General features: G+C 41.0%; 1 protein-coding gene across 1 annotated transcript; it reads right to left on the reverse strand.

The window, feature by feature from the left end:
• Positions 1-7,471: 7,471 nt before the first annotated feature.
• Positions 7,472-228,961, reverse strand: NEGR1 (neuronal growth regulator 1; the record flags this gene model as incomplete). Its single annotated transcript, XM_080348848.1, has 7 exons — positions 228,662-228,961; positions 128,943-129,175; positions 91,810-91,935; positions 78,425-78,556; positions 55,691-55,811; positions 51,659-51,810; positions 7,472-7,596 (listed from the first exon to the last, which is right to left on the reverse strand). Exons 1-7 carry the CDS (start codon positions 228,829-228,831, stop codon positions 7,472-7,474), a joined length of 1,059 nt encoding a protein of 352 aa, XP_080204974.1. The 5' UTR covers positions 228,832-228,961.
• Between the last annotated feature and the right edge of the window lie 59,397 nt (positions 228,962-288,358).

Consider the following 288,358-nt stretch of genomic DNA (forward strand, 5'->3'; position numbering starts at 1 on the left):
GAAAAGTGAGAGAGGAAAACCAGAGCAAGCCCTGCTGTGCTGGGAACAGGCTTCAGCCTTTTGGCCTTGGAGCTGCTTGAGCCTCATACCTCATCAACGGCGCTGCTTTGCACACCAAGCTCAGGGCTTTCCACACAGAGCTTATGGCTTTGCACGCCTAGTTCAGGGCTTTGCACACCTAGTTCAGGGCTTTGCACGCCAAGCTCATGGGCTTTCCATGCCAAGTTAGTGGCTTTGCACGCCAAGCTCATTGCTTTGCACGCCAAGCATCAGCAAACTCTCCTTCTCACCCTCCCCTTTTCTGAGCAGGTTTTCCTGGTGGTCACAGTGCCCGGGCCGAGAGAACCGGGTCCATGTGCAGCAGCAGACCTGCTCAGAGATGTGCACGTGTCTAAATCCAATTCAGAAGTATTTCACTCAAAAATTCTCTACTCCCCTCTTCTGTTCATTAACCTTTACCAGAGTGTTAATTCTGTATTCAAATATAAGGTCAAAGCCCTTAGCTGATTTTTTTTTGAGAAGAACTAAGTGCTTTATCTAAAATCTTCAGGCAGAAACACTCATCAGTGCCTCTCAACGGGTGCTGCTGCCGTCTCGCTTCCCGAGGAGCTGGTGCTACATCTGACATGGGAGCGACTGTGCTGGGGAGACGACTTACTAAGGGTGATTAACTTTGGGAAATTAATTTTTTAAATGTACTCTCTCGTGTTTTGGCCTTTTGCAAAAAGGTGCTTAAGGCACTGAAACAAAGAGTGAGACACTTATTGAAACTCCCATGACAGAAATGAATATACCATAAAAACTCAGGTATCTTTTCAACTACGTGGCTCATCAGCAAGGGAGACAAAGCAACGTGCAGACACTCTTGTTCTGCTGCTCTATGCAAGGCTATGTCTGGACAGGACTGTCACTGAACCCCATGCTTGAGGGTGGCAGCACGTACAAGTCCAGCTTGGGGAGTAAAGTTTTGCTTAGTTGGAAAAAACATTATGGAGCTTTCAGGGTTGTTTGAGTTGAAATTGGAGCCCTGTTAGAGAAGATGGGAGCTTGGACCTGAGCACACCAGGCAGAACACCTCATCTTGTCAGCCTAGCTGTCTGCCTGATGGTTTTTTAAGGTCCATCTGATGGGTGAGGAGCTCAGGCTGAGAGCTGCAGCCTTCCCCCACAGCCCTGCCTTCTGCAGCCCCACTGGGGAGAGGGGACCAGGAAGTGGGGACAGGGACAGCCCCAGGGGAGGGGGGGTGGTGCTGTGTGTTCTGATGCTGGGGAGAGCAGCCTCTGAGCATCTCCTCCCTCCCAACAGCACCGCTTATGCCAGTGGAGACAACACGGTTTGCCAGCCTTGCAATTCAATTAATAGCAAAAAAATACCCTCATGAGGCTAGAAAGTGCATGAGCAGCAGAGCAGGATGCTCCTTGTTTGATTTTCCAGGGATACTTGGGGCAGGGTGGATGGAATTGCCATTTTCCTGCATTGGGCTTGTTGCTCACCAGTGGCTCAACTGCGTCTGCAGTGGCTTCAAGAGGTTGATGCAAATACCTCAGAACTAAACTTCCAAAGCCTGTGTCAAGCCTGTTGTTTAATTTAGCTCTGAACAGCCTCGCACCCCACACAGTGCCTTGCTGGCTTGTGTTCCAGCTGCCTGAGAGCAACTCGGGAGCCACTGCCTGACCCAGCTCAGCGGCTCTGGGGAGCAGCTCCTGGAAAGGTGTCCCAGCCATCGCTCCATCTGTCTTTCTGCACGTAGTTTTACATGCACCTAGCTTGCTAAAAGTAATTTAGAAATTATTTATAGGGACTTCTGATTCATAATTTTTGGCAAATAAACATTAAAGCCTCTTTTAGAAATGAGTGGCAAATGAGATCCTTTGCTATCTTATCCCAGACACTGAGGTTCTCTGTTTTTAAAGACTTGGGGGAAGTGAATTTGCAGTAGCTTCCTGCAAAGTTAACTGTTATGTGGGGTTTTTATTGTTTGTTTTTTTTTTTCTCCCTTATCATAATAAATGCAAAAAGGTCAAGGTTAATGAAGAAAACAGTGAATTCAAAGTTCCATGAAAGAACAACTCAGTGCTTTTAGCAATTCACTTAAATGAGAGAGGAAAATCAGTTCCTTGAATATTTTAAAGCTTTTGTAGCTTAATGAAGCCCATGACCTCCCGCAGCTTCAGCAGAACCAAAATTCCTGCAAGAACCCGTCTTGCTGGGGTGACGTGGGAGCAGCTGCGCTCCAGGTGCTGCACCTCAGCATCACTACCTGGAGTGATGCGTCAAAAACATTGAGCACATCTACATGGCTGCACCTCCCAGCCTAAATTAACAACCCTGGAGAGGAGAAAAACCTATTTTCATGTAAGAAAAAAAGAAAAGAAAGGCAAGGGGAGGGGAGGAATGGCCCTGACGTCTCCCTGTTAGACACCGAGCAAACAAGGCTGCTGCTGCTCAATCGCATCTTTAAGGTTTATTCTCACTTGTGATTCACATTTAAGTTGCTGTCGTTGAGGTTAATGGGAGTTATGTGCTTACGACTATAATGGTTTTGATAAGTGGAAAAGCTGATGTTATTGCACATAAATCGCATCGTGTAATGTGCGAATTGTGTTTTGGTTTTGGCTGAAAAATAATAAAGAGAAGGATGGATATGCATTAGGAAAGAACAGATTTCACCCTCTAGATACCAAATATAATATATATCATCATTACAGGCATTTTTTTATCTGGCAGCATTAAAAAAAAAAAAAAAAAAAGCTAGTGGAGGAATAATGAGTACTTTCATATTTGGCAGATAAGAGGGGAAACTCCTGTGGCTGGAGCAGCACTGTGCCCTGTCCTCCTCCCTCCGCTTTGAATCCGGAATCACTGCAGAAATGCGATTTATTCTGCTAATGGGTGCTAAGGTTTCGCTGCTTTCCTGCTGTCCCATGGGCTGTGGACTTTCAGCTGCATTATTTGTCCTTGCTGGCTGGGATCAAAGTTCATCGTGTGGGAGAACCGAGGCTGGAGTGCAAGAGAAGGAAAAGTCCTCTCTGGATTTCCCCCATTACTGCGATGGCTGGTGGCATAAATGACAGCAAACCCTTTTCTAATGTAAAGGAACCTTCGAGCTCTTTGTGAAATAGGCATGAAGTGATGGGGGCAGACAGGTCTGAGCTCAGCGCTGAGGGTGCCCTGGTGAGAATCTCCCTCCTTGCTGGTGCAGAAGTTTTGGAGCAGGATGCACAGAGTCCCTTCCAAACCATCCTGAGACCCTCGTGCTGTTCACCCAGCTGGTTTTGATTATGAACTTTTCTGGTCATGCAGTAAATTCCCTCCCTTGCCCTCAATGCCCAGCAAAGAATTGTAAAATGGGACCAAAAACTAGAGCCAGCCAAAACTAAGCATGTTTGCAGCATCCTGGTACGTGCAACAGCTGGGTCAGGGAAACTGAGAGTAAATTTCTCCCTTCGATGGCAATGCTGATTTATCCGCTCTCAATATTAAGGCTGAATGGAGAACTTTAAATTTATTTTCTTTCCTCACTGCTATTTTCTTGTTTTAAAGAGGTTTGTCTTGCAAGCTGTGGCATGGCCAGGGAGGAGAGGGCACCCAGGGCACAGACCCAGGGACATGGGACAGGATGGGGACGGAGGAGCCATTGGCCGCCCCCCCAGCAAACCCCATGAGCCAGGCGACACTTTGCCACTGCCAAGGCATCACACTAAAATTGATCCTTGCCCTATACTTCCTCACATCTGTCAGTTTACGCAAGAATTTTTACATTATTTAAGATTATTTTAAAAGAAACTGCTATTTTTTTCTTTTTATTTTTTTCCAAAGAAATAAAACCTTCCATGGCAGCCTATGAAATATGGATTATTTACCTCCAGACTGGGCACAAGTCTGATCCAATCTTAGAAGTAAATGCATATTTAGTCTTTAAGGCAATTTGTTTATCCATGAAAATACATATTTTGGTTTACACATTCTTTCGAACACAGTCATGTCACTAAGTGGAAATTTTGGTAGGCGTAACATTTACCATTGTTTGTCTAGGACACTAGCTCTGAAAATGTGCAAAAAGGCAGCTTTTACCGATGATGATTTTGACACTCCTGTAGCTTAAAACCAGCAGAGTTTCTAAAAAAAAATAAACGTATCTATTGAAAAGTTTAAGAAAAGCTGTCTGGCTATGATGGATACATTTCCTGCCAAGTTATAAACCCTTGAGAAACTGCAGTTGTTCAAGGAGTTGTGAGACATCCTTTAATTCAGTATTAACATAATAGAATGATCAGTGTCATTATAATTAGAGCATTGTTGCTTCTGTGCCCGCCACTGGTGCAATGGTCATTGCAGACCTGAGCTATTGCACAAGGAGGAACTTACGGTGTTACAGGCTTTGGGGTTTCCAATGTGGACAACAATCTGGATATAAATATTCAGTTATACTGCTCGGAGCTAAGCCATTTATTTTTCATGTTTGAAAGGTGGGAATAAATATAATAATATTTGCCCGACAGATATGAACGATATGGGTTAATCCTTTGAAGCAGCAGCGAACATACCTTTGAACAGTTGCCTAAAGCAAATATGACCCACAAATTAAAGGGTGGGTAGATCTGGTAAAACGTCGTGCTCACTGTCCCCTTTGGAAGAACATCCCGATAAGTCCCAATAAATCTGGACAATTACCAGTTCACCGTGTGGAACAGTTTCACCAAGAACCAAGTTTCTTTATTTGATCAACACCGCCTACGGCTCCGATCCTGGAAAAATTCAGGTGATTTGGCTCTAGGTACTATGTCTGTTGAATTAATCAGTGCCTAAAGCTCTGGGGGGACTAAGGAGGGTCTCCCCATCACCCTTTCCCACTCACCGGCACCGCACCCGGCACACACACACCCCTCCCGCTGCCAAACACACAGGCTGACCCACCCTTAAATACCTATTTTGCCTCAGAAAACACCATTGGCACCCAGAAATATCAGTGGGGTTTGTATTTTCTTTTCTTTTTTTGGCTTGACAATAATTATGTTCCCCCAAATTTAAGTGAAAATTCAGAGATGGGGCTGAATGTCTCATCCATGTTATCCAGCAGCACCGCCTGATGTGAATGTAAACAGTCAATACTTAAGTACATACATTTTTTTCATACTCAATAAAGCTGCTGTTCATTCTATTCTGCTGCTGGAAATATCAGGATCCAGATATCAGGAGTCACTGAAATTAAACTTATCATTGAAATATAGAATTTGATCCGGCCACAGAATAGGAACATCTCTCAGTTTTCTGTGAGACAAAGTATATGAGTTGGGCTATGCAAACCCTTTTTTCTTTCTTCATAAAACTGCACTGACGCGATACTTTCTGCAGCACCACTGTTTCTAGTGAATGGATTCTAAAATATAGCACTTTAAAGCTGCAATACAAGAGAGATCAGGATATCAGGACTGTGTATAGTGTAGTTTGAACTGGGTTTATACTATTTCCTTAAAGAATGAATTTTGTCATGTTATTCTAGGTTTTAAAGAATACCACATTTCTGAAAACAGCAACTACTTAGTACACAGCTGTAAATAACAAGATAGAAATAGTTCATTATCACTGAACATACACAGAGTGACCCAGGACATTTCATTGCCATGTTTTGGAGTCACCGTATTTCTGTTTATACACTTCGTCACTACGTACAACAGTTCACAGCGTGTTCTCTCTACACAGTAGCATGGGATGGTATCTACGGAGACTGGGAAACCTCAAACCTGCCTTTTCAGAACCTGGGGTCCCTGTACTCTGAATTTGGAACTGCCGAGTGTGCACAGAGCTCATCTGGTATCGCTGGCTGCAAAACCTGCTGCTTGGAGAAAAAAGCTGTACTGTAATAATTGTGCTGCCTATTGGAGTTCATACACAAAACAGGGGAATAATAATGCCAATAATGTTTTTATTCTTGTCATCAGTAGTTGCGTAAGTGCGTCGGCATCTCTGGGGATCACCGGGAGATGCTGAGGTCAAGGGCTTGGCCATGGCTGTGTCTCAGTGACACCCACCGATGGCCCTTGGAAATTCAGCTGGAAACCCTGAGCAACCTCTTGTGTTAATGCTGGCTGGGGCTGGGTAAAACCAAAGTTAGTACTGTTAGATGCTGGTTTGGAACTTAACCCTTTACTGAGTGAAAGAAGAGTGTTATCCTGATGGGCTGTGGTCCTAGGGAGTCACGAGTGAGGACCTAAGTGCTGTAGTAAGGTATTAGTACGTTGGTAATTGAGTCCTGTCTGTGAAGGTGATTCTATCATGGATGGCAACATGCACTGCAGTACAGTTATTGGAGCAACCTCATTTTAATATATTTATACATATATTTTTTATATATACGTATATATATAAAATTTTGCTTGATACTTCATGTATTTTCAGATATCTAATATTTAAAAGCAATCTTTCTCATTGCTAAATTAGCCAAACCAGTACAAAATTAAGTGCAAGAAAAATACCAATTCACATAATTTTTGCCAGTAATACAAAAGGGACTATTCAGCTTCTCACATTTACAGCCATTTAGGAATTTAGATTTAGTATAAGGGGAAGTTTCTTACATTCAAAAGATGTATCAAAATAACTTGTGTTCTGTTTTGTGATGGGAAAACTGGTTTTCACAGAGATTGCCTACTGGTTAGTGGTGGGAGATGGAAACATCAGAAGGCGTTGGTGTTACCCTGTCCCCTGGAGATGGGAGTTTTTCCTTTTAGCCAACAGCACTTTGCTCCTCGACTGGAGATTTCTAACGCTCTAAAGGATGCTTTAGCATTTCCCGAAACACATTCCGGATTTGCTGGGGAGGAGCAGGAAAGTCATGTTTTATGAAGGCACACCCATGCTGAGTTTGCAAGAAAAAGGAAACAGAAAGCAGTCCTGCACAATGCAGTTATAATACAAGGCTCATTCTTGAAACCTGAATATCATGCTAGAAGAAATTCTAGATATGTGTAATATTTTGAAGAAATATTTTGAAGGCAATATTATTTGATTTTTTTTATCAAAAAAGAAAAATGTTTCTGTGTAAATGCGGATAGAATGCTGTTTAAGAAGGGAACTGAATATTTGTATTGCAGCCTTAAAGAAGCACACTTTACTGCAATATTTTCTTTTTGTAAACTATGGTCTGCAACTCAGCAGACCATGACTGAATGCTTTTGAAAACTTGTAGATTACAAACATGAAATCACAATTAATATCCTCTAAAAGTAATTTCAGAGCTTTCACGTCTTAAAAAAGGACAATGTGTACTGCTTCACAAGGTAATGCAGCTAATCAAAAAAAAGGAGTAGAATTAAAGTATTTACATAATGAGCAACTCTACAGAAGGCGATCATCCTCACGTAAGCACTGCTGATTATATCCCACGCTGCTTTTAACAAACTCTACCAGATTGGATCCAGTCATCAGCACTTTCAGAGAATCCTTAAAAGCCTTTTATGGGTCTTTACATTTAGTGCAGAATGATGTTCTTCAGGTAGAATATGCTGGTGAGGGAGGACAGTGTCAGCACAAGGTACCAGCAGGAGAACAGGACTTCGGCGTCACCCGTGATCCCGTACTGGGCTGTACTGGGAGCTACAAAGAGAAGAGAAAGGGGTTAAGTGAAAATTTCCACTCTTAGTTCCCCAAATTCTTAGTTTTCATTAATTCTTCTAAGATAACAATTAGGGCAGAGAAATCATTCTGCTGGAAACTGTAGAAAATGCTGCAGAAGTAGCCAAGCCCTCAGTGAATATTACTGCTTGTTTTAAAGAGGATAAATTGTTATTAAGGCAAGCATTTAAAAATGGGAGCACTTAACGTCAGATGAGCTCTTCATGTTTAAACATCTGAATAATTTATCTGGTTTTAAGTTACTGAGCATTAAGATCTCTACTGAAATCAATGAGAGGTGAATATATTTGGCTTTGTTGGAAAACAACTCATTTTCTGCCTGACTTTAGAAGTCAAAGTTTGACAGTTTTGCTTAGCCAAAGAGATTGATGTTTATTTTCAGTCTCTTTGAAGAAATTGTGTTTACTCACTTTAATACAAGGCCTTTCTCAGATTCTTAAGTAAATATTACAGTCAGTGCATGCAAAAAAAGAGTTAAAATACAAGGAAACAGTATAGAGAAGCAAGTGACGAGACATCATTTGCAGCAGTGGCTTTTCTTTCCAGACTATATGAATATTACATAATTATTTTAAAACATAATACTTGTGCAAGTCTTGTATAGAATGCCATGCTACAGTTAGTCACAGCGTATGTGATAAAACCAGAAATTTTCCATTTCCCCCCCTCTATGCAGAAAGGTTCAAGTAACTAAAAAAAAAAAAGTCACAAGATGAAGCTGACTTGAAAGCTTAGTTTAGTGACTTAGAACCATGACAAACTGCAGGACAGGGCATGCTCTTCTCATTAAAAAGGAACTTTCTGTGATAAGTCAGTATGACAAATCAACATTTAATTTATTACAAAAACCTGGCTAGCAAGCTGAAGCATAGCATAGGTGGTATTTCATTTTATCATATTGAAAGTGTTTCCCCAACGTAAAGATAATTTGAACTATGGTGCCTATAAAAGCAAGTGGGAAATTATGTAAATCTGATTTTCTGCATGTGGACCAGTACTATCTTTCTAAAGCTTATTAAATCATACTTAGATTGTTTCAGCACAAAGGTACTAGGTGAATTAATGGGGGAAAAATACAGAGAACTGGGTAGATAATAAAGTTCTGGTTCCCAAAGTGAGCTAACCAGAAAGATTTGGTGTGAAAGAAACCTGGAGGAGAAACAAATCTGGACCAGCTGAAGAGCCCGGACTGTGCTGGGTTTGGTTAAACCACCCCCAGGGCTGAGCTCAGGTGGAACAGGGGTCCTGGGGCTGGTTTTGCTGATCTGTGGATGATGTTTTAGCCCTGTTCAACCCCACCCGCAGGTTGTTGATGCTGTGGCTGGGTCTGACAAAAGATTTCAGTTCAAAAAATCACTTAAGAAGCTCTCAGTGTTTCTTTAAACTTGTCTTGGGCATTACAATAGCAAATGAAATGCAGCTGTGGCTGCAGAGTCAGCGGGACTGATGCTCTGAAAGAGCTTGAGCCAAAATGTAAAATTCTTCTCCAGCCCCTCCAGTCCCTGTTCCTTTCAAGGGGGGCAAACTGGCGTGAACCGTTGGCTTTTGGGTCTGTGGTTGAGAACCTGGGGGTGTAGTGTCACCTACTGAGACCTGCAGTGACCTTTGCTATAGAAACTCCAAATCAGCCTGAGGCTGTTCACATTTGTGTCCACCTGGCCCCCAGAGTCCCACAAAACAAAGACATTGCTGTAGTTGGAAATGTCCCCAAAACCCATGTCATGCCAACAGGTGAACCCATCAGATGTTGGTTTTAAAAGGCTTTTTTGGGCCCATTTGCTGCAGATCTAAAAAGTTTTTCTATTGGTATTAAACTGGAACTGGTCTCTGGAAAACACTTGCCGTGTGCCCGCAGAGCACCAGCAGTTCAGCACGTGCATCGTGATGTGTTTCCCCAATACTTTAATTCATCCCATGGTGGAAAAAACCTGTCTGCTCTCCTGGCTCTCATAGTTTCCTTTGCTAGTTAGCAGCCCAAATCAGTGCATCCTTTGGGCAGGTGAGCTGGCAGGAAGGGGCAGGGCCTATGCTGGGAACACGTGGGGGCTTGGGTATGATGGATGGTGACTTATGGATTGGAAAGTCCTGACAGATTGTTATATCTTTTAACTTCAGTGTGACCTCTAGAAATCTCCAGGTGTTTCCAGTCTCCAAATGAGTTTATAAGCAGATGTCCCTCTCTCAGTACAGCAGCAGCTGGGTTGCATCAACTACCATGTTGTGGTGAGTCTGCTGGATGGCATAAAGTTTAAAATGTTGGCTCTTAAAAATCAAGAAGCTTCTGCAGTCCTTTTCTTTTTCACCTCAGTATTTTGATTAACATTTCCTGTGGCTACCTGATTGTTTTGCTGGCAAAAAGAAACTTTGTTTCCAAGCAGTAATAACATTCTGTAGCTATTTATGGTGGTTGACAAACTTTAAGAAAGTAAACAAACATATTGTTAAAATATAACACTTCCTAATAGAGTCTGCTTAGTCATTCATCTGAAATGAATAAATATATTTGCTCAGTACTATTTTCATTCTTATTGCTGTGTAATGCTAGGTAAGGTTATTTTGCACCTGGACTGGTTAATTTCATAGGGTTCTTCTGAATAGAAAATAGAAAGTCTCTATGTTAAACTGAAAATGAATGGAAGTAATGAAAATGTGTAAATGTTTATAAATAGCATAAATCTCACAGGTGCTTTCCCCCCACTAAGATTTCAGCACTGCATGTCATTGTTTTATGCACACACTTGCAGTCGTAATATTGTTAGAGCGAGATAATAGTAGAGGTATGTATGACACCTGCAGCTATTCTGGGCATTTCCATAATACCCATCCCCACCGCTGTAGTGGAGCGCTCTGTTTGTAACGGATTTTACAGCGTGTGAAACTTCTGGTACACGGAGGGGAAGGAGAACAGTAGTTGCCCTGCAGTGAGGTGTTTATCTGGCTGGAGATTCCTGTCCACAACAATGTGAAATAGAAACCAAGGTCAGATTGTTTGGCTCCCCTTATGCTGATCTGGCCGTGCAAATTCCGTCCAGAGCTATAGCAGCAGTACCTTGGAAGACAGTGAATTTCCATCTAGAAGTCTAAAATGAGTTTGATGAAAAGTCTGATGTTTGAAATGTAACTTGACCTAGGGAGATAAGAGGTGCAATAACTAAAATATGTCAGCTTCGGTCACTGAGGAGTAGTAATTTACTTTCTTGCTGATGCCGAAATGAAGCCCTGTGCCTGGGAACATGGTTCCTGAGTGCTGATGGTCCCACTGGTGATGTTGGGTATTCCCGTGTTTGACTCATGGTGTTGGTTTCCCATCAGTGTGTAAATAGAAGAAATGGTCAGAACTTTCTGGGGGAGATTCCTCCCCTGTGACGCCTGCTCGGGAGCAGCTGCAGAGCTGGGAGCGACCCGCAGGGGTCTGGCAGGTCCCTCGGCGTGTCCTCGCCCAGGAGATGGTCCTTCCCCACCCCGTGCTCCTTGGGATGTGCAGCATGGTGGGTTACCAGAGAGGTTTTGGGTGCACATATTGCACTGTGTCCGTATGAGCGTTATCAGCCTCACCTGATTACCCTTAATACATTAAAATTATCTGTCGGTCTGTGCGAGCGGTCGCTCCTGTGGCAGCAGGGACGGAGACATGCAGAGCAAGTTTCTGCTCTGGTTCTCCCCTTTGCTTTGTAACTCCTGGTATTATGAGTTATCAACAAAAAGCAGATCCATTCCTCATTTTTGACAAGACAGCATCTCGCGTCTTTCCTGGGAGTCGTTTACATGGTGGTGCAGTCCTGGCGAAGGACAAACCCCCACTGAGGTCGGCACTTGCCGTGTTCTCTGTCGCTGCCGGCCAGGGTCCCTGGGCGCACACCTCTGATCTCCGCATGCTCTTATCAAGCTCTCCTTTCTTTCTAATTTAGTGATTATTCTACATAATCCTAATGTTTTATAACAGCTAGCAGTTGTGAAAATATTTAAGCACACTCTTAGCACAGATAGGATTATATTCAGACATCTCTCCTGGTGGTGAATAGAAAGGAACAAAGTAATATTATATCACTATCTCTAATTAATACAAGAGATTAGGAAAAGTACTATGCTACAACATGCAAACCAACATTGCCTAACGCCAAGGACTGCATTAGCCAGAAATAATTATAAGCTTTAATGCTGATGCCTTGTAGACAAAAGCACGGACCTCTTTAGATTGTCTGAATAAGCAAGACTAATTCTGTTAAATGGATTATGCAGAGAGATGTTAAAAGCATTTCATTTTACTATATTTCGGTTAATGATTTATTATAGGAAAGGCTTAATAAATAGTATATTTTAAATGTTGCATAAAAACTGAGAAGGAAGGAATAAACTAACTCAAGGTCAAAGCAGTAAGAAAAAAATATGGAAAAGACTGGGTTGTCAAAAATGTGGGGTTTTTTTTAAAGAAAAGATTGTAAGATAATAGGACTCTGAAGGCTCAATGGAGTCCTACAGATAACATCTATAAATATTGTTACACTTGAAGTTAGCTGAGGATTTATGGCTTTGGAGGAGCAGGTCGACAGTCTATAAAAGATGGAATGAGAAAGCAATGGCTTGAGATAGGAGAGGTAATCTGCTCGAGAGCGCTCGGATGGGCTGTTTGCACCAAAGGAAAGTTTGTACAGAAGAGCAAACCCTCCTCTGTGCCTGGGAGGCCAGGCTTGACCTTGGGAGAACAAAACCTTAAAATCTTGTATAGAAATGAGTGAGCGAAGACACCGATTTGTTTAGTCTTATGCAAATGCAATCATCCCCAAGGCTGAGCGCCTGAGACAGGAGATTTACCATGATGGAAAATTCACTAGCAAAGTTAAATAGATAAATGTGACTGAGGAGGCCCTTTTGAAGTGTGTGCCAGATGGAGACTTTGATTAAACAGAGCTTTGACCATGATAATAACACTTGGAAAATGCTGATAATTTAAGTAATGTCAAAATGCATTTGGACCGCGTCTGTGGTAGCTGAGAGCTGGATGTGGTGACTCGAGTCCTCTCCAGCCCAGTGTGTTTCACTGATAGTGGTATGAATCACTGAAACTCCTTTGAATGAGAGGGAAACGTTCAGCACCGCACAGGCTGAAACCCCCAGAGTGATTTATGCGACTTCTTCAGTTTATTCTAAGACAGAGCTGTGGAGGATAAAGCCAAAACCTGTCTATACGAGAGTGGCTTTGTGACGCTCTGACACACGAGTGTTGGCAGAAAAGTTTGGAAGATGAGCCCCCCAACAGACCAGTGGAATTGATATGGTCAGGTCCTATTTGTCTGCATTCACACCAGTCTGCTGTGAGATGCAGAAACTGTAAAATAATGGCTTATGCTGATTTCATTATTTTTTTTTTTCTAATTTAGAAGAATAATGTAGCATTTTGGGGCATGAAAATAGGAATAAAAAGACTGAACAATTATTGATATAAGTGCAGAAGTAAAACCTAACTATTTGTTGCACTAAAATATTTAAACTTAGTATTTTAAATACTTGAGGCAGATATACCACCAGCAATGTTTTGAAGGGAAATATTATTCCTCTGTTTGCTCATTTCTCTGTGCATGCACAGATATAAGAAAGAGGCATTTCTTGTTTCAGTCATAAAGACCCCAGTTGTTATATGCTCTGTATCTAACTGAAAACTAGTTCTTTGCACTGATTCTCAGTTAAAATATAAAATATGATGTTTACAGGACTAAAAAGAAAATCAAGCAATCAGAACATGCTAAGTAGCTCAGCCACCCGGCATTGTGATTTCCTCATTGTGGGGATCTTTGCCCAGGAATTTGGGTTCCAGACGTGCGAGGAGGAAGCAGAAGTGGCTTCGCTCCCCTCCCTGCCCTCTGCAACAGTCCCATTCCACCCACCCACACTCCGACAAATAACTCATGCTAAAGATTATAAACAGCACAGTGCTAATTTAAAACCAGCTAAAAATACACACAGTAATGTAGATTTCAAGCAAGCTGATTTTTCCTTGCTTATTAACGCGCTGGGGCATGCCAGACACATCTTGCAGTTGTTCAAACCAGCCCTGCTTAGTGAGCACTTAACGGCTGCGTTTCATTGGGCTTGTACAGAAAGCAAAACCAGAACTCATGGAGGTTGTTCACTATGTGCAAAAGGTTTTTAAGTGTCTTAATTTCTGTTCTCAAATGACTCTCTGGAACGAAGTGTTTCCAAATAGTCAGCAGCTTCTCTAAAGTGCTTAGTGCAGACATCTCAGTGTAGATGGTGTGAATGGGGGGGCACCCAAACCCCTGAGGAGGACTCACCAGCGTTTTTGATTTTCTAAATTGTCCCTGTTTCTTCTCATAGAAATCCAACTTTAAAGATCTTTAAAACAGTTAAAAACATTTTTAAATCTAAATTTTAAGGATTGTTATTATTCACAGAAAACCATTTAATGTAAAAAAAAAAAAAAAAAAGGTGTGCTATTTTAGAGAAACAAGCATCTCTAATTTTTCAGACTTATTTTCCAGCTAATTTATACGTTAAAAAAAATTACAGTAATTTGATCATGCATAAAGTCACAGACAGATTGGCAAAATTTGGGTAACTTAATTGAGAGAGGGTAAGATAACCTTTTCATTCTGATTAAATAGATGCTATTGTCAAAGAGTATTTAATTATTTAAGATGTGAGGAAAAAAATCTTCTCCAAGAAGGAAGGCTCATGGGATGTTTTATACTTAGGCACATGATCCTGATAACTGAAACCCCTTGACTTTGGACATTTTTACTTCACGTGCCAAAGGAACCACTGTGGTCCTCAGTGTCAATGTGTGCTTTTGGAAGGAGCTCAGTATCTATTAGTGATATAATAGTTGAGATGTACAGGAACTGTTACTGTTTTCTGTGTGGTGTATGCACGTGGCTGGCTTGTTAAAAAACGTGATACAACCCCAGCTACTGCATTTGAACATATCTGGATATCAGCACTTTATTTTGCTACTGTTTTCACAACAAAAAGCTATTGTTAAAACTTTATTACCTCGGTGTGGTTTGTTTTCAAAGTCGCATTTTACATTTTAGCGTACTGCTGCCAATAGAAAAGTCCCCATTTGCAGGCAATTATCACATAGGTACCTAAAACCCCTGTAGTTATTGCTCACTCTAATTATATGATCTTGCTGTTCTTACTCTGGAGTGTTTCTAAGTCTGGGCTTTTTCGCCGGGACTGGGCACAAGCCGCTTTTATTACTTCATTTCTGTATTTACAAGGGATTCAGGTAACGGGGAAAAATGGGGGATGGTGATTTGGAGCAAGTCAGAACAATAGCAACCCTAACACCAAAGCCTAGTTTGCAGATCATCAGTGTAAATTCCCCATGTGCTGCTGTCTATCAACGTATTCCTTCAAACAAATGTCTTTGGGTATCAAACCATCAGCAAAGCAGTGGTGCTCAGCCCAAGCGGGCTCACTCCCATCTTTTTGATAGTACAGACATGCTTCTATTGCAGCTGCAAAAACAAAAACTACTTTAAACCCTTGTGCATTGTTGATGGTATACCTTTAATGGAATTTCATTCAGGCACAGATAAACTTGATCATATCCAATAAAAAACCCCTTCCATTAAATAATGCAAAGGAAAAGAATCCTGCTAGTACATTAACAGGATAAATGAAGCAGGCACTGAACACAGAGTGCCTTAGTGTTTAACAGGATAAAATAGTACAGCCCTGATATACCCGCTTCCTGCTGCAGGGAATATTTCATAATCCCAAGCGGTATTTATGAGGAAAATGAATGTGAAGGAATAGAATAAAATTTGGCTTTATATGTCATTCTTTATACTCAAGTTATCTCAAATTTTCTTGCACAGATGAGAAGTGCAGCAATATTGGAATAAATAAAGTACCTTTCAGGAACTTCAGAACTGAGGATGTGCAAGAGCCTCTGACATGACTTTTAGCAGATGGAGTGACTAAGAGATATATCTTTCGAGCAGAAAACAAAAAGAAAAAAAAAAAAAAAGAAAAAACCACCACCCCTCCCCCCCCCCAAACGATTCAATAAAGCAAAAAAAAACCAAACTGCTCTTTTATAAAAATAGCGAACTGCACATGTATTGGCAGAAGAACTGAGTCTGTAACAATTCCTCAGAAAAGCATTTGTGATTACGCTGGCTCACCTGTGCTGGGTCACCTGGGAGATGCACAGGTGGGCTGGACACAACCCGGAGAAGAACAATGAGAACCCCTCACCCAGGAGGATGGTTCAGAACAGCAGGATAGTCCCAAACCCTGATCTGACCTGCAGCAGGTCAGAGCCAGAGCAGCCATGAAAGCAAATGTAGCACTGGGATGCACAGAAAGGATGAGGAATCTGTGTCACTGCATAGTTTTAAGAGCAAATATCTGTCAAAAATGTCACTAGACACCACTTCTTTTGCCTGTTGGAAGAGAGCCTTCTATGCTGGGTGTTCTCTTCAGGCCTGTAAAAAAAAATAATCCAGCAATGCACCATAATTAGCAGTAACTGAAATATTCCATTTCTTTCTGGAACTGGAGATCTGAGTGTCCAGATGAGGAAAAGGAGGGTGGCTGGTGGCAGTGACAGATCGGCCACGTCAGCCTGGAGCCTTTGGCATGGAAACAGCTCCGAGTTCTTCCAGTGCCCTGAGGCCATGCCTGTTGTACGCAAACTGCGCAGAAAACTTTAAACAGATCTTTAATTCTCATAGAAAAACGAACACAGCTGTGGAGTCTATAATTAGCATATGCCTCTCGGCTTATCAAACCCAGCTCTGCTCGTGCACCATGTCTGTGGTTTCCCTCATAAATATCTTAAAGTCTACCTGAAAAGCAGTTACTTGTCTTCCACTGGGAGCAATTGGTGGAAGGTTTTCTACAGTTGTGCTTCTGAATGGGAAGGAATTTGCTTATTCCCAGGATAAATTTCTCTTTGGCTGAGCTGTGTCTCCTGGTTTCCACACGCACCACTCGTGTGCTGTTCCAGTTCCTCAGATTAAGCACCGTCTTCCCATCTCTTTCCTCTTTCTATACCTTCTCTTTGCACAATAGGACCAAGATTCAGATACTTTGTATAAACTTGCAGATTTAACCTGTTTCTTTGTGGGACCAGATCTCGAAGGGCTATAATTACCCCTAATGTTCCCGCATAGAACTATTAATAAGTTAAAGGGCTCTGTTGTTTGGATGGCTTGAAGTAAAACCTGTCTTCCATTTTCTTTGAGTTTGCCAAGCTTTCCTCTCCTTCTTTAGATGTGCTAAAAATAACTTAACTGAGGATTATTTTAAAAAAGTAAAGATTTTTTAGAATATTATTTAATGGCTTATTGCAGCAGTATCTCTTTGGTAAGGTTATCTTCAGTGGCTCAAATAATTTTGCCTTCCAGTAAATGTTATTACTTAGCCCAAAGGCCAAAGAGGATGCTGCCTGGAATCAGATCCATCCTGACTCTTTGGAGCATATATGAAAAACCTTGAATAAGTGCAAATCTAGCATAGCTTGATAGTCAGAGTTATATGATCTGCTACTATGTATTAATGAGCTAGAAAGACTCTCTAGGATTTCACTAGCAAAATAAGGCCTATTTAATAAAAATAGCCCATGAAATGGTGAAAATTCCAAATGAAAATTCAGGCAAAGTCAAGGGAGATTATCATATTGCTGTCTGCCCAGCCTGGTTATGCTGGCAGAGCTACAGCATTGGCTTTGGGGATGCAATCGGTTGTGAGCACGTTTGGGTAAAAAACCAAACCCCAAATCCACTCCTCTCCCCCTGTTGAAAACCCCGAACTCCAGCCTCATTGCAGATGTTTCCACTAATACTGTGCTTGACGGGCTGGAACACAATTGTATAGTACTGAAATAAAAATTATAAGGTCTGTGTAACCTGGATGATAGCTAACACAGCACTGCAATAAATAAGGCGAAGTTGCATCTTTTTGGTTAAATAGATGGGCTGTTCTGTGTAACCAGCCTCTTCTGCCCAGTGATGTGTGCTGGGGACCCAACCTCCTGGTCATTGCCAGGGAAAGAGAAGGAAACAATCTAGAGAAAATATTCAGAGTTTCACTATCAAGACATTTCCACAGACATCCGAAGCCTGCTGAATCTACTGGCAAAAGCATTAAGTCCTTGAACTGAGAATTGGACAAAAATGACTATTTTTTCCATTAGATTTCAGAATTACCAACACTTTATAAAAGAGAGGTGACAACTCTGTGTCGAGTTGTATAAACTGGATAGCTCTACATACAGCATCCTATTATCTGTCAGCAGAAAAATAATTTAGTAACAACGGTGCAGTCAGCAAAGCCAGGAACTGCAGTTTGTATTTGCCCCCGCTGACAGAACACTGTTCCTCACCCAGAATAGCATATTCCAGTTCTGATAGGAAAGGGTGTGGTAAAACATGATGATCTTGGATTTAAAATGTTTGAGGTATGACTCTGTAGAGAGGTGTCATGTCAATCTGCACTGGAGCCCGAGCAGCTGGTGCAAGAACTTTTGTGTTTGCATGGGATGGGGCATGGAAAGGGCAAACTCTGCACCTTCTGGCTGCATACTGAACTCTGGCTGCATACTGAAACTGGGGGTAGCTTTAATTAGTATGTATTTTAAGCTGCAATCCAAAAGGCAGATGTACAACTCCCAAACTCTCCTCCTTGCCCTGGATTTGGTGAGAAAACTCTTTACCTTCCATGTGTTTATGTATGGAAAACCTCAAAACTTGTAGAAAAGAGAAAAGAAGATCTTCTGTTGAGAATGAACTGTGAAATCACTTTCAGATCAATTTTCTAAATGACGTAGCTACTAAAGCCCTCCATTGCTTCTGTATAATTGATATCAGAACTGATTTCTATTGAATTTATTCATGTGAACTCAGCATATTAGGCAGCTGCAGGTCTTGCACTGTGGGTCCTGGAGCCGAACTCCGGTGAGGAGATGTGGCTGGCGCATCCATCTCCTGAGCTTTGATCCAGAAGGGTGACTTTTTGTGTATCTATAGTGGAATGTACACTGAAGCACATACATTTACTAATTTTTTTGTTGTTGTTGACAGGCTTTCTATTTTAAACTTATGTTTTTTAAGACTATTTTAGATTTTTAAAAATGTATTAAATTGCTGCAATTCAGAAGTGTGATGCTCTAACAAAACTCTGGAGTTATAAAATCAATTCTTGAGAAACACAGGTCGTTTTGAAAGTAATATGCGTGCCGTGTGCTGGCGGGCACTTCTGCACATAATTTTGGCAGCCTACAATAACTGCTTCTCCTACAATGTTGCCCTCATTTGTAAGTGTCACATTTGAGAAAAGGAAAAGCATTTTAATGCGACAGAAAAATTTGACTTGGGAGCTAATTACTTTAATTTGATAGAATTTTTGGCTCATCTGCATACTTGACAATTATTTACAACTTACATTGGTAATTAGAGGTTGGATCTTATGCTGAAATATTGTAAATAGCTTTGAAGACATTTGCTGATCCTTCCAGCTTTTAGAGGAAATGAATTTATTAGTAGTTAATATGTAAAATATTTGTACCTCTGACCTTTTCTAAAACATTTTTTCTGTATTTTTAACGATCGGTTGTCAGAATCACTTTCCTCGAAATGAAGTGTGACATTGTAAATAAGCTCTTGAATTAAGCATCACATTAAATCTACGTATTCACTGGGAAACTTTGATAGTGCTCATATATCATGGAGATTTTGTTGGTTCTGCTACATTGAGGCAATGTCATATAGCATTGCGAATGGTGATATTTTACACTGAACTTTACAGTTACTGGACAGTTTCAACATCATTCTTCTGATCTTGACAAAGGATATTGAGTTAAACAGGTCAGTACATGATTTCTTGCCTTTTTTTGGTGACTGTGTATGAGAAAGGAACTTTTTTTGCTGGAGGAGCTGACAACTTTTAGACAAAACTTCCAGTGGGGTAGTTGTCAGATCATTTCTAAAGGGGCATTTTTTTATTCTGCTGGTTTTTCTTAAGCATTTCTTTGGGGTTTCTCTTGGTCATGGTTCTGTTTAGGGTATAAACTGCTCTGGTTTTATAGGTATATTTAAAAAAGGAATCCATGGAAGGCTACTGCTGAACCACCCTAATAGCCAATCAATTAACCATCAACAGTGCTTTTATTATAATAAGGTGATGAATGAAATAAATAACAAAGTCAATGTGTTTACTAATTCTGATTCTGGGAGAGTTAAAGTGTAGTGCCACATTGAATTATAACTGACTAGATGGGTATTATCTCTCGAGTTTGTCTTGGATGTCAATACTGCTTAATCTTGTACTCTGTAATGGGCTCCGTCTTAAATAGAAGGACACGGGATAAGTCATATACATAAAAGAGATCTACAGCTTGCTGGCGTGTGAAATTCCCCTAATATATATTTTTATGAAACAACCAGCACATTATGTGCTCAGCAGCATAAATAAAAAAAGCGTGTTACCCTGGCAATTTTACATTTACTGCATTAGTTAGTAAATGCAATGGCCACCCTTACTTTCCTGTAATAAAAACTACTGAGCCTTTTCATGAAAAATGATTGCAATTTCCACTGGCCTGTGTCTGCAGCGGGAAAACATAACTCATCAAAACCTGAGCTATTTGCTCTTAAGATACAAGAGCGTTTTTCTTGAACCCTTGACGTGACATTAACTATTCATGAAACTTGAGAGTGTTCAAACACTGCCCGAGTAAAATTGTGACTACTTTTCAAGTTGATTGAGCTCTTTTCTCCAGCAGCAGGCAGTGCAGGGGCTCCCGCATGAGGAACGTGGAGACTGTCCAGGTTCTGTAGCTGTGAGCTATCGATTTGCTGAAAAGCCCAGATCCTCCTCCAAAATTGATTCATGAGAACTGACTCCATTTGGGTCAAACAGTATTTAACCACTTGTAAATTTTAATTAACAGATTTGTCACTTTAAACATACAGTTTGTCATCTCGCCACTGACTCTGGGAAAGGCGTCCGTTTCCCCTGTCACTTTGTCCCCATTAAGACACTTTGGCTGTTGGGTAGGACATGAGGCTGATGGAACAGACTTGAACCTCTGGTCACCTCCAGCCTGCAAATTATCAGCATACAATCGCTTCCTTTCAGTGTTAACATATGCTTAACTTTCTGGGTATAATGAATCCTTTTCGCAGCAGGACTTAGCAAACCATGTTTTTTCTTTCAACAACTTATTTCTTTCTTTTCCATGCAGAAATGCCACCTGTAGCTATTCTCATTCATCTACCCAAGTATCTTTTCTGTGCCTACGGTTATCATTCCTTGCAAGATGTTGATTCTAAGAGCAAGAAGAGAAGCTTGCAGACTGTGTAAATCTATTGATTGACTCTAGAAATGATGGCTTATTTTAATTATTTTTTGTGACTGTGGAGCTCTGACCCTCCCTCCTGTGTGCACAGCTATGAAGTCCTAGTTTCAGTTAATTTAAATAGGTGCATGTTATACAGCACTGCTGTAAGCCCATGGATTTCCCATACATCCACCCCCATCTGTGATAGGCTTTAACCCTTCAGGCAGAGGGATTCCTGTTTGTGCAAGGGCAGAAGCTGCTGCTTTAGAGCTGCTGGTTTAATTCAGGGACCCGTTTGTGAGCTCAGAGAACTTAACGAACATCACGTCAAGTCCATCCACAAAAAGTAGATTATACTCACAGAAAGTGTATGTAATCTAATCAAGTATTTGGTGCTTTTCATGAATGTGCAGATTTTCTTTTTCCCAAAGTATATTCAGATTTCCATCCTTTAGCCATGGGTGTTGTGTTAGAATATGCTGTTCAATTTCTCTGGTTTGCCATCCCTGTGATGAGTTCCTTGTGGCTCTGCTGATGAAGGTTTGCAGGGTTTTCCTGCACCAGCCTTCCCCACTCACTTTTCAGCTTTATCTGGGGGATTTTGGAGACATTAGGGCTCAGCTTTGCATATGTTAATATGCAGGAAAAAGAAAAAAATAGTTTTTTCAAAACTGCCTGAGAGCTTTAGGTGTGAAGCTCCTGCTTAGACTTGGGGCTTTGAAAATCTCTGTCAATTTATGTAATATTTTGATGGAGATAGTGAGGAAAAAAAGTGTCAGTGCTTCTGTGGGAGGTCTCTTCCCAATTAATGCTGAATAATGGAAGGGGATGAGTGTGTGGGGTGAGTTACCCTCAGGATGGCTCTCCTGCCACCTGCACCTTTTGAACCTTCTGCTTGGTGTCACCGTGTCCCCTCCAGCCCTGGCCTGAGGATGACCACTCATATGTTCCCCATTAAAATGTATTTTGAAACAGAAAACAAAGTTTGGCTTTTGGGAAGACATGGATGGACTTGGATGCCTTTAAAATCACCGCTGATGATCTTTGAGACATGTGGTAGAAAGATATGTTTTGCTCCATAAATAATTTTCTTTTTTCCTACTTTGCTCTGTGTATAACCCTTAACTACTAAAACTTTCTGAATAACTGACTGAGACCCTGATAGTGATAATCTGCATTGAACAGGGTGAGGATTTCCACCTCTTTGTACAACACAGCTCCGCCTTCCTTTAAAATAAAATAACGGGACTGTACATTGGAGACTGTAGGAGTGGAAACCTCAGAAACAACATCGCTGGCATTACTTATTCCTGAAATGTCTCTATAACCAGAGTGCTTCGCTTTGACAATTTACTGCAGACTATTCAAATTACTCGCTGTTTTCCTATTATAAAATCCATACCCCGTTCATTCGAGTGAACATGCTCTTGAGCTTTCAAAACTGAGTTTTTCTCTGAATTGCCTCAGTTTGGCAGAAAACTCATTCAGTGTAGTTTTATATACTGTGCTTGTTGAATAAGGAGGCTGAATGGCAGGCAATCATTTCTATTGCAATCAGAGATATTAAGAATAAGTTCTATCTTTTTTTTTTTTTTTCTTTTTTTCAAGTGAAAGAGATGCATTCCTGCCATTGTGGAGTACAACTGAGAGAGAACTGCGAGCTGAGTCATACACCTTGAAAATGAGAAGAAGGACGTACAAAAGATGTCAAGGTCAATAATTTCGTGTGGGTGTTTGGAATGACCGGCATCGCTGAGTGTCCCAGTGTCACCCAATGACACCGATCACAATGAGGTACCATATGGGGGGCTCAGGGTGCGGGTGCCACCCATCCATTGGGTTACTCTTCTGCTGCCTAATGCCTAAAGCTTTTTCTCATGAAAATGTGTGACTCGGCAGTTGAAAAATGGTAAAACATTTATCTTAATGGAAACCAACTTTAAAACCTTAACCAGATAGCTCCATGGGTTCTTGCAGCACCATAGAATGCAGGGGCTCAGTTAAAATCTGGACTTAAGGAAAATCACAGGAACAGGTGTCAAAGCACAGGAACAACTACAAACTGACTTTTCCTTATAAAGCTTGCGAGATTAACAGAATAGCATATGGTAAATTGGGCCTGAATTCTCGACAAGTTTCCTTCTACTGATGTGGTGTGTTCTAAGTAGGTGTGAGGTTCATACAAAGACTCGCTTCTCAGAGATACAAACTTCTGGCACTGCCATGCTCACATTGAGGATTGCCCTGTATTTATTTTTATTTTTAAATTTTGGTATTCAGGTCATAATTCCTCACTAGCAGCCAGGCCTGGAAGAAAGCAAAGGTCACAGTATAGCAGGACACTGTGCAAGTGTCTTGAGTCTCTAATATAAAATATGTAGGCTAGACGCTGAGCTCTGGTCCAGCTCTGAGCACACCACCTTTGTTTTATTCGTCACTCTATGCTCCACGAGTGAAGGATCTCTGCTCAAAGTCAAAGCCTGTTTAAGCCGCCCTGAATGTTCAGGGGCTGCTCCACTGCCCTCACTGCTGTATTTGTGCCTCAGAAGCAGTTCCTACTCTGAGGAAGGTCCATCTTCAATAATGGTGTAGTTCTGCACTAAAGAAGGCTGAAGCCAAGACGGCACCACTCCTGGGAGCAGTGACACTTCATGATAAAATAATATTTGTTCAGAGCTGCTGTGTAAAGCTTTTATCAACATGCTGTTTGAAGGATGTGGACTTGGCCCAACTATCATGTTTTTACTTATGAACTTTTGCTCTACTTTCTTTAATCCAGAAGAGACTATTGGAAGAAAAACACACTACAGAGTCTTTCTTGGATTGCCTGACAGCATCCTTAAGCTCTCATCTAGGAAGTTTAAAGAAGGACCAAAACCAGCTTGTTAGACTGAGCCTTGTGATTAGTATTTAGTACAGAAAGGTAAAGATGCAAAGGTGTGCTTTTAAACATTAGATTCAGAATAAGCAAATGGCTGATCCTGTGTTATCTCTGGGTATCGGTTTTCATCCCTAGCTGGAGATATTGCTGGCAACTGCATCAAAATGTCCATGTTGCATAGATACTCTAGATGCAGCTGGCAAGAAACTGCAATTTCCATTTGGTGAGAAATTCAGACAGTGAAAAGACAAGAAAAGAAGTGTTGCCTGGAATGAGACGGGTAGCCTGGAAGGAAGCCAGATTTTTTTTTTTCCACTCAAAACTCAACAGGCTTTTATTTGAATTTCTTTAAAACTGACATGTTCATGGAGATTTCAAATAGGCATTTTCTGACAAGCCCCCTATTCCCCCAAGCCTTCCCTCCCTTAACAACCCAAGTTTGTCAGATCCTTTCCAAGCAGCTGTAGGCTCTTGTATATTTTGCGCAGAGTTGGGACCCTCCCTCAAGTTATAGATACGGAGTTATATATACATTTTAAATTTCTGCACATGGCTACAAATCTCATCTAGATGGATATATGCATATTTATTCCTGTAAGAATGACTGCAGTCAGGCAATTCTGGCTGATAAAACCTTCACATAAAACATACCCTTCTGTGATAAATAAAAACAAAGACTGCTCCTTTTTTGCTAATGAATCACATTCTGGAATCTCCTACTTCTCTTTTCTCAACCAGAACATGTCCTTATATCCGAGCCTTTCAGAGCAGCTCTACCATGCCTTGCAGTGTTCAAAGCTGGAAGATGTGCACTGCGCTGAGTTCCCGGCATACTTTGGGAGCACAGGCCTGAATCACGTCCAGAGATGAAGAACCTAATTGAGCACAGACGTTGCCAGCCCAGACACCCTGTGCTGTCCCGGGGAGCCCATCCCTGCCAGGTCCTGTGCTCCATCGGATACCACCGCCTGACCGAGACGGGGAGATGTCACGAGTATGTGCACCAAGGTACTCACACATTTTTTCTATGTTGTCACTTATTAAACTGCATTTTTTAAGATGCCATTAGCTGTGGGAAGTTAGCACTGCACTGGAAAGAGGTTTCCCCGTACCCAGGAGGTGTACGGATTCCTACACAGTGTACGCTGATTGACAGCAAATCCTGATGCCATCTACAGTACCATAAATTAATTCATACAATGGTGAACCACAACAGCAAGGACAAAGATCCCTCAGAGCCAATACCTGTCCAGCGGTGACATCCACCAGAAGCCCAGCAAGTGACCCCAAGATGCAGCTCATCGCTCATCACCAGGAGAAAGGGCCAAACCCCAAACCAGCAGCAGCTGGTGTGCTGAGCATCCCTGTCTGCCTTCTGCATCCTCTACCCCTTGCATAGACTACAGAAATTAGTTTATTAGCTATAGGTATCCATGCACTGCTTCCCTGGCTTTTCCCAAGAACATTTCTTGGTTAAAATGTGAAACTTCAGCAAACCAATCAATGCACATTATGTATATTGAAATATTCTGGCATTCTCATTTCTACATGAAACCCTGGATTTTGTTGGTTAAACAAACCGGTGAGCGTCAGAGCAGCTTCTCCTCTTAAGTGGGCTTCTCACATTTGTGGAAACACTCATTAATACAGAAATCCACCTAGACAGTAGGCACATAGGCAATACACTATCAGAAAAAATGTTCTTGCATTTTACATAGTGGTTTGGAGAGTAGAAATCAATGGACTAAAATGACCTATTTTCTAATCCTATTTTTCAGCTGATAGAAAGTAGCTCTTTTGATATTAAATGATGCATTTATTCAGCAAGCAATGAATAACATACCTATGAATTTACTGTGTTTAAACAGTCTCCTGAAATGATATAGTCTTTAAATATTCAGAACGTCAATGAGCACACACTGTGAGTTATTTGAAACATGCATTTTACATAAACAGAAACATTTACCTAATTCCACATATTTACCTTGAAGATGCAGCTTTCACAGAATGGTTTAGAAATGGAAAGTTAACTTGTTTGGAACAGCAGATGAATATAATACTTTAAAGGCAGTTATTCCCCAAGTGTAGCCAGTATATAATTCTGAGCATTCCTGGTTTAAGAACCCGCCTTGCTCTACTGCGTGTTCCTACAGCAACACATCGCATGCTGGATAACACACAGATGCATAATGCTGGGCAAATACGTAAACTCTTTCTTTCTGGCAGAGAGAACTATGCTGAGATTTAGCTTCTGCCTGGAGTTCTGAAATGTGACAAAAATGTCCATAATACTTCATTAACATAAAGCTTTACAACAGTTAACAAATAAGATTGACATATTGATTTTTCTTTTCTTTAGAGACAAAATTAATGGAAAGAAATAATGCCATAAATTCTAAGATTCAGAGTCCTGCCCTGTGGATTTTCCTTATGCAAGTCATTCCTTGATTAAAATGGGAATTACAACTATGTAAGAACACAAAAAGGATGGGGAGGGGAGAGGACAACATGTTTCCTATGAAGCACATAGAGCCTGCTGGATATTAGCTATTATTTGGTATTCTGGCATATTATAATACAACATACTAGATGCATATTATAATAAAACATACTAGATACACATTGTAATAAAACATACTAGATAGACAGCAAAGCACATCACGGAGAAGTGAAGTTGAAGGCGTTGTCCAACCTGCCCATTCAAACATTCGCTTTTGTTCCTGAGAAAATTAAATCACAGTCCTTCTGTCTCCAACTCCCAATTTTTATAAAAGTGCCTCATATCATGTGGAATCATTAATTAAAGAAAATTCCTCAATTATTCTCTGTGACCTGTCACTGTTCCTTATTTAGTCAGTGTTAAGAATTCGGCAGCATCTTCAAAGGTATTTCAAGACGCCGCCTGTGAACTAATTACACTGAAGGATGAAAGATTTGTAAGTAACTACAGTTCCTGGCAGGGGCTGACAAAATAGACACTAACTGTAGCCACAATCTTTTAACTTTGCAGCTAATTCTACATGCTTTAAGCATTGCCACTTAAAATTGAGAAAGTAAACCCCTAGCTGTAAAAAAGGGCTCCAGCACAGGAATGCACAAGTTTATCACTGTGCTCTCAAGCACAGCATTGGTTTTGCATTGGTTATAAATCCGTAATGAAATTTTACATGTGCATCTTATAAATAATTTTTAACAACAGAAGGTCAAACCAGCTGATTAGAGTAATCATACTGAATATTGGAAGGAAAATTCATGAGATAAAAGGTCTTTCGTATACACCAATTTCAATGCTGACAGAGTTTACACACTATAAAAGGAAGAGAAAAAGTTGGAACCTCATAATCAGTGCCAAATTTCACGTGTTTAGACAGGGGTTATTAATATTTCTCTTTGGCTACCTACTGCTTAAGCACCACTGAGAAAATAGGTGCCTGATAAGCAAAGTGACCTGTTGGAGTCAGAGGCAGGTTTAAGAACCTTAAGATGCCAGTGAAACTTTCCTTTTACAGAACTCATTCCATATACCTATACTTGTAAACACTAATAACCATGAAAAAGAATTCTTGAAGATACTGTGCAGAGCTGGACTAAAATCTCCACTGAATGTGGTTTCAAGATCTCCGGGATTACTACAGATTCTTCACTTTCTACAAAACGAACTTCCTAGTTCGGGCTTTAAGAGAGATCCTGGAAAACTCTATCAGTGAAGATAACGTTGAACATCCTGTCAGTCATTTACCTTGATTTTTTTGGGAGATCCTTGGCCTGCAATTCTCCCTCATCTATCTGCAGTTAAATATTGACTCCGTTTTGGGTTTTTTCATCACCTTTGGCTCAACATTGGAACACTGGAGAAGGATCCATCTCCTAGCAGCAAAACCTTTTCCAGGAAAAACATCCATTGATGCCACAAAGATGTAAATGATTGTAGTAATTAACCAACTATCTGCAAAGCCCAGATTAAGTAAGAAAGAGGGTGACGCTCTGTGTTTTGACTGATGCAAGACACAAGGAAAAAGGAGTTTCTAGATGATTATCCATATTTTGTGTTCCTGCCCCTGCATGAGGGAACACAGAGCAAACAAATCTGATGGGCGCTGCTGCTAAAGCCTCCCAGGATGACTTTAAACACAGCTGCACATCTTATTTTACTGTCATAAGCAGCTACAGACAAATAAACTGGGATTTCTGCCACCATTTCCCACCCCAACCTACTGTCTTCTCTGCTGGTGCTGCAGCACATCAGGGACTCCCCATTTCTCACACTCTGGAAACTTTTTAATTGTCTCTGAGCTGCATTACTGGGTAGCAATAGTGACAATATCATCCGGCTATTTACCAGGCTAAAATTAGAAAAGTAGAGGGACTAGCACAGCGTTATTTAATTACATAAGGCAAATAGAACATTTCAATGGCAATGCCACTGCTGATACCAGTGCTGATTTCCAGGAGGAAGGACACAATTTTGAGAGCTTTTCTTTAAAAATAACCCTTCCTGTTGTCTTTCAGAGGAACAGATGTTGTTTTTCATTTGCACACTGACCTCGGAGTTCTTTCCTCAGTCATTTGAAGTTGGATTGGCTCATGTAGTTTCATATCTATTGCAACTTTTGCTGCTTCTAATTTTTTCCTCTGTTGTGTTCAAAGGCTTTCAGAGTCTCAACTTCCTACTGTATTTTGGAAAAAGACCTCCCTATTTAACACTGTGCTCTCAGAATTAAGACAGGGATCTTTATAAAAGGGTGCTATTAATTTCCATTCCCTCATCTCCATCCTGTTTGCAGTGGCTTAAAAAATACAACCAATTTTGCTCATTTGTTGGAAATTTCTGCAGCCACCAAGAATTGAAACACATCTCAAAGCCATATTACTTAAACATCAATTTTTTAGTGTGAGAAAAGACTGTGTTTCAGTGTTGTAGCACTTACCTATGGAGATTAAAACCCAAAACATTACTCGAGTCCATTCCAGCTGTAACCACACAGTACAAACCATCACTCCTCAAACAGAGGAACAGCATCACACCAAGGGGACTTTTCAGACAAGTACAAATCCCAAAGCTAAACCACACACAGACCAAGATTCTCCTATCACTACTTTGCACGATTGCCATATCATCCACAATTCTTTTCTTCTTCCTGGCTTCTGTTAGCTATAAAAATACTTTCTTAGCTTACTTTTCCTTCCCAGGACACATGGGAAGGCAGACAGGCAGGCTATGCACAGCAAGCATCTCCACAGAGGACACCAGAGATTGCCCTTCCTAAATCCTTTAATTAAAAGCACCAAAGATTTATACACTTGTCTTTCTGCTCCTGAATATTTCAAGGTAGGTGGATCAGTCTGCTGCCTAGTTGTTGGTTTTATTTGGTTTTTTTTAACTCTGTTTAATCTGCATCTTTAAGTGGGGAATAGATGATCTCAATTGCTATGGCTTTCTGGTGTAGTTTTTCTAGTCTTTTTAGCTTAATTAGGAAATAAAAGTACATGTCACATAGGTTTTGCCTGAGGAAAAATCATGACTTACCCCTTCCGAACCCCTTGGAGAGTGGCTGAGAACACTGACACAGGCTGACCCGGTGCCACCTTCTGACAAGCCCTGGGCAGTTCAATAGCCTGTGCTGACCAGCACCAATGGGAAACCCCAGAGAAAATGGGGAATCACCAGGAACAGTCAGGTCAAGCACAAGGTCAGGCTTGTCAGCTTTCCAGGAACAACTGCTGGCACCCTAAACCGAGACAGACCTCCCAATGGGGTCTTGGATCCAGACTACAGGTCCTTCGGCGATGAGACAGCTCTGTAAGCCTCAAACCAACGTTCATGGTTACAGCAACACCAGAGAAGAGTCAGGTTACCCCAAAACCACAGCAATTGCATCACCCTGCGCACACCCACTGCATCGCCCTGGGCAGAGAATGGGTGGGAGAAAAACGGAGATGCAGGGAGGGGTTTTCGCAAAAGGGGACATTTAAGAAGACGACAACAGATGGAGCCTGGAGGGAACACAAACCAACAAATGCACAAAGACAGGAAGGAGACAGTCCAGCACTACCACAACCACGCTGCCCATTCGCGATTCCGGTTATCGACATGGCGATGCATCGGTGATGGGTCTCTGAGCAAAAGTACCCAACCAGACTGGGTGAACGTGTGTGGTACTGACCTGGGCTCGAGACAGGACTAGAGGTAGTAGGCTCAATAATTTCTACAAAAAGGGAAAAGGAAAAAAAAAAAAGAGAACATTTGGGAGTTAATCACACATGGAAGACAAATACAGAATGAGACAGCAAACAGTCATGCAACAGACACGACAATTTTATTTAACAACTGGGCTGGTGGTCACAGGCCTGTGACAAACACGCCATCGCCCAGAGTTCTCTGCCTGGGACTACACACCAGTGTCCCCCTTTTCCCAGCAACCTCACTTGAGTGTCACCAACATACAACATCGGGACCATCACACGCGGAATACACCAATATTTTTGCCTGCCCCCTTGGCAAAGCCACCCGTGGGGCTCTCAAGCTCCAAACCATTTCTCCTGCTGAAACCTGCCTAGAGAAAGGGGGTTTTGCTCTTGTCATTGAAGATAGTTTCACATGAGGAATATGGGTCAAGGTAACAATTTTGAACAAAGAATGTTTTTAAGTAGTAGTTTTGTGCTTTAGTGAACTTTTTAAAATGCGTGTCTTTTTAATTATTGAAGGCTTTCCAGAAGACAACATTTATCAAAAACATCAAAGACATTTTGAAGATGTTTACTTCACCTGGGGCAACCAAAACAAACAACAGAAAAATTAAAAGAAGAGCACAATGCTCCTGCATTCAGTCTAAAGAAAAAAAATCATCACCTGTGGCTTTTTGTTATAATTTCACTTTAAAATTCACTATTGTGTGCCTTTTTATTAGCTTTGAATAGTGCTATGCAAAATGAAATACCAGTCCCAATCAATCTTGCACAGAAGCAAGCTACCATCTCAATGCAGCAATTCAATACTCTTAATAAAGAAGATTTAACAAAATTATCAAGCACAAAAGATCGTTGGCCATATCTTGACTATAACAAGAAACTAATGAAAAAAAAATGTGAGAGAGTTGACAAGAATGGATGTGCAGGTAGCAGCTGAACACGCTCCACTCACATCCAATTGTGCATTTTCCCCCCTACAATTACTTTTCAGGTTAATATGATACAAAAATGATTATAAGCAAAATAACAGACAAATATTTTCCCCAAAAAAAAAGTGATGAAGTTTTTTTACCAAATTAATGATGCTAAGAATTCTACTAATATAGATGAATGTTTCCTTTCTTAAAAATATTTATTGGACATCTTGACAAATACATCATTGTCACTGATAAATTCAAATTACATTTTTATACTAAAATGGAATTTCAGCTGTATTACTCCAGCTTTATGTTTTTCTTTGTAATTTAAAATCCATGAAAGCTGGTGAAATCCTGACCAGTCTTTAACATAAAAAAGGTTTATAGCTGAGTATGGAGGTTCCCTACCCCTGTGCAGGGGCAGTTGATAAATTACATCCCACTTCTAACATATAATTATCACCTTTGCTTCAAATACATTGTAAAATGATGACAAAAGTTATTTTCCTGGCTACCCTAAAATAACAGGATCCTTTTGTTGTGACTTTAGGAGTCAATCCTTCTTGTTGCTATGGTGTCTTATAAAGGAAAAGGTTCCTCTTGCTGCAGAACAACAACAGTCTTTGCAACAATCAAGTAAATTAACATACTGAATGAGTACACTCATTTAATAAGAGGCAAAATACCATGCCCAAACCAGGAGGGATTTTACTAGAACTGTGAGTCTTCTGGAAAGATTGGATCTAGACCTAATTGTAGGTGCTTAAGGTAGCATAAAGTCACAGCATCGTAGTATCACTGAGACTGAACACAAAGGCACTAGTATCATGTATTATTCTTGCAGAAGTCTGATTCTCTAAATACATTATTAGACCAAGGAATTGGAAAGATGGATAAATTTCTAGTTTTGAGTTCTAAAACTCTTTGCAAATGTTTATTAATTAAATTGTTCAGGTCTAAAGAGGGAAAACAAAACCAGCTCATTTCCCTAGAAGCACGCTAGGCTGGTTCATGAAAATTAAAATATATTAATGTCTTAGTAACACTGGGAGGCAGGGATGTGTAGGAAAGAGTGGCAGTATCTGTGCTTGATTTTTCTGGGATCCTAATCCTACAATATCAGGATCACTCAAATTTTCAAGGGCAGTTGTGGAAAAAAAAAAAAAGCATGAAAGTGTAATAGAAAAATAGATTGGTTTCATAAAGCAGAGGAAAAGCTGTGTGTTCACATCACCTCCTTGTCTGCCCTTTCCTGACTTGTGCCGCCTATATTGCTGCTGCAGGATCCTTCACCTTCCAAATCGTGGGTTCTGCCCAGGCAAGCCTGAGCCAACGGCATCTCAGTATTTTTAAGCAGAGCTTAATTTTTTCTAAAGTGCATGCAAATGTACATTTTGCTGCCTTTTAAGGTTCAGCTCTCTTTACAGATGCCACACTGACCATATGGTGAATGTTGGGGATGCTGCCAGAGATGTCACCATGGAAAGCAGAATGTCACAGCGACGGTTTGGGACAAGCAAGTCTGGAATTAGAAGCCCCTGTCCTGTCGTTTTAGAGGTGCTGCCACACACTGCTAATCATGGAAGTCAAGGAGTGACATTTGGAGAAGGGTTGGGACATCCAGGGACTGGTGATTGTCACCATCTGGGGCTGAGGCTGCATCCCTGACTGGGCTGGCTTTGAGAAGAAAAAGGGAGAAGGTTGGGAGAAGTTCAGGAGAACTTTGCAACTTTGTGTAGGAAGAAAAACAAAACAAAGTAAATGCACACAAAGGACAGCAAATAGAGTGCTGTGTCCTACCCTGGGATGGAGTACAGAGAATTAAGAGATAAAAGCATGGGTTAAACTAACCATCTGGGTTAATATTACCTTGAGAAAGATAAAGACTTGGGACAACACAAGGAAACCTTTTTATCTGCAAAGTCAGATTTTGATAGGGACACCTAGAGTTTTTAAACAGAGAAATGTACCTCCAGGTCCTGGTGTACCAGCCCAGTGCTTTGCAGGGGCGAGGAAAGGGAAATGCGGGGTAAGGTGTGCAGGTTTCTGTACCACATTGCCATGGGTAGAAATAAAAGGCAATGCTCTTTTAAATCAGTTTTGGTTGTTGGTGGTGAGCATATGCTAGATCTGGCTGCTGGAAATAATCTGGAGTTAGGGTCAGTAGTTGAGGGAGTTTAAATAAAATGGAAGAATAAACCCACGGACTTGCAACTAGAGCTCCAATCCTCAAATGAGAAACCTTTGGAGAATTTAAGCTATGAAAGACAGCTGGGACGAGGAGGTGCAGCTTAATGTCAAGGACATTTAGTGTTGCCTTTTACCAAAAGGAAAAAGATGGGATCTAGATATTCTTTACTGATCCCAGGCAGACAAAAGCTTGCAGAGAAAACCTCTTAAAATGGGAAACCACCTCATGAAAGGTGACACAGCACAAGGTGGACAATTAGAAGGAACAAAAAGAACTGGCCAGAAAGAAGCTACATTTGGGAAGCCCAACAGAGCAGGGCTAGAGTGGGAGCTGCCCTGATACCCTGGAAAGGAAACAACAGCAAACCTGCTGCAAAACTCTTCAGCCTCAAAGGTATCTTAAGGAAAATGGAAGCACCTCTGTTCACAAAGTTAGGGTAGAGAAATTGAGCATGGAGCTAAGAATAATTTTTTGCTTCAGTTTCAGTGAAATCTTAAAAGATGGCATTCTAAATAACAAAATAGAAATGGAAATTGCCAGACCAAAGTTAAAGCAAAATTCAATCAGCTCAGGATACTCAGGGCAGAGGGATTTAAATATGTTTGCACATAAAATTACCAAAACAACAGTAATTTCACGGGGATGGGAAGACAGCAGGTACAGCAGGACAGAGAATTACGGATATATTCAAGGAGAGTAAGCACACACAGCGACAACTTCATGGCATTCGGGCCTTAGAAAAATATAAGGTGGAAGGAACTAATAAAGTATACAGGCAAGTAAAAATAAGCAAGTAAATAAAGACTGGCTATTAGTTTGCCAGAGGCCAATTACATGTAATTATTTGCCTAGAAAATTTCCTAGTATATGATTAAAGAACCAAGTAATTCACCAGCTCCTGTTTGCATGAACAAACAGGTATAAACCAGGAGCAAATGCATTCTGAAACAGTTCCTTCCAGGAGCAAACTCCCGTAGTTTATGGAAGGGATTACAGGACAGAGCAGCCTGCGGTACCAGGGGCAGAGATCCACCAACCCTGGCGTCCTCCGAGTCCTGGTGCCCAGATAGCGTAAATCAACCTTTTTTTAACCAAGAAAATGCAAAAAACTGAGCAAAAGTAAACACCACATTGTTTCAGTCTGTTCCCTGCAGAAAACCAGCCTACGAGCCTCTGCTTCTCAGATAAATCCACACCAACTCCAAGGCAGGCACCCACCTCCTCCTCCCGTCTCCCCAACCACCAGAGTAAAAAGCTGACACGGAATTGCCCACGGATACGTGCCGGGAATTTTTCATCTCTTTCCATTTAAAAATGCACAGACGTTACAGTGACGGATGCCTCGTTACTAGTTATAATTATTCTTTGGTTCAAACACCCTTTTCCAGGAGTTGCGCCTGGTCCCTCACCCACCCCTGCTGACAAAGCCACTTCTCCGCTCACAGACTTGGAGTCCATCAGCCTGTGGACAGAGTATCACGACCCACACATAGCTCCGAGTAATTACACTGAAAAGTAACTGCTAGGGCTTCTCCAACAAAGAGTATTTTCCAAAATACATTTTCTCCTGTGGAATTTACTACTTCAGTAACACAAACAATTTCACTATTAAACTGCAGTCTGTGGAAAGGGTTCAGAAATGTAACAGATCTCAACCTGCTGCACAATGCTTACAGTTACAAACCATTGCAGTCTCAGAAGGATTTGCCAACAATGGAAAAAAAAACACAAACTACTAAAATCTCGGTCTGCACTTGCAAATACTGCAAGTTTTCACACATTGCAAGTTTAAGATAAATTTTAACTAACAAGAAATTTAGTAAAACCAAAAATCGCTCACGACGTGTAATAAAGATGCAGTAACTGAAACTTCTTTGGTGTTGCAAGTTAATTTATTTTATTTGCACAGCACTAGCACAGTCACAGTCTGTCCAAGAAGGGAGAGGCAATAATGAAGATACAAAAAATATGAAGTTTGAAGGAATCTGGAGCACCATGGGACCACACCAGATGCACGCCTTCCTTTTCCTCTCTCTCAGAGTCCTGGTATGAAAACAAAGGAGAGAAGAGTGGTCATTACTGAGAAAAGAGCGGTCATTATTGAGAGAAGAGTGGTTGTTATTTATTCTCATTCCCCTTCCTTCACCCGTGCTCCCACATCAACTTTTGACAACATTCCCATTTCTGGTACTTTGCCAACCCCCCCAGTCTTCATCTGCTGGTTTCTGTCTCTGCATTTTATATAAGAGAATTTAGTAACTTTTTTCATAATAAATTTGCAATGACAAGACACATGAAGCAACTGGACTCAGCACTTGGTGTTCTTAGCCTGTAGAGATTGTTTTGTCCTGAAACAGTGATCTCCTTCAAGGTAACTGAAAAGAAAGCTTCTCTGTGGATGATACCACTTCTGAAGCCCAGTTCTGCTCTAAATGTTCTAATTAATTTCGTATTAACAATATTAAAAATATAAAATATATATATTTTCCCAGCATATGAAGACTGTAAGGATATCTTTACAAATAATGGTCTTTAAAATCCACAAAGCACAGACTTTTGTTGACATTGAACCAATCCAATACTGCTCCATGTTGAGAGAAGGACCAGCCCAGAGCTCCCCAGTTCCATCCCCACTCACCAGCATCTCCGGCTGTGGCCACACATTCTGCCGATGCTGGAGCTGGTCGAAAATGTTGGGTTGTCACTCTCAGGGGATGTTAATGCCTCCAGAAAGACCATTTTGATCCATTAGGTAAGGATAGTTCTTCAGCAATGTGAAAATGATGATGCCCTTTGCAGTTCTGTGGAGCCTTTTCCCAGCACGAGCACCAGCCCATCACTGGGGCCAGTAAAGAGCAGTCGCGAGTTAAACTGTGAACCCAGCTTGTGGTCACAAAGATATCTTATTTTATCACTCTGCAGCTGGTCCAAAATGAAATTGTTTTGGTTGTGCAATTGATACTTTTAGGAGAATATTGGTATTAAAAAAATGAAAAATATTCTTTATTATGAGTAAAGCCATATGCCACACTCTAATCTTGTTTTTCAGAATAAAAAACAATGCTATACAAATCTGAGATATAATTTAATTCTTTGTATCTTTCACTATTATGGTGACAGAAAGTCTAACTTATTTTCCAATAACCATGATGAATAGAAACTATGAAATGTTTTAATTGTTTTCTGTAGCCCTCAACATTGTAACATTGCTTTCTGCCATTCTTCAGATATTTTGATCTCATATGTGAAATGATTACTGGTACAAACTCCAGTTGCCTTTAGCTAAAAAGTTATGTTTCTTGAAATCCCATTTTATGATATGACACACACAAGAGCACAGAAATCCATTCTGCTCAATATTATTTTCTTGGAAAGATTGAGAAGTGCGGTACAAAAATAAAGAAAAGACACACCCTTAATTTGACAAAACCACAGCATTGGCATATATTCTAGTTTTTTTCTTTCTAACATTAATCTATTTTCTTCTAGTATTTTGCAGTCTAGTTATTAATCATCAACATTCTAAACTATTTCCCAATTTAAATTCAGTTTAAAATCCCATGAGTTTTCTTAAGATAATTACAAATGATTTGAAAATGGATGATTAGATATCCATATTTACTGTCGAATGACATTTACACACACGATGTGACAGAAAGCACAACTTTATGAGATATTTTACTAGAGGATGGGGGTAGGTGCTTACTCAATATCAATAACATCTTATCTAATGAGAGCGCAATTTCCAGACCTGAGGAAGCCGAACACACCCACAGATCAGGAGAAGAGCGTTTTGTAGCAGGAAAATACAAAACACTTGTTTCACTTGAGTCTGCAGCAGAAAAATGGTTGGATTTTGCTGTAATAATATTTAGAATTCTCATGTATTGGAGGAATCAATAACTGGCCCAAAATACAACTGGCAATTAAATACTAACACATTGATTAATTAAAAAACCCCTTGCAACTATTTTCATTTATGACCTTTGATAATTAACCAGGCTTATTTAATCTTATCTCCCCTAGGCTTTATCAGCTTTGTTAAATATTAAAGATTCATTTTGAAATAGAGGTCTTTAAGCCCAGGTAAGCCAGAGACTGACTACAATGGTAAAGGGAAAAACATATTCAATAATAAATCTTTTGGATGGAAAGTGTAAGTGGATTGGATAGAGACATGACCTTAATTTATTCTGTGTCTTACCATTAATATTTCGCAATTACACTTTGAGCTCTTTTACAGGTTTGAGTTATTGCACCTTAATTGCCTGGTAATGGTTTATTTTATTACAGGATGCTAAGTATCAAATAACTCAATGTCTACAAGACAATAGAAAAAAAAATACGTAATTATTAACCTTGAATTGAAGACCTGAAATTGCTGAGCAGTTTACTCATTCCATCCTCCAGCAATCCTCACTGCTCCACACCTACAGTACTTGCTTTTCCTTGAGTTTTTCAATAAATACTCAAATATTTTGAAGCCTGTAGAAAACCACATTACTGACACAGTTAGTGCATTCCTGTTAAAGGAATCCAATTACATTTGGTATAAGAGCACTCCATGAAATCCATTTCTGTGGAACACATGCTCTTGGTTGGCAAGCAAAAAGTAATGGGATGAATTTAGTTTTACTTAAAATTCTAATGGAATTTGATTTTCTTGTTTAAAAAAAAATGAACAAAAAATACTAAAATAACACATTGTTTTTACTCTGGAATCTACTAAAGTTTTTTTATTTAATTAATTTTTAAAGAAGTTCCAGGAGGAATCATCATATTTTATGTAGGATTAACTATTTTGTGGAGTAAAAAATAAATATTTTAAATTTAATTGGGGAGAGGGAGGGGTAAATCACTAATAAGGAAAAATTATATTTCCCTTCTAAACATTAAAAATAATACTTAACACAAAGTCATGCATTTGATATTATTGCCAGTAAGAATACACAGTTTCCATTCCAACTACCAGAACAGTTTTGCATCTATAACACGTTGGTACATGCTCAAGGCTTTTCCTTTCACAGGAATGCCTTTAGGGAATGAATAAATCAGGGAAATCTATCCCAGGCAAAGGAATTTGGGCAAAAGTACCCATTCATATTGCAGTTTGCTTTTTGAGCATCACAAAAATATACCCACAGGTTTATGGTCCACATCACTGGTATGTCTTTGCATGAGTATTTACAAGCACTAAACTATTCAAAAAGTAAAAAATAAAGCGCAACAAATTTCAAACAACAAAATTAAATTTGAATAAATGAATAATTCAAATTTTCAGCTTTGAAAATTAAATTTAAACAATGAAACTGCCTTAACTCTTTGTACAGCTACACAAAGATATTTTTTTTCCAAAGAAACTGAGGCCTTTCCATGCAGTTTATGAAATATAACAATTTTTGAAACACAGAAAACCTCAGACAGCACTTTTGCACCCTAAGAAATCGCTCAATTGTGCTCGTTTGATCTCAAATGCAAAAGCATTTCTCTCCATGCTGTGCATCCAGTTACAAGACACGGTCGAGTATTATCAAAAATAAAACCCAATAAAGGCACAACTCATTGGCAGTCTCTGCGGACGACCTGCATTTGTGAAGTCTGCCATGTGCTTTGCAATTTTTTTCCTGTAACTTTTATCAGAAAGGCGCTACGGAGGATACGACTGATGAAATTCCCATCCCCTGCACACTCAAAGCATCTCAATTAACAGTTAATGGGTTGGACTTGATGATCTTCAAAGTCTTTTCCAACCAAAATGATTCTCTGACTCTATGATTTCTCAATGCACAGCTGCAGCCAAACCCATGGCAGCCCATGTGCCCAAAAGGAAAAGAAAAAGCCATTTTAACCAGTTAAGGGACATTTTTTGAAAGGTTCCTGCTGTATCCAACCCACCCCTGTGTCGTCCGAGTGCCTGGCTCAGCGTGGACTTCGGGGTTTGTCCATCAGCCCACTGTTCCCTCCTGGGGACACACACTCTGCCAAGTAGAGATTCGTGTCAAAGGAAAAACCTTAAAGTAAATTGCATGTTTCTAATTAAAACAAATGGAAGAAAATGAATGGCTCTGTTCATGGAAGAGAAAATAGAGCATTTTAGGAGTTTTCTGGAAATGACCTCTAAATGCTTAACCAACTTTTCTTGCTCTTCTAAACCCAGTTTACAGAACAGCACTGCAAAAAACCAAATTGCAGAATGGACAAAGAAACGGGACAGACAGAAAACTCAGTGCCAGGGACAGACAGTAAACTCAGTGCCCAGGGTGCTCCACTGAACTGAACTTTGCGGGTGTCAGGGGGCTAATGGGGCTGCTAATGAGCCTGCCCCAGGCAGCAGAACCTGGGCCAAGCAAACAGAGAAACTGATTGAATTTCTATTTCCTATCAACATTTTAATTGTGCCAAATCACAAAAGTTAAATGAAATACAATGTTTTAATTTAGTTTTTCAGGTTATAGAATTATAAAGAATAAACAATATTTGCTCATTAGTCCTTATTTCCTGTCTCAGATTTCTGCTGCTTTAATGATTTTCACAGTTGTTGAGACCATAACAAAATGAAGAAGTGACAAAGTAGTCTGCATCCTTTTAGCTTGGTCTTTCATTTATATGTATAAATAGGAAGCTCATGAATAATGTAGATCTGGAAATCTGTTAGCATTTCTGCTGTTCAGAAATATACGATTAGCTTTGCTCCAACTTCCAATAATTATATTCTTGTTCTCAGAGGTCATTCTTTACATCTGCACAACTGTCACTATATTTCTGAGAGTAAAGAAGGTAAAATACACATTAGAGATGCTGCACAACTTGTGCCACATCACGACCTCCTTTCTGGGCATACAGCAGCACACCCGCAACTGCTAATGCTGTTAAATGGCTTTTTCTCTGGAATATCTTGCCATGCTAAATTATACTTACATGATATAGCTTTTTCAAAAAATATTTTTTTATTATTATCTTTTTTTTTTTTAAATTAACCTCTGCAAATACAGAAATGCCAATGACACTGTTCTGGTGCAGCCAGAGGAACCAGAATTGCATTGTACATTTATGCTTTGGCTGACATGAATAGTTCATTCCACTGGAGCAGAGCACGATTTCCAAATAAATCTTATTAAAGAAGGGTCAGACAGGGAGTCCCCCTCTGAGGGTGCAAGTCCTGGTACATGAGAGCCACATTTCCAGCTCTGGGAACATGGACATAAACAAGACTTGACAGAATAAAACTCTCCTTCTCATTTATAGACATTCTGGCCTGATCTCTGCATTACCACTGTGTTTAATGTAAGCACCACCATCCCCGTGATCGTTGTATATACATAACACTTGCCTAGAACTAGCTGCTGCTCTGATATTTGCTTTCACCAGCATAGCAATTTGTGAATAAGTTATTTAATAATTACAGCCTAATTATAGTTCTACCGATCCCTGATGAACTGAAATCCACAGACAATGCCTATCAAATGAATCATTACAAATCTCTATAAATTACATGGTGAAACGTGCCAATGTCATGATGAAATTCATAAAACATCTAAAATCTCTGAAAAAGGAGACTTAATTAAGCTGGAGTTATGGCTGCACGTCTCTATCTGGAGTTTAGAAAGGAGCACATGATGAGATTTGACTTTGAACTTTCCAAGAGTAACAGAGTCACATAATGCCACAAGTCAAAGAAAAAAAGAGAGAAACACAACACTGAACCTTAATGTGGATTATTCCAGTTACAAATGAGTTAGAGAGAAACACAGCTGGTTTTCATTTGGTAGAGATGTGTGTCGGAAAATAGTTGTAACAGGCAACAAACAGTGCCCAGCTGAACTATAGAACAAGTCATCGTGCAAACACCCAAGGGAAGGAAACGCATTTATTGCCCGGGGAGCTATTAAATCTGAGATCAAAGAACAGAAGTCTGCTGCAAATAGTCGTCAAGAACACAGAAGCTCCAAGCACACACATCAGCGTGTTAAAATAAACAAAATAATGTGCTTCTCAGAGGACTGACTTATCTCCTGCAAGGGATTGAGATATATCAGCCTGCGATAGCTGTTGTCAGACTCGACAGCTTTTTCCTGGTCAAGGCAGTGAAATTTAAAGTATTATATTACCTCTTGCTTACATATTGGGGCCCTGCCTCAGAAGCTGGCACCCAAAGCAAGGATGAGCTGGCCAAGGGGTGGCAGCCAGGCTTTGCTGCTGCTCATCTAACGTAGAATTAACACAACTCGTTAAGGTCGGTGTCCTGATGCAGCTCACAACCTTGTTGCACACATTAACTCCTGTGACCATATTATACACATACCATTAGTATGCAAGAACTTAATGTGTTATTTCTGGAAGCAGAAATATCTTCTTCTCCATTCCGGATCCCAAAGGCACCTGAACCCATCTGAGCTAAGTTATTGAGGATGTTAGGAAGAAAACAGCCTGCAGCTGCACCTGCAGCCCCGGCTCAGCACAGTGCCCACAACGACCCTCTCGCCATCATCTCGCACTGCTTTAATATGCAAAACAAACTGGATACTTCTAATATACTGAAAATGAAATAAATCTTCATCTGCAAAAAGGCAAACGAGACTTTTCTTAAATGCAAACCACTGCAAATCACCTCAAAGCAATCCAGAAGTGCGAGCAGCTAGGCACAGGACACAAGGAAGGGTTAGACCCAGGCCAGTTCTCATTGATGCCAACTACACACCCCACTTGGTAAGCAAGATAATAAAAATCGAACCAGCACAAAATTCCTGGTTTTGTTGAGCTTTGCAGGAAAATGTTCATTGGAACAGCAGAAAGGGAGTTTTACATGTGAGCTGCATCTTTTTTGACTTTTTTTCCTGTGGAGCAGACCTGGGGATTTCAGCTCACTTCTTTAACCCTGAGGATAAATCCCTTTGATAAACTCACCAACTTTCCTTGCCAAAATAATTTGGGTGGCTTTCCCTCGCCCACATTGAAAACTGTTGCAGAACCCAGCAGTTCTCAGGGTCAGAAATCCTCCTCTCAGCCTGGATTTACACATGACAAATTCAAACCCGTTCATTTTGAGGCCAGCTTCATCCCTCAGCTGGAGCTGTGATTTTCCCAAGCAGCGCGTTATTGCATTGCTTTGCATGTAGAAATAACCCGCTCCCAGCCTTTGCTTTGCTTGATATTGTGCAAATATTTATTCAATTGGGCAATTTCCTTTCACTCCATCCTTGCCTGCAACACCATATCAGGTGCCAGTTGCAAAATCCTGGGCAAACTGAGCACAAATGAAGCATCGACAAATGAAGCATCGTTAGCAGCTCTGTGATGAGCTGATACACTAAGAGAAAATGTGTGAAAATATTCTTTTTGTTCAAGAAAAATCTACAAACGGGGGAGCAATGGCTTCAGTCCCTGGACTGGGGATTTTATTTAAAGTAATGCAGGCTTGTAGGGTATTTTTTAGAACAGGTATGATCACAGACATCGAGAGCTAAACCACCATTCTCCCTTGCTTCGGCACTGGCATGTTCTGGATGTGACGAGCTGCCCAAGTTGCTCCCAAGTTGTGCAATAATATTTACAGAGCCCAGGAGCAGCTCCAGTGGCTCCTGGTTGAGAGCAAATGCAGAAAGATCAAGCACAAGCCTTTGGTTTGCAAACAGCAATGGACTGGCTGCAAAATTTCTTTAGTAGGAGAACCATGTGTCTGAAATTCAGACGGGATGATGACAAGGAGTGCAGGGAAACTTTAACCCTTTTTTCAAGTTGCATCCTAGTCTAGGAATCTACATTCAGGGAAAACATTTTATTATTTTGAAAAAAGTGCTGCCTTGCTTTAAAATGTCAACCACTCGCTGACTAAAAGTACTATTTTAAACCAGACATACTTTATACAATATAGTGCTCTGATGATAGCAGGAATCTATTTTTTAAACTCAACTCTAGGTTAAGAAAAAAGGAAGAAGAAGATACAGAACTGCATAGAACTACCTTGAGCCGTGAAACTGAAGCTTTAAAAGCACTAAAGTCTCTATTGATTTAGAGAAGACATTTTTGTATCCTTGCTCCAAAGTTCATATCTCCAGCCTGACGGTTTCTCGCACACTCGCAGCTCCACGGAAAGCTCAGCAATAGCATCAGCAAAGGGGCTGGTACCAGGTGTACATTTTATTGACTAAATAAATAAAAGCTTTACAACACCCCTATGTTGTACTGTGTCTTAGTTTACAGTGTGGTTACTTCATTAGATTTGTTGTTTTCGTCCTAACATCCCCAATAAGCTAACATTAAATGTTTTGTTCTTATTAATAGAGTCTATCTTAGATACTGATTGAAACACCTCGGCATTTGTTATTTTTGTGATTCAATACAGAGGTTCATTAGTGTTTATAGTGTGAGCTCACAGAAAAAGCTCTCACTTTTATCTCTCTGAACCTATTTTTGGCTTTCTTGCAGGAAAAATAAAAAATGTTTTTTCTTTCTAAATTTCTTCAGCTCACAAAGTGTTCAGGTGCTTAGGAATATGTAGCAGCTCTCAGAAAAATGTAAATAGAGGCTGTGGAGATTATCGCTATCTCCGTGGGTTTTTAGCAATCTCTAAATTACAGGACACTTGACACAATAGAAGCACACATATTTTTCAGATCATAGAGTCATAAGTCATTTTAGTTGGAAAAGACCCTCAAGATCATCGAGTCCAATCATTCCTCCAGCCCTGGCACTACCCCATGTCCCTGAGAACCCCATCTCCGTCTGTTCAGCCCCTCCAGGGATGGTGACTCCACCACTGCCCTGGGCAGCCTGTTCCAATGCCCGACAGCCCAAGAGACCAACACCTTCCGTGCAATAATGTCCTTTCAGGCAGTTGTAGAAATCAATAATAATTATGTCAGTAATGGCATTTCCCAACCTGTCAAACTGTTTGCTTAAATACTGAAGCCTTGGGTTTAAAATATATTCCATGATTTTAATGAAAATTCTTGATATCCTTGATCAATACTTAATTCCTTTCTAAAGCCACATGAGCTTTGGTCTCAACAACTTGTTATGAAAATAAGTTCTGCACTTAATAATGTTTTAATGAAGAAGTGCTTCGCATTAAGTTTAAAATTTGCCACTGATGAGTGTAAGTGAAAGCTCTCTGGGGCTTGTTTCATGAGAAAACTTCCTAATGATGAGCCGATATTTCAATAAGTTGCTTTTCCTTTAGAAGACAGACAGTAATCATCTTTAACCTCTCAACAAATTGTACAATATATATGTATCATTACATTATAGCAATTCTAGTTTTTATCCCTTTTGTTGTACATGGTATTCTTTAGATTTTCATATTTTTCTAAAAAGTTAATTTACTTCAGGGTTTTCTACTCCTTGAAAAGAAACAAAAGCTCAAGAAGGGCTCTTACCATCGGTGCTTCTCGCCCTGCTCGGGGCACAGGCAGCTGCCACCTTCACCAGCCCTGTCAATACGTTCCATGTGTGACCTTGCATTCATTTTAATCATCATAATTAACTGATATGTAAGATGAACATTTAGGCATGCTTCTAGACATGCTTCAACCTCTCACATTTATCCAGTTAAGTAAGGATATGTGTCTAAATGTTGTTAGCTATGGTTATAATTGCACAATTTGAGAATATAAACAGAAATGTAACAAAACAGAATATAAAGGCAACTTCGGTAATGATCCATAGCAGAGATGACTTTTTTTTCCCCCCCTTTGAATACAGATACACTCTCAGCCCTTTAAAGTTTCTTCTAGATGTCAAGGAGAAACATGTTATTGGCCTTACTCAGACGAGTTATTTCTACCTCATCCCACCTCAGCCACTTATTGTCCTATAATTCAGAATAAAGCTCAAGCTGGAAAATGGATTTAGTGAAAATTTTTCCTTAACTCCCAGTAATTGCTACCTGCAGCAGCAGTTGGCATCCATATGGAAGGATCTCAAACTCAACATCTAACAGAATTATTATGACTTACATAAATGGAGGATTTGGCCATTTATCTTATTCTGTACGAATATATGAATTTAAGACTGAGAGTTTTTAACTCTGCTGGGTTCCTTCTTTCAGCAATACCTCATGAAATTAGTCCCACAGGAGTACCCTGGATATGAAGAAAACTCTGATTTACTCATGTGCTGTTCAGCGGCATTGTATGTCTGCATTTCACCCTGAGCAAGAACGGGAAAGAAGGAAGGTTTTTACCTCACCTAAGAATTCCACTGGGGATGGAAGTTTTCAGAGAGTTCTTTTCCACTAGGAACATGATAAATTAAAAGGCCCTGGATGAATGATGAACACACCCTGATGATCGAGAAGGGTGCCCAAGGAAATGACTCCTGGATTTATAACCCAGATTCTCTCATTCCCTGAATTGCAACATGCTGAGCAGGAGCTGGGTGTCCATCCTGGTGTCACAGGTCCTCTCCATGATGGGACACCCCTCCTGCAGCAGCTGCTCTCATCAGGCCAAGTTCCACATGGTGAGCAAAAACAAAGACCACAAACTCTATCAGTCAAGACAGAGGGGAAAAAACCCAACGAAACAACCAACAAAAACCCACAGCAGAACCATCTTCAATCTATAACAGGAGAGATACAGCACAGATGTTATGAACTTGGGACGATGCATCCTGCAAAGATTTGGCTGGGCTTGACAAAGGGTGCACCATGAAACCCCCAGGTGGGGACCTGGCTGTCCCTGGCAGTGGGTCAGAAGCCATGAGAAAGCACAAGGGCTCAGACGTGGGAACCAGCTCTTCATAAAGCATCTGGACATTCCGAGAGCAGATTTCAGACCCATTCCCTGTCCCTCACCCGCCCTGAGACATGGAGGAGGAGGCCTTCCCCGGGCAATGACTGCACCCCAGGGGCAGGACAGGGCGTCTCCAGAGGAAAATCATGTCCCTCGCACAAATTCCCTTCACAGTGATGACTACAGGAGCCTATGGCCTTGATCCAAACCTTATTAAATCAATAAATAAATATCTCTTGGCTGACTGCAGCAGTCTTTCAATAGCCTGCTAATGAGTACAGAAATTTCCTTTTAAATTTTCATATGTATATATCTATTATAACTTTTTTTTTTTTTTTTTTTTGGTGCGGACCAACCCGCCTGGCTGAGACACAGCACAGAACTATGAAAATTTTAGTTCGATTCACTTTTCAGGCCAGTATTCGAGAGATAAAATAGTAAAATCTTTCTGAGATAATTGGACAACAGCAGAAACTGTGGATACAAAGGGAATATCCCTGAAGAGTAAATTTCTTTCTAGAAATGTCAAAGTTGGTAGGCCAGGCAAAGCTATTGAGCTAAAACTTAGCAGAAACCTGTCGCATATCCAAATACACTAAAATATGATTTTTTTTCTCTTTTTTTTAAAGAAAACAAAAAAAGAAGGAAAGGAAACTAAAGTTTGCTAAAGTCAGAGGAATAAGTGCACACAGAAACCTTTAAGGCATAACAAGTGTCATGTCAGGAACGTGGCTGCTGCTCAGGTGTCAGACCACACCAAATCACCGCTGCAAACTGGTGATGGAAGGGGACCTGTCCCAGCAGCAAGCCCTGGCCACCCCGTCACCACTACTGATGGTGGTGGTGGAAACACATGTTTGTGGCTACATGAAGTCACTCATTTTGGATCATTCATTGCTCGTTTCAGGAAAAGCTTTTATGACCTTGGAGACAACCATTTTGCCATGGCACTGCCCTTCCCTCCCTCTGCCCTGATCTCATTTCTTCTCCCTTCTGAGAAACCCCTGTCTCCCTTCTTCCCAAAGTGACCATGGTGGGTGGAAACTGGTTTGAGTTGCAGTAAGAGAATGTTTTGTTTAAATCCAAAGGGAAGGTCACCAATGGCGGAAAGCAGAAGGTCACTATGGATCAAGGTGAGCAAGTCCAACACGTGCCAGGAATGATGACCAGCACCATGAGTGTGCACTTGCTCGGATGACGGAGGTGATCTCTGAAGCCCATTAAGTTCAGTTTTCCTTTGATTTTCATCACTGGGCACAGCAGGAGGTGCTGCTAAGAAATTACCATGTAAAATGGTTGCCTGTCCCCTTAGTTAGAAGATGTGACTTAGCAAGGCCATTGTACTGCTCTGCTGAGATCCTCTGGGTCTCTGATGTTCCAGTAGATATAGCCAATGCTACACCAGTTATACATAGTGCCACTGAGAAACATGCATATTATTATATGTTTTGTGCAATTTACAATGAGTTAATTTAAAATTTTTGACAAATATTTTTTTTTTTTTGCGTTACAGACATGAAACCTCATGTATTAAAAATATTAATACAGCAGTTTAATTAGGAATCTTTATGTAGGAACCAGGACACAATGCAATCAGCACATAAATTGAGGCCATGGTCTGACAATTCCTGGCATGTAGAAATGTTTGAAACAAGATTATAAGCATGTTGCCCTAACCATAAGTTCACAGTTGGATGCATATTCAATAAAGTAGTTCTGTTTAGCTGCAGCAATTAAATTAGCACAGAAAATACTACATCTCTCACACACCTTGCTATGCTCCTTCTCCTTCCAAATGTCACTGCTGACCTTTACTGCACAGTTATTTACATTTTAAAAAAATTACTGATAATATTATCTAAGACTTCTGTATAAATCTGAATGTCAGTAACATCTGTGGATCTTAAAACCAGCCACTTAAAAAACGTAATTTCTTTGGCAGCTGTTAGTAGTGGACATGGATGCTTCCTCAGTATTACAAATTTTCTTAAGACAGGTACCACTTACCAGATGAGGCATCTACAACATTCCTAAAAATATGAGTGAATGTATAGGAGGTGCTCTTTAGAAAATAAAGAGAATCCCTTTACTTAAGAATAAACACACACCTATCTGCTAGAGAAGTACTGATTATTTTTATCTCCTGCAAGCTGATGGCTTACGGGAATTCAGAATTTTGTGGATGGCGGCTCTTCGAGGGACACACAGATATCACACACATAACAATGAATGTAATGCCTCTATGAACAGTCTCTTAAGTAGTTTCATAGTTTCTATAGATGCAAAGATTAAACCTACATACAGACTGAAAATGTGAGATCTCAACAGCCACTCAGTTTCCTGAGCACCATCATCTCCCCCCAAAGGCTCCACCTTTATCTTCATCGATAAAACGCAGGAAAAACCTTCTGACACTGCTCAGTTTTGATGAGAGAAAGTAAGATAAAATCCACTACCGACTCTGTCTCCTGGACAGGAGAGTGCCAGGACAGGGGACATCTTGAAATGAGGTTGCTGGTCTAACAGCCATAGAGACCATCTTGGTTTTGGCTGCTTGAGAAGAAACATTGAATAGATCTACCTCAGTGCCAATGGTTAATGATAAATCCCTCCCCTCGCAATGGCCTTGCAAATTTGTTTGTAGGAAAATGCTTTTTGTCTTAAAATTGTGCTAATTTAAAGGCAAAATAAAAATAATAAAGGGCTATTCCATTCCCCACAGGCTCCTCGCCCTATAGATGGAACCTCTTAGCCTGGGTACCCACCACAACATCTCGTCTCCTGGGTGTAATGAATCAGAGAATTCATTCTTTATTTACAGGAAAGGGCTATGTTCTGCAGTACCAGAAATTCTGGGCAAAGGCAGTGCTAAACATCTGATGAATTAGGCCCATAGATGGCAGGATGGGACTGTCCAACAAACACTCCTCGTGCGGATGCGATAGGAGGATCACGTACTTCAGACACTTCCCCAAAAAACCCACGCTTTTGGAATATACAGAGGACTTAGCCATGAATAATTAGCAAATTGCCATTCATTATTAATTTATTGGAACCACTGCTTCTTTGCATTTTTCCCACAAGCCTCAGTCTTTTTATTTTACAGCTGCTGAATTTATTATTAATAGCGAGATCTTAGACATGGCCACCAAGTCTCCAGTTAGGGGGGGTGATAAACTGCGCTATGTTCACAAGATCTGGGATGTTTGTAACTCTCCAGACATGAGGTTCTCCTGCACACTGACCTGCCCACCTGTCTCTGGGAGCCGTTCTGCTGGCTCCCAGCAGCGGTGGGAATGTCCTCTGTCCCCTGCCCAGGCTGAGCAGCCCCAGCCAGGTACAGCCCCATCCATCTCCTTTGCTCATCCCCATCACAGCCACACAGCATCAGCTTTCACTTTGTCCTGACATCCCTTCACCCACTTCACGACTTTCTGTTGGCTAAAAGCTGCATTTATGGATCACTGAAAGCCAGAGCCCTCCTTGTAGCAGGAGAAATAATCCTTTCTCTGGTATCCCTGAGTTTTATATCAACACAGGATGCAGACACCAGTAACAAAGAATACGCTCAGCCCTGTCCCCTAGAGCAGCTCCAGCTGTGCAAAGCTATGATGCCATTTATATGTTACATAGGGATGTGCAAAGAAAGAAAATACAGATTTTCTAACTCCGCTATAAACATTTTTCTTTAAAAAAACCCACCCCAACAGCAGACAGGAACAGCCAATTAGCCATATTTAGTGCTGCGGGGCCAGCTGCTGGCCCTGACAGCGAGGTGTGCAGGCTGTGCTCGGGCTCTGAGCGCTCCCGTGTAGCTACGCGTTGCGACAGCATTTTGATAAAAAAACCTGTATTTTTGCACACCCGCGCTGACTTTGTGAGGGCAGCAGCAGGGCAAGCGGCAGCGCCCAAATTGGGTCATTAACGGGCCCTGCGCTAATGATGCCGTTCCAGCCGCTCCACGTCTCAGACTCCATTGCACCAGTGCAATTAATGGTTTAAAGTACACGCTGAAATAAGACATCAACATCTGACTTTTAACATTTGTCGAGGAACACGATGATCAAATTGTGCTTAACCCTGTATTTGACTATCAAATGTCGCAATCAGCCTCCAAGTGCTAATGCTTCCCTACACATACCTGACCAGTGCAAATATTCAGCTATCATTGCCAACAAAATAAAACATAAGTAGTGTTTCACAAGAGAAAATCCTCTCTGAAGGATTAAGGAGTCCATACTTAGTAAATGCCTACCCTGTGATTTTATTTTATTTTATTAAGTGATACTCTTTCTAGATAACATTAATGCAAACTATGAGCAAGTGAAAAAAATCCGCCAAATGATCTTCATTCTCAACTGAAATCTAGATCACCACCTTTTGGAAACCCCTCCCTGTATTGACTAGATTAATAAAATCATAGTATGAAATAAGACATTGCATCCTAGTCCTTTAGTCAAAGCCCTGAGCTAGCATCACCCTTGTATTTCATTCCGTGAGGTCAGGATCCAACCAAGATTTAAGTATTTTCTCTAGGCCTGTTCTGCTCCACACATCCTACTTTTTCATGATGGGGAACATCTATTTTTATGATTTGTAACAATATACTTGGTACGTATATGACATTTTCAACCTTTGAATCTCACAGTACTTCTTAAGGGTGGCTACACGGTACCTCAACAACTTAAAACTGATAAAATCCTGGCAGCAACTAAGATGCAAGTTTCACTCTGGTCTCTCAAAATGAAACCAAACCTTCATTTTATCTTCTCTGAATTGCAAATACACCAAATACGAACTGCTTCTGGCATAATATTACTTGTTTTTACTTGCATTTGCTGTTTAAAAGTGTAATGTTGCTTCCACTTCATCAATGATTTCTCAAATATTAAATAAAATGCCAGCAAAGGCTTCATGCTATTTTTGGCTTATTATGTCTCTTCTGCAGTAATTTAGAATATCCTGACAATATACATCATATAGGAAGTTTCATGGCTAGAAGGCTATGGCCCTAGGATTTCAGCAACAAAAAAATCTGCATTTCCCCTGAATAAGGAATATCTTTATGCAGAGAAAAGCATGTAGGATATATTCTAAGTTTTGTCTTTCAGTTTTATCACTATGAGAACAGATCAACAGTGAAGTTCAACTACGAACATTTTCAGATGCCACTAACAGATGGCTGGATATTCAACAAATGTGAAATATTACAAATTCACAGATAAAAATATCTTTCCAGCAGGACATGCGAGACCCATTTTAAATAACATTCATGCTAAAAATCTCAATGCTTTACTGATCACAACGCTGATTATCTTTTTCCTAAAGATTTAATGTCAAGTCCTCCACCACTGCTCTGTATCAGAGGCCAATGACCGACAGACCGACCTGTAAGCAGGTTTGTTCAGCTCAATCCAGTCCTTGAAACCAGGTGAAAAAGATTTTAACTTTATATACAGTGATGCCTTAGTGATTTGTTATTGCTATTCTGAGCAGCAATATTTTGTCATGCTAATTCTGCCTCCATACCATGACGACGGGTTGGCTTTAGGTCTTTGGTTTTTTTTGTAGTTTCATAACTCATTGATACCCTCAAAATGTGTCCTCACCTTCAGAACAGAAACCCTTCTGCAGCACAGAATACACAACCAGGTGTGTTATTTCCCAGCCCTGAGGAACACAGTGGTGTTTATATGCTTGTGAAGAAACCAGTAAAAAAAATAACAAACTACTTTTTTTGGCTTTTGACTCCATGTATGTGGAACAAACAACCATGAACATTCGCCACATGTCCACGTTACTTACGGTTGAGAGGCAGGCTGGCATTGGTCGTCCCTAGCTTGTTGGCAGCGACACATGTATAGTTGCCAAAATGCTCTTCTGTCACATTGGTAACAGTAAGAAGTGATCTTGTACTATAATTTTTAATAGTAATTCCTTGTTGACCATTGATCAGTCTAGAAAGCAAAGAGAAAATTTCTGTAACTCATATACCATAAGCAACATATTTTCTCTCTCTTTTTTTAAAAATTATTTTTATTTTTTCTTTTTCTTTTTTTTTTTTCCAGACCGATCTGGTAGCCCAGTGAGCTGTTTGCGAGCTGCTGATGGAGCCTGTCGAACTCCACTACCACAAAACCACAGTGGCAGATGAGAGAGGCCATGGGCAGCTCTGAAGCTGAGGAGTATCGAGGGGACAAAGTTCTGCCTGTTTGTTCTACAGCCCAAAGAAGACGAAGTCTGACACACACAGCCCTGCCTGCCCATAGGATAAACTTTCGGATGGGCAGATTAGTTTTTAAATACTCGCTACAGTTGATTACTCTTATTCCTTATATTTCACATAAAGAGCAGAGTTCTGGATTCAGTATACAATATTTGTTTGATATGTTGAAAGATACAATCATATTATCCTGGGAATGAACGCAATCTTTCAGTGTTCTGTCCTAAAACTTTTCAAGTCTGTCATTATTTGCACTTCTGCATATTATGGACTGAATACTTCTCATGACACCTCTGCTCCCATTTAATCCCCATGTGCTGCACACATGGGCGTTTTTGGTCCCTGGTCAGTTTGTGCTGCTGTGCAGGACCCTACGGGGACATCCCACAGACACATGTGGTTTTGCAAGAAACATAAAAACATGGGATTGAAATGCCTGGTTTGGGGTGAACAGCACAGTTAGGAGATTGATCTTATTGCCAGACTTGCAAAAGGCAGAAGTTTGTCCTTCCAACCCACGCACGCACTTCTGTTCTAAATCTGTCAGTGTCCATGTTCTTCCTGCCTCTTCCACAGAAGAACCCAAGATTCCCTTCCTTCCAAAGACACCCTGAGGATTTGTCCCTGTCCCAGCACAGCGGATCAGCATGGCATCAACTGACACCAAGCACATCACCTCCATCCACTCCTTGGACTATAACTGCGCTTTGATCTACAGCATCTCTATTTACAGCTGTAAGGTTGCTGCTTTTTTTCTGTTAAGAAAACAAAGGGTGTTGGAGTTTCTGCTGCCCCATTGTTGTGTTCCTGACAGTGCAGCAGCAAAGCAGCAGCAGAGATTGTGTCACTACCCCTCTATGTCACCTTTTCTCCACGTCCCTGCAGGGAACTGGCTGACACTGGGGGGCAGAACTGGAAATGGAGTAAATGGAATCCAATAGATATGCATATCAATAAGCCATGTAATTAACGAACCAAGGAGCCGGCATTAGTTAGCATAAACTCAGCAGTTTTGAGGATTTCCATTTGCAGTTGTAAGAACCAGATGCTTTTACTTTTAATTAATTACTCCCATGCACTGCTCTGTTTGGCTTATTGACTGAACATGGCGTTTATTACTTGTCTGGGTTTTACCAAGTTATTTCTCAGGCTGGAACGGCATTTTAAGTTGTGTGCAGCCACCCTAGACGTCTCTTTCCCTTCCCGCCTTGTACCGCTGGCTATAAAGAGCAGTGATCTCATTTTATTCCAGAGATTAAGCCTGCGCATCCAAAGATCATGCGTCAGTACCAGCCCCCAGAGGTACCTGCCTTTGGTTCACGTTTGAATACCTTCACCTTGTTAGAATACATTAAGACAATATAATGAGTTTTGTTATTTCAAATGTAAGTCTTGTTTGCTCTGTCAAGGATAAGGGAATTAATATTTTTAGATAGATGACTTCTGGGTTTCTTCCCTTGGCTGTTTAATGTCAGAGATGTAATTTCTGTGTAACCCTGTAATAGAACCTACTTGAACAGCTGAGAATTCGAGTCTGGAAGTCAGCACAGTGAAGCTATTCTCCTCTCCACAGGGAATCCTTGTACAGCTTTAGAAACCACACACTTTTATAATTTTAAGATGATTTTATGAACTTTACAAACTTTTCTCCCAAATTTCCAGTCCTTTCCTAGCTCACATTAATCTAAGCAACAACAGTTTACAGCCCTCAAAGGGTTGTTTCAGTCACTGAACATATACTTCGGGTTTCAGATGTAACTCCCACTTCTCTTTTATTCAAAGATCCATCTGGATCTACAAAAAAAAAAAAAAAAAAAAAGGTCCTAGTCCAGGACTAACTGATGAAAATGGGATTCTCTCTATTCCATTAGCAGAAAAAATAGCAGGGTGTGCACTCCAAATATATGAATTTAGCTTTGTAGTATATCTGCAAATTATCTGCCAAATAATGTCCATGCTACTCTGAACAACCTATGAAAGCTAATTCTTCTCAGTTTGCATTATAACAACATCTGAGATGTCTAAGGCTCATTCCATCAGCCAGAGGCAAAAAGGAAATATTGGAGGGAAAAACAACATGTGTTTTCCTCTTTCCTGCCATTGGTGGGGGTTTGGAGATCCCCACACCTTTGTAGTCAGGCCTGGCCAGCACATCCGTCAGCAGCAGTTTAATGGAAAAGGATGTCCTGCCAGATTTCACATCACATTTGAGCAGTAAGACACTGCAGGACAGTGCATTTCTGCTGATTATAGGAAGCCTCAGGTGATGCACCAACCCAAACAGAAAACAGAAGGCATGGCTTTGGTGTCCTGAAATGTTCTGCGTGTCTGTCCTGCTGCCGTGGCACTGAATGCACTCAGGAAGAGAGGCACTGGCCAGCATTATAAATATAAAGGTGATTATCATGCTAATTGAATCTAGAATGGTAAAACCTGCGCTACAATACTTTCTACATAAAATGTTTCTGCTCCAACTCCTCCGTCCACGTGTACAATCAGTTTTGCATCTTTGGAAATAGGATGCAGCTGAATTTTGCCAACAGAGGAAAAACATTTACTGTTGTGTATAGTAAAGCTCAATTAAATTGTTTTAGAGAATGCGTTTAGTTACAATAGTTATGACTGCTCTGAGAATTCCCAAAGGAACAGGAGCAGCGGATGCTCAGGAGGGAGCAGCTGGCCAGGGAGCAGGGAGCTGACAGATGGCTTTCCTTGAAAATTGGCCATTAATATTCTCATGTCAGCTCCCAGGTTTAATGGGACGTTCGAGCTGAGAAAGCCAGCTCTCAGAAGCCAGGAAATTCCAGGAGATAGAAGGTACATATGGACAGTTGCTTACGAGGGAAAATATCCACTTGCTTTTGCACAAATATGTAAACTTCACAAAAACAAGTTCTTAGATAAGACCAGAGCTGTAGAACAGAATTTCCTATTAAAAATGAAAAATATCTACCTGTTGAATGAGCTGATTTTTAAAATAATGACCCTACAGAGATGCCTGATATCATTACATGGCACTGACGGTCCAGAAGTGAAGCCAACTGTGACCAAAGCCAAAGCACATGGTCAGTTTTGGGGTTTGAGCAGAAGGTGCTCCACAGACCCCCCTAGCAGCTGTGACCCGCAGCAGCTCCAGGCAAGTCCGCGCTCTATTAACCCACGGCCTAGAACGCGAATGGCACAACTGGGAAAAAATTCATGTACAGTAAGGTTTGGCTGAAAGTCGTGGTCATGAACCAGCCTTCTCACCCTGACAGCCTTAGCAGGAACACCTATGAAGATGATTTTTTTTTTTTTTTAATTACCTTTTAGTACACTATTGCAGTGCCTTTCTTATTATTGTACTTAAAAGGTTGTAATTACTAAAGCATGCTTAAATGTTAGGCCCATTATTGCAATTACCACTATCTTAGCCCAGCCACAGACAGCCAGATTACGCCTCATTTTTGATCACACAAACCAAGACCACAAGAAAATGGAGAAATTCCCGCAAAGCCGTGCAGCACGACTGTCGGGAGCGGACACCTCCATGCACCCACCGGCTAAAGCTTGGCAGGAATGTTGGGACAGATTTGTCCCAGATTTGGGACAGCCCCATCCCGCCGGGTACTTACTTCCTCTCTCCTTTGTACCACTCAAAGACCGGGGCAGGAACTCCTGCACCTTCGCACCGAATCAGTCCGTTCCCTCCAAGCACCACACCGCTGGACTTAAGTTCCTGAATTGTGGGGGCAACTGAAAAAAAAGAATTGTAAAATGGATATTTGCATCTCGACAGGCAGATTGTTTAACGCCGTCTCTCTCCAGCGCACTCCGTGTCACTCTCAGCCTGGGGCATGTTTTCCAGCTTGATTCACATTCAACCATGCTTGCTTCCAGTAGTGTAAAAATCATCCCACACAGCAGATTCTGATAGATATTCTGTGTGTCTGGTGTAAAAAGAACATAACTGAGACATGAAGAAGTAATAATCCCATACTCAAAAGAGATATTTTTCCAACTCAGGTACTCAATGTAAAGTAACACCCCAGGCCAGGCTGGACGGGGCTCTGAGCAAACTGGTCTGGGTGAAGATGTCCCTGCTCATGGCAAGGGTGGCACTGGGTGAGCTGGGAAGGTCCTTCCAACCCAAACAATCCTGCGATTCCATGATTTGTGTTAGCATCATATGAGATGTATTTAAGACCTTAGAATTGGAAAAAAGCACATGGTGCCCCAACACTAGTGCCAGCTGAGCAGCTGCGGGTCCAAAGCCAAGGGAACATGTCCAGCACCACTCATCTTTTGCACCATGGATTCTGCAGACCCCACAGGCTCAGGTGGCCTTTGAGATCTTATTTTGCATATTAAAAGAACAAACTTACCTTTGTAATTATGAGCCAACTGTAAATACCATGCAACAGCATGACTTTTCCAGTATTATATTGCGTATAGGGTTGTTTCAGTAAATATGTTTTGTCTTTTTAAATAGTAAAAATTGTACACAGCAATAAACATGTTAAGCTTAGAACCGCACATAAAAACAAAGATATAAAGCATAGTCAGTTTTCCCAGTTGCCAGTGAAAACCAACTGTAAGCTGAAAAGAAAACACAACAAATTCCTCAGTAAACCCATTATCAAAGGAAAGGCTGAACAACAACTGCCTTCTCCCTGGAATTTCTTTTGCATTGTCTGTTTTTAAACAATAATTTATGTGCATCGTAAAAACTCTATAAAAACCAAAACAGAACTTATAAATAAAAATCTACTTATTTTTTCACAAGCAGTTTTCCAGATGTTTCTCTAAGGTGTTTATGTCCATGTGAAATGCTGACTGCCTCTCATCTGCTTCTGTCCCCATCTCACCCATTGTGCCCTGTGAACGACCAGCATTTTTACAGGAACCAGCCCCACCAAAGCATCATCAGAGCCACAAGAGAGCAGAGCTAAGGTTCCCCCACAGGTGTCACCTCCATCGCATCCCACCGCTCACTGTCCTTCACCAGCCCCAACAGCTACTTCTCCAGATGTGCAGGACATGGCGTGGGAATCCAACTGGCACATCAACCCCGCACACTCAGCACTTACACACCAGTCTCTGTGTTTAACAAAACCACACGAGGATGTTTCAGGTGGGATTAAACACACAACTGGTTCCCTCTTACCCATCACTCATACCCTACAATTTCCCACAGCTGGCAAACACACCCTCTGCCTTCAACTTTCACTTCACAACAATTACATCAAACCAATCCACAAATCCATTAATTTTCAACTAGTAACATTAAAATGGATAATATAACCAATTTGTATGACTACTACTCCATAATCTGCACAGGAAGAAAACAGATTTTTTTTGTTAATCCATAAAAACAACAGGTACATGTAAAGCTTGCTCCGTTTTGAGAAATGGCAAGGTGGCCATGGTTTTAAACTGTTACTTATTTTGTCCCCAGTGACATGAAGAGCAGGACTAAATTTCTCCTTGAAGAAAACATTTGCCCATTTCAAGGCTTGGGTGCTCATTATCTCAGTCCTCATTTATCTGAACAAACTCAGCCTAGAAGCGACTGTTCTATCTCTCATTTCAGACAACACATATCCCAAAATGTACTTGTTTTCATTTTACCTGGAAGTCCTCTAGTTCACCATATGTAATTCAACTATTTTGGGGGACAACAGACAGAAATTGTGGTAGAGGAATCAAGATGATGTGGTGGATCCAAGTTTTCATCACCTGACGGTTGAGTTTAAGCTATTGCCACCTCATTGTTTCCATCCCCAATGGAAAGATGCCGGGAAGATCTACCTTGGCCTGTGTCTTGTCCTGTGCAAGAACAGAACTGTGACCACCCATGGATTCCACAGGGTCTGCATGCCCCTAAAGAGCTGGAAATGGTTCTTTTCCCAGCCCTTTCTCCACATCACCATGCACAGGCTCCTTGGAAAGCTTTGTAGTAAGAGGCAAATATTTTACTGTATTATGCAAAGGGGGAGGATTTTTTTTCCCCTAATTCAGAGTGGGTAGGATTATTAGCAAAAACCCCCTGAGTTTGAAATTAATGCACCACCCTGTGTGCACACTACACAGACAATATTTAGTTTTCATGAGCTAAGCAGAAAGAGCGAGTAAGAGACGAACACAGGCCTGAGTTGTATAGAAAGATCTTTCCAAAAAGCATCACCTTCACACTTCTCAACGTGGTCTGCCCACCTTTTGCTTGGGGCTTTGGGGGAGTTTTTGTTTAATTTTGCTATTTTGGTTGCTTTTTAAATAAATACAGAACATCACTGGTAATAAACACAAAAAGTAAACGATCCATTAAAACATAGTTCTTGCTAATGCTTGCTCAGGTGGGAGCCCTGGTAAGGCGATGCTGCTGGATCCCAGCTACAAACCACGATTCCTGGCTTTGCTGTCTGGCAAGACACAGTTTTGTTTGTAAAATACTGAAAAACTTCTGAAAGTTTTCTTATATTTCCCTTTCAGAAGGATTTCAGCTTCTACTTGTTCAGAACAAAAATAAAAATCAATATTCTCTGCTCAAGGAAATCCCCAGTTAATGCTTTTAAAACACAAACAGAAGAAAGCTTAGAGTCACCATTCACTTAGATTTTTCATTGTCATGTTATTTTCTTCATTTTAGCATGAAGGGAAACTATGAGATGCAGGCTCATTTCTGGTGCAGTGATTTGCGATGTGCTGAGCCAAAAATGCATCAGAGCCCATTGCTGTCATCGATGTGGGACACCAAGCAGCTTCAGCTGAAGTTACCACCAAACACCTGCTGCAGGGTTTCTTTGGGAAAGAAAAGGGACAAACACAAGCACAGACATTCTCAGGCCTCCACTATTTCATGTATTTTTAAAATGTTTTTCCATGTAGTCATTTTTGAGCAGAGATCTGTGATTTGATGTGATTGCTGTCAGTCATGCCACAGTTGTCTGTGTTCTTATGATGCTGGGGCTGCACGTGTTTTCTGCTATGTAAAGATGTTGAGGTTATAACGATCACAAGGAATACTATCTTGATATAAATACATATAATTTAACAAGAGGAAAGGTCACATATTACACTAACTAGTGCTCACAAGGTTCAATTCAATTCTGCCATCACAGTAACCCAATGTACTTTAATTTTTTGGTGAAGAATCCCCCTGACAGCCAGGCTGCCCAGTACTGTGGGGATGTATGAGAACAGCCAACTGCCCAGGAGAAGAGAGGACAGAGGCTGAAACATCCCCCTGGAAGAGGGTATAATCAACATACAGAAAATAACATGATTTTTCACCAAACAGATGCAGCAATGGGTCCCCAACCCAGTTCCTCCCCTATGACAGCACTCTGCACATCACAGCACAAGTTCTCCCTCCCTATCACTCCCACCTCATTAGATCTTCCTGCAGCTCTTCATAACTTGTTTTATTTTCTGTTGTATTGCCAATAAACTTGCCAACACTTTCTGGACACCCTTCCATAGGGTGCTATGGACAGCACCAGCAAATCGCTGCTTAGGGAATCAATAGTAAAGATAAATATTAACCATCTAGAAAAATTCATTGATCAAACAGATGCTGGCAAAGACCCTAAGTGGGCAATAAATACAAATGGACACAAGTCTAAAGGGCTGATGAAAGTTTAAAAAGGTAAAAAGAAAATTCAGCTCAAATAAATTTTAATTAAAGTAATTACAGCTGGAAAAAATAGTGGGAAAATAAGAGAAATGTTGGTTAAAGATTCAGTGGAGAGGGAAACCCTTCACAGCCCCAGAGAGCTCCCATGGGGAGAATGGCACTGAAAAGTCAGTGTCTTACAGAAGATGTCACAGTAAAATGTAACAGTAATGTTAACAAGAACCTTGTGTAAGACTAATAACTTTAAATGTATTTGTCATTTTTATATCTCCTAAATAATGGTCATATAAAACAACAAAGAAAAAAAAATATGATTACATATATGTATCTCTATCTGTCAGCAATACTGGGCTTTTGCAGCTCTCCCTGCAGCAGATCCTTGTTCAGTTCTTTGCCATAGTTCAACCCTGCAGAGCATAATACTTAAAAGAGATGCTTAGTTTCTGACTTGAAAATAAATTACTGGAACTTACTTAATATCAATTTCTCAAACAAGTGTAAGTGCTTTGCTGGGAAAGGCTTTTTGTAGTGGATGCTCAAGACTCGGTTTAACCGGGGTTTTACTAATGCCCTTTTGCGTTTGTCTCTATGTGAAATAGCCCAGGAGGTGAGGCTGTTCTTGACCCAAAATATTTATTATCCCCCCAAACCCACATATTTATGTATTCCCACCAGAGGGACCTGACCCGAAAAGCATGAAGCTTCAAAAAATATCCCTATCAAAGTCTCACGTGATTGTGCTGAGTCCTCATCGTGCTCCATGGTTTTAATGAGAAAAACGCAAAAACTACCAGCTTCGCCTCCCACTCCTGTGCTACACGAGCTCTACAATTATTTTCTGCTCCGTTTCTGCTCATCTGATTTCACCAACATGTTCTCATGAGTCAGGCGTCTGTGCTGGGAAATCAAATTTTACAACTTATGTTCCACCCAGAAACGCACAAAGTGTTGCTGAATCTGGTTTCTGACCCAAATATTTTCATTTTGCTTTTAAATGTCTACAGGAACAGTTAAAACAATGCCTGCAATACACTGGCATTCAGGCGGACACAGAACGTATGCAAAACCCTCCAGACAGAACAGGTTTCATCTTTTAACATTTTAATGAGCTTCAGGTCTTTTATGCATATTAGTTATGTTGCCCTAATTACTCATTATAATTCTAATGTGCATTTTATATTTAATTACAATGCTTATAAAGATTTGGTGTGGACAATAAATTATTATAACTAGCATGTGCATAATGATTATGAACTGAATTTATTAACTTATACACTAGCTTTCAGGGCTGGCAACTTCCAATTTCACCTTTGTGATTAACCATAGTGTCTGATTAAACTAACGTTTTTGTGGCATTAATTGCAAATGTCAAAAAGTCTTTTATTTTTCCAGTTTTCATCCGATTTTAATTTGGCATCCTAACATAGTCTTTTGTTAGTGAAATTGCTCTCTAGTGTGTTAAGATATAAGCTTTCAGGTGAGAGAAAGAGTTTTCTGAGATTTGTTTTCTGCCTCAGAAAAACAGATACAACCAAAATTAAAATATATTCATAAATATATATATATACACACACACACGGTGTTTTACCAATACAGTAACAAATCTTTACAAGTGAAAAAGTATTACTTGTACTTTCTATACTTAATAAGGTCTTCCAACTGTCTAGTTTACTTAATTTTTCTAACTTATTCCGAGCGGCAACCCTACCTATTCCCAAATTCATGAAGTGGTGTAAGAAATGCCTCTTCGGATCAGAACCTCCTCTAGTGTGTAGCAACATTCGCGAGACGTGCCTTTAACAATCCCTGAGCTAAACAACTAATAGACTTTATTTTTCCCCCCATCTTTTCTTGATGACTTGTCACAAATCACTACATTCTGTGGGATCTTAGTGCTCCTGTATACATAAATTCTATACGCAAACATACAAGGTGTCAGTAAGAATTCAGTTCATCTCCTGCTTTGCAAGATGCAACCCAACATCTTTTGTGCTTTTCCCTTTCCTATCCAGGACTTAACCAATACACTTTAATTGTTGATTCATTAAACAATTCTGTAAATCCTTTACCCTGTCAGAGAGTAAGCAAATTCTCAAGCATTCCCCATATATGATTTGACATCTCACAGGGTGTGCCAGAATTTTGTGCGTCTCCCTCAGCTACGCCTAAGGATTGCATTATAACAGAACATCAAAACCCCTGGCTGCTTCGTAATTTATGGCTTTGAATATAAAACCTCCCAGAGTTGAGAGGAAAGCTTAAAATCCTCAAGTAATTGTTATGTAGGAGAAGAAAAAACAAAACAAAACAAAAAGAGTGACAAAAATAATACTTAGTAAATAAAAGGTCAGCAGACAAGAATTCTGAGCAATGTGTTTTAGAGCTATTTGAATGGCAAGAAAGAAGAGAGAGAAACTCAAGGAAACATCCCTAAACCAGCAAAGCAAACAACAACTCTAGGGAGCTGTGTAGCAAAATGCAAGTTTTCCTGGCCATCAGCTTCTACCTAACTGCTTCATCTATTTAATCCTCCTATTTTCCAACAAAGCATTTTTCTGATCACATTCCCCTCTAAGACAGCTCTGCAGGTGTATTTTCATCCCCTGTGACACGAGTTCTCTGGTGTGGTTTGTCCAACACCATTGCACTCGCCCTTTCCACGAGCGTGATTGAAATCGCTATGAGCAAACATGAAGCAAAGCCTGCGTTTGCATACTAGCCTCGTTCCTAATTTAGAAGGAACAGATGCACAAAACATAAAGAGCGATATGAATGCTCAGTGTTTGACACAGTTTGATACGGTGGAGTTGGTTTTAATCTTGCATTGGCCCATGCAGCTTGATTCACATTTAACTCAAGTAAAAGTCTTTATAATGACTTCAGCAGGCTTTGAAGGAGGCCCAGAAAGATCTGCAATAAAAGAGAATTTCACAGTTTTTAAAAGAAAAACAGTAAAAAAACCCCACAACTTGACAGAGCACTAGTATAACAAAGACAGCTCTTGTCAGGTAATCCCTCTTTTTATATGCTATCACTCTTACTGCTGTAATTTGAGGGAAAAGTTGCCATCGATACTTTCTCATCAGCAAAGAATTGCCAAGTATCTGTAATTACCTGAGTTGAGAGAACAAACTTTTGTGTCTCGTGGCATAAAATACGGTATCAACAGGACCCAGCAGAACTGCTGATGGTCTATTTTGAAACATCTGAAGGAGACCTATTGTAAAAGGGTTTCAAAACTTCAGTATTTGCTCATCTGGGAAGCTCTTTGTTGAAAGGCCAGGCAGCATCTCCTCAACTAACAACTGCGAGGCTTAAACATCTGGAAAGATAAAGATATTTTACTCCATGTAAGGTTACTGTTGAATATTGCGGTACTCCCTGTACAGGAGCAAATGTCCATTGTGGGGTAAAGCTGGAGGACCAGAGCTGGTTTGGGAAAGGGATGTTTCCATGTGGGACAGGGGCACCAAGATGACAGGGGTGGGAGGAGAAGGATGATGTGGGAGCTGAGCATCCTACCCAATCCAGGCTCACCCGCTACGCCCAGGCACCCGCATCAGGAAACCTTCCCTGGCAATTCCTGCTGGAAAAGCTTCTGCAAAACTGACGTGCCCTTGTGTTGGCTGGAGTTCATTTACCTCAGCGATTTATACAAAAAGTTGTGTGGAGGTGAAGGGGGAAAATGAGTATCAGCATCCTGGAGTGGTACTAAGGAGCGAGGAGGAGGAAGGGGGATGCTCTCAGGCACCTGCTGCCAATCCAGAAGGAAGGGCTGGCCGGGAGCCTGGGCACTGACAGAAAGCAGTGCTTTTCCTTTGCTTTTTCTCTCCCTCTAAGGAAGAAAAAAGCAATGGACTTCAACAAATTCCAGGAATTACTAAGTAGATATTTTGGCAGCCAAGCTAAGGAGAAAGTGAATTAAAGCAAGCTGGTAGTTTTCCAAGGAAAGAACAGTTGGAACGAAAATGCAGAGTATTTCAACATTGGCCAGAAATGCAATGAGAGACCTGCTGGAGTCCCACAGGAGCACATCCAGGAGGCAAAGCACAAAAGCAGATAAGTCCAGCATGAGACACCCAGGGAAATGACAAACCATGCCATGCATCATCAGTATGACAGTTACCCTGCTGCTCGGACCACTGAGACACTCGTGATGGTGTTTCTGTACTGCCACCCTCGTAGCTGGACCCTCCTGAAAGCACAACACGGTCACCAAACAAACACCTGAACACAGAACATACCCCAGGGACATGTGTCCCTTCGGCCTGGCAAGGAGCCTTTTGGTGATTATTTTCTAAATAATTTTGCATCCTCACCATGGACATTTTGTCTCATCCATATTTCTCACACTTGTGCCTGTTAAGTGCCATGTGTCAAAAGCTTATGAAACTCAACACATGACATCTGCCTTCCCCAGCAATAAATAAGAATTAGTGAGACAGTGTGATTTGTTGTCGATGAGTCCATGGTAGCTGTTACCCTCCTCAGGTTATCTCCCAGGTACAAACACATCTTGTTCCAGTTCCAGCCTGTGTTTGGGGACTGGAAACATGCCAGGGGACTGCCAGGTCCCCTGAGCAACAGGCAACTCAGACCTTACCCAGCCTTTCTCAGGTCTCAGAAGTAACAACTTCATCATTGTTTGTTTTTTTGATGAAGTTTGTTATCTTCTTCTGGTGAATTGAGACAGCGATTTGCTTCTGGAAGACTGTTCTCTATGTACTGTAGGTTCAGCTTTACTTGTCTGTTCTTGCTCTCCAGTCTTGGTGGCCCACAGGTGACCAACCTTCCCTTCTTCTGATGGTGGGGCAGAGAAGCAGGAGGAGACATCTGACGAGTTGCAGTGCTGGGAAGACAGGCCAGGACCTCCCAGAGGTGTTCTACGGATGCATTTTCTAGTGCAAACCACCTGCTTCATGGGACACTAGTGTGGTTTCAGTCCAAGTACCAAAAGTTCAGAAAGGCAGAAAGAATTTGGATTAGCGCAGCTGGATAAGACAATTTGATAGGGATACATTGCATCACTAAATATGCAAGACAGAAGAAAAAAGGAATCAGCTCTTCCCTATCTCCTTTATGGGCTAGGCAAGCAATAATTAACCATAATTGAAGCAAGAGAGATTTAGGTCTGGTTAGCTATTGCTGGAAAAGATTGCTTAAGGTGACTATCAAGGTACTCTTTTCTCTTAAAATCAAAAAAGAAAGGTTGACAATTTGAATACTGGCATCTGCATCGGACTGCACCATCAGCCTGACTCCTCAGCTCCTCCTCTGGGTTGAATTTCTGTGGTCTCTAGAATTATTAAGCATCAGAACAGTTCCTATAATGACAAATTCCTTTACTCTTTTCTGCAGATACCAGTGTTGTGTTTAAGGTTATATGCCATTTTTCAACACAATTGGAAAAAAAGAAATTATATTCTCCTCAGGTTGTAATAGTAATGAGATCTCCAGGTTCATGCTTAACTACAAAAATGAGGTAAGTACTAAAACTGGATTTGGAATTCAATATAATAATTCAAAAGACTGAGGTAGAACTTTTTTGCAGAAAACTTATCTTGTACACCTTGCATCTGATTTGATATATTCCAGATATATAACAAAATTTCTAGGTGTACTCACCAAAATGATATTTCTAAGGACAGAACTCATTACTACTGTATAATAAATGGAAGCATAAGTCAGAGTTAGCACTGAACAGATTGTTTGGGGTTGCAAAGACAGCAGCTGTCACAGCTTGACAGCTTTCTTGTTAGTGAATCAGCTTTACTGACAGGCTTTTTGATTGAAAACCACTGTTCACTGACAGTGTGTTATAGCTGATATACATATGCATCTCATGAAGAATGAGAAAGAGCTGTAAAAGGTCTAGAAGCTATTGCTCGATATTAAAAAGAAGTGAAGTTTACATAAAGGGGTTTTGGGTTTCTGCCCCCTCCCCAGTAATCTGCAGCAGATATAAGTGTATAAAACAAGACAAACCGCACTAAGATGTGACAAGTCACATGCAAGGTCAGGTTAAAGTGGTTTTTCTAATGAAAAGCAATAAACTCAGAGAAATACCAGTTGCTTTCGAACACTCTTAGGAGAAGTTTGTGTAATTGAAAACTAAGTTTAGCAATAAAATGAGAGAAATAAAACTCAGTGTGACTCTGACTGGGGCTTCCCAAACCTCCTACTAGCCCAAAGGAGGGATCTGCTGGAGCAGATACATCCATATTAATTGAAAAAAAAAAAACAAAAACAAAAACAAACCTGTTTACTTAGAGTCACATTTTTCTCTTATATGCTGCATTGGTGTCAATGGCTTCAACTGGCAGCTCCACGGGAGCATTGGCTGCTGCAAAATATCTGTGCAAACCCATCCCTGCACTGAAAACATGGTACCAAAATAATTAACTGGTTGTGATAAAGGAGGTGTTGTATTGAAATAAATGCATCTCAAGGCTCTCTCTCTCTTTTCCCCCATCTGTATTTATTTATAAGATTTTCCATATCAAGTAACTTCTTCCATCTCAGCTCTGTGGCATTTCAACAGATAAAAGCCAATGAACTGGGTGCAACAGATATCACGCTTCATTCTGAGATCATTGCTTAAAACCAAGCACACAAGATGCTGGGCTGAGGGAGACTAAAGCCAAAAACAATGAGAGCCATTTAGAAATACCAGAAACATCCAGGGTTTTGCAGTTTCTCCCTGATGATCATTTATATCCTTGTTACAACTGCTCATTTCCAAAGAATGTCACGCATTTCTCAAGAAGAGACAACAAATCACAAGTCAATGCTTAGATGCAGAGCTGACTTTACATGAGATATCCAAAACACTGGGAGTTCGCCACTTAAATATTTAATTTCTGCATTGAAAGATAATTCCTGATTTGCTCTTTTCCTTGAGATTCTCTTTTGCCATCAATAATACCAGGTGCAGAAGCAGTGAGCACCTGGATTTTGAGACATTTGATATTAAACAGGATTTTGCTCAAAATACACTGGAGATGGTGCATTTTCAAGTGAATTCTTCTGAATTCCTTCAGTCTAGAAATGTCTGTCTCAACCTTTGTGCCCACTGTGTGACAGGTACCAAAGCAGCTGAAGCATCATGGTTGCTCACGTTCCTCATTTTGGGAAGTGGCACTGGATACAGGGCAGAGGTTCATCACAAGAGCTTGTGTTTGCTCTACAGCTCCAAGGTCCAAAAAAGGTCACATCAGCCTCAAAGTCCTTTGTTTTTATTTGAGAAGAAACAGAAAATATGAAGAGAACCAGTTTTATGAATCATAATGCCTGAAGAATGATGTTGGCAATTTTTCCTTTCTTTTGTGTCAACAACACTGCTTTCCTTTAAACTATAAAAGCAGAAATATTCCTCCTCAAAGCTCCCCTAGCTCAGATCCAGCGCCTGCACCACACACTTCTAATACCAGCCAAATTGCAGAAGTTATTAAAAACTAATTTAGCAATCTCACCGGGGGACAAACAAGTTGTAACAATATCATTCCTGTTTTACCAGGGACTGGATGTCTCATTGAAATGCCAAATGTAGTTGGGGCAGAAGCCACCACAGCCGTGCCCACACACTCACACGTTGTGCTGAATAGATTTTATTTGCAGAACCATTTCAAAGAAGCAATGACTGCTACTGGAAGAAAAAAACAAAACAAAACAAAAACATCCCCCCCCCACACTAAGCAAAAAAACACTCTGAAAAAACAAAACAAAAGAAACCCAAACAAAAACAACAAACAAAAAAAACAAGAACAAAACAAAAAAACCCCAAAACTGACAACAACAAAATCCCACAAAATCCAAACCAAAACCAAACCCCAAGGGCTGGAGAGTTTTGCAAGACTGACACACTGCTCAGACTTGTCTGTTCATGACCCCAGTTGGTGTCACCAGCTGCACTCAAAACGCTTGAAACTGTCACCTGCAAGTGAGACTAAGTCTTAGACCAACAGCAACAAGGAAGACTACAATTACTGGGAGAAACATTGCTTTACAACACGTTGACTATTATGAGAAATATTTTAAGTAATTGTTTTTGCTGAAGAGCAATCTGGGCAAGTGAACGCTCCTGGAAGCTGAAGAGCTCTCCATTAATTTTGGCTCTCGTTTGGAGTCTGACACAGCCTGCTCTGTACTTCAAATTGCTGCTTGAAATGCATAAGCTCTTTGGAGATGAGTCATCTTCTATTAAGACTTCAATTTTCCCAAACTGTATTTTAGCTGGTATTTAAAGTGGGAGCACCTGGCTGAGGAGCTTGCAGTGGTTTGGAGACAGGAGAAGGCATCTGCCCCAGGCAGCAACCACTTGTAGAAGGGCTTTTCTGCATCCCTACAAACACCTCCTTGCTTTGCATCCCACCAGGTTTGAGGGGGTTAATGTCCCACCTGCAGATGTCAAATTTTAGCACATCTGAGGACAACAGCAAGCTGCATGCTGACCCTTGGGGAGCAGCCCATCCAGAGGAACACAGTCCTGCTGATGCTGGGACCAAGGCAGCTTCACTGGAGTGGATGCACAGAGGTGTCCAAAATCTTACTGCAACCTTGTTTTGACTTTAAAACAATAGCGCAAGTGGAAAAGTACACACAAGTTATAAAAAAACCCCTTCATTAATTTTATTGCATGCACTTTCACCAACAATGGTCTGAAGCCTTTCCATTGTGTCTGTGCAACAACCATCAACAACATATAGTTAAAAAATTTTCACTTATATTAGGAGAGCTTGTCATGGGTGCTCTACAGGGTGTTTCAAAAAGGTGGACCCAATTTGAAATCATTATATCTTTGAAACTGGGTCCATCTTTTGGAAACACCCTGTATTATTTCTCACAGCACAGTCTCCCAGAGATGCATAAACATAATGAACAGCATTTACTGCTATACCATAATTATACAATATGTGGACATGTAACTACTGGAAGAGTGTAAATATGTGCAAATTAGTACAGCTATTTTTATCCCAAGGACTTGTTTTCCTGGTGACAAGGAACAGAGATTACTTTCAAATGTGTAATCATGGCAGTCCTCAGAATTAACCACTGCAGAAATGACAAATAATCAGCATCTATAGGCTTCCGAAACAATAAAATCCAGATTTGAATAATAGAAATAATTTTTAATAGCTAGGTCAGACATGCTGCTTACAAAGAAAACAGTGCTTGAAAATGGATTTGTTTGCGTATTATTTAAATGTGCTAATTCCTCTGCCTGGTTCACAAACTGGTGTTGGAGATACTCTTCACACAGTGAAGGACAAATGTGATGTGGGTTTGGTGTCTTAAAGTCTTAATTTGCCTTTGCATCCAAAAGCTGGGCCATTACAGCAGCAATACAGGTGTTACACTGGAGCAGCATTTCCTCGTCCACCAAAGGAGCCAAACTGCATCCTTGTTCTGCAGCTCCATGGGCCTCTGCTCAACCTGAGACATTGACCAGGCTGCTGTCCTGACACATCTGCATTGCACCACAGGCGAATGCAGCCCATGTTCCTCCCAAAACAGCACAAATATCACTTGAGGGGGGAAAAAAAAACCATAATCACTTGGCAGAGTTAGGCAGAGATTTTCTTTAAGAAGATGAAAAATGTACTCCATATCTGTCAGGGGGATATTCTGAGTAATAATACTCTAACTTCTTCAAATACAAGCCCTCGTTTCATGTTGCCAAAGCCCTTGATTATGTGCTATGGCAGCAGAATGCCATCTACATGAAGGAGCATGATAATCAATTTTGTCACGCTTCAATATGAGCAGTGTTTTTCAGAAACATGCAGTAACTGCGCAGCGGTTTGCAGAAAGTAATGGTAAACTACAACACCACAGAAAGAAATCAATGTTAATTTAGGAGCCAAATTGCACTTGTGTCAGAATCTTGAACTATATTGTTTTAATCTGACTGCTGAAATGTTAAAATACCTGAAGGACATAAAATCACAAACATTACTTTCCTAAGAGGCTTCTTGCCCCACCAGTGAGCAGAAAGATATTTTCTTCAAATCAACTACATTCTTTCCCCACCCCACCAACTGAGGTGGTATTAAATATATGACCAGTTTTAATTGAATCGGTACAAGCTGTTTTTCATTAAGTGCTACTGTGAGATAGGACATCATCTAACTCATACAAGTTATCTCAGTGACGAGAATAGCTTTCAAAGTAAACAAATAAGAATTTAGTCCTTATTTTGTCCACAAATAACAAAAAAAAAAAAAAAGAGGTGAGAAAATCCCAGCTGATTAAATTGTACATGATCAAAAGCTCCATCTTACAGGACAGCAGAAAATTCTTCCAAGATCTTGATCTTATGCTAAAGACCCCGGTTCTTATTTGCTCTGGTTTCACCTGAAATATTTTGCTAGCAGCTCCTTGTCTGGATGGCAGGACCCAAACCCAAGCTCTGCTGTCACTGACTCACATCACGATCAGAGTTTTCATCTCAGCTGCACTGGCACCTGTTCTGCTTTCACTGGAGTGGGTGGATTTGTATCCTCATATACTGACCCACCGATATAGAAACTAATTACGCTGTTATTTCTCTGCCCCCAGCTGTGTATGAGATGCGCTGTAGAACAGACATCCTCTCCATTGCTCCTCTAAATGCCTCCCTGTGCCTTTCTAATTGAAAGAGTTGCTCAGATGTAGAAGTCATAACTACTGAAGTAGAACACTTGATTTTTAAAATTACATTGATACTTAATGACAACAGGAAAAATGAGTCAAGAAATGGTTTTGATGGATTAACACAAACCTGCACACTTGCCTGTGCTGCAGACTGCCAGTGCATAATTCAAGAGGCTGGTCCCTCTTCCCCATCATGCAGCACTGTTCTCACCATTCCAAATGTTAGCACAAACCTAAATTTGATCTTTTGCAACAGTTTTCAGATGGAAAAAGTGAAGGGAGAACACCATCCATTCCCCAGGGCTGTGGCCATCAGGACAAAACAAAAGGAGACCAAAGCTCACAGCCTTCTTCCCCCCAAGCCCAGAAAATTTGTTAAAAACGGGGTAGGCTGAGGTTGTGCTTTGGACACAGGTTGTGCCTGGCCAGGGTCATCTCTCATGCTTCCAGACCCTGACCCACCATGCAAGTCTGCGATGGGCACCAGCATCACCCTCACCCACACATCTGAGACCAAGAACAGTGGAACAGAGCAGAGTCATGGTCTGGAAAGCTGCAGAAAGCTCCACTGGTCCAGTAACAGAAGCAAACATGAACCAGTACTTGGGTTGCCAGGAATCCCCAGTATGACTCAGAAGTCAAAATCCCACTTTTGAATGGTAACTTGAGAATTTAAGACAATGTGTTTCACAGAAACCAGTGAAACCACACTCCAGAGTGCTCTTAGCTTTTTAGATTGTGATTTCAATACTTCAGGAGGGGATTGCAAAGTTTGGTCTGCCAAGGCTTCGTGTCGATGGGAATTGTGGCTGCTCAGCACCCACAAATTACTCTCTGTTGTTACAATATTGGGAAATACTTTGTGATTAAAGAGAGACCAACCTACATGATGCAGTTTTTAAATGCATGAATTTCAGCCAGATGAATAATATCAACCACTGCAACAGCCAGTTCCATGGTCAGATCTGAGAATATGATTTCATCTCATGTGGGTGCAATTCTGTTTGAAGAGTTGATGTGACCAAATTTACTTGATATAAACAATGCATTAAAGAAAAGTGGTAATTTCTTCTCTACAGTTTTAAAATTTTCTTTCAGAGAATGGGTTTTAGCTGGTTTAAAAGAAAAAACAACAAAAAAAACCCACAACAAAACAACTTTTTAATTGGATGGAGGTGTCCTCATCCAGAGGAACCAAATCTGATTAAGTTTCAGGTCCTCTAAAGCTGCAAAATGCAGCACCCTTCTCAGGCTGGCTAATCAATGAGCAATACTGCAAAAACAGAAACATACAAACATGCACAACTGTTCAATACATTGTCCATGTTGTTTTAAGAAAAAAAAAAAAAAAAGCTGCATTTATGGATCCAAATACATTTACATAGACTTACTGGTTTCTCCAACAAAATTACTCTTGTCTCCTATAAGGTAATGCTCACCATAACCCCCAAGTGCTAAGTTAAGTCAAGGATATATATATATGAAGCTGCACAAGTTTTAAAAAGTGAAAGAATGGGAGTTATTTATTTATTCTTCAGCAGAAGACACTCCTCCTTCCCCTCTCTCATATTAGAAGAAATTGGAAACTAAAACAGCTCTGAGTATTTTTTACTTGGTACCAAAGCAGAGGAGGACCAAGACCTTTGGAAATATTTGGGCCTTGCCTTTTTATTTAAAAACATGTGCACCTTGATTGTGGGAAATTTGTTGAATCCAAACCAAAACCCAAACGCTTGCCAAGCAAATGTTTTTCACAGGTCAGCAATCGTCCACAGCAAGACACTTCCTGGGAAAATAAAGTCACAGCAACCTGTCCAAGTATTAGGAGCCCCACGAAACACTGAAGTCCTCTAATGTTTATCTCCAGTAGGTTTAAGGTTACAGATATAATTAGGTTAGACTGGCTAGTACAGTATGTCTGATTTCAAAGTAAAATCAGAGTATTATGCATAATATTATGCAAAACACCATAGCAACAGTAAGGCAGACTTCTAAGAAATGCTAATGAGATAAGCTGTTCTGCAAAAACCTTAACCTGTCCAAGCAAAAACCAAACACACCACTTAAAATTCATACAAGAAACTCACACATTCCTTCTATAAAAAAACCCCACAGCATAAAGCACCTTATCAAACCATCACGGCAGGAAGCGGCCACAAGGTCTGCGCCCAAAAAACCCAACCAAAACCCACCACTAAACCACACAGGGATCATTTACTGAAAAACAGGAAACACATACACAAAAAGGAAAGGATAAGGAGGCAGAATCATACCCAACACAGATTTTGACCACTTTTAATGACCAGAACTAATTATTTTATATTTCAAGTTAAGACAACGAAAGAATAATGGAGCAAATACTTGAATAAACCAAACTGAATAGAAAACCAATTGGCCTAATAAACTTCAAAAATATATTCAAGAGCTGGATGAAGCAAATGTTATTTTTGAGGTGCAAGTGCCTAACACAGCCTTCACCATCCTTGGTCAGACAAGGAGAGAGCAACAGGAGCCATGGAATTACAAGCCAGTCCATTTATCATTTATTATTAATACATTAATGCCATTATCAGAGAACCCTGATACAACCCTGATATGTTGAAGAAGTGTTCTGAAAAGTGGGTGAAACCAAACAGGAATGGGTTCAACACCTGGGATTTGTCAGAACTAAACAGGAACGGGTTCAATGCTTGGGATTCATCAGCTGGATGAACATAGAGAGGAGGTGAGACAGATGTTCTGACCAGGGCTGGCGGGGTAAAACCCGCCAAAGTGTCCTGCTGTCACAGGGAAGACACATCCCCACCCAGATATACACATGGGCATCAGAAATATTCCTTCCACACCTCACCTGGCATGCTAGCTCAAGTTATAAACACCTTATCCAAGCCCTTCCCTAGCACCAGGTGATCTACAGGGAAGAAATGTTTAGTTAATCCCCTAGAAAACATGACCCAAGAATGAAGATGAGATGATTAAGGGCTGGTTAAATCAAGGAGGTGAGCTTGAGGAGCATAAGCCCACGGCTTTCGAAGGGCTGGAAAAGTGAGACGGAGCTGTGGCCTGTTCCCCAGGGACAGCTGAGGGATGGAGCTGTCACCTGCAGGGAATGTTCCCATCAGAAACGGTGAAAAACGGGGAGTTTAGGGCTCTGATTGAGCCAAACGTGTTGCCCATGGAGCTGCCATCTCTGGAGGTGCCTTACATTGGGGCTGGGAAAATGTCTACTGACAACACTGATTCAGCAGCACAATTTACAATGTAATACAGTTTTTTACAGGTTACCATATAGTCTGTTCACTTCCGTTTTCCTGTTTCAATATTTCCATGATCTAATGGAAAATACCTGTACAAAGAGGCGCTGCTGTAAGCAGACGTAGCTCAGTATCTAGACTATTTTGAGTTATCCTTAGATTGTTTGTATTTTCTGTCTCCAAAATCCAGCAGATGAGCTTTTTCTGCCGTGGAGCGCAGTCTGTTGGAGGCAGGAGAGCTGCTGCAGGTGGAGCCCAGGTGCCCTCTGCATCATTTCCTCAAAGAATCTCCTGCCAGAAAAACTCCTCGGGAGTCCTGGCTCCAAAATGAAGACTTGCCCTCCCCAGGACAGCCAAACCGACCAGACCACACTGGTGCTTCCCAGTGCCAGCTGGGCTGCCTTAGCACAGGAACTGTAATTTTCACCTCCCCAGTAAGTGCTGATGAATCTGGCCTTCAATTTGCAGCATGATGGGGTTCATAAACGCTGAAATAAAATTATTGTCTTTTAATTTCAACCGAATGGCTTTTTTTATTTTCAAAGCCACCGGATCTTAATTCAGTAAAATCTGTGAGAACCAGCTTTAACAGAGCTGTTCAAGATACAATTACAGAAAAGCAGACCCTTAGTGTATATTATCTGAAAAAAGGAATACCGCAACACAGCTCCACCGTAAAAGCCCACATTTACTGCTTGTTTACGCAGCTGACAGTTTTAGATAAATTAAAATAAATGCCAGTTCTGTGATGCACACATCTCGTCATCATCTCAGCAGGGCTTCAACACTCCTGGGGATTCTCACATTATCAACTGCCTTTAATATTTTTAAGTATGGCACTAATAACCCTTAAGAGACTCAGTGAAGCTGCAGTACCATATGTACAGTTTCAGATGAGATATTAAAGTCCTGCTAATCCAGACACTGGTTCATTCAAAGTGGGCTTCAATATAATAATCTATAAATCAGTATTTTCTTTATAAAATGGAATGGGAAATGCTAATAAGATTTACTTGTGAAATGAAATTGGATTATATTTCATCTATTCTAACTTGATTTGGTACTGTATTCTTTCTTCATAAACCAGCAGCCTTATTCCAACGTCCCCCCCCCAAAATGAGTCAGTCAACTGTACCACAAATTCTCAGGCCACTGTTTTTAGAAAGGAAATTAAGGGACAGACATAAATTAAGTAGAAAGTGTAGATTATGCAATATGCGGCAGTATAAGTAAAGTCATTAGAGTTGTAATGTACGTGCTGTAAGGCAGACAGCAGGCTGTTGTTTATGTATGGCTGGAAGTTGCCCAGCCAAGAAACTTGAATTTCAGAAAGTAATTTAAACCTGGTAATTTTCTTGTACATGCTTGGATGACTGAACAACCACTCCACGCGATGAATATCCGTATTCAAAATTATGCTTATATCCACTGTAACCGCTCAGGGCTCATTGATACATTCTATTAACTGGGCACAATAAAACCTTGATTTATTCTACGGCTATCACATCTGCAGTCAAGAACGATCCTTTTAATAACAGGGAAACAGTACTAAAAATTGTTGGCAGCAGTGGTTAAGCGATCACGCTAATGCAAATGCAGCGCTGTGCTGTCACCGTGCGGCGCTGGAGATGGCATGGCCAACTGTGGCTGTCGGGGACAGGGTGGGGACACAGAGGTGGCACAGGGATGGCTCGGACTGAGATGAGGTGACACTCCTGCAGCACACAGCCATCCCTCAGGGTGCAGGAGCTGAAGCAGGAGCCGCACACTTTCCTTGCCAGGAGGATTTTCTATCGTCAGCACAAGAGGTGGGAAAGGCGACAGATGTTTTGTGAAGTTATGGGATCCCTGTGAGGCTGAAGGAGGGAGTTTGATGTGATGGTCACTGCTCCAGCAACGCCTGCTGAGGAACCCAGTCAACAGTAAGTGGCATTAAACACAGGTGGAGGCACCTGTCAGTTGGACAAGTGTCCCTATCCCAGGGGTACACCCACTCAACAACACCAAGGTGGGCGAGGAGCTGCAGAGGCTGCAGGGCTGGTGCTGAGCCCCCACGGCAGGGTCAGCAAAACCAAGAAAATCAAGAAATGGGATTTTTTTGGGGGGGAGGGGAGGGGGAGCGGTGAGTAGGGATGAGGTGGGACTGGGTTGGACGGAGAAAATCTTACTCTTTATTAGTTTGTTAGGCAAATGAACAGATATTTTAAAAGAAGAAACAGGATTGAAGAACACTCGACTAGGGAAACTCTGCCTGACTCAGAGTAACCAAGGACCTGAAGGCTTCCTCTCTTCTACAGTATTTCTTCCATTATGACCTTTCCAGATTTAAACTTGAAAATACATTTGATGCAAACTCCCTGTGACTCGTAGACAAACCATAGCTCTCCTAAAGGAAATACTGAGCTTTTGCTGATGGAAAGCTACTGTGCCAGGCCAGTCCAACAGGCAGCAAACAGGCACCGTTCTGCTGGTTTGATGGTGTGTGTAATATCCCTTTTGACTGGGGCTGCCCACGCTGAGCTGCTGGGAACTCGCCCCAGCAGCACTGGCCACCCCTGCACGTCCCACCCACTGGCACACAAGGTGTCCCCAGGGCTGTTGATGGCAGGATGAGCTCTCCCAGCACTGGTCACCCCTGGCACGACTCTCTTCTGACCACCACGAGCCACGTTCTGCCTGCTCAGAAGGGATGAGCGTCAGCAGCAGGGAGCAGGTGCTGGAAGTGCTTCTGCATTGTGCTGAGCTGGCTGGGGAGAGCACGCTAATCCAAACAAACGCATCAGCAATTAGCTGAATGCAACAAATCATTCACGTATACAAAGTACTTCATGTTGTAGCTAGATCTCAGGTTTACATTGCTTCAATTTTATTTTTTCCTCCCTCCATTTTCTTCTTTAGTTGTAAGAAATATTAAAAAAAAGATACTTTGCACATCCCCATTGCAGATGTAGAAGTTTGTTTGAACCTGTCAGAACACCATGTGCATCCATCCAAGGACACTTCCAGCTTAGACCAGGTAGGTGGACCAGGACAAAGATCAGCTTGGACACTTGATTCAAGTATTTACGAGCTTGTTGGTTGGTTTAGCAGCCTGTAATGTGTTTGTCACTGCAGACAAAGGTACCTCACACTGCGTGCTGCAGCCAGACCTGACCCCCCTGGCTTGTGGTGTGCACCAAGGGGCAGCGTCACCTCCTGAGCCTGTACATCCACCCACACAGACACCGCTTCTCCCATTGCCCCCTTGGTTCAGTGTTCAGGGAGAGCAAATCCCATCCCACCTGTGTCCCAGCCCCTGCTGTGTCCTCTCGGGAGGTGTTGGTCCCTTCGGTCACTGTGCAGACCTGAGCTGTGGCTGGTGGAGGGACCAAGGGCTGGTGCAGAACAAACCACCGCTACTCAGCTTCACCTTCCCAGTGCTGCCAGAGCTCATCTTCCTACCCACAAAAACACAACTGGCTCAGAACTCACACTGATGAAACAGCAAACCGAGGTCAGAAATTGCTCCGGCTTTGTCATGAACTCAGATGCAGAACACAGGCCAACAAGAGCATCAGTGGCACGCAACATTGCAGCTTGGGTTTCGGATTGGGCCAGCTGAGGCGGTGCTTTTATCTGAACCATGACTCATATAAATCTAAATTCCAGCTCAGAAGGCAAGACAAATTACATGAGTTTACCACCTTCTCTGTGCCTTTTTTTTTTTTTAATAAAAAAAATAAATACACAAACCGACCACCAAACAGGCTTACCAACTTTTCCCTTCCTGTGAACACAGAGAGCTCTTCAGACAGCTGTTTTCACCCTTATTAAAATCCCCATCATATGAAATAATACAGATGCAATATTTATTCTGCTAAAACTAGATTGAGCTCATGGCTCCTCCTGGTCCCTACTGCAAGTTATTGATCTAACAACACAAAACTTTTGAGCACAGCTTGTGTGAAAGGTGTCACCCCAAAACACCATGTACACACCTAAGTGTCTGCACAACGATTTTTAAACCAGAAAGTGTTAGAGATTACCAGATAGCTGACTGCACTTAACCTAAGAAAATTCACAGTTAAAATGAATGAGAGTAATTATTATTATTATTATTAAATTTCCCCATGTACTCATGTTGGATGGGAAAAGAACATTGTTCTGAATGTTTCATGTCATACCAAGCACTAAACCAAATCCGGTTTCAAGTCAGAAACACCTCCCTCAGTGTGCAAACCTCAGATCAGACCCCACAGGCTGCAGAATGGGTTACAGGTGACCTTGGTGGCCCCTGGTGTCAACCACACAGCGAGGTCCCTGTGGCTGGAGAACTACACAAAGTCCTCCTGATCTTCACACCAGGGCAACCACAAGGAACAACCCATTGCCTCTACTGTAATTCAAATTTCCGCAGAGATCGATCACCATCTAATCACCCAAGCAGAATTTCAAAAAGTTTCTCATCTCCTTACATTACTGCACAACTGTGGCAAATTAAATCAGAAACGCTTCAGCCCAACAACCACAGCAGTTCTCAGAAGTTACTCAGATAATTACTCGAGACATTACTTCAAACACCGAGTCCCAGCACTGCAGCCCAGCCAGAGCAGCGGCTGTAAAGCCTGTGACAACGCGCCAGCAAACAAAAGAGAATTTGAACCTTAATCTCATTTTAACTTCCTTTGGCCAGACTAACTCAAACATCAAACAGCACAGGTCATTTTGATGCTGTAATACAAAACTCAAACATACTACAATTTCACCACAAGCAGCAGTTGTCTGCATTACAGCAGTTCTTTGCATTTTCTTCTCGCCACATCCCTCTTCTCCATTGGATTTAGTGATTAAAAAACAATACGACTTACAGTTTACTGTGACTTTTACTTTTTTCACGTCTGGGACTGAGACATCATTTTCTGCACTGCATTCATATTCCCCAGCCTGGTCTCTTGTAATTCCATAGATGTCCAGGTACTGTCCGCTCTCAAAGGGCTTTGCTGGAATGAAATAATCAGAGAGAGAAATTATTGGAAGCTAAGTACAAAGCACGTGAAGCTTCACAGACGTTCAAACAGCAGCCGGAGAGTTTTGCTGGGTAATACACATCCACAGGGAGGTTTTGCTGAGAAGCCCCAGCTCCAAGCTGGGCTGCAAACCCCCTTGAGCTCCTGGGCTTGGCCAAGGGGCCTCTTTATTAGCAAAAACGTGGTCTAGTCAAGATGATCTGGTCAGTAACACAGGTCTATACCTGATGGGCTTCACAGAACACAAGGTAGAGTCCTCAGTCACAACCTCACCTTAAGAGATCCAGTATCTGTTAGGACTCAGGGCTTGCACCTGGGCAGAGACCTGAGCCTTGCAGCTACCAGAGGCAAAGCCAGGGAGGATCAGGGTGAGCTTAAGGGGCAGAGAGACCAGCCTTAGGGCAGCTGATCCACCTCCCCTGCTGGTGGCCCCAGCATCAGTTTCCCATCACAGGTGAACTTGCTTTCTAACAACTGTTTGATCTTGTAGCCATACATCAACCAGGTGAGTATACAGACATAAGGATGATAAACCTCATCAGCTTGGGGGGTCATGGTCTCTGACACCACAGGATGGCTAAAGACACTGTGTCCTGGAAGGAACCGGTGGCCCATCACCTCTGTGGGTGCAAACTGGGTGGTGGGTCACCCCACATCCCACCTTCGGGGAAAAAGCCCTTTCAGGCTTGCTCACCACACCACTCAGTGCTTATGTGTTGTGTCCTAAGAAACATCTCATCATACTAATTAAAAACCAAATTACAGCTCTCCTCTCCCAAAGGACCCAAACCCAGTAAATAAGACCCTCAGTGCTTGCCTTGTTACACAGAAATAAGGACAAAGCAGTGCGAGCGCTCCTGAAAATAGATAGAGATCTATCTGACGGAAAACAATATGAAAACCAAACTGAAATATGTAACTCCTTGGTACATTATATCTGAAAACATCCATTACTTTAGAGAGTGAGAACAGTTACATGTTAAAAAAGCCAATTTATCTCTACTTGACATAGACTCACAACACACACAGACATTTCTGTAGTTTCTTGAACCCCAGCACCTCCCAGTGTTTCCCTGTTGCGGTTCCCACCCTGCAGAGCACACTGTGAAATCCTTCAGACAACAACTGCCACCTGGCTCCAAACTCATCTTTCGGTGGTTTTTGAGCAGTGCGCTCTAGGTGGGGATCAAATTAATTGTTTGAGATTCCTCACAAGGCATTCACCACATAATAAACCAAAAAATAACAAATACCATTTTTATCTTAAAACAATACATCATAACAGCCATTACTACAGAAGCTGGAAATTCTAGGCCTAAAGGTTAAAAAGATTTGCTGAAAGTGTTTTCCCAGACAGACAAGCTTTTAATTGGCTGTTAATAACTTTACAATTTACGGAGCAATGACAAAAACCCTAACTGGGTAGTGAGAACTAAGTAGAAGTGTTATTATTATTACGTTCATGTCCATCACGGCAGTGAATTTCATCTGCTTATCTCTTCAGGGATTAATGTTTTAAAGTGTGCAAGGTTCAAAACATCAATTATAGGAGTGTATCGTGTAGCAAGATGGCACTCATTAATAAGCACAATACACCACGCCTGTCACGGGAAAGAGCCCACGGAAGCACCGGTTGTGTGAAGTAGAAAGATAAGGCTGAAATTGGAAAATTATTGTGAACTGAAGTGAACATTCGTAAAACGCAATGAAGTAATTTATGGGGATATGAGGAATTGCATGAGAATGATTTTTTTTTTCCTCTTCCATGTTGTTCATAGGAATCAATTGGGAAAAAAAACCAAACAACCCTTCCAGAAACAAAGTAGCTGTGCCTGTTCACATCGTGACTGTTGTCCTGCTCCGCTTTGGCCAGGTTGAATCAATTTATAGGAAAATGTTATTTCCTATTGCTTTGAACAGCAGTGAGGGACGCACAGCCCCTGCCTGCACAGGAGCGTCTGACCAGACAGAGGAGACCTCCCAAGAACGCTTCTGCTTTCCCTCTAACACCAAGAAAATGATATAAGCCACAAAATTCTCCTGTGTGTCAGGTTAAAGATTACTATTAAATTATGAGATTGCAGTGCTCTCCAGTGTCAGTACTGCCCGAGATATATAGTATGCACCAAAATATTGTGCACTGGATCTTGGGAATAATTTATGATCTATCCTTTCCCAATTCCCAACACCCTTTTGGAAAAAAAAGAGAAAAGAAAAAAAATCTCTAAGTACCTGGAATTTCATAGAAAATAGTTATTTTCGTTTTGGAGTTAAGCCAAAACCAAACATTCTCTGCTCCTGCACTAATTTCTGGTAGATTTATTTGCAAAAATGCCCATCAGCGCTTTTCATAACCCTTGTATTTACAGGGATCTAATGCTGAGCTACTCACCTAATTTGTGCTGCAAACCACACATATGTTATGTGACTCACATACACATTCAAAAATATTAAAATTAAGTAGTTTTTAAACCCTCATGTCCCCAGAAATTTTGCAACCAGATCACATAAGAAAGCTTTTAGTAAATATTAGAGATAAATATTTTTCTTGGGGAATACATAGATACCATGTTTCATCTTTCTTATTCATCCACACAGTATTTAATCTTCTCCAGCTTGTTTTTAGTTCTCGAGATTTCCCATGGCTATGTGGGAGATCTTAAATCGTGTTATGTGAAAGATATATGCATATGTAAGCATATTTGCACTACATGGCATGTACCTCCAGCTCAAAAAAGGATACTCAGAAGCAGTAGGGAGAAAAAATTGTGTATGAATTCACTGGTGAACAAAGATGAGTGTCAGGAGACAACTCTGTTTTCTCACTGTTTTTTGGGATAGTGACACCTCCCTTTGACCTCCTGCAGCCCATGTGCACTTTATGGACCCTACAAGATGTAAGGACCATGTCTGGCTGCTTTCCTGGCCGTGGAGCAAGCAGACTTGTCAGATTTGGTACCTGAGAGGAAGAAATCTGGAAGGTACATCAGCACCTGTTCATCAGCCTGAAGTTGTGTCAGCCACAATCTTTGATCAAAGATGGGAAAAAACTCTTCAAGTAAAAGAAACAAAAACATGAGAGTGCCTCATGTCCAAAGCGATTCCTGGTGGGGTTTCGGAAGTTCTCTTGATGAGACTTGCTGATCTACATAACAATATGTCAGTCATCTGCTCTGGGTACCTCAAATGACAAGGTCAGGTTCTCTACCCAGGAAGGGAAACACCCATGAAACTCAGCTTCAGCACCTGCTTTCTGCCGCTGCCATGTGATATGATACCTGATAAATCATCGCACTTGTTATTCCTCAGGAGAATACACAATTAAAACCGTGTTTTCTTACCAGGCATATGGTAACTGGCAGCAGGTGTAGCACACATACACGTTGCCATATGGACCAGTTCTCCAAGGCTTGGACGGGTGAATTTTGCAAGGGTTGCATTTTCCTCCCCTGGTGTTCAACATGAGTCAGTACGAGGAAAAAATCTGGTGCACGTCCAGGGTAGTTCTGAAAAACTCTGTGAACCTCATCTGAGCCAAAGGGGAGTTGTTTTGGTTTTTGTTTGTTTGTTTGTTTTAAAATTTATGTTTATTTATTTACTAGGATATTAAATAACTACAATCCAGCCTCAGTTTATGAACTGTAAAACCTGGCTTTTGTGACCCAATCTTTAAGACACCTCAATCCTCCACCTGAGAGAGAAGATACTCACAGGACTGGGAAGGGGGAAGGTAGGGAGCATGAGGCTGAGCTGATGCTGGTCTTGGTCCATCACAGCCTCAGGACACTTTAGGGTGCTCAGGGGGAGGCTGCCCAGAGCCCAGGGAACCGTCTCCAAAAGAGGGGGGGTGTGAAGATCCCAGCATGGGCTCATCCTCCCACGTTCTGCCTTGAGGATGAGGACTGGACTCAGCAGGAGAGAACAGCAGCCATCATGATGCCATCTGATTATCACCAGATGCTTGAAACAGCTTGTAATCCATAAGGTCCTTCTTGATCTGAGGGGCTGGGAGGAGACACAGGATCAAGGGCACCAGGAGGCACCTGGACAAGAGTTGCTGTGGGATGTTTGGAACAATAAGAATTGGAATCACCCAGAAAAATGGTCTGAAGCCATTTCTACTACTTATTATGGATTCTGGGTTTAAAGTTACACTAAATGCTGTAATTGGAGAGTACATAGTCCTCTCCAAGGAGGGGCAGGTAACCTGAAGAGCTCTCTGTCTGGGAGGAGAATGGCCCTATCACATTAGGGATCATTTAAACATTGATCGCTTAAGGCCATTTAGCTTCAGAGAAGCTAGGCTCCATGTTTCAAAACTCTGTGTCTGTCCCAGCAGAACCACTGCCGCACTGCACCCTGTGTCTGAGATTCACGGGGTGATCACGGTTTGGAGCAAGTTTGAATTTTCTCTTTGCAGATTTCATGCCAGGGAACACGTGATCAGCTCACACTCCAGGACATGGGCTGACGTCTCTGCCTTAGCAGTATTACTACAAAGGAGATATAGCTCTGTTTTAGTACACATGGAGAAGATACAGTCAACAAGCTGTTACTTCGGAAAAAATAAACAAAAAGCAAACCACACTTGAGATAGTAGGTTTGTTAGATGTCTGCATGCTATGTTTTCTGGATGCTCACTTTCATGTATACCAGACTTTGCTCTGATTTTTGTGAATCTGTTCAAACCCCTGTGCTTCCTGCAGAAGGCAGAGATGTAAGTGCAGTCTGCTGCAAATGCCAGTTTTTGTCACTGGCATCACTGCCCTGAGTGTGACCACAGCCCATGGCAAGGAGAACATCTCCTGCACCCGGACGTGCACAGGAGAGCGGTTTGCACGAGATCATTTACCCAGAGGCTGCCGGGTCTCCTGTGGGAAATAGCTCAACAGGAACATCTTCAGGCTGAAAACAGCCTAAAAAACCTTCCTCTGCAAAACAAACAATTAAAACTGTGTAGGGAAGAAGAGGGCAATGACCTTTTTAAAAAGCAAGCTACATGATTAAATCTCACTTGAGCTTATTGATAATTCATAGCGCGTAATGCGAGGATTTGGCTCTTGGGAAGGGGCTAATTGTTCCCAAAGATGCCCCGCGTGGCGGTGACTTTGGGAAGAGACTCAGTCTGTCTGGGGTCAGCTGGGGCTGCAGGACCCAGGGTGGGGCCAGGAACCCCCATTGTGCCACCCAGGAGTTCACCCCGGGGCAAAGAACTAGTCACTGATTTTCTGATGCCTTTAGAACTTCCCTTCCCCCTGCTGCTGTACCAAAACCATGCACTGCAAATTATACCCTATTATTTACCTACTGACAACCTGTTTGGCTTGAATACATTTGTTCATCCCTTCCATTTCATGTGACTCTTCTATCTGCAGTTTGTTGAAATGGAGGCACTACTAGAGTTAAATGTATCATTTATGATAATTTTTTTCATATTTCTTCATATCCCTCAAAATCTGCATCATTTTTTTGGTAAAATGTGCATTTTAAAAAGAATCCTTACTACGTTTAAAACATGTTTTATTCATAAAAATGCCCAGAAGAAATGATTCTGGGAAATAAAACATGAGGTAGTACAGGTATGGTTGGGATGAATGTGGGATCTGGTGTTCGCTCACTGTCACCTCCTTGGAGCATCTGTGTTCACCAGCATCCCAACGCAGGGTTCTGCCTGTCCCCCTCCCCGAGGGGATGTCCCCACAGTAAAAATACAAAATAGGAGCATTTTTAGAGGTTATCTGTTACTTTTATCTAAAAATTTAGTTCAAGCCCCAAAGTTGTTGTACTCTGTTACATGTCAAAAGATAGCCATGAGAGACCCAGTACCAGGGGAAGGGTAAAGAGGGTGAAACCCACAGTGGATTTTCTTGGTTTTGAACATTAAAGATTTGATTGCACTGAAATATCTTCGATGATTCATACATTGCTCACTCAAATTGCGGTATTTCTCAATTTAATATCTGAGGGAATAAGCCAAGGATGAATTAAAATTCTAATTTTCATAGCATTTTATGAGTTATTAATGAGTTCATCTACTTTTACTGAAAAGTGATAAATACATAAAATCGTCAAAAAATTCATACTTATTTCTGTGCAATGCTTTTTACAGTCTTAGTTTGAACTCTGTATTTTACTAAGATTGCAATCTTAACCTTGTTTCCCACTTTCTTCAAAAAGACCCGATTATTTGAATATAGATTCAGATTCTTCTCCTGACAACTCTATTTTAACAAGATTTGTTTTCTCAGTCTGTTTAAAGGCTTTAAGAATACATGAGGATTTCCAGGAATACCATACCTTTAATTGTCCATGAGGGCATGCTCTAACTCCTGGAGCATTCCTGATAAAAAATGACATTTTTCTGAGCATTCTTCCCCAGAACCCCACTGACCATAGACACTGTAGCGTCACCTGATCCCAGTGCAATGGATTGTGGTACTGAATGTCATTTAATTGGATCCTAATACTAAATCTCCCAAGAATGGTACTTACAGGTATCGTTTAAAAAAAAAAAAGAGGCCCAAAGTCCTATAACCTGAAACCAAAAGACACTGTTTTTTATATGGGAGAGGTGTGATTTTGGAGGTTCTTCATTTTTTGTTTATCTGAGGCAAAGAAAAAAATCACAACAAGCAGTTTATATTGACGACTAGTGTTTTCACTGCTGACTTTAAACTGTTAATTAATCCCCTCATTTACACCCATTGAGCTCCATACCATTTCCCCTCGAGCTCTGGGGAAGCCTCCAGCCCTGTGTCTCATATCAGGGAACTGCTGATTTAACGACACATGATACCTTTACCGACTGAAAATCTTCCCTTCCGAATCACAAGCCAAACCATTAAATTAATATAAAATATTATTAGCAAAACTTTTAAGCCCCCAAGTGGCTGTAAATTGGATGGATCCATCCCTGGAGTCCCTGAGGGGTGCTGCAGGAGCTCATCCCATTCCAGATGAAGAGCGATAATTCCTGCAATTGCCACAGCTGCTCAGGACACTGAGCAGAGCCTAAGCCCCGGTGCTGTCCCCTCTGAGCTAAGGGACACGTGTTGGGCCACCAGACTCCATTCCCTCACTCCTGGAGGTGTGGGGCTTCTTTGGGAATAATTAGCCCTTTCCCAAGAGCCAAATGCCCACATTAAGCACTATGAATTATCAATAAGCTCAAGTGAGATTTAATTGCGTAGCTTGCTTTTTAAAATACCACCGTCTTGTTCTTCCCTACATAGTTTTAATTTTTTTTGTTTTGCAAAGAAAGGTTTTCCAGGCTGTTTTCAGCCTGAAGATGTTCATGTTTAGCTATTTCCTGCCAGAGATACTGCTTTGGAGAAGCAGGCAGCTCCTGCACAATAAATAGTGCAAAGCAATGGGCTTGTGCAAAGTACTGCAAGATGGAGCTGTGCACCTGGAGCTGAGCAGCTTCGTCAAACAGCATGGAATGAGTTCATGTCAAGGCAGAAGAAGAGTTGTTCTCCATAGACCCAGCCTAGGAGCAGGACACGAAAGCTTTGTAAAACCCCAAGGCACCTGAGCCTTAAAGTAACGTTACCTTTGTCAGCGTAACGTGCTGGCATTGCTGGTGCCGCTTCTGAAAACCAGCTGATGCCAATGTGTACTTCACACAGCCAGGAGGCAAGAAGCTGGTGTCTCTGGTGGCACATCCCCATCCTTCCATCCTCATGACACTGGACAGCCATCCCCAGCAGACACTGGGGGCTGAGGCGGTGGAAGAGGAGCAGACATTTCTGTGCAGAACCCTCTTGCACATCTCTCCTCCAGTACAAACGTGAAACCTCCCTGGTCATGGTTACTCATAGCCCATCACCACTGATCATCCCTGCCCTGCTCTATCTCTGAGGCTTCCTGGCTCCTCTCCAAACCCTTCCCGCTCGGCCGCAAGGAACAGATGTTTGGGCTCAGGCCGGTAATGCTTCACCTGAATGAGGAGCACAGTGCTCATAATGAAGCTGTTCCTGCAAGATGAGTAACGATGGCACTGGGGAGGAACATCAATGCCACTGCTGATCAGGTTAAATCACTGAATTATTTTACATTCTGCTGCTTGGACACCTAAAGGGAACTGGCTTCGCTTTTGGTCTAATGCAGCAATAAATCTGCCTCAATTTAGGAAAGGTGGTTGTGTGGCTTTGCTGCTGGGAGGCCACATCTCGGGGAGACAGGAGCCCCGTCCATCCCGCAGCCTGGGAGCACCTCACTGGGTCCAGGCTCATGGTCTGTTTCCTGCAGGACATCACCCTGGTGAAGTGACAGCTCCATGTGAGAAACCCCGTTGTCACCTGTCGGGATGTCACAAAGCCCCAGGGAAGGGAGACACAATCACTTGGAGAGCAAGAAAATGGATCTGCAACCCCAGGCATTGCAAACACAAACCAAGGACCAAATAATCACCAATTTTAAGCTCTCCAGGAAAAAGCAGCTCTGTTTGGAGAACAGCATTGCTGGGCTATTCAAAGTACCCGCTCATTACTGGACTTCGAATGAGGAAGTTGGGAAAATGTGGTTTGATGACAAGATCCTTCACACAACTCGATTAGTGCCAGGAGCAGCTTCCCAGTGCAAAGGCAGCAGCTGAGCTGAGCCTGGATAAGAGCAGCTCTTCAGAGCTCTAAAATTATCTCATGCACAATGGTAAATACATTAGAGGGAAACAGTTGTGTGAAATAACCCTCACCAGCAATGATATCTGTTAGATTTTAAAAATTTAGTACGATGAGAGAAAAAAATCTGAATCTTTTGTTCTAAAAATTCCAGTTTTTAAACTATTTTGAAGACAGAGAAGGAACACCTTAAAAGACAAGCTCATACTTTGTACACACACAAAGCCCTGGAAATCTGATAATAATTCATTTCAGTTAAGCATTTTCAGCCTGAAATCCGGGTTCAGAGTACTTGCACTTCAACAAAATACTTCTTATTTCTGTCATGTGTGGATAACATCTGAAAAATGATAGTTGTCCAGCAGAAGTGCAAATGGAACAAAATATTTGACACCAGTTTTCTCAAATCGAGATTTGTTTGTTTCTGAGGATTTAGCTAGAAGTTTCTGAGGATTTAGCCAGAAGTTTTAAAAAAGCCTCTTTCCTTCTCCCCCCAGTATCTGTTCTCTGCTCCGGGAAGGGTCCCGGAGGAATTGCTCTGCTCGGGGACTGGCCTTGCCCTTTGTCCTGCTGAATTGGGTGGGCTCTCGGCTCATTCTTCCAGACAGCCCATCACTGGATTGCGCCCAAGATGTATGACACTAATACATGGTCAGAACGACATCACGGTGATGATACATTAACACAACACATCTTCACAGCTTCAGGGTTGTCCAGAACAATAGGACGGGCATTAGATTTGGTTCAGGCATATCACACCCAGGCACACGCCGGCAGCTAATGAAATGTGTTAGCAAAGGTGAGGAGTCGTGGTGTATGTTCAAATCAAAATGCAGGCTACTTTCTGTGTAAGTGTAGCTTTCCTCAGTGTTAGTGAAGAATCTGTTATTTAGAATCATAAAATCATAGAATCATTTCAGCTGGAAGAGACCCTCAGGATCATCAAGTCCAATCATAACCCAACCAACTCTAGCACTAAATCATGTCCCCGAGAACCTAATCTAGATGCCTTTTAAACCCCTCCAGGAATGGTGACTCCACCACTGATCTGGGCAGCCTGTTCCAATGCCTGACAACCCTTTCTATGAAGAATTTTTTCCTAATATCCAATCTAAATCTTCCCTGGTGCAACTTTAGGCCATTTCCTCTTGTCCTATTACTTGGTACCTAGAAGAAGAGACCAACACCCTCCACACTCCAACCTCCTTTCAGGCAGTTGCAGGGAGTGAGGAGGTCTCCCCTCAGCCTCCTGTTCTCCAGGCTGAAGCCCCTAGGTCCCTCAGTCACTCCTCATAAGACTTTTCTTCTCATGTGCTAAACTGTTCTTATAGGATCATAGAATCATTTCAGTTGGAGGAGACCCTTATGATCATTGTGTCCAGCCGTAACCTAAATCTAGCACTAAACCAAGTCCCTAAGAGCCTCATCTATACATCTTTTCAACACCTCTGAGGATGGTTCTTACAGGGTTTTGGGGGATTTGGTTGAGTTATTCGTGTAGCATGTTACTAGAACCTTTCCAGACAAAAGCCACCATTTTCTGTTGAGATCAGGCATCATCCTTCCAATGGCTGTATATCAAGATTGTTAACATCTGGACTCTATAATCTTAAAGGTCTTTTCCAACCAAAATGATTCTATGATCCTGTGATTATGATTGTGAAGTCAAGCACTCTGAACAAAACCAAAAGTGATGCTACTACTGCAATTTTTTATGCTCCCCTCTCTTCCTACATTTGATATAGATCTGTCCTTGTTTCCCGCACCATCCACCTAGATATTAATATTTAGCCAGTTTGCCAAAACACAACTGAACACGTCTGACCAGCTGCCCCATCCTCAGCCAACCCGCTGAAAGGTGGACAGACACCACACATCTCTCCATGTGCCTAATTCAAATATAAACTAATGAAATACCTCTGTATCCTGGACATTAGACTATGGGAGGAATTTTCAAGAAGTGTCATTTTGTTTTAAAGGAGTCAGGTAGAAAAAGTTTTGCATGTTCCATAAGACTTTTCGAAACTGTGGAATTTAACCTGTTTTGCATTTAGACAAGCCCATGAAATGTCTGGTTTTCCCAGTAAGCCTGGCCTAAGCAGCAAAGCACTCGTGCACATCTGCTACTGGCCCCTGCTCGGCTTGGCAGCTGTCACCCAAGTCCTGTCATCGGTCCCGCAGACACCGGGAACACTCGCCTTTGAAAAATTTCTCAAAACCAATGCAGAAAAGAATTTCAACATACAACACCTGAATTTTGCAAAACAGTCACTTCTCATCAAAAGATTTCTGAATGGCTTTTGTTGTCCCTGCTCCTGGCAGCTCCTCATGTTTCAAACCCAGCAACGTAACGCATGCTGCGCACACGGTGTGAAACGCTGAGCTGTGTTTCCGCAGACCTTAATTCTTTAACATTCTGGTTTCATTCTTCAACTATCGATGCTGCACTTTGCTCTTAAATGTCAGAACAAAATAAGTAATACCTGCAATTTATTCAGATGACATTTCAACAATAGGAGATTTTCAGATTACAAACTACAGCCCCGTGTTCTTTACGGTGTTACGCTGAATGTGTAGATTTTGTGGATTTACATAATGGGTTTGTATAATGAATATTTATATAATGAATTCATTTGCATAATGGCTGCAAGTTAAACATGCACAATAAAGATTCCAGGCCAATAATTTATGTACTAAGTTAAAAATCACCTCTAAATACATTTTATTTTTATTCCTACGAAAGGTTCATTTGATCTCTTGTTCAAAAAAAAAAAGAATCCAACCTTATCCAACTAAAGGCTGCATTGATTCAGATCATGATAATATTTTGGAATTTGCCTACATTGAATCATTTGTATTCAGAGATTTCAGTTTCTTATCTTTTAGTAGCAGCTTTGACAAACAATTTCTGAATATTCTAAATATGATTCATTAATATAATTTAGTGCTGTATTCTAGCTGCAATGATTGCACGTAAGCCTCATTAGTGCCACTGGGAATTACAGGAGAAAACTGGTAGATATTATGAAGTGCAGATGAAGATTATTTTTCAATAAAGGTAAATTTGCTGCAGAGAGAATATAAACCATTATAGAAATCTGGTGTTTTCAACTCTCCTGCATTTTATTTTCTAATAAATCCAGGCCTCATGTTTGCCAGACTGATATTTAATTGGCCTTGAGTGCCATTTGTAACTGTCTGTACCCCAGAACACACACCTGAGCACAAACGTGGCACAGTGCTACTGAAATGGAAAAATCCCTCTTGGTTTGGTAGCCCAGTAGACAGAACACATTCTGTAAATTATATCTGTGCTTCCATCACGTTGTACAAGATTTCTGAGCAAAAAGTTATTTGAACCCTGTGTTCTCCCACACCAGACAGAATTCTGTCCATTAATCAACCAGGGGACACTCAGGCACATCCCAGCCGCGCTCACCTCTGGGAATAAATGGGTTTTGTATTGATGCAAACTGGTAACGCAGAATCTGTGACAAGTTTGCACCATGTCCTGCCCCATCTGTCTGGGGCAGCCCCCCCAGAACCGGCCATCCAGTTTTCACTGGTTTTCTGCTTTTTTTCCTCTCCAGGGAAGTTGCAACAGTTCCTTTCTGTAGACAATCTAATGCTTTAAGCGATTACTCTAAAGTACCACCACAGTTTCCAATAAAATTTTATGTGACATTTAGTTAAAATCCATTTTTTGCTACTGCTGAATTTTTTTCCCTAGTCCCTTGATGGACACTTCAAGCAGAATTCATTGTCATTGTCTTAAAGGTCAAAAGTTGTTGTTTTTTGCTCAGATCTTGCTTTGTAAAGCCAACTGTTACTCAGGATTATGAGCCACTGTGGTGAGCCGTGACAGTCCATGAAACTGCCCTTCCCTGCAATTACACGGGTTCCATCAAAGTTGTGTGAGCCACCAGAGAGTCCTTCACTGCAAAATCAATTATTGATGTGGAGTCCCTGGGAAAGAACCAGCGCGACCCCGGTGGCTCTGCACCAAGTCAGCCGCTGTGGAGGCATTTGTAATGTCAGCTACAAGTTTCCTTTACATATGTTATGAGTAATTAAAAGTATAAATGGAAATATTAAATAGAAGCTATGCTTTTAGATGCCATTTTGTTCGCATTTTTTCACAGATATAATTTCATTTGTTCAATAAAACCATTCTAATAAGCGGTGCTGTATCACAAAAGAATTGCAAGGTTCAATGATAGTCACATTAAATTAAATATATTGCGTGATATGTTAATGGTTTTAACTTTCACTCCTACTTCTAGAGAGCCCTGTGTGTTCTTGGTTGTTCCCTTGTTTTGGTTTCAATTGGAATTGTTTGTTAAATATCTGCAGCCTGTTATAGTAAGCTTAAAAATACCCTCATATTCAGGGTGTCTTTATTTCTATATGTCTGTGTTACAGTAGTATTATAGCTTTTGCCAATCTCAGCTGAAATCTGCACAAGCTTTGATTTTCTGAAAGTCCAATTAGGCACACGTGTTTTAAGGCAAAAAAAAAGTGATGCTGTCACTCTTCTGAAAACCGAAAACGCAAAGCAAAGATGGTGGGAGGTTGGGGAAGCTGCGGTGGGGTGATGGGACTCACCGGATGGGGAGATATGTCTCCAGGAAATGGACGGCTCAGGCTTCCCTGTGGCCAGGCACACCAGTGTCACGTTGCTGCCCTCATTCACAACGATGTCACCGGAAATGCGGAATATCTTGGGGGAAACTGGAAGGGAACAAGGAGAGAGGTGTGAAGGGACGGTGGGCAACAGCACGGTCCCGCCAGCCCCAGGGTGCCCAAATCGCCATTAGTGATAAATGTATATGCAGCTGCTGCAATATAACTGCGCAAAAACCTTGCTGAGGCATGACCATGGCTATTTCCATCCTGTTTGCAGAAGCTACAAATGATACAAACAAGAAAGCAGCAATTTCCTCTATTTTGCGCAAAGCAGCTATTGTTATCGGGTTCCCAGGAAAGTGCTACTGATGGATGTTCTTGTTCAAGAGAAGGCTGAGTTGCTTGTGACAGCTGGAAAAGAAGATTAAATTAAATTTCTCTTGTACTTTTAAAAATAATGATGCCTATTACATCTATGCCGTGGGTACTTGGAGAGTCATATCTGTTCATGGAGAAGACAAAAATACATTTATTTTTGTTGCTTTGTACTGCATTTATGGTTGCAGTAAGAACACGGCTAAGAAAAAATAAGCTAGATTTTCTTCTTTTATTTTATCAGCAGAATTCTTCACTGAACTCCATTTTTGATACCATTTATACATCTGGGCATAAGGGAAGAGAATTCCCCACGGGTGGAAAACGCTGGACAGCATTAAATGGCCTACACTTCAGGGAAAGCTTGACTTGTGATGTTACCCAGGGAGGAAGGAACTCAGGGTCCCAGCAATGATGGTAGGAATTCTGGATTTCAGAATGAATCTTTATTTCTAAAGAAAACTGTACTTCTTTACATATCTTATGATTATGTTTGATATGGAAATCAAATCAACTCTGTAACAAGGCATACCCTAGCGATGTTTCTCTATATGATAAATACAAATTATGTACAAATATCTGTGAAAGATAAAAAAGTGTTTCAGAGCCTACTGTAATGACTGCTTCAAAATCAAAGTGCTCTGCAAGGTAAATGGGTATTGGTAAAATGAGAAAAATAAATGTTTATGATCTTCCATTTTCGCAATTGAAGTCTTTGTCCAACTGGAGCCTTGTCCTCCTGAATGCCACAGTCTCATCTCATGAGTTTACTCCAATTTGTCACAGCCAAAATCTCACCATCTGGACCCATAAATATACTTTTGCCACCTGGAACACACTGTTAGCATCCCTTCATCAATGTTTCAGCCTGGCGACAGACAAAACTTTAAAAGAAATTCTTATTTCTGTGTGCAGAATGTGAAAAATAAATCTACTTCCCAAAGACACCTGGTGAAGGATTGTTCTATCCGAAATGCAGAAACCCGTCTGAGAGCAGGATATCATCAGCAACACAGCAAACGCCGTGGCTTTAGTCTCTGCAATATTTTATAAATATCTTCCCAAATCTGAGCTACTTATTTCTTTACCCTTCAAGAAAGGACATACTCCCAGAAAGTCAAGTGAAGGAATCAAATAACTCAAAACAGTTCTTCTCACAAGTAAATATATACAACTGACTGATGCAGTATCTACTTGGAACTGTGGAAATATCTTCCAGATTAAGTAAATGTTACGGTGTAAGATTTCCAACAGCATTAAACTCCTTATTCGAGGTTCTGCACCTTTGAAGGTAGAAAAAGAGAGAGATTTGCTGGTGTTCTGGCATCCTGAAGCAGCATCATAGAGGGTTTTTCACACCCAACACCTAATGCCATTTATCGAGCTGTAGGTCCTGTGAGCAGCATGGCACAAGGAATTAATACCAGCAGAAAAGCTGGATCATAAAAGCAATTGTAAGCAAATCTCCCAAAATACAAATTTAAAAAAAAAACCCACACCGAAAGTCCTGCCATAGGCAGGAGTCTAGAAGTGCAGAAATAGGATTTAATTCAGTTCACAAAGACAAACAAAATTTCTTTTTGAACAGAAAGATCAACACTGTTATGACCTTCATTGTAGGTTTTGTCTACCATGTTCAGAACCCAAATCCATAGTATCTTGTCAAATATTTTAATTTTGACAAAACCATGTGCTTTCATGGCATGTAATTTGAAAATCTTTCCCAGTGATTCTACACATAAGCCATGGTTAGGGAGTGCAGAATTGGATATGAATGGAACCAAACCGTATTAACAGATTTGTGAACTATATCGCCTGAGGGGCCACTGGGACAGTCACAGTCAGTCACAGGCTCTAGAAATGTTCCCAGAAGCCTGACTCAAGTGTGTTTTAGCAAGTTGTCCAGTCTTGTTCTGGTGATCCCAGGTGCTGCTCACACTGCCATGTCTGGTGAGCACTTTTAGCGATTAAATACCGCCCACCCCCCACTGCCAGGAAATAGCATCTTCATTCAAAATTGCATTTCGCTAACTTCAATTTTCAGAAATCAGATATTATGTTTTTGTCTGCAAGACTGAACATCTCCCTTACTATCAAGAATCTTTTCTATGACTAAGGACCCATGCAACATGATAAATCACCTCTTCATCCTCCTCTGCAGACGATTGGAGCACCACAAGCTTAATTTTTGTAAGGTTTCCTAGATAATATTTGTTTCTCTCTTTGGAGGAATACCTGAATCATCTGGAAATGTGAAAAGCAGAATGAAGCATAATAGCCCAGCAAGCGCCTGGCCAAGGCTGTGCTCAGGTAAAGCCACTGGTTATAGCTTTATTTCCTCTTTCCCTGTGCAGTTATTACCACCTGGACTATAATTCCTGTTATCGCCTTAGCTCCTGCTGTGATGGGACAGAGGGGTAGGGAAGGGATGAAGACAGTTAGCTGCATGGATCTCCTGCATGGTTATAAATACCAGGTATGAGTGCCAGAATAATGTAAACAGCTGGACCATCCTGTTGGTCCCATGGCACATCCACTCATGATTCCCTCCTGAGCATAACTATGGGAAACTCTTCCTTGTTTCCTCTTTAAAATGGTGGATCTTGTAGGTATAGTCCAGTGTCCTCAGGGGCTGTGCTGCCAAAGGGACCTGCCTCCTCCATCCAGAGCATCCTCTGTTCTACCTGATGGCAGCTTTGGTAAGACTTTCCCAAATCCACCTTCCACAGCAGCAGCTGACAAACCTGCTTTCCCACTGGGTCTTCAGGGAAGCTGCTCTCCCTGCCCAGATCTGGATGGATGAGGATAAGGACTGAGTCCCTGCCTGACACCATATTTTAGGTCCCGCTCCTTCCTGGAGTCCAGAATTACGGGTGTCATCATTTTGCAGGGGATTGACATTGAGTCTATAGTTCATTGCACAGTTTTATTTCTCAGTTTCAAGGACTGGAATTATATTCTTAGTTACATTCCTGGGTACATAAATGATGGAGCATAATAAAGCTCTTACTGGTACCGTGGAATGGCTGCAGGGCAGAGCTGCTTTCTTAGCTGCTGTTGGTTTTTGAATATGGAAGAGGAGGTCTTGTTAATATTTTCATCAAAATTTACAACTATCAGGGAAAAAGTCTGGGCTCTGAGCATAAGTGCACCCATCTTGTTTCCTAAAATATGATCTGCATTACTGGAATGTCCAGTCAAAGTCTATGTAGCATCAAGATCACAACATATGTGGCTGGACGTACAGCTCTGTTTTGTCCCAAGGTTTCCACAGATAAAGGTGATGACAAGTTATGAGCTACACCTTTTACAGTAACACTTATTGAATTGCATGGTAGCCAAATCCCTTTTCAGATTATAATGGGATCAGTCCCATCTCACATACAGAATATAACCAATCCAAATAGAACATATAAAAACTGTGAGGGGAACTGGATTATAAGCACAGAAGTGTTACATCTGGGAGTTTGTCAAGAGAGATTTTATCACCAGAACCTAAGGAATCACTTGCTCCATCCCTCCCAAGTGTTGCAGATATGGCTTTTGTGCTCATATTGCCTTCACTGCAGCTTCCCATGATGGTTTTTCAATAAAGAGTGACTTCTCTCATGAAAGAGAAGTGTTATACAGCCTCTTTCACAGAGTCCCCAATACCCTTAAGTTCTTCATCCAAATGCCGGGCTGCATCCGCACCTCTCTGTCTGCAATGATAATGTGATATTTTTCCTAATTATAATTTCTAAACTAAGCAAAAAACACAGGGGGGTGAGGAGAGAAGATGATGCTTTCAACGGCTTAACTGACCATTTCTTTTGGACTGGAATTAATTCGCTGCCCAATCCATCTGTGCAAATGCATTTCTAACCGTGAACGGGCAAACAGCAATGTGCTCAGGAACTTGCAAAACACCGTTCCCCACATCCCAGAGCTCCTGGTGCTGCCGCTCTATTAATCACGCTGTTTGGGCACAGAAGATGCTGATTTGGGTCTAAGCTGTGGTGGAGGGCAGCACCAGCCCTGGAGGGAATTGCACATTTCTTCTGTTTTACAGATTTTCTAATCCCACCGCCCACAGCAGCCAGCACAGACGGGACACTGCAGCTCTTGGCATTTCCATGCACACAGGAGGAATTTACTTCTGCAAATAATATTTCCTACTCCTTCCCATAAATCCCCGAGTCGGACATTTTCACCCAAAGGGCAAATCAACACCATCAATTCTCCTTCCGCAGCTGTTTGGAGCCTATGGGAGGTGAGACAGACCTTGCTAGCAGCGCTCCATGCCCCACCCATTATGTCCAAAATATGCAATGACCATACATCATTTTTAAATGTACAATACTTTATAAAAGCATTTATACTATATATGAACTACTGCTATTAACACATAAGGTCTATGTCAGTTTTGTTAGGTAAACCCAAACGCCCTGGTGTGGTGCTTCCTCCCCACTGTCATGCTCTACAACCATTTTTCCGCTGGAACCCACTGCAATTCACTACAGAGATCCTGATGGCATTGCCAGCTGCCTCTGACAGCATGTTCCACTCCGACTTCATTATTTGTGTCTGTACCTCACCAAGCCACCTCCACTTGCTCTGTCAGATTGTCTATACAGAACTGCAACTGAACTTTAAATATGAAAATATAGGGAATAAATATGAAAAAAATAGGGAAGCTCTTTGAGTCCAGCACCATGTTGGAGCCCTATTTTATAATCCACCCAGTGGTTTTCTGTGCTCAGTATTGTACAGAACTCAGACCCCATTGTCTGTCCCCCGAGGGACACAAATCCCAGGGGACAAACCCTCTCCAGGTTTGCTAAGGCTGGAAGGTCCGACCCCAAAGAAGAATGTATGGTTTTGTTCATTCTGAATCTTATCACCAGGAATTCTGCAGGCTTTCCAAGGCGAGATTTGAACTGTGACATGGTGGAAGATGGGGAATTTTCCAGACATACCGAGTGCGGATTAAGTGATTTTCTCTTAAGTACGTGCTTTGTTCATTTTCTAATTGACCAGGCTCTTCTTTAATCTAGATTTTATAGTGGGTAAGTTAAATAAAATCTAGTACAAGATGTTCTAAGTCTTTTTACAAAGACACCGAGCAGGTTGCATCATTTATAATTTCCAAAACAGCTTAAAAATAAACAAACACAAGCAGTACGTTAACTAAACTGACACACCAGTGAACACAGACGAGTGGTCCTGCTGTAGAACATAACTCTGTAAAATTACAGAAATGATACAACATCATCTGGTAGTCATTAAAAATTGTAGATTTTATTTTTATCAGTGATTTTCTACAAAGATCTCCTTTCCCATTATAGAAATTGGCTTCTATAATAAGTGTTTCTGGAACTGCAGAGTTTGAGACAAATAATGATTTCTGGTATAGTGCTGGGCTGCTGATTTTTCTGCTGGTTACTGACTGTTAGAGATAATTACATTCAGATCACTCAAATCTGTGGAATTTATTAATTGTGGCTAGAATATATATGAATAATCATGATGCAAAGTTAATATTTAAATAGAATTACGAAATGTTTATTTTGCCTACATACTTCTTACGGTACCTCTAAAGACTCTGACCTATGAGCAGATTTAGCTTTTAATATCTGCTATGCTGAGCTCTTGAGTGTGAGATTAAATCCATTGCAGAGCTACAACCCATTTCAACAGCTATAGTCTTTCACCCATCCCACACGGCAGCTATGAAGGTCAGGAAAAAATTAAATATAGCAGTGAATAAACATTAATGCAGTACATGGATTAAAAAAATGCATATAAAACAAGATAACAAGCAAGGATGAAAGACAAACTAAAATCCCAAGTAAATTTTGTACAGGGGTCCAAAATGAAAAGCACTTTGCAGTCATCACACAGTTTCTCAAAATTATTTTAAATTAATGCCTTCCAGCATTGTGCAGTGAGAGGGTGACAGACAGAAACCCCTGAAGAGCCATCGCGAAGTGCTGGCCAAGCAACCGCCAGGTCACAGAACTGATGTGCTACAACCTACCTGATGGTCTGATTTTTCACTTAAATATTTTGAGTGATTTGGTGCCAATTCCACATTTGCAAAGTTCAAATTAAAGAGTTATCTGGCCTGCCTCAAATATTAAATGCACTCTAGCCTCTGATAATTTTCTGGGGATCAAAATGGATCAAAATCAAAGCCAAAGATTTTTTGTTATCTAAAACAAAGGAGAAAAATTAAATTATTATATTTTTTTTTTTGCTGATTAAATTTAAAACGATGTGAAATGTTTTGGAAAAAGATTGACATTTCAGTGAAGCTTTGTTTTCCAGCCAGAAAGCCATCTATTATGTTGCTCTACTTAAATGCTATTAATTGAAAGCAAAATAAGGAGCAAAAGAGCAACCTGGAGGAGCAAATGACAATTTGGCCTCACAGGCCGTCACGCGGGCAATGCAACATCTCCAGTGCCACAGGGTGATCCCAACCTGCAAACCCAGCCCTGCACAGTTCTACATCTTCACAGGTCTGGGTGAACACATTCACTAAAAGGCTTCTGGAAATGACCAATAATGGGAAAATTCCAGCAGTTTCCATTGTTTCCTTTTTCCAGTTCTTCATTGAGAATAGTTATGGGACTCCACTTTAATAAGTAATTTGTAAACATTATAGGATAGCAAAAAACCAAAGAACATACTCAAAAAATTGCTTACCTGGCTGGTTTGCACAGCATTTTGTTTAAATATTTACCAAGGCTTATCTCCACCACAGCGTTAAATAAATTAAGCACCTTTATTAGAAACGCATACCAATAGACTGTGATGTGAGGGACACAGTGACGAGCTTATTTTCCCTTGGGTTGTTTATAACAGAGAAAAATAAACTTGTATCTATTTCTAAAAGCAATTAAAACAAGTTGCATGAGAGTGAGGTCCAGACAAGCCTTAATGGCGAGCTATGATAAAACTAAGTATGCAATAATGATAACATTAATAACAATCATTATTTTATCTCACCCTGATGCCACTAAAGCACAATTCACTGGGACCAGCCCACCAGTTCCAAACCAGCTCCATATATACATAGATTTTGTAGTATTTCCTGTACATCTACATTTTAAAATTTTTAAGAAATTCTAAATCTATCTATGAAAATGCAAAGATGTTGTTTCACCGTGCATTTCATTGTGAGATTACTATAAACTGTATCACAGATCAGGGACCTTTGTGACCTGAGCTTTCAGCTACAGATACTGGAAAAAATACAGTGAAGCATCAATTTTTCTCTGCAGACAGAATTATATATTGCTTTACTTTCCTAATATGCATATTGATTTCATTAACTTGTATAATATCGAGAAATCAATAACATGACATAAGAAATAGATTATTGTTCTTCTTTCTATGGCTTGGACATAATAATTAGTTTTTATGACAAACACATAGAAAAATTAAAATGTACTTATGCTGGTTATTAAAACCAGTGATGAACTCCATTTACCACTAATTGAGAATCTATATGACTTTTCAGTTTGCAGTCATCAGATCCCCCAGCATCTGGAAAACCTTCTGTTTTACAAATGATGCTGTTTTCCAAAAGTTTTCATAATCTTTAACACATGCACTTGCATGAAGTTTGCTTATAAGAAAACCCTGATTTCCTCTTCTTTCCTACTCTTTTTTTTTTTTTTCCCAATTTTAGTCAGAAGGGTGAAGCAACTTCTGACTGAGTAACCAGACAACCATAATACACAAGCATGAGAGGAAAAAAAGGAAAATAACAGTTATTCCAAGGAAAATGTTTATAAACTAAAAATAAAATAAAATAATAATGATAAAAAAAAATTTCCCAGGTTGAAAATTGGTTATTTGGAATAACTAATGCATTTGAACTATACACGAATGAAGCAGCATCACTGGCACCCACCGGCACCAGCAGCCAGTGGGCCCTTGGACCATCTGTGGACCTCATCAAAACCAGCACCAGGCAACAAAAAAGTGATAATACTGCCAAATGCAAAGCACCGCCACCACCGCAAGGTGTGTTCATTAGCAGAAACAGATGTATCTTATTTCCAGGAGATTACGCTGGCTGGTGTCCTGCACAGCAGCCAACGCTGCTAATTGAGGGGCTAATTAGGCCATGCAGTGCCTGGACGTGCCTGCCAAGCTCCGGTCCCCGCCTGGACCCCCAGCTCTGATCCAGTCCAGCTGGTTGGGGCTTCAGAGCGAAAGCACAACATGTCAAATATCCTATTTGTGACCCCAAATGGAAACAGAGGATCACAAAGGCTGGACTGGATACTGCCAGTTGAGTGGTCAGTGAAGGCAAGTCACATATTACCATGCAAAATTCATAAGTTTTCATAAGTCAGCATGCTTCAAATGCTCCAAGCAGCAAGGAACTATTGCACTGTTCTAAAATGCCCCTAATTTTGTCAAGATTTTAAAATTATTTATAATATATCTACATGGATCCTCCAGCTCTCTGCAAACGTACACCATTTTCAACCTCAGACCTGTAAACAGTCAATCCCCTACACACCTCTAAATGTCACATCTAAACCACTGTATTTTACAATAAAAAAACAGCGAACAACACAAAAAGTATTTTTTCCAACAAAATCCTTTTTGTAGCTGAATAAATTGCACTATAGTATCTGTCATAAAAAAAGACAACTGTGCTTTTTTTGAGTTGTAAAATCACTTGTCAACACTTAAAAAACCTTGCTCCACTTTTACATACCGGTTTGGTGTGGGGTTGTTATTATTATCATTAATAATAATAATTTTATTATTTTTTATATTTTAACTTATGTATTAGAGTTGCCACATGAGAAATATGATCACATCCTCTGCTCAGCCCTGGTGAAACACATCTAGGATGTTGGGTCCCAGGCTGGGTCCCCCTGGGAAGGAGAAACAGGGACCATGGAGCGAGTCCAGGAGAGGCAGGAGTAGATGAGCAAGAGTAAATCAACAGCAAAGACTTCAATTTGTGTGCAGTTTGCTGAATTTAAAACAAATTTTAAATTGCTGAATTTGAAGGGGGTCTGTGTTTTGGAGAAGAAACCCTTTTAGGATGAAGCCCCAGCCCAAATTCCCAGCTTGGGGCAAGGGTGAATAAGGTTATTCTTTGGCAAGGTGATTCTTGAGACCTATGGTCAGTGGAAGCTGCAAGTTACAGAAAAATAAAAGTTACAAAAAATTAAAGTTCAGAATTTTTCAAGCCATATTCATCTACAGAACTAGTTAATTTCTCATGTTCCCTACAACCCTTCAGTTCTCCTACATGTCAGTGTCCAGTAATTGTGTTCCTGTGCCACTCAATGGAAGAGTCAACAGGAGGAAGAGGAGTTTGCATTTGCTGGAGCATCTCAGCCATGTTTTAGGTGTAACTCCAAGGTTGTCAACCCTGGGGACATGCGTGACAGCCATGGGACAGTCTCAGTGCCGGTTGCCCACAACAGCCCAGCAGAAATCCCATGAGGATCCCAGCACGCCCCTGCCTGCACTCGCCAGCATCACTAACTGCTCATGAACATGTAAAAATGTAGGTGGTATCCAGGTCACTCTCCATGGAGCATCACATGCTGTTCAGTGAAAGTCCCCTCATTGTAATCAGACATTGCATGGACATAACCAACAGACTGTTTCATGTTTGACAAAACAAACAGTCAGTGAGTTGTAAAATACACCCAAAACATATAGGATTTTTAGAGTATGGCTAGTACAGTTTTTAAATCAGTAAATAATATAAAGAAGCAGATAACAGCCTGTGCTAGTGTGACACAAATCTTCATTTATTTGGCAATCAGTCACCAACTGGGAAAACTAAGAATATTTTTTTTTTCTTTTTTGCATTTACATGATTAGTTCCCTAACAGCGGTTTGATTGAAGAGAGTTGCCCAGAGGTCCCCACCTCCTGCTTATTAAACACATTCTGTCTTGTATGCAGAGGCAGCATTGGCACACGGGTTCTGATAAAATAAATTACAGGTGGGCTGGGAAGAAAAATGGGCATATCCTGGTTCATCGTTTATTTCCAATTCACATCAATGCTTAAGCATGAGGAAAACCTCATATAAGTAGTACTTTTGTAAGTTTTTGATTAATCTCTTTTCCTTTTACCTATCATTAACAGTATAACTGTAATTTGTATGAAGTAATGTAATATGTTTTATGTTTAACTAGAACCTTATTATCACATGTCATCTGCTATCAGTGATGAATTTATTTTAGATGGACTTGAATATCAGTCTTATATTGTAGAAAAGTGCTAACGCAAAATTAGAAGGAAAAAAATCAAATTACAAATGTGTGAGCAAGGATTCTGTGTGTTGCACCCATACTCTTGGAGGGTCACATTAAAATAGCTTATTTATCAGCAGCAGCAATATCTCAGATAAGAAAATCTATTAGGATTCATCAAAACCAACTTAAAATGAGCCATGCCTTTAATATGGGAATGGAACAAGTATAAAAGATTAAGAAAATCTTACCAGTTATGTATCAATTATATCATTGTGGTTGACTTTCATTTAGAATATCTAAAGATTTAACTAAGAACTGCCTAAATTGAATATTTATTTTATTTTTTAAAAATTTTTTGTAAAATTTAGAAAATTTAGCAGAAATTGGACTAAAATACCAGGTGGACTTTTCTGTCATTAAATACTAACTGTGATTTTCAGGGATTGTTTTTACACTATTATGCCAACACTTCCAATGTTTATGTTCTACCATGTTCTTCAAAAACTCAAAGTAAAATAGCTCAGGAAAATAACATATCAATATATAAGTATCATGTATGAGAAAGGTTGTCCCCAAACCAAACCACCACCTCTTCAAGGAGGGATGGAGATGTGTCTCCAAGCACATGGACCTGAACCCCAAAGTTAAGAGATACCAGCCCCCAAATTCCTCCTTGCAGCACATCCTGCTTCACGAGAGGGAGGGATGGTCAGAACAACAGTTGATGGGCAAAATTTGGCATGATGCCGAAAGTTCTTTGTAAGACGAACACGACCAATTTTTTTTTTGCCAAGCAAATCGAAGGATCTTCATCTCTTACCCGCCATTACTTTGTCATGCAACCATTTTTCCATCAATGGAGAAGCAGGCTCTGTGCAGATAATCATTCTTCAATTTCTGATGCCATAGATTTTCCCTGTTTTCTGTGACTCATATTGTTCACTGGGTAAATGCAGAGAGAAGGGAAAGGATGAGGACTTGTTCTCTCTGCAGCCCTTTCATCATTCTCCTGCATTTTTTCATTACTGTATTCAATTTATCACTGAGAAAATACAGAAATAGAAAACTTATTTTCTTTGCCTTGAGATGGATTTGTTATCAGTAGTTTGATGCTTTGTAAAGCAGAAGAAACGTAGAAAATAAAATTGCCATTTCTGTTAATTGATTTGCAAAAATCTAGTTCTCAGTCAGAATAGCTTCATTGAACTAAAAAATCTAGCAATATTTTATTTTTCTTCCAAAACTTTCCATCTTTTAAGCAAAAAGCTGTTCCCAGGTGCACCAACATCTCCAGATCAGCACGTTCCCCTTGGACAGCTCTTTGATTTCCAGCAAAGGGAATGATGAGGATGAGCAATCCCATCCCAGCCTCGCTGGCCAAATACCCACTGACCTTAGATCCTGCAGGACAAGCCCCGTTTGGGTTTTTTTTTAACCACAATTTCAGCAAGCTTAGAGTAATTAGGTATTTTTTACCTGACCGTCTAATTATTCTTCTTAACCTTTTAAAGCACAACTGAAATTGGTTAAAATGAAAAGCAAATAATTTGATTTACAACAACAACAACAAAAACCAAAACAAACACAAAAACCACCTTACTGACTCCTGCTACTAATAGCACTGTAATGGGATGAGACGGTGTTACGTCTTTCTGGTATGAAAAACTGAAATAAAAGGAAATGAGAAAAACATGTTTCTGCAAGTCCTGGAAGTGATCGCATCCCATCACCCAGTGCACACGTGTGCCTCAGGCAGGAGCCCTGAATCCCTCCTCTGATATAAAGATGGTCAGAGTATGGAGAGAAAAAGAATTATTTAGAATTTTCTTTCTCCCGCCTCTCACACCCTGGTTGTCCCACTACCTGGAAAAGCTTTCAGACAGATCACAGCTACTTCCAGTAAGCAACGCCCTTCAATCAAACCACCGTTAAGGATTTAATCATGTAAATGTAAAAAAAAAGCAATAACCTACTGGCTAAAACTAAAGTTTTCCCAGTTGGTGACTGATTGCAGTCTAAGTAAAAGCTCTGAGCCACATCCGATATTCTATTTCAGTTACATTGTTTAAACTAATTTAGCAGACACTGATATGAAAGTACTCTGAAAAATCAGGGATTTTTTCTGTGTATCTTCCAGTGCACCAAATATGTGATTCATTTAATTATTTCCTAGGTAAATTATGTCAGATTTACTTTTCATTTTGCTTCTAAAAGGGATTGTTCTCTGCTTCAGATCCATCCCAACATCCTCACCCTCTGTCCGACACCGGAGGTGCGTGTTGTGCCAGTTGAACTACTTCTGTGTAAGAACTAAATATCATCTTAGGAGGGATTCTGGGAAGCATTATCTCAGATAATCAATGCAAGTCTTAGACGAAGTAGCAGCAATACTGTTTGATTAATGAAGTTACTCCAATTCATTAAAAACGTAAATCAAAATTATAGACCAAGGTTATTCTTGAAAATCCTTTCCAATTTAGTGAACTCAAACATTTAGTATATTGACAAGTGGAAAATAATGTGATTTTAGTGGTATATTGTTACAGAAAATAGCCATTCCCCAAAAAGATGCTTAAAAATATGAAAATTGTTAAAGGTAAAAGTAATAATAATAATAATATACAAACCCAAATGCATAAATAGCTCTGCATCTCGACCTCTTCCATCCCATTCACCACTGGGGTCTAACAGTTCAATGTGTCACCTACAAGCAGCTGGTTTTCCCATCATTACACTCCACCAAAAATACTCAATATTCCAAATGCTGTCTTTCTGCCGACATCATTAGGTATAAGTGACATCACCCCCATTTCTCCAGAAGGTGTCAATAAGTTGCCATCTATTATGTGAGGACATAGACATATTATTCCCGTAAAACCCCACTATTCCTCTTTTCAGACAATAAGCTAAATACTACAGGGTTCAATTTAAAACCAGCAGAGAGAAAATCATAGTTCGGTCAAGCCAGAAAAACAACGTCATATAACAATTCAGAGTAAACTTACATTTCCCGTTCCATATCATTGCAGATAAAAAAACAGTTTTGTTCAGCCTCAGCTGAGGCAGCTTGTTTGGGGTTTACAGGCTGTGGGCTGATGTTGTGCACATTTATGTATGTACGGATAAATAGAAATAGAGGATACAGAGAAGAGAGAAACAGGTAAAATGCTGAAATGTGGTTTGTGAAGATTTTAAAGATTAATGAAAACCCACATGGGTATGGAGCTTTTTACTGAAATCTTTTCATACAAATACCAAGTACCAAGAAATAAAATCTTAGAACAGAAAATTAGAGGTAAAGGCCATCAGTAATCCTTAGAGGCAAAATGAGAGTATTTGAAGTTTTGGGCAGATTAATAATAGCACACCTGTTGCCACTTTTGCTATCACATGAACTATACAAAAGATCTGTAATGATTCAAGCTGCTTTCTTGTAACTGCATTTCTCCTTTGGAGGATTTTATGGGTTCGATTTTTCTCCAGTAAGGTTGGATGACAGATTTACATTGTATTCCCAATACAGTTATTAAAATAATTTCCCTTGACAGTTCCCTGACTGCATCACTCCCCCTTCTTTGAGTCCCAACCACATGGCTCTGCTTACTTTGCATTTTAAGTATCTTGTTCTTATCTGAAAAGCAATTATTTGTCCTCTACTCCTCAGTACTTGTCCAGTCCCACCTGTTACGATGTGAACATGCAGTTCAATTGCCGCTTGGCCACCCACTCAATGTAGCATCTTCTCCTTCCCACCCCGAGAGCCCGGCAGGATGGTTCCTCCTGCCCAGAAACATCCTTGAATGCTTTTCCTGCCCTTTGTGTCCTCATTGTAACTACTGTTTAATTCTTTAAAAATTTGTTTTAGCCTGCCAGTATGCTCTGTCTACAGGTATGAAACCTTTCATATTTTTGTTGGGTGATACATTTCCTACTACTATTTATTTTTACACATTTTGTTTTTATTCTTTGAACTTTCTTTACCTTGCCTAAAACTTTTTTTTTTTTTTTTAATTATTCTTTCCCAAATCAGGCATCCCATTCCAGCTAGGACTTCATCAAGGACAGATAAAGCAGGATAGGCAGAAATGATCCCCAGTTCAGGAACTTCCAATCACTGCACCTCCAAGTGACACCTGCCCGTTTCTTGCAGTATTTGTGGTGCTGTCTGGGATTTAATTCACGGCCCTCATAACTCTGCTGAAGTGCTGCTGCCTCTGCAGTTTGCACTCATTTGCCTATTTGATTTCTCCCCGATTGCTGTCTGGCACTGTCCTTATTGAATTTCATCTTATTGATTCCAGGCCATTTTTGAAATCCATCATTTTGCATTTGAAGCCTGTTGTCCCGAGTGCTTGCACTTTGATTTCACCTGTAAATTATATAGACGTATTCTCTAGTATATCACCTAATTCATCTGCTGATATCCATATTAAATCCTTCTGGAATCACAATAAACCTGTTCAACGTGTCCTTCCTGCTAGACAGTGAATTACTGACAACCATTTCTTCAGCATTATTTTGAGCAAACTGCGTACCCACTTCACAGCAATGTGATCTGGGCTGTCTAGCCTTCATTTTTGGAGGAGAAAGCCAGGACTGACTGTGTGAACATCACTCTAACATCAAGATGCGATTCCCATCTGCTGTCTGACCTTTCCTGGGAGGCCAGTTACCTTCTCAGAGAAGGAAATTAGACTGGTCTTTCATGATGCCTGCTTTAAAAATTAATGGTGCTTGTTTATCGTCTATTACCATTTGATTGTTTATGAGTTTCCTTTTTTTTTTTTTGACATGTTAATCCCAGGCTTTTTCAGGTCAAAAGTTAAGCTCACTTTTTTTTTTTTTTTTTTAATATTTGCTGGGCTTTTGTGTCAATTGCTTTTTAAAAATGAAATACTAGGTTTCATCTCCTCCCCCAGTTTTCTCAGACAATTAGTCAGGGTTCAGAGGCAGCTTTCAGAAGTTGGAGGATGGATGCTCAGTCTGGGATGCTACCAGCTTGTGTGATGCATCTCAGTGTTTCACTTGTGTTTCTCTGCACCAAGGAACGCTGCTTGTTATCTGATCAAATGTTATTTTTACTGAGGAAAATGGTTCTCTAGTCATACTGAATGCAAATACACAGTGAGGAAGTTTTGAATGAATTGACTGAATTCAAATGAATAAAAGCTTGTTTCCTGAGTTAAGTCAGTTGGTAGGTATTTATTCAGTATTCATTTTTGTTCTCACTACGTAACCTAGAAATTAGTAATGATTATCTAACATTTAAACTTAGAAATGCTTTCCACATTATCAATTTCTTCTCTCGAGTTTCTGCAGAACTGCCCCCATCACATATAAATGCTTTGAGAGCCGTATGATTTAATCTTCATGACGTTCTGGCGACATGGGAGGCATTAGTATTAATGAGGATTAATGAGATTATTAATATTCACATTTTACAGACAGTTAACACTGAATTAAAATAAAACTGCTACCTGCCCAACAGTTTTGGATACCCGACCAGAGACAGTGCACGTATCTTTTGACAGAATCTCCGTGCCCAACTGCTGCAGAAAGGCCGGTTAGGATGGATGGACAGATGGACGGACAGATCTGCTGCTGCTACACCTGCCCGAGTGGGCTAGTTTGCTCAAGGTTCCTAATTTTGCAACTTTAATATTATTTTGATGTGGCTTTTGAAAACAACATCAACAACAAGTAGGTTTTTTGACCCCAGAGCTAGAACTATTCCAGCTCAAAATGATCTCAAAGGCTTCAGCCAAAGAAATAGCATCTGTTCAGCCTAAACGGAGGTAGGCGAAGTTTTATTTCTGAAATGGTTGCAGAACTGCTCTATGCGACATGTGTGGTTCTCAAGTATTCATGTGCTGAGCCTCTTACCCTTTGCTGCATCACATATAAACCAATAGTTTCTTCTGAGAAAAACACAGTGAGTTTTTCTGCTTTACCAACACGTGCAGCCCAGCACAAGCTTGAGACAACGACAAGTCATTAACAGAAGCAGCACTTCCAGCAGATCATTGTTTTAATAATGGAATTTATAACATTTTATAGTCCTGCAGTATTACCTCAAATGTAATCTTTGTGCCAGCAAGTATCTGAGTGCCAAACAATTGCCAGTTCCCCATCAGGGTATTTAATTTGACTAAGAAAGGTCCAAATGAAAATTTTACCATAATTTTAGCCACAGACTCACAACAATAGATTCAATTTCTGTTTCCACACTTACAGTGACATATATACTGTGTTACAATACCCGATTACAATCTCGAATGTCTCTGCTTACAGAAATCAATAAAAATTAAAAATGTAAAAGGATTCTATGCACTTGTCCCTATAGATTATACTGATTATTAAAGACTGCAATAACAACGAATACTTCAAATCTGTCCTACTATGCGAAAGTATCACAAGGATCACAACCATTTAAAGCAGGCAGAAAACTCCAGTTAACATGGACTTCCAGACCTGAGTACTCAAAATCCTGTTTAATTGCGATTTCAACACCTGGCTGATGACTTTGCTTTGATAATACAGAGCAGAACTTCCCATCCTAGCTTAAAATTACAGCAGTACCTTATCCATGCTAGGTAACTATGTGACATAACAGATTCATAAATAAATAACCATTTCTCAGTGTGAACAAGCATCCAGATTAATTTATAGTACTTCAAAGTTAAAAAAGACTTGAGCACATTCTATCGGCGTAGCCAACAATGAAGGTGATGACGGTTTCCCTTCAGGAGAAGGAACAATGGCAGAAGAGTCAATAGAAATAGTTAAACTCTAAAGATGTCCTCTGGTACCCTATTTGGCCAGTATCTCCATCAGAAGACCACAGTCCTTCAGTAGGACGGAGACACAGAAAAAGCCCTGAGAGCCTTTTGAGGCACCTGTACAGACGCAGCGGGACTCATGGACCTTCTGCCTCACACCCCTGCAGATAACCCCAGCTTGGACTTGGTACACATGCCAGAACCAGGAAAGTCGGGGTTTTGCGATTGTTTTTTTCTTTTTTTTCAGGCTAGCTTTTTGCCATAGTGAGACTTTTCTAGCTGTTAAAAGGTGCCTTTGCAATGCGAAAGCCTCATGACAAAACATTATTGTCAATGAATATTTCTGTCAGTGAAATAGGTTTTTGCAATGTGGGGTTCAAGGATTTACTCAACTTTTTTTCTATTCTTTCTACTGCACAGCAACAGAGGTTATTAAGAGTATCTTGTAAAGTATTAATTTTGAGACTGCATGTTAAAGAATTTTACCATGTTGGAAATAATGAAGACTTACAGAGTTAAAAACACTTCAGTAGTTTAGGCCTTTTTAGTCATACAACAGTAATTCAGAGTAGATATGATTATAACTTTCTAAAATGGTGAATTAGGTAGGGAACATTTTATTTGAGACAGAATTAATTTTTAAAACTCATTTAGGAAAGAGTATGGGATCATAGCCAAAGCACAAGATAATACGTTAACCACAGTCTGAGCTCGTTGGCTCCTTGCCCTGGCACAGGGGTCTGTGCTAAATGAGGCACACGAAGAAATCAGTTGACCTCACCAGGACTCTGAACAGCTTCTGTCAGCACCCAGGAATAAATCCGTATTTTATTTTTGATTGTTTGACGCAGTGGTCAAGTTCTAATTTGTGACAAGGAGGGTGGCCGAGAGGAGGCTTAGCTCAGTCAAATAAAGGAAATATAATGTAATAATGAAGAGATTTGGTTTTTAAAATCCGTGATAATGAATGGAAAGATGGAAAAGGTGACTTTAAAAGGCCCAGAATCAATTATTGTAGAAAAAAAAGGTGAAGAAACACATGGACCAATATATAACAAAGAAAAAAGGCAGATAGTTTAACTGTTTACCTTTTCTCTGGTACTATGACATTATAAAATAAGAACCGAAACAAAACCTCAAATACTAAGGCCAATCAAAATGCATTTATGAAGAAGTTAAAAACATGCAGCACATACATAACAATTTCCACAAGTTCTCATGAATGCCAGGAATGCACATTGGATATTGTTTCACATCCTTCCAGACCACAAAAAAAAGGGGGAATCACTTGAATTTCAAACCAAGCAACACCTGATGTGTCTTAAAGAAACTTCGGCATTTTCCCTGCAGTAAATTATTTCCCATGTGAGTTCATATGGCTTTCCCAGGTACTGCCAAGGGAAGGGAGATAACTATCTCTAGCATTATGTCTTTTTAATGTCAAATGCAAATTCTGCTTGCTGAGCTTTCGCTGGGCTGTGAAGAGTGTTTTCAGAGAGTCCAGTGATGTGGAGAGAAAATCCCCATAGAAAAGTTCACAGATAACTCCTTGTTTATATGAATTAATGGAAACTTTGAATAAGAAGTCACTTCTTTTTCATAGCAGATTCTGTATAGCTATTGTAAGTAGAGTTAGGAAGGAAATAATTCACCATAGCTCATCAGAAACAGGGCGACCCCTCCACCAAACCCACCAAACCACAATGGCAGAGCATCAACCAGATCCCTGCCAGACCTGCAAAAAATTATCACAGAAATTCTGTTGTAAAATTAAATATTTTTACATTTGCTTGCTGCAATCAGACTTCTATGTATAAACATCCCTGCTGTACATAATTATAACTTATAAACAGGTGCATGCCCGAGTGAATGCAGAGACACAAAACCAGCGTCTACACGTGTGGTTATTCATTTTGGGCTCACAAACTCAATGTGCATTCAAACCCTTCAGATGTTGCCAAGGAAACCGCTGAAAATTTAACCACAGTGTTATCTTGGGTGCATTTTACTGCTTTAATTCAACTGTTCTGTACATTTTTATTTAAAATATGCAATGTCAGAACACAAAGCAGGCTGAGAATTTACAACGTGGTCACATTTTATCTCACTTGAAACCTACCTGAACACTGCATTATAGATCTGGAAACTCATATGGTAAGTCTGGATGAATAATGGATTATTTTTAATGAGTAGCTGAATTCCTGAGTTTGAAAAAAAAAAAAAAAAATCATTTCACATAGAACTGAGAAAGGAAAGTTTAGGTTTTGGGCATTGGAATGAAAAACAATAACATTTCCTTGGGGAAATATGAATGTTTTGTTCAATCTCATCCAAAACCCGCATTTCTTTTCCAGGTTACGGAATCCTGTCTAGCTCAAAAAAAGACTGTTTAGAAAAGGATGGCTAAAAGCACGAGACACTGATTTCTAAAGAGCTATTCTAATTCTCTGCTCATGTGTATCATTTCGGTATCTGTTATCCCTGATACTTATCACATGATACGACCCCAGGGGTGTAAATGATGAGTAAGAGCCTGTTCAGACTTAAATGGGATCAGATCTCAGAAAACTGTCATAAAACTGCATTATTCCTGACTAAAAGGACTAAACGTCTGAGGGTGAAACCTTCCTGGCTTCATCATACTTGTGTGAACGCCAAACTGGTTCTTATCTTCCCATTTTCCTAATTCAGGCTAAAAGACACACCTGTATGTTTTTTCATCAACATTACTGCAACATTCTCTGTAGTGTACCAGAGACAGACATTAAAATTTTAAAATTATTTAATCTACAAAGCTGGTTTTGGTAGGAAAGATTTTCAAATGTAAGGCATTTATCACATATTTTCATTTTTATTTTAAAGAAAGATTCTGTGAGCTGGGGAACTCTGATATTAGAAATAACTGAAATTTGCAGTCTCCAATACTCCTGTTTTTTGAGTCACAATGAGAAAAGAGGGCATTTGTGGAAGATAATTGTACAGTCCATGGTGAATTAGAAGAAAATGAACACCTTATTGAGCCTGAGCCGAATATAATGTCAGGAGGTAAACTCCAGCAGCACTGATAGGTTCCAGGTATGACAGGGAGCAGTTATTGTAAACCTGGGCTGCAGCATTCTTCAACTGACTGGCACTGAATACCTGAGTTAATGATTTTACAATAATATCTATATTACTATTAATTATAATATTTGCAGACTGATCCTATTCCTCAATTTTATTAAACCTTTCCACAATAAAGAGAATAAGTGGAGAGGCACCTCACGATGGCTGATATCACACAGAGAGGTTTTGGAATATTTATGGGCAAAGTATTTTAGTGTGCTAACTACATTCAACTCACTATCAAAACAAAACCATGTCTTTCCTTTGAAGTATTTCAAACAAAGTTTTTTTTTTCTAAAACAATCCTTTTATTGTATAATGGAACTGTTGTGTTAACTATAACTTTTTTTTTTGCCAACGATCTATTTTACATAACAAAGCAAAACTGCCAACTATTAAGGAAATTTTCCAGTTTTCTCCCACAGATGAGAGAGGGGGAAATAATATAATATTTTAAATGCAAAGTGGGGATTATTAAAATTTCAGTCTAAATAAAATAAGAACATTTCTAAATCCTAAAGACAACAAAATGAGTAATCTGCTGAGAATGATATAATAACTCTCCTACAATTCTATACTTTAGCCCTTGGTATTATAAAGCCTTACAAGCAAGCAAAAAATTAACTGTTTATTTTGTCTCACTGTAATGTCGTCAGCACTGCTGGCCCAGAGGCAGCTTTGAAAATCACAAACTCAGGAAAGTGCCTGTTTCATCCAGCTCCTGAAGTGCCTTTTTATCCGTTCAAATTCAAGTTCACCTCTCTCTTGTGAGATTTTTGTTTAATTTTTTCCTTTTAAACGAACAACTTATCCTGAAGGGATAAATGTTCAAAACATCACATGGGAAAAAAACAATGCCACAAAATGTAATAAATGAACAGATTTTGAATGTGCATCTCCTTGAGCACCGTGTTCAAACTGTCCCCATGGGGCTGAGCCATGCTGTTTGCTAAAATTCCCAAGTTTTTATCTGAATAGCTAGGATAAAAGATCCCTGATAAGTAGGTATAATAGAAGTTTTAGTGGTATTATAGGATTGTATTAAGAATCAATGCTATATAGCTTTCATTTTGCTATAGAGGTTTCTTGTACAGTGTAAATGATCCTGTACCGTTTATTATCCTTATTACTGCTTCATAAATTACAATATGCAAGAAATACAGCCCCAGTAATTTAAGTCACACAGTTTTCATTATATGGTTCCTTTAAGGAAACTCCTCAGAACATTCCTGTGAAGGATTTGTTCTTCTAAATGAACAGTTATTGCTGTAAAACTTGTGCTTTAATGAAACAACATATCCCTGACTTACCCAGGACAGAGGAAGAGAAAATCCTTGGGTATATCCATTTCCAGAGCACTGTCTGATGTGAAGATAAGCCCTGTAAAAATTAAAAAGTTCTACCAGGGCTGTGTTAATAATTCTCATACATTACCACCCTTACAGACAATATGTTTGTACAGCTGGGTGAACAGTCCATGGAAAAAACACAAACCAGCTCCTGGTTGTGTTGAATATTCCGTTCTGCTGAAGAAAGTTGTAAGCTTGAGCATTTGAAAAATCAGGGCAAGAGGAGCGTTTCCAGATCTGTTTGCTTCAAAGGATGCTCTGATTTTGCTAATTGCCTCCAAGAGGGCTTCGATTGACTGTTTGCTACAAACAGGATTCTAATTGATTTCATTCTGAGTCTGCAGCTGTGGTGCAGTATGGTGATTTTGGGATAGCAGAGCTGCTGGAATTCCCTCCCTTGGTTATTTCTATGAGATGGTTCATGTCTTTGCAGATCGGACTCAATACCTTGCGCTAGATGAAGACTTAGACAGATAGGCCTTTGCCACAACCACATCTCCCGGTGGGAAACCCCCAAATATTTTCTTGGTTAATGTATCCTAAAAATCTGAATCATCACTGTAATCATCAAACAGAAAAGAGAAGAATATTTAAATTACCCTCCCTTCAGTTATTTAAAACTGAGTGCAGAAGCATAGCCTTAAGATGACTCTAAGAGCTGCTTAAAGCTGTGCCATCAAAATGAAAAATACTTGGGTGACTTATTTTTTCAGTTTTACTTACAAAACAAGTGTTAATTGAATCTACTCTGGTGATATTAATAAACCACTAGATAATAAATCATAATTCTGCTTACTGAAGACCAAGGACTTCTGACCCACAAGTCTCACTTTGCAGGTTCTGGTGGCTCATGCCTCTGGATGGGATATAATGAAATTAAAGTATTAGCAGATGTTAATATGCAGTTACATATCAGATTTTTTTTTCCTTTGTTCTTTGTGTTAAGGGATTTCAAATTAAATCACACTTTCAGTCACCACTGGAGTGCTTTTTACAACTTGTCATGATACTGTAATTATTGCTTCATACACCACATGCAGGCAATTTCTAGATCAAATTTGCAGCTATTTGCTTACACCAGGTCAGTCACCAGAAATAGGATGTTCTGGCCACTTTTCTACATCAATTGGCTCCTAAACACTGAGACATGTCCAAACTATGAGACATTTCCCTGAAATAATTCACCATTCACATAAGTGCTACCCAGATAGATCCATATAAGCTCCTATGGAATAATGCAGACTTGAGGCCGTGAGGATGAAGAAGGTGCAGAGGGTGGGAATGTGCAGCCCAGGCTGCAGCTCCTTCTGCTGAAAGCCCAATTTAGAAAAATAAGCCTCCTAAATTAAACCTCAGTATGAAGGTATTTCAAAAGCTAAAGAAGGGAAAAACAGCACTTTTATTTCCCCCATGGAGAATGCAGCCCTGAACCCTCGGCAGATGTCGCGGGTTAGGCAACCTCTGCGTTTGCTGTCCAAGAATCTTTTCATATATAGCAACTGAACAAGTTTTCTTTACATCTTTGTCAAAGCTGCACAATCAAAGATTAATTTTTTCAAATGGAGATTTTCCAGGCAGGAAACATTTAATCCATATGCTTTAAAGCTTTCTTTCAGATTTCTTATAATTCAATGTTATAGCATGAGTCCGCGACTTTACTTTTCAGTTGTTTTCAGCCCTTTCTGGACATTTTCCTAAATTAGCAGTACGAGTTCTTTTAAAAGATATGTGTTTGATTTTGCTCTTTCCAACCAGTGGATTTTGCTGCTTGCAAATACCAAATATCATCGTCATCCTCTCTTAAGCTATAAAATCAAAACTAAGCTTAGAGCAGGGGTGTCAAACTCATAAATGTAGGAGCAGTTACATTTATACAGTGTTAAAATTACGTTCAGTCCTTTGAAGGCAACTGCAAGACTGATGTGGGCCCCAGTGAAAATGAGTTTGACACCCCTGCTGTAGAGGATTCTGAAAAGAAGACAGTAGATGAGAAGGAACTTCTTTAATAAATCCATCTTGTTCATTCTTGGTAATTCTCCCATAACCATGAATCCAACACAACTCATAGCATGAAATATTTTCCTTCTGCAAGTTCTCAGCTCATAAAAACAAGCCAGGATATACCATCTAAAAAATTCGAAGGGAAGACTCATATCTTTATACACTGGAGATGAGCTTTAAAGACCTAATACGCAATTCTTGTTTTTCATTTAATTAGATCAGCTATGCAATGAAGACCAAGTTTGCCGTAGCTTGGTAGAACACATACCCAAGTGAGACAGCAGCAGAGACAGTAAAATCCTCGGCAATGGACTCTCTATGAGCTGTTCAGCTACATGGGCAATTTGTTTTTTATCGTAATGGGCTTTACCATGAATGGGAATCACCCTTGTGCATGGGTGATAAAAGAGACAATCTCAGCACAAAAACCTTACAGGGAAGAGAGTAGTGAATTCATGGATTTATTTCAAGACTAATTCTCTTGCAAATACACTCTTTCATAAATATCTAGAGCCAGTGCTGTAGTATGAATGGAAAAAAGGTCCCATCTTCCTTTAGTATTTTGTGTGTGTTTATATTCACTTAGTGGGTGAACTACACAAGGGACTGGGCTGAGATTCCCATGTATTTCCAAACAAATGCTGCACATTTTCCAGTACAACCTGTGGCTGGTTCTGAGGCAAACGGAACTCACAGCTCTTCTTAAGGCTGAATAGTCCATTTTTCTGACAGAGTCTCCAGTTGTTAAGTACTTAACTTCATGCATTTCACTCGTTCATATGCTTTCCCTAATGAGATCTCTCTACCCCTTCCTGTTTATGGATTTGTATTAATGGGCTGGTCACTGGAGGTAGAATATTTCTGCCTATGTATAATTTAGTCAGCTTTATGAAACAGTCTGGCATGCTACGAGGTCATGCATCAGCTTTTGCTAAAGCAGAGCTAGCTACAAAGGAGATAAATCACAGTCCTTTACACTGCTCTGGGTAATAATGCCATCTCTCAAGGATGTCATTAATTTAAAAGCAGGTATACAAGCTGACTTCACCATTTCTTCGGAGCAGACTACAACTAGAAGCAAAGCAGCAGCGTGCAATGGAGATTTAAGTACTATGCATCATAAAAGGAAATAAAAGACAAAACAAATTCTTTCTGCTATCAGCTTCTCCAACATTAAATATGGAACTGTAGCAGGAAGCGCACAGCTGGTTTTATTGCAAACATCCTGTCAAGGTCCTCCAAAATGTATTGCTCTATCTGCTTGTAACTCCAACTTCATTTCTACCTGTGCTTGGCCTAGTTTCACTCCTACAACTAAGAAAAAAAAGTGTGGGAAGAGACCGACACAGAAAAATGAATAGCAAAGCATTTAAAACAAAGCCAAGAAAGAGGACATGCTCTGTCTTAATGCCATTTTAGATTTCATTATTATACTTAGGCATTTCTTACTGGTAAAAAGACATACGGGGAATGTTTCTCACTTTTTTTCTTTGTTTAATTTTACTTTGTCTGCTTTTGTGATTAGCTTTTCAGTCACCAGTTCTTTACACTTCACCCTAGGGCATCTTCAGAGGCAAAGGTCATATTGCCAATGAAATGCACCCTCAGACAGTAACTGGGAATGTGTCCTCTCTATCTTGCTTCTGCACTTCAAATGCTTTTTATTTTATTTAAAAATGTCCTTCAACTGTCTGCTAAAAGTATAAAAAAGTCTTTTGCTTTAGCTGTCACCGATTATTTATAATGAACGTTACAATGGGAGGGAACTGCTTTGTCCCTGTATTAACCCTCCCCTCCACTGAGAGCCACATTCACCTGTCCCCGCTCAGCTGCCCCCAGACTTGGTGCCTCTTCCCAACTGCACCCTCAGGATTTCTCTCCTTTTAAACATGAGCAAAAAAGCAAAACCCCAAGACCAATAAAGCTGTCATTTCAGTCTGAAGTGGACTTTTTCCCCCTTTCTTCCATTCCATGGGATAAAAAGCTGCTGGCAGAACTTGTTGCTTGAATGGGACGTTATTTTGGGGAGATTCATTCTGAGGACACTCATGCTGAATGACTGACCCCAAATCCCAGAATCAGCAACGGAGATCCATCATGCAGACACAAATCTTTCTCTTAGTGGTTAAAAAGAGACACCAATTACTGCCTAATATTATTTCCCCTTATTGGATAGAGATTTTCCCCTTAGTTTTTGATATTATACTTCAGACTTACATTGAACCACCCTATTTCGCATAATGACATTTGGTAAATTATAGACTTGATTTACCCTTCACTGATGAGAACTGGCATTTTCGCACTGACTTCTCCCAATACCTTCTCTCATCTTTGAAAATAAACATGTTTTCCCACTGATGAAGCACAAAGAAGCCAAGTAAGTTTACATTTTCTGTCTTGCTGCTCTTGTTTTTATTTATTGGGCCAGTCAGTCCTTATCCCGGCTGGGCGGTTAAGCCTGGGGAGCATCAGCCTCCCAACTTGACACTGGGATGGGGAGGAGACATGAGAGGGGAGAAACAAATCTTTTTCAAACAGGAAAATCCAGCTTGGTGCTGCTGAAAGAAAGCACAAAAAGGCTGACAATGGTATTTTTAAATAACAGTCTTGGTTAAAATGTAATGCTTCTAATGCAAATCTAAGTAATCAAAAGTAAGAAGTTTGCTAATACTTCATCAAGGCACCCTGAGCGATGCAGATGGCTACAGGATAAATTACAGGCTGCTTTGAATTAACATTTTTGCGTGACATCTTTTAGCCTGGCTTACACTTGGAATCCCTGCAAACAACAGTTTTATTATGTATTGTGTATGACTTGCCCAGATTTCCCCAGGATTCAGGGAGATGTGTGTGACTTTGCCCTTCGAGCTCGTGGCACAAAGCACACTGAGGAGTACACAGCGTATAATATATATATATAAAATACAATATATAAATGCAATATGTAACATATTTCATATATTCCCCTGAGAAGCTGCAGCATGGTGCTGCTTTAGTGCACTCAGGAATTGTGACAGGTGGCTCGGACTGTCACCGGGTTGAGGGACACTCTTTCCCCACAAAAAAGGGGATCACCCAGTTGATTTTTCTGTCATGTGCATCTGTCCCTTTTTCTTGCTTTAGTACCATTTACAATGTTGGCATACGTAATTCTGCCTCTGTAGGAGTGCACAAGAAGAGACACAAAGTAAATAGGCAAAGACTGTACAGGGCAGATTAAACTGTTGGAGACTAATGATGGCACCATTACCCAAAGACGACAACTCAACCGTTTAAACTTCATCAAAAGGAAAATCTAGAACAGGTTTGTCAACTGATTCCTGAAAAACCCATTTCACACTTTTACAGATGCTACTATCTAATTATTCCAATAGGACTAGCACTTAATAGGGTTTCAAAATTCTAGACGCTAATTTCAATGCTTTTAGGTTTTTAAAGTACGTAATATTGACATTTACAATGAATTGGATTTATGACACAGTTTCTCCCTGTTAGATGAAGTTGAATATATGTGCAGAATTACCTTAAAAAAATATAAGGAGCACAGATTCAATTTTTTTCTTATTGGTTAGAAGTAGTTTGGAGTTCAGCACTGCCCTGCAAACACAGCACTGCCTTCCAATGCTGCCAGCTGTGAGAAAAGGCAAAGCTACAAAATATCTCTCCATATTCAGCCTCCACATCCAGCATATTCATAATGAATTATGCCACAGTTTGACCCTTAATGTGAACACGTACATGGAACTTGCATATACACATCCACATGTGTGTGCTTGTGCACCCTGGTATTAGATACAATATATACATAATATACACACCACTGATAGCAAGAGTAAACAGCCCAGAACTCTAAAGTCTCTTCTGTTCCTGTCAGTCATCTACGTGACATTAAGTGACATTTCACTTAAAAATAAATGTAGGTGAAACCAACCTCTGCTAATGCCTTACTGGCTGGATTTTCATATTGCTGAACATCAGAAGAGAAATTTCAGCCTGTGAAATAAGTCTGATTTCATCCCCTCAAGTCCATCAGGGTTCCCACTTGTGAAATGGAAGGTAATATTTTTCTCCATTTAGGAATAGTTATGCAAATTTAATTTAAGTTTAAAAATAATACAGTTATATAGGGACAATTCTTATTTGCTTATTGTTGATGCATTGACTTTAGCCTATAGCTAATATAAATGAATTACTCCTTGGTTGAATGTGTTTCCAATATTTCTGATCACTATAGTGCAAGCAAATTCAGAAAGGTCATAGTGTCCAAAGAGCAGCATGAGCTGGGAGCGCAGGAACCCATGTGGGGCAGCAAACTGCCCTGGCTTGGAGGATGGAGCAGCAAAAACCTGGGGCATTATTGCTGTGGCATTACAACACCCTAGCAGTGTTTCCATTACCATCACAGGCATGTTTGATCCCCACACCTCCAGGAAACCTGATCACAGATGGGACAAAGATGCAGAAGCAACACCAGAGCAGAAGCCAGACCAGTTCACTCCTAGTTTGCAGGACATCATCCTAATTCCACCTCCAGTTTCAATAAAATAATAAGTTTGTCAAAACTTGCACTTATTTTTTTAATAACTTCAAAAGGTGAAGTGCTACAAGTACATTTATAATTTTTATAATTACAGTCATTTTTATTATGTTTGTATACTTAGAGTTGTCTGTACTGATACTTGGAACAATATTTCCAGTGTTTATAATTACAGTCACTTAATCTGCATACAGCCAGGTAAGCAGCTTAAAAGTAATTTGGAATTTCATTATTGTGGCAAAGGAATGTGTAATTCTCAAAGTCTTCACTGTTAACCAAACAAGGTCATGTAATGCAGCAAAACACGCAGAACGGGGTCTATGCTGAGGTTTCTGAGATGCTCTTCTCTCTAGTTTGAAGAAGTTAGTGAAATTTATGGCTCTTTTTTTCCCCCCCTGATAAATTATTCTGATGTCTAGAAGAGTTGCCCTACAAAGTATTTTTTAATTCCTAGATATTTGTGTCCAAAGCCTTGCTTCTTTTCCCCTGTAAATAACTAAAGAAAACAGTCCTGTTGTCGAGAAGCTTGCACAGCACTTGCTGGTCTAATAGTTTGGATTCCCCTGCATCACACCTCTTTAAAAAAGAAACTTTGCATCAAGGAATATTTCAAACACTTTCCTAGCTCCTTCCATTCACCTCTGTAAAGTCACCTTTCCCAAGTACCAGTAATTCCACGAATGTACAGGGATCTCGACCATCCCACAGAGATGCCATTAATTGTATATGTGGTAAAATGTTTTCTCATTGGCAGCCTGAAGCCTTAAATAAGATATTTATTACTTTCAATAAGCGACTGTTTATAAAAGCTCAAGTGGACATGGTTATGATATTGCCTCTCCAGCAGCAGTAGGGAGCAAGGATGCTGCAGGGCACCTTTTGCTCTTTGGGAAACCTCTAAATTCAGTGCAGTTTTGATTTGTCTCACGTTTTAAACATTAACTGGACTTGACAAAAGGATTTGATCAGATTATAGCATTTCAACCAGGACATTTAGTATGTCAGATGTTATTAGTTTTAATCGGGCTAAAAGCTAGAGGCTGACCTGGCCTCTCGGCAGAGCCGCAGCAGATGTGCCGCTCTCTCGATGGGGGATGTGGCAGGGCACTCGGGAACCTGTACGTACCCTTTTCTTTTATTCCCCACTTTCTTTCCAATCTGGTTCTATAGAAATGGTTTTCACATATGGATCTATTTTTTCATTGATTACAGAATTCCTGATATGGCATGTTTTAATCGTGAGGAAGAACGTACTAAAAATCTTACAAAAGTTTTGACTCCCAAAATACTTTTACAGGTTTTTTTTCCTATGTCCTTTAGAAACAGAAGATAAGGATTTTTGAAAACTTTGAAAATTTACTTGGGGGAAATCGGTACCTTTGCACCTCCTTAGCAAGGCTTCACTAAATATTTAGATTTGAAGCCTCTCTGCAAGATAAAACCAGCATGTTCTAGACCATGGTGTGGGATAATTTTTACATCCTCTTTCAAATCAAGCTGATGAAAAAGAAGATGCTCTGAGTAACAGTTGCAGAGACTGGTCTCCAAAGCACTCCAACACTATTTAACTTCCTTTGTTAACAACACTCCAAACAAAAATTAAACTTTTAAACATGTGACACCTTTTTTTTTCACCTGACAACTGACAGTCTAAAATTACTGAGGTGGAAATAACAGGAAATCCAATGAAAAAAGAATGAGATAAATCACAGTAATCACAGTGTTCACCATGACAGGCAGCAGAAAGCTCAATAAAATATCAGACTTCTTACTCAGGGTACAGAGTTCGAAAACACTTGCAATGTGGAAATGATGGCAATGAATAACAAAATAATTGCTATCTCATTTTTTCCAGGCCAGCCTAACTACCTTTAATTGAATCAACAGGATAGTGAAAAGGCATTCAGAGAGGGAATAATAGAGCCCACAGGAAGGGCAGTCAGAAGAACACGTCCTTATATGTAACTAAACCCTTAAAAGTGTTATAAAGCCAGATTTTATGTCTTTAAAATAATGTTTTTGCAGTTTGTTACAGTTACAAAATAAAGTTTTGGAGGATCCGTTCAAATGAAATTGCATTTGGCTAGAGTGAGTGTAATTAAAATCTCTGCATTGCCACACTCTACTTTCAGATGACGATTGTATTTTTGAGTTAGAATAGCAGAAAAACATTTTAATTTTAGTCTTCCAAGCAAGCCTCATAATGACTGTTGACTCTTTCTTTAGTGAAATTATAAGAGAGAATAAAAATTTTAAAAACCCTACTGCCCCAACAGGTTGTGTTCACATCATCTTCAGATCATTCTAAAGCCAAGCCACGGATTTGACCTGCTTTTGCCTTAGTGCCAGTGAGAACCAGAAGAGACGGAGCACAGGGCAGACACAGCTCCAACTCACTTGGCCACCCATTCTCATTCTGAATTGCCTTTCTTTCCAAAAGCATTTTTAAAATCTGCCTTTCAAAAAGGCTCATCATTTTTTATACAGCTTGAGTTTCGGACAATATTTCCAAATGATTATTTTTGTTTAATTTGAGGGAGGTTGCCTTTTTATAGGGTGGGAGCTTCCCAGACCAATGCTTTAGAAAGGACGAGAGATGTTTTGCTTAGCCTAAAATTTTGGTGGTGTTCGACTTTGTTTTGTTTTGTTTTCCTTACAACATTTTTTCCCTCCTTACTTCTGTTTCTGGTGTTGCTGTATAATGCAAGAAGTTGCTGGAAGACTCTGCTTCACACACCCTTTACAAAACTCTCACCGGTAACAAAACAACTCATTCTACTTAATTCAAATGTAACAGAATTAATATACTTTGGACCAGAGAGCAAATTATTATTTTGTCTAGATTATCCTTTGCCTGCAGATTTCAGAAGATGGAAATTTCAGGCTTATGATGGAAATCCAGTTGCAGCCATGACTATAAAAGCACATCCAACATTAGAGAATTATGAGTTTCAGACCAGTACTGCCCTGTTCTACTTCAGATGAAATATTCCTGATTTACATCCTCTTAAACAAGATCACCTGCTAATGCAAACATTTTCAGTGACTTAAGTCAGCTAAAGAAGGGGAAAAGCCATTCATACATATTTTAGAGAGATCCCCTGCAGCACATTGAATGCCGTGAGAGGTGCAAATGTGGGAGGAATTTAATAAATGGATGAAAAACCACGAATCCTGGAGAAAACACTCTGATGGGTCATTACTGGTGCTGTTCTGCCTGTGGATGCAGTGGCACCGCCCCGAACTCTGTTTGCTGGAGCAAACAGGGGTTCATTCAGTAGGGGGGGTTCTCTCTCACGGAGCTGCCTCCCCATCCAGAACCATTTTTCTACCTTTTTCTTCATGTGCTGAGCAGGGACAAGACGATAACAGTGGCTGGCAGCAGCGAGTTAATTTTCTAACGAAAAGTGACATCCTACTGAAGTGCTAGCAATTTAAAAGAGTAATGGATTGTCAGTTTTAGCTGGGAAGTAGTTGTTATATGATTTTAGAAGTCTTTTGCATATTTATTTTGTCCCGCTTTAAATAAATTTCGGTAAGATTTATCTCGTTAGCTCCAAATGCATGTCCCTCTTGGCCTGATTGGGGAAACAAATTAGACTTTGCAAACATCGCAAAGACTAAATCAATACATTAATATTTAGGGGACATTAAGGAGGTTTATTAAACAGGAAAAGGGCCTTGAGTATTACTTTGGAAATATTATCCATGTTTAAATAAAACATATAGCTTGCAGTTTCTGACTCAATCTATAAATCGTATTTACATAGATAAATGAATTATTTCTGTGCAACGATGAGATGTCACTGAGGGGGAGGATGGAGCCGTGTCCCATTGGTGCAGAGTCTCTCTGGGAGCAACCCCAAACGTGCCCAGATTAAAATCAAAATTGAGATGTCAAGTAACTCGTGTAAGGAAGTTTTTCCATCACTGTTTCCCTGGTGTCACCTGTTCCCCGGTGTCACATTTTGGTTCTAATGGCATCAGGGAGGCAGGTCCTGGTGGGATGAGGATGTCAGCAGCAACTGGTGTGAGAAGTGACAGGGGGTGGCAGAAGAAATGACACCTGGTATTGACACCCCAAAGCCTAAACCAGAGACCTATTTGAGCTGTGCAACCATGACAGACTATTATAAACATAGCCTTGACAAAACAGCCCAGGTCCAGACTGTGCCCACGGCTCCTGGTGCTGCTGTCAACAGAGCAGTGTCACGTCCTCAGCCACATTCAAGGAAACAAATAGAGTTGCCAGGTCCTCAATCCTGCCCTCAAGGAGACCACAGTCACCAACATCATGGTCACCCCTGTCCCACTGGACCCCCATGAGAAGGTGTGTCCCCAACCCCTGAACAGTCCATCTCAATGCGATGGGACCAGCACCATCCCCTCAGCTCTCGTTACAATTCACTTGTAGCTGAGTTACGTTGTCCTGGTCCTGTAAAGTCCTCTCCCTCAGTCAGTATCCTTGTTCTCCCTCCCCGGGATCCACACCATGTGCATTAACAAAGGATAGCAAAATTATCCCCATGCCCTTATTTCACGAGGTTAACCAAAGCAATCTCTTCCAGATCTGTTCCTCATCCTTGTCACCACCCTGGGCAGCTGAGGTCCTTCTAGACACCCTGCTCTGGCCTCTGTCTCCCTCAGATCACCAACAAGAGGGTGACTTGTCCTCTGTCCATGTGTGCAATCACATCGTTACCACGTCCTGACACATGGGGAGGGGCAGAGGTTTCGGGCTAGGACCTGTCGCTCTCCCCCTCAGCAAAATTCATTCTCAAGGACGTTGGTAAACGTGTCTTAATATTTCTGCAAATTGAAAGGGAAACACAGCTTGGAGGATGCAATTTAAACTTTGATAGAATAAATGTCAGATTAGAAATGGCAACCTTTTCCTAGAAAAATTATGAGTGCAGTAAGAGGTATTTCATTTTTTTATTTCACTGTGGCAAACATCTGACGTTTAAATCATCTGCAGTTCATGACACTGCACATCAAGCATCTGGCACTGAGATAGACTGAGTTGATTACAAACTCCTACCTTCTAAACTTTTAATTAATTACTTCATAATTCTCACTTCTTTTTAATAAGGTCACTGAATTAAAGTTAACTGGATTATCATCCTCTCTTTCATGTGATTTTGCTTTCATTGATGCAAATGTGGGCTAAAGACACATGAGGCTTTTTCCTTTTATATTAACTATCTTGATTAATTTTCTTGGTACAAAAAGATGTAGCTATGTAATAAGTATCAGTGATCTAGACTTGACTTGGTGGCTTCTTTACGGTGCTGAGCTGGGATTTGGGAATCTGAAATCCAACCTCAGGCTCTGCCAGAGGTTCCCTCACAGCCTGAGGCCAACTCGCCAAACCTCACGAGGTCTCTGTATGTGGGACGGTGATGGAGAAGCTGCTGCTTCCCATCTGCCTTGATTATGTATTGATCACGGCACTGGGCAGGAATTTTTTGTGTGCAAGATCATGGTTTAATGTGCGAGTGTACAATATTTAATGCAATGTAGCCTAAACTACTTTTTGGGATGGTATTGTAAAGAGCCAGAAAAAAAGATAAAGATGGAAGAGAAGTAATGTGGGTTGGATGAATATACTGAACGTAACATCATAACTGCCAGGGACCAAACAGGGACAATTTCCAGACTTAGCCAGAGATGGTAGAAATGTTGGGTTTGTGGCCTGGGCCTCTTCACCTTTCTGTGTTTTACTCATGGAAACTAAGGCATTTCTAGCCCATTAAATGTGTTTATTCTCTTAAAACACTTACACAAATATGTTCAGAAACCATCAGCCTAAATTGCAGAGAAGAGGATATTCAAAATGACAGCTACTGGATCTGCGTGGACCCCCCCCACATACCGAAAAATAAAAAAAAAGGGCTTTTAAAGTGGAGTTTCACAGTAAATAATTTTGCCATCTGAAGTTTGAACCCATTTAGGAGCTTGTGATCAGACATCATCCTTTATTCATTTAATTTGCGGCACAAGGCACACACCCCTGGCTCTCCCAGCTCTGCTGTTTGCAGCAGGACGACATCTTCTTTTGACACAACACAGCCTGGAGGGCAGAGGAATTTTGAAAGCCTAAGACTTTGCTTTTAAATTTTCTTTTTCTCCTGTTGTTTCATGTGCTGCTCCAGCTCTGCTGCTGTTCATTTATTCACACTGTAAAAGGAAACCCAGCCCTTTGACTAAATAATTTTATACTTTGGTAAAAGACCTGCTTTTCCCTTCATTTATTTCTCCCCAATAGCAGACGTTGTTTCTAATCTTGAAACACAAAGCCACGAACAGTATTAATAGGAAACATAAAACTGCTTCCATAAAATGTTATTGTATCATCCCCATGAACCCTATGCAGCAGTAAAGGATGCATTAAATAAGCTCTTGGCAGTTGTTTGATGTCATCCATCCAGCCAGGGGTACCCTTAGCCAGGTCAGTCTCCATCTCAAAGGATGCACAAACTGCACCCCCAGCCCCAGCACAAGGATGAAGCGACGGCTTTGTGAGCCATGGAAGTACAAAGAGACCTGACTAAAAGTGCTCACAAGCCCAGGTCCCACCTAGGACCACTGGACAGGTGACAACACCACCAAAAGTGATGCAGGGCTCTCCAAATGACCATGCAAAACCCAGTGGTGATTCATGGCATGGTCCCACCCCCATGGGATGAGCGACTGGTGCAACTCACATCTCATCCCCTGAGCATCCACTGCACAGCAGACAATTATTAAGATCTATAGTAATAGGTACATATAGATATGAGTTAGAATGGAAAGAAATGGCCTCAGTCATCATCCACGTGGGATGGGGCATCCTCCAGAGCTGCCAGTCCTGCTCTGCCGCTCGGACTATACCTGACCCCTCTCTGTAAGACAGGACCCAGCACCTTTCCCTTCTTAGGACTAAGAGAACTACATGGGAAAAATACAAGGACAGTGATTTTTTAAAAATTTGTCTTGAAATCAGTGCACTTGTTCCAGCTATGCCTCATGGAGCTGGTCCCTACTTCCTACAAAACTGAAATAATACTGGAGGAACTGAATATCTATATATATAATTGCAATAATAATTGATACTACCACAGCTTCTTCATTCCAGCTTCCCAGTCCAACAGCATCCAAACCCTTCTGCAACTCCTGAACAACCCACCCACATCAACAGCGCATTTATGAGTCTTCACGCAACTGCCGCCTCTGAGCAAGGTCATAAAAATGACTAAGTGATGGCTTTTTGGCTGTACTAATAAAATAATGCTCTTTATGCAACAAAGACACTTGGCTTTTACCGAGCTACAGTCTAACGTTCTTACAATCAGGGTCTAAAGGTCTAGTGGTTAAGGATAATTAGTTTGAGAAGCATTTCATACACATTATTTCTAAGGGATTTTGGTGTGCCATATGGATCAATAGAGATTGCCATTTAAATTCTTCTGTTTGATATTCATTGCTTTATTACTCATAAAAATGCAAAAGAAAATTTTAATGATGATTACACCAAAGACTAATAAGTTAAAGCCTTAGGTTATACTTTGCATTTCTGAAGATATAAATGCAATCGCTTAATAATTATGCATATTTTTAACTATTGAGTTATTATTTCTCTATATACTTGTAGTTAGCCTAATTAATTTTAAGCTCCTGTTTATATGTTTTATACATGTAACTAATTGCCAACGTTTTTTTTAGCCCCTTGCATGAGGCCATTAACTATTAGAAAGACAGCCAAAACTAAGAACTGTTCACCCTGGAACAATACAACGACTGTTACCTCCTTGTGTGTAAAACTGACCCTGTCGTTCTGCAGCACTTAAAACAGAAAACTGTCTCACAGAAGTAAGTGGACTGTTCTTATTAACAATATTGGGATCCCAGTATTTCTGTGAGAAAACTGGTCAGGAAAAAACAATAAACTATGGATTTTAATGCAATATCAGCTTGTCTTAATTTGTTTATTTTGATTTTAATGAATTTCTATTGAATTTCTAAATATAATGGAATTTCTATTTTAGAAAAATGGGTTTATTCATTCTAATTTTCTTTTTTTTTTTTTAAGCTGATGAGTTAACTCTTGTTTTCATAACAATGCCTGCAATGGTACACACCAGATAAGACACTTGAGGTGCCCAAATGAAATACCACATCTTTCAAATCCAGTAAAATTTACAGAAAACTTCATCTGTGAAGCTGCCTGTGGACAGGACACATCCACGCGGGCAGGTCAGCCGAGGGCTGTGGGGACAGATGTTTCTGCCACTACTCAGTAGCAAAGTTCAAATGTAAAGGCTGTAAACCTTTTGTAAGCTCAACACCAATGATGAACTGTGACACAGTGAACGGGCTGAACACCATGCAAAAAAACCCCACATTTGGAGCCATGCGGGAGACCTACGGCAAACCAGCAGGTATCGGCAGGGAACTGCATCTCCACTGCTGCACCCCTATGCTCCTCTTCAGTTTTTCCATCTTGTTCAATTGTCAGCAGAGCAGGATTGGGATTTAAACCCAATTTTGACAAGCTAGAAACCCTTCTGGCCTAATTATCTGCTTGCAGGGACCCAGAGCACATACAGGCTATGGCTACATATGAGAAAGAATGAAAGAACAAAAGAAATTTAAAAAAAAAAACCCTTTAAAATGCACTTAGCTGACATGTCTCATCCACAATTTTTTTTCTAGTACATTTCAAACGATGATTTGCAGTTGGATTAATCACCTACCATGTACAGTTAAGTGCACCTGCATGGTTCTGGGGGTGTGCTGGGTCTGCACAGAGCAGGTGTAGGGACCGTCATCCGTCACGTCCACGTCCTGGATCTGCAGGCTGTATTCTCTTCTGTTTGCTGTTGCGATTGAAACTCGAGGATCTACTGACCACTTATCGCTTCCAGCAAAAATAATACTCGACCGATTCAGCCAGGCACCTTTTGAAGCTCCATCTTCCAAGTAACACCTGGGAAAAAAGGTGAAAACATAAGTGAGAAAACATAAGAGCTTTTAAATAACATTGACTTGCTATTGATTTTTAGACTGAATACAGCTATAATATATTGGAGTTGAACCTCAAAACATGAGCCCTTTGTGAATTCACAAATCATCATGAAACGAAAAGCCTATTTTACAAACATACTATAAACAAATATATTTTTCTGCTATGTTCTTCCTTTCTGATTTTCCTGCTGTGAGTGTTCAGTGAAACAGTAGGTAGAAAGTCTCAATTATTTCTGAACCAGACCCAATGACTCCATCTCCACAGCCCTTTCTGCTCCAGTTCCAGCCCATAAGGCTCAGAAAGGGACACAGGCGCCCATGCAAATTCTTGTCCTTTTCCTAAGACACAATAAACTTCTGCTTGCTTAGTCAATGAAACAAGGGACTTTTGCAATCAAAAACTATAATGACATTTTAGAATCCAAACCAATATTTTTTTATTTCCAAAAAATTATTAGATTTGTCATTTCTAATCTTATTCAAGGCATCTCATTTAAAGCAAGCATACATTCAATTAGCATGGATTTCCCTGCTGACAACAATGACATATGAAGTGTATTTTTTAAAACCTCTTTGGGATGGCAGTGACTCAAACAAATCTTTGTTATGCCATACTTTAGCTTTTCAACAATTATTATAAGAACAATAACTAAAGGTGTTGCTTTTCAGGGGATAATAGTCACCTTAATCAGAGCTCGCCAAATAACACCCCATGATCAGAAGCAGATGTACCCCAGACAGATTCCTTTCCCTCTAAATTTTTGTTCAAAAGTATAAATATAGTCCATAAAGACCTTGGTTTTTTCAAAATAAGTAAAAAAGTAAAGCTCGAGAATGAAAATACATATATCTGAAGAATTTGACAGCATTTCTACACAATATCTCAGGGGTTTGAACATGGCAGCAGAGATTGCGAGGGAACCGGAAGCTCAACACACCGGTGTAGGTTCCACAATCTGCCTGGAACGCATCAGTTGAGACATAAAAAGAACAAGGTATATTGCAAAATCTAATTTGTAGTCTGTTTCACCATCTGTAGACTCAAAAGTCAGTCACAGTATTAAAGGTCAACATTAATTGAAAATATTTTCTGTAGATATGCAACAAAAAAAAAAGCCATCCAGGCAAAACTGCAGCGTAACCTTCTCCCAAGGTAATTAAGCACCGCAATATGCTGAGAGTGTCAATATTGTGTATTATTAGAAACCCTTTGTAACTGGTCTCTAAACCAGCTTTCCACCTCTTGTTGCTCACTGCATGTTGGTTTGAGGAGAACTGTGTTGTGAAGGGTTCTGTTCAGTGTCACCAACAGGTCCTGAGAGCAGCATGGCATCAAGCACCGGCACCCAGACTTGGGGGGACACACCATGAGAAGCTGGTGAGTAATTCTGACAGCACTTCGTAGTGGCATGGAATAAATATCAAGTTATGGAAGTGGTAAATCAGTGGCATGCAGGCTGCTGGGATAAAACCTGTCCCAGGAGATGCTCTGATTTTTAAAGCAACTGATGGCTTTGGGGTAGCCATCAAGCTTTTCTGTCACCTGGCAAGAAGGAAGGGATGCTGATGACACGAGAGAGAAGGGACACTGCAGATCGCTCCTCAGTCCCACAGGCACTGTGATTTTCTGTTCAAGGGATGCTCAGATAACACAGTCCATGTTCTGCTCTGCAGTCTCTGACAGCAAAAAACATCCCCAGGAGAGGGGGATGCTCCTCTCAACTCAGCCAGAGCCGTGGTCTGTGTCAGCAGCCAGGAAAATGCACCAAAGAGCAGCCAGTCGGGAAAGAAAACAGGACCATGGGAAGAAAACCAATAAATAAAAATGATGGAAAGTGAAACCAGCAGAGCACAGGACTGTGCAAAGTGTGAGAATTCAACAAGAGCACAAATACCGGAGAGGTTCCAAGTACCACCTATCCATAGACAACGAAATATTTGTCATTAAAAAGGGAGGAGAAATAGTTTTATTTCTACACAAGACTGAGCCTGCCTGGAGGGAGGGTAAGGATATTTAACTAGGGCTCAGAAACTAAATTAGCATTATACTTCAGATTTCCATGAAGAAGGTGACACCCAGCACATAGTAAAAGGTGGAACAGTGAACGGAGTCAACAGTGGAGAAAAACCCCAGTGGAGACACACTTGAGAATGGAAACTGCAAATCCGCGGACATGTGGGGTTTTTATAAACAACTTGGAAGTGATGCTACACCACTGGGAAATCAGAAATTTATTATCTACACTTAAGGAAATGTGGAGAGCAAATCAGGCAAATTTTAGACTAACCATCATGTCCACAATAGAATTTAAGGCTTTAAAATAAATTTAAAAGTTGAAGGAAAGTAATATAAAGTGCAACAGACTAATGGGACGGTTTTATTTGATAAAGAGGTTTTTACATGAAGGAAATCCAACAGGAGAGAATGCATTAGATCTCATCTCTTTGATAAAACATTAAAATAGTACAACTATGGATACTGTTGGGTGGGAAAAAATGGTGATTTCACAGCTTAAGCATATGGCGGTATTGTTTAAGGGGAAAAATGATGTTCCCTTTAGCAGTAAGAAACTAGAAGCATCGGGCTGAAATTCTTCAGAAATGGATCATGAATATAACCATTCATTTAATTAATGGTCTCAACATGAAACCTGAAAGAGTTCTGAGAGAAGCTGCAGACGATAGGAGATAAAAAAATCAGTTTATATGGCAGAGAATGGGGATATGCCGGGCAGATGACTTTGAGGCAGCCGCTGTGGGGCCCTGCGGAGGGAGCTCTGTGGGACCTGTGCCCTTTTGGAGAAGATAAGGAGCTGCTTTCAAAGTCTGATGAACATTTGTAAGTTGATTCTAATGAACAGAAGACTGGGGACAAGCAGAGAAACCTCACATCCAGTGCTGTGTTTCTACAATGTGTTCCTTTTCTACTGGTATTTCAGCAGCAGCTGGATACAGTCAATTATAAATTCATATTTTTGAAGTTAGCCTGTAGTTTCAATGACCTTTTACCATTTTACTTAACTCCCTTGCTGTTTATGCACACACAAACATCCCAAATCATGCAAGAACACATTAGCACTGTGGCTTCTGCCCACAAAAGAGAAAACCAGCCATCTCCTCTCCCCACACACAAAAACGGCCCCAAATTCCCTGCTCTCTGTGAAGCTTCTAAGAAAAAAACAAATAGCTGTGTTAAAAACAAACAAACAAACAAAACCCAAACAAACAAAAAACCAAAATAAAAACAAAAAAAAACCCCACCAAAGTTGAATTTTTTTGTTAGAAATTAAAGACAAAAATGGAATTCTCCTCAGATGCAAAGTGAAGCACTTGGAGCATCTCCAGAGAAGGGGAGTGCTTGGGGATGTTGCTGTGGCAGTTCCAGAGCATCCTCACAACTGCCTCACAGCACCTGATCCAAAAGCCTCGAATGTTCCCAAAAACTTCTACAAACACAGCTTGTCTTGTATCACGGCTTTCCTGGTGAGAAGAGGTGCGATGCAGCAGTGCAGAAAGGAATACAAGAACTCTTGTTGTTTTACTTGATATACAAAGGTTTTTTTCTTAAAACATCTTTCTAAATAAAATAATAAATTTTGCTTTATTAATTTCTAAGTGCATGAGTATCAAGGATAGAGATGAAAACTTGGTCAAATCAACTTTCTTTCATACCCTGCTAATTAAAAAGAAAGTATGCAGTACACAATTGCCATAGACCACACGAAAACCAAGGACTAAATGGAACAGATTTTTAGCTGTTGAGAGAGATTTTCAAGGCTGATGAAAAAAAATAACCTCACAAAATATATTTCTGAAAACGCAGCTAAGAGAAAATTTTTCAGTCCTTTTGTTCAGGCCCTGAGCATGTTGCATGTGGAATAACGTTGGCTTCAAACTAAACATCCAACAGTAAAACATTCCTTACAGAAATGCAACCTGATTTTTAAATTCTATTCATAGGTCTAATTATTTTTAGAAGTTAATAATCACACTGTAGCACAGTTAAAGGAAGTATAACAATCACTAAATAAAAGCAACTTTTGCTCTTTTTACTTTAACACTGCTTGGAAAAAATATTGATTAAACTATAGCTGAACTCAGAAGAGAATTCTTCTATTTTTAAACTTGTAAGACTGGAAAAATGAACAATTTATTTTTTAGCTGATGATTGTAATCAAAAATTCTCTACTGAACAACCATAATAAATAGATTTTAATGTTAACTCTCTTATACTGCGGAAGGTATTTTATTATTTTTTTGATCATTATTAATAGGGATGATCTGCTGTAATTTGTAAGTGCAGAAAAACATAGTCTCACCCAGCTTCCTTACAGTCTTTAATCCTCTATTTCTGACACCTCCCACTTTCCTAGCTCTCTAGTCTATTATTTCCCCATAATTAAAACACAGACCTATTAATCTCTGTAAAAAAACAGTTCTTCCCTGTTGCTTAATTAAAATTGCACACAGTCCTTTTTTTGCAAGAGCATTGGCAGCAGGGCTGGAGCTGCCCCCTTGCTGCCCATGGAGCTTCCCCGTGTTCCACATGTTGCAGGAACATTTGACCCCTGCCCATCTCCACAGGGCAACATCTGGATAGTGCAGCGTGGTTCAAAAAGATGGACCCAGTTTCAAAGCGGTATATTTTACCGTGGCAAAGTGTTACGATTACACAACAATTTACAAATAGTTTAACAAGTTATTGAGCGGGAATCATTTGAAACTCTGTGCCCCAACTAGTGGTAAGAGTTTCATTCGTGGTTGCAGAGATATAGTGATTGCAAATTGGGTCCATCTGTTGGAAACACCCTGTACTTGGGCAGTACTTAAAATAATTTTCGTTCAAGTAGGAGCAAAACCTCCATTGTCCTCACTTCTTGGGCAACTACTTACTGGAGCCGGATCACAAAGCTGAAAGGATAAGTAAGTTAAAAACTGTTATATAAATCTGTAGGTAAATTCAACCCCCACAACCCTTTAAATACACCCACCCCATGCTCCCACCTCCTGCCCTGGGAAATGCCACTGGAGCCAAGGCAGAGTCATCCCAAACACATCCCTGACCTGGAGAGAACACCGAATGAGACACGGGCAGACAATTCCTCCCCCAAACACATCCCAAAAGGGCAGGATATGACTCATGCCTGTGTGGGCTGTGTCTCTGAAACCAACAATCCTATTGCAGCTCAGGTTCAAAGTTCTCTCTCATTTGCAGAAAATCCCCGAATCCTTTCTTTTTCCCTGAAAACTTAGAAGAATTTGACTTGCAAGTTGTTACAGTTCGAGATGAGAGGTGCTCTGGGTGCTAGTGGAGCACCCACGCAGGACATGAACATCCCTATCCATCGCCTGCCCACGGGTGAGTGTTCACCCGGCCAGATGTGGGGCTGTTATTGATTACTACAGCATCTTTTTTTTTCCAGTGAAATTGCTTTTGGCATTGAGTTCTAGCCACTTTTCTCAGAACATAGAAAACCTTTGCGAAAAACCTGTGTCACTAACATTTTTCTGCTTTAAAGGAGACTGGCTTTGAGCTGCCCAGTGAGTGGAGAGAGAAACGTCAGGGTCAGGGTTCAGTCTGGAAAAACACCCAGAGGTTCTGAACATGAAACGATACGTCCACGTCCAGAACCAGAAAATCACACCAGAAATCTGCTAAGAACTTTTACAAAGTTCTTTTACTGATGATCTGATAAATGTTTTCTCCAGGTTCTCTGTGGGTTCTTATGAATAACATCTTAGAAGTTGGTTACACTAAAATAAAAATAACTCAGGTGCCATTTTAAGTGATCCTTCTACTTTTGTAATCAAAATCAGTTTTCTCATAGCTACTATAGCTCAAACCATGGAATTCTGCATAAAAAACTGTGCAGTTGCTCATTATCATTACAGTTTTTAAAAACTGTATTTACAGAACAGTCTCAGACTGTCAGGGAGACAATACATGAATGGCTGGTGGCTGGGCTGGTGTACACCAAAGGCTGAACCCAAGGTGCCCCCACAAAAGCAACACTATTTATTTATGAAACGTGCAAATATTAAATTATCCTGCAGAGGGAGACTGCACTGAAATGTGCACAGCCTGATAAACTATGTGGAAAAGGGGAGACCAGCAGTTGTTTTAAAACAGAGTTTAAAACCAGAACGCCAAAGCTCTGTCTCACAACAACATAAAAGGACTGAAAAGAAACAAATAAACAGATAAAACAAAAAGCTTTTTTTTTTTTTTGCCTGCATCTCCACTGTATGTCCATAGATCTACCATCAAATTGCTTTTTGCTTAACAAATGGCAGCAGCACTTGGCTGAGATGTGATGAGGTTTCATTCCACCAATGTGCACCGTCCCAGCACCCACTGCCCAGGGTACTGAGCATCTTGCCCGTCCTGCCCAGCACAAACATCAGACTCTTGTTCTTTGTCTTTTGATGTCAGTGGTGGAAGAAGCTCTGATTACACACCAAGGTGTTAACATGCACAAATAAGCCTTATGTCTTTGATCTTTGCTCTGCATGTGTTGTGATTTTTAAACACCATTCACCGTGGCTGGTACCAAATATTTTTTTAGAGCAAGTTTTCTCTCTGGGCTACCAAGCCACAGTGTGTTTCCGTACAGAGGATGGAGAAGCTCCAGAGCCAGTCCCTCTCAAACGCCAGGATGGAGATGCCCCAGACCGGTCCCTCCATGGCTACCCAGGCAGGGAAAAGCCACCTGGGGGGACACCCCAAAAAAACCTTCCTCGCTCTTCTGGGAGCATCTCCTCCCCTTCCAACCTGAACAGACCAGATATGCCTGAGCCATTTTACCCGGGGTTCGCAGTCAAATAATTCATTTAGCACCATATCAATATACACTTATTCATAATTACCTCCTTTAAATAAAGATGTTCTTTCAAACCGACTACCCTCTATTTTCTGCAGTTCTCAGCACTCCATTACATCACTTTCTAAAACAGAAGCTCACAACTGGAGATCTGCAAACTTACGGAGAAACCAAGATAAATCTTTAAATATTTGCTGACCTGTGGCCTTTTCCAAAAGGAGCAGATACTAGCATGAGCTTTTTATCTGGCAAACTGCTTGAAATAAATGGGGATATGTGCTACCTGAATTTTCATGAGTAATTAGCATAATTAACCTCCCTGCTCTGCTCCTGTGCCACTTCCACTGCTCCAGAGAATGGATGTGCAGTTTATTAACCATGAGAACTCGCTGGCTTTTCTCACTGAGTACCTGGCCTGTGGATGGAATGAAAAACACGACCAAGAGAGGAAACAGGACAAAAGGACTGGGAGGAAAACCAGAATATCCTCTTCATTAGACACCTCCAGCTTCCTGCTCTAATAAGCTCCTCTGCCTTGAGATGCTTTAGGATATTCTAGGAAATCTGTCTGCACATAAAACATGGATTAATCCCTAAATCTGAAACACTTCAAACAGAATGTCAGTAGACTACTGGTAATTAATAGCAAAAGTGTTGCTCTTCTACAAAATTTTAAATGTTACATTCTCTACAGCTGATGTTATTTGAATTTTAATCTGTATGGGTTTCAACCTCAACACCTGGCAATCCATCCCAGCCAGGTGAGAGACACTCATCACTTCACTCCACTCCCCAAGACTCATCACAACCACAATGTATATTTCCCAAAGAACTGGCTTTTTGCCATGGCAAGGACAGAGAGACTGTTGGTATCACAACTGCAATAAATTCATTTGTTGTTTTTATTTATATGAAAATATTCCCATCCCTTTTCACTGACATATTTTCTTATTAAAAAGAACAAAACAGTATAGTATAAAGCTAAGAATTACTATTTATTAATTATTTTGTGGGAGCACATAATATTTTCTCTTTGAAGGCTCAAGAACAATATCATGCAATATTGTTGGTTCTGATAGTCTTGGTTTCATTTTCAAAGAGTAACACCCAGCCTAATCATATTGTTTGAAATATTAAACAGGGGCTAGCTGCTGCATTTGCTATTTATTATTTCCTACAGATTTGTGATATAGAAGCACTGACTTCCAGAAATTATGAAGAAGAAATTGCCAATGGATTAAAGTAACACTGCAATGCTTTGTCTTTATTATTTGCACTTTTCTTAAGGGAAAGGGGTTTTTGAAAATTCGAGAGCCAATCTTGTTTATTTTATAGGACTGGGTAAGTCAGCTGTTTCTTCTGATGGTGAAATGCAACCCAGATGGCATTCCCCCCACCCCTGTTTTTTGGCCACACAACACTGAAATACAAATTAAAGGAATAAAAAGCAACATAAGCTCTGAGACCATGTCAAAGCAAAGCATCATACCTAGAGAATGAGAAAACATCAGGTCTGTGAACATACCCTGTTAGTTTCCAAATTTTTGATACCACAGCATGTTACTGAAGGATTAGAGCATCCAGAAATATATAACAGCACTTTAAAAAGCCATGATTCTAATTAGCTGCATTTATTTCAGGATCAGAACAGTTACATTAGTCTTTACTTTTAATGCTAAAATGAAACAAAGGTTTCTTCACTGATGCAATAAGCTCTGACAAAAAAAATGAGTGTTTACAATGGGAGACTATGGCAGTAACATGCTCGGGACACAACAATGGGTGTCGGACTGCTGTCGTACCAAACATCCCCAAAAATGCTGTAACTTGAAGGTGACCACAGTATCATGGTGACATGACATATCACAGGGAGGGTGAGAGGACTGTGGGCATCACTGGTACCCGGGCGTGGAGCAGCCCTGTCAGCCTGGGCTGGGGAACCCAGCACTGAATCATAGAATCGCTCTGCTTATAAAATCAAGTCCAACCATAACCCAGCCCTAGCACTAACCCATGTCCATGAGAACCTCATCTCTGTTCAACACCTCCAGGGATGGTGAATCCACCACTGCCATGGGCAGCCTGTTCCAATGCCCGACAGCCCTTTGGTGAAGAAGTTGTTCCCCAGATCCAACCTCAACCTCCCCTGGCACAACTTGAAGCCGTTTCCTCTCATCCTGGCACTTGTTCCTGGGGAGTAGAACCCGACCCCCGCCCCAGCTCCAAGCTCCTTTCAGGCAGTTGCAGAGAGTGAAAAGGTCTCCCCTCAGCTCCTGTTCTCCAGGCTGAACCCCCCATTTCCCTGAAGGAAAAACCCCAGATCCCTGCTCTATTGGGTGAATCCCCACGTTGTGCTGCCCAGAGACCCCTCACCAGCAGCTGAGCAAGGCTGGAAGATGGCCCTTGGCTAGTGAGGAGCCTGTCTTGGCCCCTACATCCCCCCCAGCATGTCCCCCATCCCTTCTGCTGCCAGCACAGCCACCGGGACTACGCTGAGACCCTACTAACCCTGATGCATTGGGAAATGCAACGTCTGCCTGCAGCAACCCTGCAACAGCAAGCTCCTCACTACCTACGCAGCTGTTCGGTATAAAATGCATCAAAAACAGTGCAAAAAGCACACCTGTAGGCAGGGGTGTGGGTGTTCCTGCTCTCCAGAGCCCTGATAATTCACCTCTCCCTTCTGACAAACCAGCCCCATGGGCTGCAGCTTCCCAGCCACAGGATTTCTTAATTAACATAAACATTTTATGTTCCTAATGAATAGGTTTTTTTTTTCACCAAAAACATTATTTCCAAGTGAAAACAAGTTTGATTTTAGGGTTTCCTTGCAATAGCATCTACAGCAGGAGTGGGCAGGACACAGGAGGCGGGAAGTAATTGTGTGCTGTGCCGCATCCTTTATTGGATCAGTATTGACCTGGGACTCTTCTCAGAGAAGGTAATGCCAGCCTTGTGATGCAATTCTCTCCAGGTTGGCTTAAGTAAAATAACAGAGTTAACAACAGAAGCAAAGCTACCTAGAGAGGTGTAATTCATCATGGAGTGTTTCATGCCATTATCTTAAAAACATACAGTGTAGTAATCACTTGAAGTAGTGATAACACATAATTGTATGCTTCTCATAAATTATAGGTGAATGGGAGTTTCAGCTAATGAGTACCAAATAGGAGCTCAGGAACTGCCGTGATTACAGAAGATGTGGTGATGAATGCATTTATTATTGGGGTATAACAAATCTTTTTATAGCAGAGATAGCAAGTTTATAAATAAATAACCAACCACAGAGGTACCTGCATGTCTAACCAAGACAACTAACTTATTAGCCTGCAGTTCAACCAGCATCTCACACAAAAACGTTTGAAAGCTTGATGAAAGCAAAGCAAAGGAAAACAAAGAAAGCAAAGCCCCACCCAAACACCTGCACCCATGGGTTTGCACACACTGTCCTGCCAGCACTTGCACAATACACACTGCTGAAGTATTCTCAACAAAAAACAAACTTTTGCATTGTCTCTTATGGAAAAGCAACCTTCCCTCCCCCCAAATAATTAAAAGCAACAATGCACCATCATGGGATAAATGAGGTGATGCCAAAATCAAAGACCTGGACCAGCTCTGCTGGAAACTGTCCTGGGCAGCACTGGCCAGGCTGTAAAACCCACCAAAACCCCACCCAGAATGCAATCTGGAATTTCTTCTTCCTCTGCAACGTTCACCATCAGCAAATGCTTTTATTTTACAACAACAACAACAAAAAAGGCAATATCCCTTTGGGGTTTCTCCCTCCTCTCCAGGACAGGAGGACTGCTAGAATTTGAGAGAAAAAAAATGTAAATGTAAAAATAAACAATCAAAAAACCCAAGCAGAAAAGTTACAATCAAACAAACGCATTTGTGCAACCTAAGAGCACAAAGCAGATTGATCCAATGGGTTGGTGCCTCTGTGTCTGGAAGAATCTGAGTACTTTTAAAAATGAAGCAAATATGTTAAACCTTATGAAAAAAAATATCCAAATGCAAGTATTCTGGAAGGTATTTTGGCATTTTTGCAAATAGCACATTTCTCACAGCAGTTCCTCTGCAGCCTGGCCTGTGCTGTGCCTGCCCAGCCACTGCTGCTTTGGCATCACAGCAAAATCAGCCAAAAGGCAGAGCCAGGGAACCTCCTTTGCTCTGGTTTCCTACATTAGCTTAGACCCAGCTTTAGGTCCCCCTTCAAACTCTGAATGAAGTCTGGTTGGGTTCTTTGCTCTCTGTCAGGCAGCACAAAGATCACACGGAGCTGCACCATGTTTCAGCTCAGCACACACTTAGGAAAGTGCGGCTGGCAGGCAAGGCCATTTCAACAATCCCATTTTGGGAATTCCATTCCATTTGAGAAGGTATCTTCATCCATCCGCAGAATGAAAACAAAATTTAAAAATCTCAAAGGCTTTCATGAAACAGAATTTTCCATCCAAACTAATAACTGAATAACTCAATATGTATGACCTCTACTAGGGCTGATACATGATTTTGTCTGTGCTCATCTCCTAGAACATTTAGTGTGCTGATATACTACTGTTCGGAATGTTAGTAATAGGAAAAAAAAAGTAAATTTAATTGTCCTGCAGTCCTTCATCATAAAGGATCTTTCAGGAGAAATAAGAATGACCTTTTTATTTACAAGAGAAAGAAAATGTTATAGTTGGAGCTGCAATGTATTGATGTCTCAAGTATCTTGTAACAGCATTGAATGGAATAATTGCATATAATCACTCCTGGGGTCTTGCATGGGCAGACCCCTCATGGTGGCCCTGGTCTCTGCTTATGGGATGGTACTGATGGGGACATGAGGAAAAGGCAGGTTAAAGGACACACCTCGCCATTCCAAAGAACTTCAGGACTTGATAGCTCTTTCTATATATTATTCTCAATTTCCATCATCTGAAGGATGTATCCTGGATCCAATCCCTTTCGTATTACTCACATTTAAGATTCAAATTCAAATTAAGTCTCGCTGTGCAAGATAATGGAAAATATTCAGATAAAGTGTTTGCTTTTAGAATGGCAAATTAGAAGAAAAAGGCTGTGAATGTGCTGGAAGATAATAAACCTGAGTTCCTGGTTCATGTGGTGGTTAGTTTTCTAGTTTTTATAGAAGAATACTACATATAATCTGAAACAGTGTTTTTCTGTGCTTAACTTAGTGATGCAAAATGTAAGGATAATACTGTATGCTTTAATTATCCCAGTAAAAGCAGCATTTTCTATATCTTTGGGCTAAGCCTGAGATAAATATATTGCCACATGTATGTGCAGGATGGCACGTGTCTGACATGGGCAGCAACGCAAGACCAGCAGCAATGGGAAGTTCTCCACCATCACAGGTCAGGCCATAAGAACTGGCCTGCGGGTCTCCTGTAAACTGGACTGAGTGACTTAGTATAAATATGAGAGGATGCCTTAAACATATTATACGTGTCCAAATGTTGTGCCTAGACTTGTTATTTTTTGTCCCTGTGCTGCTAATAGGATGAACATTTTTCTGAACATCTGAGAAGCCCATTCTCGTTTCTCATGCTGTATTTCCACTTGACTCGCTCTTTGTGAAAATAAATGTTACCGGAGGAATTCAGCTTTTTAGAGGAGGCGGCCGAGGGAGTCGATTCCTTTACCAAAGTGCCATCTCTGCTCAACCGGCGCTCTTTATCTTCTCGCAGCAGACACTCGCACGCTGCCCCCGTAATCCACTCTGCAGAACGTGGCCCGCGACCATTAAGTGCAGTTACAGCGGGATAATCACAGCTATCGATTCCGACATGCTGCTTGTGCTGCAAAACCTCCCAAGATCTTCCCCTGTATCACACAGCCGGTCCTAGAGCACATCGCTTGATGAGTGCAGACTTTTTGTCTGCTCTTAATTGTTGCTGTGGATTCTTATTTATAGTGTAAAAAGAATCAAATGGAAACTGCCTCATATTTGATCAGTGGCACAAACCCTGATTGCTGTGGCTGCACACAACGCACACCTGCGCTGTCAGGCACGTGTTGCTGCTGCACACAGTAAATAATTACAATGCCCTGACTATATCCAGATCCTGACTTTGAAATGGCAATGCAATTTCTAGCAAATGATGATGACTTTTAAATGTGTGGTTTTTCATCTGGGTTGCTCTAAGCAAAACCGCAACTGAGCCCAGCACAGCCAGTCTGGCATCGGCACTGTTGGAGCCCTGTGCCTGGAACCCCAGCCTGACACCACTTACTGCTGAAAGGGAAAGAGCAAAAATGGGATAATTTTATTGCCTTCCCGAGCTCCAGCTGCCTTCAGCATGAGCCAGCAGAAATAGTGATGCTGTCAGTCACTGCGTAGACCACAGAACACCTGGGCTGGAAGGGACCTCAACAGACCAACTGGTCCAACCTTTCAGGTGACAGGGAGCCTAGTCATAAGTTTTGTTTTCATTTAATTTCAGATAAAGGTACCCTTTATTGGGTGCAGAAAAAAAGGCATTTCTCAGCACAGGTTGTTTTCTGAAGAAATAAGCGATAGTGCACATAGAGGAAGGATGAACCGCCTGTCCAAACAAGCATTCACTGACTACCTGTATGCAGCTATTTTGGTAATTACTGGGAAATCCACTTGTGCCATTCGATTCTCTTCGGAGATGACTTTAGCTTGCATGACTGCTCTAAGCAAAGTGATACAGCCTGACAGGGTTTACTTAACCTGTGTAACAAGGAGCTGTTTCTGAGTGGTTTCCTTTAGCACATCACTTATAAACAAGCTTTTTAATAGTAACAACTAGTGGGAATTCCTTTTTTTTTTTTCCCCTTTATGTTTTCCTTTTGAAAAAAAGTAGATCCAGGGCTTCCTATTCATGTTCAAAATATGTTGCCTATTCATTTTACTTGTAAAAGAGCTGGAAAGGTAGAATCACATCTTTTGAAAGTTAACAATCTCCCATCAGAACAAACAGACTTTTATAAAAATGAATCAAGTATTGATGACCTCCATATGAGGTATATTAAGATGCTGAGTGTATTAACAGGTGAGATAATCACACTGGAAAACATACAAGGCACATTAAAATTAATATTTAGACAGAATAGCTGCAAACTTTTCTCTGTATGTTTTTAGATTGGTGTCTTATATTATGCAGTTTTGAGAAATAAAATAATCATTGGCCAGAGAATGGATGAGCACACATTTCTTTTATAAACAATAGCTGAAGCATTTCCAATCCCACTGGGCGTATATTCCACCCACACATATGGAGCCCGTTTCTCCACAAGGGTATTTGGGACAAGAAGATGCTGGACCAGGGCTGGGCTGGTGTCCTGCCCTCTGTCCGCTTGGGAGAAGGAGCTGCTGTCCCCAGCTGACAGAAGCATCTGCACTCACCAGCACTGGGAGCTGCTTGGATTGCACAGAAAAAATCCAGGATAAATAATTAGACTGAGCAGCTGGACGGCTGCACCTCCTGTTCCCTGCCCTTCTCCGCTCCACTCAATACATCGTTATGCAAAACAAATTACAATGAGCTGCTACACAGTCACTGTGTGACTATCCAGTTTGTACAACCACATTGTGTATTTATCTGTATATATAAAATTATAACTATTTCAGTAACTGTGTCACTATATGTTCTATATATCCCTCACTATACAATCAGTACAAAGAAACACGTATGACTCATATGTCTTTTCAGAAAGGTGTTTAAATGGTGGATAAAATCAATTGCCACCAAAGCACAAACTTTAAAGGGTAATATGTTGTGAATGGTGGAAAGGTGGTGATGGGATTACAGCACAAGAGGTGACTGGTGCGATGAATGAGCTGCCCCCAGGCTACACTGTGCAGTTGGTCTGGCCCTCCCCAGCACTGGCACTGGGACCAGCACCAGTATCAGCATCAGGACCAGCACCAGCAGGAGTAACCAGGACCAGCCTGTGACCCCCCTGGGCCCCCTCGCCTGCTCTGCACTTGCTGGGTTTGAACATCTCAGATGAGAAAAGGGATCCTGCTCTGACAAGAACTCTGCAGCAACATTATATTACTTAATAATTCACACCCCTCACACAGACACATCTATTCATCAGTGTTTGTTCAAATTAAGGGCAAAAATATTTTTCCTTCTCCAATTCCCTCAGCCAGGCAGGGTTGGTCAGCGAACACAGCTTGTTACACTCCAAGCATCCATGGAAGCATTTGCTCAATGCCACTGGGTTAGAGCCCTGCAGAGCAAAAAAACCCAGCTACCTTTTTTTATTAAATATATAGCAACCGGAAACAATTCAGCTTGACTCTCAGAGGTGAGCTGAATTCAGAGTGCTGTGGAGGAGAAGAAATCAAGCAAACAAACCAGCCAGTCCCAAACCTGACCATGTTTTGGGTTTTGGGCAGAAATAATTGAAACTACAGGTGGAATCTCCACAGGACTTTTCAAAGAGTGACTCTGTTAGAAACAACTACATTTCCTATGATTGCTAATCCACCCTTTTTACTCCCCCCAGACAAATACTTTAAACATTGCTCGCCAAAGAGCTTAGAGAGATTCCAGCTGCTCACCTGCTTTGAGCCATTTTTAGATTTTCCCTTTTCCTTTTTTCTTTTTTTGTTTTTTTTGGTTGGTTTCCTTAACGCAGCAGCTACAGGCAGCTGCCACACAAATACTCAGACACAGACCCATGGAGGAACGGTGGAACGGTTCTCCTTTGGTTCACATGGATGGATAGAAGTACCACCACCACCCCACATCACAGCTCCTGCTCCAGGAGACTCCCCTCAGCAGATGGTTTTGCATTGACAAGCACTGAACAGGAACAAAGACTTCACCCTATTGTAAGCAATATTATAAGCCAACATTTTTTATATAAGAACTAGAGTCAAAGACCTTCCTCTAGAAATTACATCAAACAAAACAAAACAAATAAAACCAACAAAACAGGAAAAAAGGCAGAACCCTACAGGCACTAACACATCTACCTGTGCACTTGGAGTGCTGTCAGTGCTGTTGCTGAGAGCATGAGGAATCAATAAATGTTTTTTATCAACTATTCCAAGCACAGGTGGAAGACAGTCAATCCAGAGATGAGCTGGGATGGCTGAGAGATATTTGCTCTGCATCTTTTTAGTATTTAAAAAAACCCAAACATTTGAGCTGCACCATAAATAGCATGAATTGGAATGAGGTTATTAATCTTAGAGAGCCACATACAACTGAGATTAATCAGCTTGTCTCTCATAAGCAACGTCTGCAACTCTGGAATAAAAACCATTTCCATAAAGAACATGCACAGGCATTAACCTGTTTTCCATATCTGAAAGTCACATCTTCATCACTGAATTTTAAAATACAGTTTCTTTTTTAAGACAACTTAGCAAACATCAGTAATTTAGCCTGATTTATAACATAGGAGATATAATTAATGGATATTTACTTTACTTATTAAGAGCGTATGAAGAGAGACATGAGGAAGGAGAGGTCTGTGGTGCTGCCCCAGTGCTCCCAAGGGGCCTTTAAACTGGGCGGGTGGCTGCACTGGGCACAACCCTGGGGAAAAACCTCCCTTTTCTGAAACAGGGATTGCCCTGGGGAAGAATTCCCCTTTTCTGAAACAGGGACTGCCCTGGGGAAAAAAACCCTTTTCTGAATCAGGGAGCATTGCCTGTGCCCAAGCACAAGCCCCCACCACAGACCCACCACTACTCACTGCACTGGCGACCTAAATCTGCCAGAATTATCGTCAAACTCCCCCAGACTGAAACTACAGGTAGTTCACATCCTTAATATTGTACATCTTTTCTGCCTAAAAGGATAAGAAAACATCAAGAAAATGGACCAAACCCACCTGTAATTATCATATGCAAAATTTATTTTCATTTAACTACACACATTTTGAGGATGGTGCTCTGCTAGACAACTGGTGTTTGTCTGATATCTAAACCTTTATTGATTTCACTGTGATGATATAGAGGCACCTGCAATAAGGTCTGTGGGCTTTTTCATTTATTAAGTAATAAATAGTATATATAATCTGATTAATCAAAGGAGTATGCTAGCCTGCAAATCGCAGAGCTTGCTTGACTTCTCCAGACAAAAATCTAATTCAGTCCCATGTCCCCAAAGCCCCTGGGTCAGTTACAAGGAGGAGGTTGTAGGAAAAGTAAGAAGAGGGATGACTGGGGAGTCCTGCCCAGGGACCCGAGCGTTAGACCTCCCATAACATCCTCTGGCTGTAACTGCCCACACTGTGGGAATAATCTCACTGGGCCTGGTTACAAACATTTCCATTATCAATTTAAAGAGATGACATCACTTGCAAAACAAGTGGGGAACTGGATCCCCTTAATTTGAACCAGTAAGCTTGTTTAGCCTTCGTTGGTTTTGTTTGTAGAAGACAGAGAATTTACATCTACAGTTGCACATAAATGATATATCTGCAAGCCATTGTAAAAAATAATGACCCAGCTTTTAAGTGTTACAAATACTCAGCTCAAATTAACTCCAGTGAAAGCCCTGTGTTTATATACAGGGAAGAATTCCACTTAATTATTTCCAGTATTTTTAATACGAATTCTGTTTGCGTGTATCAAAGTGTGTTTACGGCTGCCCGGGTGCTGGATGATAATGCAGGGCTGACTTTGTGAGCCGCCACAGATGCCTGATTACATATTTATCTATAATGGACATTTCAGTGAAATGACCCAATAATTTTGCTGCCCAGACTTATTGCAATATCGCGTGTTAATTGCTCGAATGAGCTGAAAATAGATCTTAAAATAGGATGTAGGTGGTTAGCCCCAGGGAAAAAGAGGAGTGAAAGATGGAGCCTGCGATGATGGCTACGTTCAAAAACAAAAAGCAGGAGATAAGCCAGAGAGACAAGTAGGAGCAGACGGGAAAAGGAAAAACTGTGGTTACATGAGGAGCTACATTTCCACGTCCAGCTGATAAGTGCCGGCCAGTATGTAAAGGCTGAGCAACATCAGTGTACCCACGCTTGTTACAGTAGTAATATTTACAATAGGAATATTTTTTACTAAAGTGTGTACTTTCTCATTGGGAGAAACAAATTAAACAATCCAGCCCTTCTCCAGCCTACTCACAGCACTTGGCTGTCTGCTCTCCGTCCCAGTTGACACCAGTTCCACTCTTGTTGCTACTGGTACCTGCACAGAAGCTGCTGATCCAGCATGACAAAGACCCTGTCAAACTCACCATCCCTGGAGGGGTTTAAATGGCGCGTAGACAAGGTTCTCAGAGACGTGTGTTAGTGCTAGAGTTGGGTTATGGCTGGACTCAATGATCCTGAGGGTCTCTTCCAAAACCATTCTGTGATTCTATGAAACTGCACAAAACTCAGCCTCACACTCCAAGTATTTCTTCACTAATATTCCCGGCACTTTCTGAAGTAGTCTTGTCTTAATTGTGTTCATATTTGTTGTCCAGAAATTTAATTTCTTACAGTTCTTCAGTCATGTGTCAACATATCTAAAATTCCTGTAATATTTGTTCTCCTTCTCTGAATAACCTTGTCAATCTTAATTATAGCTTAGGGTAGGCAAACAAAATTGAACGTGTCGCTCCAGATGAGATGTACCATTGTTCAATATGCTGCTGTAATATATTCCGTACTTTTAATGCACCAAAGCATTTTAACTGCTGTTGCACACTGTGCAGACAGTCATTTGAGCTTCCCACCACATTTATTTATTTAGATTTCAACCCATAAAACATAAAATAATACATTTCCAAGGCTCTAGGTGCCCTTGACAAATAATTAAAAATGCAATTCCACAAATTCTCAAATAGCACCAGCACATCAAAAACTTTTCTCTGCGTAAAACCATACAAATGTCAAACTTCTTCACCTGAACTGCCACAAAACTTTATTTCCTCCTGTCACCCATTTCCACTAAAAAAACATTTACCTGCCTCTCTCACTAATTAAAAGCCATTTCAAGCCCAAGGGAGTGATGGATTCTCCATTTCCAGGAGTTTTCTACAGAGAACTCTGCCCATTCATCATTTACGCTGGTTTTGCACATGATAGTGGACACAACGAGATGACTCTTCCATCATCCCTCTTCTCTCAGACTCGAAGAACAACAGAGGAAAAGGGAAAACAAAGAAAATGAACCCAAACCTCCTAAATCCTTTTGGCTGTCTATGACCTCATTACATCTCATACCCAACCTGGGCTTCTTACTGCGACAGGAATTGTAACTCCATGATGATTCCGTAGTGACTCTATTCCTAGCAAGTACTGAGGACTGGAAAAAATCCAAGAAACCCTCATCAACAGTATTAGTGAGCAATGAGTGGAAATCACAGGAATAATGCATTACAGTTACTAGACAGAAGCTGGGTCCATCAAATACAGCACGGTTATTTCCAGAAAAACAAAAAGAATAAAGCAAAGAATAGAATAGATCCAAAGAGAAAGGAGAAAACACAAACATATTAGAGAAGCCATTTCCAAATACAAAGTAGTACTTTTATAGCATTTAAACTATTATCTACACTTTATCTGTTCTTTCTTTAAGGACAATTAGAATTCATAATTGCTATTCAAATGATGTGCTCCAGAAGTGCACGAGTCCACCAAGAATCCTCACCTTACTCCTGATCTAGAAAAGCCAAGCTTTGCATCGGTCCTTCCCACATCCAGTTAAACAGAAATCTGGCTACATGTGGACAGACAACAAAAATCTGTGTAGATGTGGAGACACAGCTCATCATCCTGGTCCCAGGCTGGTGTTCACTGGTGAAACTGGAGGTCCCTGCTGCAGTTCTGAGCTCACCAGGCTCTGCTGTCACCACCTGCTCCAGAAACTGTCACTAAGGACATAACAAATCTTGCCCATCAGCGAGCACATCCCTTCGATAGACAGGAATTAATCGGATTTTAGACATTCAAGTTGCTTCACAATTTAAAACCCCCAGTTGTAGAGGCTTCATACAGAACAGGGTGGCACACACTGTGAAATATTTAAGATGTTTTGAAGTGTTTAGAATTTGCAGCAAATATTTTACAGTAGCAATCACATTTTGTAGAGATTAACAAAGGGAATTAGTATCTAAGAGAGGCTCCTGCATTAACATGATCCAACCACAAGGTGACGCTGTGTCTAGAAAGGTAAAATGCTAAAAAATATTTCTATTACTTTAAAGACTTGATTCCTAAGGGAAAGGTTCTGTATAAATCATATTTCCATAATGTGAACTGGACAGTGTGGCTAGAGCACTTTCATCTCATTTTCATAAAGTATCTTGAATGAGCAAGAAGTACCTATCCCTGAATATAGATATTTCAGAAAAATTAGGAAAAAAAGAATGTCTTAGTTCAGGCTTCCCTAAGGCAGCTTCAAGTGGAGAAATACGGACTTATTTAACAAGTTATGAAGGTTGAATTTTATATATCCTGTGATACTAGTAATTATTAAGGATTTACTCAGAGACTAAGCTCTCGCTTCCCTTTTAAATTCTTGGACATGAATTAAAAAAAAAAAAAAGGGCAGGTTTCATCAACAATTAACCTTTTCCCACATGGATGAAAACCAAATAAATCACTGTCCATGTAAATTCTTCTGTCATGTCATAAAGCCTTTTGTTAAAATCAACTGGAAAAATGAACATCACTAAAGTTAGTAATTGACTTTCTAGTAAGTTCTACCAGTGGGACTCTGCTCTTCCACTGCTGGTGTCCTCATGGGCTACAGATCTTGTAAAGATCTGTGAAAAAATTTCTCCTGGTGGTCAGAAGGACGTCCTAAGTTTTATTAAATTGTATTTGGAAATAAAGCCTAACCTCATTTCCTCACTAAATAGTAAGAAAACTGCTAGAGAAAACAGAAAATTAGATGATAATTAATAATACAGAAGGGGAAGAAATACAAGTTTTTGGATGAAACTTAAAGATGAAAACACATACTCTACTGAAAACATCAAAACATTTTTCAAGGAAGAGAAATTATGGATAAAGTTTTTGAATCCCAAAGGAAAGGACATTAGTGGAGTTGCATTTGTGGGTAGCAGGCTAGAAAAACAGAAATTCACGAGATACAATTGACTATAATTTGCCAAATAAAATCAGGATGAAGAAGTTTCCAAAGGCTTTTAAGAGCTCAGAGTTCATGAGGCTGTGAAATTCATGAGGCATTTGCATTCGGATCAATTCACGGGTTTGTTTACTCCTGGCTTTTTTCCTCTGGCACGTCAAGAGAGCGGTTTTGAAAACAGAGTCCTGAGTTCAGAAAATTGCTTCAAAACGCTGCTTAGAGGCAAAAGAGCCCTCCCCCACGAGTCATTTTTCAGCTATTTAATATTTCAAAACTATGTGAAATCGTCTCAGTCTCAATATTGCATTTCATTAAGGTGCTTAATTACATGTAGCTTGTTTCAGAGGCTGCACAGCAGTGAGGGGCCAAGCAAACGCTCCCACCCCAGCTGGACAACAAACGTGCAGAGGGATTCGTCCCCTCATCCTCAAAAAAGGCGGCTGGTGTGAGACCACACGATCTGCTCTGCTTGGTGTGAACCGATCCCGTTTCTCCATCATCCCCAGGGCACCCAAAGGGCTTGGAGCATGGCCCGAGGAGCCCCCCAGCACCTCCCAGTCCTCTGCTTGCTCTGGCAAAAAACCCACTTTGGATTATCTGAGCCAGTGGTTTCCAAGCTGTTAGTGTTATTCTGCTGATAATACTAATAATCCCTTGGACCATTGATAGTCCAAGGTGCAGACGTGCTCTGTAACAGCCAATACTCCTGCTTTCAAAATGGTGAAAGTGAAAATCTTTATTCGCTGGAGCGAATAAGTAGCTAAGACCAGCTCTACCTATGAGCTAATTAATTTACCAATATTTTCTCCTGTGTGAATGACCAGGCTGTTAATCTCCACCATTTCAAGAGAACATACACTGGGGAAGCTGGAACTTCAGGTGACACACACCAGTGCTACCACATTCACCAAAGATGATGCTCGCAGAATGCTTTGGGTTTTTTTTCATAATAAACACATCTCTGTGCAAGCAGGACAAGCAGCAGCATCACGCTACCGCAGGACTTTCAGCCCAAACACAGCTCTGCTCACTCTTTTCCCCGTTTCTTCAAACCCTCGCTGTTCCCGAGGCTGACAGGGCTGGCTCTGCAACACAGCAGCTGTTCTGCTCTGCCTAGTGCAATATTGATTTTTACAACAAGCTCTGTAAATATCAATATTTTTGTACTTGAAGCAGAGGAAAAGCAGCACAGTGAAATGTACCCTGCCAACCAAACACGCCGGGTCAGGCTGCAGAGAGCCAAGACAAGTTTAATGAGAAAGTAAAACAGACAGGAAGAAAAAGAGCTTGGAAATAGAGACTAAGCTGCGGAGGATGAGATGAGAGCTTGGGGGAAACAGAGGAAAGGGAAGTGAGAGGCTGCAAACACACTCTGGGGACATGCCAAGCCTGAACCAGAAATAAGTAAGGCAGAGAACACGGCCACAGGGAGAGCTACCAGGGCCAGAGATCTACATGGTAGGTTTTCTCATCTTCTGCTTATTTTAAGTAAATCCCGCTCACCTGTCTATGACAGAGTGCATAGCTGCTGTCATTAAATAACATTTTGTGGTTTTGTAGGATTGAAAAATCCTACAAAATTGGAGAATTAGTCATAGAATTGTAGAATCATTCCAGTAGGAAGAGACCCTCAGGATTATTGAGTCCAACCATAGCCCACCCCTGGCACTACCACATGTCCCTGAGAACATCATCTCCATGTCTGTTCAACCCCTCCAGGGATGGTGACTCCACCACTGCCCTGGGCAGCCTGTTCCAATGCCCAACAGCCCTTTGGGGAAGAAATTATTCCCAACATCCAACCTCAACCTCCTCTGGCACAACTTGAGGCTGTTTCCTCTGGTCCTGCCGCTTGTTCCTTGAGAGCAGAGCCCGACTCCCCCTGGCTCCAAGCTCCTTTCAGGCAGTTCAGAGATCAGAAGGTCTCCCCTCAGCTCCTGTTCTCCAGGCTAAACCCCCAGATCCCTTAACTTCTCCCATCACACTTGTGCTTCAGCTCCTTTGGTATTTTTAGCTATTTTTTCCTCATGCTACTACTTAGCTGTAATTTCAATAATTGTTTTACATAGTGGATATAACAAGATATAGACAAAACTACATTTTATTATTATTATTTTCTGATGCCAAACATTATCAAAATTAGCAAATATTGTGCAGCTGAATGGAGTGAGGTACAAAGCACAATATACTCCCCGTGTGCTTTTAATTTGGTTCGTGGTTTTAGGTAGGTTGCTCATTAAAATGTTCATGAACTGCTAATTCAGATGGAAAAAGCTGTAGAATGTCAAATTCTGAAGATTTCCTGTAATTTCCTGTAATTTTTTATTACACCACAGAATTGAACAGATTTTCCCCGAGGGACCACTCTGTCTATAGAGAAAACACATCAAAGAACATCAAAAAATGTGGAAAATGACAGAATTAAGGTGCTTTGTTTTGTTTCTTTGGGTTTTGTTTGTTTTCTGTTAGCGGCATTTGTTTGTTCATTTTTGGTTTTTTCCTTTCAGTCTTAAATTTGCCTCCTGTTACCTGGATTATGAAATAGGTTTATTAAAATTAAAAACTAATATTTTTCCAGTTAAGCTTGCAACTATTCTCCGTGTATTCTTGGCACACTGTTCCAGGAGCGCGCATGCCATCATTCCCTCACCCAAATATTGACTGTGTCTTCCCTAATTTTCTTTCAGAATAATATTTTTGTGCTAAAAATGATGTGACTTAAAAGCGTTTAAATAAAAATGCAATGGTCTTCCAATGTGAACTGATAAAAACTTTTTGTTTTTTAGAAGAAAACCTATTTTGAGCAGATGTGTCATTATTATATCTGCCATTAATTACATCCTTTATTAATTTAAACATTTTTTGCAGCTATGTCATACGTATTTCAAATAAAATATTCAAATATATTCAGTGTCTATAAAAGGGAAAATTCAGCTGTGAAACAGAGCAGATTTCCATTTTCCTAATACTTTTTGGCACTTGCTGCTGTCCAGTTAAATTAGTTTATAAAAATGTTTCGAGCTTTATCAGCCCCTAAGTATGTGCCAAACCAAATGTGAATTTATAATTCTGAGTAAATAAGTCCTATACATGAAGTCCCCTCAAGAACTAAGAATATGCAATAGAAACAGTTTATACATTTTAAATGCATAGAATCGTTACACCGTACCCAAAAATGTGATATATGTTCCATCAGGAAAAAATTAGCTTTTTAGGTAAATTCTTGACAAGACATAAGCTTAATAGCTTCCTTTTTTTCCTGTGCTACATATGAGAAAAACAGAGGACATTTCAGACACATTATGCATTTTGACATTAAATAACTAGCAATTAGAGAAAGTACATAATTGCATCTTAATGCAGCAAAGGAGAAAAAAATGAAAAAGACTGGGGAAAAGTGTCGGAAAACTGGGGATTTGATGGTAGTTGAAACAAAATCCAAACAACAAAAAAAAATCTGAGGGGCGGGGAAGAAAAGATAAAACCCCAGAGCCACTGAAATCACCCACACCAGGCTAAAAATGAAGGTGGATGTGATTGCCAAAACCTGCGTTCCTCATCTAGCCCAAACACCCACGACATACCTACGGAAATGGGCTCCTAAACCACAGCCCCAGCACCATCAGCACCACAGAAAATTACTAAGCCAAGGAAAATAACATTATTTCTTGCTGCTGTTCTTTGTACATAGCTTGTTTTGAGAATTTTTTCCTACATGCTGTGTTATCACAGGCTCTCACAGTTAGGAAGAAATCACTGTTTTGAAGAAAAAGAGAGTCACATCATGCAGGTCAGTTGTGGGAAATGTGATGCATGGAAAGCCCGGGCTGGGTCCAGCTCAGGAAAACAAATAACAGAAAATAACACCAGTGCAGCTTGTGCTGCTGCCAAGATTCCAAATTCAGGTGAAACATGTCCAGTGCAGGGACTAAAGTTCTGCATCTGTCTGCAAACCAGAGAATAAAATGCACATTTGACCTGTTTCAGAACAGGAGTCTCCAGACTGTAAATCAGTGCTGGACAACCAGCACCTCGGGTGGCTGTTATACTCCTCCCCAGGGAGAATGATAAGAATAAATACAAAAATATTTTCTTAAGGTTAGTTCCTAATTATGCAATCACATGTAGCTGTAGCAGACAGAAGTGTGTTTTTCATGTTCCAGTAATCAAGAGACCGGATGCTTCTCTTTGACATCTGGACTTGCTCAAAGTCATCAATACCCTTGTCACTTTGAAAGACAATCCTCTGCCATCGACTCCTTCACTCACAGACTATTTTACCTTAATCTATCTCCTAGCATGTGCAACAAGAGGACATCATTACCCCAAACATCAGCAGTGGATGCCCACACACCTCACTCAGAGAAGCTCTATAAACCCAAAAGATCTCTGGGAAGGGCTCTGGAATCCAAAGGAGCTTCCAGAGCATCTCCACAGCTTTCCCACAGAAAAAGCTGTATCACAAATCCCCATCGGGTAATCTGGATCAGCTTGGCAAAGCCCAGCATCAGCTCTGCATGTGCTGGTGAGAATTCAGACACCATAGAGAAGAACGGGACGAGAAGTCATCTAATTGCAGGAAATATCAGTGTGTGTAGTACATCTGCTAGCCAGCCGTGGACAGACAGACAGAAAGCAAGCCAGCAGACAGCAGAGTGGGATGTTCATGGGGAAGAGGAAGGAGGAAAACCCTGAAATTACAGAAAACACCCATTTTCTGGGGTCTTCAAACAGAAATGCTGCTGAATGGGTGAAGGAGAGGGTGACGCTCCACGAGCATCACTTTCCTGGAACATAGAGCCAGGTGAGCAAGGGGACAATGAGAATAAAACAGGATTTTGGGGAAAGCAGGAGCCCAGGGGAGGTGTGCCTCACCTCCCAGATGTTAACGATTTAGCAGTGATGTGGTACCCAAGAAAGGATGTTTTTGTGGATGCTACAGCTTCTTCCAAGATCAACTCCACACCCAGAACTCCATACCCAATTCTGCTCCCCAGCTCACTGCAGGTGTGCAACAGGAACATAGGAGGAGAAGCAGAAAATTTAATTAAAAATACATCAGCAGTGGAAACAAAAATATTGAAACCACTAGAATGGTTTCCATTATAATAAAAATAAAATCCTACTCTGTACACAGGAGAATTTAATAAGAGCCACTGGGGCTTAGTGGGGGAGTACGGGTTTGCTGAGAGATGTGACACTTCTTAATGTGACAGCTTCACCTTACGGCTTCTCCTGTCCTCTCCCCCCAACAGAACTGCAGGACAATGATTTGTCCACAGCCGAGGTTATGCAAGAAATGGGTAATTACAGTGCAAACACAGACCAGCCACCCCTTCCATAGCACTGCACTGCACACATCTGTCTGCAAACCTCTGTCAGCAAAAGCACCAGTTGAGGCCGGGGGGGGGGGGGGGGGCATATCTGTGCACGTGTGTCAAAGGCAATGGGGTAATCCAGTTCAGACACTTACATTTCAAAATTAATAGCTAAGCAATTTTTTCAATGAACACCCAAGACTCTTATGCACCTTTATACAATAATAAATCATAATGATCAATTTTAGTTTAGATAAAACTCTCAAAAAACTCAAGTGAGTTCCCACCAGTAGTGCACTCATAGCTCTTCATTCAATCTTAGGAGCAGATCTTCCTTTTGACCAGAATACTGTGACATAAAATAACTCCACTCAGCAAGATGTGCCACAAAGCTACCAAAATATTTCAAGCTATAAGATACACACCCACCCCCAGGAAAAAGTGCATATTCACTGGTACCTTTTATTAGAAATACAAGCAAGACATTTTTATATTGAATTGTTAATGACCAGATATTCAGATTATTTTCCCTGGGTTAGTAGGAATAGCACACAACGATGCCAAACCTGATCTCCTGGACAGTTTCCAGAGCCGCACTGCACTCCAGCATGGTGATCACTACACTCAGCACGGTGTTTATTATCACATGAAATGCTTCATCACTATTAGAAAACATCTGAATGTTGCTAACCTGCTAAATCTGACAATTACAGACCTGCCCCCCATCACTTTCAACATCAAATCTGATCACATTGAGCTCATTGCTTTAACAGGATTATGGACTCCGATGCTTTGGAAGGTGAGTCCAGGTTTCTGTACCTATTAGCATATGAGCATAATTAAATTGGGTCTGCCTTTAGGGTAGCCAATCAGACTGTGCAAATGGTGTGGCTCATGGAGTTGTTCAAATAATTTACCACTTGAGAGTTAGAGTAAAACAATTCAATGCCACTTTGCTACCAAAGGAATTATCTCAGAAACATTAAGTTTATCAATCTTCCAGCAAACACTCTGCAGCCAGATGATTCAACCTCCTCCACCAGCCCCATTTGCAGCAAGGAGCCCATGCTGCACAATCCTGTTTATGTGAGTTGCCTGTTTTTATAAGAAATATAAAATATTTGCAACGACACACAGAAATAACCAGCCAGGGTATGTGTACATCGATACTCAAAACTTACAGGAAACAAAACCTTTCCAAACTCCACAAGGCAGAACATTAGCATGACAAAAGCTGTGCCCTTTAGGCTGAAAATATGATGCAAATACTTGCCAGCTTCTCATTTCTAATTTCTGGCATAATTATTCCATATTAGGAAAGATGCTAATTTGAATGTCCATTTAGAGCACTGATCAAATTGATGCCACTGCTGGAATTCAATTATCTTCTCAGGCTTTCAGTACCGCAACCTACGGCAATATGTGAGTCTAACATGACATCAATGTTTTTTTGTGTGCCGAGATAATCAGAAGTGAAGAGAAAGTGAATATTTTTTAAAAAGGACAATCTTAAAATGGTTCTGTTTGCTGAATATACTTTCCCAGGGACGTTTGAGGACCATGCACCCCTCTGTCCCAGGTTCCCAGCCCCAAGAGCAGCGTCTCCCTCCCTCATCAGGACACTGTCCATGGACCCCCTGTCCCTCGGCTCTGCAGCTGAGCACACTCTGGTGACAGCCCCAGAATTGCCCAATTTGGACCTTCACAGCAGCCAGACGTGGGGTGGGATTGCAAGAGAGACATAAAGATTAATCCAGATTAATCCCTACCCATCAATATAGAAGCTCACCCTAGATCATCAAAAAATGAACCAAAGGCTGGGAAAGTCTCGCTGAAAACATCTCAGGCATGGGGACACAAACGTACAAAGTCATGTTGGTGGTTCTGGTGGCCCAGCTGAGCGGTGATGCCATGAGTCTCACGCTTTGCACGCCAGACCTCCCCTACCAGTGAGGACCTGACCAGAGGGGACACTGTGACTCGCTCCGGCACCTGGAGCTCCTGCTCCATTCACCTGCAACCCCTGTTCCTTCACCTGGAGCTCCTGCTCTGGCACCTGCAGCTCCTGCTTCTTCACCTGCAACCCCTGTTCCTTCACCTGCAGCTCCTGCTCCATTCACCTGCAGCTCCTGCTCCTCACTCTCCCAAAAGGGTCAACCAGCCCTTCCATCTCAGTACAACTAATCTACTGGGAACACGCATGCAGAGACTTTATGCACCCCTTAAACAAGCTAAAAATAAGTGTGTTGGTTTCCTTATCTCTCTGAACCTGAAATTCTGAACTAAAACCAGCATATTTTTACCTGGCCACAGAGCCTTCTGTATTTAAATTTACCTATAAATTCTGGTATTTGTTCCTGTACCCAAAATGAGACCTGCACGTCCTTTCTTTCTGGTCTTTATACCAAATATATGATTTGCACAGCCTTTCTTTATTTTCTCCTTAATTTTCCACCTAAAGGATTCTGTTTGTCTGCACAGATTTGCCTTGGTGGGAGGTCTTTAGCTGCCCATTGGCACTGCTACCAGATGCCGGAATTTTATAACTCTCATTTGAATGGTAATTGTGCTAAACATTCTCAGCTTGCTCTTACACATCAGTTGTTAAAAACACATAAATAATGCAAATAGAGTCCTAGCAAGGACCTGACCAGATGTACAGCAACCCCAAACACAGCAGAGCTTACCATGAACATACCTAGTTCTGAAATAGTCACTACTGTTTCGGGAAAGAAAAAAGCAGACTTTTGAAGTAATCCTCTAAATAAATTCTTTACTTGGGAAAAACACGAGGCACCCGTTGCTGTGTGACTGCTGACCATGTCACCAAATGTCCTTCAGCTGGTGGAAACAGAGGAAACGGCGGGGCAGGGATGATGCTGCTGCCTGGAGACACTTCGGTGGAGTCACCGACAGCTCTGGGAGCACAGACCAGGGGATGAGGAGGAAAGAGAAATGTTGAGATAAGGCTGGAGGGTTTCAGTGTCTTTTTAGTGCTGCTTAGAAATGAGGCTGCCGCTTGTTCTTGAGATACAACCTATAGCAGGATTTTTAATTGTAAAATAGATAAAGACAATGAATTATAAATGTTTTTAAAGGAATATATTAATGATCGTAGTATATGAAATGAAATTTAATTAAAATTGTAAAGTCATAAGCCTTTAAGGATAAAGTGAATTAATTAAAAGGCTTTCTAATGAATTAATATAATAAATGAACTAGAATCAAAAGAGATTTCAAAGGTATTTTAGGTAGTTTTTGTATGGAAAAACAGCAACACATGTGACTAACATTTTAATTGGTTTTGATCGCTGAGAAAGAATAGTTGCTGGCTTCATTTTACTTGAACATTATTTTTTATTTATGCATATTTATTCTCTTTTTCTAATGCTAACAGAATAATAGAAATTAGGTGGCTATGCAAACAACTTGATTAGATTAGGTAATCAAATTAATGTCCAACTGCATGAGCATGTTCCCTATGGCAAGAGGGAGATGCGAGGGAGCATCTCCACGTGTGCCACGGAACTGCTGCAGCCAAGTGTTTCCAAAACCAGCCCTAATGTTCAGCTGACATGTCAGCCAGGAGAAAATCATTAGCAAAGACTATAGCACCTGACAGCTCTGGCCACATCTACCATGTTCCCTTACTCCAATAGACGCTTTAGGAATAGCAAGTTGTCAGATACAGGGATGATCAGACTTTGTTCTACATTTTCATCTTCCGAAAATGTCTACACGTAAATGCTTCAGAGTCTGCTGTTCTTCTGAAATTATGCAGCACTACAAAGAAATAAACATTTTGAATAAACACAGTACGAATGTCTCTGAAACCAGTCATAGTTCTCACAGTCAGAGCAGGCTTCAGCTGCAGTCTGTGCACCTGGAAGCTGCAAGTCCCTGCAATTTAAGGGGAACACCCAAGTTAGAGTTAATAATCTATTATCATCCATGGGTAGCTGCTGCCAAAGATTACCCCAATACACACGCAGGGGGAAAAAAAAATCATATATATATATATATATATATACACACACATACATGACTGTGACCCAATATTGCCTTCACCAACTGTGCAGCTTTCAGCCCCAGTTCCTGAGGATTTTGGCAAAGCTCTGTCATTGTCCCTAACAAGCTCAGCTCAGCTCTTACCAGCCCATAGCAGGTTCTGCTTGTCCCACGTAATCTGGTGGGATGAAACACTTGTGTCTGCACCGGAAAATAATTGCTTGCCTATCTTCTACAGTGATTTTAAACCTTCTCCCGTATGGTTGAAATAGTTTGTTCAGTTTGCTGGTCTAAAGTCTGCAAGATAAATGTGTTCTCTGTTCTCCCTCCTGCTTCCCAAGCTGATAAACAGGCTGTTATTTTATGTTATATAGACTGTATGCAAACAACTGAAAACAATACCAAAGCCAATTTCATATGATTTGATCTTAAATTTAGAAGCAAAGAAGTTGCAAAGTTTTCCTTCTCTGCAATAGCAAAGCAAAATAAAGTTATTCTGAAATGACCAGAACTGTTTTTCTGTTGGTAAATATATGCATTAATGTGAAAATGGCAATTCAATTGACACAGAGGAATGAGAGACGAAGAGCAAAATACTGTCCCTACAACAGGTACAACAGCATTAATGTCACCACAACTCCACACGTTGCTTAACTGTTGTGAGAAATTATGATAAACATGTAAAGCCCTCAGTGACAATGGATATGCTGGTTTTGTAGCAACCCCCTGAGCAATACTTCTCAGTCTGTATTATGGACCAAACCACACTTCAAAATGACAATGGAATACAAAAAGTCTGTTGTTTTTGTTAATCAATTTACATTGTTTTTAGACTAATCTGAACAAGATGAGATTCAGGCTTTATCAGAATTCCCTAACAAATATATTTATCCCTATCAAAAAGAAAGCTCCTCTTCTCATGAAAAAGGCAGGCAAATGAAACCATGGTTACAGAAGTTGTCCTGTATGTTAAATAATGTAATACTGCATCATTTTAAATCTAATCTCATAGTGATCAAACTGTAGCAAAGGATTAAAACAGAGATCAGGAAGAGTGCAGAAGGATACCCTGTCCATCTGCAGAGAGAAGGCAAAAAGATTTTCCCTGTAACTATTAGGTTATAGAATAGGTTTTACTTTACTAATTATTTTTTACTATGAGAGCCTTAAAATCTTTACATTCTCTTTTGAAACTTCAGATTTCAAGGCAGAGAGTTGGAAATGACCCGTACATCTGCCGCCTGCCCTCTGTGCCATCACCACAACAGAGGATGGGAAGAGAGAAGTCAGTTCTGAGCACCATTGCTGGTCCTGCCTCCTCTCTCTCCAAGTTTGTTATCTAAGGTTTAATCTGAATGAAAAGAACTATGAGAACCCAAAATAAAAACAAGAGCAAAGCCAAAATAAAGGCTTTCTAGTAGTGCAGATGTGTCTTGCAGACTCAGCAAAGTCGTGGATATCATTTGCCTTATTTCATGGTACTGTGGGGTAACAAGATAAAAAGTTAAAGTGTTAAGCTAAGGTCAGCTGATGGGATAGATATGTAAATTCCAGCATTTCAGCCACAGCAGAACAAACAAACAGGTGCCCTTTCCATAGCTCCCAGAGCTCCGCACCCTCCCCAACGGTGGAAAATTATTACATGTGGATAAAAACACAATTACCCTCTAACTTAGCCTCTGATATTCACGTGGTAAAGCCCACCTATTACTGCTTGCCTGGGAAAGTTTAATGAGAGATCTGCATCATTTACAGTCAATTTTAATAAACTTTTTTATTTACAGTTATCTAGTTAGGAGCAGGAGTTAACGCAGTTAACTCTTTGCTTACAGCAGCTGCCAGAACTGGAGGGACCCAGGTTGTGTTGCAAGACTGAGAAGTGCTCCAGCTCAAAGAGCTAAAAAACTGGGATAAAGGGTCTGTGCAGGACCCAGTTTTCCAAAAGCACCACCCAGCAGCTCTCAAAGGACTGGAGAAGGGAACGAGTAAATCACTTGCACCCAGGGCCAGACACAGCGGCTTCTCCCCCTTGTGCTCAAAGCACAAACAGGAATCCTAGCGACCTTAATTTCTTTGGCTTATATCAGTTGGGAGATGCACAAATTCAAGGAACCTATAAGGATACAAGAGATGAGTAAAGAGAAAACAGGTATAAGAACAAATAAGCTAAAAAGCATCCTTGAGTTAAAATAACAGATGATGTGGTTTGCTAAGATAATCATGTCCTTGGTGAGTCATCAAACTGATGAGGATTCTCAACCAAACTCACAATTATCATTATGCAGAAAGTTCATCAAATTATAGAAGGAACTTAGTTTCAGAATATATAGAACTTTTGATATTTCTTGAAAAATATAAAGACTCTGAAGTTGAATGTGCTGAAATACTTTAACCTCAGAGCCCCTGCTTGGAGAATTCTGGTTTTCCACTCCATCCGTTAACACTAGAAAATGGACCAGAGACTCTCCAAAGTACTTTTCACCTATGCAGTGCCGGAAAAGAAGAAAACCACCAATTATTTCATTATGAATCTCATTACAATAATTTCAGTATTTATCGGTCGTAAGAGGGATCTCTTACCTCTTAGCACTTATTGTCTAAGAGCCACATACTGACCCTGCCAGCGCATTAGGGACAATACGCTGCATTTAAAGGGCTTGGGCAGAAATCCCATCACTTTAGGTGACCTGACCTTAAGTTCTTTGTCATCTGAAAATATTAATTTCTGTTAAAGATTTTGCATTACTTGTATTTCTTACAATAGATAGCTATTATTTTATCTGTCTGGGTATATATATATATGTGTGCGCATATGTATGAACACAAAGTTTATTCTGTTAGCAAGTCATCATCCTCATGATCTGCTTCCCTGGGGTACATCTTGACTATACTTCTCCATGCTCTGGATGTTGCTCATCTGAGGTTACAGGATGCTCTATTCAAGCACATGTCTAATTCCAAGAGCAAGAATACTGTGCTCTATCAAAGAGGCCTGACCGTTTTATCTAGGAACATAACTGAGCAGAAAAGCTGCGATGATGTGGGGATCCAGAGCCCAGGAGGTCCCCCCACCCTCCGGCCACTGCAGGGACATCACCCACAGCACCGAGCAGGACAAGCTGAGGATGCCAGACCCAGCAGGGATGGACATACTTGCTCCACAGCAACCAGTTAAACATTCTGAAACATTATAGATATTCTGCTAAAAGCCTGCAAACTTCATTGGGCGTATTACAGAAATACTTAACCCAGTAACACCTGAAGGAAATCAAATCTGGTCAAACCAGCCAGCCCTACTGACACACAAAAACCAAAAAGTCACTAAATTAGATAGTGGTGCTCAGAAAACTTCCCTGGACAATGGAGTCCTTCTGGTAGTTTTCAACATCAGCTTCATGCTCAGGAGGGAGAAGGAAAGTGAAGGTACAAGCAGGAATTACACAGAAAGGCACCAGTGACAATGGAAAATGTCATTATGCCAATAAAAATCCACAGGAGAGCCAGAGTTTGCATATCTGGCAGCCTATCTGAAAAAGGATTTAGAAGATCAGGAAAAGGTATGAAAGATGTGACAGGAAGGGTTAACTAACAAGAGAAGATTCTATTCAAAGGAAGATAAAATAAAGCGCTATTCAATTTGGGAAAGAGGACAGTGCAGCAGATGTATAGAAAATCACGTATGGCAGCAAAAGCATGAAATGGCAAACAATTATTTGTTGTTTCTCAAAATGCAAGAACAAAGGCTTGTGAGAAAAGAATTAGACAGTAGGTGTAAAACAAAGAAAAGAAAGTATGTTTTCACATAGTGTATAATTAAACTGTGGAACTCATTACCACAGGATGCTGCAGGAGCCAAACACATAAATGGATTTGAAAAGCAATTAGACAAACTAATGGAAGAAAAGTCCATCAAAGCCTATTAAACACAAAGATGTGGATACAAGTATTGACACAACATTCATCATCAGTCACACAGCACTTCTGTCCAACGACGTTTGTCTGGAAAATGTAATTTCCTGGTACCTCCTCTGTCGTGCAGCCCCATGGCTGCAGGGACCTTCCATAGATCAAGGTGCTACCACAACAGAGGATAAAACCTTCACCAGAGCATCAAAGCGCTTATAAATTAATGATGGCACACCCCCCAAAATACTGGAAATATCAGCAGTGCTAGGCTTGGAAAACACCGATATTTAGGGATAAACTGCAAACCTTTGTTGACTGTTCCTGACCTCGGATGAAGCTCCAAGAGTTCAGCCTTGCAGTTAGGAAAGTCTATACCAGTACCCGGAGGGCAGCAACAACACATACCTGTCTTTATTATGTTGGAAATAGAACCCAAGGGCTGCTTAGGGATATTTATAATGCGGTAACAATAAATGCTGTTTGTATTTTCTTAATAAAGCAAGGGATTTCTGGAGGGTATTGCAATGGGAAGACATTGTTGAGTTGGCACCTTCAACATCTCCATCGGTGGCAATGAACCACAGCCAGGTCCTGGTCCCCAGCCATCGCCTGCCTGGGGATGCAGAGCTCAGGGACACCGTTAACGCCACAGCTGCTGGTTGAGCACAAAATGGGACTTGGCAAAGTTTTACCAGCTTTTCCTGATTACTCTGAGATACACCGACCCATTCAGTACAGACCGAACACACTGCAAATGCTTATTATGCTGATATGTCTTTACTTAGGGAAAAAAAAATTATAGCAAGGGTTATTTTGCCAGGTGTAGAAAAATCATGCTGAATTGAAAAGTGTTTTTCTTGTAATTTAAAATCTAGACAGGAATAAAATGACAGCAAGAATCAGCCCCAATTGCTGACACTTTGTATTACACCAAAATGGGAAGAGCTGAATGCAAACTATTCTAAATGTACCCATTTTAAACCAAAATCTGCATGGGAGTAGCACAGGGAAAGAAAAGTTACAGTTTCAGGAAATACTACCTGAGTAAGTGATAATTTTTTATCAAAAAATATTGACTATTGGATACTTTTATCTTAATATATAAATTCCAGCAGTAGGATATGACTCTGAGACATGCTAAATTAAAAAACTGAGATGTGCAATCCAAAATATATGCTACTTGGTAAACCTATTGCCTGTGTAAACACATCACGAGAGATACACTTTGCACCATTATATAAGTTACAGGCATATTTCCAGTTTTGTAACTTGGAAAGCTGTAGGATGAAGATGCCATAACATCTTCTGGGATAATTAAAAAATATAAATATGAAAGGAAGCCAAACAACTTTATCCTCTAAGACTTATTGACAATTTCAACTAAACAAAAGCGTATATTTCTAATCAGGTTTTTTGTTCTCACAATATTATGTCTGATTTTCTAAACGGTTACATTGAATACATCTATATACAATTTAATAGTGTAAAGTGAAAATTACTTTTTCAAAGGTCTGGCACATAAAAATTTTAGATAGGTTTTTTGTAACATCAATGTAATGTTGATTCAAAAAAAATAAAAAACGCTGCCGCTAAATTCAGTGATAACGTAAAATACTTCTCAGGCTGAGAGTTAATCCATTTAATCAATTTGCTGGTCTTAATATCTATTCTACTAAAAGGGCACCTAACTATTGAGAATGTTTCCACCTTTCAATTGCATATATTGTTAATTTGAAAAGCATACAAGATAAAAACCAAACTGTATAAGAACCAGATCTAAGTAACTTTATAATAATCTAGATAAACTCAGCTAAAATCAACTGATTTGCAAAGAGGTTGCTTGAACAACCACAACTGGTATTTTTTAAGCATTTAAAAAATATCAGGAAAATTTTCCCAACAACCAAAGCAATGCCCTATAGTAAGGGTATTAGTCAGGTGTTCTGCATAGAAAAGATCAAAAAGCAAGGGTTTTTAAAGGAAAAAAAAAAAATATATATTTTATATCTCACAGTGACCAGAAAGGTGTTTTAGACAACACAGACCCAGCCTTTGCATGGAAATTTTCTATATTGTTTTAATGTCACACTTTTTAGCCACAGTGAAATATTGGGTGGATTGTGGACTTGATTTTTGGAATGCCATTCTCCATTTTCAGCCCGTGACATAAGAATTCACCTTTGTGTCTTTGCAAAAAAAGATATTAAAACATTATTGTCCCAATACAGGAGCCCCCAACTCTCTGGGCTGACAACTGCCACCCTTGGGAATTTCACGCAGTCCCCCAAAAAGATCTACTTTCCTGAAGCACCAAGAGCTGCTGGGTTTGCTCAGGGAGCACTTTGGGAACCCCAGCCCCATGGTGACCCTGAAACCACATGCAAACCTCAACACTTCCATCCACAGACCTCCCAGACTCCCTCCAGTTTGCTGTTCTGATCACTGAGCAGCCTCTAAAAGCCTGCAGAAAAAAGAGCTCTGACAGAAAAACTACACGCTGATTGCTAATGATGAAGCTAATCAACGGTGGGTTTTAATTCTTGGCTTCAACAGCCCATTTTATCTTTTTTATTAATATGCAGACCAGCACAAGTTGTGTCATCTCCTGTTTTTAAGCAGAACTTTTGTGCATAATGCTTTAAATCTTTCTTCCTTGAGACCATCAGGCAAGCGCAATAACGAGTAATGCTGAACCCACTGTAAAGTCCAGTTTTGCAGAGTTTTAACTTCTGCTACAAAAAGCAGGATGGACAAGATAAAACTATAATTACATCTAGCATTAAAAACAGGTAAAATCCAGGTTCATGCAACCTCTGAAATGCCACTGTAACGATTACTGCCTTTCTGATGGAGGAAGAGCTGCATTAATTAAATGGAATTGGAGCCTTGTGGAGGTTTCCAATAACTTTTTAATTACAGCTTAACACTGCTTCCTAGCTCTTGCAAAATTGAAATTTCTCTTGCAATGGCTGTATTTCATATTCAGTCTTTTTTTTCTTTTTTTTTTCCCCAAGACACTAGCAGAAAGCTGTGAAGTTACAACCCATCAGCACGATGCGGGCAGGAAGAGTTTTGTACAGTACAACATTTTCCTGGTTTCTTTCTAAAGTGAAGACCTGCTAAGAAAATGTCCTTATAACCTACTAGACACCCACACCAATGTACCCAAGCTGGGAATCCAGTATCTGGTAGAAAAACAATGGAAAATAACATTTTCTGGAGAGCAAAAATATTTTCCCAGGCTCCTACCCTGACTGAGGAGGATGCTGAACTTGGTCCATTTTCTTTACCCTTGTCCTCATGGCCAGAAACAGAGATTTGGAGGCAGGTCCAGGGAGGGCAGAGGGCTGGGACCTTGGGTGGGGTCCAAACTGCTCCAACAAGCAGTGGGGATGGGAGGAGGAGGGTGCACTGGAAGTGCATGTTGTCCTGATGCTGGGACTGGAGATGTCCCTTCCCAATACTGGGACTGGAGCTGTCCCTCTCCAATACTGAGAATAGAGCTGTCCCTCTACAGTACCTGTACTGGAGATGTCCTGACTGACCTTTGATCAAAACTTTCACCCCTTTCTGGATTTTACTGAAGCAGTATGGCATGGCTATGTTCATTCTCACACTCAAAAATCAATAATTTAGAAGTCCCATAGTGCATAATATCTGCTCTCAGACTGAATGAATTAATCCTGATTATAATTACTATGAAAATCAAATGAAATATTAATATGCAGGCGTTTTCATGTGAGTTCTTATTTCCACTTTCAGTCCAGCAAGAGCGCACAAAGAGTGACATTTAGGGAAGAAAATATACAATGTTCCATAGTAAAATTCTTGATGTGCAGAAACTTTCTTGGTCTAAAGGGTGATACTGACTGTAGTACAGCCTCACAATATAAGGCTTTAAGAGATATAAAAGATGACATTTCATTTTTGTTCACTGGAACATTTCTGTTTGAATAGAATTCTTTCCTAAAGAAAATATCAAAAAAGAGGAGTTTAGAATGACATTTCTAGCACTGCAAAGCTTTGATTTCAAATGCACGAATTCCAGTACGAGCTTTAAAGCCCGAGGACTTTGCCTGTTGACGCAGCTGACAGTGGCTCCAGTCAGACCTGCTGGAGACGCCATCAATTATCGCTGCCTTTAAAAATTATCTTTGTGTAATTTAATGTCTTTTCTTTCAACTGGTCACACTGTTAGGGAGCAATTTGGCAAGGAGAAATTATCAAACAATTTTAAAAGACTGGCAAGTCTTTTCAGCTTACTAGCTTAAGTTTCAGAAAGTAAAATTGAACTACTTCTCAGATGCAGAAATCTAACACCTAAACCTGAACTTTCCTTCCAAGAAAGTCTCTGAGACAAATCACATGAATTCTGCTCTGAAGCCACCATAGAAGAAACAACATCTTGGATTTATCCTGTGCTTCTAATACAAATTACCAATTTATATTTCCAATACTCGTGGCAGAACATTCAGCATCATAATGGGTTTAACGCAACTGAGATGACTTGACTGATGTCCCTGAATGCAGGAGCAGCCCCATAAATCCCGCGATGCTGGGATATTGGCTCAGAAGGCTCTGATCTCCCATCTTCAAAATACTCCCAAATTAAAGGTGTCTAAGCCAGGACTAAGTTTTAAGCCACCCTTCAGCAGCAGGCTCTGTAACAGGATTAGACACCCTCACATGGTCCGTGCCAGGCGGTGTCTGAAATGCAATGGAATTACAGAGATTATGGAGAGGGAACCCCTGCCCTGAGCACCTGCTCTCTCTCTGGCTGCCACTCTGCAGTAATTAGTCGATCGTCAGTGCATTGCTACATAGCACAAGTAAATAGCTGTGATAAATAATTATGCTTATTAGGAAAAAAACTTCTAATAAACAATAGAATGCAGCAGGGATGTACTTTCTGTGTTCATCAGCTTGGAACTAACAAAGCGCCGGGTCTGGAAGGATTACACTGACAATCCTGTCCATTAACTGGCTGCTCCTCACTCCTGAGATCAAACTAATTTATTATTCTTTAACTAAAAAGTTATCCAAAATTACTTACTGTAAAGCTGTTGAGTGTATGAGCCGCTGGCATGCAGACACTGCACATGTTTTAATACCTGTTTCCTGAAACCCAGGGAACACGCAATTTTTAAACTTCAGACTCTGCACAATGCACGCTGAACTTTCTTGTCACAGCAGAGTAAAACACCCCCTTATGCCCTTAGGGCACTGTGCAGTGGGGCCAGAGTGCCAAATTAATCATCTCATTTACAGCAAATAATCAATAGTAATGAATAAATGCAACGAGAAGAAAGAACATTAACTTTGTATCACAAGGCAACTCACTGCAGGTGTGCTGTTCTTTAGACAGAAAACACAAAAATACAACCCAATAAACAGTAAACACAAAAGTAGAACCCAATAAACAGTTCTATACAACACACAACAGTGGTGCCTGTGTGAGAACATGATACCTTTGCTCTTATCAGTTGTTTTAAAAAATAACTCCTACACAGAATAGGAATGGTTTGTATGGTCCAGAGCAAAACATTTCCAGTAACCAGCTGCTAAACACATGCTCCCTGTTAAGTTTTGGTGATGCTATTTAAATGTACAGGCATACAGACACCAAACCAAGCAAAGCATTGTCAGACTATGTTCACGTGGTGCTTAGTGGAGAAGAATAAAAGTTCTAGTCCCAGGTCCAGCAAGGCCAGCAATGCTCAGGACTAACTAAACCGGACCCCTGATTGGGGACCATGAGAGCTGAATTGTCACTGGTCCATCAGAAGCACTGGAAATGCCTGAGCCTCCGATAATAAAGATGAAATCAGTTCTTACAAGACTATTAGGCAATATAAACCTCCAAACCCCTGGGAGTTACCCCAAGACTTCACATTCTCAAAAGACTGAATATTGGGTCAACTCTAAATGTGCAGTTCCCACCATGAGGTGTTGAGTCTGTCACTTGCTGTCCCCACATCTCGATGGCTGTTTGTCACACTGACACATGGGGCTGCTGCGTCAGTCGCAGTATCACAGAGTGCTTCACTCCCTGTTTCCCAAAGGGACCCAATCAAACCTCCCCCGAGGATGAATTTCCCCTGCAGTAAAAGGGTGAAGAAGGAATCAAATCTGGGCTTGGGTGTAATGTTATGGGAAATCACCCTTTATGCTTTAAAATAGTTTCTAATGCTTGTCATCAGCATAATTGAGCTTTGTTTGGGCCAGGTCTGAGCATGTTCCCTCCCTGAAATTAAACAAAAGCGATGCCACTGAATTTACACAGCTGGTAGTGAAATGAGCGCTGATGCTTCCAGGATTCAGGGTTTGTAACAATGTCAAGGGAAATGGAAATAACTGTGTTGGCCCCTGCAGCCCCCATACAAACAGATGGAATTCTTACAAATTTGGTGAGTCTGATTTCCTGCTGCACCATTGCACTTACTAGTTTTGGGGCTGTTTTTCTCTGCCTGTTATTTTTATTATTATTATTTTCCCTGGAAAGAACAGTAATCAACAATATCTAAAGCAAATAATAAATAAACCCCTATTTTCTCTAAGCCTGCTCCCAGTGTTTTGTACTCATACCTCTACCAGGACCTGAGCTATTAGATTGTCATCGTTTTTCTTTTATAACCTGACATGTCACCACCACATAGATTTCTGTTCATCCACCAACTTGATGATCCTTGTGGGTCCCTTCCAACTCAGGCCATTCTATGATTCTATAACCCCTCTGTGCATTTCCAACTTTGGAATTAGAAGCATATTTTGTGTAAAATCAAATCACGTAGTTTTCTTTTGTAAGGACTTTGTGCAAGTTCATGGTAAGCTTATTTTTTTTCAGCTGCCCTTCTCCTTTTTCAAGAATCATTTCCTACATTGTGATATATAAGCCACTCATTATACCTTTTGAAGGTGAGAATGACATTTCTAAAGGAATCCTCTAGGAATATATGTTAGAAAAAAATCTAAGAGTCTTGTACCTTTGTAAGAAATTTCAGATATTTTTGAACCATCAGATCTATCTAAATGCAGTACAAAGACAAAAGAAAAGGATTTAGACACACTTAAAGGATAAGGGTCTAAAAGATTAAGTTGTTAAAGCTCCGTAACTCTCGGGAAGGGCTGACATGGAGTGATCTCTCCAGAACCAGGAGCTCACAACATCAAAGCTGATCCGTTTCCATCACAGGCTGTTGGAACAAGGCACAGGGATGTTTTCCAAGATGCTATAGTTGCGAATTCCAGAAGAAACAGCTACGATAAATCCAAACTTTGCTCTCTATTAAGCAGACTCATGCAGTTTTGTTGTTGTTTTAGTGTAACACACACAAAAAAATGCATTGATTTAAGAAAGAGCAGTTTGAGACACTCCATGCAGTATGCAGTATTGGCCACCTGTAACACTGAAGGAAAGTCATCTAGCTAAAAACTAGTCTGGTAAAATTAATGTGTTTTTTCATATTGCTTTAGATTAAATCTTTAATCCCTCAGTGTGATTCAATCTGCAATACTAAACTTCAATCACTTTGTGGCTAACGTGGCAAATATTTCAAACCAGAGAAGGTATTCCACAAGTATTCTGTGGTTATGAATGATCCATGATCAAGCTGCAGTGTTTAAAAACTTGCACTCTATTCAGCTTTTTGGCATGGCCATTTAAACCCCTGGGTTGTAGATGAACTTTGCCAAGTCAGGTGCTTATATCAGTTGTACTAGAGACTTCCAATAGAAGATGAACTGCTTTTTTATTATAAAAACTGTCAAATGTTTGAATTGCTACTCTGCATCCTATCATTTTTCATTTACTCCAATCTATACCAATCACCAAGCTTGCAATGCTGCTGTCGTGTTCATTTTTTTTTTTTATATAACAATTTTATCCTGTAACAACTTCTCTTTGTAATGGAATGATTTTAAAAAAATAAATCCAGTAATATACATTTCTTATTACTTACAAATAAACAACCTGCCAAAATGATCCCAAACAGACACTCCGGTAATTTCAATTCACTGGCTAAATGTAATTAGTAACCTCACATCTTTTTCAAAAGACATTGGCATCACTTTACAATTCATTATAGGGACCAAAGACAAGCTGTCTTATAAATCCAATATCAGTAAATGAATCAGAAGAGCAGTAATTACCCACAATCGGTGGGGTCAGTAGAGCATCTCTGGCTGCCGAAGCACTGGACTAATGGGCAAGGGCTCCAACACAGCTCTCTGCCCACAGAAACGTATCACCCCAAAAAGCATCTTTCTTCAGGTGCTTACTGTTCAGATGATAAACATAATTTTTCTCATTTTAAGGTATGGAAATGGAAGACCATGTTACTGTCAGACCTGTGTTTCTTCTGTCCATCAACCGGCATAAATCCAGCTGTGCACACATGTGGCCCAAGGAAAAGCACAATCCCACAAGCGGGAGAATTTACAACACAAATCAAGAGCTTGCGGACACTCAAAGGAAAAGTGTTGTGACTTTCCCAATTTCCATAGAAACTAATTTTTTCCCCCATAGAGCTCACAAACTGACTGTAGAAATCCTTTCCTCCCTGTTTCTGGACAGAAGTGGGTGCAGGTGACTGTGCTGGACTGTCTGCCCATCCTTCAGGTCCCTCCCAACCTGATGGCCCATTTGCATCTAATCCAGCTGAAGGATGATCAAGAAAAACGAAAATCCAAGGAAGGGAGAAACGAGCCCCTGTTGGTGCTTCCAAACTGCCAAAGGCAGGAACAACTCGCCCTTCTCTGTCTCCCTTGGATAGATGGCATCCAGCTGCAAACACCACCACTCTGCCCCAAAACTCTGTACAGGCAACACCAGGCTGGTCCTGCAGCTCCTGGTCCAGAAGCTCCAGGGTCCCAGCATCTCCTGGTCCAGCAGCACCTCCCACCGACAGGTGTCATGGAAATGGTTGGACTCATTGACCTTAAAGGTCTCTTCCAACCAAAATGATTCTACGATGGGGAGGTGAGGACCATCATAAGGAAGAAACTGAGAATGGTTCAATGGGTGGGAAGAAGAGGGGCCAAGGACACAGGACCCCACCATTTTGTAAGAAACCAGCCTTGCTTGGTAACACGTATCCCTGAAATAAGTAACAAGTGCGAAAGGATCCCACTTGCCGTTCACTGCAAATCCAATATCAGAAAAATTAGCTTTCTCACCCATCCACTAGTAGCTCAAATCCAGCAACACGTGACCACAGCACAAACATCTCACTGGAATAGGCAAAGCTCCTGTGTGTCAGAAGGATGACTCTCCAAGACCACTAGCAACATTTCCATAAATACATAGAGGTTGCACGTAGCTGATTTAAACCGCTAGCCAACTACGATGGCTCCTGTAAGGTTTTGCACCTGTTTAGTTTATTTAAATGCCATGAAAATTGGCAGCAATATAAAGCAACAGTACTTAAATTGTTCCTTAAGAGAAGTGAAGTGAGAATTAGAACAAAAATAAGGCACATATTGTGATTGCAGATGAGAGAACAAAGGGTACTCATTTCTAAGCTGATGCTTGAATGTTCTTATTTTTCCAGCAGCAATGTAAAACTGTACCAAGAAAAAAAAAAAAAGCAACAATAGAGGAATCATGGTCTGGTTTAATAGAAAGCAGATTAAGACCACCAATGGAAAAATAGAAAAAGAAAATACTCTCAGAATGAAGTCGGATGACCTTGCATGTAATCCACCTCCAAGGTGTAAAACACAAAAACAATGTGCAAATGTAGCATATCAATCACTTTTATTACAAAACAAACTATGAGAAGCTGTGGGAGGGGGGTCAAACCTGGCTGGAGGATCTGCAGGACGCTGATATGCAGAATGCCGCAACACTGGCCAAGGGGACGGGACATAATGATTGTTTACAGCTCCAGGTTCAAGTAATATTGCGGTGGAAGATAAATCAAGCCCTGACACTGAGAGCAGAGCAGCAGTGACCTTGACAGGGACAGTCCCGTCACAGCCTGAGCCACAGCTGCCCACATTGTGAGCCCTCAGTGCGAGCCTGTGGATTCTGAAACTTATTATACTGCTCTTAACACCATTATTCAGTACATTTACACCGTACTCACCATTCCCTTTCTTTAAAGAGCCCATAGTTGCTGATAGAAAGCTTTGAAGTGAATTGAAAATTTCAAAGAAAAAAAAAATAAAATTGCTGAGGTTAATGGAGACCAACCAAAGGCAATAATGGGACAATCTATCTTTAAATATACCTGTGACTCCTTCTTAACTTTTCTCTCAGTTTTCATAGAAAATTTTAGCTGTTTGGATAAGATTTACCTTTGTACATAACCTGACCTGACACAAAAATACATTATCTAAGGTTAAGCGTCATTCAAGTAGTTCTCTCACGACCACAGGCTACTCTTAATATGAATTTTCTTGTTTTTCTGTCACAAAAATTCATGAAATAATACTTATTCTTGGGACAGCATCTTCAGCACCCGACCATCGTTTCTCTCCTGATTACTGCCTTTATGGGCTATAAACAAAGTTAAGTCCCTTCATCAGGAAACATCCCAAACAACGTGGCTCAGCTCAAACCATTTCTGAGGAAAGCTCGAGAGGATTACAAGGCACAGCCGCCCAAGGCATATGGCAATTTAGCAAAATTGACAGTCTGCCCAACTCTTAATGCTATATGTCTTTATTGGTAACTGTTTTATCCAGGCTTGTTTGGTACTTTGAAAAAAGTATTTTTAAAAATGGAGAATGAACAAACCACCAACACTCACTATTAAAACAATCTCTTGTTCAATACTTAGGTTAGTTCCAGATATTGAAATATTTAACTATAATGACTGAATATCAGGTATTTTGAAGTTTGGTTCACAACTTCCTACAACTACATAAAATATACAGACATAGGCTAAAATCAGTGGTGAAGTAATAATAATAATAATGTAAAGCTATGGGACAGACTATATAAATTATAGAAGAAAAAGTAGATTAATAGAAATGAAGATGAGATACAATTATCTCCCCTTTGACTGTTGTTTAACTCAGTTTATGTTTGTTTCTCCTTTCTTTTCCGTCTTCTGTCTTCTACCTTCTCCAGCTTTCTGGATGACACCCACCAATCCCCTCTCTCCTTCCCCATCCTGCCCTTCCAGAAAAGGAGCTGGTACCTGTTCACACAACCCTCAAAACTATGTTAAGCGAGTGTGGGAGCACCAATAAATCAAGTGTTGAAGGTGCTTCTGGTTTCCCTTGCAAACCAGAATGTGGTTTGGTTTAAGTGTTATTTTACTGCCCACAAAAAAAGGCCCAGTCTAGTTCTGCAGGGTTTTTGTTATGAATGAGAGGGGAGGATCCTGCTGATTTTTGGTTATAAGTGTATTACAGTACCGGCACATACCATGAGAAGTCGAAGACTATACAACATTCTGAGTCCTTGTTATAAAAAAGGCCAATACGTTTCCATCATTTGTTTATGCTGGAATCAAGGCTTTAAGTGGGATCAGGCAAGCTGTGGACAGATGTGCACCTACACAGCTGCATTGGGCTGCATGCAGATGTGCACCCCTGTGGCTGCACCAGGTGTTGGACACATGTGCACCTCTGCTGTTGTAGGGGCTGCAGATAGATGCACACCTTTATCATCACACCAGGTTTCAGACAGATGTGCATCTCTGCAGCTGTGCCTGTCTGGGGACAGATGTGTGCCCCTGTCTACACGGTCTGGGGCAGATGTGCACCTCTTCAGCTGCAGTGGGTTTCAGACAGATGTGCACCTCTGCATAGGCCAGCATCACCGGACCACCAGGAATATGAACTGAAAATAATCTGGAGGAAAGAAAAATTATTAGAAACCTTTCTCACCTGACTGGTGAAAAAGAATTTAAAGAATTGGCTGTTTTACTGAAGGGAATGCTATGTAGATACCAGTTTTTTGGGTCTTCATTAATGACCTGGAAAAAGGAGACTAAGAAAATCATGAATATTCCCAGAACGGAAAGTGTCCAGGAGCTGCTCAATGTACAGAAAAGTGATTAAATTCTCTGTACATCCTCTAACTCAGTGCATCGATATTTACAGTGAAACCTTCCGCGTACAGACCTCTGAGTATTGCAGATCCACTTAAAGGAAAAATAAAGCTGGAAATACAATTTCTGTATGTATTTATATGTGTATGTATATAAACACATGTATGCACACACAGGTAATTTCCGTAAGCTATTACTGGAAGTTTATAATCAAATCCTTATGAGAAAAGAGACAATTTAGACTGACTCTAGTTCTAAACCTCCTGTCCAGCTCTGCTCGTCGCTGGCTCCTACCATCGAACTCACTGTTCTACAAGCACTCATTTGTCTGAGGACCTTTCAAAAATTGACATTTAATCAAATATTTAATATTTTTTTTCCATCTCCTGTAAAAATAATTGTTTTAACATTTTATTTAAGGTCTTTTGTTGTGGACTAGGCTTTTCTAGATGTTTCTGAAGATGGGATTTGGCCTTTGAGTGGATTTGTTGTTCAGTAGCCTACATTCTTTCAGCACCAGGCAGGTCTTTCCACAGTTTATATATTTAATTAAAGCTTTTCAAATAATTACTATTCACTGGTTGCCAGTGCAATTCTGCTTGCTTTCAGGTTGCATGAGGATTCAAATAATTCATGAAACTTCCCATTTCTCTCTCCCATCGCCAAACATACAGAGCCCTTGAGATGTATTAACTGCTGCGGATGCAGCAGGAGCTGTTGGAGACTATGAGGTTACTTTGCAAAATGGTGATTCAAGTTCCTTTGTGCACAAATAACAAGTAAAGGCAGAAAATGACTCTATAGGACATGCCAGGAGATGTTATCTGAAGGACTTCCCAACTCAACCTCAGCTAAAGGCTGAGAATATCTTCAGTGAGGCTTTGGAAAGTGAAGTAGCTGAGAAAGAGTCCCCATGACATTGCAATTATGCAAAGGTGACATCTAAATGAAACCCTTAAGCAAAAAGGGTTACTGCCTTTTCATATTAAGATTGAAATAATACTCAGATCAGGACTAAATGTTTGTGAGAACTGTCATAACAATTAGAGGTTTTAAGGAAACTGAAGTCATAGATAATATATTGAGTATAATAAACTGACATTTTGATATGCAACAGGCAGCCATTAAAAAAAATGACAACTGACTCCAGAAAGTCCAGAAAGATATTTAAATCAGTAAAGCTGAAATGAATAAATTAAATGAACAATTACTAGTGTGTTTAGCAAAGCGTAATATAACAATGCATTAAGCATATATTAGCTCAGCCTTTACTCACTGATCTTATTCTTCTTTTAATTAATGAATGTAATTGATGGGAAGGGAGATTTAAGAATGGCTTTTTATGAGTCAACTAGGAAAAGCATTTTATATTTGGGAGAGAAGAAGCAAAGATCACACCTAATGAAAAAAAACAGGCCGGAGCTGCTGTTGGTCTCTGGTGCCAAAATCCGAGATATAGACAAGGAATTAAAATTGCAAAGTTTATCAACATTCAAACCAGTAAGACATGTAAAATAAGGGGAATTCTAGCAAAACTGGATGCATTCATGAAGGACCCAGTATCAATAGTATTCTCTGATTCTATGAAGTCAAAGAAGAAAAACCACACTATCTAAAAAGGAAGAATTATTTTGATAGTACGCATATAAGCTTTACAAAGAATGAACAGTATTACTTTTTCTTTTATTTTTTTAGCTTTGTTTTAAATTGTATTTTAAATAACAACTCTCTGCAGTTTTCTCTATTTTCCGTACCTGGGAAAAAGAAAATATATGCCTACTTGAAATTAGCTAAGCCTAAAAACATCAGATGGAGATAGGTCCTGGGGTTTCTTATAGTAAATTATGTTTAAATGTCTCATGACTTGGCTAACAGTAGATTGAAGACAGTATAAGGACCAACACCACCTGAAAGAATGAATTCCACTGGCTATGAACTAATTGAAAAAGTGGTACTTATTAGAAAGGCTATGAAAAATCAAAGATGGTTTTGAAAAGGCAAAAAATTCATCTTTTATAATAGGTCTGAAGCCTTTTATATCACTTTTCCACACTCCCCCAAGCCCCTCCCCTAAACACCGGGCTTCATCCCAGTAAAAAGCAGAAATGTGACGCAGTGATGTGCAGACCAACGTGCCAATTTCCTTTGAGGCTCTACTGACGGGACAGCTCAAGACAGGTACGCAAGACACATCCCTCATACACTTATTTAATACATGCTCACACTGGCTACAATACTACTAATAATTCATTTATTCTTGCCACAAAATTTTCGTTATTTAGGGGGTGGCATGTTTTGGGTTTTTTCATTATAAAGAGGAAATAATGGTAAAATTCCATATGCAAGTCTGAGTTTTGCACAGGAAGAAATAGAGCCCAGAAGATATTTGAAGAGCAAGTCCCACTCATTTTACAGACAATATCCACAGGGATCTACAGCTTTTACAGGGCAACCAGCAGTGTATTTCATCATTGATCTTTTATGAGTGAGAAAACAACATCACGTATCTTTAGTTACAATAACTGGCTAAATGAGTCCTGTCAAAAGCCCCAATTTTTTACGGGTGGCTGACAAAGGACATTTATGAAGCAGGAGCAGACGCCTGGTTGTGTTCTCAGACAGGTAAACTGCTAATTTGATAACAACAACATATCGAGCATTTTAATAATCCCATTAGCTGGGCAGCTTCTTAGCATCGCACCAGCGGGTCTAGAATAACAAGCTTCTTGAAAAGCTCTAGCTATATTAAATATTAAAATATAGTTAAATATTAAAAGAAAACTTCTAAAAAATAAAAGAGAGGCAAAAGTCACAATTCATCCTATTATTTTATTTAATTCTGTCTCAAAGCATTTTTGTAACAGGAATGGCCTAGACGCTTAAGAAAAACCAAAGGATAATAAATGGAACTTAATTACAGCATGAACCATCGACTCCCTGTTGGCTGAAGGGAACACAGGACCCAATAATTTTTATTTGTTTGACAAATTCATCTTCCTTTTCTCTTTTCTGCCGACTGTAACGCACTCAGGGTAAGCGAGCAGGGGCAGCAGCAAAGAGAGCAGCTCCTCGGGAATTCTTCCACCAACCTACTCCGATGCAGGGACTTTTTTTTCTCTTTCAGGGAAAAAAACACCCTTCTATTTCTGTGTGTTTAGGGAGGCCGATCAAAGCCATGTCTGCTAAATGAGGGTGCAGGATAGAGATGGCTGAAGGATAAAATCTACTAAATTCTGCTGCTCCTCCAGAGCTGCACCAGGCAGGTCCCTGCGGATTTTGGTGGCACGGGGAATGGGAAGGGAAAGCAAAATGCAAGAGGGATGGAAACGCTGCTCTTGCCAGCAGGAGAACGTGGAAGGGCTGGGCACAAAAAGGGAGACCCTGAAACGCACAAAAACTGATGCTGGGGGTCTCTAAACCTCAGAATAATTTGTGAAAGTGTCCACGCAAAACCACATATTAACATCATTTACAACAACAGTTTAGCATTGATTCATTATGGGTTTGGTTTTTATTTTATTACGTATTTTTAATTTATTCTTATTATTGATGTGTTAAGTTACGTTTCCTCCCAAGCAGATGTTGCTTTCCAAAGCACGCTCTTGGCCGAACACCCCAAAGCCTCCTCCCCACTGGAATACACGGCATTTCAGAGAAACCATCTGCAAACCAGTGAGACAACAAAGCCCAGACTGCACCCTGTGTCCTCGCCAGTTCAGCAGAACCTGCAGGATCAAACCCCAAGAGCTTTCCTGACTCTCCTGTCCGACGCAGCCACCACCTCCCCGACCAAGCCCGGGACCAGCTCTCAGCTCTGTAATTACAACAATATGCACCAAAATTGGATAAATATGCCTAATTATTTTTTTTGTTTGTTTGTACTAAGACAAGGAAAAGGCACATTTGAAAGACAGTAAGAATAAAAAGTAAACAGGATATACAGCACCTCTCAGAATAATTGCACCTTTATTCATCTCCCAGGGTAACCATGGTAAATAACTGCACTGTGCCCAGCACAGCGATTCGCTCACGTTAGTCATTCTTGATGCTGAATTACCTTTGCACAAACAACCAGTTTGCAAACAATTAAACTATCATAAAAATGAGATTTTTTTTCTCCCCAGAAAGCTTTGGGGTATGGCTCATTTATGTCATTTTTCAGATTTTCACAGTACTCCTTAATTTTCTTGTGCAGCAAGTAACAGTGGTCACCGCTACTCACACATATGTTATTCAAATTACATCCAATAACAGAAGAAACAACAATGCCAGATACAGGGTGGGTTGACCCCTTCAGTAAGGGGGGGTAAAACGGTCTGTGGGCAGCAGAAGGTGCCACCCACCCAAACCCTCCTCCCCAAAATTCCTCCCGTGTTAAAAATGAACATATATATATATATATATATATATATATATACACCTGAAAACTCTTCAAAACTCTTTTTCTGGTTGGTTTTTTTTTTTCATCATGACTGCATGCAGGGGAACTGTTTATAGATGCAGAGCAGCAAGTTGTGCCATAAACAAACTGCTGTGCTTGTGCAGACACCATATTGCTGTCAGGGCATACTATTTATATCCAGAATATACTACTTTTACACAAGCAATGCATTGACTTCCGTGGAAGCAACAGATATAATGAACTTTTGTGACTTAGCTGTTCCTGGGTTTCATTATCCAATCTCATCTTCTTCATAATTATGTACGATATGGGATAAAACTGTATCACACATCACCCAAAGCAAGTTATTTCTAAGGAGCTCCCGAACTTTCAACCCCAGCACAGTTTCATTTTTTGCATCTCTCAGATGACTATTGGAAATGTACCTAAGCTTGGAAATCAGAAATTCTATCTGCTACCTTCACCACTATACACTTATTGGCTATTTTTACCTCTGACAAATAAAGCTGAACTACAAAAGGACCATAAACACAAAGACAATATCTTTTAACAAATATCATTAAATCCTATATAACATATGCAGAGATATTAGAGAATCAAAAGTAGAAAAAAATTACTTAGATAATTTACTAGAAAATAATTGTAAAATGGAAAAGCACATAAGATACTTCACCTTCCAAAACTTACTTTATCTAAGAAATACTGAGCAATTAATATTTCTCCTTGCAACACTCCTCTACTCTTGAAAAACAGTGTTTAACGGTTAAGGAAAATTAAGAGAAGAAGGGATGATTTATTGAGGAGATTCGCTGAAATTGGCGCCACAACTCACCTGCCAGAGCTGGGTCAGTTATGTAAAAGTTCCTTTTCTGGTTGTTTTCCTCTCTGTTTGTTTGGTTGGGTTTTTTGGTGTTTTTGTTTGTTTGTTTGTTTGTTTTTTGCAATCTGCAATTTCCAGAGCAAAAGCCCAAGATGTCACTGCCGTAGGTTATGTATTCTTTACTTCACAACAAGAAACAAATTCTCTAAGTCCTCCTGTAAATGCTGAAAACGTGGATGCTGTAGTGTGCCACCATATTGTTTCCTGAATCATATCTTTTCTGAGCACAGCAAAGGCTGTGTAGTTCACATTTTCCCTCACTCTTTTCCAAGCAGAGGAATACTGGTTGCTTTTACATAGATGACCAAGGAGTTGTATGGATGGACCCAGCAAACCAACCAGCATGGAGCTGATCAGAGAAGTCTACAGCACCAGCAGCCAGGATCACTTGGGGGTGCAGGCAGTTATTTCTCTGAGCTCCTGCTCCTCTGTGTACCGACATTCAATCAGCAGTTTTGACTTTGTATCCTAAAACCACTCTACCTGATTACCTTATTGTCCCTCGTTACTCATCCAAGCACTGAGCACAGGTGCCTTGGAAGCCCCCGCTCTGCCCCCACCTTCCACATGCTCCATCGGCAGGTCCAGCAACTCTGAAACCTACTGAGGGCTCACAGGAACTGCCACGCTCAGGAGCGGAGCACGGAAACAGCAGCAGCACCATCCACAGCAGATATTCTTCACGAGGACCAGTGGGATCTCTATTAGTCTGCTGAGGATGCAGCTGGTGCACAGAGCCCTCAGGGTCGTTCTTCAGGATGTTGGTACCACCCCCATGCACTCGGGGTCCTCCCGCAGACCTGCCATGGGCACGTTTGGCAGCCCTCCCTAAAACAGCAACCTTGTGTGACAAGGACAAAGGCCACTTGCGGTCAAAAGCTGCTATATCTGCAAAAAAGGCTACAAGTGCTTACCTTTTATTACATGATTTTCTTACTTAAGGCCTCAGTGTTTCAATACGCTGAAGCTGTGGAAGGAGCTGTGCTCGGCCCTGAAGGACTCCTGAGTCCTGGGGGTGCGGACACCTCTGTGAAGCCCTCGTGTGATCCCCCTCAGCAAGGGACAATCATCATCCGTGCGACACACAGAACTCAGAACAGAGTGGCTGGAAGTTGAACAGCATTTCCAAGAGACTTACATCTTCTACTATTATGCATGTCACTTTTAGCACAATGGCAAAAAGCCAATGATAAACCTAATAGCTTGGTCCTACCAGCATGGAAAAGTATTTTACACCGAAGAAACCAACAGTAGGAGGCAGAAAGACAGCGCAGCTCTCAGGTGCACAGATAACAGAAATTAGAGAGCACACGGTGTTTACTGCTGAAAAATAATTCCAAAATAATGATGCTTTGGGAAGCTTGGGTTTTTTTGCAGGTTTATTGGCAGGTCTCTCACTGAGATACTGCTTCTCCTGTGAACATCCTCTACAGCCCTCACTCACCATGGCTGCACAACGCTATTAATGTGAATATTCAAATGCTTATGGGAAGCAACGTTTAAAAGACACATCATTCCGTTTCTTTTCTCTTTTCTACTATTTTCTTATTATTTTCTGTCTCTCCCTTTTTAATCTCAGTGCAGAGCAGACATCATCTGATAGATTAAGCTGACCACTCCACTGAGATTCTGTAAATTGGGTGAGAGCCTGAGCAACAAATAACTATGATAAATAGGAATATGAGGGGCAGTCCTGTCCCTCTCCTCCCATCCCTGTGGAGCTGGGCAGCCCTGGACCAAACCCAGTGCTGGGATTTACAGAGTCCTGACCTGAATTCTGATGGGCATGGGCACCCCAGCATTCCCCTGCAGGTCACTACCAGCACCTTGGCTGCTGTTTCCAGCTTTTATGAAGAATACCTATTCAGATCACACAAATCTATTCACACAAATCTAAATCACACAAATATCTATTCAAATCACGCAAAAGAAATCAGTATTTTACATTCTTAACTGTGTATTTTGAAAAATAAAGGATACACTTAACAGTATTTACTTCCTAAGCCTGAAAATATGAATTTACTTTGAATTTCCTTGCTCATGTAGCATTTTTTTCATTCACTGTGGCTTCTCTCCTTACTCACTGAAGTCCTTAGCCTGGCAAATTTACCCCAGAGACAATACTTTACCTACATTTAGATAGTGCAATTTTGCTTTCAAATTCCCCACGGTATCCGTCAAATGATGTGCCACGTGCTGTTCAAAAGACTTTTGGGAATACTTTAATGCTGGGAAATCAGGATGCAGATGATGCTAATTTAACACAGCCCATGGCAGCACTCGGGCCACAGAGCCTGAAAACACCCCAGAATACTTTTGGTTTTTTGTGTAAATAACAAGAGGTATGTTTTTTCCTCCCAGTGAATGACTGGTGTTCTACAGACCTGTCTTTGGAGACACCCCCATACTGGGACTGTTTGGCAGTGGTGAAGTACAGAATTGTAAGGATTTTGTTTAATCTTTCTCAAAATAGAGAAGCTGTCTGGTTATAGTGAACACAGGTGCCCTGTTTTAGTAGCTTGCTGAAGCTGTCACACACCCTCAGAAAAGTGTTTCAAAATTCAAGTGTCGATAAGTTGCTGCATAAAATCTCGGCAGAACATTTACAACTTGCTCTGCTTCTGGAATAAAGTAATAATTACAGGAGGATTCCTGTCCGGGTGGAAGCAGTGTCGCATTTGAAATGAATCTGCTCTCAGAGATCTTTGCAAATTTCCCAGAACATGTTGAGTTCATGTGTTTCCAGATGAGAACCCACAGCCCGTGGGGAGCTGTTCTCACTTTAGTGCAATGTTCTTGCAGTGCTGGCCAAGGGGAAATCCCAGCACTGGAGAATGCACAGAAACCTTCATCTCCAGCCCACCATTCTCTGGACCCTGTTTGTAACTAAACGCTTCTGCATGCACATGCACAACTACAGTTAGAGGCTGCATGTTTTAGTTCCAGACCCTTTTAAAAAACTTGATGCTTATTCACAAAAGAAGCCTTTGTAGAGCTGGTTTAACAAAGGGAAAGGCTGTGCTTCTGCTGCCACGATAATCCCTGCTCAATTACTTGTGATTTACTGGAAGAGCAGCCCCGAGGAGTCACTGCACCGAACACAACGTGACAGCGCTGCAGACACACTGCTGCGGGTAATTAACGCACTAGAAAGACTCCTCTTACAACTTTAATACACAAGTCAGTTCCAATTTGGTACAACAAGATTGTTCCCATGTAACATTTTTCTTTCATACTTCAAGATAAAGAAAAAGCCCCTAAATTGTGGGAATTGTGGGCAGTACCCTGAGCTGATGTAAAGCATCATGTGACTGAAGTCCTTAATTAACATCAGGTTAGACACATTACTTTTTTTACAAACTAAACATTAATTTTAATTTGCAGTGCAGATAAAGATATGTACCTTCATTTTATTGGAAACCTTCATACATACAGTTTCCAAGACCACGTGCATCCTGGTTTGTCACTGTTTTTACTCTTATTCAGAGTTATCATCTTTAAGATAGATACAGATCTACACCATTTAATACGGAATGCCTTTACCTGCTAATGTAAATGCCATTACTGTGATACCTGAGTTGCCAGCAAGCAGAGGGAGCTCTGGCTCCATGGGACCAGATCCTCAGGATGCTGCCTGCACATGCCACTCCCGGAACTTGTGTTTCCCCCAGACCCAAACCTGTGTTTCCCCCCAAATCCAAACCCCCATTTCTCCCAAAATACATGCTGCTGGTGCTCATTTTTGAGCTGGCATGGCACTGACAGAGCTCACCCACCTCATCCTCCCCACCAGCCTCACCAGCCCCCTCAGGGGGATTTTTTTCTACAAAGAAGAGGTTTACAAGTACCTGACCTGGTACCAGCTGTCAAGATAAAGCCTTTCAGCAAAAACTACTCTAAAGAAAATATTGTAAAAGAACAACTGGAACTTTACATGCCAGGCTGTAGAAAACATCTTTGTTAAATATGAAGTATTCTGCATGACGTGCAAAAAGGGACACGATCACCATTTACTACCTAATGGAAAATGTAATAAATTTTCATTTGAGTCCATTTCCCAAAACTCAAGTGAAGCTATTACACCTGCACCTATTGGCTTATAAGACCCAAAAAACCACTTCATTTTCTTAAAGACAGCATGACTGAAAATAATTAGCATTGCTGCTATGAACAGAAAAAGTTATGAAGATGGATAGATAATTTCACATAAATCCTTTCTTTCTAGATGCAATCATGTAACCCAAATAACAAAATCATTAAGCAGTTACTGCAGCATGAGATGTTGTTCTGCCGTTCAAGTATCCACTTTGTAAAGCAGGTTGCTCTATTTTATTGTACAAAGTCAGCCCACTGTCCTGAAAAACAAATAAAACCCCCCCAAAACACACCACCAAACAGTATCACGGGGACAAACTAACAGAAAGCCCCTGGATAAACCTGAATCAGATTTTTAGTCAAATGTGGCAGAAAAACTGACATCACAATTGGTTTGATGCAATGTGTTCACTGAAGACATAAGTCAGACAGTATGTTACAATATATTAAACAATCTAACCAGAATTATTAAACACTTTCAGAGGGGAAAATTGTGCTTCCTCTTCTGGAAGAATTTCCTTCACTCTATCACAGATGAAATTAGGATGACCAGTTAAAGACATAGTAAAATTTTTAAGTTATACCCCAAATTAAGTACATGTACTTCAAAAAAAGTATCTCATAATGCTTATAATAAGTAAAATGCCTTTAAACAACTGCTGTTAAACTCTACGGGCACTAGTGCTATGTGTGCCCATAACTCCCCCTATAACAGAGATAATGCTCTTGTTCACAGTTTCCTATGTAATTAAACACTGTTTGGTTTGACCTCCAGACTACCTGAACTGAAATCAGTTTTCTCTGGTGTTTCCAGCTAAGTACAGGAAGAAATATTTGTCATTTGCTAAAGGATATCTACATATTTAAAACAAAAAAAGAAGAGCAAAAAGACTACCAGTCATGATTGCAGTACATAATCACATTGGATTATGGAGATGAATTCCATTAGAGCTTTTACAGTCCAGTTAAAACCTTCTAAAAGCAAGATACATATTCAAATAACAGCTGGAGAACAGCTGGATACTCAGGACAAAAAGTATAGAAGCACAGTAATAAATCATGAAACCTGCACGTCTGACACACTGACTTGATCAGGAAAAATGAATTGCTGAGTACAAAGTGTAATAAAGAGAGGTGCCAAGAAATAGTCACATCTGCCAGTAATAATTTGAAGCTGAAATATAATAATACATAATATGTATGATAAATAACATGCGACAAGGTCTCCAGAGACAAAGGTAAATAATAATTTTACGTAGAAGTAAGGATTTAGACTGAAGCTCTGAAATAAAATTAGAGCGATACTGTAAATATTGTTCACTCCAGATCATGACTTTAATTTCTCAGACAAATAACTTTTAAGGCTGCCCATGTATTTTTTGGACCTGGAACCACTACGTTTTCTATCTATAAAGTTTCAAAATAACACACATGCGTCCAGTTAGTGACCACTGCTAAGTTTGGAAGGGAACAACTGACAATGAAATAGTGAGTAAAAACCAAAATGTATCTAAAAAGGAGAGGTTATTGCCATGTTGAACCTTGGATCAGGAGCCATGGGAAGGAACCTCCAGGATCAGGGGTGGCCGCTCCCCTGTCCCCCCACCCAGGGAATGTGTGGGTGCTGGAACCCCTGGTCTGTACCGTTCCCATGGTTGTGACCCCGTGTCCCCACACAGACAGGGATGCTGGCACAGCTGGGTACTATTCCTACTGAAGGTGTTATTTGTCTTAAATTAAATCAGTCAGTTTATACAACAAGCTTCAGAGAGGAACCCAGATTGCCAGATGTGAAACTAAACTGCAATGTGCAAGATTTTGCCCAGTATTTTAACAATTGTCAATACGTAACTGAAAATAAACGACACAGCACTTTGATATATCTTGCTTTTCACGTCTAGCTCAATACAGGTTATGTTTACTTATGCCACAGGGCTATTATTTTTTTTCCAGCCTAATTATTATTGGATATACTTGAATTTCATTGGTAACATTATAAATATTTAAAGAAAGTTTTATGTTAAATGTGTAAAATTATTTCTGTACAGAGCAGGAATATATCTTCACTAAAACTGCTGCACATCTCAAATGTTCAATCCTGGCAGTCAGTCTGCTGCTCTAAACCATCAGGATTGTTGTGGTCCTTAAAAGTTAAGACAGAATTAAACATAATAGTAAAAAAACAGATCGAGCCATGATCCAAAGCACTGCGATGCCCAGTGGGGAGGGGCAAGGCGTGTGCCGTGGGCAGATGGTGACAGGTGGCTCTCTGGGGATGGACTGTCCAGATTATCTGTCTAAATATCACAGTAAGGATTTAACCCTGAGCCTGATGTGGGTGCCCCGATCCAAGAGCCCAGACGAGTTGTGCACGGTGGGTTCGGGGCTGCAGCTCCGCTCCAGCCCCTGAGGGGACCAGCGTGTACCCATAGGGTCCCTGTCAGGGCTCAGCTGGCAGTGACAGCCCCTTGAAGGTGACACACGGTGGGGACACTCTGTCAGTTTCTGCCAGCCCTGGGGTTTGGGAGAGCTGCAGTTACCCTCATAAGGAAATGTGCACCTCTGGAATAATGTGAATGACAAGGGGGCTTGTCCTCAGAGAGCTCCTCTGCTTGGGAAGTGGGCAGAATTTGATATTTTAAGGCCCTGCCTGAGTAAAATGAAAAACATACGTATCAATGAGCATATACATCAAGATGAGCAAACTGAAAATAATAATAATAAAAACCCAGAACTCCATGAGTGAAGTTTTAAGCATGTACAAAGGAAGAAGAGGTCCTTGCAGAGCATTTGTGGCTACCAACGGTGCTTCCAAACCTGACCTCCACAAAAGCACACACAGAAATTAGGAAAGTCTTCTGCTCAGAAAACTGGTCCTGGCAGATACTGAACCCCCATGGCCAGAGGTGCCACCAGGGACCAGGATCTCCATCCCCAGCCGTGCTACTGTGCTCAGATCTCACGCTAGAAAGTAGGGGACACTTCAGGCAGTCGGACACAGATTAAATTGCTGTAATGGATTATCTCTGTCTGATAACAACACGAGCTGCCCTGGCTCTGAGCTCCATCGCAAGGTCTGGTCTCCAATGCCAAGACTCCAGCCCCCAGACCAGCTCCTTGGACAAGCAGCAGGACCTTTCAGATGTCAAATAAAGCACAGCAGAGCGCAAATGTGTGTAAAGCAATTTATACAGCTCTCACAAGCAGGCAAAAGAGCGGTTGCCCAAGTCTCTGATGGAAAAACCCAGGCTTCAAAGAAAGTCATCATTAAACCTGGGGCGGAGAGCTCAGCACTGATTGAAATCGGACTAGTTGGGTCTATCTATAAACAGACAGAGACTAGAAAAGAAAAATATTTAGGGTGAGCAAGTGTCCTAGAAAAATCCAAAGCTCAAGTAAAAAAAAATTCTGGTGTGTGTTCCAGAAACATCTTTTTTTGTCTACAATTAAAAAGCAGCTGGGCACTTTGGGGCAGTTCGCAGCAGAAAGGTCAGATGCTGTGCAGGGATCTGGGGAGCCCAGGACACTGTCCCCTGTTCCACTGCATGGGAATGGATTCTGGGGACATCTGCATTCTGCAGCCTCACACACTTCAAAATACGGTGTAGCATTTTGCTGTGATTCAATACAGTATAACACAGCCCAGCACACATCCATGTGCGTCACGGTTACTCCATGTGTGATGAACGGTGCTTCTGGGCACCTTCTGATGGTAGGACTGCTGGTCCTGGCCATTGCCGAGGGACCAGAACCCTGCCAGCTCCTGAGCCACCACCTGTTACTCAGACAGGAAATTCTAACTAATCCCAGAGACTCTGCAGTATTTAAAATAAAGGGCTGTTCTGTGGAATTGGTGAGGGAAACGATGTTGTAAGCAGATTTGCAGTGATATGACCACATGCACTGTGTCCTGGGCTGGGGGAGGGAAATTCGGGTTTTCCTCTTTCCTTTTATCCAATCATTTTTTTCTGTATAACTAGAAGCAAAAAGGTAACTCCTTTTTTAATAAAAATTGTTTGCGCATAAATGATTAGCAGTTTATGCTTGTCAGAAATATAAAACATGAGAGCATCCATTACTAATAATATATTATTGCTATGCCATTACTAAAAGACATAACTTTTACATCACCACACTAGCATTTATACTTCACTATATCGAAGGGACTTATTATATTTAAAGGATTATCTCTACTGCCTTGCACTGTTCAAAGCAATAAATGGCTGCCAAGTTTGATTAATGGCCAAGAGGAACCTACGGCATTTAATCAAGCTCAAAGCTTTTCTATTGCAAATACTCTACAAAGAGCTTATTCCTATTATAAAACAAACTATGGATCAAAAATAAAAAAGAACTACTCTTCCCTCCTATGGGAAATTGCAATTATCTTCTAACGCAGTGTTGAATTTTCAAGGGATGTAATTTTTTGCTTGTGTCAAGGCATACATAGATTTGTATGTGGAAAAAAAAGGCATTAAGATAAATACTTGAGTGGCATGTGTGGAAAAATATTAACTTTTAATACCTGAGGCACAACTTTTTGAATTACCCACGCAAAAATGTGCATACAATTGCATACCACCGAGTAATTACCTGATTTGTATATGTAATAAATACGAGGCCATCACTTCAGGAAGAATTTGAGTATTGTTCTGAAGGGTCTGTGCAGCACAGGAAGGGAAGGAATGTCACCTCCCATCTTCTTAAAGTTTAACATAAATGCGGTGCTCAGAAAAAGACCAAAAGGAAAACTCTGGAGACCAAACCTTTACTCCAAGTCATACACACAACCCAGAGATGTGGGAATACAAGTTTACTGCCCCAAAAATATGACCTGATCTCTCACCTCTCACAACCCAGATCTCAAGCTTTTGAAACTGGGTGGGATTAACATATAGGGATGAAAAATAATTCATTTTTATACTAGGAGAAGTGATGAACAGGCAGACCAAAGATATCTTCTGGAAGCCTTCCTAAACCAAACAACTGCCTGTCCTGTGGGCATCACACACACCTTCCCCACCATTCTGCCAAGTTTCTAAATATTTTCCCCATTGTAATTAACTAGTTATATTACTATACATATATATATATATATGTGTTTGTGTGTGTGTGTATATATATATACACACACACACAAACACATATATATATAAAAGATAACCAAAATCAAAAAGGAGTTCTTGACCAGAAGCAACTAAAAAGTTATGCCATTAAAAATATATAAGAGAAAACTGAACAGAACACTCACAGATAGCACTGTAAAAACTGACTTCTTGAAAATGGATTACCTTTGGAGAACAGAAACAGAATTTATGCACCAATGCAATATTCCATTTCACAGCCCCTCCAGGGCTGCTGGAGGGTGAATCTGCCACAGACCAGCTCAGAGGGACCTTTCCCGTTATTTGTTATTTACTGGTCCCAACCATACAGTGCAAGTGAAGAACAAACTTGCCCAGTGCTCACTGAAGAGCTGGGAATGTGCAAGGTGCCCAGGGCTGCCACTTCAGTACATCTTCCCACTGCTTCATGTTACTATCCATAGCATTTTCTTGTTAAAATACAGAAAAATGCATGCCCAAAGAAGAGCTGTGCTTTAATCAATACAGACTAAGATGTCAATAAATTTATTTTCTTTAAGCACAAGCAGTCCTGTTGCCACAATGAGAGCTGAGATAACAATGCTCTGCATATCTGAGTGTCAGTATAAATGATGGATGTGGCATATAAACCTTCAAACGTATCTACAGCTGCAGTCGTGTACGTATTTATTGATTCTAAAAAATTACTCAACCTAAATTTTCCTCTCCTGTTCTACAATATTGCATTTTATAGTAGTAAAGTGCCACAGGACTCCAACAAAAGTAAATCTTTGTAACCAATACTCAGACAATTACAGCTTTTCCCAGTGACACTGAGGTAATAATTAAAAATTCACAGGAAAAAGAAGGGTGAATGGGACCATAAAAAAAAAGGCAAAAAACAAAAAACAGTGCCTCATAAAAAAAAAAAAAAGGATAAATCAACATAAAGACTTTGTAAGAACCACCTATATGAAGGGGTTTTGGACACCAATCTTTGTAAAAGAGATAAAGCCATCTTTGTAAGAGATATATTGATATATGGAGCCAACTTTTCAAAGCATCTCTGCATTAAAGAGTCAAAGAACAATAAAGCCTTATGCTGGGAGTGAACTATAGCAAATTATTAAATGCAAGCCTGTACTTTTGCTCTCCAAACTATTTCTGTGCTTTGTTGAAGCACACAGACCCTTAATTGATTACTTTACTGGCACAACACAAGCGATTGTGCTGGTGACAAGCAAGCAGGGATGGGAAATACTGGTTTGGGGTATGTGAAAGAACCTACAGAAGTGTAAACACACCCAAAAAGCTCACAGAAGAGCTGCAACACCTCGCAGGTGACACACTGTTGACCGTGTCCCTCTTGTGACTTGCACTTGTTTTTTTCTGAGGTGGCACAGAGGAAATGTAGCAAGATACACGTCATTTTGTAAGGTGCTTTACTTGTCAGTACTTGGATAACCGTAAATGATCTAACAGGTTATGTTACCATTGTTATTGAACTCAACCAAAAGCTTGGCAGTTATGGACATTACACAAATAACATCCAACACTGCTGGTGGAAACAGTTCAGCTAAAGGAATGTAAATGCAATGCTAAATATCAAAATTAATGCTAAAAATTATTTGGGCAACAGAACCATTCTCAGGATGCCAGATGCCCTGGGTAATTTCACAGTTTTCTCTGTTTAATTTCAATCCTAAATACACATCCGTGGTTTTTTATGATAAAAGTTGTATTTTCAAACAGTAGCATTTAGAGGTACATACTTGTAAAATAAGTTCACTGTGAAGTGTAATATATAATAACCGAGTAATAATGACTGAAATGTTGTTTTGTACACTAAAGTAACCCAAGGACCAGAGCTAGCAGACTGGGCACCTCAAATGTCCAGGTGGCACCTAAAATAGGTCTGTCTCCTATGAACCCATGAACTGGATCATCCTGTTCGCTTCACATATCAACGCTCTGAATCCTTCAATAATTTGCTCAGCTGCAATTCATAATTTATAGGCATTAAAAGTCCACAGCTGAGTGTCTCAGGCTGAGAAGATTTAAGATTTCCTCTGTCATTCATGTATTGCCCTTTAATATTAATTTGCATCACAAGTGAACCTGACACCTGTCAGAAAGAACAAGCCTTTCAACCTGCAAAGATACCATGAATTTGTAACTGACATACTTTGACTTGGGAAGAAAAAGCACTTTATTATTTTTTTTAAAGGAATGCATAATGAAAAAAAGAGTCCTGGCTGAGCTTCTCCATTAATGATGGTGGTTTAAGTGATTGGAATAGAAAATCTTTGCACTAACCATGTTTAAAAGTAATTGCAGAGAAAGGGAACTAGATTAAAAGAACAGAATGTTCTGAGACTATATGAGGCAAATTTTAGGTCTCATTTGAATGAGTTCTTTATCATTGCAAATTTCCCAGTCCAGAATTTCTTTTTCAGATATTAAATATAATATTTCAAAGCACATACATTGCATTTCAGTCTTATATGAGAAATTCAGTGGACCTTTGGAAAGTATCTAACTATTGAGTAGTTCTGAATTTGCTTTTATCAGAGATGTGCAAATAAGAATACCACACAAATATGGTCAAGACATTGAGTTAAAACTTTCTGAGACAAGGTGGTTCCATTCAGTCCATGTCTTGCAATGTGTCTGAAGCATAAGAGGAATAATTAAATCTGTTGACATGAGATCAACATCAGGATTTAACTTCTTCAGGAATCTGAGGTTTAAAAATACATATAATGGAAACATATTAAAAAGTTACTTTACATGAAACGATGTGGTCCATCAAGAAAGTTATTGTTGTTTAAAAAATCTTTTTAAACTTCTAGATTAAAGGAATAATTTGTTGTATTTTAATTGTTACAATCTTAGTGCCATAATCAAACTTATATAGTGCCAAATTCTCAAATGCAGCACATCAGTAACTCCACTAAAAACAGTTACAACCTATGTAGAAGCAATAAAGTAATTCTCTTTGATACAGCACAATATTTTAACTACCACATTGTTGGATCCTTCCCCATTTTTGGCAATATAACACCATTACTAAATTGAAGACTTGTCTATGTCTGCATTAGCAGCTGTTTGTGTCTCATGCCGGTGAAGTACGGATGGATAAAGGAGGTTATCCATGTTTTAAGGATGGTATAAACAGTAGAGCAAAAACAGAAAAAGACCATTTTCCTTAGACATCAGAGGTTACACATTAAAAGCACAAAATCCTCTGTAATAAGACAAATCTAAAGACTGAATGCAAGTTGAAGAGGATTCAGTCTGAGCTGGAACTGGAGCTTTAAGCTCATCACTATCCAGGTTTGTCACCAATTGTGTTTTCACTTGCAGACCGATCTTAATCCCAGCGCCAACACTCGGTGGGTTTAGTCATTGCATCTGGTAACCTGTTTCACACTTCAGACACCTTTCTGTGTCAAAGGGGTTGTCTTAATTTCTTTTAATATCTGCCTAATGAATTTGACTGCTGTCAAACTTCTCTTTTTCCTTCCGTAGTTTCTCACAGCATGATGCTCTTAAGGGCTCATTCTCTGTTTCTCTCAAATTTCTAACAAGTTAAATTCCAAAAAGATACTGAGTCATGGATTTATGGAGGATATGCAGCGATAAGCTTTTGTTCTTCAATGCCACACAGTATAGAAATATTAATAAATACATACATTAGGTATTCACAACAGAAGATCCTGGTTCAAGATTTAACTAAGTGAACAATATCTTGAATACCAAGAATGGTTCATTGCAAACGCTAATACCTAAATGGTGATGGGAAATTAATAATACCTTTCAGTAAAGAACAATAATTTATTGAATACATCTAAACCGCCATTTATTTAAAGGACATTATTTCAAGAGCAACTAAATCACTAATTAGTGGCTTAGTCAATAATCCAAAGACAGTCAGATTTTACTTTTAATAATTAACACTTGGCAAATACAACAGCTGTTAAAAACTGTGTTTTATACCAAGGGAGTTAGGCAAACTGCCAGGAGAACTGTATGTCTCATTGATAAATACAATGTTAGTATGAGTGCCAGCAGGGTTTGCACAGCAGGATGTCCCCAGCGTGTCTGCAGGTGACACCGGGTCTGAGCATGAGATGCAGCTGAACCTCCTGCCCACAATGGGGCATCCCCAAAATCCACTTTAATTGGCAGTTATTTGTCCTGATCACTGCTTCTTTATCACTTAAAAACAAGGCACCAGGAGCACAAGGTGCTGCCGAACACTGACAGTACCCAGGCAAAAATCTTTGTCTAAAAAATCAGAACATGTCAGCAAACCACATTAAATTCTGTATTCTGTATTTGATTACTACAGTTTATTTTGTTCATTCCCCCATCCGAACACAAGACGAAAAAGGGAGCAAATGCAGAAGTGAAGGAAAATCTGACGGCAGGGCTGGGCTGAGACGGTGGCTCTGACAGGAGGCAACATCCCGATTGCATCTGTCATTTACGAAGCCCGCTTGTAAAAACAGCTCAGATAGGTTTCAGCTCTACTTAGAGTTTCTTGATCAATAGAGCTTCCAAGGAATACTAAACACTTTTCAGAGAAAGAAAGAGAATTTAGATTAAGCTTAAAAATTACATTTTGACAGCAATGGGCAACTTAAGCCCGGTTCCTCTTTGCAGCATTTCAACAGATATTTGCCATTTTTATATATGTGGTTAAATTTCTTTAATAAGAGTAGTTGGCTCCTTACAGCAGAACCAATCCATACTTTTTATTTTTCCAATAAAATACACTTTTTTTCAGCACTGTGCAATCACAGTCAATTCCTCACACCTTATTTTTCAAAATAATATTTAGCTTGCACCAGTGTTTTATTTTTTTAACAGAGTGGAAATAACATAACTGAATCTTCTCAGAATGAGCTACAAAAACTAGCATGAAAAAGCAACAGAAAAAGAATGAGGTTTCACCCTAATGAAGAAAAATCCCTTTGGCTACGTCTGTGTACATCAGAGTTCTTTCAGGATAAACTGGTGGGGTTTTAAGAGGGAAAGTGAAGTTCAAGGCCATTCAGGGGTGTTTAACTGTACTTCCATAGCACTAGTTAATATTTCATTAATTTTAAAGCAATTATACACTGAAATATTTACATTAAAAATGAGCCTACTTTTATTTTTCTAAGGGAAAGCTCCTCCTGCACCCGGGTGTCCCAACTCAGGGAGGTGATGCGGGCACAGTGGCAGCACCGGTGCAATGTGCAATGGCCATCAACAAAGCCATCAACAGAGCCATCAACGTCTCATTCCTGTCCTCAACCCAACAGCTGTGGCCACGGCTAGAGAGGCAGGTGCTGATGCACAAACACTATTACTGCTAAAGGAATAGGCCCTTTGCTGATAACTTTTCTCACTAGAACACCATATCAAAAATACTTTTGAATTTCCTAAAGTGTTCAGCTGGGAAAGGAAATTAAATAAGTAATCTGGGACAGAAGAGGAGAGAAAGAAGTGTTTACCTTGCTCGCCCTCATTCCACTATGGTTTTTCCAAAGCTACAGTTAATTTGGGGTGCCTGTGAAACCAAGGGAGCTATTTTACTTGACACCAGGCTGGAAGGCAGCAGCTTGGCCGATCTCCTGTGGGGGATTGGCAGCCAGAACTCTGGCTCCTGATGGCACAAACCTGGAGCTGGAGAAGCTGCAGCATTCCTGTGGACCATGCCAGGGCTTGGCTCACAGCATCCACACAGCTGAGAGCAAGTGGGACTTGGATGGTTCTTTGCTCTGTTCCAGCAACAGGTTTCAAAATACTTTTGGAAAATATACAGTACATGAAAACTCAACAAATCAAATGCATCATTACAGCCAGGTAACTGCAGACCTCCTCTGCTGGCCCATTAATTTTGAAAAAGAAGCTTATTTAACAGCGAGCTGGAAACAAACTGCAGCTCACTAGTGTGAGCAAGCCTGGGGCACTTGGGACCTACCACCAAGAAAACAGATTATCCAAACGTAACTATGGAAAGGGTGGGGGAAACTGTTGGAGAGTTTAAACCTATCTGCATTTCTTTGTTGTGGAAATTGTACAAAACCATGGGTTTTTTTCAAAATTAAGTTGTAACCCAGCTCTCACAGGGCACATATTACCTTGTTCATCACTGATTTCCATCCTGGGGTGTGGGGTTCTGCTTGCCCTGAGTCCCTGGCATGGACACCAGCCCAAGGTACCAAAGTTGTCACTGTACAATAACCAAACACTGTTAATGTGTCTAAGCTCAAGTTCTCCGGATTCTCCGGATCAGAAGTCACCGTCTCCCAGGGAAACGGGAGCTGGCAGGATGAGAAGTCGCGGTATCTCCGAGGCAATTAGAAGCAATTGAAGAGCATCGCGATCACAGCACTCGCACACAGACCTGCCCCCGCTGCTGGCAGCACAAAAGAGATTCACCCTGCAGAGAGCAAATAATATTTGCACTCCTGCCTTCCTCACAGATCCCACCACTGGAAGCAGCTATAAATTGCAGCTAAATACACATATTTGTATATAATCAATGTCCCTGGGATGTGCCTTTCATGCAGTGGAAGTCTTCCTATGATCTGACCCCCTCTCCTTCCACAAATTTGCCTACTGTATTCTTATTAAATGAGCAAGTCAGAGGCAATGCTGTGTCTCACTGAGCTGAAGGGCTGGGACACAAAGAAGAAGGGAACTCTCAGCCCTGTGGTCAACTTGCTTGGCCACTGTGGGCAGGACACGGCCCCACCACCGCTCTGGTGTGTCCCTGGCTTTTCCCTTGCCCTGCAAACCTCCTGGAGCACAGGCTCTCTCAGTATTCATTTTTCAGCTTCTCTAGGACAAGGAGTCCTGATTCACAGGATCACAGAATGTTAGGGATTGGAAGGGACCTCAAAAGATCATACAGTCCAATCGCCCCACTGGAGCAGGAACACCCAGATGAGGTTACACAAGAATGTGTCCAGGCGGGTTTTGAATGTCTCCACGGTAGGAGACTCTGCAACCTCCCCGGGCAGCCTGTTCCAGTGTCTGTCACCCTCACTGAGAAGAAGTTTCTTCTCAAATTTAAATGGAACTTCTTGTATTCCAGTTTGAATGCATTACCCCTTGTCCTAACACTGGTTGTCACCGAGAAGAGCCTGGCTTCATCCTCGTGACGCACACCCTTTATACATTCGTAAACATTAATAAGGTCACCCCTCAGTCTCCTCTTCTCTAAGCTTAAGAGCCCCAGCTCCCTCAGCATTTCCTCACATAGGAGATGCTCCACTCCCTTCAGCATCTTTGTTGCCCTGCGCTGGACTCTCTCCAGCAGTTCCCTGTTCTTCTGGAACTGAGGGGCCCAGGTCACCTCCATGTGCATCCCACCTGACCCTGACCAGAAACATTCCCAGCAGCCTTAATTGCACTGTTTCTTACAGAATTTTCATGGTCCCAGAGCAATATTGTAATGTTGATATAAAATTACTCAACTTAAGAGAGTTGTAAAACACATAGAAATACAGACAAATTACAAGACACCGAATTTCTGCCCTTCATCTTGCTTGTGTGACACCATAGGAAGTGACCAGCTTTAGTATCCAGAGGTTACCATGGAAAAACATCACCAGCATAACTAGAAAAGATCTGGAAATGCCTACCAACTGCAGAGCAAATCACATCAAGGGAAAAAAAAAAAGCCTTGTGTAGAGCAAAGATGCCCAATTAAGAACTTACCTTATTTTGCATATAATACTTCAAAGCTACAGAGAGCTCACACTGAGGGGAGGAATATAACATGAGATATTTTTGTTATCACATCTTCCTAATGATAAGGCAATAAATGAAAACCTAGATCAAAGTAGAAGGTATGAAAAGTAAGACTGACAATGAGAAAAGGAAAACTGATCCAAACAATGTTAATAATCTGAAAGGCTCCGGGAAATGTACTAAATGTGCTCATGCAGAAAAGGGAAAAGATGCAACAATGCAGTGAGAAGAGCTTTGTACCAGCCAAAGACCTTGTCTGAGGGTTCACGTCACACTGCCCACACACAACGGGCACAGCCTCACCCAGACAGATCAGATGGGTGGACAGCTGAAAATACAGAAACTATTTTAAAAATAAACTCCCTCTTAGGATAAGCAGTTTTTTGAGCATGTTCCTGTTCCAGCCAGCTGAAAAAGACAAAGCCCATGCCTGTCTCACAGCATGTTCCACCATCTGAATTCACACTCGCTGTGAACACCAGGTGATGGGAAAGGACAAAAGTCACAAGAGTTAGAGACTTAAGATGAACAGAGAAAAAACAATATTTCCTACAACTAGAAAAATATGTTTGTTCTTGCTCCAAGCTCCACAGCACATGCTTTTCACAAGGAGGTTTATCTTACTGCATTTTTTTTTGAGTTCTGGTACAGATGGACTTGGTGAAAACTATCCAGATTTCTGTCCAGAAAAAGGATGATCTGCCCACGTGCAATATATAATGTGTATCTTTGTGCTGTGTGTAAATAAAATCCAGCTATCTAAGCAAAATTCTGTCTTTTAAACTCCTACAGTTTCACTGACTGCAATGCAAGTGAAGATAGACATTATCTTACACAGATTTTTGCAGTATTGTGTCTTGTGAGCAATGAATGGAAAACAGAGAAAAATACCTGGATTAAAATTCAGTATGGGTTTGGTTTCACAGAATCCCAACCCGACTGAGGTGGGACAAGACCTCTGGTGGTCATCTGGTCCAAAGCCCAGCTCAAGAGGGTCACGAGAGCCAGTGGCCCCTGCCCATATCCAGACAGCTTTGTAATATCTGCAAGAATAGAGATTCCACCACCTTCCTTGGTGACTTGTACCAGCACTTGGTCACTCTTGCTGTGAAAAAGTGTTCCCAGGATGGGCAGTCCCAGCTCTCCTGGCCTCCCCCCCAGCTCTGTTTCTGTTGTCATTTCTGTGAAAGTTAAATCTGTTTTCTTGTTAATAGTCTTGCTATCACTTTCCCTCCTCCCTTTACTCATCGTAAGTATTTGTGTCCAAATAGGGAAAAATAAGGAAGAAAACAAACCCAAGATTTCACAAAACACTTTCAGGAAGCCTTCACTGCAGAAATTCCAGTGCTCAACCATTTATTGAGGGCATTTGTTTCCCTAGAGTGTTTACTGGGTTATACAAGTACAGCCAGTCACCCAAAATTAACAGTTCCAAGTCATTTCTGAACTGTTTTGCAATTGACAGTCAATGCAGCCTTTGTGCTACAGTGAAACATGACATTTTCTTTTCCTGATCAAATCCTATTTGGAAAGGAGTTGGATTTGCACGGCAGGGATGCTCAACATTCCCATTCCATAAGTCACGAACAGAGAAGCCACACCAGCCCCATCCACTGTGGGCATCACACCCAGGGAGATGCTGCATGAAAGAAGCAGGCGAGCAGCAGTTGGCAGAATTGCAGCATTTTGAAGTGGAGATCCCGTTACAGAAAAACACCCAAAGTTTCTCAGCGCTTTCTGTTAGTGACTATATTTAGCAGAAAACTAATGAAGAACCTAAATTATTAAAAAAACAAAAAAATATCTTCTCTGCATGCAGTTGAGAAGAATATAAGAGCTTATAAAAGTATCTGGTGGTGTTTGATCGATACATTTCACAATTAAGTACAAGGTCCAGTTTGGGACTGAGATTCCTAAAATCAGGCACTTCAACGTGCAGTTTTAGGGAATTCAGTCTACAGGACAGAGTTGTGTTAGACAATGGAACACTTCTGCACACAAGACCTACCTGTATGTTCACACGAAACGCACTGCCCTAATACCACCTTATCTTCGTTCTTGTGTATGGTAAAAGCTCGGCCTCCTTTGGGACTGCCCGGATACGTTCTGGTACAGCTCAGTGGAAAAAAATGAGTGGTTTTCTTATTAAGAGTGTAGTGGTAAGCGTGGGTGCATACGCTGATAAGAGAACCAGGTGCTAAACGTAATACATAGTAATAAGTGTGAAAATTTTAACCCCATTATACTTTTTCCACATCACATGTATCTTTTTGAGGATAGGAGGAAGAATACAATTTTGTTCTTATGATTAGAGAAGTAATTTGATTTCCAGAGCACTGCAAACCGAGCCAGTCTTAGATTCTCTTGAAACAACATGGTAATATCTCCAAATGAAACTTTGCCCCCATGCAATTAAAGCTACGCCAGTGCAGAAGTAGCTTGTCTATACACACGGAACACATTAACAGGCAGTAATAAGACTGTGCCTTTTTTCAGATTTTGGAACATATCTAAGGACCTTTCATTTTAGCCACAACCCATGTATTTATATGCAGATAACGTGGTTTAAAAATGCTAGCAAATTCATAACATGGTTTTAAAATGCCAGCAAATTCAAATGGCGGTATTTAAAAACCAATTATACAAAAATAAAGGGGTGTGCAGGTGGTGACTTTGGGATGTCAAACCCCAAACAGCGCTGCACATCCAGCTCAACCTCCAGCCTGTGCCAAGTGTCAGCAGAAGCCCGAGCAATGAGCATCTCTGCTCTGCACACCAAATTCCACCAAATTCCCCTCTGCATCTCGAGCCCATTCTCCTCCCACTCCTTCATAGAGAGCCCAAAGACATGATTTTGTGGATTTATGTTGTTTACAAACTGGCACACAAAATGTTCACCTGGCAATCCTTAATGTGCAGGCACTGGACTGAGCTGGAGCTGCACAGCAAGGCAGGGCTTTCCTAAACAGAAACTGCTTTTACTCATAGCTGGGGGAACATCCAGATCTGGTTTCAGACGTATTCTCCCTCTAAATCCCCTCAACTGCCGTACTTTCACTGACACTGCTGTATCAAGTTGCCATAGAGTCTGCTCTTAATATTTATTCACTCAATATTCTTCATGCAATGCAATCACCTTAAACTGAGCAAGATCTTTGATGAACATTTATGTGCAAGCCAAACTGTACTGAGCTTCAGACTCTCAAGTGCTGCTTGAGAAATTAACCCAAGAAAAAATATAGTCAAATCTATTGTTTTTCTAATGCTACAATACAAAAAGAGTCTGCTTCTGTGCTTGGATTATAAGGATCAGTTGAATCTATTATCTTTAATTCTGATACATGTCTAAATTTTCACTTACACTACTATTTACTATTATAATTTCCATGAAGGAAATAAAAAAATTGAGGTGTCAAGGAAAACAGGAATAAGTCTCAGTAAATTCTGAGTAAGAGAAGAGCTAGTCTCACTGCAAAAATTTGTGTTGAATAGAGTATGTTAGTGGGAAGATTAAAAAAGACACTTAAAGTGCTTTAAGACAAAGATGAAACTTAAGCAGAGGCTAATCAGCAATTTTTACTTAATTCTCATTGAAAAATGAACCAACTCCACACTCCAGCCACCGCTGCTTGACGCAGGACACAGAAAGGAGAAACAGCGAGAAAAGCTGGAGGTAAAAGGCTACAAAAATCAATCTGCATTTATAGAAAGCCTCTCAGACAGGGTGCTCAGTGTATGTTTTCATATTAATGCACAGAATGAGTGAAAACTCATCAGAAACAATGCAAGAGGTAACTCAGAGGTGTTTTCCTATCCCAAACAAAACCAACCATGAGACATCACTGAAACATATACCAGCTCTGAACACCTTTCCTGTCTGAACTCCGACGGTCTCCTCAATAATTTATTGTGCTGTTTGGAATGTGGTGGCAGAAATAAAGAAATAAATAAGTTTTTCTTCCTGTTTTTGACCTGCTTGATATTTCCACTGACACTAACTCTGAACCCTCAACCACCTCTTCTGGACATTTCTTGGAAAATCTACTGGGAATACCAACACTTAACCCAGGGCAGCAACAACACTGAACCTGAGTTAATAAAACATGACACAGATGTTGTGCCTGACCCTGAGCAGGCTTGGACCCCAGCATGAAAGCAGAACATTAATCCATACTTCTAACACCTTGATAAGCATCTACTGCCTGCAATTAAATAATTTAGTGGAGCTTGCTGGAATAAAAAGCTATGTGGATGAGGACCACAGCATCATTTAGGCTGGAAGTGGGCTCCAAAGGCCACTGAGTTCACTTCCCCTCATCCAGACTAAATCAATTCTTTCATATGAAAACAAAATCACTGGTCTGTATTAATGCTTTTTTTTTTCTTGAAGGAGTTGGGAAAAAGTTTGGCATTCTTTGTTGTATACTGCACAGATATTATACTGCTCTTGTGCATTCGCAGTAAGAGCGACAAGGAGGTGAGAAAAAACTTCTATTTTGCCTTTTCCTTAAAGCCTGAAATACTGTGGGTTTCTAGTCAAAATAGCAAAGGCATTCAGTACTTATAAAATCAGATGTCAGAATCCTGTCCCCACAGATTTCTGTGGTATCAAGATTTCACTATCTTAAATCTCAGGGTGGGACAAGACTTTAATTACAGAATACTGATTTTATAACACTGTCATAAGCCTATGATAGAAATGAATTAATTCATGAACACAAACAAATATAAGTGTATTTGGTTTACAATACGAGAACCACTTGAGAATCAGTGAAATGAAAGAAAGATACTTTACCTACAATAACTTAAATTACTAACTGGGAAAAATAAGCTTATGTACATTGTAAGATACAAATGTTGTAAAAGAAAAAAATCACCAGAACGACTCTCTTTTGGAAGTGGAAGTCAAAACACTCTACATTTTCAAACTGCATATTTGATTAAAAATAAATTACAGCTTTGTAACTATAATGAGTAAACCCCCTTGAAGAATCAGCTCCACAATTCCTTGTCCCAGACCTCACTCAGCTTATTCAGCCACGTTTGCCTGTTGTTGGCCTGGAAACGGGGATTTCTGCAGCATCCCCTTCTCATTCACTCGCCCTGTACCTAACACAGCTGCCATGTCCTGGGAAAGAGGGACAGCTCAAGAGACCTGAAAATACACATTTTATGGTGATGGAGTCTAGTGTGTCACTCATGACCTTTTAGAATCCCATCTCTGATCACTTTTCTTTCCAACACCACCTAATGAAAAAAAAATTGAAATGAGAGAACCGCGGCAATAAAGTGCATTTCTCATGCTGTAAAGAAACCTACTTATCTCCAAAAACTTTTATGGTTAAGCTTAGGAAATTGTTTTTCAATTCATTAAACAGTAAAATGTTTCAGTTACTCAGAACCTTTAGAAGAGCAACCCCAATAAAGCAGGAGAAGTTTTCAAATGAGGCAAGAAAAAGACAAGTTACACAAGGACACTTTGAAGATGTATTATGTTCAGTGTGTCTTGTGTTAATTACTAACACCAATCTTCCCTTTTAATAAAAGGTCAGCTGATCTGTTTGTCAAGAATTCTGACTTAAATCATTTTAAATGCAAGACACAATCGTACTTTCTGTTAATGATTCCTGTGCATATTATTGTCATTAGTTCCAATAAGAAAGCTTTAAATGCAAATATTTGTAAAGACATTGCAAAAACCAAACAAGATGCAGCTGGGCAGGAGGGGCAAATCTGAGACTGCTTTGGGCCAAACTGGCCTTAGCAATTCTTTTTTTCTTTTGAATTAGCACTTATAGACCCGGTTCGCAGGAGAAGGTTTTTAGGTTCAAGGAGTCTTTTTTTTTTTTTCTGTTTTTACTGCTAGAAACTGTAGGAAACTTTTAATTTCACCTTTGATACCTTAATGACAACAGTAGCTGCCACTAATCAGCATGGGGTTTTTGTGCACACCCCAGCGTGCGTGTTCCTGTTCTCCCTGGAGCCTCTGCATGGTGCAAACGGTGCTGGATCTCGCTTCGCCTCATTTTCTAAAACCATTAAGAGTGCACAGTAATTTTCCCTCAGCACTCCAGAATATGTTAGTTTGAAGAACACTGAGTAATTACCATGTGCAATTTAAAGCTTGGTCACTGAATAAACAGAAAATCTTAACAGATTGTGTACATTTCCAGCATTCAGCTGGAAGAACAAGAAAAGACTTCACATTTCCAACTTTTATACTTCGTATAACACTTGATTGTTACCATCCGCTGGAAATTAACATAATGCCAGAGATCACATACATTCTTGCAAAACGATTTAGAAGTCTAGAGCAAAATAATTGATTAATGCTTAAAAAAAACCAAAACCAAACAAAAAAAAAAAAAAAAAAACACACTAAAGCATTAGGATTCATGGGAAAAGACTGCAGAATGAAGATTCACATTTCAGACACACACTCATTCTTTCGGTAAAGTACCGAACACAACATTTATATTTATTTTGTGGCACTAGCAGTGCTGATTGATGTGAACCTATTCATATATAGAGAACCTACGAATCAACAAAATAAAAATCCTCATATTAGGAAGAAGAACAGAAAGAATGAGAAGATACCAATTTCTTGGTTTTAAGACCATGAACAGCACTTACAGGCAGGAAGTTGTTTCCCTTTGTGTGGATACTGGACCCATTTCACCCCAGCCCATCATTGGGGGAACCACCAGCTCTTGCCCCCACACATCCACCAGCACAAAGCAAAATACCCCCAGAACCCACAGATGTGAGACCACATTAGCACAGGTCTAGAGGTTGATCGGAGTAGGATGCAAGCTAAAGAAATTCAGAAGGATGGGATTAGAGAAAGAACCTGATATAAAATATTCACCAGAGGCTGAATTTTGTAGAGATGCTGGAGCAGGCACATGTTGTGCAGTAAAGCCTGGATTGAGAAATCACTTAGAGTTGTTGTGTAAATTTAGTGACATGCTACATATCAAAACACACATCAAAAAAGCTCTTATGTGAAAACACCTGCAAATTTTCATACACTTCTCTAAGGTTTCTGCAAGTATCTAATTCATTGTCCAAACATCACTTGTTTACTTTAAAGAGACAAAAAAGAAGGGATTTTGTTGTTTAAAAGCTATTTTGCACTAACTCAGCCCGTGCACATGTCAGCAATCCGCCTCCTGCCTGGCTCTGCCTCTCCTCTCATGGGACCTCAGCTGTGAGCAGGGAAGCTACAAGTTGCCGCTTCTACTACAAATAATGCCAGTTTGGGGAAAAGTGAGAAGATACTCCTGATGGAAGCAGCACCTCTGCTCAGTGCAGGGAAACCATCCTAATGATGTACAGAAAATACGGGCTCTTGGTGCACAAGGACCAACAGAAAATACCTTTTCTAAGTAACAGGAGAAACCCAGGAGAATGGCAGCCCACAGGAAATGAAAGGCATTTCAGATTAAAGTGAACTTTCTTCTTGAGACACCTGGGGCAGAGATCTATTCCTTGTCACATGTGAGAGCAGCAGATCAGGAACCAAACCAGTCCACGCCAAGGAGAAATGTGAATGATGGCACAGTCCTTATAAGGCTCCTGTAGGCAACTATTTAATGCGTCTGGCTGACTAAAACAAGCAGCCCTGCTTCCTTCATATTACAGAGATAGCCTCATCAATTACATGCACATCAAAATGCTGCCTTCCTTTTGGCATGGAAAAGGAACAGAGATGCTGTCCCGCTTTCCTGTGCCATGGATAGAGGAGCTCCATGGAGAAGATCCTCTCGCTGATGAAGTTTCAGCTTGGCTCAGCCCCAGGTGAACAAATTCTCATCGCAGGGGAGGGGTGAAAAATGTAGGTCAGGAGATGGAAAGCCAAAGGTGCCACAGCTGCTGTGCTCACCACTGGGTACCACTGCAGAGTGGGATGCAGGGTAGGATGCTGCCCCCTCCCTCTGCTGCTCCCCATCAGGGATGCCACTTCAGCACCACTGTACCTTCCCATCCACAGCTCCAAATATTGACTTATTTTTGATATACTGCTGGGAAACTGCAGCAGATGCTTATGGATTGCTGAGGTCAAAGGAGGCTAAAAGCCTCAAGGGGCATGAAGCTAGAGGTCCAGCCCTCCCCCCAGACAGGAATCCATTTGCTGCTTGAGCGCAAAATCACTGCTGGACTGAGCCTGGAAAAACCCACATCCCTAAAACTGGAACTGAGTGAAGAGACAAGGTGTGGGGTTCACTTTGTATTTCATCGTCTTAAGGCTTTTGCAAAGATGTACTTGGTTCAAATGTGAGCATTATCTTCCAATCATGGATTTATCAAGAGTACCACAAATGTAACTAAACGCAATCAAGCTGTGACTGGCAGAAATCAGCGTATCATGACTACTATGAATATTTCTCCCTAGGATTAATTTGTATTATCATTTTGAACTCTTTTTATAAAGCTAGTATTGATTTGCAGGAGCTGCTTGCATTTTAAATCACAACTGTGGGCTTTTCATTTACAATTCGATGTCCTTTATTACAAAGGTGGGATGTTAATGTTTTCTCATTTTCACAGGAAATAGGCTATTGCACAAGATCTTTCCCCAGCCTGCTCCCAAAGCCCTGTCTGCCAGAGGACAGCGCGGTTTAAACTGCAGAGTTACAAACGGGCTTTTAAAAGAAATGGGCACAGTTAAAACCAGTCTGTGCCATAAATGATTTTAAGATTCTATGACCATAAAGAACCACACACTGTGCACTCATTTGAATTACTCCACTGCTTAACATAATTCGTGCAACTTAAGTGGAACTAGACATTAATATTGAGGTTCAGCAGATGAGACATGGTTTAAATGGAAAGTAGGGCTGTAGGGTGAAAGGTAATGAGTTTATATGTCTCTAAATATTACTTTTGGAAAATAAGTGATCTAGAGGAATTAAAACAGAGTAATACCCCTCATCTATCAGGACTTTGTCAACCTCTTCATTATCGAGAGAAAACTAATAGTTATTCCACCAGCATTGCAGGGATGCTATAAGGAATCATTCACAACCATGCCATCAAACACTCAGAAACCTTGTACTATTCCTCCCTTCCCTGTATGGTAAGTACTTTACATACAAAGATCCTTTTTAAACAGCGTCAGCACTGAAGCATGCAGCTACATTTCATCCTCTTCAAAGTCAAAGTCAGATTGAAGCAAAAGAAAACATTTCAGCATCTTTCAGGCGATCCAAGAAAGCTATAAAAACCCTGAACAAATAGCTATCAATGCTATGATTTAAATGTTTCCACAATATGTCTCTCTCTGGTGAAAGGAAATTCAGTCATCAAGCCAAAGGGGATCTGTGGGGAAATCTGCTTCTTTACTCCTCGGAGCCTCAGGCGTGGAAACTGGGGCAAAATAAATGGTTTTGATGCCATACTTCTGCAATCAGAGCACTGACAGGGCTTGCAAGGGTAAGAATTTACACAGACCAGAAGGTATCAGGCTCCCTTTGCTTTCAGGACCATTGCATAATTACAACTGCACTTGAAAATTTTCTAAGTTTCTTTATAGGCATACAAATACAACACTGAACTTTTTTTGCTCTTCCTATTAGAATACTCTGTGAGACAATTATTTGAAATGTCTTAAAAAAAATAAAATCAGTATTTTCTGCAGAGGAAGTGGGAGAAATGCAAGAGGGCATATGAAATGCAGATTAATCTCTGTGACAGAAGCAGCTGCTCTGTGGTCTCGCTGAACTCCAAGATCTCTTCAGCAATAGGTAGTGGGGCACGGCCCTGGTGCCCATCAACAACCTGCCGCAGTCACAGGTACAACCAACAACCCCCCAAAGGCATAAACAGAACTCATTGCTTTTAGCTCTTTGGTCTTCATCAGAATTAAAACGATCAGATAATGCAGCAGCTTTGTGACCAACAGAAGTTGTTTGTTTGCTTTTTTAAGCTTTCTAGGACAAACATAAGAGATGAGTGGCTTGTCAGCACTCACAGAGATCCATTGCTGACACTAGTCAGGAAATAAATCTTACTCATTTCCCCTGTTTCTCCTTTAATTCACTGAAGTTCTTCCTTAGCTTTCTGAATAGTAAAAACTGCAGCAGAAAACCAGCTTGTTTAACTCCCTCATGCCCGCTCTGAAATACTTGATTAATGTTCCATGTAATTCAAACCCTTGATTTCTTTTTGTCTATTTTTTAACTTTCTTTTTAGCAGATACTACAGTTGGTTCACCTTTGTAGATGTATAGTTGGTTTGCCTGATGTAGGGAAATATATGCTGTCTTGTTCACAGGGTAGGCATGGTGGTGGGGCATCTCCATGGCCTGCAGTTGGAACAGGAGAGCATGCAAGCTCTCTGTAGTCACCCCATTCTTCATGCAAGCATAAAAATAGAGCCTGCTTGCATACAGACGGGAAATGAATCATAACTTGGCTTTGGTTGGGAGCACTTTCAGGCAGTGCTGATTGAAAGGAATCAGAAATCCCCACTGAGCTGGAAAGGCGCTTGTTCCTCAGCTGTGACAGCATAGGACAGTGCACAGCACAGGGATGCTTGGTGCCAGCAGGACCCTCCAGCCAACCAACAACACAAAAGATCACAGAGAACTAAACTCACAGAGAGCTTGGCTTCTTAACGCATATTATCAAAATGTAGTTATATGGGAGTTTATGTTACTTTTTACCTCCCCTCTCACAAAGGGTTTGCTGTGACGGTAAACTGAAGTGCTTTAAAACTGGTTTCTTTACCAAGCATTTCACCAAGATGCATTTCTTGGCAGTCTAAACAGCTTTACCACTGCCCGTGCCCTTATTCTATGTCAAACACTTCATGTTCTGCTTTTCTAACAAGTTATTTTTTGGTTCTACCCTTCCAAACGCAGGTGGTGGTTGGACCTGCAGCCCTGGGTCACATCAGCACCTCGACACAAACTCCAACACCTTGGTTCCACTCCTGCTTTGTTGCCTGCCAGCCATCGTGTCTCGGGTAGCTTCTTTTCTTATCAGACATTTCCTTTACTAAGATATACTGCTTTAACGCATTTAGTTTTGTCTGGATAGTGTGTTGTATTTCATATGTTGAAAATGCTCATTAAAAGTGTGGTTTTATCCTCCTCCATGTCCCCATACAGTTTGCTAATTAACTAACTAACTAACATAAAACATATTTAAACGTATTGCAACATGAAACATTCCTGTGTGCTGAATCAGCCAGGCAACAGGAACAACACAGATGCAAACACGCGTACTCTTCAACAAAATACAAATTTTGACATTTCTGAATTTCACATTGTAGAAGAAACAACAAGAAATATTTATTTCTACTACTCAGAACTCTATCTATACATTCTTTTTTGCTCTATAAGTTCACTATTTAGTTCCATTTGACAACAGCACAGGTAGGGATCATCACACGGGTAACAAGTTTTTGTTAAGCAGTTATGAGTCATGGCTTAGCCATAGATTTATCCATTAACATATCTGCTAAAAGCCACAAAGATTCACTGTTTATCTACTTTTAAAAATGCTAAACATGAAATATTCAATCATTTTTCATACCAGTGTGGTGAATGATCCCTAAGGACCCATCTATGCGCAACAGGCACCTACTGGCCCTGGGGAAGATGCTCCCCTCACCCAGACCTGCGTTGACATTCACACACATTTCTAATTATTTGTTATAACAAGACTAAGTTCTTCAGCATTTCATTGCCCTCATGTGAAAACCAACAATAAAACTTTATGTGCTTAGAATTGCCTCTGCATTGTTGGAGGACTTGTATAGCATCTCGTTAGTAGCTTCCCTTCATCTTACAACTTTAATTAGCAGCTCCAGTCTGGGATTTACCTATGACTGTCATGGGTGAAGAGTGCCAGCTAATGAATTATTCAAAGTAAATTAAGAGACTAAGGGAGTTCTCTACCTGTCTAAGACTAATACACACTTCATTAGCAAATATTTTCACCTGTGACAGTCACAGGTACCTCACAGACTGAATTTTTACCATCACCTGAAATGGATTCTGTCTGTGTCCATGTTAATGTCAAACCCGGAGTTTTACTTCTGTAGAGATTACATTAACAGTGACAGTTAGTAAATTGGATCCTCAAGATTACAGGAGATCTTCATTAAACCTGGGCAATGCTGGGAACAGCAAAGCAGGCAGATTTTTGTTACCCAGTGATGCCTGGCAGGATCCCACAATGGGACTTATCACAACCATTACAGACTCCTTGGAGTATAAGTGAAATTTTCTGAAAACTTTAAGCAATATTTTTAACTCTGAAAATATACAGAGAGTTTCAAGCCTGTTTTACCTGACTTACTCTGTGCCAGCCTGTGTGAGGATGTGCCCTCCAGCAGCCAAGCCAGGGCACCTGCACTGCAGCAATTTGCTAACCAGGAAATCTGGTTCTTGACCAGCATTTTAACAAGACCGGATCAGTAAAAACAGAACTTCATATACATGTCTGACAACCTCAAAGACAGTGAATCCATCACAGTGGAGTCAACAGAAAGATGTGTATTCCTGCAGTCTCTGCCTGAATAGACCATGAGAGTGCTTCTACACAAACTAATTGTACTGCATCTCATTGCACCACACTGCATGGCGTTGCGCCACACCACGTTGTACCGCATTGCACTGCACCGCATGGCACCGCGCAGCGCCGCACCAGCTGTCTCCTGCCCATGCATAGGTGCTGCACCGACCTAGAAGCTCCTCCCATTCTGGATCTGTCCCCAAGTGTCCCCATCCCCATCATGATGGCACAGGGCAGGCAGCTCCTCTGAGACCCTGGGAAGATGTCATCCCCAGCAGCACAGCGCTGGTCCCCAGCACAGGAAGCAGTCGTGTCATCGCCTTCATGATCAGTGTAACACTAAGCAGCACATCAGCCCAAAAACATTAGACTCTTATGCAGGAAAACAATATAAATGCAGAATCACTGTAGCATCTTGAAACTGCTGTCAGACTACCAGCCAAAATTTGGTACTTGAGCCTTTAATCCACTTTATTGTCTTAACTATATATCTGATACTTGATGCTTATATAAATTAAAACAAATAAATTATCAACAGCAATGGGCTGCATCCTCATCTCGCTGTGAGATGACAGTCCTGCTATGGCACAGACTCCCAGAGGATGAGTCTGCTCTCACGGATATTGATCTGCTCAGCTCTTCTTCCTCCTAATTGTCACCAATGCAGTCCCCTCCAATTAGCCGGCTGGGCTAACGGCAGCAGCCTGCGCTCCCACACCTTCATTAGCCAGGCAGGTGACAAAGTCAAAGCCAAGCTAAAAAAGAGCCCAAAAAGAATATAAAAACCAAGCACTGGTTGCTGCTTCAGGCATAGTTTATTTTTTACTGGCAATATTTTAATATGCTTACGGGACTGAAAGCTGTCAGTGAAATCATTTATACAAACGCTGTGTCAGTGGGGCAGGAAACAGCCACGCTGCCGGTTGTACGGAATGAAACAGGAGCCCATTGCACGGAAATATAAAAGCATCATTATTTTTGCTGACAGAAATCACTGGTTCTAAAAACTACTGCCTTCCACAACCTAAAGAGAAAATTGACTATTAAAGATAAATTGAACTGTTTACTTATAGAAAAGATTTATGGGTTTATGAAGAGAGGACACACAAATAGTTAGTAGCTAAATAAATGTGAGGGGAAAAGGCCCAGAAAGGCTTTTGGGCTCCCAGGTTGGCTCCACAGTCGCTCCCATCAGTACAGCCCCACGCTGCAGCCTGTGCCACGCGTGTGACCAACACCCAGCAAGGGGCAAACACTCTGGGTCATGTTTTGTATACTTTCCATGCTTACAACTTTGGTTAAAATATTCTCAAAGGGCCTAAATGTGTAGTCTAGAAAGGCAACTAGCCACAACAGATAAGAAGCCCTCTAGTTCTTTGATAGCAGATTCCAGTAGTTAATTACCTATAAAACACTGGCTTTGCATTTATGTTGAAATTGTTCAGTTCCAGCTTTTAGTCATTAGTTTTCATTGTGGCTTGGGTGTTTTATTGTTGCTGTGGGGGTTTTTTGTTGTTGTTTGTTTGGGGTTTTTTGCCAAGACTGAATTTTCTGAGCTTTTTGACATAAAAACATTCTTCAACACAATAAGGTGGCCTATTTCTATTATGCTAAACTAATTAGACTGAGTTCTTTAAGCTTCTCCCTGTAAATATTTTTTATTTCCCACATAACATTTTTCTCTCTCTTCTGCCATCTTTCTGTTTTTTTCAGCATCTTTGAGAAAACACACACCAGAACTACGCATCGTATTTCACTACCTGTCTCAGCAAGGCCTTTGTGTTCCTGTTCATTCTCCAGATGTGCACATCCCTGGATCCTGTCAGCATGATGTTTGCCATAGTGTTATGTTAGGACCCAACAGAAACTCTCTTTTTAGAATAGATCCAGCTTACCAAGATGTTCCCTTTGAGCAGCTTGCCTTTTCATTATATCCTATTCCATGCATCACTGTCATTTTTAAATTTTATCATTATTAATTTTATATTAAATTTCAAGATATTCATGCAAACACCAAAACAAACAGCTCCTGTTGCTCAGTACTGAAGAACCCCACCAGAAATACCCTTTCCACCCACTCTCAGTGTTGACTCCACATTGATGGCTTTTCTCAGGTCTCTTAACTACCCAGATCTCCATTCATTTAACACACTCTTACTGAACTTGCAAGTTCGCCCCTTTTTTTTTAGAAACATCGAATTTTTATGGTATTAAATCAAACAGTAGAAACAGGCTATGCTTATTACATGTCACCTTTCAGACAAATCTCAAAAGATTGTGACAGATTTTAAATAGTTCCTTCCTCACAAAAGAATGCAAAAAAATATATTGAATTTGGTTTGTTAACGACTTGAACCTGGTGTATTTTTCACTGCAGTGTTTCAGGTGTGATGTTGCCACGGAATAACACCTCTGGACTAGTGATCCTGGAGCATCCCCAGTTCAGAGCACCCCCATCAGCTTCATAAATCCGTGTTCAACATCTGCCCCAGAAAGCAGCCAACAGTTCCCATCAGTCCCATTCTTTCCAAAAGTAGAGGAACTATTGAAAAATGTTAACAATGATGCAAGGACAGGGAACTCACTGTGTCCCTCTGGCATGAGTCCATCCCACTGATGCGGTTTCAGAGACATGAACATCACTGGGAAGAGTTACATCTCCTGCTTTCCCATATGTAACAGAAACAGCACCGCCTTCAGCAAGGAAGAAAAATATTTACATACTCTACACTTATTTACACAATAATAGAATGTTTAAATGTTCCAGTAATCATTACATAAAGATCAAATGTGAAACCTTACTATATTCATCACGAAAATGAGCTTTCCAATGAAATACACCATGACCTTCAACTACTACTTTTCACAGCAGAGTCTATATTCATACATATATTCATAAATTTGGAAACTGTAAATTACATCACAAGATGGATTCAGCTCTTGTGAGTGCTGAATTCTATCTTTCACTTATGCACATCTATCACAAATAAATATTTACTAGCACGCCTACTGTATTTTCTTCATTGCTCACTCACCTCTTGATTAAATGCAGGTGGTTTTCATCCATAACTACTATTGAAATTCAAAAGTGAAAGTGATTTAGGAAATACATTATCTTTTAGAAGTGTATTTACTGTCGCATGTCTTGGTCCTCTCATTCAAATGTCAAATGTTCTCCTCTCCACCTGCATTGTTTCCCATTCCATAACCACAAACTCCACAGCTGGAGCTGCAGCCGAAGGACCAGGGAGGGCTCTGCTCCCGGCCACCGTGCTGCTTCTGTCACTGTCACCAACAGGCTAGCACCCAAATTAAACACATTCATCTCTGTGGCTGGTTATTACCACCCAATAACCCAAATGTGCAGGCAAATACATTATCACTGATGAGACGGAGAAGCTGAAACCAGAGGAAAGCAAAGCAGGATACCAAGAGGATGGTACAAAAAGAAATATTTGTCACAAAGGTCTGAAGAAATGTCACCAGGCAAGATGGGGTTTCTTAAAATCAGAAGGAAAAAGAAATCATCAATCAAGATGAAAAAGCTTGAATAGGAGTTTTCATTTCAGATGTTACACAGAAAGGATCAGCAAGGGCAGGAGAACCAAGAGGGGAAACCAGGCACACAGGGACAGGAACTAGACTCGACGATCCTCAGGGGTCCCTTCCAGCTCAGGGTAGTCTGTGATTCTAAGCAGGCTGTTGCTGACCAGCAGAACAGGGAGGTAAAAGGTGTTTATTGGAGATGGGCCAAAATAAATGACACATGATTTAAAAAAAAAAATATGTAAAAAAAGAGTAATGCTTGAAGCTCCTTGGTAGGTATCTACATTGAGACTGCAGGAGATAAAATGGAGATTTCCCTTTGCAAATCTAGGATGCAAATCTGAAATGAAAATCTGTGTGTCATCTTCACAGAGACAGCAAGCTGAATGTTCAAGAGCAGAGAGAGAGGAAATGAGGGAGTGACCAAGGAGATGCAAAGCCTGCCCGCACAGCAAAAGTTTAAAATAGGACTCTTCAAAAGGGAAATAATAATAATTTAAAAAATAGCCAAAAGAGGACAGCGACTCATGAGTGAAAAAGATTTCAAGACAAGAACAGCAAGTGATATTAAAGCTGGATGACAGATCATAAAAAATGAAAACTAACTGTTTTGTCAAAACTCCTGATTCTCCTGCACATACCCAGGTTCAACATTCCCATGAAATATACTGAGCTACTTGCCCAGATAACGTTCAGTGGACCTGAGATCTTCACCTCTGCCATACATCACTCCAGGAGGATGATCAACTCTGAGGGGTTTTATGGGTTTAAGACTATTTCATCTTGTTCACAGCACCAATCTCAGAGGCCATAAATTAACAAAGACTTTATTGTGTGACAAATTATTTTAGTTTAGAGATACAGATCATCCGACTCATCACCAGACATTTACACATTCATAGTCAGGTTTCAGGTACCTGGATCACCCTCTGAAACCATTTCCACGCACTCCCTTACCCTCCCACCCACTTTTTTTTTTTAGAGTAACTAAAGTAGTAGATTAGGGTCCTAATGCAGGAATTTTAATTCATGTCCAGCAGTGAGGCAAGGTGAACCCACCCTGATCAAATATTTCACACAACACATTAGCACAAATATCAATCATATTTCACAGCACCATCTGGTCTTTATATTGTTACTTTCACTGTTTCTGATGGAAAATTACTACGCACAGGAAAAAAAAAAACAAACAACACAAAACAATAAACAAACCCAAAGCCAACAATCAGCGCTCTACACATGTTTCCTTTATCCAATCTGAAAATCATTGCTCCCTTGAAGAACTGCAAAGGTCTTTTAGATATTTTGTATGACTAAAAATACAAAAAAATCTGTCTGCAAAGTTAACAAATACATGTATGTTCAGAAATACCTTTAGGAAAAGTGCCCTGTCCATGGGAATGGAACTTGCCCCTGCCACCCAAGTTTCGCCCCTGACTGTGGGAGTGACACTTTTCCCTCCTGCTCAACCTGCAGCTCTCATAAACACACTGACTTCCACTAGTATTGTTAATTGTTCACAACAATTCTTGCTTGCATCTCACATGCAATTAAAACCAGCTCTGAACACACCTCCAGCAGCTGAAAAATCACTTATCTTGAAAATAGAATCCTCTTGAAGATCTGCATAAAATGCACTCTTAAACATTATCTTTTCACATTCGTTTCACCCAAATCCCACTCACTCAGGAGTATATATTATAATATGGAACCAAATTTACAACCCAACTTCTGCCGAAGTTAAAAAAGATCATTAAAAGAACTAACTCTTCATTTCATGATGCATCACACTAACAGGTTCAACAGATCTCCACACGGGTGCAAACAGGTTTGTTATTTATAACTGCTGTCAAATGACTGTACAGTGTAGATTTGAACTTATGCAAATGAACATATTAAAGTTACCTTTTTTCTTAAATAATCTAATCATGCTAGTCTACTAATTTAAAATTAATGGGATGGAATGAAAATGTTGGACAGTTTCAAAATAAATTAAGTGTGGAAACAGGTTATGTTTAATCAAGCTGTCATACAAATTAGCAGCTTCACTCACTGAGTACTATGGGAAGAACTTCCTTGCTAGTGAAAATGGTTTTGGAACCATTACAGGAACTATCTACTTCTTGTTAGAGACAGATGAATACTAAAAAAGTACAGAAGCCCCAGTATCAGGTTAAAAAAATAAAATCTTCATCATCTTCAGCAGAGGCAACCCTGGAGCTGCACATTCTCAACACGCTTCCTTCCCAACACTTACTCTAATAACTACAAGCAGCTCTACAAAGGCATCGCCTATTAAAAATGGTCAAAATTATACTTCAGTCCTGCCAACGGCACTTATTTGTTAATTGAGTGGTTCTCTTTATTACCAGTTGATTACATCAACCCATGTACAAGATACTGCAGCTCCACAAAAGGGCTGACAACTCCAGTGTGCTGGATCCCAGGTGGTATCTGAGATGAAAATCACCAGTTCTCATGTAGATGAAGCATAAGAAAGATCATTCCTCACTCTGCCATCGCACAGGTGTAGATGTATTTTATTAAACAGCATGCATATGTAGTCAAATTAATATTCTTAAAAAGAAAAATGAATCCTTTATTGGACTATGAATATATTTGTATTGATCTTCTGCACCCAGACTTTTTACTAGCAGGTGTGCTTTGGATATTGTAATTTATCTGCTTCTAGCTTATGAATAACTTGCCAAGTTCTCTCCAAAGACAGCAACATTTGCACAGAAACTGTGTTCCAGGTAACATAAACTCTGATCAACAGTAAACACCACGCATCATTTGCTGCTATAAAAAAATATTACTTTGTACTATTACAGAGTATTATCTTCCATCCAAGAACTCAAAAGGTTTGCAAAAAGCATGAAGAATCTAATCTAATTCCAATTTCACTTCCTCCCAGATCCCCCGAAAAAGAATCGCGGGAATTTCAAACACACTCATATTTAATGATCATCCAAAGCTTTATACCCATGTTTGGTGTGGTGGTTGGTTTTGTTTATGCACTTACAATTCTAAACACTCCAAAAATATTTTAATATCAGCTGTGACCTTAGTGAGGTAATTATTCTCCTCACAATTTACTGTAGCTATAGTAAGCAGGTCATCTATCCACACATTTGACATCAAAATACAGGCTGTGCTCCATGGATGAGGATCTGAGTATTTCCTGCTGTAGACTTGGGTCTTGGCTCTTCTGTGAGTTACGACTTCAAGTCACAGAGATAAACACACCCAACCGTCCTTAACGTTATAATCCTTTTCTCTATGCAAGCCGTATTTTCATCAACACTTCAAAATTCTATTCCTTCTGATCACTTGGTTAGTCTTGTAAACAGAAAATGTATTTGGATGTATCTAAAATATTAAAAAGTAGGCTTTTCAAGTCAGTCATTCCAGAAGTATCATATTTGAATTAAAAATAAGTTTTGTTACGTGAAATCTTTTCCTTTGCTATTCACCTTACCTAATATTTAAAAATTAAAAAAAAAGAAAAAAAAAAAAAGTGGGAATCAGCATAGTCCCTTGGAAATGTGATGTTTCAGGAGTTATTTGAATTAAGTGCCAAATATATGCAGTGTTCAGGGTTATTATTATTTTCGCAAATAGAATAAAGTGTTCCCTGGGCATGAACAGCTTCGTTGCAGTAAACACTAATGCTAAAATGGATGGTAGGGAGGAAAAGGTGAACTGCTGCTGGGGAGAAAAGGCCATAGGTACAGGAAAAACAGTATGCAGGCAGTAAAACTGCTCTGGTATGCCAGTCACCTATATTTAGAAAGGCCTAGCATCCTCAGTATTAATTATTTATATGACCACTTAAGCCTTATCGGCATTTATCAAAGAATGCACGCTAACTTGAAATATTTACACTAAACTACTGCACTCAATGAGATAGATATCACAGAAAGTGCTCTTTACACCTCCAACCAGATGCATTTTAAATCCGTTGCCCGTTGATAAAATCAGTACGAGTGAATTGCAAATGTGTTACACAGACAAAACAAATAAAACCCCAATCAGATGTTCAGATATATGAAGAACACTGCACATCCCCCCCCAAGCTGCAGCCCCCGCAAATCACCTGTTACTGGAAGTTAATTTGCAGGTTGTGTTTTATCTTTAGCCCATACACCTTCAGACTACCAGAAACATAACAGAAAGAAGGTTTATGCAGGTTAAAAAGCACAACTAATTAAATGCAATTAATTAAATTAATTTTTAACTGATTTCCAGCTACATGCAAGACTCTACACTGAAAAAAAAAAAAAGTAGCTGTGACAAAAGTTATATTTTATTCTCTCTTCCTCTGCTATTTAACAGTCTTGGAATAAAAAGTCAAGTACAATTTTCTAGTCCAGTTGTTCCAGCCAGAGGGGAAACTGCTTGTCATAATTAGGCCACTTTCATAACGAATTCACTCATCACCTGGTCCCCTCTGAATGTGCCCAAAGCTCTGCACCCGTGACTTGGTGACCTCATCCTGCCCACTGGTCACTTCCTCTCGTCCCCTCTCGCCTCATCTCAATCCCTCTGTGCACCCATCCACGGGTTGAGGAAAGAAACACAAAGTTCACCAACTACAAAGTAAAATATATAAAAGATTGATTGTGCCTCTGATCTGCCGCAGCACTGGGGACTTACTCTTTCCAGTGCACTTAACGCATCTGCCATATAGATTATTTACTGGTAAATATTCTTTTCAGCTATATGTGCCCTTCTATATGAAGTCACACAAATTTGATCTCTTTTTTAAAAAAAATAAACATATATACAAAAATATCTCATACATTAATACTTCAGCAAGTAAACAGAGCTCTGCAATAACAGGAAGTCTTTCTAGGATTCTATGTTCTTCAGGATGAGAACCTGTCCCAGGTTGCCCAGAGAGGTGGTAGATGAACCATCCCTGGAGACATCCCAGGCCAGGCTGGACGGGATTCTGAGCAACCTGAGCTGGTGAAGATGTCCCTGCTCATGGCAGGGGTGGCACTGGGGGGGCTGGGAAGGCCCATTTTATGTTCCCTCAACATAAACTATTCTGTTATTCCATGAGACTTGGAGGCATTACTTTACACAGATAACATGAAATATTTGAGTAATTATCCAGAAACAACTACAACACCTGACCTGGCCCCACTCGCACACCCTGCTCAGAGCCCCTCACAACGTGCTCCAGTCTGGCAGCTCGTTAACCACCAGGTTAATTAATAGAAACAGCAGCAAACCACCCCTCTCTGCAAAAGACCACGTAAACACTAGGTAACATCTTACTAGTAGCTAAGTTTTCAATTGTTTTCATTAGGCAGTGTGTGTTTCCAAACCCCTGGCAAGTGACAGTTCCATCCAGGTTGGGACAGACACTCATCTTCCCATTTCTGGTGGAACTGTCAACTCCACAGCTCACACCATGGCCCCTCTTTTCCCAGAAGCAGCCCCAAGGGCTCCCCGAGTAGACCGGACATGGTGTAATCCAACACACCAACAGCTTCTGAGGAATTTTTCAGAATTATTTGGACAGTGGACGCTATGTAAATTTACACCCTAAAACGGCTTTAAAAAAAAATCCCGAAGAATTAAAGCAACTTGAATGGTAAGGATTGGGATTTCTTTTGTGGAGGGGCATATACTCTAATTTCTGTAGCAGAGGTATGCAAGTTGCCTGTCACACATTGCTCTAGCACACTGGAAAGATTCTGAGGCTTCCTACAACCACTGCCCACAGCACCTCAAAATCTGTTTACACATCATGAAACAAGAACTGCCACATGAGATACCCTTCATATCTGAAAAGTTTTCCTCTTCGCTGTTTATATTAACATTTCAGTGACATTTCTAATATTCAATTTTAGATTTATTTAATAACTGTCTTAAACAGGAATGACAAGAGAATTCAACAGCTGAAGTGGGAGTGTGATTCCAAGCCCCAGGTGGCCCGGTGAGCACCGTCACCAACCGTGTCCCTCAAGTGCTGTGGTGCAATTTAACTTATGGCCAAACAACCTAAAGCAGCAGCTGGACAGCAAAACACTTCAGTGCTTTTCCCTGTGTAATACATTTAAAGGCACAGGATTTTATCAGTTTACTAATTTAATTCCTATGTTAAATTCAAGATAATTATGACACGACACATGAAGATAAATGCATACATACTCTTAGTGAATTAGCCTATAATTTTGTAAATATTATACCACTATTTTTATAAACAAAAATATTTACTATCCATATTATAACAAATGTTTTGATTATTGCTTTATTATGTATTATTTCATTCTGTAAGCAACACAATACCTGCAAAATTACTGCATCTTTAACTCCCTCTGGTAAGAGATTTTTCATCATATCTATTAAAGTTCATAACTAACCTAACTCAGTACTTCATAAGCCCAGATCCTAAAAAAAAAGTCAATTTAATAATGTAAGTCCTTTCTGAGACCTTTATATACAGTTGTGCTCATTTTCTAACTAATTTAGTTCATCTGATCTGAATCTCTCATTAAAAACTGCTACATTATGATGGTTAGGAACAGAATAACTGAAATAATTGCTTTTAGCCCTGATAGAGTTACCTATTTGAAATCATGCTTTCAATAAAGCTGGGTTCATTTAGTTTGCATTAAAGACCTCAGCCTTTCAGCTTTTGTGACACACCAGATAAACACAGAAGACAGAGCTTTTATTTATCTGTTTATTTTTGCCCAGACATCCATTCTTCTCGCTGCCTTTGGAAACTTATTACTGCCTCAGCTCAGGATATCAAATTATTTTGGGATTTCACTGAGACTTGCATTCAATCTCCTAAAGACTTTACACATTCAGTGCCCGGACCAACCTCACCTGTAATTTATTTCTGAGTGTGTTGACACCATTCAAACTCTTTTAGGGCTGTTAAGCTTTCTGTGTCTCCTCCATACCCAAGGGCACACAAACCTTGCTGAGGAAATAAAGGAAAACTCTGCACCATCATCTTCACACCCAGAAGAAATGTAGCAGTCAAGTGGAAACCAGGTGGTCAGGAAGGGATGGCTTCAGTCCCAATTGCTGGTTTATGATGGTAAATTATATTCCACTTAAAAACATTTTTAACCTGAAGCCAGTGAAATATCCAAGGCGTACAGCCATACAGTAAATTATGCATGCCAATGTTTTGTAGAGGGAATAAGGTTCCTGCCTACTTTGACAGAACTGCGTTATGTAAATGCAGCAGGCCTATCACAGATGCTGTGCTAAGATGGACAGTTAGCGTATTCCTGTATATTTACATAACTACAGAAAAAATACAGCATATATACGTATAGAATTTCCTTTATTTACATTGACATGTGCGTAAGAAAAATTACTGGAGATTTCTGCAAGAAGTATTGTATGCTAATGAATGTTTTTCCAAGACAAAACTGTTAGTGCTAACAGTTGGATCCCTCTCTTTGTTTTAATTATGCATGACTAATGATAGCTGTTTGGCTGCCTGACCACCAGATTGTCTGCTGTTGCCAAGGGAGAAGCTTCTAAAATAGATTGGCTGTTTTTCTGTTATAAAACAAAGTATGTTTTACTTCATCTCATATTTTTTTTAACAGTTTTGCAGGTATAAATATCAAAACTTGAGTTGAACTCACTGGTGGGCCATTCTCGTGTGTAAATCAGCACCAATTATGAGCAATATACCACACGGAACCAGAATTGCTGCAGGCACCTCCTGGCTCCAGGTGCTGCTGCAAACACAGAAACTACAGAAATACAACCAAGAAACACCACTGCAATGGCCAGCATTGTAGTGGGTCTGGTTTCCATCTCCACCCATATACAAATGCAGGTGCACTAATGAGTCCCATCTGCCCTGGGGTCTCTGAGAGCTTTAATACTGGGAAAAAAAAAAAAAAAAGTTTTTCTGCTGAGTTTGAAGAAAAATATTTGAAAAAAAGTCAAAAGAAGGGAGCCTGATGGTTGCCGATACAGTAGGATAAAGGTGAGTGGGCACGGCTGCATCCAGCACTGCATCCCCAGGACTCATGTCCCTGGGATATGGGCTACACGCAACTCTTATGCGAGATGACAAGGAGAAAGTAATTAAAGTCTCTGTTTTCTCCTCAACAGAACAGCCCTTTGGAACAAATCCCGTTTTTCATTCCTCACTGATTCGTTGTTTTGTTAGCTCCTTTGCATAACACCCGAAACATTCGCAATCGTTTAAAATGATAAATTATTTTAATTTACTCTGAATTTATTTATTATTATGGCAGAGACAAGAGGCAAGCACCATAATGTGCTTGTTTAATAATTGGCAGGGATTTGGAATGTGAATGTGTTACCCAACAACAACTCAATTTTATGGGGGGTGTGCACATATGTCTACACGTACCACAGCCACATTTCAGAGAGGAACAAAGCCTCACACAGCCAAATAATTTATGATCCTGAACTGCACAAGAATACCAAAACAGTACAGAAGTCAAGAAAAATACCTTTTAAAGTCATAGAGGAGAAAAGAAAATTTTTATATTTATTATACCAGCTGTCCCTCCACAGACATATCTGCATTTATATGTGGGTGCACACAACTGGATCCCACACGGGCATGTGGACACACAGAGGGACTGCACTGTCACAATATATATAATATAATAAAATTTAAGTATGCTCTATATACTTGATGTTCACCTGCTATTCATACTGCAAAACTTTCATTCCAAGTGCCCAGTTCTCAGTAATACTAATGACAACAGACAGATAACATTTGGGAGATGTCACCAACTTTCCATGGCCACTGCTGCTCCTCTGGCAAAGGCTGTTGGCTGGAATGGGCAGCTCTTCTCAGAAGAGAAAGTAAAGCCAACAAGCAAGTCCTAAGCCCAAAAAGTCACAAGCCCCCCCTCAGCAATTCAAATGTGAATTAGGCACATACATCCCCTGAGGGTCTGAACACCCTTGGAGAAGAAGCTTGCTTGATCTGCTTGACACAGGCACTCAAGCCTCACAAGCACCTCCAGCGATTTCTACCAGAGCAGTTGGATGTTCCTTAGGATGGTGGATCTGGAAACCCACAGGACTGCATAGCTCCAGAAGTCTTGGCAAGGACCACCCCCCCAGCTAAGGTCCACGATGACAACCGTAATACTGTAGTTTCATTCTTGAGCGTCTGGAGTCGGGGAAGCAGAAGCAGGAACTGGAGATGGTCCCAGTAAGGTTCTGTCTGGCTAGGACTCCCCTGTGCCCATGGTCAGGCACCAGTGAGCTTTCCTGGGAAAGGGGACGTCCCATCTGAAAATCAGAATGTCTTGGAAAGCAGAGCAGCAGGAGAGGCGGGTTTGCCTGCTGCTGCCAAACTTCTCCTGCCAAAACAGAGTCCATTCCCACACCAGACTCTGATTATGGAAACCCTGTGTTTGGTACCCCTAAAGGGACTCAGTTCAGAAAAACAATGTCAGGTGGACATCTCTCCTCTAAAGCATCAATGCCCATCAGAGGAGTGCTGTGGTGGAGAACAGGGAGCATCCCATTTCCCAATGAGTGAAGACAACATGTAGCTGGGAAAGTCATTTCCAATAGAGGGTGAGAACTCTGATCTCTGCCAAGTGCAAGGAGCCACAGTGAATGCTGAGTCATCAGATCTGCCCCAAGAACAGCCTTTCTCTGATACACTGCCTCGCATGGTTCCCCTGTGCCACCCCGGGGTGTCACTGCCAAAAAGCTGGGGACCTCTGGGGGAGGCAGAGGTGACACTCGTGGTGTTTGGGGAGCGGCTCTCCCAGCCCTGGACACTGAGGGACACCAGAAGCTGCTCTTCCCGCTCCCCACGTGGCAACTTCTTCCACCAGCAGATAATCTTACGGAAAAGATGAAGCTGAGTAACTCTAAAAGCAGCTGGAGAGATGGACAGTTTGGGATCAGCTGTCTACAATATGCCCAGACCTTTTAATACCAGTGAAAACACACCAATAAAATATTCTCCTAGCAGTGTTAGCACAGCTCATCCTGCATTACCCACTGTTCTGTACCAGATGTCCAGTGAGCATCTCAGGTCTGAGGGGCAGGAGAGCATGACTGTGCATGACACAGACCTGAGACTGTCCAAGGTGGAGAGAGAAGCAGCTGGGCTACGTGTGAAGAATTTAGAAAACAAACCAAAAAACCCCAAAGCTTCTGATCTCTGACCAAAAAAAAATATAAAATCTCCTATAATCACCCTTCTCAGGTGACTGTTGGCTGCCCTAAACCTCAGATAAAACTCACATGGGATGGCCAAGAGAGACTACTGTGGTCAGAAACATGCAGGTGAACTTTGATCTACCTGTTAACAAGGCTGACCTAGGACTGATCCCTGTTTTTCCCAGCCAGGTTTGACAAGAACCAATGTCTGCTCTATAATCACAACCAGACACAGTTATCTGCTTTACACCTTCCAGCGCTCCTCCTCTTCACTGTCAACCTTTGGGAACATCAATCCAATGGATACTAGCTAGGGGTTTAACTCTTTACAGCTAAGAACTCACATTATTTCCAAAATTGCAGGGCATATATTTCATAAATTCCTCTACAATCATACACTGGTAAAAAAACTACTTTTCTAAACAAATGTGTCAAGTTTAAAACCTTATTTTACTGTGATTACACAATTTTAAAGTACTATCAGGTAAGCTAGTTTTTATTATCCATGAGCTTTGAGAAAAATAAAATGCAGGATAACAAAAACTGTGCTTGTGAAATAAAGTCATTTTCATAGAATGTTTTGTGTTGAAAGGACCTTCAAAGCTCCCCCAGTGCCACCCCTGCCATGAGCAGGGACATCTTCACCAGCTCAGGTTGCTCAGAGCCCCGTCCAGCCTGACCTGGGATGTCTCCAGGGATGGGGCATCCACCACCTCTCTGGGAACCCGGGCTAGGCTCTCACCACCCTCAGGGGCAACAATTTCTTCCTTCATGTTCGATTATCTTCAGATTTGTACATTTAGATATCTAAAGGAATTCTGTCTACAAGTTGCAGACAAGGTGTATAGAGCTGGTAAGAAACTCCAGCCCCATTTTCTTGGGTGGGTGAAGCTGAGAGGGCCACACACACAGAACAGCCGTGACCCGGAGAAGCATCAGCACAGGAACTGAGAGATCAGTTCTCTTTTATTTCCCCAGCAGTAGAAGCACCTCTTGCTGCCATCCAGCAGCAGGTCCCTCTCACCCTCCCCACATCACCACCCACCCCAGTGGCCATGGCCTTGGTGTCCTTGAGCATCCAGCCCCACTCCGAGGGCAGGAGGGAATGGAAGGGGTTACCCACACCTGCTCCCAGCAAATTGCTTAGCATTTGTCACCTCTCTTCAAACACTCCTGTGCCAAAATTGCCACTTGTGCTGTCAGTGTTAGGGATGTGCTGCAAACCTGCAGCAATCTCTCTCCTCATGGGAGGTCTTGGGAAGGGTCAATAGAGAAACCCAGGTCTGAAAACACAGACTGTTTCCTCTATGTCTAGCAGTTTACAATGTAGAAAATAATACTCTTCTAATAAAATAATGCTTTTATAACTTGCCCTCTCCTTCCTTGTGTGCTCTCATTAAATCTTAACTGATTGCCTGATAAGAATAAAGAAAAGGTGCGGGACAGAAATACACTTTGGAAAATAAGTGGCTTCCCAAAATTATTTTGCCATACAAAACAACCACATTACTGACATAATTTCTTGTAACTTCGATAAACAGTGACACAAATAGTGTTTGAAATGTATGCACCAATCATCAATTGAAAACAAAGTACCATGTTTTAATTATTGAGAATACAGAAATAACACCTTGGCTAACAAGAGATTTTCTTTAAAAAAAAATAAAAAAATAAAAGAAAATAAATTTGCTAAGGTGCTTTCTGTAGCAAAACAGGTGCTAAGTGATGTTTTTGGCAAACTGTCTGTCGGGTCAGTCTACCTGACAGTGAATAGTGTGGGCCAGGGGGTGACGGGGAGCGGCTGGGGAAGGGCACCGGGCAGGGAGCAATGCTCACAGCTCTGCTTCCATGGCACTAAAAAACCCCGCACGCATTTGACGCTCAACTGAGTAATTACACTATCATATCAATTAACTATTTTAAAATGAGGGAGCTGTACTACTTATTTTACTTTGTGTTAATGCTCAGAGGCTTTTACTGGAAAACCTCAGCACTTAAAGGAGGCTTTATTCCTCATCTTTAGTAAAGACAATGAAAACTTAATGTGAGAACCGAGACTGGAACTTGGCTGACTCAGTCTGCCACCTTACTCATTGAAATAGGCTACGTGCTTTCTCCTTTCCTAATATTTTAGCTCAAAGTGAGACTTGCAATTAAAAGCCTGTCCTCAGTTCAAGGCAGGTAACCCTGTTTATCCACACTCCTGGCAGAATGCCAGATGATAATTAAGCTGTGCAGCAGAGGGGAAGACCTGAGGACCAGCAGCAGAGCCCCGGGAGCTGGGCTGCCCACAGCACCCACGACACCCGCTCCTTCTGGGACACCTCCACCCTAACACAATCACCCTCCTGTCCCTGCAGTCAGGGAAACGCTGACTCCAAGCTGTGGAAATAAGCCCCCTGTTCCAGCATCAACTGGTGAAAAAAGGAATGCTCGATGCTTTGAGCATGGTGCTGTCGTAGCAAAGTCAGGTCACTTAGGAAGCCCCCTTTGCTGGAGAATGGATCAAAGCAAAGCCCAGTGCTGGGAGGGGAATCCACATGTGCGGAAGCAGGAGCCAAGGGCCACCTTGCCGTGGGAACTCAGGAACTACAGCTATGGCAACTCCAGCTGCTGCAGCATTGCCCACAACAGCCACAGCAACTCTGGTTGCTGCAGCATCGCCCAGAACAGTTACAGCAACTCCTGCTGCTGCAGCATTGCCCAGAACAGTTAGTTACAGCAAGTCCAGCTGCTGCAGCATCGCCCAGAACAGTTACAGCAACTCCTGCTGCTGCAGCATTGCCCAGAACAGTTAGTTACAGCAAGTCCAGCTGCTGCAGCATCGCCCAGAACAGTTACAGCAACTCCTGCTGCTGCAGCGAACATCACCCAGAACAGCTACAGCCAGCCCCTGCAGAGCCGGGAAAACTCCTGTGCTAACACTGAGATTACTTTACCCAGCTCATCAGAATTTGCATGTAAATAAATAGCCTACTTCCAATACTTAGGATACTAATAGCAATTATTTTAATGTATGTTGAAATAGATTTATGTTACAAATATCCAGCAAGGAAAAATTCAGGAGGAGTAGTGATGATGTGCAGCGAGGAACTCAAGATAAACAGCTCTATCTGCCTCCTGCATGCACTTTGGAAAGTGTTCTCTCTTACAGCAATCCTACATTTCCCCTTTCAAGTTGTAATACCAGCTGAAAACAAAACAAACTCTGTTTTGAAAGCAAGGCTACAAAAGGCATTTGAAATGAAAGTAGTTAATCACAGAGCAAGAATGAAAAAACAGCCGTACCACATGTTATTTCACTCCCTAGTCGCTTTGTTCCAGCCTTTGGTAGGGATGTTTATGTCTCTTATTTACAAAACAAACACTCTCCTTCCCTTGTGGAAACAAAGTAACATTTTACTCTTAATGCTTTAATTTCATTTATATAACATGTAACCTATCCAGCTGCACAGACACCCACTATAAACACAAACTTAGGCCTAGAAAACTGAACGTATTCCAGCTGAAACCCAGTAGGAGACTAACCTTTAGAGTTAATTCAGCAGGTTTTGAATAAAGTAGTTCCAAACACATATCTATTTACATCCGAACAATGTTTAGCACTGGCCAAGTATCTGTCTGAACTGCCCACAGTCTCACCAAGTTACCTTCTCAACCTTTAAGTCTGAAACACTACAAATAAAATACAGGGTTTTTAAAAAAATTTCTTTTGATTCTCCAGTTCTGTGAACAGAAAGCACGAGGACTTTATGGCACCTCAGAATACAGAGTATAATTGAGGTCTACATAAAAAATACTTGTCAGCTGCCCTACATAGACATCTACTGTATTTTCAGTAGCTACTACACCAGCAGCAGGCTGCCTTGCTATAAAACCATTCCAAATTCCTACTGAATATACCTTACACAGTATTTTACAGCAGACTGTAGCATCGTTAAAAACACACAGGGCTAAAATACTTCGTTATCTGGAGACCCGAGTAACACCCCAACAAGAAATAATACAGTCAGATACTTCGTAGCTTAAAACTACTGCCTATTAAATCGGAGATTTATCACAAGCAAGGAGGTCCAGCCCACTACAATCATATTCCAGATAACAAGAAAATGTATTTTGCTTCAGCTATAGCAAGATCATTACAAACATACAACACATGAATCAAAAGTTAGAATCGGAGGAAAAAAATAATCAAATCAAGGCAGAGGATTAATGAATACAGATCAGAAAGAGGGATCCGAGTAGATTAACGATGGTGTGTGACTGCTGGTAAACAAATTTTGCTCCAGTCAACCAGACTGAATACACAGGGAGCGCAAGGTTCATTAGGAGAAACAGCAGAGCTATGGCAAGCAGGTAATCTCCTAATTGTATAAAGCTAGCTGCCCACGTTAATCAGCGAGAAATATGAAAAACATAAAAACCAAAACAAAATAACCACAAAAATACTTCTGACAGGGCGTCATCCTCAGCACCACGTTACAGCCCAGAGACAGTCCGACCGCAGAGCCCCAAACTGCTGCCGGCAGCCAAAAACTGCATCATCTCCCCCACTTCCAAACTTCTCCCAACAGACCTTGTCTTTACTAAACAAGACTTTAAATAAAAAAATAAAAAAACAAGGAAACGACTTCCAGCAGTTGGACACACACATCCCCAAGCCCCGGAAGAACCAAGCACTCCGGGATGCGGGTACCGGGCGCTGTTGAGGATAAGTTCTCCGCATCACCGGGAGGATTCGTGCCGCCGCAGCATCCCCGAGGAGGGTCGGGGGGGCTCCCGGAGGAACCAAGGCTCCTCCGGGAGTCCCCGACCCGCCTCGGGGATACTGCAGCAGTGCCAGTCCGTGTCCCCCTACCCTCCCCTCGCCCCATCACGGCCGCGATCGCATCCTACCTAAGCACCGCCGTGTCCCCTTTCCTGACCACCAAATTGTCCACAGCTGACCCTGGGTAGTCCCCACCCGGAGCGGCGAATCTCCCGGGGGGCAGCAAACAGCAAAGGCCGAGGAAAACGATCGCCAGCCACTGGTGGGAGCCCCCGGCGCCCCGCACCAGCGGCACCATCTCCGCTCCGCCTTGCTGTCCCCCCTGGGCCCGGAGCCGGGCCGGTAGAGACGGCGGAGGCTCCCGGCTGGTGGCCGCGGTCTGTGGGCGAGTACGGAGCGCGGCTGCTCCCGGGCGGCCGCCGGAGCATCTATCGCGGGGAGAGGAGAGCGGAGGGGAGGGCAGCGCGGCCGCTCGGCGCGGCGGCGGGCGGTCCCCGCTGCCAGCCCCGTTGCCACGCAGCCGTCGCCCTGGCAACCGGCCCGGCGGCGGAGGGATGCGCGGGGCCGGTCCAACCCCCCCTAAACCTTCCCCCTCCCTCCGTTCCGGGCTTCCCGCTCCGCCCCTCCCGCCATCCCGGTTTGCAGCATCCCGCACCGGCAGAGCTGCGGCGCAGGCCCGACACCGCCCGCTTCCCAGTGCCACATCTCAGGCATCGCTCCTTCTCCTTGGTGCCGCTCTCTCCCCTTAAGGTTTAATAAAAATTTACCACTTTGGCAAAAGGCGGCAAGTCGGAAGATGGCTTTAGGGCTGTGGCGCTGGGAACCGTGCCAGCAGCTCCACGGTGAGGCTTCCTCCTCTCTTGGGAACGGCTGGGATTTCCAAAGGAATGATCGAGTCCTTTCTGGAATATAGGATCGGCTGCTCTGATATTTAGGGAGCTGTATTTCCTAAAGTTCTACCAGGATAGCTACAGACGTTCACCAACAGCAGGGAGAGGAAGAAAAGAAAAAAAAAGAGGGGGCAAACCCCCACATATTATTTTCCCATAGAGGCATCAGAATTAGCAGCCTTTTTTCCTCCTGTGGTCTTCTCCAGCACGTTAAACACACACTCAAAACATTGTCAGTTCTGACAAACACCACAAAGTGAGGAATTCTGTTTGTCTGGTTTGTTTGCCCAAACACTCACTCTCCAGCCTCACCCATTCATCCCAGGACACGAGTGAGTTGCCCCTCTCTGGGGTCTGGCTGCATCTCCCACAGGAATTACCCTCCTCCTGCCGGTTCAGTTGGAGAGAAGTTGCATAAGGGATGCAGTTATGTAACAGAGATTGCATGGCTGCTACAACACTAAGGGCAGTTTGGAAATGTTCTCACACTAATTCACACACATCTGGCCAATACAATGTTGTAATTGTTCCTTCCCAGCAGCTCTGCCAGCCCATGGTACAGCGAGCACTGATTCTCCTGCCGCACACTCTCTTTCATCAGCTGCCACCGCGTATGAGTTTTTCTCGTGCACCATTTTTTCTCACTCTCAATTTGCATCAGAAAGATTTGAGAATAGAATGTTCCAAGTAAAAAATGTTTAATAAACATGATACTTCCCAGGCTCGCCCTTCTGATAAACCTGTATTCCTTCTCCTGTAAGATTTACCCTTCTTTACTCCCATTGCACTAGATCTTTCCAGCCGCACAAATAAATTCTGGTGTACATAAAAGGGAATTCTTCCTCTATTTCTGCAGCACATGACACTACAGAGTTTCCGTTCCTTGATAAGGAAAAAGAGGGGGGAAGACAGAGACATTGGCTCACAAATTTTGGATGTGGAAGACTCACTGTCAGTATTATCACTATAATACAGTAGTGCCTTTTTAGTGTTAAATACAACCCCAAGTGAGACATCCCTCTCTGCTAGCATGCATGCAACTGCCATAGTGTGCAATACCCAGCCAGTGGGACCAGGACAGAAGAAACTTCCTGCAAGCAAAAGTTGATTATCTAGTACCAAAAACAGCATTAGGAATATTTCCGAGGCAAGACCATGCATTTTGAAATGGGTTTCCCAACAGGACAGACTTCAGCTGTAAGCCTCTAATGCCTTCTCTAACAGGGAACTGTTTATAGTTTGCACTGTTGCCATCCCACACCCAAATATGTACAATAACCTCCTCTAGGACCTTTCCTGACATGGATCTTTCTTGCAGTGAGCAATCCCAAAACTTGACATGCCAGCCAGCTGTAAGTGTCCTGCCTGCATAGCTCTCAGATACCAGTTTTACCATCACACAGTGTCCAAGAGGTTCTCCAAACACCACATCCTCAGAACGTCTGTTCCCAGAAGAACCTCAGCAACCCAGTGGGTTTGGATTTAATTTCTTCTCTGATATTTCACCTGTGGCAATATCTCAGCTTCAATAAGCCATTTTCTGTCTTCTCCAGAACAGCCCAAAATCCCAGTGCGGTTGAAGTTGGCAGGGACCTCCACAGGTCACCTTGTCCAGTCCCCTGCCCAAACCAGGCCACCTAGAGCTAGCTGCCCAGGACCATGTCCAGTCAGCTGCTGGATATCTAAACAGATGGACACTTCACAACTTGTCTGCATTCCCTGCCAGCTGGGTAACTGGAATGGAAGAGGTTTATCTCACAGCAAAACATACAATGTTGCTCTGCTTTGGATCCACAGATGGTGTCTTTCCCATTCACGTGCTCAGGAATACTGTGATTTTCTCCTAATCTCAATGTATGAAGCTGCTCTTCCAGCTACCACTGTGGTACACGGTCACACATATCCATAACACCTATAAAGGTGGAAACATAAGCAGCACCGCAGCCATTCTTTACCAAGACCCCAGCAGAAAATGTCCGCTGTTCCCCAGCCTTGGGAATCCAGGCCTATCACCCATTTTCCATCACCATTGGTATTCAGGAGTGGATGTCCTACTTCCCAGATGTTGCCATCAAAACCTTTGCCTCCTTTGCAAGTGGTTGGACTAGATGACCTTTGAAAGTCCCTTCCAGCACAAACTATTCTGATTCTCAGCTGAGCTCCTGCATCCCCATCTCCAGATGCTCTCCCAGGCCATGAGTGTGTGGAAAGCTTGACCTGAAGCACCAGCCAGCCAAACACTCACCTGGCAGCACCGGTGCATCCACACACCCTGCGCACAGGACAAATTTTCCTTGAGAAGGTTTTGGATACAAGACACAAATGACAAACACACCAGCACCTGTCCTGCTTCAGCCATCTCCTCTGCAGGGCAGCCGTTCCACTGCTTCCAGTAGAGCATCTCAAGGGCTTCATCTTCCTTCTTTTTCCTAGGGTGTTTTTGTTTTTTTTTTTTAATTTGCCAAAACAGCTGCTAATTGCCCCCCCTTTCCTCTGATAACAGCAGACCGGCTCAGCCAACTTACCAAGCAGTGCAGTCCTTCCTCACCACCGTAAAAACAGACCCTCCCACTATGTCCTGAATCCATCCACACTTTGCTACTTTGAACATTAAACGTTTTGAGGAGAAGTTTAAAAACAAAACAAAAAATGAAACAAAACCAACCAAACAAAACCATGACCCAACACACCTGTTTCTCAAGGCTTTCTGCTTTATCTCAACCATGCTATGTGCCCAAACTCAATAAGGTCATTATTTTTATAACAATAAAAAAAGAGTTCAGATCCATCAGATCAATCTCTCCTCTTAAAGACTTGCAGTCTAGAGTGAAATGCAGTTTCTCCTGTAGCAGACGTACAAATATTTCTATTACAGCTGCACAAGCAACATTTTCTCTCAAAAATTAATTGATGTGGCAAACAGTTATGAGTGTGTTTGTGATCCTCAGTGCTTTTTCTTAGACTTTGGGGGAAATACCTTTCCAAGATATGATGCAGCATTTGCAAATGTGTTGTGTTGGTATCAAGAGGAGGAAAACGCGTAACCACACAGGAATCACTCTTTATATGTGAAATGTTCACACAGCTCTCTCATGTAAGAAGCCCTTTGAATGCTCTGGTTCATGAAGTACTCAGATCATCCAGAGAGAGATGTGATATAACAGCCAAGATCTAAGCTTGGGAAGAGCTCTGTAACCTTTAATGAATTACATGACGTTGTTTTTGTTTGACCTTAAAAAAAAAAAAAAAAAAAAAAAAATTGCTCCTCTTTGAATGAGGACAACAGACATTTCCTCAACAACATTCTATTAGTTTCACATCAGATCATACAAATTTCAGCCAGCAATAGCCAAGATGAAGGTGTTTGTTTTGTTCATTTTTAGATTCATATCCCTGGCTCCCATGCTATTTGCAGATCAGTGGAAAACAGAGCAGGTCAGGAGTCAATAGCAGTCGTGCCAATCAGTGTTGCTCTAGAGACTGGATTCTTGCATCTGAATCTTCCCCACCTCCTCCCAAGCCCAGGATGCTTGCAAAAACAAACAACAAACAAACAAAAAAACCCATCTCACACCAGACATGTACACAGGTAGAAAAATTATTTCCATGGAGGAAAGACAAATCTTTCCCATTAGCTAGTTTACTGTGAATTACACTGGGCTATTTTAGCATGTTGGTTTTACCTGAAAGAGTTGGGTCCTTCAAACATAGTAATGGTTAGGCCGTGAGATTTCTTGAGATTTGACTGTGTATTTTTGTTTAAAGGCATTTAATTTAGAAAAGCTAAATTTATTTGTTGTTTGCAAGTATTGGTTTAACAGTTTGCACAAATATTTGAGACTGATTCACGAGCTTCACACTTTGCTTCGTTTCCTTCTGCGAGTTTGACTCTTCTGTAACTCTGTAACTGTTCCTTGGTGCTAGTGAAGCAACATGGGAGCTGAATGACTGAACTCTGGGAGAACTGGTACTTCTGATCTGCATCGCACAGCCAGCGGTTTCTGTGTGCTGTGGACAGTGCTCACCACCTGCTAATTACCGCCTGCTAATTACCCCCACATCAGAACTGCTCACAGAACTGGCTCTATTTCTACACATTTTAACACTGGCTGGAAATATATGTTACATTTTGAGTTCCCAGCACCACCCCCAGCATCCTCCAGGTCCCTTTCATCCTGTGGAGCTGATGGGAGCCATTTTGTTTGTCCTTTTGTTAATGGCTCTAATCTAAATCTTTTTACAGAGTTCTGTGAGAATCAAAAGGGCAATCTCCATATATACATTTGCTTTTGAGATCCATGTTTCTGAAAGTGTGCAAGTATTTCCACATAGTTGCCAAATGAATTTAGTTATTATCATCCACAGCATCTGAACCATAACCTGAAGCTTGTCATGGTACTGTTCCTCATAATAAAAACTTTGTTTCTGCTTGCAAAACAGATGAGAGACATTCTAAATGGGGGGACACACAGGAAGACAGAACACGGATGGGACATTAAAAAAAAAGCAAAACAAAAACAAAAAACACAACAAACAAACAACAACAACAAAAAACCTGTACTGAATTTTCAGAGTCATGTTTTGTGTCCAAATTCAAAGTCTTTGGAATTTTGAAACTTTTTTCCAGTGACCAAAGAACAGTAGAAACCTAGAAGTAATGAATGGAGCATTCCCAGAGATAAAGCTAGTCTTTAAATTTCATTTTAAAATCTTTTAAGAAGAAAAAGATAAGAGTAAAAATGTCTACTAGCTTAGGAATTCTCAGGTAATTAACATTCTTGGATGATATTCTCTAATATCTCTGCCTTCCTCTCCAGTAGCAAAAACATCCCATAAATAAGGACAACACTTTATTACTTTGCTGTAGTGCAAACTCTCCCAAGAAGCATCCAGCCATTGCTCAATGTTCTTAAAACATGCCTAAGGTTGCCCAAAATGTGAATAAACAACCCAAGGCGCCCAAAGAATTTGTCAGCTTTAGTTCTCCAAGAGCAATTTCTGCTGTTTCTGCAGAACTGCTATGTAAAAGAGCTCATCTAGATCAGTCCCCCTGGATCATCAGTTACCATGCAAAAAAGGCTTCACAAAAATGCATTCCCTGAAAATTTCATTTGAAAAGGGAAGGGAAGAGGCTGTGCAGAGAATGGCGAGGAAGGGATCAATCTCAGAAAACACTCTCAATTGAAAAAAACAAAACAAAACAAAAAACATTTCTACATTTTTTTCCCAATATCTACTTTTTTGTTGTTGTTAAATCTCTTACACATGCAAAATGTAGAAGGTAATTTTGTCAAGTATTGAAATCAATAGAAATTTCCTTTTAAATAAGTATCTCACAGATACCTTCAGAATTCATGGCATTATGATGGGGTGGGTTTTTTTGCTAATAGGATTCAAGGCAGATGCTGGAACCTCCACAAAATGCGTTTTCCATTTTCCAGATAGTCTGTTACGTGACTACGCACAGAACTGCTCACTGAAACACTCTACAGAATTATTTCCCATACTTTGAAAATTGGGAGAACCCTGGTCTGCCATCAGCTGTACCAGCATCATCAGGCCCTACGGAAACCAGTTTCCATCAATGCAAGTCATTCTCTTATTTGAGTTTTTAAACTGACAGCACAAGGCTCAGCCCATATCAGACAGCAGAAAATGCACATCATGCACATAATGACAGATTCTCAGAGGAGCGGCTTCCCAGGTGCCTATTTATATAACACAGCTCTAATTACACCCTTCTCAGACACAAGGCGTTGATGGTGTTGCTGCTCAGGGTTCTCTCAGTGTGAGCAGACTTGACTTGTACCACATCCCCCAGCGCAGGGGATGACGGACAGACACGTGTGCAGTGATACACCCTGAAACCAGGAGCAGGAGTCGTTCCCATCCTACCTTCATTGTTTGAGCTGGAACACTCAACAGTGCAGGGGAGAGTAAAAAAAAAAGTGGAACAATTCCTTCTTTAGCATCTACTGCAATGCCAACAAGCTCAGTACTGACCCAGCACCAGTAAATCATCTTTAACCCACAAAAAGTGTGGAAACACTACACCATGCACCACATTCCTTCTGAAATCCAGACCTTCTGCTCAACGTGTGTCTTTAGGTTCCTGGTTGGCTCAACCAGCCCACTGTAGGATGAGCTTGCACACATACCAGGCTATCAATAAAACTTAAAAAATACTCGTATGTGGGTGAATGAAAACATTTTTCTGCACCATATGGTATCCTATGGAAATAATTGCCAAATGACAGAAGCTTGCTAATATTGATGCCAAATACATAGATATTACTGTCAACTTGTGATCAGCCTACATTTCCCTATTTTAAGACATACATGTGAGTGCAGTTTGAAAACATCCACAAGAAGCTTCAGACTGGAGAACTCTGCAAAGACAAGGATTCCCAATGTGCACAGCAACTGTTGAGGTTTTTAATTGTTCAGCACTCTGATTCACAAAGGTAAGGAGCAGAGCTTGCTATGCACAGAGGCAGCTTTAAATACATTTCAGGAAAAACAAACACACACACACACACACACACAACAAAACCAAAAAACACACACACAATAAAAAAAGAAAACCACACCAAAACACAAAACCAAACCAGTAAGTGACAAGACACAAGCATCCTGCCTTACCAGAAGTAACATCATCTTATGGCTGCTGTTCTCTGGTGAGGAAATCTCCTTCTTAATGGGTCTGGAAGCAGAAGCAGGAATTCTGGGGTTTGTGGTGCAACAATTTGCAATTCTGCATGCTTGAGAGTATTCAATACACTTACTTTAACAGTGTGGTGTAATGCTTATAAACAAAATGCTTTTTTAGTGTTAAGGAGGAGCACAAACATTTTTTCAAATATCCTTGCTGTAAATATAAGACCATTTTATTAGCCCAAGGATTATACATGCAGTGTACTTCAAACTTATAAACAAACTGCAGTTGTTCCTTTGGCATTTTTGAGACTGGAGATGTGCAGAATAGTCATTACAGAAATTATCATATTTTAAATCACATTTCCTAACTGAGACATTTGTATTTTACAACGGCTTGTATGAGGATCCCTCACTACTACAGTCAAAGTCTATAACTTGGACAAGTTGCGATGTGCTACATTTCAAATCTTAACAAGACTGGACAATCTGTGAATTTGCACTCAGCAGCCCACATCATTCTTTCATGTTAGGATTTCATTTATTCATCAGGGAGCATTTTGTCTGAATAACCTCTGACATCTCACGCAAAAGCTTGGACCTTGAGAGGAAAGTGCTGTGTGCTCGTGCTCCTCGCTGGACGGAAGGACAGGGACCACGAACGCAAAGCGGGATCAGGAGAGTCAGGACAATCTCCTTGTCTGCTGATCAACACCCCTGATGTGGAGCTGATGACAGGGCAGAAACCTCCACCAGAATTACACTGAGCAACCCTACCCTTGTTATTACAATAACGAGACTCCACCCCCTGTTTTATGGCCAAGAAAACAAAATTTTTAAAAAGGGACTTTTTTCTGTCCCACAGCATGACTCACACACTTTCCTTTGTGACATCATCATCTCCACTATAATGTTATGGTATCACTTGTTTTTTCTTTCTAAAGTGCAATAAAGATTGCATGCTAGTTGTCTGCAAATCCAAGACCTTGCCACATTCAAATTGCTCATCTAAAATCATTATTCTTCCACCCTATACTCAGAGCCAAAGTTGTATCACACGGTCAGTGCATCAGCCCATTGGACAAGAACCACCAAGAACTGCCCTGCACAGGGTTTCAGAACCATCCCCTGCAGAGCAGTGTTATCTCCCAGCTTTTGTAACAGCTTTCTTAACTAAAATGTTTTGCGGGAAAATACCAAGCTTCCTAAAATCAAGTAGATTTCCATAATGCTCTTTCCTTATTCACCAAGTCTGTTATCCTGTAGCAGAAGTGATGTGATATGAAGTGAGGATTTAAGGGAGGGCAAGGAGGATTATTTTTTTTTGGTAAATGCAGCACACTGCATGGAGGATATGAAGACCACTGATCATGGTGTATCACATAAACAGACCTGATAAATTGATTAACGTGCTGACTTCATATTATCCTACTCTGTTCTCTATTTGATTTACATGTATAATTTAGCTTACTCATTTAATCTCTTTAATAAAATATCAGATTGGAAGTCTGTGTGGATTGCAAATTTTTCTTGCTGGGTATTGAGATTAAAAACCTGAGGAATCTCCTGATAGTGACTTTGTAAATCTCTGAGTGCTGGTACAAAGCGATGCCTTATAGCACTTCCATAATTGATGCTGGAATCACAGCGCTGCTGGAGCCTATAGGAACCAATATTTGCATATCAGTCGTTTGTTCTGGCTAACACTGGGGGTTCAGAACCTGGAGATAAACCAGCCAGCAGAAAGGTTGATCATTTCCCTGAAAAAATCAATCTCCGCTTCTCACAGGGCTGGTAAGTGAAAAAGCACCTGCACCAGTTGGATTCGGTAATAGGAAAAAGTTACAACATTATTAGGAAAAACATATGAATAAAACAATTAAAATAAAGTTTGACCACGGTTATGGTCAAGAAGAAAAAAGGAATTTCATGGTCACATTCTCAGAGACCATATATCCTCCTGAATATTAAAGAATTTGTAGAAGCGGGGATGTAACAGTGGAACAAACAGTGCCACAAACTAACCACTGCGAAACATGATTTATCTCACCAATTCAAGCAAGCAGCATGGCTCATATTTCGAATATTCACGCTCCTTCCTCAGTGTGGCATTTTAAAAAGATACTGTATCTGTCAAATAAATTGAAATAACCACAAGAAATGAACCACAATCTGCTAGGATATGGTAGACTTACAAAATAAGCTTAATTCATCAAAAAAGTATAACTTGCCAGTGCACATACTTCTTATTGCTTGTACATAACTTAGCTGCATATGTATCCTTACACAAATACATGCTTCACACAGAGAGATTAAGAAGAAATAACCTTAACAAATTTTGTTCCAATGTAACATGGAGACTACTACTGACAGTGCTGTAGATAAAGCAACTTGGTTGAAAGGCTAAATTTTGAAGAGAAGCTTTTCAATATTAATAAAAAATAACAAATTTTAGGTATTCCAAAAAAAAAAAAAACCCCTCAAAATCACTTCTGTAACACCTGCCAATGAAACCAGCTCACTTGCACATTTTTAAATAGCAAATCTAAATTTGAAATCCGAGGAACTTTAAAAGACTGAATTAGATATTATTGTTCTATATTATTATAGATATTATTGTTCTAAAAGTTAAAACTTTGAATGACTTTTCTAGAATTTTTTAAATTACTGTTTTTTCAAACTGAAATATCAATAGCATGTGTGACCATAGCACCACAAAACATTTTACATCAAGCATAAACCTGTGTAAGCTTTATTATATTTAAGAAAATGAGGCTTACATCACCAGCTATGTTTGTATTATTGTGTCCATCTACCACAAACAGCTTTGAAACTGGCTGAGTGATTTCAGTCAGATCTGACACAAAGGCCTAAATGATATGTTCCTACCAACATTATGAAGTTAAGTAACCACAGACACTCTGTTAGTGTTCCACTTGAGAGAAAAACATGCAACATGAGCTTCTCTTTTATTAGACACCAAGAATTCAATCTTGAAATGCAGAGTTACGAGAAACTGGGCTTGCCCACGAATACATTAAATCTTGATTTAAAACAAATAAGCAAAACTTGTATGTCTGAGAGCCTAAGATATTCCTAGGTAGGTCACTCATATGGGAAACGTCAAATATTTCCAGAATCTTCTGGGCCATCCCTGCTACTGCCATCACCCCTGGGGGACTATTCATTAAGAGTCACAGTACCATTGGAAATTCTTCCCTTGCACATGCTGGGAGACAACCATCAACTCTTCATTCCTACCTATAAGCTTGTAATCATAAAGACATGTTTTTCAGACCTTAAATCATTGTTTGCCATACTTTTTCTTAAGCCTTTCCAGTTTTTTGGTATCCATTTTCAAGTACAAAACCCATGACATGACACAGAACTCAGTCCTACAGCTACAGGCTCAACATTGCTGCATCACCTCTTGCTGCTTCATATTTCCACCTATGTATTCAAAGAATGGATGTCTTTGGGTACAAAAATGACAGTAACTTTCTTTTCTCATGGATTTGTGAACTTAAATTAGAAGTGATACTCAAATTCAGCATTCACATAATCTGTTTGTGTCCAAGAAAGAACTATTGGCTTTCACAACTAGTGTTTTTGGAAAGTATCACAACAGGAGTATGAACATATAGCATAAATAGTAAAGACTAGAATAAATCACAGACAACTATCACAATGGCAAACTTTAAGCAATAATATAATTTTTTGGCATGTAGGCAGACACATTCTATTTGTGTATGTGCACAAGGTTGAAATCTTAGAATCTAATGGGTTAACAAGAAAAGAACCACTTTAAACTATGTAAAAATTATTATTTTAAATAATGATATAATTTCAATGCTCAATTGAAACACAAAAACCAATTGTGGCTCATCTGTGTACACAGAAAAGAAGCAGAATGAGCAACCACAAAGAATGCCAGCAGCATCTGACCCCCTCTAGGAAACAAACTACACAGGATTTCTGAAAAGTAGGTTTGCCCAGAGCAAAAACTGGGAAATTATGTTCAAATTCTCATCACTTGTTAGTAATTAGTCATAGCAGTTTGAAATAACACGTCTAGTACAAAAGTAGCGATGTGTCATTCACACACAATTCCCAGAGGTTAGGACGTACCAGAAGTACAGGAATCCTAATGTGTTGGTATGAAGCCTAAATACATTCTATTTGAATTTCACTAATAAATATTCCCTATCTCCAAGAAACCCACAAATGGCTGGGTACTGTCAAACCAGAAATATTGACCGGGATTTCTCTATGCTGGCACCAGAGTACTTGTTTCCCCTTGCAAGGGTGGATGGAAAGAAAACCATCACAACAGAACCAAACTCGGGTCTGCAGCACATTCACATGTTTTAGGAGCATGACTATATTAGTGAAATAACTGACCCTTCTGGGAGACAATATTACCAGTCCTATGTAAATGAAACATTCTCTATTAGCACATAATCAAAAGATTTGCAGGTAGAGCAGTCAGGTGTACTAGGTGTTGGACAAAGAAAGGATAGTAAGGAAGTGGGGTACAAAACCTAGGTAGAGCACTGAAGAATATCTAAATAGGAACATCAGACCCTAGAATAAATATATCACACTATTGCATAATGCTACCAAAATTATTTAACTTGCAAAACCAGGCAATAACGTGTTTCAACCATGGAAACATAAAGAAGTGAATGGTACATATAAATAAAACACAGAGGTTGCAAACTCTCTGCCTCAACACACAGCAATGTGAAAAAAGTGACATAAAACTCCACAAAAGATTTCCCTTCCTCACAGAAATACAATGATACACAAACGGTCTTATTATGAGGTCTCATAAATGCACCAGCCCTGGGTATGAGTGTGGCCAAAGATCCTGTGTCTGAGATTTCCTGCCACATCTGTGTTTTAAGTAAAGCACAGAATCCTATTTCACAATTCCAGAAAATCCATTAAATCAAACAAACAAACTCATTCATTCATGCTAGGAAAGTATGCCAGTTGTTGGCATATTTGTGCTTGTGTTTTTTTGTTTGTTTGGGGGGGTTTTCTGGGGTTTTTGTGGGTTCATTGTTTGGTTTGTGTGTGTGTGTGTGTGTGTGTGTGTATGTGTGGTTTTTTGTTTGTTTTCCAGTTCTATTACAAGTCAAATTGTTCCCTCTGCATTTTCTTAAGAGGAAAAAAAAAAAAGCAAAAAAAAAGCACAATTGTCTTAAAGGAGAAATTTCATTTTCCCACAGGAAAAGCCTGCACATAACCACACCACCACATTTCTACTCATGCAAAGGGACCGTTTCTCTTGAGGGCCATATTATTAGTAACTTCATCCTGTGCCACCACCAAGGAGCAGCAGAGACAGACTCTCCTCAGGGGTTGTTTCCAGCAGAGGAACATGGGCAGAGCAGCTCCTGCAACAGGTGACACTGGTCTGTACTGGGAAACCAGTAAAACTGGGTGGCAGCTCTGCTCACAGGTGACACTGGTCTGTACTGGGAGGCAGAAGGAAACCACCATGTCAGACCTGGGCTGGGGCTTCCAGAGCTTCAGCAGAGCCCCGAGAGGCTCAGTAACATACAGACAGGTCCCACCAGCCCCACACCCTGAGGGTCTTCCCCAGGAGTAGCACACGGATAGGAAAACATTTGCTGAAATACGTCCAGTGCTCGCCTGCCGTGCAGCCATTACACATTACCGAGATACATAATTTATAATAAATTCAAACAAGTATCCCCACACCACAATGCCAGCCGCAGTGACCATCAGCTCCTTTCATATGGCACAAGAAGTGAAGCAGATGACAGAACCCCAGTTCCATGGGATGCTGGTGCTCCCCAGTTCCTGCAGCATTCCTAGGACTGTCAAGGACCCAGGATGTGTTTGGGACCATTGGGTACATTCCTGGTGTTGCTGCAGGATGCTCCATCTCACAGTTTTCCCTGCAGGAGCCCGTCAGAGGCTTTGGAACCCGAGCGCGTTCCTTCCCTGTCTCTGCTTGCAAAAGGCAAATGCACAAAAGAATAGCACTTGCAGTTCACATTCCAGTAATGACTCACTCAAAACAGGCTTATCAATCACATATAATTAAGCTGTCAACCCTTAATTTAGGGTGTTGTATTTAAAAAAAGCAAATATAAATAGTAAAGCAAAGTGACAGGAAAAATAAAAAAGGTCTAACTATTATTTTTATGGCCAGAGAAACCCTAGACCTCTTACTTTTCTTATTATTCCAGTTATAAACTGAAATTCAATTGCTTAATATTTCAGCTGAATAAATCTCAAGCATGTTTGATATGAGACATTTAAATCCACCCTTTGTGAACATGTAGCTAACCCTTAGCACAATATAGTCACTGCAATATGTTTATGAAATACCAAACCCAACTATGACTAATACAGTCAGCGTTATAGATATACAAAAAATAAAATATCTTTTCCAAAGAGCGTAGAGGGTAAATCAATGGGAACGATTTACAGAAATGAAATGCAGGTTCCACATAAAACAGAGGTGGCTTGCACTTTTTATGGAAATGATTTTTTTTTAAATGACATTTGATTAAGATTGTTCAAAATGTTAGTGGCACTTAAAGGAAAAATGTAACTCTAAGTAAAAAATAAAATGTTCTGGAAAGTTCCTATAAACACTGCTCATCCACTGCATTGGTCAGATCATCCAGCTTGTTTGCATCACACCATGTATCGCCAGGGGTTAGCAGCAACAAGGGACACGATATTTGTTACAGACAGAACTTCAATGGGTCCCATGCAATTTCTGATAACCTACAGCAAATTAAACTGGCCACCAGCTTTCAACTATTCTATGTAGTTTTATTCAGATCCTGAATGATATTTTTTTGGCTGTAATCTTATTTGCTAAGCTGTATTATGAAGCTGTGAACAGGGTTTTCTCCCATACAGACAACATTATTATCTTTTGCTGCCTTTCCATACCATCGGTCTTATTTCTCTTCCTGCAAGAGATCCTTGCCAGAAGTTTTTAAACAACAACAAAAAAAATTTTATTTTTTTTCTTCACAAATCTTGCTATGATTGTCTTCTCACTTACATTAATTCAAGATTGACAACAAGAGAATGTTTTACTGTTCCAGAACAGGTCGTATGATTTTTCTTTTGCATATCCCTTTGGATGTGAAGATCACAATGAAGGGCCAGTACTGGGATAAAACCTCACAGCTCCCAAAATTCAGGAGCAGAAATGCTCAACACCCCTGGGAGTCACTGGGGCTGCTGCTGCTGCTTCTCCTGGGGGTCATTTGAGTTCACACCAAATGAAAATGTCACAAGTCATCAAGACCCCACAAGGTAGGAGGGCTTGAAAGGCAAGTTTCAAAATGCATTTTCCCCCCCCACCTCAGATTCCTGAAAGATTTTTATCATTGTCATCAATACGTATTTCAAACAAGAATAAGTGGGAAAAGCCATTTTAAAAATCCATCATTTAATATATTATGTGATAAGTTATTTCCTTTCTTTTGATGGAGAACTTGTACAGGAAGAGTGTTTTACCAAAAAAGAAACCATACACACACTAATAAAGAATCTGATTTGATGATTTTTATTATCTCTATAAAAACTAGTAAAGAATCACAGTGGCTTTTCAGTAATACTATGTACTATCTTACCCAGGAAGTAACCCAGTGCTGCAAAACTAAAACCAGTGGAATCAAGCCCAATACTATGCTCAGTTCATCACTTCGATGATATTTTCATTGCATGGACATCCAATAAATGATGTGAAAGCAACCAACATGAAACTCTAATTTTTAAAATTTGTTATTGTTTAGAAAGAGTCACTTTGGAGATGATCCCTCTTTGCTCAGCACTAGGTACCCAGCACATAACTTGTGTGACAGGTGCTGGATCAACACTCCTGACATCTCATAACCTCAGTTTCTCTGAACAAACTGCTTTGCTGTATTTTGAGTCCAATTTTCAACAGTAACAGGACAGCCCTTCCAAGGAGCACTGCAGGGATCACATTTCTTTGTGGAGTATGAAGAGAATCTTTGCAGAAACAGTACAAAGACATCAGGGTAAGTTCTGCAGCTGCACAGGGGAAAATAATGTAGGAAAGAACAGAGAAACATTTCTTTCGCCATTTAAACAGAGAGATAAATAAAATAAGATCACAATACTGTTGCAGATTATTTTCCATAAAAGCAGCTTGGATGCAGTCAGAACAATCAAGCTTGGACCTGATCTGGTAGCACAGTTACTATTAGCTGTTGGAAATTAATTCTATAAAATTAAAATCTGGTTTGTTGGCTTTTATTGATCAACAATTTGGCATTAGGTGGAGCATTGCACAACAGATTTCTTGTCAACAACACTATCTTTCAGAAGGCAACCAGGCAACAAACATCTCCTTATCTATGCCAGAGGCACTGGGGGGGGGGGGGGGGGGGGAAAATATATATATATATATATATATATATAATCAATCTCTTCGCAATGTACTGCCTACATAGTAGCCAGATTTATACTGGCAGTAATGTCTTTAAATTGTAATTAACAACAGTTTAACAGTTAATAATAACCTTTCTTTCCACAGTTAACGGATTATAGACACGTACTTGGTGACACTACATCTAGATGCCCTGGTGCATCGCATCGACGGCTCAGACAAGATGCTTGGGTGTGTTACTGCTCAGTGGATGTTGTGTGTTAAAATGCATCGACTTTGTGCACAGCCTTTCACAGATTACTGGACTATAATAATTTACAGGTTTTGGTTACTGAACTATAATATTTCCAGGTTTTGGCTGACCTCTGGAAAGCTGAGGCTGCACCTCTTGTCTCCCCACACCACCCAAAACTGCATACCAGGCAAACCCGTGTATTTCTGCCCGCTGTGCCGCCTTTCAGAACATGGTGACTGTATCTCCATGTCCCTGCTTGCCTCCATTCATAACTCTCTAAATACTAACGAGCTTGTCAGCCCAGTTGCCCCAGTCCTCATCCATTCCTGGTGCCAGGTGTCAAACTTGGGAGATCTCCACAAGATGTTTGTGCTGTCGTGCAGCAATACAGAACCCAATTCATAAAGTCTCCACGTTTGTCAATATGATAAATAGTGTTATCTCTCCAAAGCCAAGTTCATTACCTGCTCTGATGCCATCAGCACTAACAGATTGGGTGAGGAGAGCATTAGAAAACAGATTGTCTTCATATTAGGTGTCTTTGTGGACAGAAGCAGAAAAGCTTATATATTTACCAGAAATATTAATAACTCCAGATGTCTTTAATGTTGACCCATTCTAATACTGAAGCCACATCAATTAAGTTCAAAAACAATCTATCTACACAGCTTATTGCATTGCTTCAGGTTAAAGGCATGTCTCCTCTGAATATTTCAATGTGTCCTTATTAAAATGAACAGAAATGTGCATATTTTTCAACTGCCTTCATGCAGTTTGCTAACAGATGGTAACAATAATGGCTTTTTTTCGAGCTCAAAGTATTTTGTAGCATTCATGACTACAGCTAGCATGATAATCTTTATGTTGCTAGATTACGCTCTTAATATTTAATTCCCTTAGCATGTCTAGCAAGGGTCGGGTTCACATCCCCCCAAGCACGGAAAACAGGAAATTTCTGAGGTTCCCAGAACACACTCTAAAAAAAAAAAAAAAAAAAAAGATTTGTAACAAGGGATGGAGATTTTCACTTTTCAAAGAACTGCACGCTATGGCAACATTAGTCTCTGTTGTGGTGCAACAGATTTCAAAGAAGGTCCCTGTGAAGTACGAGAGAAACCAGGTGTATTTGTTACCACTTGTCTTATGAAACTCTCAAAACCCTTGACAGAAGAGAAGCGTTTTTCAGCAAGCCCACTCTCCGGCTGGTGAAAGGAGACAAATGCTTGTCTTGACCAAACTTGGATGCAGTCTGGGTCAGCTGAAACTAAAACTCTTTACAAATCGTATGTCTTGGTCATCAGATCCATAGCCTTATTAAAAACATACCCAAATTGACAGGCTTTTTTAAGCAAGTGGATGCATGGACTAGAGATCTTTCTAACAAGCTAGATTTGACTTTATTAGAAATCTCACTGTAAACCTCTTATTTTTGCTATAGACATCACTTCTTTAATTTAACTGTGTGCTTGTTAGTTACCGGCAAGTGACTTTCCCTTTCAAGCTATTTAGCTAGGAGTATGCTGTGAACACTTGATTAGCTGTAGACAGATTGACTTGCAGACCTGTTCTGTGCTACCTACTTAAAATATTATGTACCCCAGCAATACATTTGCTAGCCAGAGGCAATTCAGCGTGTACAGTAATGAACACTACATCGAGACACTTAAAATACATATTTTAAGGGAAAAAACACTCCTATGCTGGTGTGTTTTTACCTTCTAGATTTGGATTATTTTGCTCATACCTCCAAAAATCATCAATATTTGGTTATTACTTCGGGACTGACACAAAAACTTGACACAGCATCAAAACTGGACACACTTTTCCTATGACATTTATCTTTCAATTCATTCCCACTTTATGAACTCTAATCAGAACCAGACTTAAAGGATCAAGACATATCACTTTTCTAGCAGTCTTTATTCATCATCCATTTGCAATAGATTAAGACATTAATGTACCTATTTTCATGTGTGTATGTACATACATGTATATATACACAAATATTTAGATTTTATCTGAAATAGAGATATTGAAAGACACTTCTAAGCAATTTTCATATGGAGGAGAGAAAGGCAGAGTTTAGCAGCATGCCTCCAGTGTATAAATGTGCAATCAGCTGGTTCCCACACCTGGTTTCACCCGTTTCTTACTGAAACATGCACCCAAGCCAACCACAGAAAAAGTCACCTGAGCTCAGCCACTTTCAATTCATCTTGGATAAAGAGGTACAACAAGAGAAAAGCAGAGGTATAATATATATAAAATAACAATCCAAAAACTTGAACCTGTGGGTCCTGGGTAGCAAACAGGCCACAGAAACTCAGTGCCAGAAGTTCTTCAGGAGGAGCAGTCAATGACCCAGTGAGATGAAAACCTAAAACTGTTCATCCTCAGGCTTCCTGCTGAGAACTTGGACAGACTACATGGAAAAATGTCTCCATCTCTGACCCTGACTCCATCACTCAAGTTATTAATTCTAGGTGGCTTGCTCTGACTCCTCAGCTCCTTCTGACCCTTCACCAGGCACTTCTGCGTTATCTTCTCAAAACACAGTGCGAGTCCTGAAAAACACCCCTAGCCTTTAAAACAGGAAACAAAAAATGTACCCGTGTTAACATGCGTAGTTGTTTTCCTTTTATCTGTAGTTTCCACCCTGAAAAGCAGCAATACATGAGGGAGAAGGTGATACATCTTTCAAAGGATGACTCGATTCTCATTGATGTCCACAGCACACAAGGGGGTTGGGAGAGAAGCCCAATCAGGGAGCTCAGAGGAGAGATACTTGTGTCTAACAGTGATGGAGCAAAAAGGCTTGTAAAAAGGATTCAGCTTAAAAAAAAAGTGCTCAGAGCCCTCTAGGATGACATCCATTGCACATTTACCTCCGAATCTTTCAGATTTGGATCATGGCAAGGTCTTGACCCCTTTGCACCAATGTGCACACAGGGGAGAGCATCGCCAGTGAACATGAAGTTCCACCAGGTGTCGGTCGGTCACCTCTGTCTTGTCACCTCTCAGGAGGAAGAAGACAAGATGACCCTTGTGGTCACTGTGCTTGTCTTTAACCTGGGGGGATGGCCAGGGACCACTCATCCACATCTAAACCAGATTCTACTGACTCTGACTAATACAACAAGGGTCCCTGTTGCTCTTGGAGAAGCCACCTTTCCCTCGAGGGACGGGCTCTGGATCTTTCTCCTCGCACATTTGCGGGATGCTGCAGGCAGAGAAGCATTTCCCAAACACCTGAGGCCCCTTTCTACAAAATACACAATTCTGCTATGTTAGAACCTGCGAGCACATTGGCACCCAGCCTCCAAGGAGAAGAAACAGATAGTATTTCTGAGCACACAGAGAATGCGAGGGCGTCTATATACTTAGATCCATATATTCAAATGCAAAACTCAAAATAATGTTTATAGCTACAGACACTCGTAAAGTTCTTGAATAAAGCTCAGACACAAATGGAAAAGGTAAAAACCATAAGGATGATACACATGTGGCAAATTATGTAATGAACACTGAAAGATGCTACCTATACTTGCATTTCTTACTGCCCCTGGTTCTGTTGAGCAGCTTCTCAGTGTGCACAGCTACAAACTGCCCACCGATATTCAGGAACTGATTCTGCCCCTGTCACATGGGTGTTGTAGGTGGAAACCGGCTGTGATAATCCAAAGAAATTTGCTAATCAGATGTAACAAAGACTCAGTTGAAGCCTTGTAATTAAATACCATTTAATTATTTTAATTAGGGACTCAAACATCTTTGAAAAAGATTGCCATGTCCCTCACTTTGTGGTCAATGGCTGACACAAGCCTGCTGTTGAGTTCAGCAAGTTTATTCACAGATTTTCTACCGTGACAGCTCAGTCTTGTTATGACCCTCCAGGCTTTGGAGGTGGCTTCACATACATTTTATCTTAATGCTTAGTACTTGATAGCAAATAATCACAAAGCTACCAATGAGCCCTGGCACACACGTGAAAATGCATTTGTACTATATATATATTTTTAAAAAAGCTAAGTAACTCATAGACTCTGATAACAATTACTGGTTATTAAAACAACCAAGAAACAGATCAAAGTTCCATGCTAATAGAAGTTGTATCCTTGACCACAAAAAAATAGCATGCTAGATTACAAAAGCATTCACATATATGAAAGTTCCAAACAGTATTTTCAGCTGAAGACAGTCTGCTTCTGTAATGCATGAGTACAAGAGCCAGGTACAACTGTGCTGCCTGATTTACATAACCCAGCTCTTCACGTTCGAGGTTTAAATGCTGTCCTACAAAACAATCACAGGGATACAAGAGGTAGAAATAAGTATTATTAATAGACAAAATGTTCAGAAGAAGAAGGCAAACAAGAATGACTCATATAGAGCAAAGATGTGCAGGAGCAAACGGGGTTTTCTTGTTACTGGTTTGCTCTCACTGTTCAACATAAAACCCAAAGAACGCACACGGAGCAGAGAAACTCCTGTTCCTCAGAGCATTCCTTCAGCTGGTGGAGCCTGTAATTTGCCTTGATTGTTAACAGCAGCAAGGGATGTTTCAAACATAAAATATAAGCCTATAAATGGTTTTCTCCCCTCTGTGCCCCTCAAGTCTGGATTTTGAGCAGCAAACATCATACACTGCTAACATTAGTTTTTCTATTTAAAGTAAGATTAAAATGAATTTTTAAAAGTCTGCTATTTGGGAAGTAAATAATTCATTTACTACTCTATTTATTGCTATGCCCTCCTGGTTGTTTTGTTTTGTCTTGTTTTGTTTTTCATTATCCCTTCCACGTGGTTTAAGAACAACAAAATGGTAAGTGATCTATATTTATATGGGCAAGTACAAACCTGCTTTTGTTTTCTACCGATCCACATGTGGGTTTGCTCGATGATTAATATACGTATCTTTAAAAGGAATCACATACTTCTTAGGTGTTGCCTACACCAGGTATTCCTCCACAGGGCTCTTGGAAACAACCTCATGGTGATGGGACTTGCAGAAATGCACATCTAGAGCGTGGAGATGGGTTCTGCCCCAGCTCCACGGGGCGTAAAACCCAGGGGTGCACCTGGCCCTGGAGAGCTGGGACAACTAGGGTGCAAGAAAGAAGAATGTAACTCTCTTTAGACAGCCACACAAAAAGGTGAGAGCTGGAAGAGAGGAGGGATTTGCTCACATGAGATGCAGCAGAGGCAACCAAGGGGAGAAGAAGTGAGGAGATGTCACTGGCACTGCAGAATGGCTATGGGCTCACAAGAATACACTCAGGCTGAGAATTAGGAGACATAAACAATCGGGAAAAGTCTGGAGCAGGAGAGTGGGAGAGAAAACTGAGATAGGTTTGGAGATCTGGAGAGGAGCACCGGCAGGTGTGACCTGCAGAGTCCCAGCACTGAGATAGCCCTTAACATTGGCTGGAGGTTCCTTCCTCTTGTCTAAACACATTACAGTTACCTTCATAGCACTTCAAGGAAAAAAAAAATAAAATATATATATTTATATATACATACATATATACACACATACATATATATAGGTGTATATATATGCCTACAAATATGTGGTTTTTTGTTGTTGTTTTGAGTTTGCATAGAAGCTGAGCAGTGCTTGTCTTGGTGTGACAGAGCCCAGGACACTGGCAGCCCCAGATCCAGGAACATGCTGGGGACCTTCAGCAGAGTGGAACAGAGAGGAAAAACACAAGTCCCATACCATGGTGCCTTGCACCAGTGATAACAAATTACACCACAAGGTCAGACTCCTGCCCCGCAATCCAAGCGGCAAAAAAGAAACCAGTTCTTCAAATGAGAGCAGTTATCTTCATATACTGTTTAGAGGAGCTGCATATAATTTCAGTAAAATGCAAAATACTTCCATTTCACATTACCCTGTCAGCAAGATTAACTTCCATTTTCACTTCCATAAAATGAAGTGAGTTTTTAACAAGATTGTTTAAGACAACATCAGCAGGATCATCTGAGCATCCTCCAGAAGTTGCAGCCAAGAAAAACACATCTAAAAGCAGCAAGCTGGCAAGTTAGGGTTTTTTTTTTTTAAAAAAAATACATAATGGGAGATAAGTATTATTTATTTCTCAAAATTGGTTTAAAGAGGAAAAATATATATATATATATATATTTTTTTTTTCTTCAATGGGTTCACAGAATGGGGTTTAGCTTTAGACAACCAAGGAATGCTTTTAGTTAACATCAGCTTTGGAGGGAAAAGACTTTTCCTTCTGCAGCTTGAAATAGATTTGAAGAAACACACACAAATGATGAACAATATATGAAAAAGTGATAGCAATTATCATCCAAGAGATCAAACAAAAATAGTCCAAGAGCATAGAATAATGTGTAATCAAGAAAATACAGTAAAATTATACTGGTACTGTAAGGCAACAATTTCAATCTTGTCACATTTGCATAAATTGTTAGGGAAAGATGATCTAATATGACCATCAGTACAGATGAGAGTCTACAGGCTAAACACAACTTTTGGAAAAGTTTTAATGCTCTCAACTGTTTTTTTTTTCCTCCTTAAAGTAAGACACGCGATTTTATTTTTTTTTTTTAAACCTGCGAAGGCCAAGATGAGGTTTTTAATAATTATGTCATAAAAAAATATGGACCCACATGTGACACATTTTTCTCTTGGCAGGCAGCTCTCACAGCTGCTCAAACCACCCTAGCATTGCTGCAGGGGCCAGCAGGACCACGTGTCCTCCCTCCTCCTCCTCACATCGCTGCTCCACACAGGAAGAAAATCCTCCATTAGATGGACCCAACACACCCCCTGGTACCCACAGTGGGACCCAGGTGTTTCTGAGGACACCTGACCAGAGCAGCAGGCACAGGAATGGGTCACACAAGGGAAAAACAACTGGGATTTTATTACCCCACAGATGAAACAAAGACCACAGACACAAATCCTTCCACTCATCCATAGGCAAACCCAACATTCCAGTGAACACTGGGAAGCCTGATCTTGATGCACAGGGAGGGACTCAAGGAATGAAATCCAGCAGGACTTTTTTGAATGCCTGATAAACTGGAGAAATGGGGCAGGTACCACATGGCCTCAGCCTGTTCACAACAGAGGGGGAGACCCAAAGGGCTTTTCTATCTTGTGGTTTTGCATTTTTAAACCACATATGAACCTGATATTCATGTAGCCCTCTCCTGTTACCAAAAAGCCAACTTATTATCCAGGACAGAAAAGTGCAGACATAATTTTTTCAAGCCACTGATATTTCTATTGATTCCAACTTCAGACTTGAAGGATTTTTCCTGTGCATTGGGAGTGCAAATGGACCCAGTGATAATGTAAAGCAAAAGTCCCAAGAGTTTGAAGTGAACAGAAACCAGCCCCATCCAAGTTTCTTGCTGAATTCATGATCCAAATTCCATAAACCACATGTTAAAAAGCCATGCACGAATAATTCATGGTCTTGTCACCTTCATGCAAATGAGACATGGAAAAATTGCACAGGACATCCCTATTGCTACAGCTCAGTCCGTGTTCTCCAAGGTTACTCCTAAAGCCATAAGATATAACATCTTATTGTCATTGTTAGGGGTTTTTTCGTGGTTTTATTTGTTTGGGTTTGGTTTGGTTTGTTTGTTTTTAATGTGTGTGTTTTGAGGTTTTGTGTATTTTGTTTTTTTTTTTTTTTCTCCAGATGGTTCCCTTTCAATTAAAAGGAAAAATAAACAAAAAAAAAGCGCCCCAGTACATTCCAGCAAGCAGCCAGTTGCCCATCTGCCAGACCTGTCGGAACTCATACAAGTGTTTTAGTAACTTTCAGCAGCGACCACATTCCAAGGAGCAATTGAGCTCCACTGGTATCATTTGTTCAGTTTAGAATTGAGTAAATTATTAACCACAAATTATTTGCTCATTAATTGCTTAATAAGGCAGTCACTTAGACCTTCTGGCTGAGCTGGGTTAAAGTTCTCTACTTTTTCATGGAAACACAAAGTGGGTTTGGTAGTAAGTAAATGAAGCGTTTGATGAGTCAGACAACACAAATTTTAGAGATTTTTGTATAATTAATTTCCTAAGCTTCCTGCCTGCCTGCATTGGGAGAAGAGCAGCAGGAAAAGTGTGAAAGCCTCATTCCTATATCATTTGAAGTTATTAGCTATATCTATGTGTAAAAATGTGTGTATAACTATTTCTGAATACACCTGAAGATGAAAAAGAAATCTAAAGAAACAGGAATAATTTTCAAAACTATGAATATGTCTGTAGTATACAGTACACAAACTATGCAATGCACATACAACATATATAAGAAAGCATATAGTGAAAATTATTTGTAAGCTTCCATGTCCTAGTATTGCTGCATTTTTGTTTTTAGACATCAGAATTCAGAAAGCTACATAAAGCAATCACCATATTAACAAAATTAAATACTTAAATAAGGAGTTTTAAAAAAGCAACATTCCATAATCCGGAGTTCTTTGCTTATAAAACTGCATATCTCGCTTCAGTCCAGTTGGTAAAGCACAAAAGCCAAGTTCAATCGTGCCAGCTGCAAACTGCAAATGCAGCCCTTGTACCCAGCCCTTCCCGGCCAGGGTCACTGTCAGTGGCAATAGCAAGTGCAGGAACAAACCCAGAGGGACAGAGAAGGGACCGAGGGGGCTGTATCCCACCAGTCATTGGGCAAGGGCAGCACGAACCTGCCACCTCCCTCCCAGCTTCCCATCTCCTCCATCTGGGGACACATGACACGGGGCCTCTGGGGACACGATGTGCTCCCAGCCCAGCAGAACCTCAAAGCTTCTGCCTCCAAGGGCTGGCTGGCAGCAGGCAGGAAGATGTGAATGAATCTGATGAAACCCATCAGTTTTCTTCTCAAAGTCCTTATTTGTGTCTCTTCTTCATAAAATCTTTAATGCTTCAGTTCATAAGTGTCATACGAAGTGAATCATTGCAAAGATCTTGGCAGTGCTCTGTATTTTCTGTCCATTTCCCCCCCCCCCCCCCCTAAAATAAGTACAACATTAGCAAGTAATATTTGTTACCTCTTACCAATGGGGTGTGTACAAGCACCACATCTGAGCAGCATCCCTGCCCAAGGAAGCAAGTCAGCTCATACCAAACTTTGTGCTGCTGGGGCTGTTTTGCTTTTGATGCCTATACTCACTTATCTGGGAATTATTAGCATATTGGGGAAAATGAAGCAAAATGTAGGCCCACTGCTTCCTGCATGATGGCCCAGAGAGGGTCAGAATAATCTGTGCTTTTTTCTTTTAAGGTTAACTCTTCATGAAAGACTTGTGGATCCCCACTAGATGCATAATGCATTTTAACTGCAGAGGTTCAGCCCCCGCAGCAAATTTGCAAAATAAAGAGGTTTGAAACATACTAAGCACCTTTTGGAGTCTAATGAAATTCATCCTAAGAGTCATGAAGTAGACAGACAATTGCAGAGGACAAGGAAGGTCATAAAGGACTGAGAAACAAAAATATCTGTGATTAAGAGGTGGTAAAAGGGGACTCCAGAAGCTGGAGACCCATCAGAGCAGCACTCAGCACTGGAGGGCGACCAGGACTTAATCAATTGGTTTGGAAACACCTGCTGGGTCTGGATGAACAGGGAGTCATCAGCAAAACTTGGCACACAGATTCAGTGCTGTTCTGTTAGTTTCCAAAAACCAGCCCTCTCTTCCACAGAAAATGGGATAGGCAGGAAAGCAGGACTGTTATTTGTACTGATTTTGCAAAATTTGTCATATTGGTTCACAGACCAAGCTCTCATTTAAATGTGACTTTTACTTTGCATTAAAATACTATTCAAAAGAAAAAGGAGGAAATTATGGATATTTGTATAGCTGTACGTCCATAAAGTTCATGAAAATTAGAACTGTGCCTGAATGAGAGCCCTGCACCCTAATGAAGAAGGATCAGACAGACAACAACATTTGGATCATGGATGCTGTGCAATGTTTTTACAATTACAGTTGATTTAATGCAAGGTAAATAAGGCTTTAGAGACACTGTAACATCTATTGATTCCTATTAAAAGGAATATACACAGAGATTTATTTCAATTGCCTGTGCAGCTGTCTGTGCCATGTCCTACCCCAGCCATGGCTCCTCTCACCCCAGCTCGGGTCTGTCGCCCTCAGTGTCACCAGGTGCTGCTGCTGTGTCACCTCCCCACTTGCTACTGCTTTTAACCATTTGTTGATACATTTTAGAGCAGATGTGTTCCTCTTCTCCCCCCATAAATAACCTGGTAGGGAAAGGAATAAAGCCAACTTCTGGACACCTTGACAATGACATCAGATCCTACCTAAAATAACATACACATCTGATTCCAATGGAAATGATTCTCTAGTTGCCATTTGAAATATTTGGCAAATACTGATAAATAACTTACAAAGCACACTTCTTGCAATTCTTTAATAAGCATGAAAAACCTCACATCAATGTAATTTATTACTTCATGGCCCCATTTTAAGACATGCATTGGTTCCAACAGGCAGTCTGTGTGGCCAGGGGACAAAGGTCACATCACTGACACCAGCTCAAGTGCCAGCTCTGTTCTGCAGGGACAGCTGTGTCCTGAGCAGCCACAGCAGGCAGCTTGTCCCCCGGCTTGGGCTCTGAGCAAGGGTATTAGAGTATTGCAAGGGTTAAACCCAGCTGCAGCCCTGCCTAATGCCCAGCTTTACATGATGGGCTGAGCCTGACCGACAGAAAGCACGTCATGAACAAGGATGATTTCTGCTAAATGGAAATAACATCTGGCTCAATTTAATCACAAACTGTGATGGGTCAGTTGCACCGGCTGCACAAACACCTGAAGTACAGAACTTTTTTTCTGAAACCCAGGATACTGTAAGAGTTCTCCAGCTTAGTTTCTCTATGCCAGATATGCAAATTATCCTGATTTCTACCAAGTCATTAAGTCTAAGATATGTAAAACATTGCAACATCAATTAAATTCTAATAAGAAGAAGGATGAACAAGCTAACACTCTCCAAGTTACACATATTTACTTTATGGAGCAACGGCTGTTTCAGAAAATGAGAAGGGCAAGTTGCGAACTGTAGTCAGCAATGATTTTTGCATTTGTATCAGTATGCAAAGTTATAATGATTATTTTGTATCTCATTTTGTCACACAGTTGCTATGCTTGATTTTCAGTAGCAAGTATATTCTCATGATTTAACCTAAACAGAATCACAGAGATTCAAAATAAATGTACAGGAAAAAAGAGAGGCTTAGGACTCCAGGTATTTCACACCACTTCTAGCTGTAAATTGAATGTTAATCTGAATAAGGATTTCAGTGCTGCTTAACTCCTCTGCATTTGTAATAGACCCCACACTGCTCTTGTAACAACTGGAAGATATTTATATCTAACTCAAAGTCCCTGGATGAGTGTAGAAGATGTAACAAGGAAAGAAAAGCGAGAGGCTTTTGCCGACTTACAGGATACATGATTTTGGGATTATTTATCATCATACTTGAGTTTCAGGTTAGGTATCTTGACAATTTAAAAACAAGTAAAATAAAACCCCCAAACTACTGTCCTTTTTCCTGGCCTTGGCATCCCTTTGCTTTTCAGCACAGAAGTTTGTTGACTCCTTCATACTATGGTCTCTTCCACACACCTGGAACAGCTCTGAAGGAAGAGCCAAATTCCTTTGCATCCATAATGCCTCAGTAACAGAAAATTTTTCCTTCCCTTTGCCTTTTTTTTTTTTTTAAGAGCACTTTTCATTTCATCTTGCCTCCAATTTTGCCCATTCAGCAAAACCTTCAGACACAGAATGGGGATGGAGGGAGGGAATACTAGTTATTTTTACATATATTCAAGTATTATGCAGAATAGAGAAAGCTTTCCCATGGAAATGGTACTAAAATGCTCTGACAAGCACAGAAGAAATGGTTGTATCACACCAATGTTGTAATCACATAGATGTTTGTACCTTTTCCCTCTTTTTTTTTTTCTTTTTTCCTGCCTATGTAGAACTGAACTAACATTAGTGCCAGAGCCCCTCAGTACATGATGCTCCAGGGGTTCAAGTTCAATAGTCGCAGCTCACGTTAAACACAGGATGAGATCGACTCTTATAAATCATAAGATTGTTTCCATGATCCATCTAATCTGCTCTGTTAATAAAAATAGTCCAAACCCTCCTGGCACAATTCATTTCTCATTTCCACTTTCAAGTGGTCTCTAAATACAAGAAATCATGCCTGCCCAATTAATCACAGCGCTGAGCATCTCCAATACCTGGGGAGAATGCAAAACCACAGCTACTGGAAAGTTTAAATTAAACACTTGAGATAAACTGAGTACTTTAAAAAATCAGTGGCAGTTGTCCAGTAGCAGGGAAGAACTCATTCCCTGGCTTTTTTTTTTTTCCTTGAAGTTTCTTGATGAGAGAAGTAAGAAGTAGTCAGTTACTGAAAGGCTTTTTGAGTCTTGCTGGTGCTGCCCTGATTGAGTAGAAAAATGGAAGTAAAATAAAGCCCACTGGCAAACAGTTAAGTTCCAAATTATTTTAATTTATACCCTAGTGACACAAACAGACTTTCACATATGGTGTCTGTGTGTTAACTGAATCTTCTCCACCTTCTACTATTTAAGCACAATGCCGACTCGGCAATCCTAGGAAGAAACAGCTGAATAGAACATATCACGTTCATTCTACACTTTGGGAATTGCCATATTGCATCTGTGGGATTAAATTTTTTAAGAAGTTGTCAAGTTTAATTGGAGAGTTCACACAGTCCCAGCTCTGGTGCTGTGATTTATCCAGCAAGTGTTTCTCTTTTATCACTTTGCACTAACTTGTAGATCTAAATAAAACCATCTGCGAACAAAGCCTGTGGAATTAGCCAAACAGCTCTAAGTGCGTCGCTTTTCCCGAGGTTTAATTTGTACATTTTGGTTGTGTTTTGAACTTTTATGCATGTTTGTTGACATGGGCAGAGATGGCTCCAGCCAGGGGTACCTGGACCCCACCCCAGCCTGAATAGATACCCTCTCTGTCTGCATAAGTATAAACACATGAATTGGTATATAAATAACATTTCTGTTTGACATAACATTTTATTAACTCCAAGCCTGGCATCTGAGCACCATGGGTAGAAGCTGGGATCAGTACAAGTCCAAACAGAAGGACTGTATTCAGTATCTAAAAGACACTTTCACATCTTGAAGGGAAACAAGCAGATACCATGTCAGTTTTCTCTGCCCAGCCACTGAAGATTACGGCAGTCTTAAACTACCGAACAACAATGAACTTTAAATAACTTAAACAGATCACAGCAAAGCTCACAAGACGTATCAGGTTGGACAGGCAGACGCTCGCGTCACATAAAACAACCTCTTCTTGTTTTCTAATATCCTTTTACAGGCAATTGCAAGGATATTTGTACCAGAGCAAGTGTTATCTGTCTCCCTAAATACCAAAAGGACCAAACAAAGTTGTGCATGTGCCAAAGCCCTGCCTTACAAAACCAGCAATGATTACCACAATTATTCCATGGAACTGAATTGAACTGAACAATTTTCTCTATTATCATCTTCAGATGCAATAAAACTGATAAAAATCTTCTTTTAAGCTCATATAGAGAAGGGGAGATGCAATTTTGCTCAGAAATGCAATTCACTTCACTCAGCAGCAGATGAGCTTCCAAAGCCTCAGGATGTGGGGCTGTGCCCAGTTAATACTGGTTTTAGGGCTCTCTGGTTCCAGATGTCTCAGCTTACACTCCCCCCATCTGCTTGTTTGGTCTCCAGCACTTAATACTAGTTTACAATCTGCAGGTAGTAAGTGTGCAATGAGATTGCTGAGCAAGGGATTGAGGCAGAAAAGCCTTTTGCAGCACTTTACCTTGGGGAAAAAAAAAAATAAAATAACCAACACTACACACACGAAAAAACCCAACACACCCATGACTCCCAGGTGAGCTCCCAGTTGCATGATACAAACAGGGTTTGGGGTATTAACCTTCTCTCCCTCTGCCACGCTATGAGGATCCACACACACTAATGCATTTACAGACAGAAAAACTACTCTTAGAAAAAGTAAGGTATTTTAGTCTTTCAAGTCTTTGGAGCTCTCATTTGTATATGGTTATTCTATTTACACAAAGACAGTCCCCTGGAAAGCCGTACAGTAATACATAAACAGAAAAATGGAAATTGAAACCCCTCTCTTCCTGCAACAGTGGAATTAGCCAGCACAGAGATGAATAGCATACATATGTATTCATAGAAAATACTGACAGTGTGAGCATATTATATCTTTGGTTTAAAAATGTATTTATATTTACAAAAAACAGCCCTAAAAGTACATGAAAATGTCCAATCACATACACACCTTTCCAAAGCCCTCTAAAAAAGTTGCTGTAAATTGCAAGGATACAGAAAGCTGAAGAGTCTCGTATAATAGCTGGAGATTTTTAGAGAGACATCGCTCCACAACAGCTTTGTTGTACTTGATCATGCCTTAGGGCTATACTAGATTACTTCAGGCTTGTTTTCTGTGTTTATTATGTAAAGTTTATGTGACCCAATAGTATTCTCTGTCACTAATATGAAGAGAAATTTAGAAGACACCTGACCCATTCTTGGTCAAGTGCAAAGTTTCCAAAGAAGAAATTAAAAACACACTCCATGTAAAAAAAATAAAATAAAATAAAAAATAAACTCCATTAAAACTTATGACAACTGGCAAACTTCCATCTTCACATTAATTCACAACTTTAAGTCTATCGAATTTGAGACATTCAGCCCAATTTCACCATTATGTTTTTCTATTATTTTTTATTGTAGGGCCCCAGACAGGGATCACAGCCCATTAAAAATAAAGCCTTTATTCTAAAAAGTCCATGCTCCAACTAAGAACATGCTTTATGAATAAGTTTAGGCAGGCTGGCTTACAGCAGCTGCATTTTTCATGCCTGTCTTTATGGTCAGTGGCAAACAGCTTTCCCATTACAACATTTAATAGGTACAAAACTCTCTCTTGCCGTGTTCCCACCCCGGGAAACAGCCCAACCAGCACACCAGTTATCCAAAAGCAGCCTTGAACCATCCTCAAGGAGACTGTTCTCCATGGAACAGACTCCAGAGTAAACAACAGGACACCTGCCCCGGGGCTATGCCCTCTCTGCCAGGATGGGCACCACACATCACCCCAATCTGTTATTAGCACCACAAAGCACGAGCAATATTGAGCATCTCATTTAATTCTCTGCTTCACAGAGTGTCTAAATGCTTCTACAAAAAACCCAACTCCCTTTACCTCATAATTATGACCACATGTAACCAGGAGAATAACACATCATTGACCATGAGCTCAGCTTGATCCATTTCACTAGGAACTCCACATTTTTGCCCCTTTCCTCCTGAAGTCTTTCCTTCAAGGACCTTTGTGGTGTTATTTGTGCTGCAGAGAATTGCACTTCATGGAAATGCATCTCACCCTGGCATCCACATTTCTGGTATTGTCTTCAAGCATAAAATTTACATATTTTTCCTTAGGGTAAAGTATTAAGGAATCATTTTCTTTACTAAAATAATGACTTAGAAGATACACATTTTACATAAAACATGTACAAGGAAGAGCTCTTTTCCTGTGACACATTCTCATTTGTTATCATCATTTTGACAGTCATTACTGAGTGCAACAGTCTGAAGATGTAGATGCTAAGCGGTGCTATAATTAGCACATAATTTGCTCTAAACTTCCAGTTCCACAATAATAAGATACACAGACAGAAAACCTGCTGGACTGGCAAAAGTGTCAGCAAAGACCTCCTGAACAACCATGGTCAGGCTGCTGAGCAGGTCTCCTCCTGCATTTGGGGACCAGGAATTTGGGAAGTCAGTGGGAACTGATGGGCTCCCAGAGGTTTTTCCCACCATGGGTGCCCAGGATGGCTCAGGTTAAGCCTGACACAGCTTGGGTTAATCCTGTCCCCAGACCAGCAGCCCAGCCTGGACCCCAGTGCTGTTTCAAAGCTGAGGATCTCAAAGCTGTAGGTGACCAAACAGCATCACTGCTCCTGTGGTACCTCCAGGATGCAAACAGGTGCAGGAGCTGGAACCTCCAACTAACTCCAAACCAGCCCCCCACCAGCACAAAATAACTAAACACAGAATATTGACCTTTTCACCTTGCTATTGTTTTAATTATTTCATAGAAAAAGCTGTGCTGCTCAGGAGGCCTCCCTGGGAGGAAAAAGGGAAGCACAGCTGTTGGTGTATCAACAGCGAATACAACCTCCTGATGGATTATTTAAAAGTAAAAGGGGCAGGGTGCTGTCCCAGTGAACAGGTCACAGTCCAATATGAATCAGGTCAGTCATCCGGGAACTGCTGAAAGCTTTTGGACAATTCAAACTGAAAAGCAATCACTGTGACATATGTTGGTCTGTTGAGATCACCAGGCTTATGACTCAGACCAGTTGTTTACATCTAAATTACTTTTCTTCACTAAGCTCAAACTTTAATTCCCCATATATTTAATTTGTTTTGTTCAAAACAATAAGAAGTTATTTTTATTGGCTTTGTTCCTACAATTATTAGATGAGGGATGTCATTAAAAAGTTGTCAAGACTTGTTGTAAATCTAGTCAGTAGTTATGAACAGGCTAGATTTTCACACCAATTTAGAGAGAGGAAAAAAATATTCACATTGCCTGTGATTCACATTGGCCAGTATTAATCCATTACATCTTATTAAAAATGTTACTTTCATAAGGACTGAAGCTGAAGAATGTCACCAAGGCTCGGACACACTTGCTGTCCCCTCAAATGCTTCAGACACCAGGGACCAGCTCTGGGCTCTGCTCTGTCCTCCTGTCCCATTTACCAGTATGTGGCATGTAGGACTAATCTAATGGTAAAACCCTTGCTACTATATTTTCCTCTCCTAAAAGCTAGTTTGCTCTTGTTTCTAATGAGTACCAAGGTGAACACAGGAGCTATTTGCTGAGAAATAAGCAAGCCCACCTTTTTCAAGAGTTTTCCTTATATTCAAAATGATGCTGAACAGCTTGTACAAAATAAAATACAATAATAGCACACCCAAGGATGTGATGTGGTAGGAATCACCTCATATTTTACCTCCGAGCAGAGACACACTCGCTAAATATTTATATTGAAATTCCCAAGTGCCTGAAAAGCTTTGGGGCCATGATTTTAACACACACAAACACATGATATGTATATTACTTATACATACACACAGACTTCTAATCCAAGTGCATATGCTTGATAGTTTGCTGCAGGGATAACATTTATAAGGCTTTAAGATGTATTTTAGGAGTTACATTAGACATAACCCACTCACAACCTCTCATGGGCACAGCATGTACCTGAAACCCAAGGAACGCACACGAACAAGAAGTGGACAACTTACTTCCTGAATCCAGGGCAAAAAGGTTTCCTTTCTCTCAAAGCAAACATCATGGTCTCCAACATCTCACAAGCATTGCAACAAGCAGCAGGGTGGGTGTTTACCAACAAATAAAAGTTTATGGAGATGCTCATCCAAAAGTGACAAGTTTAGCCAATTATTTGCATGGTCCCCTCCTCAGAGACCCAGTAAGTCATGACAGTGTGATGCCAGCAGCACATGGGGACAGTTGACTGGCACCTCACAGGGCTTCAGCCTTTCCTATAGACTAACAGGGCAGGCTAGACCTTCCCATCCCAGGGGCTCACCCAGGGACTCACTGGAAGGGTTCTGTGCCCCAAGGCTCCTGCCACCACCCACGAGAGGCAGACAACACAGAGAATCAACTCACAGCAAATTAACTGTCACAGTGTATCTCTTCCATCCCAAATGAGAACATTTTAGGTTAACAATGGGGTAATTATACGTTTACGACATTATTGTGAGCACTCTTTAGCTGTACATTGTACCTCCCCAGGGGAAAATAGATCGTTCACTTGTGGAGCCACCTTGCTTGAAGAACAAGTTCCTGACATCTTGTCATTATTTTTTATAGTTCTATTCGCTAATCCTCTGGTTGATGATCACAGGAGTTTGCAGAGTTGGTGCGGATGTGGCTGCTGGGACCCTCTGCAATGCATTTTGGGGAGCAGGACCCTGGGCAGCACCTGCATTCCCAACTCCAGCTGTGCAGCGATGGCTAGTTAGCCAGGAAAGGTCATTAGCAGGGAAGCACAACCATCAGAGGCATCTTCTGCAGTCACCCAGGTACAGGGCATTTTGAAAAGTCAAGCAGGGAGGAGACTCAGCTGAGAAAAGCCTCTTTACAGCAGAGGTTGCAAACCCCAGTTTGAGTGGGAAGCAAACTCAGAGGGACAGGGAATCAGCCTCTGATTGTCTCTATTATTAAAGGGAAGGGACCCATAGGCACAGCGTAACAAAAATATTTACCTGGGGGCAATCAGAGATTACAAATCCTTTTGTTATAAACAAGCACATTGCCTTAGAAAAAGCAACAGGTTTTTGGTAATTAACTCGCTAACGACTAATGTACTTCTCCCTATTTCCTCTGTTTTGGCAGGAGGTGGAAGGTACTCTGTGTCCAAGGGGGTCACACATGGCTCTAGGGGATCCAGACAGTGGCCCCAGACTCAGGGACACTCTGCACACAGACACACTGCGGAAGTGCTGCCTGAGTTTTACTTGTACCAATAAACATAAAAAAAAAAAAAAAAAAAAAATCATTTGAGGCAATTAAAACATAAACAGAAAATCAGTTCACATCCAATATTTTAATCCCCACACGCTTGTGCTGTCCTACTCTGTACCAAGATCCATCAGTCACTGCAAATAGAGGGCTGGAGCATCACCTGTTGCACCCAATTCCAAATCAATTCTGAATACATCTGCTTGATATTAGTTATTTATCCTTTATGACATGTTCATAGTAATGACTACATTGAGATTATAGCACATGCATATATGACTCTTAGACTGTATATCACCCAAAATCAAACCAATATATCTCTCTAAATGCCACCAGGTTAAACCAGGAGAAGCAGGCCAGCATTTTATAGTCTTTCTAGCAAAACAGATAATGTTTCAGCCAACGCACACATCCTTCAGACACTTATATAATGCAATTATATTCTAAAATACAGCCTCAAGTGTACTTTTTTTTTTTCTTAATAAGAGGTGATAGTTTTCTTTTTACTTACAGCTCTCACTCACATACACGGGCAAAGACTTCCTTTAAGCAAGGAAAAGGCAGTTTGAACATTATTCATTATTTAGAATCCTACTGAGTCTGCAGACCAGACCAGCCAGTGTTAAAAAAATATTTTAAAAAACCCCACATAAACAGCACTCACCTTCCAGAAGTTCTGAGCAGGCTCCACTACTTTCCACTGCTCTTTTCCACCGATGCATTTTGCTCCAGCCTCAAACCCCCAATTCCCGCCCCCTCTATCAGCACTAAGCACCTGCAGCTGGTGCCCATTTGGGCAAAGTTTCACCTGCCCCTGCAGCCCCTCCCTGGGGGAGTCGAGGCTCAAAGGCAGAAGGAAAGGCAAAAGTAGGGGGGGGCGGCAGGGGTGACTTGGTTGCTGTATCCCAGGGCTGGCAGGGGACAGGGCACTTTGCTAGGGGCAGGGTTGGTGTTTTCTTATGCTTTTTGTCCATTTCTGGGGTTCTGTTGTAACATTTAGGGGGGCAGGGGGTGCAGGAGGTGGGAGCCATGGCAACAAGATGTCACCAGTTTGCCCAGAGATGAGTGTTCCAGGTCAGCGGCCACACTGCAGGGAGGAGGAGGAGAGGGAAGAAGAAGGGAGAGATAAGAGAATGGGGGGAGAGGAGGAGGAGGAAGGACAAGGAAGGATGAAGGCCCAGGCCAGTCCTGTCCTGTCCTGCAGGGCATGTGCTCATTCCACGTGCAGGCATGTGGGGTTAATTAGCAGCTGCCGGCAGTTGCCCCTGCCAGGTGTCCTGAGGAATTACCCATTATTTCCTTATTTTGCACTGAGTGTGAGGGTGACATAATGCTTCTGTCTCTGGTTTTGGTGGATAGAAGTGTCACACAGATGTACTTCTGGAACTAAGTGGACGGACGGATCCTATTCTCTCCGTTTGCTTCTGTGGTTTGAATAAACCTCCCATTAACTCAGCTGTTTTCTTAATCCAGCACCAAACTATTAAACATTGTTACCCTGAGATAGCACTGGCTCCACATGAGCAGTGCTGGTCCCTGGGCACGTTGCTGTATCGATAATGTGATTTAAGCCCTGATGCGTGCACCTCCGATGCCCTGATATGCAATTGGAGAGGCTGTTACTTAAAATGCTCAGGTTGCTGGAAAAATAATTCACTCAGCAGCTGAAGAGCAGCTTTTCCAACAGCAAAGTGCAGCTCCAGAGCAGCTTCAGTCACCTAGGTGGTCACTGACCCCAGGCAGGGATGTTAGTGTCCCCCAGAGACACCCCAGCTCCACTGCCAACAGGGGCCCATCAAAGGCTGTGAGTGTCCCATTAAAATAATGATGGCACACAAATAAAATGCTTAATCTGCTGGAAACGCACCAGTTATCACAAAAAGCTGAAATTCAAGCTTGACCCTAACAGCTGGGAAACAAAAGCAGCAAACAGTAGGTCTCAAAGGTTGATGACTTGCAGAGGACTGAGCTGCCCTGGCTCAAGGTGTAAAATCCAGTGTATTAGGTGTCTGCCATGAAAATGTTATTTTAAAATCCCCACTGGGGCAATGGCTTCTCAGGCAGAGGGAGGTGGTGGTGGCTGGTGTCCCCTGTCACTGGGGGTGACCTCAGATGCTGCAGTCCCACGTAATACGAGGTTTTCCAGGCTTTTCGCCCCTTCACACACCTGTTTCTCCCTCCCTCACACACTGACTCTGATGGCCGTGGAAATTATCATGTTGTCCCATCCATCTGAGGAACAATTAATTAACAGGAAGGCAGTGTGGCCCCAGGCAACCCCGGGTTTGCCCAACGCAGATCTCCCCGTATCCAGGGAGCAGCCCCAGCTTTGAGCACGAGTGGCAGGTGCCAGGGTGGCAGGTGACAGGGCAGCAGGTGCCAGCCTGGCCAGTGCCAGCCGGGGGATCTGGCCCTTTGCTCAACATCGTATCATAATTCCGAACTGACAGTTTTCTTGTGAGCGCTTCTCAGCCAAATCAAGAGGTTGTTCTCCAAAGACAGGCAGCTGGGTAAATGTCAAGAGCTCAAAAAGTAAATTACAGTGCAAACAGGTTTGATATTTCTATGAAATGAAAGTTAAGCACATTGCTTTTTTGAAAATACAGAATTTTATTTAAAGCAAGTGAAAACCTTCTATCGTGACCTTTATAAGATTCCAAACAGTGACGAATTTGGTCATTACAAATAACCTTTTCCTAGGAGAGCTTTACCAATGGAGACTTCCTTGCAGTAATATATGTAAATTAATTTTCATCCTAGAAAACAATAAATAAGAATCTTTTAAGATACCTAATCTATAGTAAAACAAGAAGAATGAAAAACCAACACAAAAGGCAGGACCACTTTGAAGTGCCACTATTAAAGATTTAATTTTGTGTCGCTGCTTTCTGGGAAGCCAGCTCTGTGGTTCCTCTGTTATTTCAGCAGTGAATAAGTATTCCAAGATTTGCCTTGCTATTTGTCTATATGATTAACCCAAAGATGAGAATGAGATCATTAACCTGGGATTACTTGCGTGTTTAGAGCTCTCATCACGCCTGCGGTGCCTTGTTAGCCAAACTAAATATACCCCCAATTTTTCATTTTTCTTTCAACTTTACACTGACAAATATTATTCTAGATGTGTAAATTAGAAAGGAAAATCAATGGTCACTAAATGAAGCCTGAAACTCTGAGTAATTAACCCACAGAACACCAAACCACATCTCGTGATACAACCATCAAACGAATGTGGTGCTTTTGGAAACAAACATTTTCCTTTTAGCAATGGACATTTAAAATTTGGTGATGTTTTCCAAAGCATGAGTCCCGTAGGTGCATTGTGACCAGAACTGGGACTGTTCTCTGCCTGTGTTGTTCCTGTACAACAGGCACCAACTGTTGCAGGAGGCAGCAGTGCCCAGGAAGGCACATGCAGATGGCAGAAGAAGTAAAAGACGAACTTATCTTTTCTTCATTGTGGTCCCTATACATAGAGTATCATATTGTCTTTTCACTGTACTTTGAAACAATTCTCATTAGTTAGGATTTTAAAAGTTGTCTAAGTGTGAGAGTACATTTTAAATTATTGACAAGAAATTCTTTCATACTGTGTCATAAGTATAGCCTCTGCTTTACATTCCCCAAGAAGAGGTAGCATTTTCTATTTAATTATATCTAAAATAGAAAATACAATATCTGCTCCATTAGTGAAAAAACAAAACAAAACAAACAAACAAACCAGGATATAGTGAAGACTAACATGTTAGAAAGTTTCTGTAATAATCAAACACTTTGGCTTACTCAATTTAATTAAAAAACATTAAGGCTCCCATTTCAGAAATGAATCCCATGCATTTCTGTAAAATCACTGGGTCAAATGTTTGGGGAAGTCACGCAGATGATGGGACTCTCCAAATCAAGCTCTCTGTTCCTTATTTGTGCTGAGCCCCATTGCAAAGTCTGCAGAGTTTCATTATTGAAGAATAAACAGGTTTTGGAATCCCCAGAAAAATCCACAAATAAAAAGGTTCCTCCCTGGGCAGAGGAGCCCATAGGGCTGTCAGGGGCTCTGTAAACAAGAGCTCCTTAAACAAACTAGATGAAGGAAGAAATCAGTGTATAAATCTGCTCACACCAAGACATTAGAGACAACATATTTGTTAAAGAGTAATGCCATTTTCTAGCCAGAGATGATGCATGGTGCATGGCAGACATCCCTTGAGTGAGTGCTGGAGCAGCATCTGCAAAAGCAACGCGATCACCATCAATCTGTATTTCAGGAGAATGAGTGATGCCTCTATGGCTAGGTGCTCCTGCTAATAAGAAATCCTTCTGTGGAGCATCAAGTTTAAAGATAAATATTGGGATAAGTACATGTGTGCATTTCCAGCAGACAGGCTAACCTGGATCAGATAAAAACGTGAAGGTGGACAGAGAAGAGCAGTGTCAGGGTCTTTTGCAGTTTTCACCAGTGCAAAACTCTCCAATTCAGTTATAACTCTATACGCTGACAGTAACGGTGCAACAGGAATCGAAACTCTTGGACATCGATGTCCAGTTTATGGACCCATCAAATCAGCACACCCTAAGCCAGGTGTCCCTGGTTGCAGGTACCATGTGCCATCTGTGCCTTATTAATGTCATTTTTTACCCCACCTAGAAGAAAGCCCTGCAACAGCTGCTTGCCTCCCTACAGCTGCAGTTGTAAGTCCGCCAAGCAGCTCATTTCAGGATATTTTTCCAACTGGACTTAAGAGAAATATCCCAAAATCTATGAAAAGTCCACAGTTTTCCTTTTGGAGTGTAACCATCAGGTGAGAAAAAGTTCAGGACAGAGAAGCCTGAGATTAAAAAGGAATTGAAGTCATGTTCAGGGGAAGGGGGGAATAAATATCTTTTAAAATAGCATAATTCCCGTCTCTTCGGGTTGAAAAATGGATCTTCTATTGTCTGTGCATCCCTCAGTTTGCTGCTGCATGTCCCACCTCTGGGGCACTGGAAACAACCATCACTATTTAGATAAAGTGCCCTGGTTTTCAGTGCGATTAGTGTCCTTGGAGCATATAAAACCAACATAGGAAATCTTTGCTGTGAACTCTGCCACTTCATAAACAGGTGCAAAAAATGTTCATTAACGTAGGTGAGCCAGAGGATTAAAGAATTGTTTTAATTTGCTTGTATCACAGCGTTATTGTTCTCTTATCTATTTCAGTTTGTGTGAAGGTTGAGGAAAAGCAGACCTGAATTAAAGCATTTCACACAAGAAAGGACTCGGAGAAAGAGGAATTCCCCAATTGTCTGGCTTAGTTCAACGGTCAGTTTTTGCTTTGTCTTCATCATTCTCCAAAAATATTTTTACCACCCACTAAATAACCGTTGGAGATGCATCTCCTCTACCCTCCCTTCTTTTTCATTCCTCCTTCTATTTTCCCCTCAACATTTTCTGCCTCTGTTCATCATTGTCATTGTGACAAATAGAGTTTTACAGACTAAATTGCTTTTCTTGTTATAATTCAGTACCATAAGAATGTTAATTAGAGTTGCTTATGTTTCAGAAGCTATTTAAAATGTACTGTAAGATCATACACTATTCCTCACCTCAGTACGCAACTCCCACCATTGCTGGGAAAAAAAAAAGTTCCTAAGATTTGAAGACAAGATTTTTTTATTTTCTTTTTAACTGCGAATGGTACAAAAAGAAGACAAAGTTTAACTTCTCAATGTAGGGTCTGTCAAAGTGCCTCTGAAAGCCACAAGCACAAAAAAAATCAGCTCTTCCCACAGTTCCACTGGAAATTTCCATCTCTGTGTTCTCTATGGGGGCTCGGCAGCACCAAAGGCTTTGGGGAATAGAGGCGGTAGGTGAGTTGCAATTATAGCTTGCCAAAAGAGGGAGGTTTTTCTCTGAAGCGTTAGCTTTTGGAAAAGTTCTCACTCCATGAGAATATCCCAAAATAAAACCTTTGGTTGCTTTTGAGGGAAAGTGAATGTCTTGTGGGGTCTTTTTTGGGTATGTGGGGGATAAAAATGCCTTTTTTCGGGACAAGGGAGCATGTCTCCTGGTGATGTCCCAGCCTGGCAGTGATGGGAGATATGGCAACATTCCTGACCTTGCTGGAAGGGGTTTAACATGAGAAAGTAGGTGTTAGTATAGCGGGAAATGAGCACTGAAGTTGGTCGCGCTGTTCCACGGCCTGATTGAGCGGCTCCTGTGGGCAGAGCCGTGCGAGGGGCAGAGCAGCAGCGAGTTACAAACAATTCAGCAAACAGCTATAATGGCAGAAAATGAATTGAAATTACACCCAGCCGCTGCCATGAAATGGAGTAGGACGCGGCGTATTGCACAGCTCCGGTTGAAAGCAGGAGTGCATTTGCTGTCATTACCGCCGTGAGTCGAACAGCATCAAACACGGGCACTAATGGCAGCGTGTGGCGGGCGCCGCGATTGCCAGCAGTGCTCCCCGCTTCACCCCGCCGCGGCACGACAAATTAACGGACTGGCTCGAGGAAATCTCCCGGGGACTGTTCCTACCGAGCAGGAGAGAAAAAAGAAATATTCACCTCATTTTATTTTCCTTTTTATTTTTTTTTTCTTCCTTTTTCTTTTATGGGAGAATACAGAGTAATGTTACATGGAAAGGATGTTACTATGACACTGCTGAGATGTGCTGGAAAAAGGGACAGAATCATATAAATTATTTATGATTAATGCGTTATACTTTACCAGAGCAATTTAAATATAGAAATTTCAGTATTTCTTAACATCATTTTGGAGATGTTATAAAAGCATTAACAGCAAAGACCTGCTTCTAATCATCAGGTGGAGCATGTAGGAGAGTTTATTTGGGTGGAACAGGCAGCTGGGAAAGGCCAGGGGCAGGTTTGCCATGTCCCACTGGTGGCACATAGGGCTTTGGGCTCTGCCATCCATGGTCCACAGCTGCAAGGTTAATAAAGTTAATGAGGATGCTGACAACCTTTTGAAAAGAAGCATTATTAACTACATATGTGTGTATATATGTCTGTCTCGTATGCTTACCTACCCACATCTTTAAATGTATAATTTTTATACATCTTGAAGGCAGCCCCAAGCTGATCCCCCTCCCAGCCCGGCCATCCAACACACCACCCTCCTCTGAGTGCTGTCCCTGCCACTACAGCAGGGACAACGTCAGTGCCATTTTTCAGATCTGAACTTCTAGAAAAAAAAGAGAGAAAAAAACCCCAAACCACTTCAAACTCAAAGCAAACAACAACAACCACAAACAAACAACATCTCCCACAAAAACAAAACCAAAAAAAAAAAAAGAAAAAAAAACACACATACACACCAAAAAAAAAAAACCAAACAAACAAAAACCTTAAAACAAACAAAAAACCCCAGTCTTCAGTTCCTGTTAATGGCAGTGTGAGAAGTGAGAGCCATGTCCGTGTAGGTGATGGTGTCTTGGCTTCCTTGGGTGCCACAGGTCACAATACCTACAGATCAGGATGGCCCCACACAGGTAAAGTGAATCCAGTTAGGTTTCTTTCACCCCATTTCTTTTGGGTGCAGGCCCTAGGAAAATGCTGCCTGGTGGAAAATGCTGTATCAACCCTTAACAAGTTATTGTCAGTCAAGGAAAATTACCCCTTACTTTGGAAAACTGTGACCCACTTTGAAAGAGCTCACAGCATCACCGCCAGCTGACACTGATCACATTTTTAATTTCTGCTGTCCTGGTTTGTGATGATTTAATAATGCGCATTGTCAAATCTTGTCTTTAAATTTTAATTGCTAAAATTCATCTTTGAAGAATATTTTTCGGTATCAAGAATGTAAATAGAAATAGGGCCGGATAGGAACAATATGAATAATTCAGCCTTACAATATGCAAGTTTTATACTTGGAAATGAGTGATTTACTTCTACTGTATATTCAGTCATCACAAAGTGCAGGCATTAAAATACAGAAAAAAAAAAAAAAGTGAATAAGCCATAATTATTTAATGACGCCTTAAGACTGGAAATTTTTAGATTGTCTTTTACTTATAATGCACCTTACTGTGCAAATGTTGTGTCCTGAGTTTATAAAAGAGCCAGGTCACTTCCAGCCAGGCGGGTGCCTGGTGCCACCTCACCACGTGGGATGTGACACCACGTGTGGTACCCACTGTCAGGCGGGAGCTGTGACACCACGCAACACCGCACGACACCAGCCCCGTGCCACACAGCTGGGGACAGGAGCCCTGTTGCTCTGCCCTCTGTCACCTGCATGTCTCTATGGTCTCCGAAACCACTGGGGAAGGAACAAAGTGTGAAAACTTCCCCTTGTGCCTTATTGACCCAGAGGTGTAAATCTGTTCCTGCAACCACATATTTATCAGATTCCAACGTTTTCTAGATCTGGTAATTTGCTTCTGCAAATTCAGAATTTCTGCCTTTGTACTGTAATCACAATACCTATATGCAATTTGCCCCCACAGGTGACAGAGGTGTGTCCCACAGGACACATCCCTGTGGTCATCCCAATGACTGTTCCCATCCCTGTGGCTGTCCCTGTGGCTGTCCTCATGCCTGTCTCCTTCACTATGGCCATCGCCATAGATGTCCCCATGGCTGTCCCCATTCCCCTCAACGAGGCTGTCCTGATCCCTGTGCCTGTCCCCATGAGCATCCTTGTCCCTGTGACTGTCCCTGTCCCCACACCCACTCCATGGCTGTGCCTTAGCGGGGCCAGGGGGCTCTGCTTCCATGGGTGCCCGTGGCCTGGTGACCCCCTCTCTTTGTCCAGGTGTTGTTTTGGGAGGTCCCAGCCCCGCTACCTGTGTCCCGCAACCACAGGCAGAGGTGTCTCCCGGAGCACGCTGTGCAAGGTGAGCTGGATACCTGAGCAAAACAAGGGGGGAAAAGCTCATCAAAAGACTATCAGAAATTAATTGTTCACCTCTTTTTGAGACAATCTGAAAATAATCACTGCTGTGGCTTCCGCAGTGTTTCACTGTTCATACGAATGAACATGCACCCTGATAGGCAGGTGTCTGATGGCAAGTTACAATAAATATTCATATACTGAGTTAATACTAAAACATTTTCTTCTCTACTACTTCCACTTTACTTATTTCTAGTTGCTGGAGAAGCAGACATATTAGAATATTAATTTTCCGCTTTACTGGAATGATTTCAGAGTCAAGTGCTGTCAGAACGGCAAATGCCAATGCGAGCAGAGGGGGTGTGACTCGCGCTAATCCCCTTCACTGCCTTAAAAATAATTATTTATTTGCATTTTCTATTTTGGAGACTTCTTCAGATTTTTCCAAAATGCTTTAGAGAAGGTTTGAACCAGATAGGTATCAAGACCGTGTCCTCACAGATCTGCGGAGGTTATTTTCTGCCGCAGGGGCAGTGCTGGGAAGGTCACCTCTGGGGACACAAGGGACACCTGTTTGTCCCTGGCCCTCCCAGGGTCAAAGCAGCAACATCCCTGTCCTGATCTGGGCTCTGCTGTCACCTGGGGACTTAGTACCAAACAGCAAAGTTGGGTGTTTTCTCTCTCTAGAAAAAAAGGAGCAGTCCTCTGAGCCGGGAGCAGAATGTATCCAAAAGACCTTGCTTGTGAAGGTGGTAAAATTATGTGGGTAGCAATAAAGCTTAATTTTAATTAGATTATAATATTTCAGGAGGGAAGTTTGTGTTTTTTAAATAGCTGATATTGGTAGTTTGCTCATTTAATGGAATTTATTATCAGATCAATTGGTTTAGGCAACTGAGAAGAAGGGTCTCCTGTACAGTTTAAGATAAAAAATGCCATCTCTCTTCAATAAAGACAACCTAATAATTATTAAATCTTTTGGTAAATATCTTGAATAAATTAAGTCTCCTACTGTTTGTGCTTGTGGGTCAAGGAGAGAAAGATGGAGTCAGATGGTTTTCAGGTGAGCAAGCAGGGGGAGTTTGTTATTATATTTCAGGTAATGGGTAGAGTGCTACCTAAAGTCAAATAAACCCATATAAACCCAAGCCATGTACAAACATATTTTTTCCCAGCTACCATGCGAAGTGAGAAATGCCCCGGGCACTGCTGGAGCTGTGCAGAACCAGCAGAAACACCTTGTGACAACATGAAAACAAACCTGGAGATTTATTGTCACTCTGGACAAAGGGCTGGGTTAGGGACACGGCATGGGGGGAGGGAGCAGTCACAGGACAGCACTGTCACCATCTCCGCTGGGTACAGGGGACAGCACAGTCACCATCCCCTCTGGGTACACGGGACAGCGCAGTCACCATACCCGCTGGGTACAACGGACAGCTCCGTCACCATCTCCACTGGGTCACATCAGTGCTCCCATGGGGTGGGGACCGTGTCCCACACCTGCAGTGCCCAACCCTTGGGGACAACTCCCTCCTGCCACAGAGAAATTCATCATTCTGGTGGTGTCCCAGCGCCAGCACATGGGTCTGTATGGGATAAACCAAGAGGTGTTTCTCCTCCAGACATGTCGTAATTTGTAATTTCCAATGATGTGTTGCCTGCACAGTTAGAGGTCTGGAGAAAAGCTTTAATTACCCCTGATCAGCTTTAGCTCCTGCAACACGTTTCTCATCTTCCTGGAGCCAGCGATGCCATCGCTGCTCAGCCCAAAGAGGCAGACACGACGTTTCTGACATTAATACAACAGTGTCCAAAGACCCTGCAGTTCCCCGGCATCCGTCACAGGTCGTTCCAGAAGAAATCTGCTGCTAAGATCACATTTAAAATTTTGATGTCTGCTTTAAAAGGGCAAACTCTGCCAGCTGACAAATAATAAGTGGCCCTTTTGTATTCTGTTCCATTCTTTTCCATTTTTCATGCTTTAGCAAGGTAAAGCTTTCTAATCAAGGAAAAATAGCATGGGCAAGTGTAGATAATATATTTTGATGGAGGTTTGTAATGAATATGATATTTATTAAGACACAAGTCATTAAAAGAAGCCTTGCATGGTTGTTGCATATTATTTTATTGATTTTTTTTAATGCATGGATCAAAGCAAGGATTATACTTTACAAGAAACATTTCTATTTCTGATGTTTAATTTTATAATGCATCACTGTATTTGTTGATTTGTGCCATTTAAGGTTTTGTGGGATTTTTTTCCGTACACATGCCGTGAATTTTAAATTCAGGGTGAGCTCTGAAAGAAGAGGACTCAGGCTGTAGAGAGTAACGATGAAAGTTTGGAGAATAGATTGAGGTAATTCCTTCTCTTTTCGATCTTTTATTCACGTGTGCAGATATAGGGTGATCTAACTTCTACTGGAGTCAATTATAAAGCTGCTCATTATTGCAGTGAGGAAGGGAGAAGTCACTTGTAGACATAACAGATGTCAAATGGAGAGTCTTGGGTGATGAAGAATCATCTTTATCACCAGAATAAATACAGCCTGGGCATCCACAATGAGAGCTCCCTCCAACCTCTTGGCCGTGGGAATTAATCACAGCTGGAATTAATGGGCTGTGAGGAGGGGTGGGGGATGGTGCCACCCCCCTCCCACCCCAGGATGCTGGGCTGTGCTCTCTCCAGATGTGAGTACAGCTGGGCAAACCCCAGTGCTTGGGAACCTCGGCACTTGGAGATTGGCCTCATTTATCAGGAAACCAGACAATGCAGGTACTTACCGCTGTCAGTCACTGCACCTTGGATGCCATTTAACTTAGTGACTGTTCTTACTTGACATCTGCTGGACAGCCCCTCAATTTCTTGTCTTCCTTTATATAAAAAATATACATATGTACCGTTTAAAATAAAGTGTGCATTCTTGTAGTAAAATATTAACGTTCCTGCTTTCCCAGCCAGGGGTTGGAGAAGGAGCTGCTACTGATCACCGGTAGTCATAGCAGTCACAGTGCTGGTTTGTGATGGGGATGGTGCGTGGCTTGTGCTGTAAATATGTGGATGGTGTTTGGATTTCTTTCCAGGTGTGCACAAAGGTAGCAACAAAGCAGAATGTTGCAAATACAATCTTAAAGTAATTGGTTAAAAATGGACTACTGTTTTCTATATCTGATCAGCAAGGTCTGGTATGAACAAGGCTTTTGTAAGAAATGCAGAAAAGAAAAAAAAAAAAGCGTTGCTTTAATTCTTTATCTCAGTTCAGAATAAACTCTACCATGATAGGGATGAATTGCAGCTTGGTGCAGATCTGCAGGTTTTGTCTGTGGCTCCTTCCGGGAAAGCAAAACAAAGTCTTGACCTCTGCAGGCTGGCGGGGCTCAGAAAGGTCTGGGACAAAAGGCAACAGTGAGCAGTTTGAAAGGACCTTGACCCCAACTGTGCTTTCTCCAAGACCTGCCCACTGGGAAGGTTTTTCCTTTTCCTCCTGCAAGGCTGTACAGGCTCATTGCCCTGGGCTGCTGGGCTGAGTGGATGCAGGATGCTAGAGTGTGACTGAGACAGACTGGGAGCCCTGGGTCAGTGGACACGGCAGTGGGCAGAGCACAGTGAATGGCACTCTCCCCTCCGTGGACCCCATCCTGTGACAGCAGTGTGTGGTGTCACCACTCCACCCACACTCATGGCTGTGCAGGTCACTGTCCCCTCCACAGACCCCATCCTGTGACAGCAGTGTGCAGTTTCACCGCTCTGCCCACACTGATGGCCACGCGGGTCACTATCCTCTCCCTGTCCTCAGCAGGCCCATCAGTGTGGCACAGACAGAGGCTGCAGGCAGTGGGACACACACAGGTGACACCATGTGTCCCCTTGTGCTTGGTGCTGCTGCTGTCCCAGCAGTTCTCCCATAATTTCCAATGAATTTTCATGAGACAGAAACCTTCCCTGCTGCCTGTCACACTCAAAGAAAATTCCTTTGGGTTTGTGATGTCTGGATTAAACCCCAGGTGACTGTCTAACCCTCAGGAGTATTTCGTGACAAAAAATAACCCATCCCATCTTTTCCTCGGAGTCATTATCTTCCTGGTGCCTGAGCAGTGTCTGTGACTGGTTTGGTTGATGCTGCTGACATCCTGCTCCTTGAGAACAGGAGGGATTATTATTCCTAAGAGGAGGAATCGTCATGCTTCATGGAAACCCAGACCTCTCACTGCATTTCGGGTGTATTTTCCAAGATTTCTACTCCCATAATCTGATATTCCAGCTCCCACTTCCAAGATGTGCTCTTAAACTTGAACACCTTCATTCAGTGGCACTTACCTTCTCATTCCACATAAATATTAAGCTTTTTTAGTTTTGTAATTCTTTAAATTGATGGGTTTTTTGTTGTGCTCACTTTATTGTTTATAGCACGTTCTGTTTTGCACTCCTCGCTAGGAAGCAGCCTTAGGATTTTGCATCTTCAGGACAAGAAGCTGTGGATTTGTGTCAGGAACGCACTGCAGAGGTGTGTGCAGCAGAGCAGCGTCCCGGCTGCGCTTGCAGGGCCAGGGCAGGCCCATGATAAATAGAGGCAGCTTCCCCCTATTTTAATGGTTCCACTAGGCAAGAAAGCAGGAAGTGAAATATGTAAAAACTGAGTTCTTCAGCAGGGAAAGCAAAAAAAATATTAAGGGCACACTTGGAAACAGTCCATTACGGGGTGCTACGTGCCATCCTGCACTCAGAATGAATTAAGTGGAATTTGTGGTCAAACAGTGAGAAATTATATTGTCGAGGTGGCAAATGCATCAGTGGGATTTTCAATTTTACCTGACGAAATTGCATATGTTGCTGGAAAGAACAAATGCCTCCAGGAGAGCAGCTTCTGGAACCGAAGTAAGTGCCCACATCCCAGAGAAACTCCTCAGCTTTGTGCTGGTCTTCGCTCTGAGTCTATAGCCAATAAAACCATAATGACGGTTCTGAGTTTGGATTTGACCTTTCCAAATTAGTTGGTCAAGGATCTGACTATTACGGATAGCAGAAGGAGTGAGTGTTAATAACAGCAATACCCCAAAGCGATGACGGAGCACAGGTTAAACCGGGCTGTTAATGGTGTGACTGGTGAGTGAGGGCTGCAACACAGTCAAAGCCATCAAGGAAACTATTAAGGGGATTGGGGATTTTCTTTTTCCTTCTCTCCGTTGTGGTGGTTTTTGGTTTTGTTTTTTTTTTGTTCGAGTGCCCTGTGCAGATGCCTCGGCCCAGCCGTACCACTGCTGCATCGCTGTCAGTGAAACCTCAGCATCCTTTTGGCAGAACCATGACCTCTACCTGACAGTGGTGACAGGAGGAAAAGGACCTTTATATTTGCTCTTTTATGTTGCAAATGCCTTGACCTTTATAATTAGTTTGATCACATGACAAAGTTCTGCTGGAAGTTGGAACTCTGAATCACAGAGCCACATAAATACCTGCAAAAAAGAAAATACGCATCAGCAGGTGAATAGAACAGGCTTACCAGCAGCCTCAGGTGCTGCTCTCTGCCTCAGCATCATGCCACATGTTGTGTCCAGCGGCTCTGGGAGAGACTGGAGCTTCCCACCAACGGTACCTAAATAAACATGCTCATCACACCACAAAAGGTTTGTTGCTTAAATGTCTGTTTCTTATTTCAACTCTGTTTATTTGTTACACCCACATTTTCTCTGGTTTTTGAAGGGTTATTATTTGCTAAAATATTGTTCCTAGGCTGGGACCTGCCCACGTTTGGGGCAGTTTCTGTGGAAGTTACTCCTTCTCCTCCTCCTCTTTCTCCTCCACAACAAATAGCAGTTAACAATATCTCTTTAGCCCAAAACCTGCAGCACCAGGAACATGTTTTACTGGCTTGGGAAAGCTGAGCAACAGCTCCAGAAGAAAGGGCAGGATGGGGTGAATTGGCTTTGGGACAAGGAGACCTTCCTCTAGAGAAGGATCAGTCATTCCTCACTGTGGCTTTTCACACATTCCTGTCCATGCAAGGACAAGGAAAGGTATCTGGCCACAGCAAGACCAGATCACAAATTGGTCTTGTTTTTCCTCTGCTTGTGTCATGTATAGTAAGATAGATGCTATAAATCTTGAAAGAAACTGTTATAACTAATTTTTATTATGTACTATGACTTAGAAAGCTATGTGACTGCATTTTAAGGAGGTTATAAAGTGGGAGAAGTAGCCTAGAGTCAGAAAAGTAATCTAATCAAGGTACACAATAGAAAAGTTAATTAAGGAGCCTTGGAGAGAATGATAAAGGCAATGGCTTAATCTACAGCGTCCTGCCCTGCCAGGGTCACTGCCACAGGGGGACCAGTGCTGCCAGTGGCTGCTGTGGCAGCCCTGCGGTGTCCAGAAGTGCCCCCGAAACGTGACAGTAATGAGGGAGGGTCCTTAGGGCTTCATGAGTCCTAATGTCACTGGTTAACGTTGTTCATTACTGACGCCCAATGCACGAGTACTGAATCACAGAATCACAGCACACCGGGCTGGAAGGGACCATGGGGATCACCTGGTCCAACCCTGCTTGGAACAAGCCTGGTCTATACAAGCTGGCCCAGTGCCCTGTCCAGCCCAAGCTTAAATGTGCCTGGTGTTGGGTTTGCCCCACTGACATCCACGAAGGGCTGCCCAGCTTGGGCTGTTCTCCATGCAACAAAACGGTGCAACACTGGAAAAGGGTTTTTCATTGATCTGATTTGGACAATTTACTCTTCTGCTGCATTTTTTTTTTTTTTAACAGACACTCCTGCAACTCGCCTCACCATAGCAACACACTTCATTAAAGCACATTGTAAATGAATCTAATCTGGCACAAGCGCATACGGAGTGCTGGTCCTTAAACCTGCAACAGGGATTCACTGGGGCTCGTCTCCCAAAACCACAGTGAAATCATCAGGATTTCAGAGATGTCTGTGGTGTGACTGTGATGGGGGAGGAAGGCGGGTGATGCTGGCTGGATGCTTGTTCAGGATGCGCAGTATGTGGAAAGCAGGTGTGGGACGGGGCACTGGTGTGGCTGTCCCCTGTCCCTTGTTCCTTGTCCCCAGCCTGTCCTCTCCTGCCTCATCCCCCAGAGCCACCACTCACCCTACAAGGCAGGTTTTGGGGATCCCATTTGAGCAGGTGCCTGGGAAATTCACTATAGCTCCCATCCCATGGCCAGGACAGCTCATACAGCTCATACATCATTGTAGATTCATCCTGGGTAATCAGGTGTTTGCCTTCAAGAGCCTCTTATGAGTAACAACATACTTCCCTGCACTTGAGTTTGACATTTTCAGACGTTCTTTGTGAATTATTCAGAAAACAGAAGCGGTCAGCTGCCAAAGGAGCCATGAGCCCATGCAGGAGGAGGAGAAGACTCATCACGTCAAACAGTCTGGAATAGAGGAGGTGCAAGAGAGGAGATGGGGTGATTCCATCTGGTACCTCCTCGTCTGGTCGAACAGCAGTTAACGCTGGAGAACACCCCAGCAAACCGAGTGCTGCTGCTGCGGAGCTGAGGGCTGTGGATCCATTCTCCCAATCTGAATGCAAAGCCAAGGGTCACATACTGGTGCCATCTCTGTGTCTTGTTCCCCTCATTCCCCTTTTTGGTACACGTGCCAATGCCACACTCCCATGCAAACAGCTGAGCTGTGCTGTGCTCTTAGCTGGTAAAATAGGACAATAAACATACTGCACAAACCTGAACACAGCAACTAATGATTGTATTACATCGTGACTCAGGGTAATTAATGAGAGTTGGTTTGTGGAAAAGGTCATGAGGAGAAGAAAGAGGTTTTGCAGGAAGAATATACATTCTGATCCTGGCCAGCAGGATCAAGTCAGTGCTGCAGAAATCAGATTTCCATGTGAGCGTTTGCTGTGGGGTCATGGCCTGGCTCTGCCACCAGATCCCCTCCCCATGGCCAGGCCATAGAGAAACATCCAGAAAAATTAGTCCCAATTACCTCCTAACCCAAATGAGCCGCCATTTAAGCTCTGCCTTGAGTCGTGTTCAGTATGCACGTGGTCTACGTCTTGTTTAGCCTCATTTCATTCCATAGTGTATAATATTTTGTGGTACCACTTTAAGGAGCTGATGAGCTTTAGAGTCTGTACTTGAAGGGCTAGAAATAGCGTTTTGTTGCTTCAGCCTTTTCTTCTGTCCTTTTTTGGGGAAAAAAAAAAAAGAGTTGACATGATTTATCTTCAGCTGAAAATCAAACTTTTGCTTCAGAAATACTCAAAGTGTTAAATCAACATATTTTAGATTTCCAATGGAATATCCATGGAAGCATCCAGAGAAAAGAATGAAAAGAAAATGTTAAGCATCTTTAATTTACATGTACTTGAGAAATAAGAAAGTCACATTATTTGCTATCAGACAATGCCCAAAGCTGCATTTCCACCTGACGTTTTGCTAAAGCTAGATTTTTGAGACCTCATGCTAACATATTTTGTAACTCAGATGTGAAGGAATTTTTCACATTTGTCTTCCAGGCTCAGTCCTATTTTTAGAGGATTTTCTGAACTTTATTTTGCTCTGAAATTATTCTTGAAATTTTTGCATATCACACCAGGCCATCTCCTTCAAAAGATGTTCTACCCCAAAATAATTGAATCATTTAAAAAAAGGTTCTGTTGTCATAGGGATGAATGCTCTAAACAGGGACACCTCAAAAACAGTTGGATCAAATTGTTATGGTAATAGGATTTTTTAAAGTGATTAGATCACAAAGATGCTTTTGTCTTTTCTCATTCAGAGCATAGTGTGACGCTGCTAAACAAATTATTGTGAAAATAATAACTTGTTTATTTTAATCAGATATTGTCATTGGAATACTTTATCTGGTATCTTACAATTTTCAGTCATGTTCACACTGCTGAATTGTCTCTCTTGATTCTTATCAACTCTGATTAATCAAATTTTCTGGGCATTTCACTTGAAGCTTCTTTCTTGCCTTCTGATCAGCTGCAGATGTGAGTTTGCTTTGAAAAGGAAGCTCGAGAGAGCTGAGCTTTGAAGGGGATCCTCTGCTGGATTAAAACGCACATTTCTGAGAAAGCCCCATTTGAACCTGCTAAAAAGCAAACCAGCTTCTTTTCCAGAGCTGCCTTGTCTTCTCATGTCTGTTTTTGTGTATCCCAAAGAGTTTCTGTTGCTGGGAAGGTTTCTGGTGCTCCCATCAGTGAAGGGCTTGAGTATCTTCCCAGCTGGGGCCGGGGACTGTTTGCTGGGACCGGGGTCACCCGCAGATTCCCCAGGGCTGGGTTGCCCGGGAGGCTCTGCCTGGGAAAACACGCCAAGCGCCACCTGAGAGGGGAGAAAAGAAGTCACTTGTTTGTGCATCAGGGTAAATGTGTCTTGGAGAAGTAACTTGCTGTCTCCATATTTCCTTTAGGATGGGCAGGTTGCCTGGGAGATGTGCAGGGTGCTGCGGGGACAACCTTCAATGGGGAGAACCACAGAAATGGGTTTAAAATAGTTTCCAGCAAACAGTAATTTTTTTCAGCTTTCTAGACAAACAAGAAAACCTGGTTTTGGTTGGAGTCAAATAGATCTGGTTCACTTTGTATGAATTCAGAAGATTTCCTACCATGTACTGCTTGATTAAATCATGATGCCTTGCTTTAATCACAGCGAACAGTCAGAAAAATCCTTCTGAGATGAAAAATAAAGATTGACCTGTAACACAAAACCTGAGACTTGACCTGATCACCAGCTTCTCCCATGACACTGTGTTCTGGAGCTCCTTGTGCGGGTGCTGTGTTTGTACCCGTGGGTTCCTTCACACTCTTCTCTCAGCCCAGATTGTGGACATTAATCAGCATTTTCTGCCTTGGCTTAAAATGCCCAGATCCTGCCCAGAGTGACCTTGTGATGTCCCATGTCTTTGTACCACCAGGGGATTGCTGGGACAGCAGTCTAGGAAAAGAAGCCAAATTCTGCCTCTGCTGGCACGTGCAGAGCTTTGGGATTTGCATAAACCCTTAATTTTGAAAACCTCAGACACAGAGCAGGTAACAGGCTCTTAAGAGAGTGGCTAGGATGGAAACAGTGCTAATCTCAGCTTTGGAGTGCCATGCAGGTTTTTGTTAATATAATTTACCGTCTGCTTTTCAAGAGGGAAGAGAAGGGGTTAAAAAAGGAAGTTTTTTTTTTTTTAAAAAAAGCTTGAAGTAAACTAAATTATTCCAGTTGATTACATTCACAATTGCCTTTAGTCCTATGTCATTTGGAATGAGTTAGGCAATTAAAGTAATGTATTACTTTTAAAAATCAGTTAAGGGAAACGCATCATAGCGCACAGCCCCTTCTAAAACCCAACTGAAACCAGCGGGGGAGAAACACAAAGTGGAATGCCATAAAGACATGGATTTCAGAGTGGAAATGTGAATACGTGTAAGGAAACAAAGAGACGAGAGACAGCAGGTGCCTTCAGACACTGGAACCTGCGTACCCCTTGGCATGGACAGGCAGGTACCAGGGGGTGACTGGATGTCTTCGAATTCCCAGTGTTATTGCTCTGTGTGCATCACCAGTTAAAAACAGGAAAATAAGATTTACTTTGCACTTAACAGCAAAAATACCAACACTGAAGCTGAAAATGTGTCTGTGAAGGGCTGTCAGCCATGTTGTGCTTGGTGAGCATCCCAAAGAACAGGGACATTTGGGGACCATGGTGCCACCCCAGTGTCACTGGGCTGGGCAGGCAGTCCCAGCCCAGACACCTGCTGGCCTGGGTGAGGTGTCACGGGAAGCCTCGGTGCACAGGGCAGGATGTCAGCACCATGCACCTGCTGCAACCCCACACCAAACACGTGCATCAGCTTGTAATGAGGAGGAGGAGCAGGAGGAGGAGGATGGTCTCTCCATGTCCCTTGTCTGATGGTAGGCAATCCGAACACAGGTCCCTGGTATTGCATGAGCACAGCAAGATATGGATAATAAACTAGCCCTTACCAATGCAGAAGCAAGCTTGGAATTGCTGCGTATGTAGGAAAATTTCAGTTTTACTTTATTAGCCTGAAAACACCATGATTGCCTGTGATGTTCTGGTGGTGGCATTAAGACAATATTGTAGAAACTGCTGTACGTTATAAACTGTAGATTGTTATCACAGCATCATCATAAATTTACTCATTTTGCAAACTGATTTAAAGAGCTAGTGATATCCTATTCCACTGGAGAAAACCTGTTTGCTGCTGGAGTATCTCCATGGCAAATCTGACTTACTGCTGTCTGTTCAGTATTGCTGGAGTACCAACAGCTCTGTAAATCTGCTGGGAGGGGTCTTTGTGTTTGTTTGACTTTCTTTAGCTGATGAAGGTGGAGGTTTCTGTGGTGCAGTGGGCTGGAGGGACACAGATCTGGGATCAGCATGTCCCCTGGCAACACCGACTTGCTTTTCATGGCAGCCAGCACAATTAGCATGGGATGTCAAAAATGAGCACATGAAGCAGTATGGCAAATGTGCATGGACATTGTCTGCAGAGTAAGAGGAGAAATGACAGGGACAGGGGACAGCTGGGGGGACAGGGGACAGTTGGAGGGATCCGCTACAGCTGTGGAGACAGGGGACATCTGGGGAATGGGGGACAACCAGGGGACAGGGGACAGCCAGGGGTACAGGTGACAGCTTGGGCTACAGGGGACAGCCGGGGGAACACAGCCCTGTGCCGTTGCCCATCCCCAGGACAGCTGGGTCTGGGTACCAGGAGAGCAGCCACTGCCAGGCAGCACCGCGGCACGAGAGCTGGAATTGGTGCTAATGAGAGCTGGGAAATCACTGCTTTTTCCCTAACAAGACCCATACTTCGTGTCATTTCCATTTGGCTGCGGCAGAAAGACAGATGGCCACATTGTCTGTCTTAGCAATAGCAAGACGCCTGTTGATGCAAACCTTTGAGGATCCAGCAATCTGTAAAGCCATGGCTGGGGTGGCACGAATCCGCGCTTGTGCAAATGGCTCCATGAAACGCAACAACACAGTACAAGCTGTGTGCGTTATCTGTCAACATTGAAACACCCCCACCCTTGGCACATATGCTGTGTATTTTCGAGGACGGGGTGAGTGAGATTCTAAGGAAAAAGCTGCAGCCACCCAAAAATCCCCAGCCTGTCCAATTAATATTCTTTCTCATTAAAGCTGCCATTAACCTGGCTGTTAAATTACCATGTTTATTAATAAAAATACTAAAACACAAACATAGCCTGTAATGACAGTGCATCAAATGAGAAAAAAAATGCTAATTTCAAGTGAAAGTGATAAGAGGTCAACAGTATTTTATCCTGTTATTACTGCCTCCTCCATATGGTTATATTTTCCATTTTGTTTTTTCTGTGACAAGAGGTGAAGACCCAGGAATGCATGAACATGCTTAATTATTGACAGAAAAAAAACGTTCTCAAACTTTTAGATTTTAAACGGAAAGGGGAAAAAGCCACCATGTTTCAGAAGCCACGGAGAGCAGAAAGGGAAACAAAAGAGGGGAAAATGCACATTGTAAGAGTGCTGTGCTTTATTCTTACCTGTATTCCAGTGTCTTCACTCAGTGACAACACAGGAAAAGCTGAGAAACAGTTACACCACTCCGAGAAAGCTTAGTGGGTTTGGCGTCCCAAAGAGAAATCGTTCAGGTCGCCCAATCTCTCCTGTTCCCAAGTGCAGGAGGTGCTGGTTGAACTGCACCCTCCCCTTGCAGGGGAATGGACCCGCTCCGAGCATTGGCATCTATGCTCCTTGTCTTCAGCTGCACTTCAGTGTTTGTGAGTGTTATTTCGGGTCCAACTAGAATGTACTCATTTATGAAGACTTTTCCCATTCTACGGCCCAAACCCAGAGATGCATTTTTCATTTCACCACTCAAGCTGCAAATTCAAGTTCTATGGGGAAAAGGTTCTTTCCCTGAAGGTAGAAAAAGCCCATTTGTGGTCACCATCCTCCCGATGTGTGTGTCACAGCATGTCTCTCACCTCTACCCTGAGAAATTTGGTCTTGTTTTTATCCTTAGTCTATAATTACTACCAACTGCAGTAGATTTATTTCCATAGTAAAAAAATATCCACTTGCACTGGAGGATTTTTTTACTGTGCTTTTGTTAAGCTTGTGTAATTTTCCAGCAAGACAACTTAAAAGGCTGTCATAAGCAGCTGGAAAATAACAGTAAAAAATCTTTCATTCTTTTCAGCATTATGTAGCATATATAATGCAGCACACATGCTTATATGTACCAACTTAACATTACTTTTCTAAAGGAGAGAATTTTCATCTGCATCATAATTTCAGTGTACTGCATTTCCTAGAAGAATACGGTCCCATCCACCTCAGTAAAAGTTTTTGTCACATTTTAATGATATTTAATAATAATCCTGAGAATACAAGACCTGGTTACGTGCACTAGCAGAGATGTAGAAAACCTTTTGGGAATGCAACCTCAAAAGTGGAGCCTCGCTGGGAAGAACGTCAATGGAAAAAGAAATACTGGTGTGTTTGTGTAAAAAAGTTAATTTGCTCTATAAAGGAGACAAAATAAACACACACAGTAAATGCTATTATTTCCATCGACAATGAGGTTAAGTAAGTACTTGATGGGTAGTTCTCCAAGGCATTTGTGTACAGGAGAGATACTTATCACAGTGCATGATGGTTATGTACGGTAATAGAATTAAAATGAATTAAAACTCAACTGTTATCTGAGCAGGGGAAAAAAGCCCAAGATATTAAGGCAAAGAGGATCAATTTATGCCTTGCTAATTGGAAATGAGTGAAATTATATGAAATTCACTAACCTTTAATTTTCTTTGGTTTTCAGTGCTGCAGAGATCCAAGAAGCTCAAGTCAAATGTAATTTCAACTGCTGGAATTAGCCAGGAAAATTACTGCTGGGTAAAAAAAGAAGATACTGTGTTCCTGTCTCCCCCTGTGTGCAGAACCAGGAGGACAATCCCCAGGTGAGGGGAGTTTGATTTCAGTGTTACACTCTGAATTATCGTTGGGAAGATGTATGCGCCATTACGTCAGGCCATGTTAAAGCAACCCCACAATAATGCATTTTTAAAAGGTTCTTTTTATAACCTGCTAGATGTGTCACTGATTAAAAAGCACAGTCACCTTCTTGGTTTTTTTTCCTTGAAGCAGGGATAATAATCTACCTATCGAACAAAATATTGGCACACTTACTAGTAAGAAGATGTTCCTTATTCCACCCCAAGTGTAATTGTAGGGTTGATTCCTTCCGCAGGCAGTGAGTACTATTAGGCTGTGAGGTTACTATAGTAATTATTCTTGTTCTTAAATAGTGGAATAAAAGCTAGAGCCAGAGTCTATTTAGAGTGAAAATTAGATCCACCCCCTGCTTGGCAGAGTCGAATTAAGAACTTTTTATCCTGATTTTATCCTACATTTTTATCACACTTTCTCTTTTTCCCAGAATTCTAGTTTTCCCTCAGATATACAATTTATATATGCTGAGGGGGCTGTACACCACAAATTTAGCTGGGCAGAGGATGACCAGCCGCTCCGGACCATGCTGAGTACATAGGGAGTCTGATACTGTCAGGAAAGTGTACCAGGGCTTGCTCAAAGTTCTGAAAATGAAGTAGAAATATGTCAAGAAACATATACTGTTCTGGGTTAGTTTCTCATTTAATTAAGTACAGCAGCTGATTTTTCAAAACTGAGCTGACAGACTTCTCCTGCAGCTAGAGTGAGGTTCGCAGCTGATATTAATACTAATGAATGTTTGCGTTAGCTCTGGAACGCACCTCGGCTGCATCCCACCACAAGCACCGGTACCCGCAGTGAGGACATGGTGGGACACGCTGGTTGGACATTCGTGACACCCGGTGTCCTGCAGCCTCTTGGCCACCTGGGCTTGGGCCAAGTTTCACTTTTGCAGGGAAGCAATCAGAGAGCAAAATGTGATGGGTGGATTTGTTCCTTTTTAAGAAGTATACTTCGCTATTCTGCTGGATTTTGTCACTAGAGATAAACACACATTTGTGCACATTAATGTGGAGGGAGATAGAGAGAGATACTCTGAAACAGGGTGGGTACCATGATCTCGACCTCATGAGAAAAACAGCCAACCAATATATCAATTACGAGCATATTAACGTCATGGTGAGACACACTGTGTTGTTTGTGGTCATTCTTAATCCAATAAAATTGTCTGGGGTTTTATCTATGAATTTAGAATATGATAAAAAAAAAAACAACCTCAGGAAACGAAGATGAAAGGATTCTTTTTTTAGACTTTCTCAGAGCTGCATATCAAATTGTTTGGAGTGGAAATCAGAAGATGTTTACTTCTGCCAGTCTTGCACATTCAGGTCAAGCTGTGAAAGACCAAGTAATCTTTTTGCTGGCTAAATGATGAAAGGAAAGATAAAAGTGTAGTGAGGCTGGAGCTGAAATCTACCCTGGGTGTGCACCAGGACAGGGCTCCGCGCATCCCCACTCATGCTGTGCTGCTGTGGGACCGATGGCAGCTGGACTCATGTCCTGCACCAAACCCCCACCCAGGGGGTCACCGGTGGCTCTCACCACCTTTGGCACAGAGTTGTGCCTTTGGTGTGAGGAGCTTTTCTATTTTCCAAATAAACCCCGCTCTCAACCTGGTCCCACGTCTGGACCAGCATCCTCTCTCTGCTATTGGTTGCTCTCAATGTTTTCTTATAGCAATGAGTAGCACAACTTGCAAAGAAACATTTTCTTTTAAAATTGTAATTTACTGTCTCTCACCCTCACTGAATCTAAATTTATCCCTGTACGTGAGAAAAAGGAAACAGCAAGATCTCTTATGGTGGTGTTTCTGTCATTGCAGATACTGAGGAGGAAGTTTCTGATGGCAACAGGTGCAGTATCAGAGGATGCTCTGGAAACTGATGAAGCCTTTCCTGTGACCTTCACCGCAGATGGCTGGGAACACAAGATGAACTGATCCAACCCCCTCAGCACCTCTCCTCAGCTGTTGGTTCAGAGTCCAGAGCAGCCTCACAGACCTCGCAGCTCCTCCTCTGCCCTCCCATTCAGACACAGCACCCACTGAAAACCAGTGCTCCCCATGTACCCCCAGTGCAGAGAGCACACTGTGTTCTCTGTCTGCCAGGATATCCAGATACTGGATTT

This window comes from Nesoenas mayeri (assembly GCF_963082525.1).
Source record: "Nesoenas mayeri genome assembly, chromosome: 8".
NCBI classification, from domain to species: Eukaryota; Metazoa; Chordata; class Aves; order Columbiformes; family Columbidae; genus Nesoenas; species Nesoenas mayeri.